This window comes from Pezoporus wallicus, unplaced genomic scaffold (assembly GCF_028554395.1).
Source record: "Pezoporus wallicus isolate ANWC-B61680 ecotype Strahan unplaced genomic scaffold, APGP_CSIRO_Pwel_v1 contig_1181, whole genome shotgun sequence".
In the NCBI taxonomy this organism is placed as follows: Eukaryota; Metazoa; Chordata; class Aves; order Psittaciformes; family Psittacidae; genus Pezoporus; species Pezoporus wallicus.
In genome coordinates, this window is record NW_026641428.1 from 2,742,972 (window position 1) to 2,962,532 (window position 219,561).

The 219,561-nt window shown below is 37.6% G+C and overlaps 3 protein-coding genes across 16 annotated transcripts; 2 read left to right on the forward strand and 1 right to left on the reverse strand.

Annotated features, from left to right (window-relative positions):
* The first annotated feature begins 7,771 nt into the window (after positions 1-7,771).
* Positions 7,772-87,018, forward strand: LOC130606978 (sodium channel protein type 2 subunit alpha). 6 transcript variants are annotated; one of them, XM_057423644.1, is made up of 27 exons: positions 7,772-8,029; positions 29,030-29,348; positions 32,320-32,437; positions 34,933-35,023; positions 36,741-36,869; positions 37,357-37,448; positions 38,611-38,883; positions 42,391-42,454; positions 43,024-43,165; positions 43,950-44,156; positions 45,562-45,852; positions 49,030-49,410; positions 50,271-50,403; positions 52,034-52,272; positions 53,189-53,362; positions 55,045-55,401; positions 57,332-57,811; positions 68,554-68,674; positions 68,941-69,095; positions 70,022-70,195; positions 72,535-72,657; positions 77,367-77,648; positions 78,105-78,158; positions 79,206-79,343; positions 80,995-81,099; positions 82,127-82,397; positions 83,699-87,018. In XM_057423644.1, the coding sequence occupies exons 2-27, from the start codon at positions 29,082-29,084 to the stop codon at positions 84,892-84,894; spliced, it is 6,057 nt and encodes a 2,018-aa protein (XP_057279627.1). In that variant the 5' UTR covers positions 7,772-8,029; positions 29,030-29,081; the 3' UTR covers positions 84,895-87,018. The 6 variants fall into 6 exon arrangements, with proteins under 6 accessions (XP_057279627.1, XP_057279631.1, XP_057279626.1 ...); XM_057423648.1 differs by having other exon boundaries at positions 49,030-49,377; XM_057423643.1 differs by lacking the exon at positions 37,357-37,448 and adding an exon at positions 37,545-37,636.
* Positions 87,019-89,536: 2,518 nt separating this feature from the next.
* CSRNP3 (cysteine and serine rich nuclear protein 3) lies at positions 89,537-190,255 on the forward strand. 7 transcript variants are annotated; one of them, XM_057423751.1, is made up of 6 exons: positions 89,537-89,612; positions 120,946-121,116; positions 163,192-163,362; positions 180,213-180,472; positions 185,907-186,203; positions 188,110-190,255. In XM_057423751.1, the coding sequence occupies exons 2-6, from the start codon at positions 120,969-120,971 to the stop codon at positions 189,151-189,153; spliced, it is 1,920 nt and encodes a 639-aa protein (XP_057279734.1). In that variant the 5' UTR covers positions 89,537-89,612; positions 120,946-120,968; the 3' UTR covers positions 189,154-190,255. The 7 variants fall into 7 exon arrangements, with proteins under 7 accessions (XP_057279734.1, XP_057279739.1, XP_057279733.1 ...); XM_057423750.1 differs by lacking the exon at positions 89,537-89,612 and adding an exon at positions 108,486-108,575; XM_057423753.1 differs by lacking the exon at positions 89,537-89,612 and adding an exon at positions 123,256-123,289 and having other exon boundaries at positions 120,989-121,116.
* A 15,267-nt stretch (positions 190,256-205,522) lies between these two features.
* GALNT3 (polypeptide N-acetylgalactosaminyltransferase 3) lies at positions 205,523-216,325 on the reverse strand. 3 transcript variants are annotated; one of them, XM_057423765.1, is made up of 10 exons: positions 215,642-216,320; positions 214,185-214,357; positions 212,801-212,950; positions 212,310-212,544; positions 211,816-211,933; positions 211,231-211,431; positions 210,063-210,194; positions 209,031-209,132; positions 206,878-207,030; positions 205,523-206,403 (listed from the first exon to the last, which is right to left on the reverse strand). In XM_057423765.1, exons 1-10 carry the CDS (start codon positions 216,151-216,153, stop codon positions 206,281-206,283), a joined length of 1,899 nt encoding a protein of 632 aa, XP_057279748.1. In that variant the 5' UTR covers positions 216,154-216,320; the 3' UTR covers positions 205,523-206,280. The 3 variants fall into 3 exon arrangements, 2 of the variants coding, with proteins under 2 accessions (XP_057279748.1, XP_057279749.1); XM_057423766.1 differs by lacking the exons at positions 205,523-206,403; positions 206,878-207,030 and adding an exon at positions 207,713-208,664 and having other exon boundaries at positions 215,642-216,325; XR_008974136.1 differs by lacking the exons at positions 205,523-206,403; positions 206,878-207,030 and having other exon boundaries at positions 209,034-209,132; positions 209,728-210,194; positions 215,642-216,319.
* Between the last annotated feature and the right edge of the window lie 3,236 nt (positions 216,326-219,561).

Consider the following 219,561-nt stretch of genomic DNA (forward strand, 5'->3'; position numbering starts at 1 on the left):
GCACAGTTTTTTAAGGGAAAAAAAGAAAGATTTGTTCTCTCTTTTATTTTAATATTTACATTTTCAAACTTGCGGAAGTTAAGAAGGAATTTATTTTTAATAAAAAAATGTGCATTGTCTCTAGAGCATTGGGTTTGCTTTCATAGGATTATGTTAATTTAGCTAACCCAAGAATAAACAGAGGCTGGTGCCTTGATTTTAAACTGCTTAGGAACATTGTTTTGCAACTGAATTGTGTTTTGAAAATCAAATCACGTCCTTGGATAGGACTTTCACTTGCTTATATGCTACATTTATTTTTATTACTATTATTTTAATCTTAAAAATTTTTCTTAGTGGTCTTTGGAAGTTTTCTTCAGGAGGTCTTTATGTCATAGTCCAAATGTAAGCATCATCTCATAACACTGTAGCTAAGGATGGGTTATACATGTTGAATCTGTTTCTTCTGGAAATGTAAGAAAGATATATGCGGTACATACCATGTATATCAAATGTGTACATGCTCATGTGTACAAAATCCCTCTCCCTCCTTTCCTCTGCCTCACTAGATCCCACTGAACAGTCAACTACCAGATATGAAAATCAGAAGAGGTCATTCAAAAGACAACTACAAATAGACTGCTTTGACAAAAGTAATTTATAACAACGCCAGCCTGGCACTTGTTTCGATCCAAATTATTAGTATAACTTTTACTGAATCATCACTGAAAGTTCATTTCTGAAATTGCATTTAAAAATATAACTTGAAAAGCCTTGACATTTTTAAATAATCCGTTTGTCTGGGAATCCTGCCCCAGGTGCAGTTATGCTCTCAGTAATGAGTGAATAAATGCAAAGCTATTCAGTCACTTTTAACTAAACAGCTGAAACAGAAATGTTGAAGAAAGAGAAAAATGATTTTGAAGTGTTAAACATGAATGAATGCAGGCCTTGTATGAGGACTCGTAATATAAAGGCAAGTCCTGTACATAGCTCACATGTAACTTTTCAGCAATGCTTGTTTCAGCATCAAGTATTTTGTTTGGTTAATACCATTTTTTTTGGACAATAATTCTCTTTAGTAATTCTCAGGCACTTTTGTGAACATTAACATGTATTTAAAGGCAGCAAAATACAAGACACTCTGTCATATCTATTCCTTCAACTGCTTATCTGTATTAGCCTATGAAAGTGACCTAACGCAGTATTTAGCTAAGTCTGATGGATCTGACTTTAATTCAAGTTCAAGACTGGCTGATATAAGAGTATAAACCTTTGGTTTCTTTCTTTTTTCCTCCCTTTTGTCTCTAGAGTGAGGAATGAAAAAATTGCTTGTAATAAATTTTATACCAGTGTTACTAATGCGTATTTACAAGCCATGGACCTGACATAGTGGCTTTTCAGCTTAAAAACTGTACTTTTACTTGAGAATCTATTTTTATTTGACTGCCTCATAGGGTGATAAGCAAAATTTAGGGAAGGCAGTACACTCAATTGCAATAGAAGAATCTGGTCTAACATTTAAGGAAGATCAGTGGCAGACTTGCAAAAGAGTTTCTACAGTTTCTTTTTATTCAAAAACTTGTGGGTTACACATGTAGAATTTCAAATCTGCGAAAGGAAATGCAAATGTGGTAAGCAGTCAAATGATACAGAACTGCAGAACTTCTTGGGGTAAAGAAGGGCCTGAGGGTATGTGTAAAGTCCATGTCTTCCCTGTATCATCAGTAATATCACAAAATTCTCTCTGTAGAGGATCGCAGAAAAGTATAAGGACTTCATAATAACTGAAGCCTTTGATGGTTAGATATTTTAACAGGCCACGGAGCATACTATCTGAAAAATTATCTGCTATAAGATACACATAATAATGTCACAAAAAAGATACGTGATCAGCAATCTGTATGTTAATGGTTGTAGCTTTCAGTTATAGCAAAATTGTTTTAACATTAATGTTATTATATAATAGTTTAGACCCCTCCTACTCGTCGAAAACAATACGAAGGCCATACACAAATGGCTTTTGTCCCAGTAATTCCAAATGTTTAGTAAAAATGAATTAAAATACATCTCAAAGGATAAACCACCCCAACCACCTTCCATATGTGTCCAAATATTGACCTCTAGATGCAACTTTCCTGTCATTCACATGACTACAATCACAATTATAAATTATGAGCTGAGCAAAATGTACACAACAATCTCACCTTAGAGATGTCATAAAATACTCACATGATATATAAACTATATATATGTTATACTTTGTGTATATATATATATATATACATATATATATATGTAGAAAGAGTAAGGATCTTGTGTACCTATGTTTTGAATAAATCAGATCATCATGTGAGACTCATATGTGTTTAGTCAGTGGTCTAACAGTTCCCAGTGTCACAGGTTTCTAAGTTTAAGATCATTAGCAGCAGATGATGATAAAATAAATGGTGAAAAAAAAACATTTTTTTTTCTAATGACAGTGATGCTGGAGCAAGAGGTGGGCCTAGTTGGTTGCAGGAGCCCCACAACAACTTCACCGGGCATTGTTAACTACTTAGCAAGAGAGCTGGTGAAAAGATTCATAGGTTATTAGGAAAGATGTAGCTTTCCCCCCATATATGTGCTAGATGTTTCTATTCTCTAGAATGTAGTAGGCACAGCATCTGCTGCCGCCACCTCAGAAGTTTAGGAATTTCTGAGTGCTAGAAGCAGCGTTCCTCCTAATCTTGTTAATCTTGCTTCAATGTCTATTTTGGCACAACACAGGAGAGTCATAGAAAGCGACTAATGCATAAGGAAATACTTTTTTGCATGACATATAATATACCTTAAGAACTTAGAGATAGACAAGCCAATAGCTTAGGAGGATCCTGAAAAACACTAGATATTTATGTGAGTAATAAGAGCTAGAGCAGGGAGCAGGTGCTAACTCAGATAATAAGAATTCAGTACCTAAGGCTTGCAAGCTTCTTGTGTAACTTCGTGAACACAACATACGTTTGTATCTCAGTTCCTCACTTATGAAATTAAGATAATAATTCCTGACTTCAGAAAGGGGTATATAATAAACTAATTTTCTTAGCCAGACATGCTGTAAAGAACAAGGCTAAAGAAGTATTTTAATTTTCCTTGTAATGTCCAAAGAAGCCATCCAGGACTAGGAAGCTATTATTTTAGGCACTATATATTCACAGGACACAGACTATGTTCAAAAGAAGCTACTATATGTATATGACCAGACCAATAAACAAAGAGGAAATGCAAGCAAGCAATTTCAGAGTGAATAAATACAACTTCAGATAGACAGATTTTAAGAGGTGGACAAATGAATTAAATGATACCTCAGCAACAAGTGCAGTAGTGCTCTCAGAGCTAGTAACAAAATCTAATAATGTTCTCCCAGGACACCTATAAACAGAGAGATTGCATTCATATGTTTTCATTCCATTTATTGCTACTGAGTCATGTGGTTTAATTGGTCAGATGAAAGGTAATCATCACTTGGAGAGAGGGGAGGTTTTGTTAAGCAAACCTCAAGTTATGATTTATTTATTTGGTAGTCTTTAAAAGCTGGAATGCCTAGAAGAATTGCTCTGTTTAACAATATATGCTTGCCAAGTTGAGTTTGCATTAGAAAATTTCTCTGCATCTCACAGTATGCCTAGCAGTTATCTGCACTAAAAATAGTACCTTTATAATCAAACCGTGAAAATATACTACACTGAGAGAGATGATACAAAATTTCAAACAATAGACTCTAATATGTTAAGGAAAAATAACTTTACCTTGATCTGCTTCCAGCAAATACAGATACAGAACATTTCAACTGTTTGGTGCACTGAATCGTGAAGTAAGCACTAGTTAATGACTTAATGGTTCTGACTATAGGCATACTAATGTCTCAGAGAGCAAAAATGGAAGGGATAGATCCTTCCAAAAACTTTTGTACGCATTCCTTTTCAAATCTGTCTTCCCCATTGGTCATTAAAAGTGACTTCAGGGTTAGCCCCCGGCAGCCAAGAAATGACTGGCTTTACATTTTGAAGATATTTTGAACATGATTTAAAATATTCTCTTCTTCTAAAGTAATTATCAAGACCAAATAGTTTTCATTACTTAGAAATATGTTCAGAAATCTTTTAAGTTCCAAAGCTGTCTTCCTTCTAAGGTGGAGGTAAAAAACTGGTGGGCTGATGCCAACCTCATGAAGTTTAACCATGCCAAGTGCAAGGTCCTACACCTGGGTCGGAGCAATCCCAGGCACAGCTACAGGTTGGGCAGAGAAGAGATACAGAGCAGCCCTGCGAAGAAGGGCTTAGGGGTGTTGGTCGATGAGAAAATGAACATGAGCCGGCAGTGTGCACTTGCAGCCCAGAAAGCCAACCGTATCCTGGGCTGCATCAAAAGGACCGTGACCAGCAGGTCGAAGGAGGTGATCCTGCCCTCTACTCTGCTCTTGTGAGACCTCACCTGGAGCATTGCCAGTACAGCCCCAACTTTCTCAGCCTGTCTTCATATGGGAGGTGCTCCGGCCCCCAGGTGGAAGGGATAGATTTATGGACAAACAAGACAAAAAAAGGAAAAGTAAGGGTTCTAAATATGTGAAATAGCTATGTCTTTGAGGCATGTAAAGGACAGGCGTCGATAAGTGTCGGTTGGCCAGAATAGCTACTGGCATTGCTCCTTAGGCTTAACATCCCATGTGCTGTGGAAACTGGAGTTTGACCTTTTACTCCATCTCTTCTGGGCAAATGTTTTTGCATGATTTAATAGAATGGGTATTTTTTATGCAGATGTCTGTTAGCCATGCTCTGAGAGGCAAAGAGAAATTTCTGGTAGAAATGAGCTCTATCAGCATGGTTGAATAAGCAGAAAGAGTCTTCCAGCTATCTCAGCTTTAAGACACTTGAAAAAGATCAGAAAACTAGATTTGTTCAATGGATATTTATTTTCATTCCTATGTAGTTACTACTAATATGGATTTATAAAACCAAGAATAAACCATGTTTGTAGCTGTTGCTGGAGAGCTTTAATAGATTTAGAATCAGTTTTGAGAGTTTTACTGGAATTTGTGATTCTCACAGTGCTTTTCTGAATTTTTCCTAGAAAAAAAAATTATTTTCTCACAAATGTGTAACTGGGAGAGTTTGTACAACTGACAAATCCAGGTTTTATAAGAAAATAGAAAATTCCTGTGAATTTCAATGGTTAATTTTTTATTGTCTTTGAGTTCTTGTGGCATTTTATTATGGTGTATGTGAGATACTACCATCATCTTTCATTATCATTGTACTCTTCACAGGGGATATAGAAAAGCAAAGCTATCTTTGCCAACAAGTTTTGCCATTATTATGTAATTATCACAAATTAAAAAAAAAAAGTGAGAAAGTAATAGACTGTGGAAGGATTAAGATTACAGAATATATTAAAAAATAAAAGTTTCTCAGAGTTCGGGAGAGAGAAAATAGTATTTATAATGAAGCTGAAATCCATGTTTCTTCCCAGTATTCCTTTAATTAGATGGTTATTCTACAGCTAAGAATTTTATATTAGTGTTGTTAAAAGTAATAGTCATACAATCTCCAAATCTCTTGAAACACTTCTATCTCATTTTTAACTCTTCAGATTTTATTAATTCAAATGATCTTTGGGGTGTGGGTTTTGTTTTTTTTTTTTCTGGTTGGATTTTTTTTTTTTTTAGAAAGCTTAGAAATTCTTGTTTGCTTTCTGAAGTAGGTTAAATTAATATTCAAAACTTTAATGTTAGGTATTCTGGTGAAATGATCGTTTTGTGAAAAGTAAATTCAGTGAAAGCTTTAGTGGAAGTAGGCTTTAGAATATCAGCTTCACCAGTTTATGCTGATAGTAGGCCTGTATCCATCCATGGTGCATTTCCATATGTATACAAATTTGTTAAAGTATATTCAACAGTATTTCAAGTTACACCCACGTTGCACTCCGGGCATTTTGAAGTGCCAAGTCTCCGTGGGACGCCGCTATGCGCTTCAGCACCATGGACAGAGCCCACCGCCCTCGGTAGTGTGAAAACTGGCTGTAGAATCATAGAATCACAAAACGTTTTGGGTTGCAAGGGACCTTAAAGATCATCCCGTTCCAAACCCCTGCCATAGGCAGGGACACCTTCCAGTAGACTAGGTTGCTCAACACTGCACCTAACCTGCCCTCCGGGAGTGGGGCAACCATTTCTCTGGGCAACCTGTGCCAGTGTCTCATCAACCTCATAGTAAAGAATTTTGTACTAATGTCTGATCTAAATCTACCCTCTTTCAGTTTAAAGCCATCCCCCTTGTCATATCACTAGACTTTTATATTACTATACCTTCCAATGAAGTCCTCTTTCCAGGTATGAATATCATTTTTTTAAATATAAAAGAGTATTTTACAGCAAAAATATCATTAAATCGAGTTCAAATTAGAGTATATTTTTTGTGACAATAATATTTCTAAAACACTCAGCCCATGCTCACACAATAGGTATGTTGATCTATTATTATCTTTACTTGAACTACTTTAGTACTTCAGAGTTCCTTCATCGTCCAGAATCCCATTGTAGGGATTGAACAAGCATGGAAATTGATCTTTTTCCTGAAGAACAAACCCTCCAAGGGTTTGTGATAACTGTAATGAATGGTTTAAATTGACACAAATATGAGTTGCTACTGAAAGGGATAGTCTCTCCAGCAACTTCCTTGTGTTGATGTTACTGTTTTTTGTGATGCATTAGATCATGGATCCTAATTAAAAATTCCATGGCTTTCATCTAGATCCATTCCTAGGTAACTCTTGCACATTTTCCTCCCCAAACCCTATGGTTTAGTGTGATGAAATTTTCCTCCACAGCAGATAATTTTTGAGCCAGTCCTGCATGCAGGTGGCTGGTAGCTGTTTGATGTGACAGAGCAGGTATAAGTGACAGAAAACTGTCAAGGAAATAGATAAAAGTAGGCACACTCAGCTATTAAGTATAAGGGATGCTTCAGTAAATCAAGCATTGTTATCATGGGGATCATGGCTGGAGACACCTTGGGTGAGGCACTCAGATTGCATATTTGTCTTTCATAAGTAATAGTACCCAAAGTACAAAAGGCAGTTTCAAGATGATATAAAATACAGAAGAGAGTCTTGGATGGAAATAAGTAAAACAGATCACCATAAAAGCTCTTTATTGAGCAATAACGTAACAGTCCTGGCTAAACTCAAGCATTCATTCTTTTTTTCTTACGTAACTTCCCCCCCCCCTCCCCCCCCCCCGAGGCTTTCAATGAAGTTACAAATGCAATTTATATCTTGCAGAATCAATAATCAAAGAGGAAAAAAGCAGGCACACTTATTTTCTCTGTCTTCATAGTGACGGGTTCTGAATACAGAATTACCTCTTTATTATTAAGCATACTGCACTGTTACATAGTAAAATATGTTATCTGGCAGAACCTCGAGCTTTCTGTGATTATTTGTATACGGATGGATCCAAGTGCTTCATTATTAAAACAATCAATACAGAAAAAAAGTTGTGCAGATTAAATCTCAAGCCAATTTTTAAAAACATTTAAACATTTATCAGTCCTAACCTACTTACTTCGTTTTGAAGCTGTATAATCAAGGGCTAATACTCAATTAAAAACTATATTACAATTGTTTTGGAGGGTAAGAATCCAGCCGAGCCCATTTCCTTGCCAGTAGGTGGAGCCAGCACGTAATATGCTGCCTCCTTGTTTCCTCCCCCTCATTTTTCCACCTCCCTCCCCCCCCCCCCCCCCCCCCCCCCCCCCAATTTTCTGATCGATGCTGGGATTCAAAGAGTGAATCTCAGAACAGGAAGCAAGAGAAGAGCCTACAGAATACTGCAGAGGTTCCTTTGTTGCTTTGATGGGGAGGTTCTTTCTTTATTTCCTTTTTCATTTCAGTGAAATTAAGAGTTTACAAGCTTCTTTGCCCAGGACAGTGAACCTGCAGTAAGAAGGAGACTCATCACCTATAAGTGTCTGGATATTTCTTATGCCATGATTTGTAATTCTCTTTTAATCAGGTAAGACAACATGATATTTAATAAAAATGCTTAGGCGACAAATTCCTGTTGTTTTGTATGAAGAATCCTCTCCTGTGGTGCCACACCTAGTTTTCAATTAATATTAATAGAGCAAGAGGAGAGGAAATAATAGCCATCTTTACCACTGCATGGATTTTTCATAGTATTTAATTGGATATCAGCACAATAACAAAAATGTTGTTGCTCTTTGGAGTTCTCTCCTCCTGTGTTTCTTTAAGATTGTATGTTTATCATTAGAATTACTTTGGGGCTTGTATTTTTCATCCTAATTGTGGTAATTTGTGCCTGTTGTTTTGAGGTGGCCATCCACAAGTGTTTTCTTTTTCTACTGGAGGTTATATTGGTGCTGTATCCAGAATACAGATTGGAATGTATTTTAAAGCATAGAGATACATCCCTGGGATTGCCCAGTTTTAATGCAGAAATGTGCTGTTGCTTCTTTATGCCATCTTCAGTCAGAAGCTTTCTTTACTTCCTTAATTCATTGTTTTGTTTCTGTGAGGTACAGGAGATTTACAGGATTCTCCCCTCTCTCATTTCCCAAAACAGCCTCTCCCTGTTCTGGAAGACAGAATGGAGGACTTGTCTGTGACTAAACATGGTTTTGCACTGCTGCAAATATCATAGGAAACACATGTGCTTTGTGAACCATTTTATATATGGAAGAATGATTTTATTTTTTTTTCTTACTGCAAAAAAAAAAATCATTCCATGTTGCATGAGAATGGAAAAAAATTTTCCTCCTTTTTTTTTTTTTTTTTTGGATACATGATACACACTGGGGAGACAGCAGAATGACTCAGGAGGTGGGAAGCTCATGCAGCAGCCCCTGACTCTTCTTTCAGACCTTCTCATTTGGTTTTTATTTTGGGCTCTGTTTTGCTTGGGGTTTTTTTTTAACCTTACTTACAGCAATAATTTATTTAGTTGGGAAAAACAACATAGAAATGCATTGACTTACACAGCCACAGATTAAAGGTCTCAGTAGCCAGTACTTGAGGAAAAAAGAATGTGTGATTAGTTTAAATGCGTTTTGCTTTCTATTATAAGGTGGTGAGTAGGAAAGCACTTAATCAAAAATTTCACACCTGCATGAAGGTAAACTTTATTCTTAGTGTGATTAGAGAAAGGACAGAAAATCGCCTGTTGAGATTTGAATGCTAGATGCTGTCTTTAACATGACTCATTAGATACATGTGAAATGTTAAGGCTCACATGCATCCTTGCCATCTATGCATATTGCCTGCTTAGTTGTATATTTCTGATCAATGTTTACACTGTGTAAATGGGTCTGGCTCAAGCATTACAGCATCTGAGGATCTCTTCACTAGATGGTAAAGGGTCATCCATTCTTGAAAAGATCTGGAGAAAAGATGAATACTCGAGTCCAAATGATCTGCAGTTTCCTCCAGAGACAAATGCATTAAATAAATGATGCTCTCATGTCTATAGGCCCCAACTCAACAACAGGCATGTCAATGGAATGACTCACATTCTTAATATCAGACAAGTGGACAAGCATCTGGCTACGTTCTCTTGATTTTTAAACTGCACCAATGTTCTGGGAGAGAGTAACTTTTTCTCAATCGCAGCAATTTTGCAGTGTTCATAAAATGCAGTTAGTAGGCATATAGCTTCGAAGACAAGCTACAGGTTTAGTTTTACATTTAAAAAAATGGAAAGAAAAACCATTAAGTTGCTACAAGCCTTAAAAGAAAATCTGAAGTTGAATTCTTACAGATTGTGAACATTAGTCTTGGTAAAATACAAGCATGTAAATGGCCATACCATATCAAAGCATGATCCAGTTACGTTTCAGTAGCAATGAAGTCGATGTTTCTAGAGAAGTTCAAGTGAAAGTTGACCCTAAGAAAGCTGGCCATCCCTACCTTCTGTGAAACTTAATTTTAAGGGATATGTAAGCCTTCAAATTTTTGTTCATCTGAATTATTCTATTTGAAGTGTACCCTGTGCACATCTCAGCATCAGATCTCTGCAGCAGAGACCAGCAGACCCAATCTGCAGCAACAGCAAGAACCCAGCAGCCGTCATGCTGCCAGCACTGCTTGTTCAGTTTATTGATCACAGGCCTTGATGAATGGATTTGCTGGGTCACTACCTGTATTCCCACTCTACCCCTGAGTAGCCTCTAACTGTCCTGCCAAGGGGGTAGAGAGGACACTGAAATCTAATATACCCTACCTGCTTGAATCATACTAGGCATGAACAAATGCAAACGTAATTCCTTCGTATGCATGCAGCTCTCAGCTGCACAAGAATCACAAAGAAGCTTTTTACTGTGTTGCCCCCATTTTTTTAAGGTCACGCACACTTATGCTGACTCCTCCAAAGGACAGTGTGTATCAGCAGCAGGCCCTCATTCTGTACTCTCTCAGAGTGGGAACAGACTCTCCTCCACCAAAACCCCTTGTTCCTCTTTCTTTGCCCTCAGCCCCAGCTTGCTGAGCAGGCAACAGGGATCCCAGAGGCCTCCTTTCTAGAGGCTTCCTGAAGCCACTTGAAAGAATCCATTTCTTGTGCCTCCTCTCCTCTCACTGACATATACCAGTCTCAGAAATGCTGAGTTAAAAGACATTTCTGACAATGGTGGCTGAATCTCTTCTGTTACTGTCTTTGAAAGACAAGTAATGTACCTGATTTCAAAGATGTGTTAATAAGGGGAGGCAAATGGTGTTGTGAACGACTAAATACCATAAGACTCATAAATAAAGCTAAGGAGGAAATTAGTAATTCTGTACTCACTGCATGCATGGGAAGATAGGTAGTAAAGACTGCTTGGGACCAAACTGTTGAAAAAGGACCATTTATAGAAACACTGAACAACTATATTCGTGTTATTGAGTTCAAATTCCTATTGTTTCCAAGCCTGCAACTTAAGCTGTCTTATTTCTGAACCTACTATTATTCCTATTTCTATCCTTATATTCAATTTAAATTAGGTTGCTTCCTATTCCTGCTTCTAACTGGTTTGGGAGCAGCAGGAGGGATTTTCCTCTTCCTGGTCTCAGTATCTGATGCCTCAGCAGCTTTTGCTATCAACAGCAATGAAGGGGCTGTTAACTAACGCTAGGCAGCAACACAGTCAACATGTGGCAGCTTTGTAGGTATTTAGTGCAAGCCACTAAGAAGCTTTTTCTGAGCATATTTAGAAATTATTTTAGAGAAGTGTTGAATGGCCAGATTTCAATAAATTTAAACAGGAGCAACAAAATGCAAACTCTTATATTGCCTGAGCAGCCTACTTGACAAAATTCAGAGTAAAGAGATGGTATCAAAAGTTCTCAAAAAATGGCTGGAAATATATTTTAATGCTGCAGTATTACCAGTATACTCATTAAGTAATTGCAAAAATAGTTTTTAACGTTCCTATTAAAAAAAAAAAGAAATAACATAGATTAATTGTTCTTGTCTTTTGTTTTTTTAAACTTGTAGGTTACTGAAACAATACTTTCAAACTTTTCCCAATAAGCAGATTAAAAATGTACTTTTTCTATGAAATGGTGAAGCTTTTTCTGTTATAAGCATTCAAGCTGAAAGAAGCAGCACCATGAGAACACATGGATCTTGCATTGTCAAGTTAAGTTTTTCTTTCTAACTTCATTGAAAGAAGTATCTCGCCATTTATAGTGTCATTAATGAAAGGAATCAGGACGAGGCCAACAGCATAAATAAATTCAGTCTCAACAATTAATATTTGGCAAAGCTGAAGGCATAAGGAAGAGATTCTCATGACGGACACTCTTAAGGAATCAAAACTGTCAGCTCTGTTCATACTGTACAGAAAAAAGTTCAAAAACGATTTTAAAGTCAGCAATAACTTATTTTTTTACATCTCTAAGTTCAATGATTGTTTCTGTGTGAAGTTTTCTTAGGTTTTATGTAACTGTGATCGCAGTTGCTTCTTGATTTTTAGCTCAGCTTCCCTTAAATGTGGGCAGAATGTGATTTTGGCCAGGTGAATTGTTCTTGAACTGCTATGCTAGTCAGTTCTCACTCATCTTTCTGGAAATCCTCACAGGTACTTCCTATTATGCAGTGAAAATGAAGGCCTCTCCCATCAAGAAAGATGGCCATGTTCAGTAAGATAACGATTGCTCTATGCAGTATATAGTTACCTTACTTGCACAAACTGATAACATATAACATTAGCACACACGCATTTAAGATGATGGATATCCAGGCTTTGAACGTACAGCAAGGGATCTTCTCGTGGTCTAACATGGAACTTGGCATATGACAGGAGAACCCTGGGTTTTATGCCATATGGCGCTGCTTGTCTGGTCTTAAATGGAGTTGTAAGGTACAGCTTTTGTGTACAGCTAGAAGATGTCAAATGAGCTATTCTACCAAAAACAATTGGGTACCATTCAACCCTGCAGTAAAAAGCATGACTGCAGTAGGTTTAGCCAGCTCTCATCTTAGTACTTTGGTTTCAAAGGCAGTGTATGTGCTTTAAACAAACCCACCTGATTATTACGGCTACTCATCTGGCCTGCTAACCTGTCACTCCATAGCTTTCTGGTCACTGATACCGAGCTAACTAAATTAAGACTACAATATTTCTGCATCTACCACTGTCATTGCTCTGATAGATGTGCAAATTTTCCTTTAGTTACATTATTACCAGCAGGCTTTTAGAGTGGGGCAGAAACAGTCTTCCTGTTTGAACGGGTGTCATTTATACATTTTCTTTTCTGTACCATCCTCATCATATCTCACCATCCTCAGTGTAACTGCAAAATTCTCACCAGACTTTGACCCCAATGTAGTTTCGTTTGATGATGAATGTAAATGACTCACTCTGAAATTAGGAATCTGACTCAAGTTCTTCAAAGCCATAGACTGTGTTCTAGACTCACCCATTTGTCTCGGTAGAATCACAGATATATTGAGTCAGATTCCACATATGTATACAAAATGGAGTCAGATGCATGCAGAAAAATCTGTCAGTCTGTGAGTTCGAGAATAAAAATGGCCAGGGTTTAATGCACTGTAAACTGCATACAGATAGAGCACGGTCAGAAGGAACTTTCCTTTCCCTAGACATAGCAGTCTGAATTTGCTGTTTAAAAATGAGTTCCATAAACAAGTTAACAACAAAAAGAAGTTTGAAGTAGCACTCAGGTATCTAAACAGACCATGTGCTTATAAGGAAGTGTATGGCAAATGTCTATACAACCACAACTCTTATGAAACTAGTACTCTCTGAGTACACTTACTGTATTTTGCTTATTATTAAATATTTGTACCGAATCCAAAACAGTGGAAAATCCTACCTCTTGGGCTGCAAGACAACCTTTGTTAGATCAGTTTTCTCCACTGGAAATCTCTAGTGTGGTTATTGTAACTGGGACTGCGGTATGCAAGGTCGGATCGCAATGTATAACAGGTGTACTTGTAGAGCATGTGAGCTCCATGTGTTTTCTCTTTACTGAGAGTCAATAATGAAACCATGGAAACTAAAAGATAAGTACTGATACCAGGCAGAATGAAAAAAAATCTTCCATCTGTAGTGGTGCTAACCTGAAAACAGACACAGGGTAAACACCGCAAGATTGTTTTCAGATTGAGACGTCAGTGACAGCTGCACAAGCATCATGATGGCAAATGCATTCACGCAGGTTAGATTTTGCAGTGCAGGGGCAGGTTTCCATTTTGTAGAATGGGAAGTACCACAAAAGTGCTGATAGCAGACAGCCTCCTAGGTACCACGGTACTACTACTGTAAAATTCCCCTAGCAAAGCAATGAGGCTGTACTTTGAAAATACTAGGGTGCAGGATGAGCTAACTTTTTTTAATTTGGCTTCTGGAAAATACTAATAGACAAAATGAAAATCACCCGATTTTACTGTCAGTAGCAATGGTAGAGTGCACATCTTTAAAGTTATTAAGGAAATCAATTTGATTAGGAAGCAGGAGACTGTTACTGTGCCACGTTTATGAGAGTCACTTTTCAATAGAGTAACATTTCACATCTTGCGAACAGTTTGCTTTTGTAGTTTTGTTGGCTAAACACATGCAACAGTCAGAACATTTTTTAAGAGTTATTGTTTCAATTTTTTTTTTTTACAATATTTTCAGTTAGAGTTAACATTTAAAGCACTCCACAGCCTTTACAACATTTGTGACTGTAAAAAGACATTTGTGCTTTTGCCAGCTGTAGTTTTTATGAATTACATGATCTTTGATCTCAAGCAAAGCTTCAGCCCTCAAAGACAAGCTGAAGGCAAGCTAGTCTTTGCACAGAGAGAAATCTGTTACTCTCCTCCACCAGCATCCTTCGGGGGAGGGGGGGGGGGAGGAGGGGGAATTGTTAAATTTGAATGTAAGCCTCAGGGTATGAAAATGGTGACCTTTAATATTATATAGGACACTTGGGTGCTGTTACTTAGGCTGATATCTTGCACTGTGGAGTTGCAGAGGCTGGGAACACAGAAGCATTCTCCATTGCTGGGAAAGGGATTATACAGCTTTTCTCAGTATTGACCTCACTTCCAAATTAGTTTAAGGATTCACACATTCTCAAAATAATCTGTCCTTAGTGAGAAAGATGATGGATATGATGTAGAAATTGAATGAGCTGGTACAAATATTGTGAAGATGGGGAAACAGATCTGAAACTGTGCTAAGGAAAGGAAATATCCCCTGAGAATCTGGAGAACAGCGATTGATTGGGGGGGGAATAATCAAAGGGGGAGGGGGAGGAAGAGAAATTTTAGGAGAGTACACAAATTCAATTCATACAGTTCATACAAAAAGTTCAAGACTCCATTGTAAAGCAAATATTGAAATATGTATCCATGTTCTGGTATGGAGGTGAGCAGCATGGTGTGCATGGCTACAGTGGAAACATCTCTTTACAGTGGTACAGCACCAGGTCGCAGGTGATGCTGTGAGCAAGGAAGGCTTGTAAGAACTCTTTGGGGAGCTCCTGTATTCCCTCTAATCAGAACCCATTTTGCTGGCTCAAACACAGTGGGAAAGGAAAAACTCTCCTGAAGAGGTTTTCAACATCTGCTCCCTTGATTTATTCACATGTACCAACAAATGCAAATGGAATATACTCAAAGAAAATTTACACTTAGGAAATTATTTCGATCTGGAGTAGATTGTCAAACGCCACTGAACAAATCTCAGTTCTGAGCCACCCAACTATAACGGGCTGCAGTTGTATTTTAGCCCGGGCTTTTGTAGATTATCCTGAGCGATCCTTCTTTTCCCCATAGTTATGAAACTGCCATGAACAAGCCTCCCCTCCTTTTTTTAAAAAAAAAGTTACCTTGAAACTGAATCTGCTTTTTTAAAGACAGTGGCTGAACCTCACAGCTGTTGGTTATCTGTAGTTTCTTTCATTATGTATTTCCCCTCTTATGAATAAAATGAGAAGCTAAAATAGATTAGTTTGGGGCAGTTATATGGTGTAACTGTTTAGCTTTTCATTTCTGGGACATTCCTATACTTAAAAGGAGAAGTGGCACAGAAGTTTTCTTAACTTCAGTAGCCAGGAAAGTAATGTCTAAGTATAAAAGAAGGCACCTATTTTATTGCAATAATAATATTCCAGTAAGCAACTTACTATTTGATTCTCATGAATTTGGTGTGTCCCAGTTGATGCTCATATTAACTCAGGGGACTGTTATGAGCCATACTGTGCAGAATGTCAGAATAAACACTCGTAAAAATCTCCTCTGATCCTAAATTTATGAATATGCATTGCTCCCTTAGGCCTTTCAACTTTCTTGATGGAATAGTGATATCACCTTTCTGCTCTTACTTAACTGCACATCTGCCATATGCACTCTGTCCCTCAGGATAACTTGATCCATAAATATTTTTTACAGTGTTCAGAAGATTCTCAATTAATGTCTTGATATGACAGTCAGGTTATCAGGACACTATAAAAGGCAAACAGAAACCAGGCCTGGCAAGCTGTTTCAGGGGCAGGGGGTTTAATGGCATTTCTATTTAATTTTGGGCCAATTAACTTCTTTATTTTCTTTCAGATAAAAAAATAATCTTCTGAATTTAATAGAGAGTTGTTTAATGCTTCCTAATGTCATATATCTGACTGAGCTTTTCATTACCCAGAGAAACAAACATGCTGGTCATGTCACCAGGGAGTAGCGGTGATCTTGCTGTCTTCCTCTGCATGGGAGGCTGGGGGGTTGAAGCTGTAGCACTTGTTTTCTGGTGTTTCCTGTATAATGGTCTGAGAAATGCTATATAACCACTCAGCTGTGTTCTGCAAGTCACCAACCGTATCACTCATCATAGAATTTAATTTTATGCTGTTTGGTTTAATATTTCCTTTTTGGTTGCCAAACTTTGAATATACAACCACCCTTATCAGCCTCACACTGTGACATCTTCATTTAAAAGACATACTTACGCAGTTACAGAGATACCTGTAGTGTGAAGTTCTGGACAGTTGGCAAAACTCCAGACAAAACTATTAAAAGTACAGTAACTAATATATATGCTAAGTACTACAACAAGAATATTAATTTCTCACCCTGCCTCTGTTAATGTGTATCAGTACGCAAACTACATGTATTTTACTATGTTATTCTGTTTTCAAAAGTACACATGGTTCTGTTTTTCAAAATGTAGAATTAGAATAATGTTAATAGGTGCAGAAGAAGTGCCTGATATTTAATAAAGAGACTTGGAAGTACAGGGTTCCACTAAATAGTTTACATTTAAAAAACTGCATTAAAAATGTTAGTCAGTGGCAGAGCTGAGCAGTCAGTTGTGGGACACTGAATTAAGACTGTCTTTACATTCTAGAAATCAGACATACGATTCGTAGCCACCTACAAATTTGAGTGAATTGTGCAACTGAATTGAGTGAATTGCCTGCCATCATATTGGAGTACTGAGTAGGAGTCATCTCATCTCTCTCCCTTTATTGTCAGTGGAGAGAAACAGGCACTTCAAGGGCACAACTTGCCTCATCTTAAGCTAGGTACCTAAAATAGGTCAGAAGAATTGACTTTTAATGGACCCATTTTTCTCCAGTGAGTATGAAAGGAGTTCACACTAGCTTAGATGTGGATGCCTACAGATACAGACATCTGATGCCAGGGAAGGTGAATCCTGCTCATGATACAGGCAGAGGTGACATCCAGTTCTCCAAAATAGAATTCTGGCCTTACACATAGGACAGTATGTTTTGCCCATGTAGTTATTTTCCTTTTTCCTCTTCCCACTAGTCATTTCTCCCAGTCCATGTGCAGCACCAGTGAAAAGGACGTCTCCTCCAAGACAAATCTCACTGCTTTTAAGAGCTCACTCATATTGTGTACTATAGAAGGCAGTAAATGCTGGATTATAGTTATCTACTGACAAATGGACCAAAAGGCAGGCAGATCTCAATTTAACATATGCTGTCATTCGAGTCCCCTTTCCCGCGGCAATAAATTGTTTTTATTGGAGTATTTGTACACGATTTTAGGGTGACCATACTGCTACTCACAGGAATAATCAGGAGCTGTTGAAGGTGTGTTTACATATACGTTAGACCTTGAACTTGTCATCTTTAAACTCATTTTCAGATTTTATTGTCCATCCTTCCAACTAATTCCAGTCCAGTTATCTCAGCTTTTTATTCCTCTCTTGCCCACTAAGTCCAAGCTTTACTGTTTTGTCCTGTTTCAGCATCTGCCATTATACTGGCTCCCTCCTACCTCTCTTCCCTTTTCCTTCACTTTTTCCCAGCCCAGTCTCCTATGAGGTCAAATTGATCAACCTGGGTGATTTTCTTGGCCATAAAAATCTACAAGTCTTTCTTTGATCTTTTAGTGTCTCCCCAAACAGCCTCCAGCACTACTACAGCTAACTTTGAGTCATTCTCTTTATCCAAGCAGACAGTTCTCTCACATATAGTTTCCCTGGAGGTTTTTTTCTTCAGTCCCAGATATGTCTCCCTTTCTCCCTACCTTCCCTCTTTTCCTTCTGTATTTCCCTCTGTAGGTTTTGGTTTTTTTTTTTAAACCAATGTATAGGATCATAACACAAAGACGAAATCATTCCCACTCTTAGGTCAGCAGTCCACAAAAACACACACTTCAGCTGCAGGTAAATGCCATCAGCTGGACACTGAAACATTAACAGGAAAAGCATTATTTCTGGAATTCACACCTTTAAACCTCTGGGGTGTTCTTCTGAATATGTGAAAACTGACCGTTCACAATTTTCCAACTCTAGGCAAGAATCATAGACACCACTCCAACAGAAAAGTCCAAAATTCAGAATGCTGCTCTGCAAAAAAAGTTCTGCAAGACTTCATGCTTGGAAAAATAGCAGCTATAAAATTCTAAAGACAAATACATATACATCATTTTTTTCTTGGAAATGGTTGCATCATTTGAGCTGAAGCTTCCCTGCAAAAATCAGCCTGAGGCAAAAATGGAAAATTTTAGCCCTGGCACTTCAAGTTTGGCATAATCAAGCAAGGAAAGGGAAGGAGGCAGGGGTAGAAATAAAAGGAAAAGAGGACAGGTCAGGCATCTCAGTAATAAACAGTACTGCCTGCCCCATCTGTAATTATCACAAAACATGACAACCTGTAACTAGTAGCTGGCTTGGACACATCTGCATTCTATCCCTAAGGATATACTAACAATTGCTAACACATAAACCATCATAAGACTAAAGCATACCTTAAAAGCAGATACAGCACCTCATCCATGACTTAATTTCCAGAATCACTGAAATCACTTTGCTTTTTGCTTGACTGCAGTGGCAATTTCCTGAAAAAATGCCAACTCTTCCATTCCAGTGGCAAAGGGAATCTGGTGGAGGCCATGTGTGGGGAAGGGAGTTGTGCTTTTTAATTGCCTGTTTGCTATTTCTATCTGTTTTGGAGACCTTGATATGTTTCCAGATGCAGCCACATAGTAGGATAGTCAGGTAGGAGCATGAGTTGGGCTGATAAGGAAACAGAGTCTGTGGCATCCTGCCCTTGGAGGCTGATGGGTATCCAGGGAGTTACTGCTTCTTTCAAGCTGCATTAACTCCTGCAGGATCCCCTCAGCAGCTGGTGCTGGGCAGCTGCAAAGGAGCCTGTCAGCAACAGAGCAGTTACCAGATGGAAAATTCTTGTATGGTATCCACAGAGATGTTCGTTGCCCCATGTCGGGTGGTCCTCACGCTTCCTGTGTCTATTGGTTTTGGTTTTAGAAATAAGTTTGTCACTAATAAACTCTCTTTTCAATTGCAGGCCTATTTAGAGAATACTCCATTTAGATTCAGATTCTCTTTATTTTGCAGAGTGACAAATTACATACATACCTCTTAATGCTCTTTCACATATACTAAACCTTGGTTTATTTGGTATGTGGTGGAGGAGGCTATTTCCTCTTAAAAATATACCTACAAAATGGAATAAGGGCTGCATCTTTTAATAGTGGAGATGATGTAAAAACTGCTCCATCACCCCATTCCCCATGTGTCTTTCTACGGTTTTACAGTCACCATTTTCCTATTAAACCCCCCAACAAACCAACAATAAAAAACCCCAAAACAGGACTCCCTTCCCCCCCCCCCCCCCCCCCCCCCCGAAGAAGGGGAATTGGCTGCCTGTACCCAGTAAGCAGCATGACTATCTGCATCCCATACAGACAGTAAACAAATGCAACAGAAAGGAAGAATGACAATCCCCGGTTGCTTCCAGCCTTGGTGTAAAGCTTGGATGCGGCACTATCCCCGCTCAGCTCCAGGGGCAGGGGGGCCTCACGTGGGGCTGGCGCAGGGCCTCAGCTGTTCCTCGCTGGTGACTGAAAGGCGGATCCATCTTATCCCCGCAGACTGAAGCCCCTTCCCACAGCACGCCCCTCTCCCAATGCCGCCTGTCTGTAACCCCGCTGCTATCTACCCTACGCTAGATGCCTGCTCTTTCCCGTCACTCCCGCTGCTCCCGTTTGGCCAGGTCTTGCTGAAGCAGACAGGGGAAGCTTTATTCCTTCTGGAAAAAGCGATCTGCAAGAGGCAGGTTTTCGCGGGGAGTCTCCGGCGCTCCCCTGCGCCGCGCTGTCTGCCAGGCCGCAGCGCGGGTGCCGCAGCCGCCGGGCCGGTTGCTAGGCAACCTCCCACCACCACCACCCCCGCTCCTCTCGGCGCTGCTCCGTGCCGGCCGACTGCGCCGCCATTGCGGAGCTGCGTCGCTTCACAAGGCAGCAGCTCCCCGTCCGTCTCCCCCTCCGGCTTTTCGCTCGGTGTTGTCGCTTCGAGCGACATCGGACTGCCCGTCTCCCCTTGCTGCACCGGTGCGGCAAGGGGAGGTGCCGAGGCCCTGGGCGGTAGTCCCCTGCCGCACCTGAGTGAGCGGGGGAGGTGGCGCCTCAGGTGGGCTCGGCTCGGCACCGCGGCCGGCTCATCGCCTTGCCTTCCCCCTCGGCTTTCCGCAGCCCCCATGCTGGGTGCTTGTTGGCTCTGAGAGGTTAAAAGGAGCCCGTGGAACTGGTTTGGGGTTGGAGGGGTCCTTGACCATTTGTCCTTGACTTGAGGGGAGTTCGGGCTCTCCTTGGCTGTCAGAGCCCGACCTGGTCTTACATAAGCGATAAGTGAAAAAAAAAGTACTTTTGTTCATAGGTTGTGTTTGCAGTAGAGGACAGTAAGAGCCTATAAATGTGGAAGTGCACAGTGTTTTCCACAATCACTTGTCAGTAGGGTCAGAATCGTGATTTATGTTCTTCATCTGAAATTGCTAGGCAGTTGTTAGGGGGACATTAACATCTCTATACCTGGTGTCTTTAATCGAAAAATATATAAATTATATATGATTGAATTTGCTGTAGCTGTGCTGTGATTAAGATTAATGGAGATTTCATTCTAAGGATCCTTATATAATGCCCATACTGGGAATGTTAAACTCAGGGTTCTGGTTTGTCAGGAAAGAAATCACAGCATGTTTTATTAACAGCATAAGTAGTCAGCACATTCTCCTATTCAGGCATCTGGAAATATCTAGCTCATCCCATACATATGGCACTTCTGTTATCATTGCATCTTTGAATTGTATAGTCACTCTCCCCACACAAACACACTAAAAATGGGTACATCTGAGCCTGACACTCACTTACACAGGAATGTACTTGTGGGGATACATTTCTTACAATGGATATTAGGGCAAAGATTGATTTGATGAAAAGCCCACCTCGGCTAGATGGCTGAAAGGCCTTAATCACTTAACCAACTTCATTAGGGATTTACTGAATGCTCTTCTCATATTACTTTGTCTCTCACATTGCTGTTTGCTTTGGAGACAGTATATTTCTCATTTTGGAAAGGGAAACTTGAACTGTTGTTTTAAATTTTGCTCAGGTGTGAATTGCCCTTTGTTTTTCCCTCTGGTCATGGAGAACAGGAGGAGCTCATCAGTCTGGCAGAAAGCTTATTTCACTGTATACAAAAAAAGTCAAGAATGGTACTATCCTAAGGTGAGAAAAAACAAACTGTCTCCTGCTAGAAAGAAGAATTTAAGGGCCTCTCATTGGAAAAAACAGCATTTTTGTCCACTCGCTGGCATTTGATTGAAAATCAGCAATTGTTCAAACACCATTTCTGATGAAAGAGGAAAACAGAGAATGCAACTATAACCAAATGCAAGTCATTCCCAGTTACTGGATAATGATAAGTAAATATAATGATCAACTGATTTTTACCAATGTATTTTTCATACTTCCTTGGAGTACATCTTACCATAGCTGTGTGGGCAGTACCCTGAAATAAGTTCTAAAGAGAGTGATAAAATTTATCTGAGGGAACCCCCAAACTTCCCCAGCAGACGTCTTTGTATGTCTGTTTTCATGTTCAGTGATCCTTGCCACACATTTTGCATAAAATGCTGTCATGATGTTGATGTTGAAAGGCAGAGTGTGATCCTGGTCACCTCCTGATCTTGGAAGAACAGTCCTGAGGCTGCTGAAACTGAATGCTAGCTCAGTTTGATCTCCAGATTTGCTAGTGTTTGGGCATTTTAATAAACATTTTTGCTTTGTCATCCTACCTGTACTGAGTTCTACACCAGGTACTGGACGTGGACTACACAGTTGTTAGAGCCTCGTTCAGCCCAGCATTCCAGCCACCAAAGATCTGTTTAGTCATACTCTGGTGCTTTAAGCCTTATTGAGCTTTGCACTTAGGAGAAGCACTAAAATTTGGAAGACACTGCAAGTAGTCAGCTAATCCTTTGCTCTCTAAAAGTAAGGGACATATTAAGCCTCTTAATTTCTGTAGTGTGATGAATCAGCTCTTTCATCTACCGAAAATCCAGCCACTTGAACTTTTCAGGCAGACCAGTGAGCTGTTGCAGAAGTGCTCAAGCCAGCATAGTGGGAAATGACCAAGATAAGAGTGGTGGAGAATGGGGCTGTCCCTTCTGACAGCACCATCACATATTGGCTTAAGATTTTCAGAAACTGCATTTTCAGGGGTGACTTGCTAGTTATACATCCATTTAAAATGTTAGAAAATGTGTAGGAAGCTGCATTTTTATAGAGCTCTTCTAAGAGCCCTTTGGAAAAAACTTGTATAGAAAACACCTACTGCTCAAATCTTTCAGCACATAGATACTGTATGAAGAGCCCTCTGTCAGAGCTGACTACTGAATATACAATCCAGAGTAGTATGAAACACACAGACCTCAAGCATGAGAAAACTGTGGTTTATGTGCTGTCTACTAATTTCAGCAGTGGAGCAGTGAGACCATAAATACTACACCGACTGTAAACCTTCTACCTTCAGACAGGGCAGTCGCATGTTACACAATCTTTCATGCAGTACCATGAAGTGCCAACACATCCAGGAGGGCTATTGCTGTTTCACACAAACAGGGCTTTTTCCACATGTATTTTACCTGTGTGTAGGACTAGCAGTGATGCGAGTTGTAAGAGAATGGGCTATGAAATAGCTTTTCTAAACTTGGTCATTTTAATTTCTTTTTGTCAGGATAGGGGAAAAGGAAAGTACTGTGAGGAGAGAGATGAGTAAAGAGAAACTGGGGGCAGATCTGTCCTGTTCCACTTCCACTGTTCCTCTTCCTTAGGCACTCTTGTCCCTGGGGACTTTTCTGCATATGATGTCACATTTTTCTGTCCTGCACCCCAGTGAGTCTTCAAGAACTTTCTCAGCCAACAGTGACTGAAATCCAACCCCCTTTGTTTTATGATTCTCTGGTATATAAACAATAAGCTCTTGCTCCGTAGAGGCCTGGGGAGAAACATAACAGATGGAGCAGAACAAAACAATGAGAAACTTAGACTTGTTAAGTCTAACCCTAAAACAGTGAGGGTCTGTTACAAGTTTCTTGATTCTCATCCTGATTAGTTTTGCTACAAATCTCACACTCATCACTGATCTTTCTTTTTACAAAGCCCAGCCTTTCTTATAGCCCTTGAATGATTGCAGTGTAATTATTCTGTTCATTCTCTGTTTTTACTGGTAAGAGGTTTTCCTAAAAATCCCTCTTGCTGCAGTTTAACCCACAACCTGTTTGCGTAAATGCCGAATAAACAAAAACCAATTCCTCCTCTTCCTTGGAGGAGCTTTCTAAACATGTCTTCCATCAGTCATTTCAGTGTAAAGACAGAAAGCACTCAAATCCCACAATTCCATGGATGTTTTCTCCCAAGTTATGTTTATATTGCCATAGTCTGAATTCTTTCAGGTGGCCCCCATATTTTTTGAAATGTAGTACTCAAGTTCGATGCACTGCTTCAGCTAGAGGAGTGGAAGATCATTCCACAAGTGTATAAATCCAAATACTTTTTGGCTTTTTGCAAAACTGACAGTTTTAATTCACTTGATTTGTGATGTGGCACGTGCTATAGATCTTTTCCTACAGAGCTATTAGTGGGGTTTTTTGCCTTGTCCTGTAATTTTTCAGTTAGCTATTTTTGCCTCTATATAAAATGTAGGGCTGTAGGATTTGTGTTTCTTGGATTGCATTATTTTTTGAGACCATTTGTCAGGACATTTTAAATTCTAATACTGCCCTCCTGTTTACCTGTAGCCCGCCCCGTTTCATGTCATCTGCAAAGATAGCAAACATGTTTTTCAGTCATCTGAATGACCATGAATAATTTAGTAGTACAGTAAGTGTTTTAAGTGGCATGGGGAGAAGGGGCGATACGTATTTCTTTGGATTCAGTATATTTGATTGAATCTATGCTATTTTAAACATCAGATGTATAATATTTAGGAGAAGAAAAAGCTCCTTTTTCTCTCTTCTACCCTTTTTGCTCTTTAAATTAAAAAAATACTAATTAATTTTAGAGCATAAACCAGAATTTTTCAAGATTAAAGTTTTTGGAGTAGTATTAATGTATTTTTCAAGCTACAGCAAATACCACAGTAACTTACACTTGGGTCCAAGTTGCCCATCGTAATTATAATTTTGGGACGGATCTCATTTAAAATGTAATTAATTGTTTCAGCAAAGAAAAGGAGAGATATGCCAATGTAATTTGCTCCTATCAGAAAGTTGGGAGGCATTGTCAAAGAACAAGCAAGCTATTATAGAGAAAGAACTAGATGAGCTTGATGACTGGTGTTACTGGAACGAGATGAAATTCAGAGCCATAAATGAAAAGTCATGCACTTAGGGACAATTTAATACAGTACAGGCACACACAGCTGGAGAGTGAAAGGATCACAGAACCACAGAATGACGGCAAGTTGCCACTTGTGCGTTTTAGTGCTCTCCTTTAACATTGAACAAAGACAGTTAATTCTTACAGATTTCTGAGGAGAAGCTGGTAATCTGTTTTCCTTCTGATTTTATTAATCAGGAGCGCCTGTAGATGAAGGGCTCGTAGACAGCCAGGAAAAGACTCACAAGTTTTTCTCAGCTCTGTCCTGTCAAAAATCATTCACCCTCATGCAATTTCTTTACATATGACACTGCACACTTCAACTGTACCCTTTATATGGGCCATGAGTGTTTTGCCAAATAATTAAAAGACAAAGTCCACTTCAAGCTTTCATATGTGCCATAATAGTGGGAAGGTGGATACCACTGATGATACATAAAATGTATTCATGGGTATAGGTGAGAAGCTAGACAACAGTCAGAAGTTACCTGCTACCAGAATTCTTAAAAATTCTTATTATTGTGAAAACTTTCCATATTTAGGTAAATTGTGACCATGTTTGATCAGTAGTTTTTAATAGGTTATGTTGGATTGGTTTCTGATTGCAATTTACTATTTGATTTGATCTCCTGTCTCTTCTGATTTTATCTGCTACATTTACTATAGCTATGTATCATCTATTTATTTTAAGAATTATTACTAGCTTCTCTAGGTGTACTATAGTGATCTCCTCTTTAGAAGTATATATATTTCTCTTTTTAGACTGCAAAGATCATATTGAATTTCCTGTCTATGCTGTCTTTCTAGAATACGTGTTCTTTTCAACTTACAGCCTTGTAAGACTGTAGACCCAAGCATCTAAGGCAATGGGACACAATGTTCCACTGGCTGTTTCCTTTTCGTCTCTACTTTGCACTGTCCTTCCTAACACTATGAATGTGAATTATAAAGCACTGTTGGAAATCAGTTTGGGATCTCAGATCATTTTAGACCTATGCAATAAGAAACAGATAATCAGACATTTTAACTTAATATACTATTAACAGCAGCATCAGGCTCCTTTTCCATATCGTGTGAATTAGCCCAGTTTTTCAGGTACTTGCTTTACTGTAACTTTAATAAGCAGCTGCATAAACACATATATATGTATTCACATGTATAAATAATATACTATTAACAGCAGCATCAGGCTCCTTTTCCATATCGTGTGAATTAGCCCAGTTTTTCAGGTACTTGTTTTACTGTAACTTTAATAAGCAGCTGCATAAACACATATATATGTATTCACATGTATAAATAATCAAAATACTTTTGTAGTTAGAAGCTCCTGTAAATCTGTCCTGTCTCATCATTTTCTTACTTTGAGACTGCAGAGCAGCTCCAAGTAAACCACAGTCCTAATTAGGCCCAGTCAGAAGTTTTCATCCAGAGCTATCTTACACCAACAAAAAAATATGTTACACAGAATTGTTTGCAAGATTTCTATTGATCTCATTGAATCATTTGTGAAATTAGAAAAACCTAGCAACTTTTCTAGGAAGACTTTTCTAGAAAGGCTTTTAAAATTATTTAAAAATACTGTGTAATGTTTAAATGGTTAAAACCCAAATCAGTGCTTTTAATGGTTAAATTTCTCATTCAACACATTTTTTCTTAGTTGTTGAAAATTTCAAAACCACTGTTTTGATGCAGACTGTTCATTCTCTCACCACTATTACCAAAGAAACAATTTATCAGTATTTGTCCCTCTCTTCCTTGTCTTTTTTTCAAAGCCACAGTGGCATTTCTTCAGCTACTGTGTTCTTTCCTTCTCCAACCTTTTTCACTTTGGAATGACCCTTTGCTTTTTATTACTCTCCACAGCTTCTTTAGTACCCTTCACAGCTGAAAGAAGGGAGATGGCAGAGGGACTGCTTGAACAGCTGAATCTATAGATTGGAATGTGTTGCTTGAAAAGTTTGAAAGCGATTGGGTATATGTGAGAGAAGGAGAGAAGAGCAGAATGCCAATGGTGGGGAAGGAGGCTGAAAAGCTTCATTAGTGCAGCAGGAGAAAAAGCCTGAAAATCAATAAGCATAGAAAATACGGAGAAAGCAGGAGAGTGGAAGGAAGTAGGATGGCATTTCAGTGCAGTGATCCCCAAAGGTTATGTCTTATTGATTCACCACAAAGGAGGGGCTTACAGCACTCGTGATCATCTAGTCTTGCTCCCTGCTACTGTGGGTGACTTCTGTACAGGAATTCACCACTGCAGTGAACACTCCAGACCACCATCCTTCCCGCTCATTGCTAGCTTTCCCAAATTTGGGAAGAATACACATCAAGTATATTGTATAAATTTATTATAGAAAACTGATACAAAATTTGATTTTAAATAACCCAGACTGTTGATAAACCAGTCTCAGCAACTGTTCTGGTGTACACTGCCTGTGCAACCTCCATTTTTCTACTTCTCTTACTTTGCTATCCCTCCTACTTTATTTCTGTGTGACCTTTGCAGTTTTAACAGCTATGGTCTCATCAGCAGTAGTTGCTATATATTCAAAACAATCTTTGAGAATCCTGAGACCTGGCTGGTTATATAAAATCGTGTATTTTAGTCCCAGAGTCTCAGTTTAAGTAAGTGTTTCAGCATGCAAAAATTCTTTACCGGCAAGAATTTATGGATTAGTACCATCTAGTGTCAGTAAGAGTTACAGCACTTAGTAGATTCTCACAGGAAATGCCAGTTTTGACTTCAATAACCAGGATCCTTCAGCAGGAAGTTAGGTGTGGTCTGTAGAAGAGAATTTAGGAAAAAAAAAAAAAAAAAAAAAAAGGAAAAGACATGATGGAATTTTAGCTGCAGCCTTCCTTGGTGCCATTCCAAACCCACATAAGTGCAAGATTCTTCACTGGTAATGAATTTTTAATTGTTTCCTGCAATATTAAAACAGGATTATGCCTTTTTTTCTCCCCCTCCTCTAGTTAACAATAAAATGTAACAAGATTCTACTGCAGGACCACTTTCAGGTTGCTAATTAACCCTTTGCTGCTCCTAGTCAGTGCAGCTTCCAGCAGCAGTTTGTTACAGACCGTCCATGGCGGAATGCACCAGGTGCATTTGCCTGCAATGGAAGAGCGTGTTCATAGGGAGACCTGCAGGAGTTGGGATGCATGTGGGTGTCTGTGTAGGTATAAATGACTATGTGCATAGGGTGGGAAAGGAGGAGAAAGCATTGTGTTGCTGTTTATTTAGCATGCCTCAGAAATATGCATTTGTTGCAGCTGTGCTGGAGTATGTGTATTTAGCAGACAGTAAAACAGGATCATGCCGATTATATTTAACTATTGTATCATTTTAATTTGATAATTGTTTCTGGGCATATTTTCTTACTCGGAAGTTGTTACTTTTTTATTGCATTTGTTGAATTTTTAATGTGCTTACTTGAGAAGAAAATTCTTGGGCTATGTCTGAGATCCCATTTATTATTTCAGATCAAAGTATTTATATCAGGAATATTTTCCACCTTTTTTTTTTTTTTTTTAACTGGACACATTTAGAAGAGATCTTTCTGTTCTTGTTTGTTGAAATTGTGAAGAACATATATATATATATAACTGTATATAGATTCAGATGTAAAAGACCTAAGTGCAGTATGTAACGATTTAAAGAGCATTTTTGTTTAATTCAGCAATTCTTCCAGTGCACAATGTGTTGCCAGGCAGGAGATCTGAATGCAGGTGCTTATACCTGAATCTTGTTTCCTGAGCTGGCAGCTCTGCAAAGGCTGCATATTTGTACCTGAAGAGAAGGAGCATCTCACATTGCTTTCAACTGATCTGTCTGGCCTTACATGGCAGTAGTGGGTTCTAGGAGTCATTTCTGGCCCTGTAGCTAGAGGGAGGATTAATCCAAGGTGCAGCTTTCAGGGCTATAAGGAGGTGAATTGTCTGGAGTCTCACGTCTCAACACCAAACTAGAAACATTTCAGAACTGTTGATTCCTCACACTGAATGTGGTGGAAAAGATCTCCTACTTTATTCCCTGGAACAGATACATTATCATTGATAAAGGCAAGATGTTACTGTACTGTACGCGACTTTTTTTTAATACAGTCTGTACAGTTGTCGATCTATCATCACAAGCACTAAGTAAATTTTAAACTAAATGTTTTAAGAATTGGTACCTTCAAGACAACTCTGAGACCATTTTCAAAGGAAAATGGTTTGTCTTGAATAAAACAAAAAAAAAATCCTTTTCATTGCAGCCTCCTCTTGGATAATAATTACTGAATAACAAGATGTCCTACAGAAAATTCTGTGAAGGTGTATTGTAGCTATTTGTGTTGCTCTGATTTCTTTCTTTGTTTTTTATATTTTTAGCACTTTTTTATGAGAGAGGCTAAACAGTAATTAAGAGGTGCAGGATGAAAAGATGGCACAATCAGTGCTGGTACCACCAGGACCTGACAGCTTCCGCTATTTCACAAGAGAATCACTTGCAGCTATTGAGCAGCGTGTCAATGAAGAAAAAGCTAAGAAATCTAAACAAGAACGCAAAGATGATGATGATGAAGATGGCCCAAAGCCAAATAGCGACTTGGAGGCAGGAAAGACACTGCCATTTATCTATGGCGACATACCTCCAGGAATGGTGTCTGAGCCCTTGGAAGACCTGGACCCATATTATATCAATAAAAAAGTGAGTGTGTTGTATATTTCTACCAGACTTTAAAAATACTAAAATACAAGGAACCCTCTCACAGATATAGTATTTCCAGTATTTTGGACCCATTTTTTACATATAATACATTCCCCCAGCAGCTGCTTTCATTGGCAGAAATCTCCATTGTAAGAACAGAAGTTAGTAATTAAAGTTACTAACTGATCTGTGGGTAGACATGCATTTAGGTTTATTTTATTATACTTGGCATTTTATTAAAGCTTTTAACTTTCAGTATTTTACACGCAAGAGAACTGAAGAAGTAGCAGAGGGGTTATCTTTAGAATTATTATTTTATTAACTGCCATACTACAGACTTGAAAGGAACAGATCTTCGCTATGAAGCCCATCTCAGAGGTCGCTAGACACCTCCCTAGCTTTCTCCACTGTTACATGGAAAGCCTAGGTTGCTTTCTCTTGTTGCTGGGAATAATAGGGAAGTAGATAAAGGCATTTCTCAGGATATGCTGAAGATCATTCTCTTCCATTTTATACTCTGCAGAGGTATGATATATATCTGACTTAGTCTGGGTGAAAAATTTTTCATATCCAGTTTAATATTATTCTATGACTGTTATAAAAGAGGAGGTGTTTAAAAGTTGGACATAAATAGGGAGGAGGTAGGAATTCCTCTTGGAGTGTTGTCAGAATGTTATGTAATTTTGAAATTATTTTATACAGTTTAAAAAAACCAAACCAACCACTTATTTTATTTTTGTTTAAAGTAACAGCAAAAATTGTTGTGACCAAGAATAAAAGTGCTGAACTTAAGACTTTTGACCAGATGGCCTTGGCTTTCCTCCAGAATTCCAGTCCCTCAGGTTTTGGCATCATATGTATCGCACCCTCACTATTCTGCCAAGTAAAGAAGAAATTACTGATATTTTATTTATTTATCTGTCTTCATAAATTTTTTCTTGTGCTTTCTTTTCTTTCCTGAGCAAATTAAATGGCAAATTAAAAAACCAAAACAAAACCCAACAAACCAAACCAAAAAACCCAAAAGAGCATGAAAGCAAAAAAATACTTTAAAGGAAAAGGATGAAAACCCCCAAGAATTGCTAGGAGTCAAACCTGAACTAAGTAATAATACAAATATTTGTGTACATATCCTGCAGGAATTAGGGCTATGCCTCATCACTATTATATTGAAACAATAACAATACAGGCATCCCATGATAAATGGGCAGCTTTAAAAAAATCAGTTATACCTTAAACGTCCATTGCAGAATTTCTGACACTCAATTCATGACATGGAGAATCATGAGTTAAATTTGAAAACAAGGTTTCCAATTACATACTGTGTTCTCTTCCCTTTTACTCAAGTGATTTACCCAGTTGAAGTCTGGATGTAAGGCAAATGGAATGTGGGTCAAAGTACTGATCCCTTTCCATCTTTCTTTCCGAGTTCTGTACAAATCCAAATTCAGTAGTAAAAATCTAAATTCAGTGCTGGGAATTCTAAAGTTAGCACATGTATTATCATGCTTTGAAAAATGGAAAGCAATTCTGAAATTGACTGTGGACATGAAGTAAAATCCTGCTGAATTGCATGTTCCTGACTGAGAAATGCTCAGCTGTTGTCTTGATCTTTTCCAAAAGCATAGTGGTTTCTAGTAGGAGATACAAGACTATATCCAAATAGCCAAACTATATATGCATTGCAGTCATAATATTTATTTTTCTTGGTGTTTGAATATCTTTGAACATCCTTGTTTAGGTCAGCTCCATTTTAATTTTTTTATATGTCTTGATGAGTCAGCATTGCACAAGTGATGCTTCATCAGATGTTTTGTCAGATTAAAAGGAACAGAAAACATATGGAAAACTCTGATTTGAGGGCATATTTACTTGAACTCCTGGAAGAATAGTAACAGAGTTGAAAAGCAATGGTAGCAAAGCGTACCTTACAGACCAATCCTTTCTCCTCTACAATAAAGGACATGGCATACAATAAAGTATGGCTTGAGAATCAACGAGTATCTTGCAAAGCAAATATATTTGTTTTTGAAGTGCTGAAATTTATTATTTCAGTCAGGGGGAGGCATTGTGTTTTCAGGATTTCAGCTGCTGTGTTTAGCATACCTGCTCAGAATGTAGAACGTATCTTTACAAATGCTGCCCTCTGGTTCCAGCTGAGGCAAATCATGGCTACTGGCTGTGCTCCAGGTTTGCATGGCTTATGTTCCCTTGGGCTTTTTAGGGCTGCCACAGTGCTAGCTAGATCCACTTACGTTCAGCGAGCATGAACTTTCACCCATGTGTAGAAAACAGAGATGACAGAAATAGATAGGAATTTCCACAAATGCATGGAAATCTAATTTTAAAACTTACTCATTGATAAATTTTTCTGATTTCCCAGCTCTAAAGAAAAATATTAAATCCAGTAATGCTATTTTAAACATTGGTAGTACTCACAACTTATTGCTGAAACTGAGGACGCTGAAAATATATGAACTGTTGAATTCTGTATTAGGTAAAAGTAAAGCATGGTATAAGAAAAATAGAATTGCAGGTATGAAATTCACAAGAAATAGCTGAAAAGAGAAGCAGTGTGTTAGAGTACAGCAGAAACTCAGTGCATTAGTGTTATTTTGAAAAACTGGTTATTGAACACTCAATTTGTTTATTTTCATGAGACCACTCTTGAAATTTAGATCACTGTAGTACTATTGTCTTAGTACTTTGATGTGATAATTAATGCTGGTTATTTGATTTGGGGAATGTTGAAGCTTTAATGGCTCTCATTGCAATTATAGTGATTTGGCTGGACTCTACAATGTGTGAACTGGACAAGGGGATTGTGATCCTGGGGGTGGTGCAAATGGAAGAAGAGTTTGACCAAATATGATTAATGATGAAATTAAAATGATTCTGGGTTTGAACTTGTAACTTGTTTGTAACTTGATTATCTTTTAAATACTATTTTTCATTCTGTTTCTTTTTCCAGACCTTTATAGTATTGAATAAAGGGAAGGCAATATTCCGATTCAGTGCCACCTCTGCCCTGTACATGTTAACTCCTTTCAACCCTCTTAGAAAAATAGCTATTAAGATTTTGGTACATTCATATCCTTTTCAAGTGGTTAGTCTAAAACTTTAGTAAATGAGATGTTACTTAGTATTTAAATGATTCTCTGGCATGTGTCCCAGGATTAATATGATCTATAACGCTCTGTCCCTCTTCTCTCTATTATTTCTGTCTTCTGTTCTTTTTCTGATTCACTTTTTACATTTATTTTCATTGCTGGATCTTAATATAGTAATATCAGAAACCAGACAACCAGTCATGGTCCTATACATTTTTTTCTTGTGTCTTTTTTTCTTCCACCACCTGCTTTAGATTTTTTTTTCCCTCCTATTTTTCCTGTAATCATCACATCTTTTTTCATTTTCCCCATCCCCCATGTTTTTCATAAACTGCAGATACAGTGCTCAAAATATTTCCAGTTCTTAACTGACACTGTGTTAAAAATCAAATCTTTGATCCCAGGTTTCTGCTTGCACGAATATTTAGTGAAAATATGGTTTCATTATTCTTTTTCATTTTCTGATTCAGATCACAGCTGCAGAAGGATAGGTTGATAAAAGAGCTTAGGTTTCTTGTTTTATTATTATACATTCTCCATGCTATATGTATCTTATCTATTTTCTTCCTGGATCATTATTGCATTATGCACTTGTAATCCTGTAGATGTTTTAATTTCAGTCTTCAAGTAGGTCATGAGATTTCCATATTGCAGGTAGGTATTTGCAAAGCTAAATGATCATGATGACTTATCTATTATTTTGGGTTTTTTCAGTGTTTTGATAGCTGACTGTAGTAGGCATCCCACTGCTCTGATCCCAGATGCTGTTATGAGCAATCAGGGCATTGACTTCAGCAAGTCTACTTACTTGAGGAACAAATGCAGATGTTTGCACAATTAGATTTTAGAAGTCTTAACATAAGCACACTGAAAGTAGTTTTGTGTGTAGCATTGCATATAGTGATCCTAAGATAATGTAGAATGAATAATGAAAGGATTTTTTTTCATTCTTGGTATGATGGAAGTCTGGTAATTGCAATGGTTGTGTTGAATGTTGTTATCTATGGCTAGCTTGAAAATAACTTCAGAATCAATCATGACACTACATAACCTATTTTGTATCTTGCTACAGGTGCTACTACATGCGATTATTTGTCAGTTATATGACACTCGTGAGCATGTTATAGAACATTATTACATGGAATAATGGAAAATCATGGGACTGAGATGGTGATGAAGAGCTAGATTGATTGAAGTCAGGATGTTAGAAAACATTTAAAATTGTGGGAAAATATATTCAAGTTATTTCTCCACTGATGAAAGAATAGTGAGGATTTGCAACTCTGACAGGACGTTAAATCAAGAGGATTTTGAAAGCCTATGAAAAGCCCAGGATTGTGAAACACTCTCATAAGATGTTACCTATTACGTTTTTAGAAATACCTTTCATTCTCTTCTGCTCTATTCATGTATGAATTACATAGTGAGAAGCTAGATTATGAGTAATGGATGTGAAATATATTTATTGAGCAGAAAACCTGAAGAATTGATGAACGTGAAGCCACGATTGTTTGACAGTTCAAAAGGCAGAGGTAGTTACTGTCTCTTGAAGTTTTTTCAGTTGATGTAGACATGCAAAGAGGGAAACCCCACAGTACTTCCCACCCCATTATACTCGGATTTCTATTTAGGAGCACCATGTGAACCTAGTTACAGAAGCTAAAGCTCTTCTCAAAATCGAGTATTGTCCTCTTTCTAGTTTTAGGTGATGGTGCCATCATGTGGTCATTTGGGGCATCATCCCTGTGGTTTTCATTTGGTGTTCGTTGCCATTTTCTACAAAGAACGTCATCAGTCCTGAGAGTGAAAGGTTTTAGATCCAGAACAGTTCTGTTAAAATCAATGAAATATTTATGGCTTGTACCTGTTTCGGAATGGTTGGCTTTTTTTGACTATGCCTTCCCCTCCAGTAACATTCATATTACAAAACCTATATAAAACAATATTTTTCTCCCAAAAATTTCCCTATGCTCTCTCCTACTATGTGATAACTAGCTTTCAAAATATGTACTATAGTAAGCAAAAATGTTGATACATGCCAAATTCTATGGTGAAACATAAAATTAGAAAGGTGAAGAAAATTTATTTTTCACTAGTTTGTATGCATGCAATAGATCAGATTTGTCTAGATCATCCAAAACAAATTCTTTCTGTGTTATTCCTCTAAACTGGAAGCTGCTGCTTCAAGCTTTCATGTTTTTATTCAGAATAAAAAAAAAACATCTAAGGTCTTAAGATTAAGGGCTGGGGGTTTTATATGTATTTCAGGTTTTTTTTTTTTAATTATGTGATTGTTCTCTTTTAGCTATAAAGCAGTGACTGTGAAATCTTTAACATATTTACAGCTTTTTTTTGAGTGTTACCAGAGCAGTGGAGGGATAAATAGCTCCTGATCCTGGAAATCTGCCAAAGCAGTGTTATTTGATACTCTTTTAATGAGATTTTCTGGCTTACATTCCTTAACTCTTTACCTACATTATTCAGCATGCTTATCATGTGCACTATTTTGACCAACTGTGTATTTATGACCATGAGTAACCCTCCAGACTGGACAAAGAATGTAGAGTAAGTTAAATGGATTTTCTTTGAATAATATTCAGTACTCTGAAATAAACTGCTGTAAATGATTTTGTATTAGGATGGCATCCACTGGCAGCAGCTACTTTGTTGGGATATCCTTTCAACAGCTATTCTGATGCTACTTTCTAATTTGTAGTATTAAATACATATATTTTACACCACTTGCCTCATTACAAGTTGTTCAGTGTCTATCCTCTGTTTGCAGTACTAGATGGGGAATGTAAGACGAGAAGCTAGTCTTCTGACCAAGCAAAAAATAGATTATAAATATTTTCCAAGGCATTTGATGTTATATCCATGCAAAAATGTGGAGAAATACACTCTTCCATCTCTCCTGGAATAACCATTGCAGATAAAAGGATTGTCTAATGGATGCCTGTGTTCACCATAGTGCAGCCTTCCTTCACCAAAGACAATCTAACAACGGAAAGCTTGTATGAAAAATAAGCTGTTAGAAAAGTGTTTAGGTGGTTGGCTGATCTTGCTATAGGAAGAGAAAAGGTCAAATATGCCAACAACTTGATGCTGATACACATTTGGTGCATGTTTTGTGATAGTTCCAAGGCTGTAGTCCACAGTGTGAAACAGTTCTTCATGGTGCTTCATTTTTTGAAATAGCATATTATGCTTCTGCTTCTTCTTCATTCCTAACTGCTTTGGATGATATGTAACTGTTCAGTCTTTAGTGATCAAAAGTGAAATCACAGGAGGTTGGAGTCAGTGGAGGCATTCTCATTTTGAGTTCAGTATGAACGTGTATGTATTCAGGATGTCTAGCATATAGTAAATATTCATGAGTAAAGATAGCTAGCCTGAATATTTCTTCATATCATCATATTGTGCCATTTAGATATGCAACAGAAGTCCCCTGTTGAGCTAAGTTGTGCAGGAAAGAAAATTTTCAGAAATTTATCTGAAAAAAATTTGGAAAACTGGTTTCAGGTTGACTCAAATCTGAAAACCAGTTCAAGCAATTTTACCTGGATTCTTTGCTATTAAAAATATAAATTAAACACAATTTCAAGATGACCTAATTTAGAGATAGAAAATTGAAATTATTCAGAATGCCAGAATTAAGTAATTTTACATTTCAACTAGAGTTTTTTGTCAAAGTGAGTAGCTGAATTTTATTGGCAGTTGTAAATATTTCTGGTTGTTCTGCACAGGATTTTGCATTTGAAAACACTTGTTTAATTCCAGTACCATACCTGTCTTGCTGAAGGTGAAGTACTTGGTACACCTACTCTGTAACCAAGTCAGTGAGGACTGATGACGGTGTATTCCCAGCTCATGGTACTAAGCAGTACTTCAGCATAAAAATAACATTGAAGAAATACCTTTGTAGTCTGGAAGCAACTTCTGAAATCCTAATTTCTGTAACCTATCTGTATATTTTAACATGGATTCAGACTGGACATACACATGGGGAACAATAAACAATTGGGAATTTTGCAGCTGTTTTTTTTGGTGTAGATTATAGAATGTGAACTTAAGCTATGGGTTGTCATTTAGTCTTTCAATAATCAATTCATTCCTCCTTCCTTATGGTACAAATTCTGCAGATGATTAAATTTGCTTGTAACTTCCATTAAATTCTTATGTCACTTAAAGAGAAGAAAATGAGAATAAAGCAACTTGAGAGCAAAATATGTAAAGTTAATGCCTGTGTTTCTATAAACTCTGTCTTGCATATTTTCCTCAGATACACTTTCACTGGAATTTATACCTTTGAATCACTTATTAAAATTCTTGCAAGGGGCTTCTGTCTAGAAGATTTTACATTTCTTCGAGACCCATGGAACTGGCTAGATTTCACTGTCATTACATTTGCGTAAGTCTTCTACCTTTTTTTTTTTGTAGAAAAAAATGTTCCTGCTAGCATGAAATTAGTGACTAAAAATTGCCTCATATTTTGTCAGCCAGAACATTTGGAGCCTGGACTTCCTGCGGTTTCAATATGTTTCTTCTACCTCTTTTACACATTTTAGTATTTCTAACTAACCATGTGCTGCAGAGGCCAGCATAGTGTGCCAGCCCATTAGGATTGTGAATGCCATCAGCCTGAACTGTTCATATCCTGTCTCCTTTCTGCATACCAGAATAAAAGGAATCCTTTTGACTTCCTGCTATAAGATGATGAAATTTCAAACATCAAGTCAATTTGGCTAATTTTTATTAAATTAATTTAAATTTGTGGTCAGAAGCATATTTATAACACAGGCAAAATACAGTGAACGGTGAAGAGGTCTTTATCAAAGACCCAAGCAATTAGGATAAAATCTGCCTCAATTCTGAGTAACTGTGATTTAATCCTACAGGTATGTAACAGAATTTGTAAACCTAGGCAATGTTTCAGCTCTTCGAACTTTCAGAGTATTGAGAGCTTTGAAAACTATTTCTGTAATTCCAGGTAAGAAGTAGTTGGTGTAAGGTGTTAGGCCCCTCATATCTCCAACTGTTATTTGTGTGCTGTCATTGTGTTTGTGTGTGAACTCCCCTATTACAGATATGTGACAGAGTTTGTGGACCTGGGCAATGTCTCAGCGTTGAGAACATTCAGAGTTCTCCGAGCTTTGAAAACAATATCAGTCATTCCAGGTGAGAGCTAGGTTAAACACTGAGGCTGACTTTTGTTCTACAAAGGCTATACTCATGTTTTTAAAGCATAAGCCTTGTTTGCTACACATTTTTAACAAAATAAAAATGCAGGAATCAAGACATGTAATTTTACTTAAACTGATTCTTGCTTGTATTAGTGGTATTTTTCTATCTCTCAAAAAAAAAATCAGCCTTTGAGTTTAACAAATTTTTGCATGAGATATTTGCAGTAAACAGCCTATGTGATTTGCATCTGATGACATCAAGCTTTCCTGTACATGTTTTAAATGTCAATTTTAAGCTTTCATATTGATGCAAATTTTATCATTTATTGCAGGCACTTGATATAGCAACTTAATTCAGTTTTAAGTCATGTATGAAAAATTAAAGGATAGCATGGGCCATGCATGGGGTATTGTTTTAAAGATGTCTTTCTTCTCCAAACCATCACCCCTCTTATATTGTAAGATTATTGTTATATCATTCAAATATGCACTTACAATGTCTTTATAATGGGTTTACTAACGCAGAATATTTAAAAGGTTCATTTAAGAAAGGTTTGGGCAAGAAGCATCAGCAAAAGCAAATGATGCTTTTCTACATAGGGTTGAGATATAGCATGAATAAGAAAATCACTTATTTTGGCATAAACAATGTGTTTGGTATTATCTACTTTTTATTTCTGTACACTGTAAAATAAGCATAAACTTACAGCTTTTCATTCATCTTCACAAGTAGTAAGGCTTTTCATGAAAGTTATTGTATCACAAAATATTCAACTCAGTTGTCATTTTGCATGAAATCTTTATCTTGTCAGGAAATACCACATTATATACATTTTTTTTGGGGGGGGGGGGTTGGTGTGGTGTGGGTTTTTTTTGTTGTTTTTTGGTTGGTTGGTTGGTTTTTGTTTTGTTTTGTTTTGGTGTTTTGTATCTGTTTAATGCCATAATAAAATTCTTTTCTCTTTGCAGGCTTGAAGACAATCGTGGGCGCCCTAATTCAGTCTGTGAAGAAGCTCTCAGATGTTATGATCCTGACTGTATTTTGTCTGAGTGTATTTGCACTAATAGGTCTGCAGCTGTTCATGGGCAACTTGAGGAATAAATGCCTGCAGTGGCCTCCAGACAATTCTACTTTTGAAACAACTGTTATTTCCTACTTTAATAGTTCTATAGGTGAAAATGGCACGTTTATTAATATGACAATGACAACATTTAACTGGGATGAGTACATCGAAGACAAAAGTAAGAGTTAATTATATCACCTACTGCATTGATTTTCTGTAATTTTTTTTTAACAAACAAAAGCATCAATATCTTTTCATTGCATTTTAAATGGTGTAATCTGTCCAAAAGACATAAAAGTGCTTATTTTGTATAGCAAAGAAAAGAACAGTCATAACATAGTTTAACATACTTACAGTATTGTACTGGGTACCAAAATATCTTTTTACCTTTTACTGAATATGACTTTCAGAGTAAAAACACATTGCAGCACAAAGCAGAAATTTCTGTGCTAGCTTCGAGCCTCCTGATATAGTGTGACTGTCCTGATGTGGGATCTGAAATCATATAGCTACACTTGTGCAAGATAATATCCAATATCATAAATCCCCATTTGAACATCAGTTAGCTCATGAATCCTGCTATAGCATGTAAATGCAGCTGCATTGCTTCTTCTGGAACTTGGTCTTCACACCACAGTCCCATGCACAGCACAGACATGCCTTTATGAGAATACTAGTGATTTATCCCATGCTTCTTACTCTAGTAAAATAAGAACTATATTCCATATTATGTATCTTTTACATTGTTTCTTATCTGTGGAAAATCAAGAAATAATCATTTCCGTCTCCTATGTTACCTCATAATACAGTATTTTCACCATTTTAGGTAGTTCACGTCATTAATGTTTTAAAAGAAATTATTTTAAAATATAGATACTGAAAGTATCTATAGTAGATTGCTATTCTGTCATTCATAATGGTACATTGCTTCAGAATCTCCTATTTATTCAGTACTTCCTATTTATTTTACTGTAATTAGGGTTTTAACTTCATAATTAGGCATGATCTTAGTTTTTTTCTAAAGGCTGCATAAGTCTTGTAACTAACATCTGTACCACTGAAAGTTAGGGAACCTCAGTGTGACAGCTAAATGCTTTTGGATCCAAGTCTCATTGCCTTACAATCTTTTAATATACTTAGCATCTCAGCATACTTCTAGTATCATAGAAATGTCATCTTGGAAATTTTGGATGATAACATATTCTTAAAAATATCTGAAAACAGATTCCACTCCCTTTTAGCTGCTTCTGGTACTACAGCATACAAATAGAAAGAATTTTCTAAATATCTGACCTAAATTTTCCTGATTTCAGATTGAATATATTACTGCTTCTCCTGTGGATTTAGAAATAAGATAATCATAGACTGTATTAGTCTTTATAATACTTTAAAACCATTATCTTCTTTATTTCTGGTCTTTTCTAAATCAGGCAATCCTATTTTGTTTTGCATTTTCTCTACATCTTTTCGCCTTTTTTTTTTCCTCTTCTGGAATCTTTCCAATTTGTCTGGGATTTTGGGTAGTTTTTGTTATTGTCCATGTTTGTTTGGGTTTTTTAATTAGATTCTCAAATTGTACTTTACTCCTCTAGCAAAGGTACAAATTAGAAGTAATTACCTTATGTGCCATATATGAAACATTTCTATTAAAACATCTCAAAATTGCATAATTTTTGTATCAGCGCTGTATTGTTGATTCACAGCCAATTTGTGGTTTGTGACAGTCACTGCATCTTTTTGCACAGTAGTGGCTGTGGCCAGATCCTGTCTATTTTGCATTTACGTATTTTATTTTGCCTTGTCAGTTGTTGCATTTTCTTCTTGTCTCTGTTGAAATAAATCCAATTGCTTTTGGACCAGCCTGTCAGTTTGTAAAGGTCATTCTGAAATTCAGTCATCTTCTCTCCTAGCTTGATGTCTTCAGAATACTTGATGCATTTTTTTCTATTATTTCATGTCTTGAGTTGGTAGTGAAACTTGTTATGGAAACCGTGTATAGCACAGAGCCCTGGAGGACCTTCAGAAAGATGCCCTTATGAACTGACATTGAGCCACTGGCAACTGCCCTCCAAGAATCTTTTTTCAAGTATTTTGTGATGATTCCAGCCAGAACATATGTCCTTCATTTGCTTATGAAAGTGTACGACTTGTACGTGTGACTGTTGTCCTGTTATTAATTTGGCAGGAGACAGGAATAATTTTAATATATGGCATATTTTCTACAAACACATATTAGCTATTTTTATTACTTAATCATTATCATCTTTCTATTGAAAAATTCATTATTTAAATGTTTTCTAAAATAGTGGGCTAAGGGCTGAGTTGACTGGATGGTTTAGCTGGATCCTCTGCTTACCAGAGCAGGAACTGTGTCACATAAAAATATGAATTAGGCCTACAGACAATTTTTAAAATCCAGCTTGTAGCCTATCTGCATCTTTATGCTTTTTAAGTAGGGCTTAGATCTCTCACAGAGTTTGACTATATGAGTTCCAGAATGTCTGAGAATCCACTGTTTTCTTATCTGATACCCAAGAATGTATTGCAGATGCCTAAATTATGCACATAATATCTCTCTCTCTTTAAAATAAGCAGATTTTATGCTGTCTCTATGGTATACCGGTGGTGACAGAGTAGAAGCAGTCAATAGGAACTGGTTGCAATTCCCTGCTTGTCTCTTTAGCATTAGCCCTCAGTTAGTTCATGCCAGCTAAGCTAGTCTGTGCCAGCTGGCAGTGAATCTCAAGGAACCATCTGCTTCCTGGGAACAGCCAGAACATACCTAATTCTGGCAACGTTAGCTTAATATGCCACCTGACCCAAAAATCTCCACTAGAGATTCCCATTTTACCCCAAGAATCCCAAACTGGGAATTGGTGGCAAATTGGTTTTCCCTTTCTGCCTCAAAGCAGAACAAAGAAAAGAATATGCCAGAGGCTTTTAAGACTTCCATCTCTTTAAATCATATTTTACCTCATTTTAATAGTTAACCTATTAACAAAATATATGTAGGCACTTCAAGTACATTCCTCTGCTACAGAATTTTGTTTAGTAATTTTTTGTAATGTACAATAAAAGCTTGGTTTCTTCCTCAGCTGCTCAAATCAAGATTCAGGTAGCAATTTCTTGTGCATGTTGCATTATCTTTCCATGCTGAAAAAGTGTCAGTACTTTTTGAAGTAATATTTTGATATAATAGCAAGTAATTAATAGTTATAAATGAATAAAACTAAATGACATATATCAAAATGCATGAACAAAGGCAGGGTATCAACCTCATCTTTTGTCTTGTTTTCCTGATATTTGTTCACTCATTTGCTGACACACATAATTTGGTATTCTACCCATTGTATTTTAGTCATTTGGGTAAGTTACTGAGAATTAGCTGTACAACTACCTTGCTATTTTCTAAAGAAAGGCCAACTTCAAGATGCCGTAGGAAGTCATTTTCCTATCAAAACAGTATTTTCCATACTTTTTTCTTTCCTAATCATTATATATTGAGGTTAAACTGTTTTTTAGCTATGCTTAGTTCTTTATAGTGTTAAAGGTGTTAAAGTCTATATCACTGCTCAATTTTCATTATGTATAAATGATGTCTTTCTCATCACCTTTTTTTTTTTTTTTTGGTTTTGGTTTGGTTTGGTTTTTTTTGTTTTTTTTTTTTTTTTCTTTTTAAAAACAGGTCATTTCTACTTCTTGGAAGGCCAAAATGATGCTTTGCTGTGTGGCAATAGCTCAGATGCAGGGTAAGAAAACCATCATCATTTTTCGTTATGCATCAAGAAAAAACAGCTACTTAGAATAGCTCAGGTGGTCAACTCTAGTATCAGCTGTACCAGAGAGTTGCTAATTACTGACATTTTGCAGTTGAAGCTAGACTGAGATACAGCTATCAACTATGTGGTTTGAGTTTACACTTTTGAAGCACTTTTGTCAGCATCTGCGGCTAATTTTGTAAAGGTAACCACATGAATGCTACGTGCATGAATGTTGCTGCCAGCTTGCTGGTATCTGTTTATCATGAGCCATGCTAGTTAACATTCTTTTATCCTAGTGGAGATGTGTTGATATGACAAATTGTGGGGAAGGGTAGACAACTATTAGTTATTTATTAAAGCATTGAAATGTCATTAGGAAATTGAATTAAAAATTGAAAAGCAATAAGATATGTAGTTTTCTTTTAGATATTTAGAATAAAATTTTACTTGTTCATAATTTCATTACCAAATGGTACTCCTGAACAATTTTGTGATTTACTATAGCATATCGTAATTTAGAGTAGTTGTTAAAAATAGCATTTCCTCTTCTTTTGTAGTCAATGTCCAGAAGGATATATATGTGTGAAAGCTGGTAGAAACCCCAACTATGGCTACACAAGTTTTGATACATTCAGTTGGGCATTCTTGTCACTGTTTCGATTGATGACTCAGGACTTTTGGGAGAATCTTTACCAGCTGGTGAGGACTTATTAAAATAAACAGCACCATCACCAATACCATTACTACATAGTACTTGTATAGTTATTTTCATTCACATGTCCCTAAGGCATTTAGGACAGAAATCATCTTTTATTTCATATATGTAAGCGGTCTAAAACAAAAGGGCTCTTGTTAATGATTTAGGTTCCCAAGAAATAGCAGCTATTTTGTTAAGGTGGTTAAGCATTATGTTTTCTTTTCGCAAATGAGTAAATGAACTTAAGTTGTTAAAGTTTATTAGCCGAACATGCTCTAAATAGATGCTAGCTAAATTGGTCTGCAGTCTAGTACAAGTATGTTGTTATTGAAAAGGTTAAATCTTGTCCCTGAACTACACATATCCTTAACCCGAAGGACAGTGATGGTGTACAGCATGACATTTTGTATACTGCACTGTCTCTGTGGCATTGTAGTTTGGGACTGATGAAACAAGAAGGTAAGATGTTGGTTAGTGGCCCCACTACTGTTAGATTTAAAGCTATAATATAAAGATGTAAAGTGGGGACAGCAACTAATACAGATTCTCACTGGTAGATGTTCTGAGGTATCCAAGCTACAGAATGTTATTTACCTTGGCCATACCAGACACAAAACTTGAATTTTTGCACTTGTAGCCAGGATATAGTACTATTTATATATGGAAAAAATAACTAATAACCTTGTTATAACATAAAGCAATCTTATAATGTATTTCTAGACCATAAGACAGATGCAACAGTATTTAAAAGTTTGCTAAAAATGTGCATTGTCTCTTTTCCTCCAGACACTGCGCGCTGCTGGGAAAACATACATGATATTTTTTGTTTTGGTCATTTTCCTGGGTTCTTTCTACCTGATTAACTTGATCTTGGCTGTGGTTGCCATGGCCTATGAAGAACAGAATCAAGCAACCATGGAGGAAGCAGAACAGAAAGAAGCAGAATTTCAGCAAATGCTGGAACAACTGAAAAAGCAACAGGAAGAAGCTCAGGTATCCCTGTAAAGTAGAATTCCTTCTTCCATTTGTAATTGTGATCAAATGTGTTATGTCCACATATAAGAATACTTATTCCCCTACTCCTAGCAATTTATTACCTTCAGTCTTACAAATTCCTTCACTTTGCAAGCAATCTTTAGAGTTTTCCATTGCTCCGTTTCTGCTGGCTTGAGTGAACCTGTTAATTTATGGCAAAAATTACAACCACTAAGCTAAAATACTGGATTATTAAATTGGAGATGGAAATTAACATTTTACTGAGCCCTTGAACAAGTTGCTCAGAGTGCTTGTGGGACCACCACCCTTGGAGATAATAAAAAAACATTGGAACATGGTCCTGGGAAACCTGCTTTAAGTGACCCTGTCTGTGCTGGGGAGTTGGACATGATGACCTCCAGAGGTTCCTTTCCAAAATCAGCCATTCTGTGATTCTGTGAAATGGAGATGGAGATGTGGGGAAAAAAGCCCCAGGAATTCTGCTTATTTAAATAACAGAAGCAAATCTATTACAGGGAGAAATATTTTGCTTCAGCAACATTTGGCTTTTTCTGCTCCTTCCCCAGCTCTCACAGCAAAAAGCCACAGTGTTCCAATTTTAAAGAAAACTAGAAAAAATGGAGAAACTGGAGAAAACGCTTCTGTGGTACAGGCATCGTGATTGCATACTGCTTTGAAATTCCTTTTCATTTTTTGAAGACTCTGAAATCTATAATAGGATAATTGATAATGTCTGCTTGGCATGTGGCCACATAGAGCAGAAGCTGAACTATGTCTTCCATGTAAGCACATGACTAGTCAGCAATAGGAGTTTCTTGTTTGGTTAGTTAGTTGGTATCTGGGAATTTTTTACCAAAACTTGTAAATAAATGTTAATCAAGTGCTCCACAAATGTCTGAAACTTCAAAAAGCAACAGGTCTCTAATGGCCTGCAGTTTAACTCAAATCGCTGATTGTGATTTGCAAAACTGAGATTAAGAATGTTACACCAGGCCTTTAATAGACTAGACAGTATTCAAAATCCACTAAAATGGTGTAAGCAAGTGTAGCTTCCTGTAATTGGGATTTTTTTCTGTTCAAGCCTTGATTCCTTACTTTTACATAGTAATTCAGGTGAAAAACCCATTACAACATATTGCTCCAATGTAAAACAGATGTTTGTTAACTTGATTCTTTGACAGCAGTTTTCCCTTGGGTTGCTCTAACTCATGGCTTATGGAGCAGTGGCAAATTATGGGTCCTGTGGTATTTCACAAATTCTATTTATGGTATGCTGGGTTTAATAAAGTGGGATTATTGCTTTTATTTCAAAATCATTATTTTTTTTTAAGAATGGCAATAAATTTAAAATAGTGTATGTTTGTATAAATATTGTAAATTGCATATGTGCTTGTACGTATAGGCAGCAGCAGCAGCTGCAGCAGCTGACTCAAGAGATTATAGTGGAGTAGGTGGAATAGGTGGATTCTCCGAAAGTTCTTCAGAGGCATCAAAACTGAGCTCAAAAAGTGCTAAAGAGAGAAGGAATAGAAGAAAGAAAAAAAAGCAGAAAGAACAATCTGAAGGCGAGGAGAAGGACGGGGAAGAATTTCACAAATCTGAATCAGAGGACAGCATCAAAAGGAAAGGTTTCCGATTTTCCATTGAGGGGAATAGACTGACATACGAAAAGAGATTCTCTTCCCCACACCAGGTACCATAGTATTATTACCTCTTAAACACCTTTGTTTTCTACTCATCATATAAACAAAACCTTGTAAAGTAGTTTGGTCAATTCTTGCAAGAGATTTCACAGGTTCTTTAATGTCTTAAGTCAAGTATGACCCAGTTAATACTTACAAAGATGAAACTGTAAGGATTTGAGAGATTTTGGTTTTATTCTGAGTTTATGTGTAAAAAAAAATCAAAACAACATATATTAATTAAAACCAATTTCTCAATGAAAACGGACCTATCTCCCCATCAAGATCAGTGTATTCAGTATGATCAGTGGCTTCAAAATTTGGTGCAACCATACAATGAAATTTCATAGTTTACATGAGAAAAGTATTAAAATTTGAGATATAAAAACTGCAGTAGTAATTGCATAAATGTTCATGTGAAATTTGACAAATTGATGTGAGACCATTAATCATGTTATCTTAAAGGTGGAACTATGTGTGGCAATGTGTCCTTGCATGTGTTCTCCTACATTGAAACACCAGTGACTCAGAGTGCCATCTGCATCTCCCATTCAGACATTCATTTAATTTGATAGTTTCATGTCATCCCTTCTACAATTTTCAGAGCTCCTCTTCATTTGCCCACCTCCAACTCTCCCCTCAGCACTTCACGTGCAGATCTCACATCCATCCTGTTTTTCTGCCCCTTTGTGTGCCTCAATATGCTTCTTCCTTTTATCATCACCTCCTTGATTCTCCCTCATCTTTGACTTCCTTTCACCCTCTTTTTAGTCACTATTGCTAAACTCATTCATTCCTTTTTAATCCTTTTCTATTAGAGTGTCTAGAAAGCCTGTTTTGTCCCTAAATCGATCATGAACGCTCATATTCTCTTCATGTATCACTTTCTCCAACTCCCATTCTCAAAGAAGCTCAGATCTCTTCTGAGGTCTTAATTTATTTTTTTTAAATATTTTTTTTCCTAAGAACTGTCCTCCTTAGATCAGACTATGGTGGGAATAAAATTTTTCTAGCTTCCTATTTCTGCCAAGTTAACTCCTCCTTCTACTTACTTCTTAACATACTTCCTTTTTTTACTAGTACTGCATCCTTCCCTCCTCCACCACCCCCCACCCTTGGTCTGCCATCTTTTTACATTGCTGTCTAACCTCTGTAATATTTCATTGCTGAATTTATTTAGTTCATGGTTCATTCTGCTCCATATACAGATTTTCACACCTATATCCATTGGCTTTGTTGAAGACCCATGTGATCCTTTAGGTGCATATCCTTGCTTGTGTTGTCATTCAAACTGTAGCCTTATTCAGCTGCAGCTCAATACATCTATCTTGTAAGAAATGAAGCATTCCTCATACAACTTGCTTCTCTTTTACCTTTTCATCTCCAAGTTTATTTGCAGCTGTTTACTATGGCAGTCTAGCAATCACTTCCCCTCTGTTTTCCCAACTCTAGTGCTTTTCACAACTCTCAACTTTTCACTCTAGATTCTAGCTGCTAATCAAAAATACCACTCACCAGTTCTTAATAACCTTTTCCTAGACAAAACTCAGGTTTATATCTCATCTTTGACTTTTTCCTTGACATTTCATTTGCCTTCAGTGTCCTTGAACTGTTATGTTCTCTTGAAAACTTACTCTTCCTAACATTCATAGTTTCATTTCCTATCAATTCTCCTGATTTAGTTGTGCTTTAGAAGATTCTTTTTTCCCTTTGGCAGTTTTCTAAGGGATTTCCACAAGGCCTTTTGCTCATTCCCTTCTCTCCCCCTATTTTTTTTTTTTTTTTATTTTTTTACTCTACTCTGGACCCACAACTGTGAATCATTTTTTTAACCTGGACCTCTTTCCATGTCACAGTTACTGCTGTATTCATCAAGAATGTGGTTGCAAGGCGCACTAACCTATCTCATTGCTTTACCTAATCTGCTAGTAAACATATCTACCTAAAGATATTTTTTAATACCATAAAACATACGGTGCCTAAAATTCCTCCTAACTCATCTTGTCTACTTAGAGTAAACAAGTCCCAGCTTTGACTGACCCATCCATAACCTCCTGTTAAATTTTCAAGCTAGTTTCTTTGAGCTCTTTCTGTTATGCTGCCCCTCATGCTTGGAAGAAGCTCCCATGAGTTTCCACAGAACACTTCATTGCTTTCCTCAAATCCCTCTTTAAAACTCTCTTTTACCATGCTGCCTACAGAAAGCTTGACAGGGAAGTGACTTCAGGTGAGCTAAGACCACTGTTTATCATATCCATCAATTTTGCCTCCTTGTATTCCCTCTCTTTTTGTATCCATCTGTTGTGTTACACTTAGATGATAAATTCTTTGCAGTGCCTTTTTGTTCTCCATTTTGCAGTACCTAGAACAATGGGGTTCAGGTCCATAAAGATAAGTTGCAGAAGAGAAACAAAGACACTGCTTTGTTATGTATCATCTCTGCTGTTCATAGAGGTCTTGGTTGAAATCAGGTGATAATCAAATCAAGAGGATCACTTGAATTAAAGTTAAGAACAGCTATAATTATATGCAATTTTAGAGCATTATTTTGACTCTTATCCTGAAAAGATCCTTTCATAACAGAACATTTACTTATGTGAGTAAACTGATGATTAGTGAGACTGCATAAAAAATTATAAAATTACAAGCGTAACTTTTCATATTCAGAATAGCTGAAACTTTAAAAATGAAATAAAACCTTATTGTGGCCTACTTGACTAGTATCTGAAAAAATATGGTTTTTAAAATTAGGCACTATTTGGGAGCTACCACTGTGTGCAGACTGAGTCATGGGAACTTTGCCTAAAATTTTATTTACTCAGCCTGACAGACTAATGCTAACCTGAGGTAAACAGTGTCTAGATTTGCTTCCTCAGTTTATGAACAGTTGGTAATAAACAAGCAGAATGGCAGAGGAAACAATTCTGTCAAGCAGTTTCTTTTACTCTAATTAAACCAATTGATTTCATATATCCAAAGTAGTAAAATAACTAGTCTTTGTCTGTCACTTATGTGCTCTTTGTTTACTACCCAAAAGGGAGTGTATTTGGGGGGGATGTGCCAGTTCATTTCTTTGTAGATAACCTTATCCTTTAAGACATATTAACACTGTGTTTTTTTCCTCTGTATGAAAACATTATATTTGAAAGGATTTTCATTGGATAATCATTGTTTTTATTTGCCTGCAGTCTTTGCTGAGCATTCGAGGCTCCCTCTTTTCTCCAAGGCGCAACAGCAGAACAAGTCTTTTCAGCTTCAGAGGTCGAGCGAAGGATGTAGGATCAGAAAATGACTTTGCAGATGATGAGCACAGCACTTTCGAAGACAATGAGAGCAGAAGAGATTCTCTCTTTGTTCCTCATAAACATGGTGAACGACGCAACAGTAACATTAGTCAGGCCAGCAGGTCATCCAGGACAGTAGCTCCACTTCCAGCAAATGGGAAGATGCACAGCACTGTGGATTGCAATGGAGTAGTTTCTTTAGTCGGTGGGCCACCAGCTTTGACGTCACCTACTGGACAGCTTCTGCCAGAGGTGATGATTGATAAAGCAGCCACTGCTAGCAATGTAAGGAAGTCTGCAATAGTTTAGGCATGATGTCTTCTCCCTGTATTATCAGCCACTGTTTTAAAAAAAATGTAGTTACTTGGAAATGATTCCCATTCTGGCCAAGCTGTGAATGATCCTTTCATATATTCCAGTTATAAGCTAAAGTAAAAACTGAAGTTGCCTAGCTCTCATTACCTAAGTATGTGAAAATATATGCTAATTTACTGGGAATTAACAGAATAGCATAGTAAACCGTTGCATAAATTTTACATTACACCCATTGATTCATTATGCTAACTGAAGACTTAACTGGAAGGTTCTGTATTTGTATATCAGGATATCAAAATGAAAAAAATATAAAAAATAATTCTGTATACTTAATGGAATATATTAAATGAGCATTCAACTTCACACTGACCACATTATTAAATATTTTCTTTCTTTTGTTTGAAAGCATGTGCTAGGAAATTGATAAGTTACTCTAAATTAAGAGTTACCTTAAGAAAATACTCTGTGCTTTTACTGCTAGCTGTGTGGGCTGTACTTTTCTGTGTTTAGAAAAAGACTGCCTAATTAGAAGGATATTTATGGCAGACCTCATTGACAAGCATTGTGGAACTTTTTATAATCTAAAATCTTTTTTAATGTCTCAGCCCAGTTTCAGCAAAATACTTGAAAACATGTTCTTTAAGCACAAAAGCAGTACGTCCGATGTGTCGACCATTTGCTATATATAAAATTAGGCATACATTAGGTTACTGCAAAACTGTGACATAAATGGAGCATGGTGCAGAAAAGCAGTGTTTTAAAATATTGTAATTCTATAATAATTTACAGCATTATTTTATCAGGCTATTTTATCAGTGTTTTATTTTCAGGGCACTACTACAGAAACTGATTTAAGAAAGAGACGGTCTAGTTCTTATCATGTTCCTATGGACTACTTAACAGATCCTAGTGCAAGGCAAAGAGCCATGAGTATAGCCAGCATGCTTACAAACACAATGGAAGGTACGTAGCACAGAATTTTTGTATGACAATACCATGAAATGCTATAAAATATCTGATACATTAAGTAGCTGTGGCATTTTATGACAGCTGTTTAAGCCTAAAAGGTACAGGCAAATGAGATTTGTACACAGGGATTTGTACACTAGTTTTTTTTTTTTTTTCAAAGGCTGACCTGTCTGTTTGGAGAAGCAGACAAGCTTTCAAAGTACTAACAGGTTTGAGGAGGAAACAGCAGTCATTCCACACAGTTTCTCTAGATAAGTTATGTTTTGATGAAAAACCTCCTTTTAGATTACTGAAATGGCTGTGCTTCTTGCAGTGGAACAATCCCCTTCTGCCAGTTGAACAGACATGTTGTTTCACAAAGGAAGGATCACATTGTTCTTTCTGTAAGGGTAAATACAATGAATTTGAATTATGGAATTAAGCAACTAGTTGTAAGAAACGGCAAACGTTACTTTGAGGCTTAAATGACTATGCCAAAAATAACAAATAGGAAGGTAATAATCAGAAGTTTTGCACATGTGGACCATAATGCTGTTTAAATAGTTGTCTGAGTTCAGGTTTGTTCTGACTGTTTATCTTTAAGGAGGAAACTTTTAAATATTCATTCTAGGTATAAAATCATACAAAGTTTTCGGTTGGAATGGACCAACTAGATCATTTAGCTCCAACCCCCCTTCCACAGCCAGGAACACTTTCCACTAGCTCAGGTTGCCCCAGGCCACATACAGCCTGGCCTTGACCACTGCCAGGGTTGGGGCATCTACAACTTCTCTGAGCAACCGTTTCCAGTGTCTCACCAACCTCAGCATAAAGAATTTCTTCCTTATATCTAATCCAAATCTACCTTCTTTCAGTTTAAAATTGTTACCTCTCATACTATCCCTGTAATACCTAATAAAAAGTTCCTCGCTATCTTCCCTACAGTCCCCCTTTAAGTACTGGAAGGCAGCTCCAAGGTCTCCCCAGAGCTTTCTCTTCTCCAGGCTGAACATGCCCAACTCTCTCAGCGTGTCTTCATAATAGAGGTGCTCTGGCCCTCTGATCATGGCCCTCGTCTGGACCTGCTCTAACAAGTCTTTCCTATGGAGGGGACCCAAAAGCTGAATGCAGTATTCCAGGTGGGGTCTCACCAGAGCAGAGAGAAAGGCTTACCTCCCTCAACCTGCTAGCTTCTTTTGATGCAGCCCAGAATGAGATTGACTTTCAGGGCTGCAAGTGCACACTGCCAGATCATATTCAGTTTTTTGTCCATCAATACTCCCAGGTCTTTCTCCACAGGGCTGCTCTCAGTCCACTCAGTGCCCAGCCTGTATGCCAGATTTTTAAGACAAATTTCTATTTTGCATCCTGTGTAGCATTTTCTTGTGAATAGCTATTTTATTTATGTATGAATATTTAGTATTCTTTTTACATAGAATTTAAATCATAGTGGGGCAGATTGCTTTTAATTGTAATTTATTTTGACAGTAGCTTTTGTTTCAAAAGATCTATAATATCAACATGGTTTATCAATAATACCTTGGAAAACAGCATTTAGACCTCAAAGAAAAATCCCAGGTTATACTGGAATAGAGAAATATGTTTAAAATCTTATTTTCTTTTCTTATTTTTATTTTCTCTCTAGAATTGGAAGAATCCAGACAGAAATGCCCACCGTGCTGGTATAAATTTGCTAACACTTGCTTGATTTGGGACTGCTGTACTCCCTGGCTGAAAGTCAAACATATTGTAAATTTGATTGTGATGGACCCATTTGTTGATCTGGCTATTACTATCTGCATTGTCCTAAACACCCTGTTCATGGCAATGGAGCACTATCCAATGACAGAACAATTTAGTGGTGTGCTTTCAGTAGGAAACCTTGTAAGTCTTTTATGGTGTGACATGTATGTAAAATGCATTTTTCTTAAATAATTCTTCTCTGACTTATGTACCTATATTTAAAGAAAATGTTGAGTAGATCTTTAAAGGCTTGGGGTCGTTGAATTTATATTTAAGCTGTAATGAATCCCACTTTGTTGACATTTGTGGGTTTTGCCACTCTTGCTTTATAGAGCAAAAGGTAGAAAGATTTATTAAGTCAACATACATTTTGATTTTTAAAACCTTCAGCTTCTGTCATTGAAGCACTTTAAAGGAATTTATCTTTTGTGTTTTGTTTTTTTTTCTTGGATGGATACTTTCAAATCATAAGAACTTTCAGTTCCATTCTCACATCTGTTCTGCTCCTCACTAGCACCTCATAAGGTTCTGGGCGTTCAGGCAATTGCAGAGGGGAAAGACCTTGTAAGCATGGCAGCTCCACAGGAAATGGTGAAATGGCATGACAGTGCAGGTCATCCTGAAGAAAAACAGTTCTGCTCAACTTTCAGTAAAATATTTTTTCTTAATAAAATAATTGTCCCTCTCATAAACATATCTTTGTTCCTAGAAGCAAAAAGATGTCCCAAGGGCAAAGATGAGATCTAAGGAGGAAAAACTAAGCATTAAAATTAGAAGAGATTCAGTATTAATACATGCATATTAGCAGGCTAGATAAAAACTGTATTTTCCCAGTTACCTCTTTTCCTTTGGAAACCAAAAACTGTGATGCATATGTAAGCTTCAAATCTGAATTTAATTTTTAACCGCAATGTATGTCAACATAAAGAAGCTATTAAGATTTACCATAGATTGCTTGCTGGAGATATAACTTACCAGAAAGTTGATATTATTAATCTGGGGGAGGGGGTAATATTTTCTTATTAAACTGGAGTAAGAAACTGTATTTTGCTTGCAGGTGTTTACTGGAATTTTCACAGCAGAAATGTTTCTCAAGATAATTGCCATGGATCCTTATTATTATTTCCAAGAGGGCTGGAATATTTTTGATGGTTTTATTGTGAGTCTTAGTTTAATGGAGCTTGGCCTTGCAAATGTAGAAGGATTATCTGTCCTTCGATCATTCAGATTGGTAAATATACTAACCTATGTTGATCTGTTGTGTTTTTGTATTTCTGCATGTATGTTGTGCATTTTTAGTTTGTACATTATATATTTGCTTAAGACAGAAGATTATTTCAGAAGAACTTACAAAACTTCATACTCGCTAAATGGCATGTATCTATTAATATTGTTTTACACATTATCTTAGTAACATCTGTTGCTTCTTCAAGACATTGTCAGCATCAGTTCTGTTCTTACAGTGAGTGTGCTTTAAGGATTATCTTTTTTTAATAGTAGTATCTCAGAGTCTTTTTCTCATTAGATGAGGGAATGAAAAATGCAAGAGCCATGGGCCCCCACTAACTGTGACTGAAAATTTTTAAATTGCTTAGTAAATAACGGATTAGCTAATAAAAGTTTATTGACAGTTTTATCTGATAGACTTCCATTACCAGTTGGCTTACATGGTTAGTTTTAGAAGAGAGTAGTGTTAAGATTTTTCTTTGGATAAAGATTTTTCATCACTCTCAGCCTTCTCCTTATCATCCTCTGCAAGGCACCATCTGTCTAACAGTTTTTCTGTTCAGAAGTCACTGTGTTATCTCTGTCTGTATGAAATATCTCTGTCATGAATAGGAACTTGAAAAACTTTGGTCTTGCTGAAGACTAGGCTAGCATTCAAGTTGATGTTCACGTTCTCTTCTGAGAAGACCTACAGAGTAAGAGACAAGAAGTTAGAGTTCCTATTCATCAAGCTCAACTTTTGCCTAAATAAAGCAGAACACATTTGACTTTCATTTAAAGTTACATAAGCCCCCTTTAAAAAAAGAGGACATTTAAATTCACCCATTTGCTGGTTCTCTACATATCATTATATTGTATTTTGCCTGAAGTCTAATATCTGTCTGGATTGAATTCTCCCTCAGTAATTGAATTTTCTTTTTAACTTTGCCCATATACATTTTATTTACATGTCATCCCATGAAATAATATTTAAATTTAGATTCCTTTTATATTCTCCTCTTTCAGTTGTCTGAACACTTACTGTATCTTTCCAAACAATTTCATTTTTGTCAGTTTTGACTTGTTTAATATAATGCTTTCCTTTGGTTTTCTCAGCGGTGTATGACAAACTTTTTTCAGACACTTTTGTTTGCTTATATTAAATGACAGAAAATACATTAGATACTTGTAAGTAACTTCTGTGCCTGTCATTAACAACTCTAGCTTGTGTCTCTTCCTAGGAAAACTATTTCTTCTATCTCTCTGCCGCTGAAGACGAAAGAGATCTGAAAGTGTCTATACACTTACAATCCTGTTAAACTGACCACATTTCATGTGTGCTGGTTTATTTTTAGTTACATTCTTTTAGAGTTAACTAAAGGAGAAAGACTGTTTTGTCCAACTTGTCCAACAAGTACAACTTGTTTATAGATATCTACAGTCACCAAAAGAGGCAAAGTCTGAATAACAGACTTTGTGATAATTGCAATATAATTGAAATGAGCATACAGATGATATTTTTGATTTCTTAAGACTGCTGCTGTGTAGTATTATACAAAAAACCTAGAAGCAAATTTTGTAACTGAAGTTTCTAAAGATACATGAGACATGATTTATACACAGGATAACTGAAATATGAAATTTATGGCAATGATTTCATTACAGTTAGTAACATGATTAACTGTATACTTTTCTTCTGTTTTTCAGTTGCGAGTTTTCAAATTGGCAAAATCTTGGCCAACTCTAAATATGCTGATTAAGATTATTGGCAACTCAGTGGGGGCTCTGGGGAACCTGACCCTGGTGCTGGCCATTATTGTGTTCATTTTTGCTGTGGTTGGGATGCAGCTGTTTGGGAAAAGCTACAAGGAATGTGTCTGCAAGATCTCCAGTGACTGTGAACTTCCACGCTGGCACATGCATGACTTTTTCCACTCTTTCTTGATTGTATTCCGAGTGCTGTGTGGAGAATGGATAGAAACAATGTGGGACTGCATGGAGGTTGCAGGCCAAACTATGTGCCTTACTGTCTTCATGATGGTCATGGTGATTGGAAACCTTGTGGTATGTAATCAGTGGATTTTTTTTTAGAAGTATTAGAACTTATTTCCTGTTTTTCATTATTTAGAAATCAGAGATGAAGACTGGAAAAGGACTTCAGGAAATCATGTAACTCATTTGCCCTTTCGCTAAACCAGGTTCAAATCTTAGAATCATAGAATGATTTGGGTTGGAAGGGTCCATAAAGATCATATAGTTCCAACCCCCCCGCAACAGGCAAGGAGACCTTCCACTAGACCAGGTTGCTCAAAGCCCCATCCAACCTGGTTTTCAACACTGCCAGGGAAGGAGTAGCCACAACTTCTCGGGGCAACCTGCTCCAGTCTTGCCATGCTCACAGTGAAGAATTTCTGCCTTATATCTAATCTAAATCTATCTTTTATCAGTTTAAAACCATTACCCCTTATCCTATTCCTACACACCCCTGTAAAAAGTCCCTGTCCAGCTTTCTTCTAGGCTCCCTTTAGGTATTGGAAGGCTGATATCAGGTCTCTCCAAAGTCTTCTCCAGGATGAACCCAAACAGCCTTGATCATTTATGAAAAATGTTTGTCTACCTTTTCTTTTAATTCTTCAGTAAGTTTATGACTTCTTTAAGATCAGCACTGAATTATGCTTACAGTTAAAAATGCCTTTCAAAAAACCAACTTCAATCACCTGTTACAGCCAATTAAACTGGTCTCAATAGGGATGAAAACCAGTTGGTCTTCATGACAATATTTATAACTCTTAAAGTCTGAAAGTTTCCACTGTCAGTCTTTCCTTTTTGAAACAAAGTAAGTCCAGCTGTTAAATTTTTTTCCATAGATTTCTAAACTACTTACCATTTTTGCTGCTGGCCTCTGAATTCCTCTCAAGCAGCATATTAGATAGAGATACAAGTATCGGATAATGTGGAATAATTATACTTTCAAGTCTTACACCCAACATTCCTCATGGTACATCCCCAAATGACACATGACATTTCTCTACCAGCAGCCTATATGCCCTTTTCTTCAGTGCTTCCACCTTGCCAGTTATCACACCTTCTCTATACATAGTTTTCATTTTTTATAGCCAACATTTCCACTCCAGTACTTCAGAATTAAATGCCATATTAATTTTGAATCATTTAATCTATTTACATGCTTATGCTTAATTACAGTTTTTTCTTGTTGAGTGCTAGCACCCCTTCTCTTTTTAGTATCACCCACAAATTTTGTAAATATGCTTATTCAGACGTACATACAAAGTTTAACTGGACTGATGTGACACTCCTGTGGCAATTTTGAACAGGAAGAATTGAGAAGTATAATTTAAATATTATGATTATTCAGTTTTGCATATAGTCTGTCATAATTACATGCAGTCCAAATTTCTCTTGTATGTTTGCAAAATGTCATGCAAGAAAGTCTGAAATAGTTTCCTAAAATTGAGGTGTATCACATCTGTGGACTCTTTATCTCTTCCCTAGTTCACTTGCCCAAAACAAAAATAGACTAATATATTTTTGGCAAATACAGAAGTTTATTATATTCTGAATTAGAGACACTGAAACTACGGACTCTTGAACTGGAGTCTGCCTGTATTCCCCTCACCTGTGAACACTACTGCAGATGTAGCTTCCATAAATTACTACATAGTGTTTTATCCTGCTTCCTTAACGTCATTCTCCATTTTGAGGGGCAGACCTGCACTACTTGCAGTGTGGTGGAGAAAGTCAAGGAACAGCTCAGATTTTCACATATATTAGTCAAGCTAAAAAATTTTTTGGCAACTTACAATGAAATACGGGGAACAGGGATTACAGACTGGAAACTGTAGCAGAAAGATGGGTTGAAATAAAGTGCTAGCTGTAAAATAAAAAACATGTCCTATTAAACAATCCATAGTGGAATTACTTTTGTGACCTAAGAATAAGAGATCCATTATGTTTTCTCCCTTCTGTTTTGTAGGTACTCAACCTCTTTTTGGCCTTGCTGCTGAGCTCATTTAGTTCAGACAACCTTGCTGCTACAGATGATGATAATGAAATGAACAATCTACAGATTGCTGTGGCAAGGATACAGAAAGGCATAGATTATGTGAAGAGAAAAGTGCGTGAATTCATCCAAAAAGCCTTTGTTAGAAAGCAGAAAGTTTTAGATGAAATCAAGCCTCTTGAAGACCTAAACAACAAGAAAGACAGCTGTATTTCCAACCACACAATAGTAGAAATAGGTAAAAACCTTGCCTATCTTAAAGAAGGGAATGGAACTACCAGTGGCATAGGCAGCAGCGTGGAAAAATATGTTGTTGATGAAAGTGATTACATGTCATTCATAAACAACCCAAGTCTCACTGTGACAGTGCCCATTGCTGTCGGGGAATCAGATTTTGAAAATTTAAATACAGAGGAGTTCAGCAGCGAGTCAGACCTGGAAGAAAGCAAAGAGGTAAGACTATTTCTGTATCTAAAATATGCTGATGCTTTTCTTTATTTCCTAAGCTTAGTATTGTTGAATTCAAATCTCTATTGAATTCCTGTATAACAACGTATACAAGCTTGTAATGATATTTAGGGTAAATCGATGTAAGATTGTGAGAACTGAATGAGATGGTAGTACAGTAATGCATTTACTGTGATAATGAAGATGCATGAGATAATTTTTTAGAAAATCCATACTTTTTTTCCCTATTTTATTTGGTTAAATCATTAAGAAGAAAAGGAACCAATTTAATAGCCCTGGATACCAGAAGTCTTACAAAATGTGTGTGGGTTGTGCAAGTTTCTGCATGCTTACTTCATCAGTGCAGTTTATTTACTCTTTTGTCTGCTTTCTGGACTGCCTTCTGTCAAATTAATAGTTCATTCTGATGATTTTAACCTTTTTGATCTAGTCAAAATGCATCTAGATACATCATAAATACTGGACCAGCATCACTAAATGATTTCGTATAAATCACTAATAATCCATTTGATAGTAGCAGAACCACTGAAGAAGTGAAGTAATGGCTTTATGGTAAAAAAGTTATGAAGCTTTATTTCTCAGTGTTAGATCCTTTCATATGGTGATCCATTGTAATTTTCAAAGCTTTAAGATACTTGAATCTGCTACCTATTGTGACAGTAACAGAATGTACCTCTTTCTGGCACAATGTGGTGCCAAATGGGCAAATCCAAGCTAGCACTCAGTGAGTTACAGTGGATGGATGCTGAAGCCGTTATTATCATCTTAACCCAATGCTCTGTCCTGCACAATTGTACATGGTGGAGGCATATCCCCTCAAGTGCAGTAAATCTATGGTCTGCTTAGTACCAATGTGAGTTCGTTCAGCAATAGGATGGGCATTTTTAAGCACTATTACATGCTCCAGTGTAGACATAAACTAACATAAAGGCTTTTGTAAGTGATTTCCTCATGCTTGAGGTATAAGTATGGATAAGATTCTAGCAATTCTCACCTTGAAATCCTTTTTTTTGTACAGACTGCAATACTCAGTCATATTTTCTTGTTCCTTTAATGTCTTTAATAAATGTCTTTATTATTCTTTTAAAAATATTTATTTTTGAGAATGTTTGTGTTAGTATTTATCTTACTCTTCAAAACCATGATTTGAGTGTAAACCAAAGCAGAAGTTACTGTAGTTTAACTTTTAATTGTTGTATGTAATGAAGAAGGTGAGTATATGAAAGTTTATTGGTCTGAATGTAGCATTTTTGTTGATTCTATTCTATTTTTGTACACAAGATAAGAAAAGAATCTTCTTCAGGCAATTTTATACCACATAGGGCTACTGCACTGTCCTGTCTTTCCATTGATCTGCTGTTGTTCTATTGTCCCACTGTTCAGTTTCAGAACTTACTGCTGCCAAAGGAGCAGCAAATTCTACTGCTAATCTCAGCAAATTCCACCTATCAATGCGATCATCCATAATGGTTGCATGTGGCAGGAATGGCACAGGTTATTTTTCTTTGTGTAGATCACGTAGTTTCTTGGTATGAGTATGGTCCTTCTGGGTTTCTTCTTTTTTTCCTGCAAACCATGTTCAAATCCATCATTTTCAGCCTTCCCCCTATTTAGCAACTACTGATAGCCAGAGGATGTACTGAAAGTTGGGCAATGAGGTATCTTAAATTGGAGAATAAAGTATCTCAAGCTGGAGAAAAAGGTGTCTTTACTTAAAGTTCAGTACTAGGAAACAGAATACTTCATATTCCTTCATCACAAAATATTTATTGCTATCTTGCTGGAGTAATACCTATCTGTCATTCCATATTTGCCTCTAAATTTAGTATAGTACTTTCTGTTTGAAGGGTGCTGTAAACCTAAACCTATAATTTTTCATAAAACATTCCAAATGGCTCAATTGGAAAGTGTGAAGAAAATACTGTTAGTTTATTCTGCAGATATTGTAACTGGTAATGATGCTTCAGATTATACTACTATATGAATGTCACTAAAAGAAGATCTTCTAATGCAGATACAATCTGGGATGTTGGACGTGAAGTCCTAGTATGATGAGAAGGATGCACTCAGGAAAACTCTGTTCACTTCTTCTTTGGTGCTTCCACCTATATCAGATTAATTTTGATAATTACTGGTTCTGATACCACCACTGCTCATGGTAGCAGTAAACCATGTTTTAAATGGTCCTGTATACTTTTCCTGTAGTTGTTCTTTTTCAAAAGTTATGAAGTTATGTACATATTAACTGAAGTTATATCAAAATAAATGATAGTTCTGATAATTTTTAATTGGCAACTTCTCTGCAAAAAGTAATTTGGAAGTGTAATTGGATCTACTCATTTAAATACTATATGTCTAACATTGCTTAGAAAGAAGTAATTAAAAATTTTCATTAGTGATTATTAGATTATATAGCTGCTGAAGTCTGTTTTTATGTGTAATCACAAGACCTATGTACTAGTGCAGGATTCTCCATTTCTTGTGCTGAAGCTACAATTGTGCAGAAAATAATTTGTGATTCACTGAACAGTGGTAGCAAGAAAGAACATGACTTTTGGTAGTGCCTAATGACTTAGGCATCTGTTTTGAGAATGAAATGTTTCCCTGCTACAAAATCCGTTTATAATTTTTAATACAATTTTTTAATATTTTTATTTTATTTATTGTATTATATATTTATTGTATTATTGTTTTAATATAATTAGTCAATAGTCAGTGGCTAAAATGCAGAAATTGCCTTGAAATAGGGCACATGAACCTGAATTCGCATGTGAATTCCCCGATAGCCAGCATTCTTACTTTTTTGCTTCTTTTTATAGCCTGCACAATCTTTAACTATTTACTACACAAGAGCATTATGTCAGTAGAAGAGATGGAGGATGCACTTTACTCAAACCTATAGGCTGATGGTGAGCAGGACTGAGTATGATCACAGTGACAATGGTGCATCTATTCCTATATCGTATAACAGGATGGTATAACTTCTGACTATCTTTATTAGCCAAATATTTCTTTTTACCATTGGAAAGGTCCCAATTATGTTATTCTACAAGGTGAAAAAAAAACCTGAATTCCTATAGGGAAAACTCTTAAGTGGATTATACCACGTTTGAGGCATAAGCTCCAATCGTTAAGCTTCCACCATAAAAGAAAGGCTTCCTCCTCCAGATACAGTTATTTAAAAGAAAACAGTGTCCTTATTGCATTTTTGGAGGCACTTAATCTCGTAAATGTGTGTATTAATCATAGTTCAGTAACTGCAAACTGATCAGGTGATAAAACAAAGAAATTGCGTTGTCAGGAATGAGCTAGTGCCAAGCAGTTTTGACTGGTCAAGCCTGAAACTATTCTTAAGCATATTCAGGACCAAAATTTCTTACTCTTGCAGAATTTGAAGGTGAAAACTTGAAGGGAAATGTGTACAAATTTCAGGCACCCTCAAGAGAGGGTTAAGCAAAGACACTGCAAGCATATTTCTTATTTAAGTGCCTAAATTTCAAATAGATTTTAATCACAAAAGTGCATATCTTAATCCTAGTTCCTACTCTTCACTTGACTGATGTTATCCTCTGTGGTTTTTATATAGAGAAGACTGATGACTTATTATTCATAAGACCAACAGTCTTGTCATGAAAATGATCCAAAGCAAAAGAAAGAACTTTTTAAATTAAAAAAAAATTACTGCAAATGGCTTTTTTGTTCAAGGCCTCCTCTTATTTGTCATGCCATAAAGTGCCTTGCATTTCTGCCCTCTCATGTTTTCTCATTTATATGATTCTGCTGCTACTGAGTGTTGATCTGCCAGTTACTTCATAGCTTATACTACAAATTGAAAGAACTGAAGTCAGAAACTACCACCAAACCATGTTCAATTAGCAGTATTCCAAATGAAAGGCAGCTTAGGCATCCATGTACTGTGAGAACATTCTGCACAAGATAGCCAGATGCTAATGTGTGTGTCTGTGTGCTTTTGCTTTTCTCTTTGTATATGCATGCATACACCTATTCACTGTGGTATAGGGCAATAAGCTGAATTTCTACAAAGTAATTATAACTTATTAGCAAGTTTTAATTAAGTTATTAATATTTAGTGGATAACATACATCTTTTCCTTTATTTTGATAGAAATGTTATCTAGATTATGCCTTTCTAGAAACAATATATAATGGTACATGCTAGTAAGTGTGAATTTATAAGGAATTTCCTAGGAAATTGACCAAAACCTAAAATAGTGTTAATTAGGAAAATATTGCGTCCATAAGAATGGTAGTGGGGAAAAACAACGTAATGAGGGAATTAGAGAATAAATCCTAAATAAAATTTTATCATGGAAGTAAGGCCACTAATATCTTGGGCCACTGTGCTGAGTCTGTTGTCCTGTATGTAAAGGTCTGTGGACCTGAGCTGCATTAGTGCTATCCAATATAGAAACTATAAAAATAATTTTTCCTTTTTAGGTCCTTAAGTACTGCAGGGATGGTTTATATAGAAAATTTTGTAGTGCATGTGTAGCTGTGTAATAATCAGTTACAATAATAATAATAGATGTGTAATAACTAATTTATGCTAAGTGTAACTTCTAGGCTAGTAATTACACACAGATATATCAAGTTAGAAGACATTTTTAAATGCCTTGAAACATATGGGATCTCCTAATGCTGTTGCAGACACCTGAATAATGTGTATTTTACTTTAATCAGTATTCAGTGCAAAAAAAAACAGAGGTGCTGTGTCGTGAACTTCATTTCCTGCCATTCTTACTTCTCACAGGAGTAGAACCAAGCTGGATCAGTCAAGCGGGCAGCTCTGGTGCCTTTTAGCGAGGCAGAGCATCGTGTCACCAGTTTTACCCAGGTTACCTAAACAAGTTATACATCTATGCGTATATACTATATAATCACTTTTTTAATGGATATTGACTGGCCTGCATGCTCTTCAGCTATGATCTTGTCCCATTCATTGCAATAAAGTACAAACATGCACAGCTGCTCTCTGCTGAGTCACGAGACTCCCATCACAGCATGGTCAGGCGAGATCGGCAGCCCCAGTATTTCTGTGGTTCAGATGCTATACTTTCCATGATATTTTAATAATTTTTTTGCAGTGCATGCTATGTACCTTTCCCAGTCTTTATGGTAAAGTTTCAGGATTCTCTTTTTGAAGTGTTTTCCTTCATTTTGAAGGAAGACAGAATATGTAACACATAAACTGTATTTCTCATCAGAAGCTTATGTAAGTCCATCTGTAAATTGTGCTGATAATGAAAAGCTGCTAGCTGTTTTGGAATACGTTCCTACTATTGTATTTTAGCTTACAATGGCGGTAACTTGCAAACTCATGATAGTCACTTCTTTATTTTTCATATTTCTTTTTAGAAGTGCTTTTCTTCAGTACCTATATAAGCATTTAGTTATTTTGGAGATTAATATGCAGAACATGAAGCACCATTAAGCATGAAATTCATTTAATTTCCAATCTAAGCATGTGACCATCATTTAGTTAAAAAAGTTCATACAAAATTGGTATTTGGCTGGTTGAACATTTGGAGATCAGTTCTGCTCTTACTTACACCCACACTTAACAAGCGTAGAGGTGCAAAGAGAAAACTGATAGCAAGATCTGGCCCAATTCAGTCTTACCATAGCTTTTCAACTTATGCTTAAAAATTGTCTTACCTCTCCAAACATCTAAAATTGTCTGCCCTGACAAATTTATTCTCATCTTATCAGTAATAAATAAAGTTCCACAATCAAGTGAGTAAGTTACTGATGTTGGTCCAAAAGGTTCTGAGCTTTATTAATTACATCTCACCTATTAAACATTATCATAATATTTGCAACACCATAGTTCTGCAATGCTGCTTCCAGTTTGGTAAATCAGTGGAATTAAAATATTATTATTGCATAGCTTTTTGTCTTGCATTTTATAAGGAATTATTTGTCTTCTAAGTCATATTTTTATTTTAAAATACTAATTTTTCAGAATCCTTTGATACTCTGAAGAATTTAGGTTTGGAATTGTTTGTGAATTGGTCACATTGTATTGGCATATTGTGATTCACAGTGGATGATATTGTTAATGTTAGACTTAATTGGAGTCAGCTTAATTGATCCTTACAAAAAGCAGTCCCTTGCTCTGTCAGAAATATCCTTTCACTATTGTTTGTATGAATCAAAGGGCCTTTTTAAGTAGCTTCCAGTGGGAGTGCTTTTGCAAATATTTCCACTGCTATTTACGACACTTTTGCTATCATCCAACATTCTTGCAAATATTTTTATTTATGAAATGCTCATAACTAAGTAGATCAAAGGAATTATAAATAGCAACAAAGTACAGAATGTACTATAATTTAGTGAACCTGTTTTTCTGCAGTATTTGCAAACAATAATCATCACAGAATTGTTTTGCTTTGATTTTAAATATTCTGGTTTTTTGAACTGATAGTTATTATGCCTGACTTTATAAACACTAGAAAGAGTGTTATCCAGATTCCATTAATTATACCAGTGGAACTATGATGATATTTACCACTTGGTCAATTTTATAGGTAATATAGTTGTACTGAAAAAAGACTGGATAAGCTTGTCTATAGTATTGCCATTTATATTATGGAACATCTCATTTTCATACTGACATACACACAGCGCTGAGAAAATAAAACCAATACCATTTCCATTATTTAACATTTTCACAGGCATTTGGGAGGAAAGCAAAACCAAAATGGTGGTTTCTGTTGGCATCATCTTCCTGCTTATGTCTGTTCTGTTCTTTGCTCCTTCAGTCCTTAAATTACGATTTCAACAGCTATTAGTGGCATCCTGGGCAATCATGAAATTTCAGGCTTTGTCAAAAATCTTAACCTAAGAGCTGTTCAGCTACTCTCAGATAATCATCTAAGAAAGAAAGAAAGAAATGTTAGAAGCTCCAAGTGTCCTGCCTGTAAGTGAAGCAGAATTGTATGAATCTATGAGATGTTGCCGTGGTTCAGAAAGTAATTACGTCAAGAACTTCCTGACCTAATCTTGGCTGCTGCTTTTGCAATGCTGCTCTGATAGGCAAGCTGCTTTCCACTTTCAGTTTCTATCTTGAACCTAAACCAAAATATGTATCTCATACTATACTGGATTGCTGACAAGCATGACTGGCAAGGCTGTTGGTAGATGTGACAGAATAGGTATCTCTCTACGTTAATCAGTATACTGCTGCTTTAGAACCATGTAAGTACCTTTGTCCCCTTACTGTTTTCTGTGAAAAGGAGATGGAGTATGTACAGTCTGAGGTTTTGCAAAGTAGATTTCTCTGAAAATAATTTCCTTAGCATACTTTTCAGAAGGAATCTATCATCCTAACTTTCAGAGTGTCTAACACTTGGCCCTCTAAGTATCTTTTAATCTGGGTCACTCAATATTTTTGAAACCTAAAACTATGGTATAAAAAAGTCTTTAAAAGGACTTACTACTATATCAAAGAGAATTTTTTGGCCTGATGATTCTCTTGTTTCTGCAGGCTTATTTTTTAAAAGGCTATATACATGTTAAGCAATGTATACATGCATACATGTATAGAAATGCCTAAATCAAGTTTTTGTAATGTTGGTGAGCAGAGAAGAATTTATCAAGTACAAAAGTAACTTTGAGATATGCTAAGGTAAAGAACTGCAACATACACTATATACCTAACATATCAGAGTCTGCAATTAAGGGTAGTCTAGCCATCCAGCTGTATTCTATATGTACAAACACTGGAAAGATGTATTAAGTGGTAGAAAAAGTTTTCCTATATATTAATGCATATGAAAAAAACATAGCAATAACATGGTCCATTCCCATGTGATGTTGTGTTGAATACTTAGAAATCAGTACAACTTCCCTGTGTCTGCTGCTTTATACCAGAGCAGAAGTTTGATGTGGAAATAGTGACTGTTAGTGAAAAGTTTTACTAGCATACTGAACTTAACTGATTTTCTAAAATCTTAAGGTTTTGTATCATAAAACCTTCCTGTTTCTAATGCATACAAAATTTTATAAATATTGTATAGAATGCCATACATTAAATTCAATGTTAAAAATAACAAACAAAAAATAGTAACTATTTATGTTGAAATTCTTAATTTTTCTTCCACAAATGATACTGAATTATTACAGATTGAGTTTATTGGATAATTTTTATAAAATGCATCTTCATGTACTGATCAGGTTGGGCCTAAATTCATGTATAGCAGAAGAGTGTGCTAAGGAAATACTCTGTCATGTCAACAGAAGAGTAACTGAATTCTCAGTGGGCTAAGTTATTTAATTGTTGTGTTTCAAGTATCAGTTGCTGTTGATTCGTTTTAGGATTTGTCTGTTTAGCTTAACTCCTGTGATTACTATTACAGCTGTTTAAAAGAAGTATACCAGATTTTCAGTGAGAAGAGAATTGTAAGCTACAACTCACCATACATACTGCCCCTCATAAATAAAGATGGCTTTCTGATGTTCCTATAATTGACAGTTCTACTGATAATTTTCTACTTTTTCTACCTGATCTTATTGATCTCTTCTTATAGTGGGTGTCTCTAATCTTCCATCTTGAGCTGTTAGTCTTATGCCATTGCAATAATAGGAATTCACTACCCTTTCTTAACTTTTGCCGTTTAAACTAACTGAGCAATATCTGAGCTACTGAAATCTTCATGTTCCTATAAAATAATGGGCAGTATAGGTCGTTCAAAATTGTGGTTTAACCAGTTTATAATTTTTGTTTGCTCTGCTACTATACAGCATTCTGCTAAAAATGCTGTCCAGATTGGAATGATGCAAGCGACATTTTAGGAAATCTCCACATAATGCAAACAGATAATCACTTCTCAGTTTAAAAAATATTTACTGTATTGTATTGGTCAACGCTGATTTTTAACACCATATATAAATTTCTTTGGAATGTACCTTGTGTTTATGGTATTTCTGGCCTCTTCTCAAACTGATGATTGACTTCCACTGATGTTTACATTCTCTGGTACTTAAGAACTACAGTATTTATTCTATTCCAGTTTCTCTATTTTAGAGGCAGTATTCCACAATCACCAAACTGCCATGCATTATCCATAATTTGGATATGTTATAGTGGGGTATTTGTAATAATAATCTGCAGAAAAGTATGCATCCATGTTTTTGTACACTGGAGCTGACCTCATAGATGCTAAAGCTTATGCACAAACATAAGACATGAATATGTAAAATGGGATTTTCAAAGAAACGAAGTGAGTGTGTAGTTATCACTGAAATTGCGTGCATAATACACTATACAATAAATGTTTCAATTTGTTTGTTCTTCCTCTAAAATGTGGGCTGTAGTGTACCATAATACACAAAAATAAAAGTTAAGCCAATGTCAAAATGACAACAAAGTATATTATCAGTGTGATTCAATAAAATCAGAGTTGGGAAGAAAGGAATTAATCTTTTTTGTTTGAAGAACATACTTAATATTGTCTGAAATGTAAAATTCCATTAAATCTTATGGTATTTTCTGTTTTCACATACTGATATTGTTTACATTTCCTTTACAAACAAACAAACAAAAATGTATTCAATTTGGAGCTTCTCAAACATGTTTTAAAAGAATAATGCCTCTAACTGAAGTTTTAAGTGTCAGCAAAGATATATCTTTAATTTTATCATTGACTCTCTCTCTGTGTAATATTACTTCCTTACAGACTATATTCTAAATCTGCTTACATCATTCCCTTTATAAAACTAGCTACTTATCAATGCAACCATTTTACTGATGTTATACTCCACATAGTGATAACATTAGAAGAGTCATAAAATGCTGTGATTAAACTACTTTTACTTATTATAGTACTCATACTTGTCTGTTGCCAATAATGTTACAGTATGAAATAATTATTTTGAAGATTTGATTATTGACATGATTCATAGGTGTAGTATTGTTTTATGACAGTACTGTTTTAAAAGCACTGTTTTTTTAATTTAGTCTTCAAAAATAATTTTTTCTTAAAAAAAAAAGGGCTTTTATAGGGATTGGACATGTATGTTTACTGTACCAAAGTAATAAGTAGTTTCAAAATGCACAATAAATTCAGAAAATGCATTGGCAAGTGAGAATGCAAAATATCGGCTACTGCTCTTAAAGCTGCTCTTTTGGAAATAAATAGAATTAAACTATCCTATGCAAATCATAATATGTGTTTTCATGTCAATGATAATGAAAAGCTTATATTTGAATTTTTTAGATTTTACAGACTTGCTAGCATAACATTTACTTGAGACATGAAAATACATCTGTGCAGCTTGCTGTTGGTTTGGTCATGACGTTGGAAAATTATTTGTATTAACACATGCTATCTGAAGTGTAATCTAAAATGCAGCCACATGATTGGAATAATTAAACAGTACCAACTGTGGGAGGCACCCATTCCTAAGTTCTGAAATTTCATTTCAGAATTCATATGTGTGGCTCAAAATAGTAGTCTAATGTCAGCAATTCCTTGTATGAAAATATCAACATATTTTCAATAGGGAAAATGCACATTATGTAGTTTCTAATCTTGTGACCTCACCTGTAGTAGAGCAATTTGGCATTATGGAATATAGATCAGAAATTATTTTAATGTCAAAGTGTGGAATAAATGCAAAATATATTGGTATGCATTTCAAATATGAACTTCTATTCAAAATAGATAAAATTGAAAAAGAAAAAAAAATATGGGGTTTCATTCACAGAAATTAAATGCATCCAGTTCATCAGAAGGCAGCACAGTTGATATTGGACTACCTCCAGAAGGGGAACAGCCAGAAGCAGAACCTGAAGAAGTTCTGGAGCCAGAGGCTTGTTTTACAGAAGGTAGGCAAAGCAAAATGTATGCAAGGTGATTACTCTTAACTGTTGTTTTGGTCTGGATTCCATTTTTGTTAAAAATCAAGGAGAAGCTTTATTTTGGAAGGTATTATAAGAGTTATAAAACTTTAAATATTGAAACAAAAATCCTCAAATAGGAGATACTTATTTACAAGCATCTATTGCAGTAGCACTGAAATAAAACAAATTAATTTGGTTCATTGTGATTCCTAATAAATACCTTATCTGACAAAATGTATTGTTGCACTTAGGCTGTGTGCGGAGATTCAAATGCTGTCAAGTCAGTGTAGAAGATGGGAAAGGGAAAATCTGGTGGAATCTTAGGAAAACCTGCTATAAGATTGTTGAACACAACTGGTTTGAGACCTTCATTGTCTTCATGATTCTTCTCAGCAGCGGTGCTCTGGTAAATTCTGTGTAGAACTGTTGTGTCAATTTTAAGCAGCAAGCATTTAGAATTCCAGATAATTATGCAACTGCATGTAATATATCAGAATTTAATATCCAGTTCATAAATGTCCTGATATCAACATTTATCAACAAGTGTTTGGCATGTTTTGTACGATACTCAGGAGTTTGCTCACAGGCTAAGAAAATTTTTTTTGCAAGTCAGTGTTAATGGAAATAAGACATCAGTTATATCAGACTGATATTCACATGTATTCATATTGATTTTTTTTTTTTTTTGTCTTATACACTTTTAAAGTAAAGCATAGCTGAGCTAGGAACTTATCAACAGTAACATAAATTATCAAACTGAGATGTAAGGTGCCAATGGGATACTATCAGGCATTTACCAGTTCCTCATAGCAGCAGCAAAATATAGTTTACTTGCTACACTTGGGATAACGCATGGTGATTTACTGACAGTGTAGACAGTTGTGGGTTTTTTTAAAGAGAATTATTAATCTCTGTTCAGGATTGCTTTATGGGTTAGTGTGTACAGTTTGGTTTCAATTATTAGTTCCTCAAAAAATTTTGTATCACAGAGTAATTTTTAAATCCCTTATGTATTTTTGATATAAAGTTGTAGCTATCACAAATAAATCCATATGTGAATAAGACATTGCTATCCATTAAACTGAGATTTGGAGGTATTACAGAAGTTTTTTGGATCACTGTTCAGCTACACTGAAAGCTGGATACTGTGTTTGGACCCAGCTTCATGAAAAGACTACAGTAAGGAGTGAAGGCAAAAACTGTGCTTAAGGGAAGGATGTATGTCTTATCATCCCATATATCTTTCCAATTAATTCTTTTTCTTGGCTACTATATGCCACATTGCAAATTGTGAAGACATTTAATTATATCTTCAAAAATCTTTTTTCACAGGCATTTGAAGATATATACATAGAGCAACGTAAAACTATCAAGACCATGCTGGAATATGCTGACAAAGTTTTTACTTATATCTTCATTCTGGAAATGCTTTTAAAATGGGTGGCTTATGGCTTTCAAACCTATTTCACTAATGCATGGTGCTGGCTGGACTTCCTGATTGTTGATGTATGTATTCTTTTTCATGTTCTCTAAGGTGCTAAAAATCAGAATATTAGGGTTTCACGATAAGCCTTCTGTTCTATTCAGTGGAAACTATTTTAAAACTTGCTGTGGTATGGTTTATAACACTGTTCAGAAAAGTAAAACTATTTAGAAGTGCATATTACTCTAGAGAGGTTGTTTTAATATTCTCTAGTTTTATGAAGTGGTAATGCTTATTGAAATAATTTATTGAAATAATGCTTTTTTTTTTCACGGTATAGAAAGGATGCTGTTTATCCTCTTCATTTTTTGCTGTATAGGGAATTTACATATTTCAAAGTAATTTCTTTAGAGCTTTCTAACGTTCTAATGAATTACTGTAAGTGATACTCTGTAATATCAAAGGAAAACACTGCTAGGAACTCTCACATCCAGTATACTATTCAGTACTATTAAAACTTTTCACTGCGTCACATGGGTGACCTTAAAGAGGCATTTGGAGAACTGTGGATGAGCTCCCTTAGAATGGGCTTTCAGATGATTTTCAAAAGGCTGCACCACCAATGGGCAAGTGCATATTGTCTATAGCAGATCTAGTGCAGAGTGTCCTGTAATTTCAGGTCTACATGCTGACCAATACATGCACAGTACTGGATAGCATAAATGAAGTCTACAGATCTTTAACAATACAGCAGACATTCATTTCCCTTCCATCCCCAATAGCCTGACTACATTTGTCTGTGCTAATAGGGCACCTCTCAGTTCCACATATGTAATTCCCATAGAATGCAAGGTAAGAATATGTCTTGAATCACTTGTCATCTCATTCCAAAAGCAGCAGAAGTCTATAGAAACCTCTGTGTGTCTCCCTAAAACCACAATGATATGATAGGCCATGAAGTCTTTACTATACAGAGGTTGGAAAACATTATAACTTTTTAATCCATACCAACATTGCAGATCCTATGATAAAACATGACTATATGCACACATAGTATTCTGTGGTTGAGTCTGTACCCTTGTAAAAGATTTAATTTTCAGGCTCAATCATCCCATGTTTAAATTACCACGACCAGCAGAACATAAGAGACACTCTGGACAATAGATAACACTGTCATTATTTTATCTACCTGTTTATTTTATCTATCAAAAAATATTTAATTCTTATTCGGTAATCTGTGGTTTAGTTACTTCTGTGAACTTTATAAATAACTTTATTAGATTTTCATAGCACCCTCACCCTGGTGCAATTTTTTTCATGGAAAAAATTTTATCTTTGAAGCATTTTGAATTTCTGGATTTTGAATGCCCCATCCCTGGCAGCATTCAAGTCCTGGCTGAGTGGGACTTTGAGCAACCTGGTCTAGTGGAAGGTGTCCCTGCCCATGGCAGGGGGGTGGAACTGGATGATCTTTACGGTCCCTTCCAACCCAAACCAATCTATGATTTTTGATTTTTTATTTTTTTATCTTTAGCCAGAGGATTGAGGTAACGAAGTGCAAAGTTTAATATGGAAATGAGAGAATTAAGAGGAAGGATGGAAGGGAAGGGCATTAAGCAGAGGGAAATAGACAATGGCTTGGTTTGGCTTTGATTTTGTTGTGTGTTTTTTTCTAGGGTGACTCCTTCCCAATGGTTTATTATAAATACATTTCTAAGAATTATTGATGAAAGATAATTGTATTATTTATTTTACAGCTATTCTAGTTTACTTATTCATCTGCCTGCAGACCAGACCAGCGTTATGCAAGCCAGGATTAATGAAGTGGTTAAAGGAGTCACAGGGAATTTAATGAAATGTGGATATGCCTAACAATGAAGCCTCTACCGTTGTCTAACAAACAGTTGATTATCAGTGTTGCTTATCCGGTCAAATATAAACAGATCTGGTAGCTATGGCTGTTGAATAAGATTTTCTGGACACCAGAAAGTTACATTTGACCAAAGGCCAGGTCTGGATATGGTTTTTGAGAGCTTTTACAGGCTCGTCAAGTTCCGAAGATACTATGGGAAATTCTGAACTAAATTGACCATTCTAACTCACCCAGCTTTTGGGAGTTTTCTTTTTTGCATGGGACTTCATTTTTCTTTAAATACCATCAAGTGTTGACTGGTTTATATGAATTTAGAAGGCCTATTTTTATACCATTCTACCAACATGATTTCATCAACAGGTACTTAGAATATACTTTTATTCTACTTTGTCTGACTTGAAAGTCCTTTCTGCATTATAGAGGGATTCCTGGAGAAAGAGGTCCAGCCTTGAATCTTCTTGAGAAGTTCAGGGCACACATCATTCCCGCCATATGTTTGAAAGGATATATAAGCTAAATGAGCAATATTGCCTTTCTGTTTTTGTGTAGGTCTCTTTGGTTAGCTTAACAGCTAATGCCTTGGGCTACTCAGAACTTGGTGCGATTAAATCCCTTAGGACACTAAGAGCTTTGAGACCTCTAAGAGCCTTGTCACGATTTGAAGGGATGAGGGTAAGACAAAATGAAAGAATCTGAAACTATGCATGCATAGAAAGAATGCATGCATGCAGAATGATCAATGACAAATCCATGCAGAAATGCTACGCTATCATTGTATGTATTTTGCATTTATCACTAACATATAAGCAAAAGGCTTCATCTGCTTATATGAATTCATATGTTATTGCACACATTGTTACACTTATCGAGGCTCCTTGGCCTTTCACCCTATTTCATATTTTCCTGGAGAGCCTGAGGATCAACTGCATGGATCTATGCAATGTTACTACAAAACTGAATTTATTCCATACAAATAAATCCTGCTATAGCCAGAACAGTTTAAAAAAATCAATACTTCCTCATAAAAGTGTGTGTACATATACACACATACATATGCACATATGCACATGTGTACTCCATACCAGTATAGAATATCATGAGTAGTCTACCAAATACCTTTTAACCCACTATACTGTAAATATTAACTGGGAATTTTTGTTACAATTTAAAAGTTTTGTAACAATTTCCGATGTTACTATGTAAATTGGCAGTGTTAAAATACCCCTCTTTGAGAATAAAGCTATTGCATTCTATTTAAAATTCTTCTAGTATATCAAAGATGGAACTGACTTTATGATTTCTGGCATAAATTGGTGGGTTACTGCTTTCCCTGATTATACTCTATAGACTACTAATCAGCCTGAAAACATATCTGAAGACTTTTTCTGACAGTTATAGAATAGAATCGTAGAATAGTTAGGATTGGAAAGGACCTTAAGATCATCTAGTTCCAATCCTCCTGCCATGGCCAGTTGGGTACACTGGAGAAGTTACTGTCTCCAGCTGTTTGTTATATCAGTTATAACACCCGAGACTCTCTGCTGCCCAGCTAGGCTTTCTCAATCTATTCCAGTGCAAAGTCAAATTGATTAGTTTAGATGCATTCCTTAGTGCACTGAATTGGCAAAGACCTTATGTGCTCTGCTATGACATGAAAACTCAAAAATGTTTCTCTTAAGGGCAGTAGTCAACAACTGGAGATGGTATATAACTCTAGCTCCAGACAAAAGAAGTTGTCTGGCTTATACCTTCAGGGTCCATCTGCCTGCCTTGGACATAGGTCTAATAGGCAGATGCACCTGAGCTGAAACCCTATGGCTGTAATTAAAAGGGATCCTTGTGTGAGCTCCCTACTGCAATCACTGATCTTTGGGCACCCCAGGTTATAAACTGATAAGCAAATTTGTAAGTCAACTACAAATTGGTGAGCTTCTGAAGAAAATGTGGTGCTTTATGCGTGTGTGGAAAGATTTCAACAGGCTTTGATTGAAGGTTATAAATTCAAATAGAAAATAGCACTTCCTTGCTCCAACAAATGTCTGGAACTTTGCTAAAGCAAATTTGAAAATTTGAGATGCTTGTATCAGACATAAGGGCTATATAAAACATCAGTAGTCTCTTGCTAAAGAACACATTAGCTGTTGGAGTTTTTTTAAGCAAATGATTAGCAAAGAAAAAAATCCTAAATACAAAATATTACAAATTTTATGTGCACAGTAAATTGCTTAAGTGGCAATCTAATGTGGCAAGCTAAAATCAATCACGTTGTCATGAGGGCTTATGGGTAATTGTCAATCCCATAACTTTAATGTTGGTGTAAACTTTACCTACAGATTTGACATTATCTGCTGTGTTTCTTTGTAAAATACCCAGATAAGGAGATGTATACCTTCAGCAAAATATATAATAATAAGGAGTGGGTGAAGTTAGATAACTTTTATTAACCAGGTAATTGACCATTGAATTTGAAATTTTCCTATAGATATAATGTGTTTGCTTTATTTAAAGTAATTAAATTCAGGCTTATTGTCTTTAAAGATACAGTAGGTCAAGCTGGTGAAGAAATTAGTGTGAGACAATTTTAAGGTCTGATACATGCAAATTCAAGATGTCTGTTCCCAGCATAGTAATTTAATTGGTGTTTAACATCTGTGAACTGAAAATATGACAATATAGTATGGTGCACATTTTTGCACAGACGCTTAAAATTACTTCCAGAGTGAGCATTATACTTCCTATATAAAAGGAAGAAATTCCATTCCACACATCTAAAATTTTTAATCCACTATACTATTTTCTAGGTTCAGGACTTGTGTCTGCCTGGACTAATACTGAATATAAAACATTGCCCCTGTGGAAGATATGTTTCCCCTGCGGCTTCCCATCACTACTATTGCTAGGGGAATACACTTTACACTTGGGACTTCATGAAAGTAGCCTGAGGGAGCATAATTAATCTGTCTGTGCTCTGTATCAAGCAGTATTACTGCTGTATGGTGCTAGGCACATACTACCCCTTTTTTTTTTTTTTTTTAACCAGTAAACAATGTTTTCAATATCTTTCTAATGCTTTCCCTACTTTCACTTGCTGTCAGACCTTACCATCTTTTCTCACACCCCTGCTACCAATGGATCAGTGTTTTCAGTGATGCTCAGCAGTCTTGTTTTGAGTGTCTTCAAATGACCCATATTAAATACTAGTCCTGCTATAGCTTTAGGACTCAGACTAAATACGGAGAAAGTAGGTCAGCTGTAGAAATCCAGCAATTAAAGAAAGAGGAACATGACTGGACCTGTAGCTGTAGCAGAAGGAGGAACAAAATTCTCGGGTGTAATGAGACTGAGAGCTTGAGGACAAATATTTTCACTTCATTAACTATCCCTTTATCTCTCAATAATTATTCCTGATGGATTATATTATTAAATTAAAAAAAAACCTCTACTTATATTTTAAGTAGAAGAACTGAGACACCTTTAAATAAAAATAATGTGAAAATAATAACTAATATGTATTTGGAAAATATTCCCAAACTTGGAAAAAAAATTATGTTGTCATTAATTATTCCAGTCAAACTTCCCACTGAAACCAGTGAGTTCATGGAATTCCAATTTCAACTAATTCAGCATTATTATGAAACTATTCATTTATTCAGGTCAAACTACTCCTCATGGCCTTCCACAGTCATGTCATTGACAAAGCTGATAGTAACAGCACTGTTGAAATAATCAGAATAGATGTATCCATTAGTCAGGAAATCCTCTCTGCCTGGCTGACGAGTGAAAAAATGCTAGATTATTTTTGCTTATTGATTTATAATAGGTATTGATAAGGAGATTATTAGTATAAAAAACAATGTATATATATTTTTTACCTTCTGCATTATAAATAAACACTTATTGCAACATTTGATTTAAAATATGTGGCAAAGCATGGAAGTTTTGGACTTCATCCACCATTCTGTGCTTTTTATTGAGTCAGAGAGTAATTTACACTGAAAGAGACCTCATTTGATCCAGTTCCTAAATTTAACAATTTTGTTGAGGTCCTATTATCCAAAGTATGTATCACCCCAAAGAGGCATTGTTTTGGCAGGAATGGTGCTTTGAAAGTAAAACAAGTATTTCTCCTTTCCTTCAGCCCAATCTACTATATGGTATATGGTGGTGGTTCATCACCTACTCTTAACATTCAAAGGTTTTATTTTCTATTCTGAAAAATGGCAAGGAATGACTACTTTTTTACAAGTAATTGAATCTATCAAACCTGTTAACTGTAGATACAAATGTAATGCCAAAATATTTTAGAGGCTAAGCTACATATCTGTATTTCAAATAGAAGTAAATACCATAGTGTGCTAAGGGATCTGCTGTAGTACCTACATCATATAAACTAAATGAATTATAAACAATTACATCTACATAACACTTAATGTCCTGCATTTTTAAAACAAAGTCTTCATTAGGTTCTAAGGATCTGATTCAGTTGTTTTGGCAAAATTGATAACGGTGCTCCATAGTTACTAAATTCTATTTTGTTAGACTTAAAATCAGATTTAAAATGGGAGTTAACTAATCTAGAAATTCATCAATTCCATCATTAATTAAATCATTCTCATTCAGAATGGACCTACTTTCTCCCTAATTTTATTTTCTTTACTATTTTATTTTTATTCTGGCATGCTTTTTATCATTGTTTATCATCATACATGAACTCATTTTCCTGTTTTTCTTTCCTGATTTTCCCAAAAATTCATTTGGGAATTACATCTAGTCTCTTCCTTCTTCAAGTCTTATCTGCCACTTGCCTGAACACTACCAGCAATTCTGTGTTCAGATGAACGTATCTGCTTTTCTGATTTTATACATAACCATTCAAATGAACATGCATATATCCCTCAGGTTTTTTTTAAAGGAAATCTTAAAATGACTTTTGAATAAAAACTTGCTCAGTAGTAATAATGATTTTGACTTTTATCCAGTAAACATGTAATGGAAAAAAATTCATTGTTTTTGTTGCAGTCATTAGAAATATTATGGGTATGGTTTTGCAGACATACATGAAGTAGATATTTTATGAAAAAGAACAGTATATGATGATTTTGTTTGTGAGGTGTTTTGTTTTTTTTTTTTAGTTAATTCTTCCTGTTTGTTCTTTTTCCCATTCTTTAAAGTCACCACTTGCTAATGTTTGTATGGCTGTCCTAATTACATTGACATTTTGTCTTTCCTCTATACTGCTTTTTGTACTTGATACTCTCAACAATTAAAAAAGTGTAATGCAGCTTTTAGAGTTAAAATAGAGTGTTACATTTAAGTAGGTCTGATGAGGCATTTGTAAGACTGGTGCCAGGGTTCTTACGCTGTCTCTCCTTGTACTGTAGGTGGTTGTGAATGCCCTGTTAGGAGCGATTCCATCCATTATGAATGTGCTTCTTGTTTGCCTTATATTCTGGCTGATCTTCAGTATCATGGGAGTAAATCTGTTTGCTGGAAAATTTTACTACTGTGTTAACACTACAACTGATGAGAGGTTTGATATCAGCCAAATCAACAACTATAGTCAATGTGAGGAGCTCATAAAAAACAATGAAACTGCCCGATGGAAGAATGTGAAGGTTAACTTTGATAATGTAGGCCTTGGTTATCTTTCTCTGCTTCAAGTGGTAAGTCACCACTCTTTAATTTTTATTTCTCCTTCTATATCACTTTTGTTTACTTGTAGCAGTAAAAATTAATTTTCTGTTGTTTCTTGCATTTGGAAATCTTGTCTCTCACTTCTTGGTTTATAATTATATAGTGTGGGATAAATCCATGACTCTACAGAAATAATACAAAGCATAGAGGCTATGCTGACTATGAGAAAAAATACGCAATTCAAAACTTAATTTGCCTGCACTGAATCTATATCAAGTGCATCTACTTTCCTCATACACAGAAAAATAACTTTTCTATCAAATATTATTCATAATTGATAAAAGCTCTTAATAAATGCTGTGTTGTCTATAGTCAGAATGCTTCCAATTCTTGTATATGAGTAAAACATACAATGGAAGGGAAAAGTTTTTGACAAGCCATTTTCCAGGAAAAGCATGAGGTAAACACCAGTGTTCTGTTTATAGGCTACATTTAAAGGATGGATGGATATCATGTACGCAGCTGTGGATTCTCGTAATGTAAGTATAGTCCCTTGAGTCCATTTGTTTTGACTGTGCAAGCTCCAAGATTTAAGAATATAATTATAACATCTTTCAGAAATAACAGTGAAGATGAGAAAACAAGGAGTTATTATAGTTTTGTAGTTAAAGAAAATGGAAACCACAGGAAAAATACAGGAGACAAAGAAAGCAGAGGAGCATTCCTAAAGGATTCCATGTTCTCTATTGTGCTGTTGGACCAAATTCCTCATTTCCACAGCAGACTTATCTATTGCCGTGAAATGTCTTTTCCTCCTTTCATTATGTGCATTGAGGCATTATTTACATTTGGAAACAGGCACTGATACCCAGCTTAGAGATGATTTTTTATAAAGTTGATCTTTTTATAAAGTTGAGACTTTCAGTGTGCTCAGCAAGCTCCAACTCCTTTCTTCAGGGCACAGTTCCTGTTCTTAACTAGGCCTGCCTGTGCACTTTCTTACCCTTTTGCCTTCTTCTTGCTCTCTTGGTGCAAGCTGTCATCTAATTCTGAGTGAACAACTGAATAAATTATACTGGCAAAGCCCCAGGTTTTCTCATAAGCTACACTCACAGTGGGAGGCCTGTTGTGGTAATAGCAAATATGTATAGCTGTACCAAGAAAATATACGTACTCTAAACATGGCTTGGATGCCTCTCTTCCATAATCCAGGACAGTTTCCTGATTACCTGTACTAGTGAAAGTTCCACAAGCTCACATCTGCGGCCTTCCATGAGATACATAGAAATTTTACAGCTTTATAGGCTGGTGTTTTGTGTTGCCTGTAGACTTAGACTAATTTAAGCCTTCGGTGTTTATTCTATGCTCATATCAGCCAGTTACATTTTTTTAAATGAATTATCAAGTTTGATAGCCAAGTTCTTTGTCAAGAACGTAACATCATAGATTGAAGATCAGTGGGATAGATACGTGGGAACTTGACCATAAGAGGCAAAGATCAGAGTGGCAAAGCCCTGAATTCTATCCAGATATTGATTCTGTGCTCACAGTTAAACTAATGCTTAGTTTTTGTGCCTTTTTTGCAGGTTTTGGATCAGCCTAAGTATGAAGATAACCTGTACATGTATCTTTACTTTGTCATCTTTATCATATTTGGATCATTCTTTACCTTGAACCTTTTCATTGGTGTCATCATAGACAATTTCAACCAGCAGAAAAAGAAGATAAGTACTTCCCTGTTATTTTGAAAAGAAAGATAAAAAATTGCTTATTTTTAGACCACACACAATAATTTCATTCATTTTTAAAAAATTTATGATAAATTAATATGCGCTATGCATATTGAATATGTTAAATTATTAAAGCTTATGATTTGGCTTGATGTGGATTTAATGGACAAGTGACAACATATGTCTGTCCATGGTTAGTGAAAAACTCAATGTCATTTTTGTAAAGGTGTGGATTTCGGGCTGGAGTCATAAAAAGACTAACCACTTGTCATGGTTTAAGCCCAGCCGGTAACTCAGAACCACACAGCCACTCACTCATTCCTCCCCTTCTTCCCTCTCTGTTCCCAGAGGGATGGGGAGGAGAATCGAAAGAATGTAAATCCCACGGGCTGAGATAAGAACAGTCCAGTAACTAAGGTATAACACAAAACCACTACTGCTACCACCAATAATAATAATGATAAGGGAAGTAAGGGAAGAGAATACAACCACCCACCACCCGCCGACTGATACCCAGCCCAACTTGAGCAACAATCTTGGGCCTTCCAGGTAACTCCCCCCAGTTTATACACTGGGCATGACATGCTGTGGCATGGAATACCTCTTTGGCTAGTTTGGGTCAGGTGTCCGTCCCTGCTTCCTCACGGCTTCGTTTGCCCTCCTCACTAGCAGAGCATAAGACTGAAAAAGTCCTTGATCGAAGTACATTACCTAGCAACAACTAAAAACATCAGTGCGTTAGCAGCACTGTTCTCAGACTAAAGTCGAAACCATAGCACTGCACCAGCTACTAAGAGGAGAAAAATGACTGCTACAGCTGAACCCAGGGCACCATTGAAATAGCTAAATGTAGCTATAAAGACTCTTAGTTATACTACCCTCATGTGTCAGAGCTCAGCAGTGTAGATTTTTGAACACTAGCAATAAACTTTTTATTACCTTTATTTGTACTAGTCTTTGTATTTTGTCAACACTGCCTCAGAATGTATCAGTGTTTCAGCTGCAGAATTTAGCTAAAGTACCTGGCTACACAAAGTCATACTGGAATGGTGGAAATGTTGTTGGATCCATGTGCTGAAATTGGTTGAGATGGAGAGAAATTATTCTTTTTCTACTTGTTCCACATATTAGTTCCAGGATCTCCTTCTTCAAGTCCTGTCTCAGCAGACGGAGAAGAGGTTGTAAAATATAACTGTCTAGATACTTTGTAATTCTCCTTTGCTATCATAGATGTCAGTTCTGAAATTTTGCCAAAATTTACTCTAGAGGAAAAACAAGAGAAGGGGATTACAATATCTTATTAGTTTGTGCCTCTGTAATAACTGATGAAGCTTAGTAGAACAGAAAAAGCATACTCTCCTTCCTCTGTACCTCCCTGTCCCCAAAGGAAAGCAAAGGTTTGCCACAAACAATGCAACTTCAAAAGCCTCCCAGAAAAATACCGCAAACATTAAAAGTGGAATATGTAAAGCAATTCTTCTGTTGTGAAAGTATTAATAATCATAATAACAGGGGATTTTTATGTCTGTCCAAGCTTTTTCCACAGATGAAAACGTGAACAAGAGTGATTATTACTATTCAGTATCGTTTATAAGTAATCAATAGAAATACGTGATTGTAACCAGGTTTTGTCTCTTTGGTTTACTTTGGAGGTCAAGACATTTTTATGACAGAAGAACAGAAGAAATACTACAATGCAATGAAAAAACTGGGTTCAAAGAAACCCCAAAAGCCAATACCTCGACCAGCAGTAAGGATAAAAATAATTTCTGATATTTTTACATTTATTTAAAATTGGGATAGTTTCAGTTATGCCTTAGGCTGAATTGAGTAAACTAAAAAGTCATATAAGAAAATCCTTATTCATATGAAATCAGATTTTTTTTTCTCTCTTTGTCTGAATATGGTGGACTCTTCCCTTTTCTCCCTTATTCTTTCTCTGCTGATGGCAATGGCATTTTATGTGGCATTTTTTCAAAACCCTGATTTGATTAGAACAATTAAATGTGGCAGTGTACTTATGAAAATATGTGAAAACCTTAGGGTACAGGCTTTTTCAATCATCAAGGAAGACTCTGAAACTGCTCTATGGGGGCAGGTTATTTTATTGTTGCCTCAAAAATAAACCCTTTTGCCCTTCACACTCCTGTTGCACAATCCATATAATGGTTTGCTCTCCTCAGCAGGCCTAACCTAGCACTACAGAGCAGGTTTTGGCTGGAGCAGAGTGTTTGCAGCTCTTCAGTTCTACTTTGGATTGTGGAACCTGCCCAGTGGCCAGTCCATCCATCAGTAAATTCCCTATAGCTGAAACATGGAAGATAATTGTTTTGAAGGTCATTTTGGTGGCATGAAGAGTGCTGAATTCAGGGCTTGAAAACTTTGTGAGTTTTCTGGCAAATGAAGTGTTAGTAACTCTCAGCCTGCTTACACTCACCCACCTTAGGTTTTTTTGGCCAAGCTAAGCATTCAGTTAACAGTCTGTGTCACAAAATGGTACAGTGCACTGGTTCTGGGTGGCAAAGTCTCCCTTGCAGCTTCAAAAAAATGCACCATGCATGTTTTGAAATCATCCCTTTAATACTTATAAACACAGTACTTGTATTTCTGTTTAATTGTGTTTACATGTACGAGCTAGAAAATTCATACAAATGGAGGACTTCATGGGAGACAGGCAATCCCCTTCATACTAGATTTGGATAATTTGTAGCAATTCCAAAGAAAAGAAATTTTACCCAATGTGTATTGTAATGAATCTTATTTTTTTCCCTCCCCAGAACAAATTCCAAGGCATGGTCTTTGATTTTGTGACGAAACAAGCATTTGATATCAGTATCATGATACTTATCTGCCTTAACATGGTTACAATGATGGTAGAAACAGATGATCAGAGTGAAGACATGGAAAACATTTTATATTGGATTAACCTGGTGTTTATTGTACTTTTCACTGGAGAATTTGTCCTGAAATTGATTTCACTTCGCCATTATTACTTTACTGTAGGCTGGAATATTTTTGATTTTGTGGTTGTCATTCTCTCCATAGTAGGTAAGAATAATTCATTTTTATGAAATGGCTAATTCTACAGAAACTGGCACTTTTTGGCATGTAAAGTCTATTTATATTTTGGTTCAATATTGTCACTAGAAAGTCTGACCACAATTTTTGTTTCTTCTGATTTCGTATTACCCATTAGATAACTGAACAACATGGTAAGACATTTTTTAGCAATAGGTTTCATAACTCTCATTTTTCCATTAGTTGAAATCTGATACTTACTCTGAATGCAGCAGAAATTCCTCAGCATACAAACAAACCCATACATGAAAGGCAATTTTGATATAAACTAACAGTGGCAGTTGCAGGAAGAGTCCAACAATCAGAAATCCAGGAGAAGAATCCGTGTGGGACTGTTGCTAGGCTAGCATGCAAGCAGCCTGGACAGCAGGGTAAAACCCTCAGCTTGCTTCAGAGTTTTGTTTGATCCTGGGAGGTTTTACGCCTGAGCTAGAGTGAGCGACCAGAGAAATAGAGCTGAAGCCGATGTAGTAATAAATCTATGGCTCTGCTAATCTTTGCTTTATCTAAAGGAGAAAACATGAAAGAACTTGAGTAAAAATTCTGTCCTTTTAACTTCTCAGAACTTTTTAATATGCAAATAGGTTTGCCATTTTTGTATGGAAACAAATTATTTTTTGTAATTTTTTGTAATAAAAGGATGTAATTATTTTTTCGGCTTTGAGGTACATAATACAACGCTCAATTCTTCTATTCTTCAATGAGTTCTAAGAAGCCTTTTTATCATAGGTTTGGAATTGCTGTGTCATTTAATACTAGACTTGTGGTCACACCATTTCATGTGTGATTAAGTTGTTATCTTCAAACATACATATTTTCTTTGAATACCATCACTTGATTATGTGGCACTTTAATATTATTATAGGTATGCTCTTTCTTCAGATTAACTGAGATTATTTTTTGTTACAGTTCAACAGAAAGCTGCCTGGTCCTAGCATTTGCTCGTCCAAATACATAAGTTATAAGTTCTTCCTAAAAAAGATTGATTTTGTGTATTTGTGCATTTTTTTGCATACTCAGTCCTACAATTAATGCTTAAAAATATAATTGATGCGGTTTTTTGTTATCCTGCAAATTACTTCAGAATTTCTCTTGGGATTTATGGGTTTCTAAAGGTTTTACAGGGGTTTTGTAAAAACAGCTGAATGGCTAATTTCTAAAATCTCTTCAAATATCCTAAATTTATACAGTGTTTGTAGGATAAGTTTTTAAAAGTCTTTTTTAAATGTAATAATAATATTCTTTACTAATTTAACTTGTTTTTTCAACAGGGATGTTCTTAGCTGAGATGATTGAGAAATATTTTGTGTCCCCAACGCTATTCAGAGTCATCCGACTTGCCAGAATTGGCCGAATCCTGCGTCTCATTAAAGGCGCTAAGGGAATCCGCACGCTGCTGTTTGCTTTGATGATGTCTCTTCCTGCTTTGTTCAACATTGGTCTGCTGCTGTTCCTGGTCATGTTTATCTATGCTATATTTGGCATGTCCAACTTTGCCTACGTTAAGAGGGAGGTTGGGATTGATGACATGTTCAACTTTGAAACGTTTGGCAACAGCATGATCTGCCTGTTTCAAATTACCACATCTGCAGGCTGGGATGGTTTGCTAGCCCCAATTCTTAACAGTGGGGAGCCAGACTGTGATCCCTATAAAGACCATCCAGGGAGCTCCGTTAAAGGTGACTGCGGCAACCCTTCTGTTGGGATTTTCTTCTTTGTCAGCTACATTATCATATCATTTCTGGTAGTGGTGAACATGTACATTGCTGTGATTTTGGAGAACTTCAGTGTTGCTACTGAAGAAAGCGCTGAACCCTTGAGCGAGGATGACTTTGAGATGTTCTATGAAGTCTGGGAGAAGTTTGATCCCGATGCAACACAATTCATAGAGTTCAGTAAGCTGTCAGATTTTGCAGCTTCATTAGATCCTCCTCTTCTTATCGCGAAACCAAACAAAGTCCAGCTTATTGCAATGGATCTGCCCATGGTAAGCGGTGACAGAATTCATTGCCTTGACATCTTGTTTGCTTTCACAAAGCGTGTTTTGGGGGAAAGTGGGGAGATGGATGCCCTCAGAATACAGATGGAAGATCGGTTTATGGCAGCCAATCCTTCTAAAGTCTCCTATGAACCAATTACAACCACATTAAAGAGAAAACAGGAGGAGGTATCTGCTGTCATTATTCAGCGTGCTTACAGACGTCATCTTTTAAGGCAAAAAGTCAAAAAAGTTTCATGTATATTTAATCAGGATAAAGGTAAGGATGAGGACAATCTGCCCATGAAAGGAGATATGATTATGGATAAACTAAATGAGAACTCTACTCCAGAAAAAACAGATATGACCCCATCCACAACCTCCCCACCATCCTATGATAGTGTAACAAAGCCAGACAAGGATAAATATGAAAAAGACAAATCAGAAAAAGAAGATAAAGGTAAAGACAGCAGGGAAAGTAAAAAGTAACACAGAATTCTGTTTGTGATAAACTGTTTACAGCCTGAGAAAGTATGTATTTGTGTCAACAGGACTCCTGTAGGAGGTACATGCCAAACTGACAGTTTTTACATATATAAATATATATATAATTATATATATATATAAAAGGTCAGTGCCTATAACAAGACAGTGACCCCTCGTCATCAAACTGCAACTCTGTAAAACAGGGTAACATCTTGACAGGAGGTTGTTGTTTTTATTACCAGCTGACACTGCTGAAGAGAAGATAAAATGGCCAATCAGACTGTAGGGACCAGTTAAAAAAACAAAGGTGCGAACCTATGAATCTCTGTGTTTAACATGAAACACACAGTACAGAAATTGTATCCACTGTTTGCATTTCAACAGCCACATTTGCCATATTTTTACAAAAATCAGTGTTGGTGAACTTATCATTTTTTAATTCACAGGTTGTTTACTATTATATGTGACTATTTTTGTAAATGGGTTTTATGTTGGGGAAAGGGGTATGAGAACCAGGTGTTCTACTCTCGGATTCTCTCTAATGTACAGACAGAAGTGATTTGCATGAAGGCATGCTGCACTTGTAGTTCATGCATGGGAAAACATGACGTCGCACAAAGCAGCAGAGTCTGACTACTTCCATGTTTCAGGGTGGCTCTATATTTTGAGGTGCTTAATAACAGTATCCATCTAGTATCTCATCCAGACAAATTTTAATGTGCCTGTAAAGTCCCATAGAGTCTACAATAATAGAACAGATATTTTATTTTTTCATAAGTCATTTAACAGTAGTTGAACAAATTCTGCATAGATAATTTACCGAGGGACATAGCGTCCATTTTTCTTCTGTAGAAAACGGCTTACCTGAACTTGGGGAATTGAATTTACCAAAAACCTGCAAACCTTAACGATTATGAAGTTGTTCTGCTTCACCCTGCAGTATCGTTTAGCCATCTTCTGCTCTCAGCAAGGTTGACATTGTATGTGTTGATTAAAAAAGTACCGTCTATGTAAATAGTTTTTTTATCCCGTGGTGCATGTTTGAGCAAACAAATAATGACCTGTGCACAATATTTATTGCATCAAATATGTACCACAGTAAGTGTAGTTTGCAAGCTTTCAACAGCTGATATGAAGTATTCCGTACCATTATAGATAGTTTGGAAGCTATCACTGATGCATGTTTATCTTGCCTTTGCTGCTGTAATTTTACTCCTTCCACTGTTGAAAGTCTAATATGGGAAGCCATATCTCAGTGGTTAAGTGAAACAAATTGTTCAGTTGGTCGTCATTCTTTCATGACATCAAGCAATAGTTTGCAGCTATTTAAAAGCTCCTTGCTTTGCATTCTAAAATTTTAAGTGACTACTGTACGGTGTATAGTCAGGCTGTACAGGATATGTTGCAAACTGCTTAATCTGTTGAAACACACATGGGTAGAATTTTCTAAGAAAATATAAATATTGTAAAAAATACCATTTTATTTTATTTTTCAGCGTTTTGTACATAAAATAAGAATTGAGAATTATCTTCAGGTTGATGTCACTGTCACTTTTGTTACTTTCTATCCATAGCACTTTTTAATTCCAGAACTTCACAAAGTAAGAAATGAAAGAATGGGGTAGCTTTAGGTTTCTGCTTTTTTATTAGTACTGTATTTTTGCACACATTTTAATGTGAAATAAGTTTCAAACTGAGTCCAAAATGCACTTGCTTCCAAATAGATATAACTTGTAATTGAAATGTGTTGGGGAAGACTTGTTTAAAATTCTAGCACTGCCTGCATCAGAAGTTTCAAGGTAGTCTTTTTATTCATGAAAACTTTACTGGTGTTTGTTTACATAGACTATTCTTCTTGTTGATTCATGCTGCACTAGAACTGTTCAAAATATAATATGGGATCCACAATGCTTTTTTTCCACAGGAATTAAATAGCAAACTTGTATAATTGATCACATGAGGACATTTTGTGTTTCTTACACAAGCAAAAATTCGATGTTGACTCCTCCTTTTACAAAAATATTGACTTGTGTGTCGGTGAACTGCATGCAGGAAAATGCTATTACCATACAGAACAGTAAATCACATTACAGTTGAGCCAAAAGAATAAAGACTTCATTTTTTATTGTATTTAATTGTTCTGTCTTTGTTTTCATCACTAAAAACTGTTGGCTATCAAGAGGTGTTATGAAAATAAAATGGGAACATATAAAGTGTAAGAAATAAGGAGTAGCGATTAAAAAATATACTACTAGATTTGCAAAAGTAATAAATTGAAGCCATATGCTTTTACAAAGATCTTCAATATGAATTGGACTTAACACTCTTCGGCTTATTAAGCCTGCTTAAAAGTATTCTTTAGTAGGATAATGTTTATGTGTACATGATGATTAAACCCCATTTTCATGTCAGGCATTCTCAGACAACTAGAAAAAAAGGTTGTTAAAGAAACTACCTAGCTATCAAGGCTGAAAACCAGTATGTATAATTTCAATGACATTTTACATTTGAAGTGAAAAGTTTTTTTTGTGTGATAACAAAAATTTTGTTTACTGTATGATTTGTAAAATACTTATCTGTTATTTTGCTTTAAGACATGAGGGGTAGAAGTCAGCAGAAACTTTGCAGGAAGTTTTGGTAAAGCATCAAATTTCTTTGTGTTTTTTTGTTTGTTCTTTTTTTTTTAATGTTAAGGTGCTGAATGCAATTACAATGTGAAAAATACTATGATTTTAAACTTGTATGGTGAATTTACAGAGTACTCTTCACTGTCAGGGAGCTGCCATACATAGAACAGTGCATACATATGAATGGAAGGGCTGATACCAGAATCCAGGAGGTAGATGCAGGACACGCATTACAAAAGTGTTGGCAGTGGAACTGAGAATTTTGAGGGAATTACTATAAATAAGTATTTATTGTGTCAGTCATGTCATGTGAATCACTTGCTCTGTCTCCACTTTACAGAATTCCTCACGAGATGCTTAGAAGTATGCTGGAAAAATACCTGGTATCAAAGTATTTCTTTTTCCCCTAACACTGCTTCCTATGAGACACAAATCAGTTTCCTGACAAACTGAGGGACAAGAAATTGTCTTTAACTATGTCACGAGTGTCTTCTCAATGCATTAAAGTTACATTTCATTTACATTGTTTCAAAGTCATCTCTGATCCTGTAAAACGTGCTAAAATTGGTTCTCAATAAAATAGCATTTGCCACACTGAAAGCAGGGAAGATGATTTTTTAGGTAGCAATCATATGTGAGTGCTATTTCTAACAAGGATTTTTCTCTGTTGTAAGTGTAAAGTAATGCCCTGAGGGTAGGATACCCTGAACAAGTTAAAAGCTAAGGAAAACACGCACTCATCACAGGTGTGCAGACATGTATCTCTGTGGAGTATCAGGAAAACCAGATATAGCCAAAGCTTTACGTGATGTGCAAGTCTTGGCTTTGAGACAAACACTTCCCAACGGAGCAGCTGGATGATGCCCATCATCTCCCCACATTTTTCAGCCACTAATGGTCCGTCAAGATTGCTTACACCAAAAATGACTATTACTATACTAATGTAGCAAGTTCTCAGGCTGCAGTGTTGCAATTTGATTTTTTACCTCTGCCTATGAAAAAAACAGTTGTCAGGGTAAGGTCTAGGATAAGAAAAGATGAGAGAATCTGAATTTCTGTAATTTAAGGACCAAAGCTATGGCTGTTTGGTTGGTGTTTTGGAGGGAAAGGTATTGAAAAAAATGACATACAGTTGTATGAATTAGACCATTCAGCAAATAATCATTATTCTTCTTGCAGGGATTCATACCTAACAGACAGCTAGTAGAAATGAGAAACATAATTAAATACCTCAAAACCGATAAGCAGGTATGGTTTTGCTTGGGCCCCTCTTCCCCCTTCTTTTTTTACATATCTGTAGATTTACTGAGAACACCCGCTAATAGGCTGCAAACCAACTAATGCGCAGGTTCATCCACCGCAGCCATCTCCTGTATTTCACCCGTTCTGTTACAGAGGGATCCCGCTCTCTACAGCCGTGGTCCGAGATACGCAGGGTCTGAGCGCTCGAGTAGCACCATGAGCCCGTCCCTTCACGCGCCCTACAAAGCCGCGTGGGTCTCCCTGTATCTTCCCCCCGCCCCAGGAGGCGGCCGCTGAGCTCCCCACGCCGCCTGTCGCCACGCAGCTCCCGGGGCCCCCAGTTCTCTCCGCCCGGCGGGCCAGCGCCGCCTCCCGGCCGCTCCGCGCGGTGCGCCTCGGTCAGCACCGCCCCTCCTCCGCCAGGACCGCAGGCGCGGCGGATGGGGGCCGCCTCCCGGGCTGGTGGGTGGGTGACGATCGCCCTCTCCGAGCCCGGCGGCCGTCGGGTGGTTCGGGACCTGCTCGCGTTTGCAGGCGCAGGAGGCAGGTACGGGGAGCGTGGGGAGGGCAGTGAGGCGTGTGGCCAGGGGCTGCTGCTGCTGCTGCCGCCGCTGCCGGGGGGAGCGCGAGCCCCGGGCGGCACCTCTGCGCACGCCCCGGGGGGGCGAGCGGCGGCCCCGGCCCAGCGCGTGCTGAGGCGGCCAGAGGGAGGTGGTCGGTGCTGCGCAGCCCGCGGCTCGCCGCCGGTGACGGAGCGAGGCCAGGGGCCAGGCTTGCCCGTTACCTGCCGTTGCTGGCTGAGCAGCCCAGGCGGCGGCAGCAGCAGCATTAGCTGGAGCACCGGTTGTTCAGGTGAGGACCCGTAAGCGCGCTGAGTGTTCCTGACCGCAGGGGAGGCTGTGGAGCAAGGGTGCACCCGTGGTTAGCCCAGGAGCTGGGGGGGGGGGGGACGACGACGATTTCGTGAGGAAGGAAACGAGTGTGCGGTTGTTGTTGCGCTGAGAGAGCAGCTGAATGCAGTGGATCCTCGCCGGTGAAACCATTTGCCGTTCCTGGCGTTCCTGACACCGGGCACTCCCAGGGCTGAGGCGAGGTGGCCTGACTCACCCCTCAGGGCTCGGGGTTTCCGCTGTCCTCAGGCGCTGCAGATGCCCCAGCCCCTTCGCTCCCAGCTGCGCCGGGTGGCTCGTGCCGTGCCAGGCTGGGTAACGGTAGCGCTGGCTTGCCGCTGGCATCCGGGCAGGCCGGCCTGCCTGCCTGCCTCCCTGCACGGGTGGCGGCGGAGCGCTGCGAGGGCAGCCGGCAGTAGCCCGTGTAGCCAGAGCTGTCCACTAGAATAAATGTGAGCCATTTCACAAGGTTGCTGTGGTTCTGGATAAATCCTGTGCTGCTGCAAGACTGTGGTAGTCCTGCGTGAGAAACTGTTCGGAATCTGCTCAGCACAGCAAACTCCAGAGCAACAACAGATACCACCCGTTCTTTCGTTGCCTGAGTAGGTAAGAAAGGCAAACTGTTGGGCAGTGGCTGATACAAACTATTAGAGATACGGAATAAACAGGCTGCTTCAGGAAGGAAGGCATGCTCCGTTTCCCGATTCTTTCACTCGTATTAGTGAATTGTACTCATCTGATTTTGCAGTGCTTTGAATGAGGGTGTGTTTTACTGGGGGAAGGTTTGTTACCTGAAGTCCGGCGCAAATGATTGCACATCCACAGTTGTTGCCTTTGTTTCACCAGTGTGCGAGTTGGAGAATGAAGCATTTATGCAGTATGTGGGGGGACATAAAGCTCTAAGAATTTCGTAAATTTGAATATATTTGGGAGGTGGTAAAGTAAATAAAGATACAAGAGCAAAGGTGCCAGAGTGGCATAGCCTAGGGTGGCTCCAGGACAACTGTGCTTTTCAGTCTTGTCACAGGGAAGCAAGCTAAGTAATCTCTTAAATAGCTCTTTTAATAATGGACTGTGAGGAAAGGTCTGCCCTTTCTGTATGCCTGTTCTTTTCTGTGGGATTCTTTTTTGTTTGTTTTTTTTTGTTCTAGTATGTTATTTTTGTGCTTATTACATGAAGCATAATTCAGGTTAGCCTCGCTGGTTGAGGGTGACTCACTGAAAATCTCATCTATCATTTCTTTTAGAGAATGCAGTAAAGAGAAGGGAAATCAGGGAACTCAGAGAGAATGTTTCTATTTATCTTTGCAACTAAGCTTCCTTTATTTTAAAGTGTTCTTATATATCTTTGATGGAGCTCTTTAGATCTGACCAGCTTTTATCATGAGATAAACACAACTTTCTGCAGTTGTGTAGGTTTGGTCGAACCTAGAGAAATCTATTTGTAATTTGAGTTAGGTAGTCTCAGATTTCTAGGTTATGAAGCATTTCATTGTGGGCTGGCTTCTTCACTTGATGGGGACCCTTACTTGTGCTTGCAGCATGCAGTGTTGCCTTACTGTGAATTTATCGTTTTTATAGGTCTTGTGCTTTACTGCTTAGACTTTGGATTCTGTCAGGTCATTCTAATGACAATTTAATATCAGTTTCTGCCTTCGTGATTGCGTAGCAACAACAGCTTGGAAAAAATAAGCAATAAGCTACTGTAGGAGGTTGTAATTGTGTTGTTACAACACATATCTGCTATTGTAAATTGTTGTACTTTGGAAACAAATAGCCTTGTAGAGAGACTGCAGATCGGAATACAGCCCGGTTTGGTGTTTGTCACACTGATAGTACAGCAGTAGCAGCTTGCTTTAACCACAGACAGATGTTACAACACTGATGTAATACATTCACTTGCTCAAAGAGGAGAGGGGGTGAATGGGGTTGAACTGGGGTTTGTTTCCTTTTCTAAATAGCCAAGTATAAATAGGGCAATCTTCTACAGGTGGCTGATGGTGACTAATTTAGAGAAACAGTGAGCCAGAGGACAAAGGGAGTTGGATGTCCCTGGCAGCGAAGACATCTGCCTAACATTTGTATGAATTGAGAAATGCAGAGCATCCATATTACTGAAATAATGTTTTGGCAAATAGATGCAGTGTTAAGTGAAAGACTGATATATGCAGTAAAATGAACTAGAAGATTAAGTATTTTCCTGTGGTTTTTACTATTTGTAGTATACTTTATTGTACAAGTTACTTTCTTACTGCACAGCCCTTTTTCCTCACCAGTCACCACTCAGGAAAAGATACTGGTATTTTTGCAAATTCTAAAAATTTGTCAAATTAATAAAGTCACCCCATTCTCAGTATAAAATTTTACCATTAGAAGCTTTGCATACTTGATTGTTTCACTTTGTTGTAAACTGCTTGGCTTCTTAAGCCCAATTTAAATACTTTTACAAGCCATAATAAAGATGCAGGTGTCACCTCCCTCCCCCTGTCCATCATCCTGTTTGCCTATGACTTTGTCAGGCAAAAATGAAAAAGCCTGTTGCATTTCCCAGGTGTGAATACGCTCCATTGGAAGTGCCTTCCATTACTATGAATGTCCTCAGTTATTTGATGATCTGTCCAAGCATTTCACCAGATCTGTGCAGTTCTGTGCCAGGGCATGCAGGCTAGGTCAAAAAGGAGAATGGGCATGGCTAAATTGTGGGCAGCTGCTCTAATCTGTGCCCTGGGGCAGGGGATGAAATGAAGAGTTAATCAAAACTAATTGGTTTCAGTGGTGCTACATTCTGTGTATTGTGCTGTCTGATAAGCGTTAGAACAGATAAAAAAGTATGTTTTAAAGAACAGATAAAAAAGAACTTATTTCCTAATTAACGGTTCTGCAGAACCATCTGGAACTGTGAACTGCAGATAGGACTTGTACTTAGTTTCCAAGGTTTCTTTTTAAAGTAATTTTTCATAATCTGATACTTAAGCAGTTATACTGTTAAAATAAAAATGTATTTCGAGTATATATTGAGACTGCTTGGATGTGCAAAGGCAGTTTTTGCAAATACTGTTCTGCAAAACTTTTCTCCAGGGATCTTCCCAGCTTTGTGGTTGTGTTACAAATCAGCACATGGCCTACAGGTCACTCCATTTCAATGTAGTACTTCTCATCTTGTGTTCTCGAGACATTTTATATCATACACATTTGACAGGAAAATAAATCTAGCACCTCTGTAAGATTTATAATGGGGTGCTGAAAAGGGTATGTTTGTAATATGAATTCCATGTTATTACACAGATCCTTTGATCAGTTTGTTGGTTTTTTTACTCACACTTCTGGGAACTGTTTGTGTTCAAGTGGGAATTGCATGACTCTAGGTTTGACACTGATTTTTCACTTGGCTTTGAAGTGCCAGCAGCCTTCTCAAAAGGCTTGATATTCTATTTTAGTAATCAAACGTTAATTTTTGTTACCTGGTGAGAACACAGATGCAAAGGGCAAACTGCATGCTAACTAACCTTGAAATATTGTGTTAAACAATTGCATTATTGTAGATCTTGCTTTATACAGCCAGTCTTATGCAATATTCTTCTTTTGTGTGCCTATCAGCAAGTGCTTTAGGATTATTTTTGTTGGTTTTTTTTTTGTTGTTGTTTTTAAGGATCTGTTTATTGTCTTGTGAGTAGATGAACTAAGCAATATAAATCATGAGTGTACACTTTATACCAAGTATATCTGGAGAAGGCATACATACAAGTTGGTATTCTTGAATTGTATGTAGCAAGTCTTAACCACTAATTTGCTTACCTTCCTTTGTATAAACAAAATATATATGTGCAGCTTTTAGTGAAAATTTGCAAAATGCTTGTGGAGGGAGAGTTTGGAAGTAAGATTTGAGGAAGCATTTTGTTTTCAGGTTGCAAATACCCAAGCATTTTTGATACAAGAACCTGGACTACTGGTAATTTCCCAGCAGACATGTTTCTGTTGTAGCCTTGCTATGTCATGACTGGCTTTTTTTGCAGTTCCCATGGTAACGAGGATTTTTGATCTGCAAAGCAGAATAATGTGTATGGTTTGAGGAGGTGTGTATATATATATATATATATAATTTTTTTTATCACAGAGGAAATCTTGATCCATGAAAACTGATCAGGCACTCTGCTGTCCCCCCCACACCCCCATCTCACTCCTTAATAATCTGTTTTGCTGATAAGATTACATTTAAATGTGAAATCCTGACAAGAATGCAGTTATTTTTTCTATTTTTTGACATAGCATAAGAGATGGTGGAAAATCTGTAAAGGCTTACTATAGTGATACCATAGAAAATGTGTCATCTTCCAGGTGGAGTCTTGACAAACAGAAGGCCATTGTACATGTATATAAATTTTAATGCATATGTATTTGTGAGCATTGTGTATGCATATAAGGAGGAATGAGAGTTCAAGTTGCTCAGGATTTGCATTGGCTTCTGCTAATATTTTCTTTGGCTTCGACTCATTTCCAGGATGTATTCATAAAATACTTTTCAGATGGACTTATGCATTTTAACTAAAGGATATCAAAATACTGTACTTGATTCACAAACAAAAAATGGTTAACAGTGGTAATAATTTTGTGTGTGCGCCCTGTATCCCTCACATTCTCAAATGAACACATGGGTAGCATGGGAACTAAGTAATTAACAGGGGAACCCGCCATAGAGTAACTATGCTTAAGGCATGGGTTGCTTTTTTTAGAGTTTTCTTTGTTACATTTCTTTTTGAGCTCTTGCTCCAAAGAGAAGCCGTTTGAGATTTGTCAAGTTCCCTCCACACCCACTTTGGTTTTATTTGTTTGGGGTTTTGTGCAACTGGTAAAAAAGAAAATGGGAACAATACAGTTATTGAAACAAACAGCATAGGCAAAGGAGGTAATTACCATTTATGTTGTAAAAGCCCTCTCAATAGTGCATGTAAGAAAGATATGTTTGTAACACCTGAAAGGCAATTTAGAGATGTATTAAAAAACAATTTGGAAAGTCAAGTCTACTGCCACTGCCCTGTTGGTCTTCATGGTGTTTGGTCTGAGACCTCTCTCCCACAGCCACCATCACCATACACACAGGTAGGATAATTCTGAAATCATGAAAAGGAAAAAAAAACAGTGCACTGATCTCTGCAAGTGAAGCTACTCGTCCAAAGACATGCAGTTATGCTGGAGAAATACTGTGCAGATGTAGGGCAACCTAGTATTTAGGTAATAACTTCATCCAGACACCTGCTTGTGAAAGATTTTTTTTTTTCACTAGTGCTATTACCTGTGTATGTCATAGCTGTGACAAAGTAACTTTCATACAAAAGAGACAGAAATTGAGCTTAACACCCATACCCAGACATGAATACCTTGGGTGAATATCAGGGTTTTTTCAAGTGAAGCTACAAGTTCTGAAATTACTATATTTTTTTTCTCCCCACTCCCCCAGAGATGTATTGAATAGGGGAGGTACATGTAACTTAGACCTCCATCACTCTTCTCAGGAACAACTTTCAAGTCAGTTCAGTGCTTATGTTGGAAAAACAGCTTGGAGCCTGCAGTAGCGTATCATCCATAATGCTGCGTGTGATCCCGGATTATCCTTATGTTTGGGAATTCAAGAAAATCGAGATATGAAAACTGGAATTTTGAACACAGGTTTGCAAAGATTTATGGCAACTGATAGCATCTGGCAGTGTATTGTGTAACACCCCCTCCCACAACCTCAGCCTATTTGTAAGAGTTGAAGGTTTATTTTGATATTTGCTTTTTCTGGCTTTGCTTGTAACCCTAGGCAGTGCAGTGTTTCACTGAATAATTTCGCAGAATCATAGAATATCAGGTTAGAAGGGCCCTCAAGGATCATGCGGTTCAACCTTTCTTGGGTAGGCATAACCTAGACCAGATGACCCAGCACCTTGTCCAGCTGGATCTTAAAAGTATGCAATGTTGGGGAATTCACCACTTCCCTGAGGAGATTATTCCTGTTGCTGATTGCTCTCATTATGAAAAATTTTCCTCTTATGTCCAGTCAGAATCTCCCCAGGATTAACTTGTGCCAGTTATCTGACATCTTTTCAGTGTGCCTCCTTGTATAAAGGGAGTATCTGTCTTCTTTGTAGTCACCATTTAAATATTTTGTCCAGTGCTCCCTGAGAATTCAAGAGAAGCGATGGTTTCTAGCTTGGGCTTGGTTTGAAAAACTTGTAAAGTTTAGGAGAAGGGATCCCTTAAATGCAGTAAAAGAATAAGAAGAGTTGTGAATTGCAGTATCAGATCTATTATTTATGGAGAGGATGTGGTGCTGGTGATCCTATGTGAAGCTGGCTGAATAGGTCAAACAGCCAGCTTCTGCATCTCTGTTGAGACACATTAGGAGGAGTGACAATGCAATGACATAATCACTGACCCCAGATTGTTCTCAGCTATAAATCCTCTGGTTGCAGTCTCCACTATTCCTCAGCATGTGCCGTTCACGTTTAAGGGCTTTTGAGATCATCTCTACCACCATCTGCTACATAATGGAAACAAAACAATTGTGCTGTGTGTGGAGCCAGCTGACTCCTGAGCAGAGATGGAGGTTTGCAAAATACATCTTGGCTCTGAGAACTTGTTTGTCTGGTTGGTCTCATTGACATACTGTGCACTAGCCACTAGGCTGTTGTGATGGATGAAAAACAAACCAATGTAACGACTCACAGGGACATACATGTTTTTCAAGCAGGTCAGATACTGCATAAAATAGTGTGTTCTCATGCTTGTGTGCAAGAAATACGGCATATCCTAATGTCTCCCTAATTAGAAGAAGGGAAAGCCAATCTGTATGTGAAGTATCTTATCAGCATGAATATATTTGTAACAGTTGTCCTGCATAGGCAGAAAAGATAAGCAACAGGATTTCTTAACTGCAAGTATTCACTAGGTGTCAGTGCATGATCACACTGAACTGATCCTGTCAATGAGTTCTTTCAGGATTGTGGTACCTCCCTAATGAAAAGGGATTTTAAAGAAAGTAACTGCTTTTGTCTACAGAATGCAGTGTGGTTTAAATTTAAGAGCAACTAATGATTAATTCAGTCTTATTTTATAGGAGCAGTCTGACAAAAATGCTGATTTAGAAACAAACCCCATCATGTTTTGTGCTTAATAAACGTCATTTAAAGACTTCAAATAGCCCATGTTGATCTTTATCTAGCTTTCTTGTCAATATCAGGTGTATTACTGATCAAACATTTTATGTGATAATGATGCTGCTCCCAGGTGTGACTAAAATTCCTATTAAGATGAGGAAAAATTACAGTTTTCATAGTGATATGTTATCTGTATCACAAACACATTCACATAATTACTTGCAAAACTGTTGTTTTCCTTAAGGGATGTAAAAGATCGAGTCTGTGAGTATCAGTTGAAACTGAGGAAAACCCAGTGAATACAGCTGAAAATTCCTGGATTTCTGTAACAAACTGTTGTTCTCTTGCCATGTCATGTCACTGGAATGGAATATCATGTTTATTAGAATATCTTGTATTACCTGCATCACAGCATTACATTTTAAAAAATTATTTTTAGGCTTATTTGAATTAATAATACTTAGTCTAGTGTTAGTGATAGATGACTAGGGAACGTATCTTTTCAATAGAGTGAACAGCATTAATCTAGAAGTTTAAATTGTTACAAAATGGGTATTTTCTGTCTTGTATGTGAAAGTGTTCAGTGAAAACTATGTATTAGTAGGTCAAAATAGCAAAGATAGTAATTCACTTGATAAATGTAAATATTTGAAATGGCTTTTGTGTACCTTCCAGTAAGTACTGAACTTTCTCTATTGTATTGTAAACCATAGCGCATGGTGAATGGTAAAAATATTTACATGTTACTCTTTTCTATCTGATCTATTTACAAGTGAGGCCTTTTGTAGCACTATTCCCTGGTACCCTAAAGAAAGTGTTAATACTTGTGCTAATAGCTTGATGACAAATACACGTTTTTTGATTTATGATGAACGCTATATTGGTAAATATTCAGTATGCAGCAGAAATACTCATGTGGTTGTTTGATGGCCAACCTTCAGTATTTTCTGCATTGTTACAGCTGTACAAGAGGGCCATCTTTGGTGCCATCTTTGTTTATTCGTACCACTTAACTGTCAGATAGAAACTATCTGATTGTCAGACAAAGGCATATTTCTTCCGCCCTGGTGTCCCTACAGTTACATCATGCAGTGACATTTAAGCACTGCATCTTTCATCCTGGGACCTGCCTGGCCAGATTTTAAGGCAGATTATGATCGAGCTTGTCTGAGAAGGTCCATAAGATGTATGGTAGGAAGATTGTAGAGATTAAAATAGACCATTGTTCAACATGCACTTTTCCCTTATGCAGACATACTGAATCTAAACACATATAACAACTTCTAAATAAAGGAGAGCTTGAGTGGCTTCTTGTTACATATGGCTCTCTGTGTCTTTGAATGCTGAATGAAAGCACATTGTCCATCTTTAGTTGCTTGTTAACTTCACTAGAATTGTTGCATACTCACAGTGATGCAAAATCAAACAGATTCTGTCACTGTCTTAAAAAATTTTCCTAACTAAGGTATAACGATTTATACGAAATGCTGATTTTTCCTTTCAGTGACAACTTTGGGATTCTTCCAGGACCTCTTATCAGAAGCTGATCTATCTGAAAAGAGATCTCCGCCCAGTGACAAAATCTTTATCTTCCCTTGTTTGACATGTCTCGAGAAATTTGTTTAAAAGAATTTGAGATGCTTGCTTTCTACTGTACTGCTTTCTATTGCTAACTGTGCCATTCTGTTGGTATGGTTCCTTTGAAGTTTATGATTCTATAAAGCATTTTCTTGCAGACCTTCTGCTGCACTGAAGGTGATTAAGAAGGCATTTGCAACTCAGAATATCATTTTGATGGTTGTCTGCAGCTGTAACTTTTAAAGTAATGCGTACTGTGTTTTTAGCATAGAAAATAGAGCTTATGTCTCTGCAAAATACAGAAAGAGAAATTTGGTCATCCTGCACTTCACTGGGGTTTCCACTTTGCTAAATGGACATACTAGCACAGTAGGATGTCTGAATTTCTGAGCTGCTTTAGCATACAGGCAGCTGTGTGCATGAAGCACTGAACCCTCTTCTGTGGACTGTTGAACGTAATAGATTTTCTCTTCACCAGTGATAGACAGGCGCTTATTTAAAATGGTTGAGAGCATTTCCTAGCAAAGTGAGAGACTTGGTTACTGTTCTTTCCTCTGCCTGAAGGTGTTCAAATCCACCCCTGCATCTTACAGAAATGTACCATAATTGGCAAGCTATAAAATAATTTGGGGAAGATAGTGCTAAACAGGGGTCTTTCTTTTATTTTGGGTGATATTGGGTGAAAAGGGGAATAACACTCTAACTTGATATTAGGCTGTTCATTTGTGTGGAAGGATAGCATCAGCAGCACTATGGAAGAAGCATGAGTACTACCAATAGCAACAGTGATGCATGGTGTAAAGGAGGAGCTCCTTCAGTGACTTCTGCAATTAAATTTTACAGAAGTGTATTTTAAAATTTAGTACTTGTATTGGTGGAAATGTAAAACAGTGTTGTTTTGGGGGGTTTGGGTGTTTTTTTTTTTTAACCAGAAAATAGGTTATGAAAAAAATACATGCTTTATGCTTGTATAATGTACTTGAAGACCACATTCACCATTTGCTCCTTTCTCTTTAATCACTGGTTGGTAATGGATGTGCAGAAAATCGAAAATCTGAAACAGAAGAAGGGTGACTTTCAAATGGGTAAAAAGTTGTGGGGAGAAACACATTAAGGGGGCTAGATGTGCATGTGGTAGGAATTGGGATAGTAGGACACAGAGACTGATTGATCCAATATAAATTTAGTTGATTTTTAATTTTATTCTTTGAAAGTTGAGAGATGCCCACAGTGCTAACTTGGGATCAGCATCCAATATTCAGAGGAAATGTATTTTGATATTATCCCTGTTCTTCATGTTTTTCCACTTTTCCTATCTGAATTAGATGTTTGCAACTAACTGCAGTGTAGCTGCTTAGGCTCAGAATATTTGGCTTCATCCATTTATGTTTCTGGACTCTTCTTGCTATACATATATCTCAAAGAACTACTGAACACTGTCAAAAAAAGAAAAAATATTTATGGTATCTGTTATTTAACAAACTTGCAAGAATATTTCAATACACGCACATGCACATACGATTTCTTCAGTCAAGGGTCAGGCATTTCCTCTAAATGTAAGTTTGGTAACAACATCTGTGGGAATCAATTACTGTGAGCATTCCATGTAAACCATGCTTGCATTTGAATAGGAACTTTGATCCTATAGTGGAAATACAGGTCTTAAAGACTGATTTTGTAGTTTCTTCATCAATAAAATCCCTTATTAATGGTCCTAATGGGGAGGAGAGAGGGTTTATACCTTGCGTGTATGGTCTTCGGTATTTTTAAATTATTAATTAAAAAAAAAAGTTTCCAGGCAACTTGAGACGCATGACAGCATATTTTTTTAGGCATCGTTATGCATAATTGCCAGCTACGTCAGAACTGGACCGACTTAAAATCAGCTTAAAGTTTTCATTAAGTCGGCGCATTAGTAGAGGAGAAAGGAATATAAATGAAAGAAGAAACTAGCCTAACCTGCAAAATAAGCAGAAAGAAAAAGAATCCTTATTAACCTTTCAGGTGTTGAGCTGTGGTGACTAAGTAAAAATCTCATAAGGTGCCTGTCATAGCAGTGAAAAGTGTTATTCCTCCCTGATCTAGCTGTCAGTCTGCGTCTGTGTTCCTTCCAAAAGGAGTAGTACCTCATCTTTTTTCTTACTGTGCTGTGTCAGCACTATGCTCCTCACTGGAGCAGATATGGCTGAACACCAATTTTTTTTTTTTTTTTTTTACAACTAATAAAAATTGGGATAGTAAACTTATTCAGGTTTGCTTAATATTTCCTTTCAGTTGTGAAGTCTAGATTATGGTTCAAAAGAAACTTGTTTTTAACGTCTGATGTTTTAGGCTTGTGTACTGTTACTTAGTTGTGAGAAGTCAATTGCTGATTTTTGGGAAGAACTTACATGACTTAGTTACTGGTGTGTAAATAAGGAAAATTGGAAATACTTTCCATGCTAGAAAGTACTTTATAAGATAGTCATAGATGAGTTAATGGAATTCCACATGTACTTTTGTGCTTTGCTTAGCTTTTTCTGTCATTTATTATACTACTTGTGATTTCACTGAAGGCAGATGACTATACTCTTGAGCTGATTGAAGAAATATAAATTGAGCTTGGAAAGTGAGTGGGAGTCTGAGGAAGTTGAAATTTATGTAACTTACATTTCAGAGAGATGAAAATTAGTCTGGCTTGAATATGTTATTAAATTTTGCCCTGAGATTTGTCCCCACCTGGCCCTGTTTTCATAGAGGTTTCTGGTTTTGTTGTGGTAGGGTGTGTTTTTTGTTGTGGTGGTGATTTTTTTTTTTTTTCTGGTTTTGTTTCTTGTTTTCCACAAATATTTTATTTATTTTTTTATTTTTAAGGGGAAAGGAGAATTTGTTTCAGTTTTCTTTGGGTTTATTTATCAAAGAGTAAAGAAAAACTCACCTGTTGTAACAGACGTACTACAGTACTGTTTCCCTTTTAGGAAGGAGCTAACTGCTTTTGGCCTGCGCAGGAAGTGTAGTTTCCCCCCCCCCCCCCACACACACCCCTTCACCCTCCCTTTCTTCCAACAGTTTTTACAGCTTCTTGATAGATAATTCCTACTAAACTAAGGTGTATTCAAGTGTCAGATCCACTGACCAGCATAGACACTTTCTAGCATCCTTGTGTGCCATATAAAAAGGGCTCTGTTTGTTACTGTTCTGAACTGGCACAGCTGCTTCAGAGATGGCACAACATTCAAGGTTCTATTGAAGAGTAAAAACATATGAATGCTGGGGTAAAGTATTCCTATTCTTCATTCCTGAAGCAGTTTCAATTTTCAAACTAAAGGGTGATGTGTTTTCACTGTGTATCGCCCATAATTATCCAGCTGCTTCTCCAACCTAACAGTCGTCCCTTTAGGCTTCATTAAATGCAGTCAGTAGGGCATTGAAGCCAATGTAGCTTGCTGTTTGGCTTCTGCATTTTAATATGTTGCTATTTCGTACTGTGGAGTCCTGTTTTTCTAAGACTCATGGAAGTTGTATCACACACATCCTATCCAATAGCTTCTCATTAATTAAACCTCAGACTACTGGAATCCTACATGCCTTGAGATTTCTAAGGCCAGTAGGTGATGGCATCTGTCCACAGTTTGTGAGAAAGGAACATCAGTTCTCCATTTGTTTGCAGTCATAAATCGTAACTAATTTCCTTGCAATGGCAGCAGCTTCAGGTTAAGGAAGTCTTGGCTTGGATTTCATAGTTGAGCGTCAGTGGGTTCCAGTTCTTTTGGCCACACAGGAATTTTCCAGTCAGCCACCCTGAGTGCACATAGTCATACATAGTTAATTTGTCACTTTCTTATTTTTTCTCTGTCAGTGTTTATTGTGCTTCGGGACCATACTTACACATGTCTTAATGACACTGGATCCTGAGTTGCCACATGAAATTGGAAGTGGCAGTCAAATGCACATAGTCTTTTGATGCCTTACAAGCTTGGTCACTCCTTCAAGGATCTTTCCACAGACATGTAGGATGCTGAGAAACAAGGTGTTACAGTGTCTCTTTCCATTCAGGAAATCTAGTAGATCTAACCTGTAGACTGTGATATACCTTCCCGGCACCTTGCTAGTAGAACAGTAAATAACACCCTTATTTCTAGACCATGCATGAAAAAATCGTTCCGATGTCCTAGTTACAGTCTTTCAGGAAAGTGATTATTCTGTAAGAAGTCTGAGCTCCTCTGGCATTAATCGTCGACGTGATAACTCTTTTGCTCCTGAGCTGAGCAGTAGCCACCATTTTTCTTTTTAGGCAAACGCCTGATCCTGCAGTAAGTTGCTTGGTGCAGATAGGTCACAAATGGATAACAGTCTCAAATGCCTGCCTTTAGCTTTCACTAAATATCAAGCTCCACCTGTGTCTTCATTAAGCAGAATATTAGAGCCATCTTGCATTTGACAGAAGAGATCTGCCATAACTGGCTTCTAATGAAGGACTCTGTGATCAACTATCGTAGTTACATAACGTGAGGATACCTGCTGGGAACCATCCACTGTATGAATGCCTGCATGGGATAGGGAGTGGAAATCAAGAGAGGTGTTATTACCAGTAATCTGAGTTCTTTGAGATATGTAAATTTACAAGGACCCTTTGCCCTGGCCATTGTTTACCTTTCCTTCTCTCCTACCTGTAAAGATTTGTGTTTCAGAAGAAAATAAAATGGTGCAGAAGGTGCTACATGGTATCCTAAACGTGACAGCAGGCAGAAATCAGCATATCATATACTCAGTGGCAGAAGGAAAAGCTGGTCTAGTCTTGAAGTGGATATACCTGTGAACAATAGGAAACCACAGTTACTGATAAGCTCTCATCCCTATCTCTGTATGTACCTAGTTTTTGAATTGAAATTTGAAATAAAGGCCATTAGTGAAAAACTGGATGCAGAATTTAATAAATTAAGGATTCGCTTTAATATTGAATGTTAACAATGTCGCAAGCAGGTTTTAGTATTAATTTAGCTTTAAAGAATTTTAACTCCTCTGAACTCCTCTGTCTTTCACAGAACCATAGAATCGTTACGGTTGGAAAGGACCTCAAGATCCTCCAGTTCCAATCCCCCTGCCACGGGCAGGGACACCTCACACTAAACCATGTCACCCAAGGCTCTCTCCAGCCTGGCCTTGAACACTGCCAGGGATGGAGCATTCACAGCCTCCCTGGGCAACCCATTCAGTGCCTCGCCACCCTTACAGTAAAGAACTTCTTCCTTATATCCAATCTAAACTTCCCCTGTTTAAGTTTGAACCCGTTACCCCTTGGCCTATCACTATAGTCCCTAATGAAGAGTCCCTCCCCAGCATCCCTATAGGCTCCCTTCAGATACTGAAGGCTGCTATGAGGTCTCCACGCAGCCTTCTCTTCTCCAGGCTGAACAGCCCCAACTTTCTCAGCCTGTCTTCATACAGGAGGTGCTCCAGTCCCCTGATCATCCTCGTGGCCCTTCCCTGGACTTGCTCCAACAGTTCCATGTCCTTTTTATGTTGAGGACACCAGAACTGCACGCAATACTCCAAGTGAGGTCTCACAAGAGCAGAGCAGAGGGGCAGGATCGCCTCCTTTGACCTGCTGGTCACGGTCCATGGGATGCAGCCCAGGATATGGGTGGCTTTCTGGGCTGCGAGCACACACTGAAGCCAGCTCATGTTCATTTTCTCATTGACCAACACCCCCAAGTCCTTCTCTGCAGGGCTGCTCTGAATCTCTTCTCTGCCCAACCTGTAGCTGTGCCTGGGATTGCTCCGACCCAGGTGTAGGACCTTGCACTTGGTTGGCACCAGCCCACCTCACAAGTGTGTCAGGGTCCCTCTGGATGGCATTCCTTCCCTCCAGGGTATCAACCGAACCACACAGCTTGGTGTCATCAGCAAAATTGCTGGGGGCGCACTCAATCCCACTGTCCATGTCACCGACAAAGATGTTGAACAGGACTGGTCCCAGCACAGATCCCTGAGGGACACCGCTCGTTACTGGTCTCCAGCTGGACATTGAGCCATTGACCACAACTCTTTGTATGTGGCCATCCAGCCAGTTCTTTATCCACCAAGTGGTTCATCTATCAGATTGATATCTCTCTCAGTTTAGAGAGAAGGATGTCGTGTGGGGCAGCGCTGAATGCTTTCCACAAGTCCAGGTAGATGACGTCAACTGCTCTACCCCTTTAAGTCTTTAAATAAATACTTCATGGTTCTAGAAAGGAAACTGGTTTGTGCACTTAAGAAGCAAGCATGGGCCAGATGTGGGATACAATAAAAGAGAGAAAAGTAATCTGATAAACCAGAACAGCTGCAAATATTTTTGATTTTTTTTTTTTTTTAAAGGTAAAAAAAACATAAGGCCTAAAGAGAAAGATAACTGGACTACTAAGAGAGCCTACCAAGGGAGGGGAGTGGATCCAATTAGCTCTTCTAAAGGAAGTGGATGAAAGCAGATACCATGTCTAGTTTTAGCAGTGTATGTTACGAAAGACAAGAGATTTTTTTTGAGGTTCTTGTTACTTACTGAGCTGTGTCAGTTCATCTTTACAATAAGGGTTGTCTAAAGCCTTAAGATAAACACAGGTTCTCTTTGTTTTTTCCAGTATCCCTGAGTGTGGAAGTGAGCATGATTTAATCATCATCATAAATAATTTATACTCTATATATTTGTGTGATATATGTGATACACACTACATTGCTATATATGTCATACACACTTAAGTGTTATTTTACTTGACTCCCATGGGCCTGTGCAGCACCTCTCAACTTTTTGTCCACCTTAGCTTATCAGCAGCTCTGGAGTGGGAAGTAAAATCTTGACTTGTAACCCTGGATGTCACAAAGAACTCTGAGTTGCAAGTGAAACCTGAACTGGGATCCACAAATGGTTTGCAGTGAACTAAACCAAGTCAGGAACTGCCTTCAGCCCTGATGGCATAGCTGTAGAGATTTAGTCAAAGGACCCTGGCAGCCTTGCGGTTTCTTATTTCAACTCACTTATATTCTTTTAATTTTCTCGGTCAGTACCATTACCAGGTATGGCAGAGTGGATTACTGAGGTATGTAATTTGTATATACCTTCTAAATTTTTTCCTCTGAAGCTTTTGTCAAGAAGGAGGTGGGTGATCCTGTAGCATACTATCCTCCCATGAAGGGATTGCCAAAAGAAGCTTAATTCTTTGATTGAAAGAAATACTTCAGTAGCAATAGACATACTCCAGGAAAGGGGCAGTGAAGAATCATCAGGAACCTGCTTCCTGATAAAGTCTTCCTTTTGTGCAGTATAATAGCTCTGGAGAAAGAAAAAACCAAAACCAAAGCCAACCAACCAAACAAAATCCCTGTATATTGTAAAGGAGCATTAAGTATAGAGAAGTTAACGCTGAAACAGCCAAACAGACACAAGCACACCGACTCATCTCTTGAGTCACATCAGGGACTAAGTAAAAATGTGGATTCAAAAAGGATCCACTTTCCCTTTCTCTGTCTCTTTGTATATGTGATTAATTAGTCCAATAATGCCACTAGGAGCCGGAAAGCGCTGTTAAGACTTTGCAAGTGGTGTCTCTGGAAAGCGACATTTGGGTTCAGGTGCTGTACTGGGGAGCAGCCAAGGCAGCTTGGAAAGGGCAGGAGAGCCAGAAGCTGAGGGCAGCCCAACGGTACTGACAGGGCAGTACAACAGTCAGGTGGAGGGGTGGCCGCCAGGCTGAGACAGGAGGCAGGTCTATGGTCAGTCTCCTGGGGTTTGTATCAAGCAGATGCCTGGCCAGATCCAGGAACGGCTGCAGCCAAGTGCTAGCATTGCTTGGGCAGGGCCAAGGGCAAGAGGCTGAATTTTAGCGCAGCATCCTAGCAAAGGGTGGGCAAGCTCACAGTGGGGCTGCTTGCTCCCTTGCTCTTCCAAGGCCACCAGCTGCGCTCTCTGTAAACTGGCCTTGTGCCCAGGCAGCCAAACCTCACCCTGCACAGGGGAATGTCCTCAACGCCCTGATCTGTTAGCAGAAATGAATTTCATATATTTAAAATTCATTTATCAAGCAAATGCCTTAATTTTTGGTGTGCAAATTGGGGCAGATTTCACAAGGACTGATGTTATGTAAAATTCTGAAGAAACTGGCGAGTGTAGGTTACAGATTGGACAGACACTGCTCTGCTGGGGAGAGCACAGCACTTGCGAGGGGGAAACATCAGCCTATTTAATGGTGGTAATTTTTTATAGCAAGGCTATTTGTGTTTTATTTAGAAACACTGACTGTATTAGAGTTGCTTCATTCTAAGCCTATTTTAGGGGTGTTGGGTTTTTTGTTGTTAATAACCTCCTTTTTTTTCATAGTAGATTTTGCAGGGCATTCTGATTTACTTGTTTGTACTGCCCATTTCTCTGTGATTGCTTATTCTGATAGTGCTTCAGGGCTGGAACAATGTTGCACCTTCCATCTGTACTGAAAAGATTTCTATTTGATCCCGTTTTGACACTACAGTTCTGTATGCCTGTGCGTTTCTCTCAGCAGTCAGGCTGCTTGAGAGGTGGAGCCTTAGTGCTCAACTCCCACATTTCTTTCTACAGATTAAAAAAAAAGAAAATAAAGTTGAAGATGTCTTCCAGCCAATTGCTTACCAGGGCAAAATGTCTGGTTAAGTTTTCCTTGGTCTTCCCCACAGTTCCTTTCCACTGAACAAAATGGTATTATCACAGAATCATAGATAGTTAGGGTTGGAAAGGACCTCAATCTGAAACCTAATAGTTATTTTAGATTTTAATGCTTCCAGGAATGGATTTATTTTTTTCCAGGCATCTAGGAAGAGGTTTTATGTTAAACTGGTATAATTTGATTAAAAAGACACCTAATTTACTTGTTAAGGCAGAATCTGCATTTTATACACAGGATCCACTGGCAGTTTGTGATAAGACTAATGGCTAATTTTTTTCAGACGCTAAACCAGCTATTACTTTATAGTGAAAGTATGCTAACAGCTATAATCTTGCTGTGGCTAAAGATTGATAGTCCAGTGAAGAGGACAGATCCTCTTATTTAGAGGAATTCACAGTTAATTTTATTGGAAAGCCATAGCTGAAGACTGAAATTTGTAAACACAAAGGTATTTGTCAGCATCTCGCTGCTTAACATTCTCCGTTCAAGGGGAAATCCTGGACTACAAATGCTTTGATGTGGCAGTAAACATTACCTTAGCTAAGACTGAAGATTCATTACTGATTTTAGTTTTAATTAAACTGTCGTAAAGTAAACCTGATGCCGTTGTTTTCAACTGAGCAGAAACCTGATTTATGTGGATATAGACAAAATAAAAGTTCCCTAATCTTGGAAAGCAATTTTTGACTAAAGAGGCTACAGATAATAGCCTGTTTGAAGTGCAAAAATTGAAAATGGTTCACCCAGTAATTTTTTGCATTTGAATTTTTTATTTAGGTAGAAAGTTTTGTATGGATGAAGTTCATGCGGTACATTGGATTTTGGCTACTGTATTATAAATTCAGTAAAATAAATGCATGCACATCAATTATACAGGTAGAGCTTTGTATATAAAACTTCAAGAAAAAGTATCTAGGAATTATTCTCTTTCAGGTATTTTATAAATAATGACTCAAACAGAAAATTTATATAGTAGGAAATTATTGGCATTTATCTCTGATTTACTCTTATTTGCATTGATATTTCAGAGTCTTGCATTCTATAAAAGCACCACTGTTATTTTGGTAAACACAAAATTTCCTAAAGACACAGCAGCACTCTTCATTAAGATCTGGATGGCTAAGTCAGGCTCAAAGAATGTATACAGGCAGTAACTGTGTTCCTACAGCTGTTTGCCTTTTTTCCTTACAACGAGGAGCTGAAAGGGAGAATTGCTGTTCACTAGTGGAGCTGAAGGTTATTAATAGAGAGACTTGTTTTTCTTCTTGTCTTTAAATTTTGTCATTACCTTCCAGTACAGAGCATCCTTACTGATTACTAAGTAGCTCATTAAAGCTGTTTTTCAGATGTGCTTTTTTGTTCTGTTTTCTTCTTGCTGTTTTCCCATTTTGCTAGCATGCAGATGGGGGTGGGGAGTGGGAAATAAGGGAGAGAGCATGTTCCAGAGGATGCCAGGATGACTTCAGTTATTGGATGACTGCTGTCTGATGGATAGAAAAAGGAGGAGTAAGCCTTTCAGTCTGCACTGACGGAGCTGAAAGACAGAAATCCGATTTACAGGTAAGTGTGAAAAAAATTCCTGATCTGAAGAGCTATTCTTGATCCTTGCCACAACATTTTTGGTATAAAAAATGTGCAGGCATCTTCTCTGCTCCTCATTAATGACTTTGAAGCAGCTTTTTAGGTTATTGTTTCTCCTGCCTAAGAGGCTTCAGCCGCTGTGAGATCCATAGACAGTGAAATCATAGGCATGCCTGATGCTGACAACTTTCTCATGTGAGGGTATAGGCACTGCATCTCATTGATGCTGAAGTTGTGCAGTAAGCTGTAGGCCTTTTGTGTGATGGAAATACTCGCTGTTGAAAATAATGTATGCTACCAGCAGGAAAATAGTACTGGAAGATCTAAAAATGTTTTCTTTGAGTTTGGATAGGAAAAGGTCACACAAATGAACTGCTTCTTCAACTGGATGTGTCTTATTTAGTGTTGATCATATAGTAAGAATGGCTTATCAGAGCAACTCTTAAAATGTTTTTGTGGATTTTTGCATTATTTTTAGGTTTGGAATTAATCTGGTTTATAATTCACTCATAAAATTATCTTTGTTGTAAAGAAAAACCATGATGCTTATAATTGTGTGTGTAATACAGATAAACCTTGTAGTACCTACAGCAGTTATATACCAGTTCTAATAAGCTATTGAAACAGCTTGTATGAAACATGTTCTGCTGAGTTTGTGTTATTAGCAGCTATTAGGTCACAGGCCACGGAGATGCCAAGTAGAGAAATACAGAAAATAGACTTGTTTATATCCTTAAATAATGTGACTTGATAGGGCTACAGGCAGAAATCCTGGCACCACTGAAAGAACTGGAGATTTTGATGTTGGCCTCACTGGGGCAAGGATTTCAACATGTCAGCGTCAGCTCTCTATTGACTTATTTATGCATTTTATCATGTAGCAAATAATTGTACTGTGTACAGGGTTGTTTTGCTGGTTTGAAGCAGAAATCTTCATTGAAATAAGTAAATTGTGATTACTGTTGGTGTGAGAGTACATAGTCATAAAATATATTTATAATTCTAAACTGTGGGGGTTTAGTTTTAATGAAGTTCAGAGATAAAATCAGTAAATGCTTATATCCATTTTTGTTGTATTCATTGAGCGAATTTGCTTAAAGATGACCAAAAATTATTAAAAGGTGGTGTTATTAAAGAAAACCTGGACAAAGTCAACAGAACTCTTACTGAGTATTAGGACTGGAAGAAGCTTTGCCCTCTGTCCACTTATTTACACATCTTACCAGCTTCAGGTGTCTGGTGTGATGTCCTTTTTTCCTGGCTGTTTTTTTCCAATGGAGCCCGGTATGTTTGCTAAACAGACAATTAAGAAAAAAAAAAGGTACAGCAATTGTCAGTTATTCTCAAAATATTCTGTAAGACTGATGATCTGTATCTCTTTTTAATACTGGAATGTGAACACTGGTAAATAATACTGACTGAAAAATAGATGAGTTACATCCTACGTTTGTTATTTGTATGGAATGGATATGTATCTGAAAGCATAAGCACAACTGTTAAATTACAATCTCGGATCCATGTATTCCAATCACTTTTCTTTTTCTCCCCACAAATGAGAAATCCAGCTTAAATCAGCTCCACTAACAGAGAGGAGTTGATGAAAACAGAGATGTAGTTCCACATGTATTTAAATTATTCTGTCTCCTTGGAAACGCTGCTGCTGCAGATGGATTTGGCTTTTGGTGGCTAAAAATATCTACTGCTTTAATAATGACAGCATGAAAGATACTGGATAAAACTACAGTGTTGTCACTAGTTTTCAAGTTCCCTAATGATTCAGATATTCCACATGAACTACAGTTTTGCATCTTCTGTTCTGTATTGTCTGTCAGCTGCTGCCAACACTCACCAGCGTGGTGGAAATGAGATAAGGTCATTAGCCTTGGTTGGAGACCCTACTGAGAAAGGAGCATGTGTGTGGCAGGTAGGCTAGCCAGACAGTTTGAAAGCAGGTAGAAAGCTTGAGGCAGGGGGATAGGTGGAGTTACGGTGCTAGTTTGGGTATGTGTTGTGTAGTATTTCAGGCTTATTCCCAGGGAAGGCTATGACAGGAAGAGTATGCTTAAGCCCTGCCTTTGTAAATTAACAATTTGTAAATAAAAGAATGTCTCATTTATTGCAGGGTCATTAGTGATAATTTCATTATCAGTTGTATGTGTAGGTGATTGAAATATCATACAAACCACTTAAAAGTCAAATATTATCTTAAAACGCCAAAATTTAACTTACTAAAGAACTTGTAAGAAATAGAATTACATGAAGAAATTTCATCCTTTAAAGAATTCTTTTCAGTTATGAAAATGTAGCCACTCCTTTTTTTTATCCAGTTCTTTATCATTCCTTACATATATCACAACTACTTTTGGTGTTAGCTGGTTTTCAGTACAGATGAAAAATACTGTTTTTGATCTCTTCTTCATTTCCATTGGATGGCTTCTTGCTTGTGCCCAGAAAAGGGAACAAATGACAAATATTTCCTCAGTGCTGCATGGTGAGCTACATATTCCTCTCTTATTCTTTTGTTTTGTTTAGCATAGATCAAAATTCCTAGTTAATTTTCAATTATTGAATGAGGTTTTTTTTTCCTGTTCTGCAGTGTCTTAGAGACAACACTAAAGTATTATGACGCATCGTTACAGATGAATAAGTAGTCCTCCGCAAATGAATACCAAACCCCATTTTTAAGCTGATAACAGAAGTACCAAAGGTCATTTAAAGTTGAATACTTGGCTTTGATTAATTGAAATAAGTAGTAGGAAAGAATCTGGATTCTCTCATTCTGTAAGAGACTACTGACATATTAATAAGGCAGATTATTAAATGGAGTATGGAAACTTTTCTATGAGGACAATAAAATGTAATCATGGCCTTCTTGTTGAGAATAATTTGTTTTGTATTAAGATGAGCAAGCTCTAGTTAATTTTAAACCCCCTTTCTTATAGTATGTCATTTAAGATTTTGCAGAAATAATAAGTAAATCTGAACATTGTTTGAGAAAGTAAAGGTGTGATGATAAGGTACTGGAAGTAGCATCTGTGTGTTTTACAACAGTAGTCAAGTTGAGCTAATTTGATATAAATCCGTTTATTTCTGGATATAGAAGCAGAAGTTCTCATCCGTTGAAAATAATAATGCGGTTTGTTTATCTGTCATTATGTCTAGGTTGTGCAAGATACTGATGATAGCACAGAAAGTACTGCTTTTTTTACAAAACCCTGAACTATCCATTAGTCTTGTTTCTAAACGTTAATCCCCTAAAGTTAGGTATTTTGACCTTGTTACTCATAATTATTGCCATTAATGTCAATGATTATGGCAAGAACGAGGTATGAAGTATTTTGTCCACTGTTATCTAAAATTTGCACCCAGACTTTGTGCTTTCCCTGAGATACAGTCACACACCCCTCCATACATAAACCATTAAGCTGGAAGAGTTTTCTCCTGTCCTTTGAGATAAAAGAGGTAAACTTAGTTCAGAGTTAGTGTTGCAAGTATGTTCCAGTACATTTTTGTGTCACAAGTTTGTACTGTACTTTTCAGAGCTCAAATGTTCTGATTTTGGGGGTGTTCAGGGGTTTTGTGCATATGTTTTTTTTGTTTGTGATTTTTTTTTTCTTTTGTTGTTGTTCTTGTTTTGAAACTCAACACTACAGATTTCAGAGGAAAGAATGGCTAATCATATGTCAAGATGCAGAGCTCATGGGGCAGAAGGGGAGAGCTGTTGAATTTATGTGCTCTCTGCTGGCTTTGGCAAGGGTGAATGAACAGCCAGGCTGTGTGTTAAATAGCATGCGACAGGGAGCTAAGTATCATGCATCAGGGCTGTAGATGTGCGAAAGCCCCTTTGGCCTGTACCAGTCTTGACCATGCTGTGCTTTGGCAGGAGCATACGAACATATACAAGAGAGCCTACCTACCATGTTGTGTAGTTCCTCTGTAGGCAGTGCACAAGACTGATGATCATGAAAGAACAACGTGGAAGATCAGTGCTAAAATAGTACACAGACATTTTACAGTGCCAATCAGAATTGCTATCTGGGCTAATCTGGGCAAAATTTATATTACATACCACTTATTTCCAGCACTCTGTAAATTGATGTCATTTCCAGTCTCCACTACAGAGCTGAATGCTACTGCTATTCTTGTAGCTGGGAGCAGAATAATGCAAAGCCGCTGTACCAGAAATATGTGGAAAACACTATTGCAAGTCTCAGAACCTCACTCCAGTTGTTGAGCAGGGGCAAAGCAAGCCAAATGTTGTCTGTCCTTTTGCAAAGAGGTGTAGTAAAGATGTGTTGTTAGTATGCCATCTCCCTTATAGCAGATGGAAAGGTTCTCCCTATCACCTGCATGCTCACTCTTCTCTAAAAGGCTGTGTATCTATAGAAGTCACTAGGACTGGTGGCACTTTTTCTGTTTTTACGTTTCAATTTCTATGAAGAACTGTGACTTCTGGCCAGAGCTGTACTGCAAGCAGTCCTGCAAGACAGTCTAAGAACTCCTTTCTGGGTGCCCACATACAAACTTAAAAATTTCTTCTGGGATACAGATACTTCTGTTGTGGATGTCAAATACATTTAACTGTCTGTATTTTTTTTTGTTTTTGTTCTTCAAAAGAAGCAAGGGCAAATCTTCCACAGATATTTTGGATTAAGACATTTTAATTAATGAAATTTCATCATCAAAGCTTAAAATCTAGAAGTGGCCAATACCAGGTCTTCAGCAGTGTTACCCAAAGACTTTGGTAAAGACTTCATGACGGGCCCTGCTAAAAGCGTCCTAGATAACTTAGAGGTTAGGCATTATGAACCTGAGTTTGTGACTCAGCTTCAGCATGGCTTTTCTCCAGAATCGCCTGTTTGCCTCCAAGACTCAGTGTCATTTATGCATCTTCCACTCTTGTAGAAGCATTTCTTGCTGCAGCAAGCTTACAAAATTGTTATAAATGAAACATAAGCTCAAACTAAACAGCTTTTGTGGGCAAATCCTGTCTTGACAGGAAAGCTCTCTTGCTGAATGCCTCTGATTTCCACTCTGTCAGGTTGTGCCTTTGTCATTGGAGACCTAAATTCTAAGCTCCTGGATGCCTAGTTGAATTATTTCTGCTGCTTACTTGTCTCATTTTGCTCTGTGGGGAGCATGCTGAGAGAAGACTTAGGAGAACTAGGCAAGAATTTTCTTCTGTTGGCTGAATTATACAAGCATTTCGTTTAACAGTTGGTACCACTTGATGTAGCTAAGAATTGAACTTGGGCATCAGAAGGACGTTTCACTGCCACTGATATGTGGGAGTCTTGTATTTGGATGATGGAGAAGGGGATATTTACAGGCTTGGTGCCTGTAGGATCTTATGAGATACTTCTGGGAAGACTAACGGAGCTAGATCTACCACTATTGCATCTGTACTGTATGTAGGGACAGGAGGTGAGTATATGCCAACATCCTTTTTGCATTCAAAATTCATTGCCAGTGGAGCTAGTTGGCATATGTTAGAGCATAGAACAATGTGTAGGCAGTCTAGAAGATTAGTGGATTAGTAGTCAAGTGTGAAATCAGGAGTTCTGTAAAGTAATGGTATAGAAACCCTGCAAGGAGCAGATGTGCCAGAATTTGGCTTGCAAAGCCAGAACAGATTCCCAAGTTGAACTGTGCAGCCTTATCCTGCAGGATTTACTTAGAGCTATGGATTTAGCTAGACTGAAGCAGGCAAGCAGAGCAAGACTTTTCCTAGTTTATGTCTGTGTAACTTGACCACTGCTGTAGGCACAAATTTATGAGTAAGATTATACTACTGCTGTTCCCTGTGCCTGTGCAGACCAGTCTCTTAAGTGGAATTAGCTTGCTATATGCTTTTAATTTTTACAGACTGTAGTAGTGAAACTATCACGAGCCTACCTCTGGCAACTGGTGCTTGTGATTAGAGCTGCCAAATACAGCAAAACATGTATTGCAAACATTAATTTGAATTCTGAACAGCTGTTTGATTCATGTTCATGTACCTCTGTTGTTCACTGTTTGCAAGCATTCATGCAAATGGCTTTTTGTCTGCATTAATGCAGTCCTTTACATGAATAGTCATTTTCACAAGCAAATAATATTCTTTGTGTGAGTGATGTTGTCACTGTAGGTGCTTTTGGTTTTGACTCTTGCTACCCTCCCCCCCATTTCAAACTGTCTGTAACACAAAGAGCAAAATAATTAAGTGCAATATGTGGAACTAAGCAAACACCTTGATTAATTCACAGCCATCTCTGCTGCTGTCGTTTATTCAGCAGGTAAGAAAAATGTCTTTTGAAAAAATCAGGCTTTGTTTGCAAGCTAAGAAAAAACCTAAATTCAAAAAGAATATTAATCACAACAAATAACCCAAACATCTCTGCTTGTGAGCATCAATATTCATGATTTCACTGGGAAATTATTTGCCAAATCTCCCTAGCATATTATAGTACATGCTGACTGGCCAGTGGGTGGGAGTTGTTTGTGATGAGTACTTTGCAGTAATGTTTTATGTGTAACATCTGTTTTCTGCATCCTCCTGTTCAGTTTGCACTCATTTGCATAGAAGTGCTTTTTGTTTGGAAGCAAATCTGTATTGCTACTACACACTTTGTCAGAATTTTTCCGTACTTTCAATTGATACATTTGAGACAAGGCAGAATGCAGTGTGACTCATAGGTCAAGTCTTGGTTTGATGCCTGCCTTTTTATTTTCGTTTTTATTTTCAGATCAGAATTTTTATGCAGATATATTTTATCATGGTATGTGATCAGCTCTCAAGAAGGAATTAGTGCAAAATAAGGTTTCATATATGGTTGAAAGAAGCATGGTCTGTCCCATGTTGCTTCCTCCCTACCCCAATGCTGGTGTGTTCTTGGACCTTTTCTCTTGTTTTTCCTGAGCTTTGGTCAGTAACTGATTCCTATAGTGAGACTTTTCTCTAAGTCATGAGGATATATAATCTGAGGCCGGGTCCTATTTTATTTTTTTTGTATCTGTTTTGCTATGCTTACTGCATATAGTACACCCTTGATGTTTATGCCTTCACAGGTATGTTCCATGCTTGTTCAATTTCCCATATGATTTGTATGAGCTGTATACTCTAGTGCTGAATTTAACAAAACAGTAACTTATTTTAAGATTCTGACTAGGATAAAAATCTCTTTGGAGCTTTCTTTGTTGCCGTCTGTGTTATTAGTATCTCTTTTCACATTTCAAAGCAATGGCTGAAGTGCAAGTTGGGAGAAATGGTTTTTACCTCTTCCTGTAGTGCCTGTCTGCTGTGGTCCTGGTGCTTTTTTTCTGTGGACTATTTTTCTGTTTTACTGTTTTCTGTCCATGGATGCCAGTGATACATTGAGGATATGGCAACTTAAAGTTAGGTTTTGTAGAGCAAGTTTGGCAGTGTACGTTATGGGGATAACATCATAAGAAGCAGCTTCTCCTGGAAGCACAGTCATCCCTCCCCTCCACTCAGTAACTCTTTTTGGGCTTTTCACTGGGGTTTGGAAATACCCACTTGCTGCAATGAGACTGTTACCATGGTTTTCTGAGATTTCCAGTCTTTTCAGGTGCAAGAGAAAAATCAATCCAGCTAGGCTTTTATATTATTTTACTTTGTAGGTTCCAGGTAGTATTGTGACTGTGTTAAATATATCCCCCACGTTTACATGGGATTTTTGTCTTCTGGTAATAACATGTTGCTACTGAACCCTTTAAATGGATGGTGCCTGCCAATTGTTTGGCATTGTAGCAAGGCAAAGCCTGTTGCCATGGAGCTTTGAGGACTTGCTTCGCCAGTCAGCATACCTGCAGCTAGAGAGCTGGTTAAATGATCTCTTTGTAGGAGTAGTTTCTTCAGGGTAGAGAAAAATTAGGAAAGAAGGGAGGAAAAAATGGATGTGGGGGGTGTTTAAGAAAGATACATCCTTCTCACAGCCCATATCCATCATATGTTTCTACTGTGTCAAGTTGCCATCTCCTTGAAGAATCCTTAATTGTCAGGCAATTGGTGTCTGACTTAAAGCTCACAACAGTGCATGTAGCTGATTTTCCTTGCTTTAATTCTGCTCCCCCTGTTTCAAATTTCCTTTGCTTTGCTGTGGATTAATGCCATGTTAGCACGGTGAGGAGCATGGCAGAGGATGATGTATCTCATCTCTGTGCAAGGATTTTTTTTTGTGCAGGATATATCATCAAACAGGAAAGCTTTCAGTGCTTGCTTGTTACTCAGTTGTGAGAATCAGCAGGATGCTGCTCCAAATCAGTCTCAGCTACTAGGCAGCTATTTAATAATTATCCAGAAAGGTCTGTTTCTCATTGAACTTTTCAAGCCAACTTTCTCCCTTTTTCACCTAGACTGACAAGTCTGATGTAGTAGATATCTAGCTGTAGCTGGTGGCTGATTTTTCTGGAGGCTGGGCCTCACTGGTGTCTTACTGGAAGTCCAAAAATACTGACACCTGTGTTTGTTTTTCTTAGTCATGTGGTGTAGTTTGGTTCCTACAGTCAGTTGTGAACTTTTGTGTACTGTGTACTGGATTTTATGCAGAAATACATACGTTTTCTCATTTTTCCTCAGAATATACGTGTTGCTGTAGTACTTCTGTGTTTGAAATTATTGCCAACCTATACAATGTATTGTCTTGCATGCAGTGACTTTTGTGTTAGCAAAATTGTACCACTGTGTAGTTATATTACCCTTTATGATTCCTGTTACCAAATATGTGGTGTATTTGTAAGTATTACTTTCCATTCATATATTGAAAATTTGACTTGTCTAAGTCTTCAATGTGGTGTTCCCTAAACTTGGAGAGTCTTCAGTTCAAATGAGGTTGGGTTCAAATTTCTGTGTGACTGCAGTTACTTCTATTTGATTCCCCCAAATCTGAAATTACTGATGCAGTTGTAGCTCAGGTGCAGGAAGAACAACAATTCAGTATGAATTCCCTGTCCTGGTTCCTTCATTAGGGACTTAGGGAACCTGTTGAGATATTTTGAGATATATTTCTGAGATAGTTGAGATATATTGAGATATATGAGATATATATTTGAGATATATTGAGATAACTTTGTGACCTCACTGCTGTTGTAAGTTTGACTTTTGCTTATTCCTATTGTTTTCTCTTCCACTGGAATGTATCATATGTGTCACTGTGCTTCTTTTGTCCTAGTTCCTAGAGATGTGGCTCTTGCTCAGGTACTACACGATGCCCATGTAAATGAGGTGTGGGTTAAATGTATCAGCCTTAGGCGCTGCTCTGCAGATGTGCCTCCTTCTGAAGACTACTGGCTTATGGTGTGGCAGCTGTTTATACAGATGTTATTCTGAAGGGATCTCCTGCTGGCACATAATGTGTATAAACAGTTTTAGATACTTTTTAATCTATCTCTCGGATAGCCAAGCTCTTGAGTAATGGAAGTCTCTCTTTTCCCAAGTGTAGCATTTTCCTGGGGAGACCTGATAGCACAGAGACTGGAATTAACAGATCTCAGGCAAGTGGCAATACCTAAAGTTTATCACAACGACTACTTTGTCAAACAATCTTCTTGATAATCTTCCTGGAAGAAATTCATGACAAAAACTGGGCAACAGGTATATATGCCTTCTTTATGTGTTGTGGTAATATTCAGGTTCTGCAGTATTCCTGTACCTCCTGGCTTACCTTGATCAGCTAGCTGGGCATAGAGCTAACCTGTATGTCACTTTCAAGGATCCTGGGAATCATTTCTTATAGTTAATTTCATATATCTTCATGATAAAATGGATTTTCTTCTACCAGGGCATGACACTTGGCACAAACAGGCAATGCCAAATGCAAGCAAGTTTAAAACCCTTTGGTGTGAAAAATACTTGTTTCTGCTACTAACTGTGAACTTCTCTGGCTATTGAGACTGTCACTGTATGCAACAACTTTACTAATGTGCAAGATGCATGTTAGTCATCCAGTTGCTGGTATACTTGCAGAAGACAATGTCTGACAAAAGGGCTGTTGTCTGGACATCATCTCAAGCTATGAGACTTGTTGCTTTCTGACAGTCTGCGCACTAGTGATGATAGCAGTTACTAGGTTTGCCTTGCAGTGCAATTATGACTCAGGTTCTTTGAACACGGAATTTCACGATTCCTGTAGCCACAGTTTAAATGGGCTTGGGCATGGGTTTGACCCAGGTCTCACTTGTACAACAAACTCTTTGTCAGCTCATTTCTTTCTTTCTTTACTGAGATGTTTGAGTGTAAGCATTTTCTTTCTCACACTCCAGCTGCTTCTTCACCCTCTTCTGCAGTCAAGCTATAATCCTGTGGATTTGATATTGCAGGCTGTTGCCATGGAAATAATGGTGATTTCACTACTTCAGTGCTACAAGCACTGCGGGAGGCAATAGAAACGGTGGTTAGCAACAGATACAGTGAGGATGTGGGGGACAGTTCAGGGGAGTTCTTTATGATCTTTTTTTTTGGGGGGGGGTCTTCTCCCTCTCTATTATTGTTTTTTCAGTATTTGTTATTCTCTTTTTTTTTTTTAATGGGATTTTATTAAAGGCTGATGGGTAACAATTTCATGTATTCTTACTTCTTTTTTTTTCTCTTTTTTTTTTTCTGCCCAGGTTGTAGCTAAGTGCTGCTTTCCTTTTTGTCAGAATAAACCACAATGCTTTCTTTGCAGCTGGTAATAATTCATTTCTGGACAAAGGGCAAAGGTTGAGATGTAAGCACATTCTGTTTAAGTCATGTCTTTAGCCTGCAGAAATCCCTTTCAGGAAAACTTGTGGTGGTGGTGATTTTTTTTTTTTGGTTTGGTTTTGGTGGTTTTTGTTTGTTTGTTTGCTTATTTGTTTTCATTTTTGGGATGTTGGTTTTTTGGTTTGGGGTTTTGTTTTCTTCCATAAATAGTAAATGAAGCTGGGAACATCATGTCTGACACATGCATTTAAAGCTGTCTGTGTGATTGACAGGATTCAAACCTAATACATTCATTATTTAATTTGTAGTGTGCTCTGCATGCAAAAAAGATCGGTGCTGGAGATCATCTTATGCAGCATCTGTTCTTAGCATTATGTTGTGATTCCACATGTATACTGAAATCTTTTCTCTAAATTAGTCACATCCATAAAGGTAGAATGAAACCTACTGCAGAAATCAACTTGGTTATAAAATGAATTGGCAGCTTAAGCTGAAGGCAAACGGCATTGAGAAGAATGAGAAGTTTTGAAACTATATGCTTGAAAGCATCAAACAGCAGTCTTTTTTTCCCCAAATACTTACAACAGTGTTCCACTGATTAGCATAGTCAGAGAGCAGATATTATCTGTAACTTTTAAATTAAGATCTTAGAACTAATTTTCAGTCTTCAATAGGATGTCATCAGTAACGATGGTGACAGTAAACTTTTAAGATCATTTTTAATTAAATCAAGAAAAAGTGTTTCAGCCTATCAGATGCTTTAAAATGATCTAGGAATTGCTTTAAAAATATTTTGATCTTTTTCTGCTTGATGGTCCATAAATGGAGATAAGAAGACAAGCTGTTACATACGAAAGGGAAACAATAAGGAATGTCCAACGTGCCTCTGGCTTTGTTGGGCAGTGTTATTAGGAAGACCATAGGAAGTTCATAAGGATAGATTAGGAAGACCATTAGGAAGTTCATAAGGATAGATTCAGTCCCTTGATACCTTGTGTGAATGGAAATAGAATATGTGTGTGCCAGTACTCATATCTGAATTTCACGAAAGCCTTGCAAAAAACTTATGCATAAATTAAAATGACAAAATGAGCCAGAAATATGTTTGCAGGGCCTGGCCTGAAAAGATGCTAAGTATTTTATGGTCTTAAATCTAACTGAGAATATGAGCATTTGATAGTACTGAGTATTACATATACCAGGCTTTTAAAATAAATCGAGAAAATGTTTCCTCTGTGAACTATATTTATTAGTGAACACTGATTTGTCATGTAATGTCTCCTCATGGCAACTAAGTTTTTAAGCTTTGTATAAAGGCACATGTCTGCTGAATTGTACTGGGTTATATATACTTTATGCTTGGCCCAAATTTGCTGTGTAACTGAAAAATTTGCATTTTTTCATGCATGATATTGGTTATAAAATTTTGTCTGTGTCGCTATAATACAAGTAGCATTTACCATCTGCATGTAAGAAGGTCAGTGAGGTGATGAATATACTATTTTTTTACTCCTTCCTGGAAAAGTTATTTAAAACTCTTGGTAAGGCACCATTTACTACAGGTAGTAGTATCTGATTGATACATGAACTTCTCCATGATAAAGGAATTTGAAGGCCTGGACAACAGGCAGGTATTTCGGTGCCTCATTGCCTCTGTTCCTGTTACAGGTGCATGTGACAGCATCGCAGCAATGAGTGGAATTTTAAAGAGGAAGTTTGAAGAAGTTGATGGCACTTCACCTTGTTCCTGTGTGTGGGAATCAGATGATGACATTTCTAGCAGTGAAAGTGCTGACAGTGGAAGTAATGTCCATCCATCCACTTCTAATCATTTTACTCGTAAGTACTAAAGTGATGTGTAGGGCATGATATGCCTTTTCATACCAGCTAAGGAAGGTTCATTTTATGTGGCAGAAATACAGTAGTCTATCTGATTGTATTTTGAAGCATTTTTCTGTTTTATTACATTTAAATGTTGACACTGTAAGGAAGTACTTCTTTTTGAAAAATAACTATTTCCTAGTTGTTGTTTATGTAAAAAAAATTGTACATCAGTGAGTTTCTGAGAAAACTCTGCTTGTATATTGTCATTTACATCTAGATAGTGTGAAATATTTTCAATATAGAGAACATCTTCCATTTTGGGTGATGATTTGGGTGGGGAAAAAGGGAAAATCAGCAGTCACAAAGTTTGAACACCAGTGTTTCTGCATAACACTATCTGTTCAGAGTTGAGTAATGTGTGCCATCTGTGACAGAATAGCTGATTCCTCAGATCATTCGTCTGCTTAAGCCAATGCAACCACACAGCCCTCAGTCCTTCCACGCATTACAGGAGTAAACAGAGGAAATGTGTAATTCTCCCTGAAAAAATGTTAGATTCATATTTGATGTCTGCAGGATACACTTGAACAGAAATCTTGTTCCCACTCAACCAACTGAATATGAATAGTTAATTTGCAGAATATTTTGCTTTTGACTTCTCAGGTTGAGGTTACCAGTTAGTAAGCTTGTATAATTTGTGGAATCTACATAAAGCCTCGTATCTGCAGTAAACCATGTGTGTAAATGACTAGCAGTAAGTGATCCAGACTTTATTTTGCAATTTGTATGTAGCAGCTAGAAGGCTTTCTTAATTTGTTCTTTTTTTGTTTTCTTTTCGGGGGGGTTCTTTTTTTATTTTTTTATTTTTAACTCCCTATCTAATAATGCTGGGCTAGAGCTGTTTACGAATTACAGCTGGCAACAGGGTTAGTGTAGTTCTTTATCTAAAAAACAATAAGGAAGAGCCTAAAACTCCCCCACCAGCCCACACAGAAGGGAGGAGGACCAGTAATGCAGAAGAATGGAAGCTTGCAATGGAAAGGACCAGCAGAAGGAAGAGACTTTCCTCAAACCCTGAGGTGCCCTTGCAAAACCGCTTTACCAGTCTGCATACTGAAGACGAAAGATCCATCATATCAGAAGACATGCTGGAGCTGAGTCTGATCTGCTTCTGTATAGAATCATAGAATGGTTTGGATTGGAAAAGACCTTAAGATCATGTAGTTCCAATCCCCTGCCATGGGCAGAGACACCTCCACCCTAGACCATGTCACCCAAGGCCTTGTCCAGCCTGGCCTTGAACACTGCCAGGGACCATTGCAACTAAAAAAAGGCGACAGATGTTAGTAGTAGGCAACTCTTTTCTGGGGGGGCACAGAGGCACCCATTTTCTAGCCTGATGCGCTCTCTTGAGAAGTGTGCTGCTTATAGGGTGCTTGTATCAGGGATGTTATTCAGAGACTACCAAGCCTCATTAAATCAACTTACTGTTATCTGCATCTGTTGTTTCATATGGGCACCAGTGATACAGCCAGGAGAAGTCTCAGGAGTATCAAGTCTCAGGAGTATCAAGGAGTACAGACCTCTGGGATCTATTTGCCACTTCGTACTACCAAATCTGTGTGTACATCCGGTCTTCTGATTTGGTACTTTGAGTACTGCTGCCTTACCTCTGTGAGTGCAGATGGCAGCCCAGTACTGAGTGGTTTGCAAACCCCAGGTTTTCTGTAGGCTTCTTTCTGAATTTAGAGTATTAGTGGAAAGAAGAGAGACTGGGGTTATTTGAGACACAAGTAGTTGAGAGATGTCCCGCTCCTTCCCCCTCCCCAACTCATTACCCTGCTTTGATTGTGTTTGAGGCTCTTGCTGTTGGAACTTGAACTCTCCAATTTAGCGGTGGAATTTTCAGCCTGGAATTTCTTCCACTTGGAAGTCTGCCAGTGCTTTTGTCTACTGAATAGGCTTCAGGGCATGACGCATATACATTTATTTTGCTTAGCTATCATTTGTTTTCCATTTGAATTTGTTTTTTGGTTTTGGTTTGGTGGTTTTTTTTTGTGTGAGTGTGTGTGTGTTTTTGGTTCTTTTTTCCCTTTTCATTTTCATTATTTCATTCTTGACAAAGCCACAATCCATTTGCTCATGTTTCTGTAGGCAACAGCAGTACTTTTCTAATGCAGCTGTCTCGGTAAGTATTTTGTGTGATACTTTTTTCTGTGGGAGTGAAAAACCCAAAACATCCTGGCTTCTGTGACAGCAGACTTTATAAATCACAAAGTAACTAAACCAGTTCAAGTGCTTTTGTAAAGCAGAAATAAACAATAAAGATTGAATTTAAAGAGCTTGGCTCTCCATAGCTGAATCTTGTACAATTTAGCTGCATCAAAATAGAAGCTGCCACATCAACTTCTTTTTACAGTGGTGTTTCTGTAGCGTGGTGAAAAATCAGACCTGTAGCCTAAGAAAACATAGTATTTCATGTAAATTAGCTGAGAAACTTCTGGTTATTTTCCTGTTTGTTACCTCAAAGAAAATTTGGCAATTCCTATATAACAGTTTTATTTTCCCAATTTTGCTAGCATCTATTGGTTTTGGAATATACTTTTATATTTTTCTGGGGAGAATGGGTTTATTGGAGTGATTGCTGCAGCAGATGGCTGTTTACTAAAGGTTTTTCAAAGGATCGGGAGTTGCATATATTGTATCAGAACTTAGTTTTTCAATTAGATTCTGGTAATACTGGTTTTCAGATTCCTCCATTGATGTTGTTTTCTATTAGTTATCAGCTTCTGCAAAACCCAAATGGCAAGTTTATTAAAAAATCAAAAATATCTATAACTGTAAAATGGAAACCAGTATTTGCAAAGAAAGATTATTGGTGTGAGAAAGTTGCAGGATTGGGTTGCATAGTGTTTGAATACAGGGCAGAACAAGCAAATACACCTTACTGTTGCAGACAACTCTATCCTTACAAGCATATGTTACACACATAACAGCAGGCTTTTAGAATATGTAAGATGTTTGCTCTAGCCTCATCTGAGATCAGTGTAAATTCCCCCCCCCCCCCCCCCCCCCCCCATACCACTTTATGCAGTAATGCATTTATTCTATACATGTTTCATGAAATCTGGGCTCCTACTGTGTGCCCAAACCTATTCTGCTGTTCAGAAAAATCTAAATATACTCATAAATTTTCACTCTTCTTTATCAGCACATGTGCAGATTCATTGCTTCTCCAAAGGACTGCTGAGACCCACAACAGAAATCTAAAAAATCCTCTTCTATGCCATGAGCTCCAGTAATCTCTGTCAGCACACAGTAATTCTTTGTGATGGTAGAATGTATCATTATAACAATATTTTATAAACTGCATACAGATTAAAGCTGTTAATAATTAATAGTCAACACTTTATATTAATCTCTATATTTCTTTTCCTGTGGCACCATGTTTTATTCAAAAATAAATGTTGGGTGTATCCAAATCAGGTAAATGATTAGAGTAGCATTATATTGCTTTTCATTTCCTTAGTGACATCCATGGAAATGAATGTGACTTTTTCAATAAATATGTATGTCTGTGTGTTTGTGTACATGTGTGTATATAGGTATAGCTTGAAAAAAACATAACTATGTATGTGTGTAACTATAATTTGTGTGTAAATGTAATCTGAGAAAGCATATGCACTTGTGTACATATATATGTACAAGTGCAGTAAATGTGGTAATGGCATATGGAAATACTGAGTGGTATTTTAAATTTGTGAATTTGTGCTGGCCCAAACTTTCTCAGGTGCAACTGGAAAGTTTCTCTAATTTATTTCAGTTGACTTTCTGTGGATGCATGTTACAGACCAGCTATGCTCACCATTCTTTCCAGACTGGGCAAACTATTGAAAACTATAATCATGCCTATTGCTATAAGATCCTTGTTAGATGTGGGGAACTGCTTGAAGGATTTCCAGCATGAAAACCTGAGCCAGCAGACGTTTTCCATTTTGCTTGTTGTTATGTCATGACTGACATCAGTTTTTACTGTTTCTATGACAACCATATTTTTTGATTGGTAAAGAATAAAGTGCTAAAAGATAATTTTTTTTTTTGACTGTACGGTATTTTTTCATCAAAGGAGTGAAGACATTGCAATGCTTTTCGCTAATCAGTGTTATAATTGAATTGCTGCCTAAATGCGCATACCTGTTTGTGGCAGATTCCGCGTATAATAATTTTTCAGATAGAACAGATAAGAAAATATCCCTATTACAGTTGCCAAATAACCTTCTGAAAAATTAATGATAATTTGTACTTCCAATTTAGGACATCCTTATTTGTCAAATCATGTCGATATTTAAATTCCAATGTTAACCTGTAAAGAAATGTACTTATCAGGACATGGCTCAAAGCAACATACTGGGTTGTTCTCTGAGATTCTTTAGCGATTTTTGCAAGTCAGCAGCAAAGTGGTACTTGGGAACTGATGATGGAATTTCATCAGGTGGAAGTCAAAAAGAAGCAGGTAAGAATAACAAGAACATGGCTTGCTGGGTTATAAGAGAACAGAGAGAGGGGTCAGAATGCACAGGTGAACAATTAGTGGTTACTTGGGAAACAGAGCAAGGAGCTAATACAGGGCTGGTCAGGGTGAGAGGCTTATTGACTGTGTCTTTATGAAGGAAAAGAGAGGATGAGGTTTCCTGAGACAAGAGGGGCTTGATAAGCAACAGGGTGTTTTTCAGTAAGAACAAGAAAGCAGTGGTAACAGATTTTACTTGGTAAATATGTCAGTTTGCAGAAAGGGCTACAGATTGGCTGGCTCATAACTGGGAAAAAAGGGAGGGCTAATGAACAGCATGAGAATGAGACATCTTATCAAGATCAAAGGAATTTAATGCTCCAGCAGTTTGCATATTCTTAGTCAGTGAAAGTGACTCATACTCTCACTACATTGATGTGTATGGAACATATTTCAAAAGCACATTTAGAAAATCACTGGGAAGTGTTGATTGGGATTCTGTAGTGCTTCTGGATCTGTTCTGCTTATATTAGAAAAAAGCACCTTGCACTAAGAATGTATGTATAAATCCTGGTCCATATTCAGGAGTATGTACCATCAGCAGGTCTGGAACCATCTTTTGCAGGCAAAATCTAGTTCAGAATGATGCTAGTGTGATGTGTGAAATTGTATTTGCTGACTGGCTCTTGTCTATGAGATTAGCTAAAAATTAAAAATAATGGTTGGATTTTTGTCCTTGATTTGTGATGCAGAATAAAAATTAGATTCACAATTGGAGTAGTGTAGCACATCAAGTCTTAGTCACTAGTTTTATACTTTTTATAGCAGTTGATGTCTCTAGATGCTATTACAATACGAAAAATAAATTTAAGAACTTTACAATCTAATTTATAGACACTATATATGAAGTTTGTTTTTTTTTTTTCACCTGTGACATGCATGAAGTTTTAGTAATACAAAATCATGATAACAGTTGCATTCTTGACAAAGAGTAATGTGCTTGCGCTCAAAGTCTTTAAAATTCTCTCAGAAGATCTTTTCAACTAACTTCTAGCTTGGATTTGTAGGTCTTACCAAACATCTTTTTCTGGAGAATCCATGAAGCTGGGATACAGATTTTAGTGAAGATTTGCTTCATGGTCTTTACAAATAGTACCAGTATTTTCAAATGTGTTTCTAAGGGTAAAAACCTTAAGATGTCTTGGATGCTAAAAGTAGCTGTCCTGCTCCGCAGACATGAAGCAGAATTATGACAACATTTGGATACTAGTGAAAGCTGTGGGTGGCCTTATACCATTACATTAGCTTTTGCAGGGAGATCATTAATGAATCAAATCTTATTCCTAGTGAGTCCCAGTGGCCTCTTAGCAGCTTTCTCTGAATTTGCAAATTAAGCTTCAGGAAGACTATTACAATATCTTCTCATCTAGTGCAATATCTTGTTTCGTATATTTGGTACACATTCTGTGTTTTATACTGGTTTGCAGCTTTTACTACCAGTCTTTAAAGATGGCTTTAAAGATGTTTTGAAATTTAAAAGCAAGTTAGAGCTTTTGATAAATTATATTGTCTTATTCTCCATTACTGTAAACGTTATAACTAATGTCAGTATATACCACCCCTCAATACATGAGCCATTGGGTAGTGTTTTCTCCTTCTCTCTTTGCCCACACTAGCAACTGATTCAGCAAAACGCCTGACTGAGGGGAGTTAACACCAGAAGGACAGCGGCATAAAAACCCAGTTTCTATTGGTGGTGGATCTTCTTCTAGAGGTTCATTCCATTCTGTGGTTTGCTCCTGCTCAAAGGTTTTTTTTTTTCCCTGTCAGTTAATGCAGCTTCCAAATATGTTGTTTGTGTGACCATGCTGTAAGAGGTCTTAGGTCTCTAACAGTGAGTTGAGAATAGCCTCCTGTGCTGTTTTTGTTTGTTTTCATTTTGTTTGTGTGGGCTTTTTGGATGCTTGTGGGTTTTCTTGTTTGCTTGGGTTTTTTTTTAATAGACTAGCAGTTGTTCTTGTAAAGCAGAATTAACAAGCAGATGAATTTAGGAGGTTTATCTTTTCTTGGTGCTTCATGATGCAACTGTTCTGATGGTTACAAGAACGATGCCACTGTATCTTGTCTCTGTTTCAGTATTATCAGCCTTCAGTGATCAAGTGTTTTCTATTCTGTTTTTTTGTCATCTGTATTGTGCTTGGGCTTCTTGGTCCTATTGGGCCTAGACTGGACTGGCTTAAGATGAAGGCCTGTGTCTGGATACAAAAAATACAGACTTCCTTCCTCCCTCAGATAATTTAGCCTTGTAAGACATCAAGCATATGGGAATTACTGACCTATGAGCAAACTATTAAAGAACTTTGAAACATTGGGAAAAAGGAGAGTATTCTGTCTGTCGGAAGCTGTATTGTCCTCATGCTTTGTTTTTCTGCTGTAGACCAGCCTCATCTCCCACATGTCCTGCTGTTTGCTGAGCTGTCCTGGTGCCCATGGCAATTCACTGGTGTGCACTAAACACAAAATGTATTTAAAGAAACTGAATATCAACTCCCTGCCTCCAAAATACAATGGTGACATTTTGAGCAGCCTCAGTTAGAAGAAATATGTGCAAACTATTGTTTCTTTGGAATTTGCCAATTCAATGAAGTAAAAACAGTTACATGGAGCATGGAGTTTGTTTGGTTTGGGTTTGTGTTTATTTTGTTTTGTTTGTTTTTTTCTTAAAGCTGTAATGGAAACCAGATGGCTTTCTCAAGCTTTTTTTGTTCCATGACAGTTTGTCTGCTTGGCCTCCCAGCAATAATGCTGTGGTGTCTTGTGTTCATCTACCAGTGGTTTTGAGCTTGCAAGAGTTTAGAGCAAGTGAGAGGATATGATTCTTCATTGGTGCTGATCAACACCATTGGTTATTATTCTCCTGCTCAATAAATATGAGGCATTTTTTTGCTTTGGTTGTGTACGTGAATACTGATATTGCCCTACTGCTATGTGTTTGTAGCACTGATATCATTAAGGCATGTGGATAGCTCCAGGTAAGGACTGGTTTAGTCTGAACTCACATAACAGTGAAATAACTCTATTCTAAAGGAGAAAAACAGTTAGCAGTTGTTGAGGATATTGACTTATCCTGTTTCTTCCCAGTTCACTATCAAAGTCAATTAGAGTCTTTTTGTTACATGGAGTCTTTTGTATACAATCACTGAATAATTAGGGTTGGAAAGGACCTTAAGATCATCCTATTCCAATCCTCCTGCCATGGGCAGGGACACCTCACACTAAACCATGTCACGCAAGGCCCTGTCCAACCTGGCCTTGAACACTGCCAGGGATGGAGCATTCACAGCTTCCCTGGGCAACCCACTCCAGTGGCTCACCACCCTTACAGTAAGGAATTTCTTCCTTATATCCAATCTAAACTTCCCCTGTTTAAGTTTGAACCTGTTATCCCTTGGCCTATCACTACAGTCTCTAATGAAGAGTCCCTCCCCAGCATCCCTATAGGCCCCCTTCAGATCGTGGAAAGCTGCTGTGAGGTCTCCACGCAGCCTTCTCCTCTCCAGGCTCAACAGCCCCAACTTTCTCAGCCTGTCTTCATACGGGAGGTGCTCCAGTCCCCTGATCATCCTCGTGGCCCTCCTCTGGACTTGTTCCAACAGTTCCATGTCCTTTTTATGTTGAGGACACCAGAACTGCACACAATACTCCAAGTGAGGTCTCACAAGAGCAGAGCAGAGGGGCAGGATCACCTCCTTCGACCTGCTGGTCACGCTCCATTTGATGCAGCCCAGGATACAGTTGGTTTTCTGGGCTGTGAGCGCACACTGAAGCCAGCTCACGTTCATTTTCTCATCATCCAACACCCCCAAGTCCTTCTCCGCAGGAGGTTCTGCTCAACCTGTAGCTGTGCCTGGGATTGCTCCGACCCAGGTGTAGGACCTTGCACTTGGCATGGTTAAACTTCATGAGGTTGGCATCAGCCCACCTCACAAGCGTGTCGAGGTCCCTCTGGATGGCATTCCTTCCCTCCAGCGTATCAACCGAACCACACAGCTTTGTGTCGTCGGCAAACTTGCTGAGGGTGCACTCAATTTATTTTAATGAATTCATCATCTACTATGTATTCCCCAGGCTAACAGTGGTGAGAAAGTGATTTTCACCATCAGATTGGCTGAAGACTAACTATACCACTTCCTCCCAAATGAGGCTTTAACTGTTAGTATCTGTGGCTTCAGCCTTGTTACATGACTGGGTTTCACTTTGCACTTGTGTGCAAAGTAATAATATGTGAAACCATTATCTCCAATTTGCAACAAATACACTGCACACAGCATCACAGAACTCACTGTGTGCTTATCAAAGGTAGCTTAACCTGAGTGCTTTCCGAACTGTATTACTAATGTTTAGCGGGTTGCTCTATATAAATGTTTTTCCTGTTTGCAACTTCTTGTAAAGTTGGTTGTCTCCATCTTGGAGACTTGAGGCTTGAGGTGCAAAGAGTAAATTTTTAGGTGCTGAAAATCAGGTTTTGGTGTTTCCAACTGGCTAGTCAGTTAGTTCATCTACACAAGTATATTAGGGGATGCTTTTGAAAATGTTGAAGGAGGAATTATGTTTGGAAGTAAACTAATGGCAATTCCAAGCACTTCTTTAGCTCTTTCTTACATTAACTGAGACATGTCAGTATTTGCACATCACCTCCTAGCAACGAAAGCAGCTATAGGCAGTGGTCATCCTTAGAGCTATAGTTCAGCATTGGTTACTATGGAAACCATAGGTGACCTACATTTTACTAAAAAGTGATAAAGTTTCTGTGATTTTTTTTTTTAATTTTTATTTTTCCTTTAATGAGGGACACCTTTTGCTTCTTAGGTTTTAGTGATTAGTCTGGAATGGACACAAACATCTGGAGCAGAGATGCCATTTCGTTGTTAAACCACTGTTTACAATTAGTAGAAAGTATTACCTTTGCTGTCTTGTCAAATTGTGGGTTCTTAGGAAGAAGGTAACACGATTTCATTAATTGCAATGTGCTTTATAATAAAATATAGCTATAAGTCTATGGTTTATAATGGCTTGCAGTGGAAAGACTTATGAATGTATCTATTTGACTAATATTACAAGTCAGTTGGTTCCTGTATGAAGAAAGTTACTCAAACTATTGGACTTTGAGTAAGCTTCAAAAATGCTTTTGGGTTTAGTAAATTCAGCTTGTGTTGCCTTTAAAGGAGTGAGAATTTTTTCCAAAAATGAGAATATACTGCAGACACTGTTAAAGAGCATCCAGAAGAGAGGACAATGTGTGACATTTGAAATAAAGCTTGGGTTGGCATTTTGAATATACATTTCTCACAATGAGATTAATACAGGAGGGTAAACGTTGGCTTAAGAGCATGTGTCTAATTGAAGTCATTAAATGTTGTGTTTGTCTAGAACTTTGGCTTGTGGATGAGCCAGGCCTGTTCTACTCCGCATTGTTTATTGTACTTTGTAGTGCGAAGGAGTCTTTAGTTTCACAGATATTAAGGACAGAGAAAAGCTAAAGTTTGACTTATTTGGGACCAAACATATTTTCTGTGATTACTTTGTGAACCACCCGCAAATTACTGAAATCCTTTCTCATAGCCATCGGTCTTCTTACGACATTAGGTGGGACTACTAGAGGCTGAGATGGGATTATATAGATCCATAACTACCCATATGTCATGGTTTAAGCCCAGCCAGTAACTCACCATATTTTGCAGTCTTTCCTCACTGTTCACATGTACAAGATCATAGGCGTCCTGCTGCAGCTGATAATGGAACCACCTCCTGATTTCTCCTGTATTTCCCACTTCTCTGCCCACGCTTCTTTTGTAACCCTCTTTATTGCACTGAAATTTATACAGCCTGCTCAGTTTGCCATCCATGCTGCATGGCACACTGCTTCATCGCATCAGTTGTGTTATTAGGTTAGCAACCAGCTCATTTGTTTCCATACCTCAAACTAGAAGACATTTGGTTATTACCTTCTTTCTTGCTCTAGAAAGTTCAAGTTGGTTGCATTGTATCCATCTGCCTACATTGTGATACTTGCAAACCGCTGCAGTATTTTTGGCAAGAAATATTACTTGCATAAAACAGCCAGTACTAAATGTTTTGGCGAGTTGATCTAGTTTGCCTTTATGATGCAGTTTTTAATTATCACCTAAACTTCCTGTAACATGATCAAAACCTTTGTATTCTCCAGATTATTTTGATCCTAAGAAAATCTTAAGCATGCCTTAAATAGGTAACGGCTGGATAGAAAGCACTGTACCACTGATGCTCAAGATGATAGCAAAGACAGTGTGTAGGAGTTGTATGCCCAGAGAGCCGTGATCTGTGCTGAAGGAGGGTATGAAAGTCACTAGAGGTCTAACTGGAATGTGTACCAAAGTTTTTTCATAATCATGTCATTCTGAACTAGCGGCAAGGACAAAGTACCTTCCAGGCATATCTGAAGTGTGTCTCTACTACTTCTGGCCGAAAGCCTCTCTCCAGGTGTGCTCAGTTTTCAGTGCCATAGAAGGTGAAAAATGATCAAACTGCAGAAACCAGACTCCACATTCAGAAATGTTGAAATTAATATGCTTTTCTGATCCTCTGCAAGTTAAGCAGAAATACTGAACCAAGATAAGAGTCTGACTTTATGTTAAAGCAGGATCACAAGTGTTAGGGGCCAGAATGGAAAGTGACCCAAACAGGCATCTGTAACAGCAAAGACAGAACTGCTGCTGGTTTGTGCTACCGGTTGCTTTCCCCTTTACCACAGCCATGTCCACAAGTGTGTAATGTGGATCAAATGGTTTTTTTCTTTGGTTTGGTTTTGTTGTTGTTTTTTTGTTGTTGTTGTTGTTTATTTTTGTGGGTTTTTTTTTTCTTTGGTTGGTTGGTTTTGTTGTGTTTGGGTTTTTTTTTGTTTGTTTGTTTGTTTTTGGTTTTTTGTTTTTAAAAACTATATCCAAAAATCTTTTTTAGAAAGATATCAAACCTTGCTTTAAGGACTTCAACAGATGGCAAGTCTGTCACCTCTTGGTAAGCAGGATTAATGTTTAATTATCCTTGAAGTTACTGAATTTTGTTCTGTTCACTGAAATACAGGAAGGTTTTCAGAATCCCTGTAGTGCCAGAGCTGAAGTAGCTTGTGTGTAGCAGAAACCAAATGTGCATACTGGCTATGTGCTTAAAGGTTGTATGATCATTTGGACTAAAGCATCAGGTCTGCTCTTCTCAAATATAAAATATTTCACAAGTTAGTCAATAATTGTTTGAAATAATTAAATATTTTGGTAAAATAACTTCTGTGGCTTACTCACATGCTGTTATGACTCTTTTTTTTTTTTTTTTCCCTCAACGTGGTCATTGGTTTAATGTCAAACAAACAATTTCTCTGTTTATTCTGTGAGTGTGCATAAGGCATCTCTAATACCTTGATAGAAATTCTAAGTTTATTGGTATCATTTTAATGGTAATGAGACATGAATTTCATTTTTTTAAGGACAGATTAAGGAAATGTCTACAGACTGAAAACATGATTTCAGAGGTCTAAAAATCTCCTGAGAGAAACTGGCGTTCACAAGGTCAGTAGTACAGTAGCAGTTACTCATGTGCATATATCTATAAAATTATACAGGTCCAGTTTCAGTTTTGTGCCATTTGATGGTACAAAACAAGGCGTTATGTTTTACATCTCAGCAGATTTTATTAGCAATTTTAGTACATTAGTAAAAAAAAAAAATCCAGCTTCCAGCTGCAACTTTGTTTAAAAATGCTTAAAATTCATGCTAAAAGCTATTGGATTAGTATACATCAGCAGCTTCCAATGTGACTAGAATTAGACAGGAAAAATGTTCCTAACTTGTTGCTTGTGTTTGTAAATGCATTAATTATTCCATATTTGCATCTTCCTTCACTTGCTTGCAGAAGTATAAGCTGTTTAATATTTTGGAAAAGGAAACACAAAGTTATCTGAAGAGGTACTTTCAAAGATTCTATTTTAATTTGTCACATTATGATGTGATTTATTTTTTCCAAAGACTGGAAGTAATGGATATGATTTATTCAGCCACAAAGAGCTAGCCAACACATCTCAAATAGTAAATGTGTTCAGAGAACTGTGTAATCAGTATAATATTTTAATAACATCACAGAGTAATTTAAAATGCTTGATAAATGGCAAGAAATGATAGAATCTTCTCTTGGATAATGTGTTCATAATTTGTGGCAAGCTTTACTCAGATACTGGAAAACGTGTCTAATTGCTATCTTTAGGTGTTTGTTATTAGAATCTTATTTTTAAATGCTACATATACTGATGAAGGAAAAATGAGTAAGCATGAGTGTACTTAACCCTTATGCTGAAGGGTCTGTTTGGATTATAGATTAACTGTGATATGAGTGCAGACATTAAACTGGCTTTTAATGAATGACCATGGATCTAAATGTATTAGGATGCTGCTTATGTACAGCATCATGTGGACATGCACATCTAGGGCAATAGTTCATGACCAAGGAATTACTGATCTCCTTTTTCTGTTTACCTTGTTGAATGTTTGAACTTATATTACTTCTTTTATCCTTATCACGTGTTACTGAAGGCAGTTGGCAGTTGATTCTATTTCTGTAGCTTATGCCATATGAGTATTTGATGACCCTCTACAGTAGAGAGGAGGATGCATGCTGCTTAACGAAGGCTCACTTGGCCCAATTTTCCTTAACTGCATAAGGGAAAAGGAATTCATTAGAATTTTCACATAATATTTATTCAAGAAAGAAGTTACTGAAATATTTTTCTTTTGCTATACTCAAGTTTTGTGAAGTGTGTTTCGCAGTAAGGTAGAAACATAACGGAAAAAAAACCCTGCAGAAAATAGTACTGCTGACTTAAGAGGTGCTCCATTAAGTTAGATTGGTAAATACTGCAGGAAAACTTCCCAAAGGGTCCTTGGTGTTACTGTTGTTCCACTGCTGGGTGCAGTTAAAAATGTGGTTTAGAAAGGTAATAGACCAATATTCCTTTGGTGGCTGCATCCGAGAAGGGGGGCTGTGGGGAATTTTCAAGTAGCAAGTAATTTACATTAAGGCAAGCCAGACAGTTTACTGTTATTTTCTGCCATTCTCTAGACAGGCTGAATGTATATGGAAAGTTCTGGGTAAATCTTCAGAAGTGTGTTGTGTTTGTGTTGTAGTATAACAACAACTTCAACTTGTTTTGAATTATGGTATGTAAATAATTCTTGCAATGTAAGGCTTAATCATACAGTCATTACTGAAATAAATTTTTTTAAAATAAGGCTTAGTATCTACATGATTTTTAATTTTTTTTTTTTTTTTTTAACCCCTCCTTGTCTTCATAAATTCTTACTGGGTTTTAGAGACCAGAGGAGGCTTGGTGAGGACTCACTGCATCAGCCATTCAGAGCATAATGCTCTGAGGTGATCCCCAAAAACAGTGCATTAAGTTCTATTCTGTCTACAAACTGTAACATTTTATATTAAAAATAATTTTAATTCAAATTTAATATTTACATGAAAAGGAGAACATATTAGGATTTCTTAAAAGTACACCATTTAGGAATCTGAGCCCAGTTTTTCATAGCGTGAATGTCTGTCATTTAGTTGTATACTTCTATCAAATTTCTGTAAAATAGTGTTGTATCACATTGTTCAATCTTTTCTTGGTAAGAGTAATATTTTAGAGCTCAAAGGTACTGTAGTGTCTAACATAACCTGTTTACTAAGTAATACTTGCCCATCGTATTTTAGCATTTATTGTTCTGTTGAAAATGGAAATAAGAATCCTGAAAAGCAGCCTAAATCAAATTCAAGCAATGCAATTGTTTGTGAAATACAATTGCACAGGACAGGTTGGCCCCAATTTACACAGAAAATCTGTGTTGCCGTCTCAGAGAGTAACTTCTGGAGTCACTTACAAAACATTCACAAATAAGAAAGACTGTTGCCTGCTTTTGTACAGGTAATATCCAGGAGAGCTCTTCACTCATTGCCAAATTAATGGATAAAGGAAAGGACCTTAGTCAGCCCTCATAGAGAAGTCCCTGATTCCTGTAGGAGTCTGGACTCCTAGTCCTCGTACCTGCTAGTAACACATAGCCCTTGGGTATAGCAGTTTGTGTGCTCATTCATTTCCATGAATAAACATTTAGATAAGAAGATCATAGAATAGTTAGGGTTGGAAAGGACCTTAAGATCATCCAGTTCCAGCCACCCTGCCATAGGCAGGGACACCTCACACTAAACCATGCCACCCAAGGCTCTGTCCAACCTGGCCTCGAAGAAAGATGTCTTTCTCCCTCCTGATTTTCTCATTCACAATAATGCGTAGCAGGGAAGAGCATGTGATTCATGACTGACCATGTGATTTGATAAGAATATTAGGCTTGTTTAAAAATTGCCTTTTTAATAAACAAAATGCTTCCTTTATTTTGGTAAGCATGAAAACATGTCAGATTTCTGGACTGAGTTTCTTAGATTCATAATGTTACTGAACTTGCAAAACTTGATATAATTGCACCTGAATTTCTGAGTCACCATTAGACACTAGGAGACACTTACTGCCTACTGCTAATTCCTGGCTATATCTGCTATCGTAAGCCTGCAATGTGAAGCCAAGCTTTTGTCATATTGTTCTGATTTGAGAGATGGAGAAAAGATAAGAGTTACCACCCCCTCCCCGCTTCTCCATCTGGTACTTGGAATTAAGTTTCTGGACTATGTAAGAAAGCAGTTAAAAGGGGGTTCTTTTTTAGGCTTCATTTAGTAAATAGCATAAGTAACCTATCTAATACCTGAGATAATAACAGAAGTAACAGAACAGTTAGTTATTTTTCTGGATGTTTTTCTCCTTGCCCATCCTTTTGTGAAGGAGAATTTCATCCTATGTGCTTTTTAAACAGCACGTTAGCTGCTGTAGCAAATTCACAGGAATAAACAAACTCCAAAACAATGGCAAGCTGGGAAAATTAATAATTTAACTTCAGATAGGTGGGACCTGCACAGAATTACGACTGAAATTTTTTGCTAAGGCTTTTGTGTTAACCCCTGGTTAAGTGTTAAAGGAGCTTTAGAAATGCTTATTCTGTAGCTGTTTTGTGAAAATGTTAGTCTTCCAGTTCAAGCGTCTTGTCACCTCAGTGACAAGTAACTTCCTCAGGCACTAACCTATCTTTCCACGCTTTGTGGACTCTTATTCTACACTTCCCTTCCCATGCAGTGTCACAACAGTGCCCACTTAATTTCTCCCTGTGGATCAACCTTCCTCAGACTTGTCAGCTGTCATCACAGCCTCGAAAGTGCAAGTGTGCTAAGGTGTATGCTTTGATGTGTCAAGCAGAACCATTTTTCCATTTCTGAAGTGGTTTCTTCTATCTGTATCTTACTGGATTTGAATTTCTCTTTCAGTTGCAGGACGGACAAATGACAGAAATTTCTTCATACCTGTAAGATGACAAATACAATTTTGATGGAACAGTTTTTTTCTCTACCGTACATAACAGGGAGGAATTGCTAGCTGATAACCATTCAGCTTTTATTTTTTTAATTCATGTCCATACATAAAATTGCTGTCCACATGCCAATCTCTGGCTAACAACAAAGGGACACTCCCCCCTCCCCAACCCCAAAAGAAAACCAGCCAAACAAAAACCCATCCAAACCAACCAGCAAAAAACTCCACAACAAAACAAACCCCAAAACAAAAGCCAAAGTAAAAACCAACTACTGCTCTTGAAATGGCTGCATTCACAAGGTTTGATGGTAGTGAGGATGGGGATGAAAAATGTACACATTCAAATCTCCATCCACTGTCTGAAATGGGGGGAGCAGAGAGATCACACAAATCACTAACCTAATTGTGCTAGAACAGCTGCCCAGATATCACAACTGTGAAATCTGTAGTAGAAATCTGATAAAGTTGTTTTTTAACCACCGTACCATCTAACTTAGCTCTATGTGCTATACTGCAGTATCTAGATCCACTGGCTGATTTAAGATGTTTAGCTGGTGGGGACAAATCCTGTGAGAGTTACTGCACAAATGCTGTATATAAATCCTCTTCAATGATGCTGGCATGGTGCTAGCATGTGGACTTGCTTAGCGCAGGAGAGGTGTGAGACATGCAGAGATTTACCAAAGGCTATACATTTCTGAAGGGCATGTTTCTCGCTATCACAAATGCAACAGTTTTCTCATGCCAGGATCTGTAAAACTGCAGAACAACTGAACAGAGGATATTTCAGGAACAAATGGCACAGTCTTATTTTTGAAAGGAACACAATTTAATTTTATGTGACAATGCCTGCCTTTTAATGCATAGCATAATAAAGCCTGAACCCTTTGGCTGAGGTCAGCCTATCTACCAATGTCTTCTTTAGTCATAGAAAGAAAAATTCCTCTTTTCCCGTGAACATTTTCCAGTGTTTCAGTACAAGAGTTTTTAATCAGAAATCACAATATGGGAACTTAGAAGGTTTATGTGACTATAAATTCCCTCATAGCACTTTTCTCCCTAGAAGTTAGAAATACAGAATAAAAAGATAAAAGGCATGTGTCCCGCGTTATAATTTGGAGAACAACTGCTGCAGAATTTCTCTCATAGTACTAGGACTTGTATTTTAGGTTGTGTGGCTGTGGTTTCATTTTTGAGAGTTTTGCTCAGATACCATTACTGGGTATGGCAAAACCCAGTATTTAGACAGCAAAATAAGTTTCTACATTTTGTACCTCTTATTATGTAAAATGCATAAGTTGTCCATTTCAGGGCTGGCAGCCAGTTTAAAAATCCTAAGTAATTCCACTGGAGAAGATGTGTGGTATGTAAAGAGTAAGCACCTTCATAGGATCTCTACCCTTTTGTCTGTGAAGATACATATTTTGTTGATAATATGATGAAGTGTTTGAAATGTGAACCAGGGACTTCAGAGACTAGTATTCTAGGCTGTAGAGTTTCCTTCCTCTGGGAATTTGAAGAATTCATTAAAAAAATCTGGCCAGCAAGGTGCTTAAGTTATATTCATGCTTAATGAGAAGTATTCTGGGAACACTGTATTTTTAATATCTGTTCTTACTCAAATGGGGCCTTAAAAACCCAACCATCTAAAATTAAAGCAGAATAAATAGTTAAGGATGCTGAAGAGCAACTTAAACCCCATATTATTCACTTAACTATTTTAACAGTCTGTTTCTTCATCATCCCTGTTATCATTTTGATTGTTTGAAAAGCATTATAATTCAGTGGTCCAGGTTAGTACTAAAGTCCTAGACACATTGCTGTTATTTCTGATCCATCAAGACTACAGCTCCTTTATTTTCTTTATAGCAGTCTAATGAGGTCAGAAAGGTCAGAAAAAACTAGCAAGAAAGGTCAGATTGGCTTATGTACGGGTCCTTTTCTATAGGCTGATACTCAGCATGCTAGGAATGGGTTGGGTTATACTCTTTGGATTGTGCAGTGAAATAATGACATGACCAATTTGACAAGTAGTCTTCATTATCCTTTCCCACAAATGTATTTCCACAACTAGAGCAATTAGTAGGGATTATCTTTGAGAAGATAAATTCATGGCTTTTAACTGCTTTGTGTGCTCTAAAATAATGCCAGACGGTTAACATTTTTCCTATCTGAAGAGTATTTCTTTTGTGAATTCAGGTGACAGGATATCACCCTGTATCAGAAGAAACAGATTTCCCCATCCACTTACTGCTGGCTTAAATTTTCAAACTTGCCACTGTAATTCCACCCCCACCTCCCCTTTTGTTTTTCTTTTATACTTTGTTGTTGACAGAAGTGCAAAATAACTCCTGATTGATTTTTCTTCCTGTAATTATTTTACAATGAGACAGACTCTCTCTAGCTGGTGATAATGAATCAAAGTTTTTATTTTTCATCACTAAAAGTTTAATTGTGGGATAAGTAACAATAAGATGTTTTTCTTTTTTTGTTTTTTCCATATGGGGAAGCTAGGCACGGAATAGTAAAACTGCTCAAAGTCTCCCAAAATTGTCCATTAAAAATGGCTTTCAGGGTTTAACTGTTCATGCAAAATTACTTCAGGTCTCTGCTGCCAGTCTGATCTTAGCAGTTAGGCTCTCCGTTTCACAGTGCAGAGAAAAGTTCTGAAATATTGCTATTAGTTCAAGTATTAATAACACCTCTATAGCAAAAGTAACAGTTGTGTAGCAATTAAGTGCCTGGCAGTTTCCTTGTAATATTTCTCTAATAAGAATGCTTGCTATTTGTTGCTAGCTTTTATTCCTACTGTTGAATTGCACACGATCAAGCTGTAGCTTGAGAGACCTCATTGCTTATTACTCAGTGTCTAGTAAAAATTCCCCCACATTGTATTTGATGTTTAATGTGTATGTGGGCCTCTGAATTTTTGGCTTTGGCTGATGCCTTGGTTTGGGGTAGAGGGCTCCAGTGCGCCTATGACTAACAGAGTCACCTTGTTTATATGCTTAGATTGAATAAAACAATGGATGTGTGGACAGGCAGGAGTTCTCACTTCAGTTCCAGTTCGGGCTAGATTTCACTCGGCTGTCAACCTGTTTGGCTTTCCCACCCCCACACATGCTAGTCTGAGGTTATTGATGTATTTTCACCAAATTCTCAGATTTTGTGTAGCAAAGTGATACCTTTCATATCTTCCCTTTCTTTTTTTTTTTCTTTGCACACATTACAGTCTGTGAATATTGCCTCCTGAGTTTGCTGGAGGCTTTAGATGCAAGCAGATTGTTTTTTATGACTTTTTTTAATGGGTAGACTTATGTTCCTAGCATAAGTTGTGTGTTACAGTACGATATTTCTGCTGTTCTCATTCATTTACTTTACTCTCTCATTCAGTTACTTTAGGACCCATGTGCCTTGGTTTCTGCATATATACATTAGATACAAATGTTATTTCCTAGATCTCAAACATTTCAGCCTTATCTTCCAGAACCCATCTTCAAGAGTGTACCGTATTTCAGCTCTTCTGAAATGTTGGCTTGCCTGTGCTTATTTCCAGTCCTGGTTCTTCTCTGCTCCTAAACTGCCACTCAGTGTATTTTTGAAAAGGCACTTTGTTTTTTCCTTCCCTACCCTACAACTTTCTATTCAGTTACATTTTCAGTTGCCTTTTCATTTCCATTTGTGCTTTTTCTGGCTTATCTAAAAAAAAAAAGTTACTCTATGATGCCTATGCTAACAATAGATGTATCCCTCTCAGACCTTTACTGTAAGGTCATTTTCCAGTAAGCAGTTTGTCTCTCCTCTAATATAGCTAACTGAACTCATCTGTGAAGCAAAAAATCTTATGCAGACTTTTTAGCATCTTCCATCTCAAGTATCACAAAACCCTCGCCTCAAAAAATATTTTCTTTCTTTGTTCTCATGCATATCTAATACTGCTTCAAAAGGGATGTTACTGCATCTCTTCATATCTCCTTTAGCATCACACTTTTTTTTTACTGTCATAAATGTATATTCCTTGCCTCTGCCTCTTGAAATAGAGGCAAGTTCTTCCTGATCTTTCCCTTTCCACTTACCTGTGGGTTCATAAATATTGGTAACTATTAAAATTTTCACCTCCCATGCTGTTTCTAATGTTTTGGAGCAGTTCCTGAAAATGTATTTAAGTGCTTTTAAAATTCTTTTGTAAAACTCACCTTTGTCATTGCATATATAAAATTTCCAGTTGGCTTGTAAACGTAACTGTTAGGGCATGACAAGTGATCTCTGATTTCTCTGCAATCCTGGGGCTTTGAATTCACCTTTGTATTCTGCTTGACGTTTTAAGATATTTGGCTTCTGAAGCTATACATTAGAGAGCCTTTTGAGGCTGTATATGAGGTTGTATGTAGCTTTTAAGGCTGTTAATGCTGTTCCTCTGGTATGAAAATCTAAGGATCACCATCAGACAAGATTTGTGGGGGAATCAGTATTTTTTTAAATTAGATTAACTTCTACAGTTAAAAAAATAGGTAGGTGTTTATGTGTATGATCCCTTTCTGATGTCCTCAAATGGTTCAGTTTACCTCGTCATCCCAGCTTGTCTACTTAGGTACTGCTTTTCTCTGCAAACTGCCTGTGTCATGGCTTGACACACTGAATGTCATGACAAAGCCAGCAATTGTTAACCTGGGGTCTGTTCCAGTATGATTATGAATGTAATTTTTTAAACAGTTGTTTGTTCAGTATTCAGTACTGTGAACAAAAAAATCTAACCAGAACATTAAGTCCTGCAGCTGGTAGGTATCAAGCAGTTTTATGAAAAAAACAAAACACATTCATGAATCTTTCTGAAATGATGCAATCTTGAAAGACATTTGGGCTATAAAAATGCTTTAATAAAAGCCTTTAGTCCTGATGCATTTTAGGAAGATCTCTTACTTAAACAGTCACTTCATAATCTCTTCTACAAACAAACTTCAACATGTTGCAGAAATGGTGATTCTCACACAGTTTCAGTGCATGAGACCACCACAGTTATCCTGTGTATTTAAATCAAACCCATGGTATGCCTTTGAACACCATTTGAAAGCTGTCATCAGATTGTACATCAGCAGTCCATTTTTATCATTGAAGTCAGATTTACACCAGTGTATCCTAGAACTGTCCACTGATTTGCTAATAGGAATGTGGTTATTTAAGTATTGCTAATTGATCTTCTACCTATATGAAAGACATGGCAGTCAGTGTTCCTTGGAAAGTATATTTCTGGATTGGAGAGGCTTGCTTTCTGAAGCTTCAGAATATTAGAATGACACGGTAGAGAGTTGGCTGTAAGAGTATAGTGGTTCAGGTTTTAACTTTATATGAAGTTAAATATCTTGTATTTATACGATGAAGTTTATTTGGGATGCTAAAACTATATGATAGGGTCTTTAATTCCTTTAATACTGATTTCAGGGGAAGTGAAATCATTACACTGTTTTTAGGGTGCAAAATACTTTTACTTTATGTAGTCTGCTGTCATGGAACATACAAGGGAAAAATGTGCTGTGCTCTGCTGGTAGAGAATACTCAACATAGGCAGTAAAACTCTCAGTGCCATGCTGATATTACCAGTAATGCTGGTACATGAAGAAAGAAGTAAATAATCATTATTTTCAAGCTCTGCTGGATAACACGTAAGGAGAAGAAATCAGTGCTGGCCAAGTGGAAATGGACAGAATTATTAAAAGAGAATAATTTTCTATGCTTTAAAGGTTATTTGAAACAGTAAAAAGTTACCATGCAACCTAGAATTCAGTGTCCTTTTAAGCTTTAAATGACAGATCTAAGGTAGGATGTACAAAGGTGCAAAGAAGTGTTGCAGCAGATTTGCTTCCTGTGGAATGAAACCCCTGACTGATATTTAGCACTTCAAGGCAGAAACCTTATTTTAGATTTTAGGTATCTTCTTGTCTGTCAGATTAAAAGTCCGCTATGTATTTTAGCTGTGCAATGAAAATGTTGCTTTGCTGGATGTGTTGCTTCATAAGCTAACTAACTGCTCTAAAATGTAAAAAAAATTGTGTACGTTGCTCTCCAGATCTGTGTCTATTATATTTGTATTTCTGTCTGCTCAAATTAAAATACCTGTGTTTACAGTAGACATGAATAAATTCAGAGGTTGTAACAATGAAAGAATTATCTTCCACTATGGAAACTGTTAAAGTGTTGCTAGTTTAGCCAACAGTGGTACTTTAGAAAAGTTCTGCTGATGACAAGTCCAGTAAGGAAAGAAGGTCTGCTTCCTCCTGACTGGATTTTATTCCTGCTATAACTGTGGTGACTCAGTAGCCTTTTTGGTTTACTGTGGTGTAAGGGGGATTAAAAGAACCAAATAGTTGGAGAAGAAGAAAAAGAGAAAATACTAGCTATCCTGCTTGCTCCAAATAGCTGTTACTTAAACTTTTTACTGGTGAACAGCTAAGTGAAATTTGCAAGCTGAGAAAGGGTGTTATGAGGAAGGTGTGCTTAGTAACCAAGCAAGAGAAATGAGATGAAGTAAGGAGTATTATGGTAATTAAAAATGAAACCGGACCTCAGTTTCTTCTGTTTATGTCTTGCAATTTCTAATTATACCAAGCACAGCTCTGTGCAGATCTGAATTGCTCCCCGGCATGGATCATGTTGCTGTGTCTGAGCTGTCATGGATACTGGCTGGAGCAAACCTGGTTTAGGAAGCACATACAAGGCAGCACAGGCAATCTCTCAAAGTGTCTCCTGCCTTCTAAGTTTGTGGAGGTTTCGGTGTGGGGTTTTTTTTTTGTTGTGTTTTTTTTTGGGGGAGGGGGTGTTTTTGTTTGTTTGGGTGGTTTTTTTTTTTTTTGTTTTTGTTTAAGATAGGATTCTTTAAAATAGAACTTGCTTTGTTTTATTTTTGAACCTCCATGCTCTGCTGGCGTTTTGGCCGATGGCTGTATAAAGCATTACAGCAACACCAAATTAATTGCTTTGATTCACATCATCTAATACAACAGTAGTGAAGAGATTCTTTTGCCACTTGTGTACACACCTTTCAGTACACCTCTTTTAATTTGCCTGCCAAAGTCAGTGCGTTCTTTGATTTTGGTAGTAGTTAACCAACAGTTTTGAGAAAGGTTGTGAAAGGAGAAAGAAACCCTGTATGTTTACTACAGAGGAGTATTTTTGTTTGCATACAGTAGTTCCTTCTAATGCATAGTACCATTCAGTGGTCATTTCCGAAAGGAAGCACATTTTCCTCTGAAATATCACCCTGGTGAGAGGGTTTGTTTTCTCTTAGAAAAATGCAAGTATTGTAGGATGACAAGATGTATCATTAAACACAAAGTTGTTTTCAAGAGCTGTTGTGTTAAAAATCACAAGGGGTATGCTACTGTATAGCTCCCAGCGTATGTACCGCAAATTCACTTTGGTCTGTGCCTGCTTTGCACCACATGATGTAGGAAGTTGCTCTGGGTCAAGGAGGTAATTTTTAAGAGTCAGGAAGAAACTGTACGTGGTGTTCTTCCAGTTGATGGGGTTAAGATAAAGGTGCCAGAGGTAGTAGTGAAAGGTGGCAGTGTCAGACTTATATTGACATGCTAGCAGTCACCGTGTAAAGTTTGGAGATGAGATTGCTAAGGGGCCGGAAATCAGAACAGCTTCTCACAAGGCTGTCCTTCAGTTATAAGCTGTTTTCTTCATCCATCTGTTGAGCTGAGGCTGTCTTGTTACCTTTCAGATAGATTTTGCCTGTTTTCCTTCATTTTACTGACTAGACTCTTATTTCAAAATATGGTTGTACTTCTTTGTTGAAAATGTCATTTAGGAATGACTAAGTTTTTCATATTTGTGTAATTCAGGAACCCACGGTATGTTGTTCTTTCTGGCAGGCTACTGAAACCCATCAACCCCCAATATTTGGAACAGAGTAGTTAATGTGGCAGTACTTGAAGATAGTTTAGCTATGACTGTGATGCATCCAGAAAAAGCAAGACATTTGGGGCCAGGGTGAGGGACTTTGATGAAATTTTATCTGGTGTAGAAAGAAATATGTAGAATTTAGACTTTAAATTATCCTACCCCAGTGAAACTGACAGTAATTTCAGATGGAGAACTTTAATTAATATTACAGCATTTTCTCTCATTTCTGTGCATTTTGTAATTCTGTAGAACTTCTGTTATGGCAGAGTTCCATGGGAAGTTTGCAGCCATTCCTCATCCCGAGCTCAAATGAGAGGAGTTTGCGTAGGCAAGGTTTATAGATCTTACCAGAGGAGCGATCACAAATTATCTACTTCCAAACCTGAAAGCCAGTGCTGAGGCATTTGGGATTGCTGCTGCAGCAGCTCATAAAATGCAAACCATGGTATGTGAACCATGCTGTTTGCAAGGGCTGGAGTTGAGCATGTATGTTCCACTGGACGCACTTCATAAATCCTTGACTTCAGATTTTTTTTTTTTTTTTTTGGTACTAGACTGCAAAAGAGACTTTTGGTAAGCCCCTGTTTTTCTCAGCTGGTGTGGAAGTTGTTGTGTTTCTGGTGTTTTTCTAAAGAAACAGGAGCTCTTGCATTTAATGATAAGGTACAGGATTCAGCCCTTTAGAATAACAACGCATTGAGTGCAAGTTGCCCCTTTTTGTTTCATGAAATTGAAACAATTATTGTACAAATAACTGTTTAAATTCATATATGATTCATCCAACTGTGATACAGGATACTGAACTGCAGCTTAAGCTCAATACCTGGCAAATAGTTTAGTTGTATAAGGTGGGAATGATTTGAAGTTCAGTCATGGGTGTTAGCCTGTTCTGTGGTATATGGCTGATTTGGGGTGGCGGTTGTGGTTTGGATGAGGGTGGGGTGGGGGCTGGTGTTTGGTTTGGAGAGTTTTGTTGGTTGTTTTTTAAATCTGTGCAAATCTGTATTTCAGTGAATATAACCTGTGTAAAAGTACTTAAGTTTAAATGCATGTAAGGTACAATAAACCAGGCTTTATGTAATTATTCCTTACTAATGATAGAGATGATTCAGAATCAGAATTTCCTTAGCAGTTCCCTTTAGCTATAGCTTCTCTGGAATGGGAAAACATAATAATGTTCCTGTGAACTGCTTTTCCTGCTAAGCAGATGTGGGATCTGACAGTTTGCCCTTATTTACAGTTTTTCAGCAAGTCCTTTATTCTGTTTTCATTTGGATTTGCAAGGAACCTTTTATTTGACGAAAGCCTTTGCTTACCTCAACTCCAGTGGAAACCTTGGGTGGATGCAACTGCTAAGCATTTGCATATCCTTCTCCCACTGTTGTTTTACAGACGTGAATTTGGATTCTCATGAAGAAGTTGTCTGTTACAGGAGAGGTACCAGAAAATAGTGTCTCATTTGGAGTTCTTTCTACTATGGAGCCACAAGAGAGGCCTGGGTTCCGGCCACTGTGGAACTCTTACATGATTTTTAACTTCTTTCATGGTAGCAGAAACACACTTCCTCAATAGTATGTTTGGGCAGAAAGTCAACAATATGCCTCTGACAAAGACTTCTTTCTATTTAGTAAACCTGTAAGAACAGAGTATGGCATGGAATATGATTAGCTACCAAAAAATGTCAAGTTAGGAAATCCCTAATTCCACTATGGAAGGATGAAAATTCCCTCCTGCCCCCTTGATCCCCCCCCACAGCCCTGAAGAACTGATTAACTGAGGCTGCCTTTCGTACACCATTAAGACTTGCTTGCTGCTATTGTCTCCTGCAGAAACAGCACTTTCCTGCTAACTGGTTAACTGTATCATGTCCTTGAATGCATTTTCTTCTAACGTCCTTTCAGGATTTTAGAAGTGCTCCATAGTATGTACAACCCTTCCACCCCCCAAAAAATGTGACAATAGTATTCTTTCCCTGATCAGGTTTTGTTCTTTCCATTTGTCAAATGTTTGGGTTTCCCCCCCCCCCCCCAGTGCTACTGCAGCAAAAATGCCTGCCTTTTGTTTATGTCTTCGTACACTGGCATCATGACATCATCAGTGATATCGCCGGGGAAAAAATATGCATAGCTGTAGCTAAACCAGCTGTTTGTTAGCAACCCAGCTAGTCTGCTTTCGTTTCTTCTCATTAGTGTATACGCAGCAGTGTTTCCTGCTTAAGAGATGTAGAAGGTTCTCAGCCACAAACCATCTGCTCGGTCTGTGTCTTTGGGTAGATAAAAATGGTGGCACTTTAAAATATACTCATTCTTGATAATGGAATTTTTTATTAAACACAATGAATGTGAAAGCCTGTAAGATATTCATTGCGGGATTTAGTTCTGGGTAATTCTGAATCCTTTACTACCCATCATTTATAATTCGGTGTAATCATAGAGACTGCATATCAACTGTTAGAAAACCTTAATAATACACAATGAGCAAGATGCACAGAACAATAGAGAAACAGGGAATTTTGTCACTGATTTGCATGATGACGCAGTAAAGCCTATGAATCTGTGTTTGTCACGCTTGTCCCTTCTTCCATGCAAATCGGCAGCAAAACTTCCACTGACTTTCATAGGACTAGAATAATGCCAACAATGAGCAACAAGCTGTCATTTATTCTTAGGAGGGAGATCACAGATAGAGTAAGTAGGTATTTCACTTGCGGAATGTTAATGAGAGCACAGTTTCTCTTTGCCATCTTATATTTTCAAAATGCTTATGAATTATTCCAGAGATAATTGACTATTTCATAGAATAGCTGCATCTTTGCAATGTTAATATTATGGTTAATTATTTGTTCAGTACCAGTTTTCAGCATGGAGAAGAGCTGTTCATTTCTCATCACTAGCAGTATATTAAAGAGTTTTAAATTAGGATATTCTGGGAATTCACTCTGTAATAGGTGTTAAGCTGTCTCCAAATGTTCCAAAAACCAATATATCAGTAAAAAAAACCCACCATTAAATATTTAACTTTTTATGCAAGTGCTTTTGTAATTTTGAATACAGGTATTCACTTGTTCCAGTGTAAAATGCTTAGGTAAATATTATTAAACAATATAAAATGTTATTTAAATGTATAATTTTGTGTTAAAAAAAAATCCCCCAAAACCAAACGTCCTCTCCCCCCCACCCCGACCCAACTGAGTATCACCAATTATTATCAAGAAGACTTTAGATTCCATTGTACTGAATAATTTGTCATTTGGATTTGAGACTAATCCTTGATCAAATGGCCAATTCTTATTCACCTGAGTAGTCTCCCTGAAACCAGCAAAACTAATTTTATGACCAAAAATTACCGGATAATGCCCTTGACTGATAAGAGAAATTTAAATCAAGGGGCTTCTTTTTAGGAACAGTTTTTCGTTCAGAAGCTCGTCCTCTATGTAAAGGATAAACACTGGCAGATGAAGTGTTGGAAAAATATTACCTCTTCAGAATATTAATTTCAGTGTGCGCTATGTATGGAGTGATGCAGACAATGTAAGGGTTTTGCCACTCCCCACAGGAAAAATTACTTTTAGCAACTCTTAATTTCTACTTGAACCCGTGTTACGATAGGAGTAATAATAAAAGTTGAGAGGATTTCCACAATGACTGTTGTCTTAATGAGGTAAAGAAGCCTTAGAATTTGTTGTTCTTTCCCGATAGTAGACCTCAGCTGATAAAAATATTCCCAGCCGGTGAAATCAGAGGCATGCCTGGCTTTCTCAGACAAAACTCCCATGTGATCATGCAGGCAGCCTCAGTGAGCCTGAAGCTGCTCAGCAAGCAGTAGGTAATGAGTCTTTGTGCAGAGCGAAGCTCTTGTGGCTGAACAATAAAGCATATGGTACCAGCAATAAAACACGGGGCTGGGAAATTTAAGAAGATTCTGCTGGAACTAGGAAGACAGTGAATATGTCAAACGTTATAAAATGATGATCAATCTGGTTTGGTTCCTATTTAATAAAAACAGTGCATGGATTGGAAAAACAGCAGTTTGAACAGGTCAGTTGTTTTACAGATTCTTCGCACACTTCAGTATTTTAAATATAAGTGGGGGTTTTGCTATTTCCTTATTACTACTAAATCCAGGGGTGGTTTTTCATTTTATAAGGTGGTATCGGAAGGGTGCACATCAGTGTGATACCAAGCTAAATAAATTGTGTAAGTTCTGGGATCAGATTCATTGTAAAAATATTTTTACCATTGTTCTTATGCAATTCAAACTTCAGTTGTGCATGAAAAAAAGGATAGTAATATTAAATTTATGCTAGATGGATCATTTACCAATATCATAAAATATTTAGTAACAACAATCTATTATTCTGTTATGTATTTGAAGCTATTTTTTTTCTCAGTAGGAAATCTGTACTCTGGTTAAAAATAATGTAACACTGGAGCATATCTAACTGAGTGCTTACATTTGTTTCTTTGCTCCACGTTTTTCTTGGATAATTTTGAAAGTGGTGTTTTGTGTTGTTTGTAATGCCTTTGTATCCACACAGGAATGACACGTTATAACCCTTTGCATTTATTTTGCTCTAATATTGATGCAAGAGATGTTATTTTTCAAGCAGGTATTTATGTCTATTTATGTCTCATGGTAGTTCCTAGTTAATTATACATGATATTTCATTTTTGAAAACTGCCCCCCTGAGATTTTAGTGGCCTGTGTTTGTCTTCCAGAGGGAAGACATGTCATTTCTCCGTTACATCACAATGCATAGGAATTAACTGTGTAAAAGTTTTTATCCCCAAACCTCTGTAGTAGTGTTTGTCTGTTTTCACCAGCACTCAGAAATCATAAACTTGATATGCTGGCACTGTCTTAAAGAAATAGATCTGTTGATTTGAGGGTAATATTTCGGCAGGAAGAAGACCGAGCCTTTGAAATGGGATTGGGAAAATAAAGAAGAAAAAAAAAAACAAATATAGAGAGCAGGATGTGATTTTCATGTGAGAGTGTGATTTGAGGCAAGAAGTGTTCTTAATGAACACCCCTCTGCCTAGCTCAGAGGAGCGTTGTGTAAATACCCGGGGCCGGGGCTCGGAATGCTGCTGCGCGGGCACCCCGCGCCGGCTGCGCAGCCTCGCTCGCCTTGCGTCCGCGCCGGGGTTACTATTGTGTCTGTGCGTGATGCTAATTCACGTGGGTGCCTTGAAACGAGCCGTGCGCGCAGCGGGTCCGTCGCTGACCCGCGGTCCCTTCCTGCTCCCATTGGAAAAGGGGGAAAGGGAAAAGAAGCCGCGCTCCGGCTGTGGAGCGGGGCTCCGCGCAAACCAACGGGCGTGCGGACGGGCTGCTGCCGGTCGGGAGCACCGTACTGGCGGACGCGGCCGGTGGGGGCCAGCAGCTCCGGCCGCTGTGCGCGGTTTCTGTGTGTGTGCCCGGCGTGCCCTGCGGCGGGGAGGGGCCATGCAAATGATGGGGCGGGCGAATTGTTCGGTGGCGAGGGGCCCGCAGTGTGTGCGGTGCCCCGCGGCGGTGGCGGGATGCAGTGGCTCGGAGGTCGCTTGTTCCCCTCTTGCTCCTAGCAGGTCGGCACCACAGTGTCCTGTGCGAATACCTGCCTATGACCACGGCTTGGGAGGGGGCCCTGCAGCCCACGGCCTCGTAGGTCATAGAGATTCGGGGTGTCTTTAAGTGCAGAATTTTCCAGCTATAAATATTACTACAGCGTCAGTGAAGGTGCTTTGCAATCTTTGTATTAAAACATCCTATAAAATATAATTCTATATAAAAAAGGCAACATCTCTGAAAACAGGCACGTTCAGGCTAGATCTGAAGGGCTGTGATAAAGTATTTGTTTCATTGTATGCAGCTGGCAACGGAGAACACGGTAACGACTGTAGTAACACCTGCACTATTTACCGTCGGATTGGGTGAAATACACTGAACTTCTCACTCCTTACTGATTTAGATGGAGAAAACAAAGCAGCACATAGTCATGCGGTTTGTATAATTGCCGTATTTGTCTGAAATGAGTACAGCCGGTTTTACATTTAAGAGGCATTTAGGTACTTACAGTAAATACATATGTAGGTAAGATAAACAGTGAGTTCTAAAATAACAATAGGAACTTCCCTGTGGAACTGCATTCCCACTGTTATAATGGAATCACACTTTGAAATGCACCTGCCTTTTCCATACATGCATGCAGGAAACAAAAAAGCCAAAGGTTTTCCCTGTGAATCGGGCACTTTATGTTCTAAAGTGCTCCCAGTATTAAGTTATTTAAAGAACTTTAAATAAAAAGATTCAGAGGATTCCTGAGCAAGCAGGTGTTCTGTGTTGCTGCCAAATTATGGTAATTCTGAAATAAACTTATTGCTCCTATCTAAACTCTATTGAAGCAGTGGTTTATATAAACAATTCATGCTGCAATTTGATTCTGGATGCTGAGCTTCTAGAAGCATCATAAATAGAACCAAATCTTTCTGCATGCATCAGATGGTTTGGAGATAGAGACACAATTCTTTTCTGTATTACAGAAATTCAGCGTTAATTCTACTGATCTTAAATTACTTTACATCTGAGAAGCCAGAGTCTGGCGCATAATGTTTTGATTAGAGCATGCACAATGCTTACTGTGCATTTTTTGAATTTGGGTCTCGTTTGTTTATTGGAAAAAGGAATTTGTTTTTGTTGTAAAACACACTGGTTTGGATTGATGCAATAGTTGAATATATTATAAAGTTGAAGTTTAATATTAATTGAAGACGCAATAGTCATCATTTAGGGTACATAACAGCAAATATTTAGAAATTAATTCCAAAGCTTAAGTATTTTCCCTGAAATAGGAAGAGATGATTCTGCCATCTAAAACTCTTACTTGCTCTTAAAATGTACTCCTAGTAACTGCGCCTTGAAGTTTAGGGTTTTTTTCCCCCTGAACAACCAGATGGAAGGTCAGGCTGTAGAAGGGCAGGTATAATCTATTGCAAGATTTAAAAGCTGTCTGAAAGATAAATTTACATGTAGCCTGTCAGTGTCTGTCTTTGCCCTTGATCTGAACCAGTTATGATGCTGAGGAAAAACTGGATTATAAATGTGTCATTCCCTTAGCAAAACATCAACAGACACCCTCATATCTTTAAAATGTTGATGCCATTTGAAGTTCTATCAGTGAGTTTTGATCACTTCTGCTTTGTTGCACTTTTGTAGGGCTTTTTGACCCTGAAGAAGGAATTGAATGTAGATAAAAGATATGACTCGTTTACAAATACACACAAGCCGCAAATATTTACTAGGTTAAAACAACTCTAGGATAAATAGCATGGCTTTTATTTCCCCATCTCTAGAAATACGGATACAGTATTTAGTGTAACGTGTGATAAATGGGAGTTACGAATAATTGCTAACATAAAATCTGAAAAATTGTAGGCTTTTTCCTCTTTCCAGTTTATGCATATGTCTTGCCAACAGCTCCAGTTCCTCTAGTCTTGTCCCCCACCCTCTAAAAAAGTTTGCGTTTCTAGGACCTCTGCTTCAGTTCTCTGTCAATTTCTGTCTTGTTTTTACCACATGAAATAGAGAACATGGGAAAAGGAGCGTAAATGTGTATCACAATAAATATTTGATGGAAAATCCAATTAATATGTAAGTTGTCTAAAAGTGAAATAAGGGATAAAAGAAAGAGGAGAGGAGCTGATGAATTTTTTTTTTTTTTTTTTTGTTTTCTGGGTGTTTTTTTTTGTCTGTTTTGGTTTTTTTTTGTGGTTTTTTTTTGTGTGTATGTTTAAATGCAAGAATTTAAGCAAGGATATTTCTTAAAACTTAACATCAGAATGCATTGGACCACTTGTAGTTAGGCTTTCTGATGAAAAGATAGATGGCTTTTTGTTACTACTTCATGAGTCATTTCATGAAATATTTAACTTGATGTCCTGATTCAGTTTGGAGCTGGTTAGCATCCTGCTCTTTCATAAGCAATAGGGATTTGCATATTTATTGTCTAGTGTGAAATAGGAAATATGGGATGCATGGTATGGAGCTTGACCCTCATCAGTCTTTATGAAGGATGCGGGCAGGAACTAGAACATCATTTACCGACTGTAGCTTCACCATCCCATGTAGTCCTTGGATTTTGATGAGGAAATGCAATCAAGTGGTACTGTTATGTAGTGGAAGGCTACAGAGTAAATAAGCCTCCGCAGTAATTGTAGCTTTCATTAGCATGCTGCCCTTTTGAGGGTAGTGAGAGGAATTTGGGGTCATGTTACATTTATTTATTTCATAGTGGTAAATCATTTCTGTGCTTGGCTATAATCATGTTTTTCATCTGCTGCAAATCAGGACAAATTGGTCAGTGTTGAGCTCTGTGCTGCTGCTGCTATTCTGGTGCAAGTACCTCATCTAGCTGGTCCAAAGCTGGCCTGGGGATCTGTAGCCCCTGCAGTAAAAGCGCTGTCTGCATAAAGCAGCAGGAACTGCTGTTGGACGACCATGAGAGCTGTGGGAGGAAAGGCAGGTAGACCAGAACCAGGACTTGCATTTCCCTGCAGGGGGTCTCGGCTGGTGGAAGAGGGCTGCTTTTCAAACCCATCTCCATGGGCTGCCTGTGAGAGGGCTCCTCCGGTGCCTGTTTGCATCTCCCACCTGAGGATCAGCTGGCTGGCATATCGGGGAGGATGACGTAGGCTGACGTTGTGGTGGCTTCAGGAGGAGGTTGGGTTTTTTGAATAAGGTTCTGAATTTATTATTATTGAGCAAAGTCTCCTTTTAATGTAGTATGAATATGTTAGAAAAAGTGAGCTGGATTGCTGTTGTTTTCAGTTATACTTCCTAGGTGACAGCAGTCTCTAGTAAATGCTGTTTGTCTGGGGGTGAAAGGGTAAACAAAACAATGTTGAAAGCCACAAAATATATTTATTCATTATTTTTAGTGTGCACAACATGAACTGTGGCGGCTGAGCAGGCTATTCTCAAGCAAACATTTTTGCCTGCAAGTACTTTATTATGGGGGTGGAGGGAAACCCCCTGACTGGGGGGAGTCGGAGTGCTTGCAGAGCTGCCATTGTTTTGCTCTGTTGTAGTACCAGAGTCTTTATTGAACCATTAACTTTCAGAGTAGCTCAAGGTTTAACTTGGTAGCTTTCAGTTAAGTCACTCTGTTGTTTACCATTATGCCCTCCTCGCTCACTCTTATTTCTAAACAAACATCTTTTTAACAGTAAAATGGAAAAGTGATAATTGCAAGAAATTAACCTTCTCATCTCAGCTCCCCTGGAAAAGACAGAATAATCAGGGATTTGATAAAGAAAAATATCAAAAAATATCTCAGAATATAAAACCCCTCCACTCTCAGGTTGAAAGTGTAAGCCACATACCTTCATAGCAGTGCTTTTCAGGAGAGCCTAAGGCAGGTAATTAATTTTGTCCCAGCAGAGTCCTCTGGCTGAGGTGTCTTTGAATGGCCACAAGGTGCTTACAAGTCAGGCAGTGCTATGGGAATGGGCTAGCTGCTTAGTTCCTATTCATCAGTGTCTCAGTGACAAGAGTGCCTTGGGAATTGTATGGGTACATACTTCTTATCAGACCTGCAGCTCTTCTGTCAGCCTTCTGGAAGAGTTTTCGGCTTTGAATTATAAAGTGAACTGAAAGGGATTTTTAGGCATGTTTATTATGATGTCAAGTTGCTACAGCCATGACTTCCAGTTTTTCTGTAGTACTACAAAAAAGCGAAGAGAGTCAGTGTTCAATTCTAACACAATCGGGATCTAATTTTAGGTCAGCCTTAATGTGGCCTGTGGCTTTGCACATTCTTATTGTGATAACATCATATACCCTTTCTTCATGTGCCTTTATGTTGAGGATATAAAGGCACACACACAGAGGTGTGTAAGGACCCTTGTGTAATGGAAAGAATAGCTGTGATTGAATGAATATGCATTTTAGAAATCCGACCCTGAGGTGGTCAGTGAAATTACTGGGAAGACTACTGGCTTACAGAGAAACGTTTTTGTTTGTTGATTGTGTTTGTTTTGCCTCTCTTCACAAAAGTCAACCATCTCATTCTGTGATGCTCTGGTCATTAAATTTGCGAATCTAAAATCTTAGTGTAGCTGATCTTTTTGACTGATTTCTTAAGGACATTAGACTTACACAGTTATGCTTTCTCTATCCCTATCATATTGTTTGATGTGTCTGTCATGTTTTCCTTACAAGCTTCTTTTTTTTTAACCTATTACCTCATTTTAGCTGAGTTTGAAAGGGAAGTAGTAGATCTCAAAGTATTGTGCAGACAGGTGGTGAGATGGATAAGGGAGAGAGACTGTTAGTTCACATCAGTGAAAAAGTATTTGCACTATGACTAAATCCCTGAGTATCAAAGTAACCACACAGAGCAATACTTAAACACCATGACCCTGGGGAAGAGCATCAGTGAACCAACACCCCTACTGTGCCTCAGGCAGCAAATCCATAAAGGATCAAGTTCCACTGGTTTCTCAGAATATATATATTTTTTTTTTTCCTCATAAACTTGAAATTAAATTTTGCTTGTGTGTTCTGGCTGATAGCTGAGTAGCTTATTTTTATCTTGTGCTGTGAATTATCAACACTTTATATATGTGTCAGTGGCAGGAGGAAGCTTAGCAGTTGCATGAATTCCCTATTTGTTGTGCATGTTATTTTGGGGTGAATTTCCCCAACAATAAACATTTTAACAATAAACAATGTCTATTGTTGAAATAATATCATTGCTAAAAACATACTAGTTTTCCTGGCTGAATAGATACACCATATGTGGTGAAAAGTCAAAAAGCAAATAATAGAAACAAACCTTAATTTTTACATCTTATTTTTAAGTGTCGTATTTTGTGGGCCTGAATGCCTGCTTTGGAATGTCTTGGGTGTGTGTTAAACCTCCAGATTGTAACAGTAAATGTTGGTTGTGTGTTGTCCTTGATTTAGATAGAGAGCTTGAATTATTATAGCCATAAAGCTATTTTTGAAGATAGTAGATTCAAAGCATCACAGCCTTCCAGTAGATATTAATAATTTATATTTTCCAGTACACATAGTTTTATTGACTCCATTCTCCAGGGAGAAACATGCCCTTAAACATCTTTTTACTAATTTTGGCTGCACTTGAGGCCAAGCCTGGAATGAAGTCATGATTTTACTTTCATGCCATGGAGCTATATCCATTTCATGGGTGGCAATTGAATGTTAGCTCCTGCTGACCAAAATTGTTTGTGTTTATAGGGGCCTGTTTCATACACTCTTCCTTAAGTATTTCTGCTAAAGAAAGCAATAGGTTGTATGGTATTTTTGAGCTGCTCGTTTTACCATTTTATTTCAGCTTCTCATTAGAAAAAAGATACAGAGTAACCTCTTTCAAGAAGTGTTTTGTGCTATCAGAGATGCCAGTCTTGTCACTTAAGTTGCTGCTAATAGCTGTGCCAAATATTTATTTGGTGTCTTAAAAATGCACACAGCCCTGTGAGGGTAGTAGAGAATTGTGTTTATGATGTTCTTCCTAATTTTAACATTTATTGTAAAAATAAAGTAAGATGCTATGGGAACTTTTTATGGTTTTGTCTTAAAAAAAAAAAAATCAAAAGGAAAAAATAGAAAGCACACAAAACCCAAACCTTTTGATTTGTTGTTCATAAGTTGTCAGATGCAAAGAACAAACCTCATACCATAAGTTTTATATTACTTGTTATTGAAGTTGGAAGACCATGATCTGACTATTGTAATATCAGTGGCTCCACACCAGCTTCCGTGCTCTCTCTCACTGAAAACGTGGAGGCTCCTGGAGCTCCCATATCTGTGTCAGTGCTTGCATAAGCATAAGAGAAAGTATTCCTGCAGCTGTGCCTTTTCTTGGGTGGATGTGACAAGACAAAGGCATTGGGTTGGACAAAATAATCTGCCAAGCTGGAATTTGAACGCTGAATTAAGGAGAGGGAAGTTGAAACAGTCTCCATTAGGGAACGTGCTGAGCATGCCTATTGTACAACGCTGCAGCAATACTAGACTGCAAATGGCTGCTGGCTGTGCACAGGCAGTTCTTTAATATCTCAGGATTTGGTGCATAATAGGCTAAGACCATTTTTCATGCTACCTATACAATGAATTCTTGTTAACAATATTTGTTAAGGCATATTAAACATCCACATTAAACCTGTATACATAATTAAATTCTGCCAGTATATGACAGAAGAAAACCTGTGTTAGAAGAGCAGCAAAATTTGCAGAGCTAAGAAATGAATAGCAAATTGGCAAATAGCATAATTTTTGCCATCATATGACCCTACAGTGCATTTATGTTTATATCCAAAGCGATGTATGTTTACACTTCAGAGATGCCTGTTGAAGCTAAGAATATATTGCACAAGGGTACTGTAAATGGTCTAGCTGCATTAGGGCAACATTCTGTTTCACATGGTATTTCTGCCGAGAAGCTGTGTGTATCAGTACAACTGATCTGCCTCTGCTGATCGTGCTGTCTTGTTCAAAGTAGCTGAGCTAATAATGCAAGTCCTTAGCTATATGTTCATATACATTGTATAGATGAATACCTGCTGCTCAGCTTCGAGGGCACCCTTTTTTGTATCTGCTTTGTTTACATTCTTTACAACTGGCCTCCAGTGATCATGACAGCACATGGTTTCCCTATTTAATGTATATTTCTATGAAACAGTGAATGAAACTTGAAACTTTTGGCTCAGAGGCCATCTTCTGTAGGCAAAGGTTTTTTTTTAATAACCTTTTACATCAGTTCCTTCTCATCTCTTTCTCTCCCTCCAGTTTTACCTCTTCCATTGTGCTCCTATTCAGTCTGTATTGTCAGTCTCAAAAATCGACTCATTTAGGCGAATTTTTATATGTTTAGGCACATCTTTGACACTGAGAGATGTCCACACTAAAAATTTCAAGTGTTTTCCTTAAAGGTCCTGTGAGTGAGGGCTCTTTTCAACTGCTGTAGTTACAGGGTTTTTTTTTTATTACTATTTTTTAACACAGGTAAAACAGTTTATCACTTTTCACTTTGTAAGTACTTTTGACAAGTTCAGCTGGCAAAGAAGATGAGAAGAAATGGGCAAAAAGCGAGAGGATAAGAGCAAGCTCTTCATGTTCCCCTTTCCAGAAGAATGTATTTAGAGAGGAATAGGCAACATAATTGATTCCTGCCAGAGGCAGTATGAATTTGTATCTTTACCCTTGACTTGACTTTTAGCCTATATTTATTTAGCCATGTAAATTGTTGTAGCCATTTCTTTTGACCATCCCCTTGGCAGTCTCGTTGTTGACGCTTTCACTTCATTTCCCCCGCATTTAAGTCATAATGGCAGGAAGTATTTTTGAAAGAAGGTGTATAGGCTAAAACTAAACACTGTGCCACTCTTAACTCCAAGTGCTGATGCTTTCTCAATTAAAGCAAACATTGAGTAGTAGAAAGTCTATTTCTTCATCGAAAAGTTTGGACTAAATATTTAAATTGTAATCTTGAGGTTACATCAGCTGTGATATACAAACTTAATGTTTTACAGATGTAGTTAAGGGTGTTAGAAGAGTTGATTTTAAGGTGGCTGTAAGATAAAAGAATCCAATGGCCTTTTATTGAACGGGAGAGGGATTAATGTTCAGAAAAAGAGTTTGGAAAATGAACAGGCCAAACTATCACTCCCCTGGAGATGCTATTATTTAATACATCTGCTTTGTTTTTCAAACATTTCCTTCTAGTGGCTTAGAATTGATCAGAATCCCATTGTGTTTGAAGGCAAAGCAAAATTACAGAGCTTATTTACTGATGCAGACGTCCAGTAGTGTACTGTAGGGAGGAGGGATCCTTCCTAGGAGAGTTGAGGTGGCTGAAAAATACACTGTCCTTCCAAGGACTGATTTGCTTTGAGGAGAAATACATTGTTTCTTGTGGTAAGTATAGGCTGTGGTCATTAAGGACCACAGATCTTTTGCTCCTGAGTAAAGTTTCAGGATTAGTCCCAAACTTATGTTCTCTTAGTGAAATACGAAGCAAAGCAATTAGAGGTTAGATGTGTGAGAGTTAAATATTGTAATTATCGATGTCTGGGTGGTTACCCTTCAGCATGGAACCACAGCTCAGCTGTTGGCTACTGAAGCTCCCTATTTCCAGGGTCACAGTCCAGTACCTGCTGCTGAAAGCAGGCTCATAAATTTTCCCCTTCAAGAACAGAGCATAGGTCACTCTTCTTCTTAAAGCACATTTCTTGTCAAGATCTGCTGCTGAATGGGTTTCATATTAATTTACACAGTAGCTCAACAGCTGAAAGATTCACCATGATGCTGGAGAGCTACATCTGTTGTTCAGTAATTGCTGTCTCTTAAGTTGCAGCTTAGCAGAGAGCATTCTAATTCCTTTACTTAGGTGGACACCATTTCACTGTATAGAAAATAATGCCAAAGAGAATGTGCACAGGTAGTTTTCAAATTCCTGTACTGTATTTATCAGCCTTCCAGGTACATAAATTATCACTCGTGGGTTTGGGCCTGGCCCAACCTTTCCACCCCTTCTTCTCAACATGCTCTGCACTTGTACTATGGTTCTGTTTTGTTCTTAGACACCTTGCTTGGAAGAACACCAAGGTTCTGTTTCCTGGGGAAGTCTGGACATGAAGTTATGCAGGCATCTCAAATCCCTGTAACTTCTGAGTATGTGCAGAAGCAGCATTTATGCTAGGGGAACTTGAAAGTGAGATCCTGTGCTGTTAAAGAAGGCAGTTTGGGCAGAGCCTTCTGGGAAAAGGAGGTTTGGTCTGAGGACTGGTCAAAGACAAGGACACTGGCATCATGTAAAAATTCTTGGTTTCTCAACTGAAAGCAGCTATTTCTCAGTCAACAGGCAGTAAGCAACCATTTGTATGTCCCTGTGCACTTGCAGGGGGTAGACTGAGCAGGTGTAATTTCAGTGTGCAATTTGTACCTGTTGGGATTGCACATCACTCCCCCTGCTTTTGTTTTTTGGCCATAGGAAATGTGGCACCAGTTCACAGACTCAAGACAGCTGCATCAGGGACCAGTGCTCCCTGTATGTTTTTCTCAAGAGTTGGAGTCTTTCTGATGGGAATCCATGTACTGTTCTGAGAATCATTAACTCGGAATTGGGAAGAATCTGTTTAATCAGTAACTGGGTACTACACAAGTGTTTTCAGACCTGCACAGGTTTTTGCTCACTTTTTCCTACTTATTTTGGCTGATGAGCGCCTTAGTTACTACATTTGAAGTCAGTAGCAGTGTCAGCAAGAGGCTGTGTTGCTTTGGGAGTTCCCCAGAAGCAGGCTGGTACGGGTTGCCCAGCTGTGAGGTTGAGAGCGTAGGCAGTAGCGTGCTGGGTGCTTTGTGACAACTGAGCAGTCAGACAGACTCTTCAGCTTTAGGATGAGTAACTTGATGCTGCAATCCCATTTGTAGCTCCATTGCCATTCCGTCCGTGCACACCCCTCCAAGTATAAAAGGATTTGCTAATTCCTCACAGGATCAGCAGATGCACTGCACCTCCCTCGTAATGTAATCGCTGTTGGTGATAGAAATGAAAATACCGCTATAAAACAGCAAGAAGACCTCAGTAACTTCTCTTCAGCTATTTCCACTTTATGGGGAGTACCCGTAAGAATGGAGTTCTGTCTAGTACAGCATGCTGCTAGACACTTGGCACGGTTTTGCTCCTGTTTATTGTCCAGAATATCATAAAGACTGAAACGGCTGTGATTTTGAAGGGTCTGTGGCTATAGTTTTGGGAAATGTGGTTTTTTTGTGGATTTCTTCCCCAGTAAACTGATATGAAACTTGTTGTCTCAGGAGAGCAAGTCACATGAATTTATAAGAGGCTGTGCACTGTTGTATAGCAACATTTCAGCCTTATGCTTAAGGGAAATTGACTGCAAGGATGGGGAAGCAGATCCATGTATCTGCAGTGGTTGTGGCTGGATTTCTCATCCCGTTGCGTTCCACTGACACATTAAATAGTGACTGTTGCTGGAGGCAGGATATTAAACTTGGTCCAGTCGTGTATGTGCTTCTCAGAGCTTTTGCTTCCTAAGAGGTGAATGAGCTCCCTTATTATAAAACTTCTAGTACTTGTAATTAAATAATATAAAAATGTTGTAGAATGTATCCATAATTTCTAGTGTTGACCTCCAAAGGCAAGTTTAAACCTGCTTATAACTCCCTGCTGCTGTGGTTAGGTGCTGGCAGACAATGTAAAATGCTTTGTCAGCAAAGCAAAAGAAGTAATTGGAACTAAGTTTTGTTGCTCTGGGGTGAAACTGATATTCTTGCCACCTCAGTCCCAGGATTTCCTACAGACTGCAGTGTTGGCTGAATTACGATTTTCAATTATGATTCTGTAATATGGTAACCCATTGATTTTTAATTTCTTTTTTCTTTTTTAACTCTCAGCTTCATATACTGACCCTTACCCTGTTTGAGCTTCATATCAGGCCAAAAGCTGGTTGCAAACCTCTTCACGCTGTTGCTTTTTTTTCTTTTTCCAAGAAGGAAACAGGTGTTGGGGCTTGAAGGGAGCTGCAGGTTGCATAGGAGACATTGAAACTACTCGGTACCAAAGATACCAGAGGATCTGCTGAAATGCTGTGGTCACAGGGTCAGAATATGGCACCTACATCACTGGGACTACCTCTGTATTAATTAAAAAGATAAAAAAGATCCAGGCTAAGGACAGTGTTCTCTAGCTTCTGCTGCCAGGTGGCAGGGTACAGTTCTTGTCCACCATGGCTAAGCTGTCAACCCTCTGCCAAGAGCTGGGTGTCCTCATCCAGCCTGCCTGCTGGGAACAGTTCTGGCACCTGCTTCATCCTACGTTATCCAGCAGAGTGCAAGGTGGCCTGAGCCAAAACTCTGAAATGTGTTAATTGTTAAACAGTATGGGCAGTACTGGAGTCTCTGTCTTAACCTTGTCTTCTTTACTCATAGTCATTTAGCCAGCATGTGTTTGCTTCCTGACAGCTTTACTGATTTTTTTAAATGTATAACCAGGGAAATGTTTGTTGGAAAGGGGCTTTGGAAGTTATCTAGTCCAGCTTCCTGGATGGAGCAGAATGCACCTGGCTTGGAGTTAATGAGTCCTAAAAATGGCTGCAAGGATTAAAGAAGTTCTGTTTCAGTGAGGAATGCAAATTTCTTTATTCTTTTTTTTCCATTGCTTTCAGTGGGATTTGGCAGACCACTGTGGTAAGTCCATAGCACGAGGCTGTGTGTCCTCCTCAGCAAGTATAGCGCGTCCTCAATCCTAGACAGACTTTTTGCCTGGGTAAAGGTCAGCACTGGTTGCCTCTGCAGTGTTGTGGATGCTGTGGTGGCAACTGCATGTTCTCAGAGCAGGCTCCAGCTGTTCTTGATCTCTCCTGGTAGTTAAGGGTACACTTTCTCCTTAGTTACATGCAGTCCATGTTTTATTTCTAACTCTGCTGCTAAATTTCTGCTTGAATGCTTTATACTCTTCTGCACAGCCTCAGGAATATATTAGGCATCTCATTTCTTGAAGTGGGAAGGAGAGAATTTGGGAGGCAATTGGTATGTCTAACTGGAGTGGGGAATTTCTGAATTACGGGCATTTATTGAGGACTACATTGGTATATGGTCACTGTGATTTCAGTGTCTTTTATCTGTCTGCAAATTCGAATTATCAAATTGATTTCTTATAGGGGTGATACGAACACTGATTGGATGAAATATATTGGAATAGCAACTGTAGTGTACAGGATAATTTCTTCTTATTTAATTTCATCCCTGTTTTTGAACATTCCTTCCTCCTCTGGCATCGAAGACAGGGACCAAGTGAGGATATTTGAAGAGAAGCTTCCATTTTTATCTTGTTTGAAATTTTGCAACATAACCTAGAAATCAGGCGTACTGTTGACATCAAAATGGGGAAAAGACTCCCTGAAAGCAATCTGTTACACATTATTCTAGCAAAAAACAACATTTCCACACGTCAGGTTAGAGTATGACTCATGATGGCTGTTTTATTATTTCCTATGGCTTCACTGTCTCCTAATAAATTATATCTAATTTCATACTAAATGGTTATTCAAGACTACAAGTGGCAACTTACTGATACTTTTAAGTAAAAATGACTTTGGAGGTTATGACTGCATGTTCCGCAGTTGGAAATTTCGGTGCCTCATTGCCTCTGTTCCTGTTACAGGTGCATGTGACAGCATTGCAGCAATGAGTGGAATTTTAAAGAGGAAGTTTGAAGAAGTTGATGGCTCCTCACCCTGTTCCTCTGTGCGGGAATCAGATGATGACATTTCTAGCAGTGAAAGCGCTGACAGTGGTGATAGCGTCAATCCATCCACTTCTAGTCATTTTACCCGTAAGTACTAACATTGTGTATCTAAAGAATTCTCCCAGTTCCTCAAAATACAATCAATTTTATTGTTAGATAAACATGATGATTTTAAATCGAACAGGTGATAAAATGGTCTCTCTGTTCAGTTTGTGACTTGCTCAGAATGTCTTAGCAAACTTCACCCATTTGCCTGCTTGTTCACTATATAAAACTGTATGTCATTGTAAAATTTTGAAGTCACTTGGAAGCCCCTACCTATTTGTTATTTCATTTATGTAGCTGTTTGTAGTTAACACTGGGAGTTGGGGTTAAGGTACTTCAAATGTGTACTGTAGGGAAGGTGTTTTAGGTAAGTTTGTTTATTTTGCTTATATAAGTATACTGCAGCCATCAGCTATCTGCAGGATTGTATTGGTGAGAGTTCTTCTCCAAAGAAAACAATAAGCTTTGTTTCATTTGGAATTGAGGAATATTGTGTATGGAAAGCATTATTGTGATAGTTTATATTCTTCATGCAGGAGAGGGTATCTCTGTACTAGGCAACGGTATTGTCTACAGATCAGAATTTGGTTTTAAGCTGGCAAAGCTACGTGAGCAGCATACTTATCTAGAAAGAATGAATTTACAGTTTATATTTGTAGTTTGCAGCCTTTTTTTAGGTGTTTATACTGTTTTAATAGTGAACTGCATGATTTAAAAAACAGGGGTTTACCTTTTTCAACTCTGTTGCATATAGAACTCCCTGCTGAAGCCAGTGGTTATAAAGCTGTTTTCTTAAGACTATGGGCCAGGGAATAGGTGAAGTTCCTCATCAATGCCCGTATATAGTGTGATTCTTCTAACTATGTGTTAGATATCATGTCTGTAGCATATGTTATGAATATTCTTTTAACTGATTTGTCTACTGATTGCTGCTGTGCCGTTTGAGATAGGCTCTGGATGTGAGGGTCTGAATCCTCTTTGCTCTAGTATGGAACACTCCTGTGCAAAGTGTTGCACAGGCACAACTTTTCAGACGTAACGGTCTTGATGTGGTGTATTATATTTAAGACACAGTGCTAGTAGAGGACCTATTTTATTGAAGTGCTGCAAAGGGGTGAGTGACCCAGAAAATCTCATTGATAGTATTAGGAAATAGCTTGGTAAGAATATTATCTGCATGCTAATATTTTAACTTTTACATCTGTTTAAGGACTTAGATGATTATTCATCATAGGGTGAAAGCAGTCCTTTTACATCAGTCATTGCCACCCACATAGAAGACAGCAGTTTTGTTGTGAATACACAGATATCAAAAAGAAGGCTTGCAGTTCAGGGGAGAAACTTGGAAGTTGTAATACATCTGTGTAACAATAAGCTTTAGTTGTAGCTGACACAATAAATAACTTAGTTTCTGAATAAAATCTGTAATGGAAACTACAGCATTTCAGTGTTACAATTAATGATCTATAAACTGAGGTAGTTGTGGGCAGAGTAATAAACATCTGTGCAGACACGCATAGAAATTGTACATATTAACTTTTTTAAGATACATATATATCAGTTGGTGATACAGAAATAGAGTAAATTGTTTGTATGTGCATTGATGCTACTTTATAAGAAGTATTGTTTAATATAGATGCAGCGCACTGAATTCCAAGGAGTCAATACAGAATAATCCCAGTATTATATAAGGCTGGTTTGGCAAGAAAAGAATTGAAGGGCTGGCATCAGTCCTATATTTGAATACGCAAATCTCAAGGTCCTCAAGGAAAAGGAGACTAATTTTGGTACCACTGTATGTGGCATCTTTCAGTGTCTTAACATTCTGTTTTGCTCTTCCTGTAATGCAGCATGCTTGCAGGAGCTTGACTGTAGTGACAGGACAGAAGGTAATGGGTTCAAACTTAAACAGACGAAGTTCAGGTTAGATGTAAGGAGGAAAGAAGTTCTTTACTGTGAGGGTGGTGAGGCACTGGAACAGGCTCCCAAAGAAGTGGTAAATGCTCCATCCCTGGCAGTGTCCAAGGCCAGGCTGGACAGAGCCTTGGGACACATGGTCTAGCGTGGAGGTGTCCCTGCCCATGGCAGGGGGGTTGGAACTGGATGATCTTAAGGTCCTTTCCAACCCAAACCATTCTATAATTCTATGATGAAGGTGATAGATTTTCATTTTATAGAGGATGTTGATGCTCAGATGAAGTATAGGATAGAAAAGTTGTTTTATCCCATTCTAATTACTTGCATCTTGCATCCAGACTCTTTCTGTATGCATCAGTATTTTGTAACTTTACCAAGGACATTCCATGTTGCATCTGATGGGGAAGTCAGGCTTTGTTAATTTACTGCTGAAATGCTGCAAGTAAGATTTTGCATCTTCTTCTTTAATACTAAACCATATCAGTTACTTATATGTTTACACAATTAACATCTACCAGCTGAGCAGTCTTAGAAAAATCCCTTAGCTAACCTTAGGCACGTCTGCTGTGTATAAGAGCTGCACTAAAACAATGAATCCTAGTGATGATATATGATATATGGTAATTAAAGTTAATATATGTTTGCTATAAAAATTAATCATGTTTATATTTAAAGTAAAAGCAGTAAAGACACTTGGGAATGCTGAAAGATATTTTTCACTTGATAACTGACTACCTCTAGAAAAAACAGGTTTCTGTTGAGGTTGGATATTATTTTTATTCTCAGATTTTCTTGAGTTTTCATGTGCTGTGCTTTGATTTGGGAAAGAATGTTGTAATTGGACAATCGGTGACATTTTTATAGGCACAGGATTTGTTTTCATTTTGGTTTGTGTCAGTTGACATCAGTTGTGTGTGCGATGTTGGATGCTCCTCAGGGAGCTTTTCTTTGTGTACAGTTAGATTTTTTTCTTTTTGAATTCTAGATTTTAATACAAGTATTATTTGAAAAAAGCATATTTTGAGTTCTGGGAAGTGCTATAAAACGAATTGATCCTGCTGAAGTACTTGGCTCTGTCTTGTCAAAGCACAATATGTGGAAATTTTAGGAGAGGATCTGGTTTGAGACCATCCTAAGAAGCTGAACGTGTCCAAGTCCATGGGACCTGATGAAATCCATCCACGGGTCCTGAAACAGCTGGTGAATGAAGTTGCTAAGCCACTCTCCATCATATTTGAAAGATCATGGCAGTCAGGTGAAGTTCCCAACAACTGGAAAAGGGGAAATGTAACCCCCATTTTCAGGAACAGGAAAATGGATGACCCGGGGAATTAGAGACCAGTCAGTCTCACCTCTGTGCCTGGCAAAATCTTGGAGCAGATTCTCCTGGAAGGCACGCTAAGGCACATGAAAAACAACAAGGTGCTTGGTGACAGCCACCATGGCTTCACTAAGGGGAAATCCTGCCTGACCAATTTGGTGGCCTTCTATGATGGGGCTACAGAACTGATGGACAGGGGTAGAGCAGTTGATGTCATCTACCTGGACTTGTGCAAAGTGTTCGACACTGTCCCACACCACATCCTTGTCTCTAAATTGGAGAGACATCAATTTGATGGGTGGACCACTCGGTGGATAAAGAACTGGCTGGATGGCCGCACACAAAGAGTTGTGGTCAATGGCTCAATGTCCAGCTGGAGACCAGTAACGAGTGGTGTCCCTCAGGGATCGGTGTTGGGACCGGTCTTGTTCAACATCTTTGTCGCTGACATGGACAGTGGGATTGAGTGCGCCCTCAGCAAGTTTGCCGATGACACCAAGCTGTGTGGTTCGGTTGATATGCTGGAGGGAAGGAATGCCATCCAGAGGGACCTTGACACACTTGTGAGGTGGGCTGATGCCAACCTTATGAAGTTTAACCATGCCAAGTGCAAGGTCCTACACCTGGGTTGGAGCAATCCCAGGCACAGCTACGGGCTGGGCAGAGAAGAGATTCAGAGCAGCCCTGAAGAGAAGGACTTGGGGGTGTTGGTCGATGAGAAAATGAACATGAGCCAGCTTCAGTGTGCGCTCGCAGCCCAGAAAGCCAACCGTATCCTGGGCTGCATGAAAAGGAGCGTGACCAGCAGGTCAAAGGAGGTGATCCTGCCCCTCTACTCTGCTCTTGTGAGACCGCACCTGGAGTATTGTGTGCAGTTCTGGCATCCTCAACATAAAAAGGACATGGAACTGTTGGAACAAGTCCAGAGGAGGGCCACAAGGATGATGAGGGGACTGGAGCCCCTCCCCTGTGAAGACAGGCTGAGGAAGTTGGGGCTGTTGAGCCTGGAGAAGAGAAGGCTGCGTGGAGACCTCAGAGCAGCCTTCCAGTATCTGAAGGGGGCTGCAGGGATGGTGGGGAGGGCCTCTCCATTAGGGACTGTAGTGACAGGACAAGGGGTAATGGGTTCAAACTTAAAGAGAGGAAGTTTAGATTGGATATTAGGAGGAAGTACTTTATGGTTGGTGAGGCACTGGAATGGGTTGCCTAAGGAAGCTGTGAATGCTCCATCCCTGGAGGTGTTCAAGGCCAGGTTGGACAGAGCCTTGGGTGACATGGTTTAGTGTGAGGTGTCCCTGCCCATGGCAGGGGGGTTGGAACTAGATGATCTTAAGGTCCTTTCCAGCCTTAACTGTTCTATGAGTCTATGAAATTTTCAGTGTTCATATCTCATGAATGCAGGTGTCTTACACAGCTACTGAGTGACATTCACTTGAAAACCACATGCAGATGTGTTGTACAGTAATGAAACTGTTAACAGTGTGCATTGAAAGCTGTTTTGTTTGTTCTTTAAACACATTCATGTCCCCAGATAAGAGTGCTTTCCTAGGTGCAATATTTGAACCTGTACTTTTAAGGGCATATGGAAACAAAAGAGTTCTGTGAGACTTTTTCAGTAAACACGCCAGAAAAAAAGCCTGTGCGGAAGAAAGGCTGGCCCGATTCCTTACCTCTGTAACATGCCACAGTACCTCTTTGATAGAAGTTATCTTTCTAAGCCATTTGCTGACACTTTTTCCATTCACTTTTCTCTTTCGTGAGATGCTGTCAGATCCTGCATTTTGTCTGCCTTCCAGTCTGTTTTCATATAAGTAAACCTGAAGTTCAGTGTAAACTCTTCTACTGACTGGAAGTGTGGTGGTTGTATGTGACCTGTAGTCAGCAGATAGATCTGTATGTAAATTCTTTAACTTAGCTTTCTTAAAAATGGACCTAACATGGCCCTCTGAGCCTTGCTTTTCCTCTCCAATTCACCTGACAGATAACTTTTTAATCACTTGCAGCTATATACCTTTCAGTGCTTCAGCAAACAGGCAGTTTGTGTATAAATCTATGTAGAGTAGCTGATACATCTTCAGTATTTACATAACCCCTGAAACAGTATGTACTGGGTCAGATAAACAAGAACCTTTCAGCTATCCTGCTCCATTAGCCTTAAGTTTAACCTGTCGGCTAAATGAGGCATGCAGATGCTATGGGTCACTCAGGTGGAGCAGAACCACCAGAAGATAGCTTTGATCTCGGTAATTAACCCTGTAGTGTGATGACAGAAAATACATGACTGATGTTGTCTGAGTGCTGTCTGTTGTGACTACTACACAGGGATGAGTACAGTTTCTTTAACAATATATACATTTAAACAAATCAAGACAGCGACAAAACTATATATATCTAGCCTAGGTTACAGGTGTCTTTTTCTGAGTCACGAAATGAAATGACAGTCCGTAAAGCATAGACAACTATTACCAGGTTCATAACCAACAAGCGAATAAATTTAGTATTTTCCTGGTCACATATGTGTGTATATTATATACATCTGCATATTTTTCATTCTCTTACCCCAAATGGTGATAAGAGTGCCGTCATTACCACTGTCAGATATAGTCCCTGCTATCTTTATTATTTACTTTTCTCAGTCTATTGAGGTCATTTGAGTTTGATTCAGAAGGCCATTAGTCACATGGCTGATTTACCTTAATGGATGCCAAAGTATATTACTAATCAGTCCGTGTACCTGTCCCGTTTCACAGCTTCTCCGTATCAGAAAAAGGGTGTTCCTCAAGTAGCAGTCCAAGAATGCACATATAGTATTAGTCAAGACTAAGGGTATTTGTTCCTTTTTTTTCTTACAGGTACATGTAATACAGGGTGTGAGCACACTCAATGCCATTTCAGTTCCTTTAAATTGCCATGATGAGCTAGGGCATCTCACCACTGTGTTTCATCAGCTCCACAGCAAGTTGTCTTTGAATACTAAATGCTTGATCTACTTTTCTGATAACCAAATTTAAGTTGCAGAATTTCAGGCAATTGGATGACCTGGGAAGACCTTAAGTCCTTTTTTTAAGCCCTTTTTGCTGGTAAAAATTCCCCATACAAGATTAATCACAGATGCGTCTCTTGAGAAACATACGTTGAGGAGCTGCTGCTTTCCTCTGGCATTTCAGCTGGGCATTTCTGGCCCGGCTGAAACTGTCAGAGTAATGCCTTTGTTGCAGAGGCTTCTCCACCTGCAGAGGCAGGTGAAATCTCCAGTGCCAGCTCATCCCATAACATGATCTTCACCAACAGGAGGTAAAACCATTGCACAGTTTAGTTCCTATCCTCCATCAGTTTTCTGTATCTTGCCATTACCACCGTCATTAGGAAGGTTATCCTGCAGCCAGCCATAATCATAGGTCCTGTCATTCTGCTAATTAGGGTACTGTATTTTAAGAGTGTTGGATGTCTGAGGTTCATTATAGAATCACAAAATGGTTTGAGTTGGAAGGGGACCTTAAAGATCATCTAGTTCCAACCCTCTGCCGTGGGCATGGACACCTTCCACTAGACCAGAGTGCTCAAAGCACCATCCAACGTGGCCTCGAACTCTGCCGCGCATCCACAGTTTCTCCACCCTCACAGTAAAGACTTTCTTCCTTATATCTAATCTGTATCTACCCGCTTTCAGGTTAATGTCATTACCCCTTGTCCTATCCCTAGATGCTACAGTAGCTAATATACTGAGACTGCCTCATCTATGTGGCTGTGCAGAACTTGTATCCAATCTTTTGAAATCTTTAGGAAAGTCTAGATTCTCTTAATTTTTCTCTATGTAAAGGGTAAAGTTTTATTTGCTGTGAGATGAATAGCACAAAGTATTACTTGAGCCTTGAGCTTCAGGTGTGTGAATAATTGCTGGTTAATGATAGAAATCTAAATGTGTTAGAAGTAGTGATGCTGACATTATGGAAAAGCACTTAGAAGGTGTAGCTAAATGCAGGGATTCTTTTTTTCATGTCATCTTGCAACTATTTATATTGCTTGTAGCCAGGCTTGGAATTTCCTTGTTAATGAGAAATATGTTCTTACTGTTGTTTGTTGACTCATGTTATGAAATCCAGACAGCTTGAGAGATTCTTGGGTTTGATTTTAAAGTAAGTCAGCCGGGCAGTAAAAAACAGGAAATGCAAAGAAATACAGTGAAATGTAGTGCAATGTCTTTGCTCAAATACTCATACAGCATGACAGGGCAGGGCATGCCATGACAGGATCTTTCCTGTTACCTGGAATAACAGTTACTGTAGAAGGAGTGTTCTAAAAAAAACAAGGAGGGGCTGGGAGGCAGGCTCCCGTGGCTTTTACAAGGACTTGTGCAACTGTTTCTATTTCTACAGTTTTGAAAAGGTCTTTCCTATAAATGAGTGCATTTCATATGCTGGACAAACAGGGATGGTTTTTTTGCCTTATATATGGTGTATTTGTTGGCTTAGATAACATAAAGTCCTTTTTTTTTTTTTTTTTTTTTTTTTTTGTTGAAGATGTTCATGGCAGATATGCCAAATATGTTTGCAAATGCAAAGTCACAAGTAGCTGATGGGCACTTGTGAACAGTCATTTGATAGAAATACAAAAGTCACCCATAAGGTGGGACAAAGGATTGCCTGTAGTGTCTTAGGAGAGTTCAGCAAATACAGTTGCTATGCATGGGTGGTCCTGCAAGGATCCTTGGTAGCAGTTTTCCTCTTCACACTGTTTGGAGCTGGGGCCAACTAAGGTCAGCAATAATCATCTGCGGAACAGCAGCTGACATTTAGAGTAAATGGTGAAGCTGAGCACATTTAACTGTCTCTGATTCTCCCCACAGGCTGATTATGTTTGCAAAATGGAGAAACTGGACCAGTATGATTAATGTCACAGAAAAGCATTCTAGAGATAGAGGATGTTGAGGAAATAAAGCAGTAAAATTCCAGCTCTTAGCATGCATTCTGAGAGTTTTAACGTTTCTGTGAGATTTTAGACAAAACTCTGACATTGAGTTAAAATGTTCAACTGAATTACAAATTAAAATCTCTCCTATTCATGTCAGACTTGTCTGTGAGCTGGTGTTTTTCAAAATCCTTTTCAAATGTCACATAAATAAGTCTAGCATTTGGGAAAAAGTCCCATCAAGTCCCTCCTGTGAGGTAAACTTAGCTTTAGCTTTAGCTTTACCTGAGAGGAAGGTACTGGAAGGATGGAGCAGTGAAATGCTACTAGGGTAGGTCACGCACACACCTCAAGCTCAGAACTCAAGTAATGCTTTGTGCTATTGACCTCACACTAAAGGTCAAAACTTTACCCTTGACATAAAGAAAATTTAAGGGAAGCTTAGACCTTCCGAAGAATTTCAAAGGATTTGATACCTTCCAAATTCTGCACTCCAAAAATAAAACTTTGTCCCTGTCCAATTTTCATGCTCAGTTCCTGCCTTCTTGAGCATGAATTTCCTTTCAAGACTGCCAGATTCAAATTTATGTTAGAAAATACCTCCCTGCCCCCAAGCCCACATTTCTTTTGGAGCATATATTGTGTGTCACAGCATTCCCTTCTAATGTGGATTTCCAGCATGCAGGGAAAGCGTTTCATCATTAAGCATTTAAAATTTGTTAATTTAGTGTATGGAAAATCTTAGAAAGATGTCTTTTGGGAGGCAGTTGGGTAGAAGGAGAGGTAGGAGATAGACATAGAAGCAATTTCTGGAATATGACCCTTTTCCCTGTTTTTATTTTCTGTGAAACTTGCAGAGCAAGATGGCTTTTTTAATTGATGTTCTGACCTGGATTACCATGATGGGTTAGGCTTTGCAGTTCTGTGGATTTAAGACTTGATGAAACATGGCATGGGAAAGTCAATGGAGCGGGTGGAGGATAGTGTTAATCCTTCTTGCCATAGCGGTTTATATGGCACTAAGAGTGTTTAAAAAGCAGACAAAAAGAAAAGCAGCATTTCCTCTGGTCTAAGATAGGGCTTTAATCCAAAAGGCTGCTTCATACATGGGTTTTCCAGCCTTTTGAAATGTTCATGTGCGTAGGATATTTTTGCGCTGGTGACAATGAATTGCTTTGCCCTCATTGATGCAAGAGTGCTAGTAATCTGCCAGCTAGCCATATGGTTCACATTTATTTTAATGTGCCTTTGACATCAGGAGAATAGCTGAGACAGCAGAAGAAAGTGCTTATGTCTCGGAGTTCAGCCAGAACTGAAATCATTTATGTTTCATAATCAAAGAACTACCAGTTTTCTCAATGAAAAATGTTTGAAAAACACTATGGGCTTAAAATGTCATTCCTGTCAGGATTTTGTCAAATTAGGAAGCAGGCTTTCATGGACAAATACAGCTGCAGTGGGATCTCTTCTGGAGTGGGAGATTTTGGGTTCTGTTTTGGCTTCCAAACACACAGAAGAGACCACTGTGTCTTTCACAGGTATGCCAGTGCTGTACCTCCACTGCCCAGAGAGGAAAATGAGGATGTTCAAAGGCAAAAGAAAAGTGGGGCTGTGTAGTGCAATTCAGGAAAACTTTGTTTCAGTCTACCAGTGCATTATTACTGTTGCTTACCTATTTCGTTGGTTATAATTTATTCATATACAAATGAGACTTGGATGATTCTCATAAAGATACCCTGGACTGCTAGTGTAAATATTGATCTTCCCCTCTGTAAAAGTACTTTTATTGGGAGCTGGGAGTTGGATGGGCCTGTGATGTCATCTCTTACCAAAACACAAGAAATATATTACAGACACAGCTCACCCCTACGTGCAGAGATCAGTAGTAATCTCCTCTGCTTCTAGCATCCCACTCCGTGCTTTGAAAATACCTTGGTGGGTAGTAGGGCGAAGAAAGAAAGGCGCAGTTTCAGAAGTTAGAGAGCTGCTTTGAATAAGCTGTAGAAAATGAGCTGCAAATGAAATTCTTCAGTCTCCCAATAATACAGAAAAAAAATTGTTTGTAATACGAAAGTAAGTGCAAAAAATCTTATAAGTGTGAACGTGTTGGTAGAAATAACTTGATGGCAACTATTGTTTGAAACTAACTCAGCAGCAGGACTTGGTGATTTCTTCCATATACCTACAACACCGAGGAGGCAGTCTCTAACCACAGTGTTCTAGTCACATTTAAATATATTACAAAAATATTGACAGTGATTTGTTACGAATCTGTGCCTTGCTGCATCCTTCTTCACTCTTGTCTATTCACACATTCTTCTGGATGTATGTTTACACTTTTTTGCCATATGTATTACTTTATTCTCTTATTAGTTGTTGGTGGACATTCTCTAACCTCATGTGACTTGAATGGCTCTCATTTTTCTTGCCATCTTTGCTGCGGAGTGTCGTGGTTTAAACCCAGTCAGGTAACTCGTTCACTCACACACCCCCCCCCCCCCCCCCCCCCCTTCATTCCCTCCCCCTACTCCCGGAGGGATGGAGAGGAGAATCGAAAAGAATGCAACTCCCACGGGTTGAGATAAGAACAGTTTAGTAACTAAGGTATAACACAATCACTGCTGCTACCACCAATGATAATAATGATAAAGGAAATAACAAGGGAAGAGAATACAACACCTCAGCACCAGCTGACCGATAACTCACCCCCCAAGCCCGACCAAGCTCCGACCGATACCTCCTCCAGCCCTGCAGTCTCCCAGCCCTTCCGGCTAACTCCCAGTTACATCCTGGGCATGACGTGCTGTGGTATGGAATAGCTCTTTGGTCAGTTTGGGTCAGGTGTCCTGTCTCTGCTTCCTCCTGGCTTCCCCTCCTCCCTGGCAGAGCATGAGGCTCACAAAGTCCTTGGCCAAACCAAAACATCGCTATCAGCTCTGTTCCCAGGCTGAAAGTCAAAACACTGCACTGCACCAGCTACCAAGAAGGGGAAAAATGACTGCTACTGCTGAACCCAGGACAGGAGTCTTTTCCCAACCCCAGGAAGTATTTCCTCACTTGCTATGTTTGTTTGGTGACAGAATTCCAGCCCGGATCAGTGCTTTGTACAACATACTTTAACCAGGATCAATCTGACAGGGAAGTTCTGTTGTCAAACAGCTATGTGTAGTATTTGCCTTTCTCCCATTGATCGTCATTGTGACAGAGATGTATGAGAGACAGCAACCTAAGCGAGAAAGAACAGCAGCCATGGAAACTATTTTACAGGAAAGTTTTATTGTTTAAGGCTATTGTTATTTTCATGATAGCTGTATATATATATGTATTTTACATTGATACTTTCTTCAGTTTTGAATTTTAAGTTTTATTTTTAGAGTATCTCTGAAAAATGGGTTAGTGTGGCCACACACACACAGTGTGTATGTGTTTCATGCTCAATATGGGCCACACTGTCTAGAAAAATGCATTTAATGCACTTGATCAAGTACGTTTAATCTTAGAAAAAAATTAATCTGAGGGACACTGTCTTTCTGGTAAACTATCTTGTATGCCACTGGGTGATAGAAATTGTACTTTTCAATAGGTAAAATGCTACCATTTTAAATTGCAACCATTTAAATAAGAATGTTGGTAATAACAATTATGACTTAGTGTCCCAGTGTAGGAGGCGGTGCATAATTTATCACCTGTGGGAACAACCATAATGATGTTTGTGTGTTTATTCTGGTTTTAATCTTTTGATAGTTGGCGTTCTGTGTCTAATAAACCACAGGTTGGGTAAGACAGCCTTAGAGTCAAGCCTTAGTCTACGCAATCTGGATGAGTGGTGGTGTGGGAGAGTGGTAACGTGTGGGAAAAGGTTGTCTTGAATTAGACAAAGCTTATTCCATGGCGGTGTGCAGCCTTATGAATAAATCACCGAAATGACTGCTGAACAGTTATCTCTATTGTGTACTACAGTCACTGACCAAAAAAGGACCTTACTGAAATACTGAAAACTGAAGGGCTATAATAAAAAACATTGGTATGTAGTGCTTAGGCATTCTGCAGGTCTTTTAAATTCTGGAAACCTTAGAGATTCCCTGTATGTTCAGTATCCAAAAAAGTACATATGCCAGGAATTTTACATAAGGAGAAATGGCAGAAATATTGTATGTAGTCATGAAATAAATTATAAATGCTGTGCATAAAGAAAATTGTTATGAGGGAGAGAGATTAATAACTGAGGAAGGGATGAACAAATGCATTCTGCTGTAGTATAGAAATCTGTTAAAGATCATGTGTGATCCATAGGACAGTTTTTGGTGATGATGAATATTACTGTTCCCTCTGGCATCCTCACTTGCCTTGAACTGCTAGAAAGAGATGGTGGCATCTAGCTCTTGTTGACAGCATGTGTCCAGCAGCTGCTAAAAAGTCTCATCGTTGCAGTCCTAGCACACTCTGCCTGTCACCCTTTTTGTGCGGAACAGCTGATAGTGGCATCCCCTGATACCACTTGTTACACAGGCAGACAGCATGTAAATACTTTCTTGAGACTGGCCAAGCAGGGAAGCTGTTACTAAATCTCTTCTAGAAAAGTGTGGTGTTTACATTCTCTCTGGATAAATTTTTAGGTTTAGGGCTTTTGCTTCCCTGCAAAAACCTTTGCAACTGACTCCCAAGAGGCATGCAAGCTTGCACGGTCTGCATCCCTCATTTTAAAGGGAGCTTAGTAACTGATTAACGTCAGTAAACTTTGTCTGGGCATATGTTCATGCTTTCCAGTATATCAGAAAATATGTATTTTGTATATCCTTCTGCTCTGTCTTGAGCTAAGCAATGTCCTTAGCAGTAATTAAAACAGACTTGAATGTAGTATGTAAGGTACAGTGCACGCAAAATAGCATATGCCCCAACTCTTGATAAGATGAGCTGAGAATCTCAGTTCTGGTTGGCTTGAAGCAATAGGAATGAATAAGTTACAGCTTTGTCCCTGATATTGGAAAATTGTTCGATAGTTGCATTCAATATCTAATAATAATTTTTTTGAGGTCATTTTAAGGCATCTCCTCAGAGACTTTAGGACTAGAGTAGTAGAGCAAGGATATAGCACCTCTGTGGTGCTTCCTTTTGTGTCCTTGGTTACTGAGGTAGTCAAAAGTGTCCAGTCCTCTCGCTGACATCTCTAACCTATGCTTTTGCATAATCAAATAAAATCCTGTGATCTCTTGCAGTTCCTGCCTGATCTGTTCTTGTAAACAACATTCTCATAAATATGAATATATTCTGACTACTTCCTAGCAGTAACACAGAAGAGATGACTCTAGCCTTAGCTCTTCCCTTTAATGAGCTCTTGGGTGAGACAGAAGCAAACCCAAAAGATAGGATGTGTTTCAGAAAAAAATAATCATGTGCAGTCTGAGAGCTCTGAATGTTTACATGCTTGTTCACTTACACAGATTATCATAGAATTTGTCTGACTCAGAACTATCATATTAATAAATAAAGCCATGAACTTTGATGTAATTTATAACAAATACATGTCAGCTCTTATGCTGTCTTCATTACAGTTGTATAGTGCTGGGTTTATAGCACTGGCGGTGTTGCAGTTACAGTACGACAGCATTTTCTTCAAGTTCAGCTTAATTCTATCTTAACATTTTTGTCAGTGATCTATTAAAAAAAAAACCAAACAAGCAACTGTGATGGCGTGGCGCTGATATTATAATTACTAAAAGTGATAAGAACTATAAAAAAGGTTGGAGAAATGTGCTAATGGGTTTTTGAAAGACAGCTTGTGACAGTCCTACTGAGAAACTGCTGACCAAACTTTTGGGCATAAATGTACAGTGATGTCTGAAATTCACATTCTAAATTTTGACAGCATGCACATGGGCACCACCACCCAGTCAAAAATCCATGGAGTGGAAAAGCTCATTGATGTAATCCAGTTTTTATCATAGATGATGTTCTGATTTTTCTTTTTCAGCTGGAAGTAATTAGATCACAGTCTTCTGCCTAGCTTCAGTTAACTATTAATATTAGCGTGTAGCCTGTGAATAAAACTGAAGGTTGATTTCCTTGTGTATAGAAAGCAGTATGAAAGTAGTATCTCTTCCATAAAGAGATTGGCAGATTTAAATGGAAGTACTTTTATTGCAGCGTTTGGTATTCCTGCCAGTAAGCAGCCATGTCAGGAGTTCCATAGCTAAGGTCTAAAAACAAATTACTATAAATGTAGACCTTATGTGGTAGATACTGAAGTTTACAGATGAGGATTCAAGGGCATTCACAACTTGTGCAGTTTTATAGGCACAATTGCCTTCTATTTCCTCATGAAGCATACATATATATATATATTTAAGATTAACCTTCTATCTTTCCTTTACAATTTTAGTGTATTTTTAACTCTCATTCCATTTGTAGCTGGTTCTTTTTTCTTAGTCAGCTGCTTGCCCTGCAGTAGCTGTCAATATGTCTTCTGAAATAAGAGCAAGATCCAGTTGAGAGCCAAATAACATCAATACTGTTGTATCAGAAATTGGATACCTCCCAGCAGATGTATCTGCTTCTTCAGCAGAAGCAGCATTTTTTAATATGCACTTTCCTGTGCGTAAGAGCATATAGGCAGTGAAGGTTCTGACTCAGAGTATTTGCTTTTATGCTAACTTGAAAGAGAATGACACAATATCAAAATTACCCTGTCCTCTAAACTCTAAAAAAATTGGCTTTATTAAGGTAGATTTGTTTTGAAACTCTGGCGTATATGAAAAAGATCAGTAGGTTAAAACAATATCTAACTTAGGACAAAACTGACACACACCTATGAACTAGACCGCTGTGAACTAGTCTCTTCTAACAAAATAAACCTTTTCCCCCACTCAAAGCTTCCTGTAAATATTTTTGTCAGGCTCTGTTGATACGAGATTTACTAAAACTTGGATATAAATTTTAACATGCCTGATGTGACAGAGTTTATCTTTTGATTCCTCTCTGTACATCCTGTGCCTTTTTTGGAACACCCTTCACTGAGAGCATGTAAGTGGATATAGGACCTGAGCTTATTTATGTGCTTCATATTTTTCATCTAACATACCTGCAGCATATCTGAAGTGCATGTTATTTATACAATAAGCCATACTTTCAGTTGTTTTTCAGTATTTAGGAAAAATAACACTATTTTAGTGTTTTTCTGAGCCCCAAATAGTTTTATGATTATGTCATCAGGGTATACTGTCTAAAATTTAGTTTTAGGACTGTATTTTCTAATATACTATTATTATATACTGAAATTTGGTTTTCATATAGGTAGGTTATGCTGTTTGTTAGACTGAATTAATTCATGTAGAAGTTTGGAGTTTTCACATTCATGGTGATTAACATTTCACTATATAATAATATTGGAGAATTAAGTCTGTTTGTGACAATAAACCAGACCTGTTATGAAGCCAAGGCTGAAGGCCAGGTGTTCTCAATCTCTAGATTGGAAGCTTTAGATTTGGAGTGTACATCTTGTTGCTTTTACTGCTCCTACAGAATAGTTCCAAGTCTTTCTAGAGTGGTCGGGCACCTTTTAAATCATCTTACTGCCTGAATCCTGACAGGTAGCTCACATCTGCTAAAGGCGTAAGAGGATAATTCAGACCTCCTCAATTGTTGCTTGTAAACTGCAAAGCAATGACTTACCTATCTGCATTCTCAACATCCTGTTGCTATTTTGCAATAAATCAAATAGATCAGGTTGGTCATCTAAAAAATCAGGTGGTGTCTCTTACCTAACATTTGTGTCTCTTTCTTTTTCCTTCTCTAAAGGCTCACCACTGTTACTAGTGAGAAACAATAGATCATCATCGGTGGAAGGAGTTACTAAATGTCTGTAGAAAAAAGACAATATTTAACAGTTAAAATTTGGCATTTCTTTGTAAAGAAATCTATTTTCTATGATACTGCATATGTGCATGCGAAACTGCGCATGAGCGTGAGGGGAATCAGAAAAGAATTAGATTTAATTATTTGTCAAAATTCTACACGTAAAATATATACACACACATGTATTCAGTGGATGGCAGCAGAAAGAGGATGAAAGTAAAGAAAAAGTGGATCTTATTGTTAATCACTATTATTCCTGTATTATTCTCTGGTGATGATGGTACTAATTTCTCAGTCGGAAGCACTCAACATACCACCTTGATAGTTTTTCTAACACTAATTTCTAACATTTTGGATTGTAAGAGGTAGAAATCTTTTCTGCCAATGTGATCCAATGCTTTAAAGATGTAGTTGCAGATCTCTACAGCTAATCTTTGCTGACAGAATAGTAACGGTGTATGTAGACCTGTGAGAGATTGGGTCTGTTGTTCTCCTCACTGCTGTCATATACATACGGCTTGTTTGCAGGGGTTTGAAAAGCAGCAAGTCACTGGATCTTTGAGGCGACCCTGTGAAAGAAGTTAATTTTCCTGGGACTTGTTTTCTTCTTTGGTAAAAGGAAAAAACATGTTCATAATGCTATGGAACAACAGTTCTGGCCAAGGATTTCTGATCTAAAGTAGATAATGGTGTTTATGATTGTAGCAGTTTGGAAGGACTTCTAGGTTTGTAGATATACTAAGTATTTCTAATGTTATCTCCTCATTTCAACTGCATGTGTCAGAACCTCGTTGTGTACAGTCAGGTATTGCTAAGGTAGGTGGAACTACACAAGTGATGAATTTGCTATATGAGTGCAAGTTATCACTCATACTGTGATCTCCATCTGTTCTAGCGTCTTCAATCCTGAAGAGAGAGAAGCGGAAGAGAGCAAAAAATGTCCATTTTAACTGTGTTACTGTGTATTACTTCACGAGAAGGCAAGGATTCACCAGTGTTCCCAGCCAAGGGGGAAGCACACTGGGAATGTCTACTCGCCACAACAGTGTGCGCCAGTACACGCTTGGAGAGTTTGCAATGGAACAGGAGAGGCTTCACCGAGAGATGTTAAGAGAGCATCTACGGGAGGAAAAACTCAATTCTCTAAAATTAAAGGTAAGAATTGTTCAAGACTTTGATCCCTGCCTTATTTGTTTAAATGAACAGTGACAGAGCTATATGGCCCCAGTACATGTGTGTTAAACAAAACCATTTCCTTTCCGTCACCTCCATTTTCAATCAAAACAATGGCATTTTTCTAAGTTTTATTTTATTTTATTTTTACTGAACACATTATTTTTGTTCAGTATTACCAAGTGCTGTTATAGCTCTTATTGATGTGTGTCTCAGAGTTCTTTACAGCGAGATTGTTATTTACTTCCTGTTTCCTACAGAGAGGAAAACTGAGGCAGAGAGTGGTGGAAGTTAGCCTTGAATAGGGTGTCCAGCAGAAGTCTGGAAGTGGCAGGGAGAGGCAGTCTTCTGAGCCCTTGTACAGTGCCCTGTTAGACAGGGGAATGGTAACATTCTACGTATAGAAAGTGAAAGAGCTTATTTTCTTGGCCAACTTGAGTGAATTTGGCTAACAGTAACAAACTAATACTAAAAATGCTTATTTTTTCCGTGTACCAATTTATATGGTCATATTTGTAATGCTTCACCAGAGGATGTCTGTGTTGAAGAAGGAACATGTCAGAAAAATTAACTGGCTCTATCAGTTTAGCCAGAACAAATCTTGGCTACAGTTCTGAAGTTCTTTATTTAAATGTAGCATAGGAGGGGGAAGAGTCTGTATTTCAGTAGAGGAGACTAGAAAAGAGGATTGTGTTCTTGGAAGTGTCCCTTATGGGTCTTTAAAACTGGTAGCAGAACTTCTGGGTTTGCTATGTTTTTGGAGTGGATGAAAGACTTCCCGTGTAATGACTGGTGTTATATGTATTTCAGGCTCTTCTTCAGATGAATCTTGTAATTAACTGAACAATATTTAGAGTTGTAGCCAAACTGCTGTGCTCCATAGCCCCTTTTGTGATACTGAATCTGTTTCAGATACTACTGCAGTTGCCCGGGTACCCTCCAAGTTTAAGAAATGCCTTTCAGTATTTTTCCCATAGAAGGAACCATGTTCATGAGTTCTGTGTCTGAACTCCTGAAGAAGTGTGTATGACCCTTACTATTGTAATGACTTTCTTTTCTCAGTTTCCTAATTGGTGTGGGGTTTTGTGGGTTTTTTTGTTTGTTTGGTTGGTTTTTTGGTTTTGTTTGTTGTTTGTTTTTTTTCTATTATTTGAATAGCTAAATAGATTCTTGAATAGTTCATAAAATGTGAATTGTCATAATGAAAACAAACAAACATAAAACCACTCAGGGTAAAGGTAAATTAAAGGTGGATATTTGGACAGGTTGGACACCAAAGGCTGGAGTATGATTTATCACTAGTAGAGATTATGCCTCTAAACATCTCATATCACAGCATCTTCAGAGCACCAAGTGTAAATTGAGCTCTGTCAGTGTAACCAGTGACTCTGTGTAGTTCCCTTGGATGGCTTCCAGGAATCTCAGTGGAGTGGATAAAGAATAGTAAGGCATGCAAATCTTTAGCTTTTCCTTTTTATAGCTAGAAAGTAAATTAAGAATAATCACAGGTCCTATTTACTTTTAAAGATTGGATGAAGCCTTTTAGCTTTCATCTGTATGGAGCAGTGCTCGGCTCTGTGTGCTTTCCTAAGTCTCCCCTTAGGTGGGACAAATCTCTATTCTTCATTAACTTCACACCAGCCCACTCCCTTTTCTGGGACATGGACTCTACTTCCTGCTCCTCTTCCAAATACAGTATGTTCTTCCATCCCCCCAGTCACTTGTTTAAGTGGATGATAATCTTTATTGTGACTGTTAAGTTCATGCTAAATTTCTTCGTAAGTATTCAGTAAGTAAGGAAAGCCTGATTGGCTTTCCTCTCTCTGTCCTAATTTTAATTGCTTCCTTTTACCAAATAGTCCTTTTCTGTACACTTAATTCAGGAGTGGTGGGGTTCTTTCTTCATTGATACTCAGCAGTTGATGTGACAATACTAGCACATACTGAGACTGGTACACTGACTTCAAAGTTTTAATTGAAATACTAAGAAACTGTGTTTAGGTCTTCAGAATCCTGAGACTGGCTTAAAACTGTTAACATCTTACTAGTGTTAAATCTTTTACTAGTGTAAAATATTTCTCATCACTCTCCAGCATGTATGAAAAAATAGGGAACAGAAAACTTCCTTTCTGAAGTAGTCCATTAAACTCAGCTCAGTTACATCTGTAGCTATACACTTGGGGTAAAAAAATCAAATAAAAACTACTTTCCCTCCCCAGACTAAATCCAGGACTCACTGAACTAGTGAAGAGTCGCTGTAAAGCACTCAGTGTGTTTTATTTGCTTAAGACAACTTGGTCTTGCTGATTTCCCATTGTAGAGATGGAAGAGCCACATGGCCATTCAAATGGTTTCTGGATTAACAGGAAAACATTTAAAATTTGTCAAGAAAAAATAGAAATACAGGAATATATTGAAATTGTGCCTTTATAATATTAGGTGCAGTTTATTCTTTTACATGCTAAAGGTGAAGAGAGAAATAAGAAGCTTCTCTTAATTAAAAGCAGATAAAGACTTTAAAATCGTTATCAAGTCACTTTAGCCATTTAGCACCAGCACTTTGGTGTAAACGTTGCTGACAGTGGCATAAACAAACACTTGTCAGCAGCAGAGTGTGAAGAATCTAACGAAAAAGCCATCTTGTCAAGATGAAAGGTACAAGGTAGGCTTTGCTTTAATACATTGTCATTTGAGAAAACATTATGAGTAAGCACAATAAATTAGGTGAAATAGTCCTTATTGCTTACTCATAATGTCTCCTCAAATTAAGATCTGTTAAAATTATTAGCGTGATGCTAGTGATGTTAAGGCTTCTGGGTCTATGGACAGAGTTGGTTTCCTTTGTGGGAAGTTGTAAGGAATAATTTCCAGCTACAGGAGGCAAAGGTGCTAACCTGAATTTTTCACATTTTACAGTTGAAGTGAATTTCACCCAAAGGCTTCACATATTCATTGGCCCTTGCCCTGTTCTGTTGTTATGACATTACCTTTGAGCTTTATGAGAGAAATTTAACCCCTCTGCATATCAAGTTTAATTCAGATGAGCAATATTATGACAATCAAGAGAACTTAATGTTACCCTAAAGTTCTGCATTGGAAAATGTATTTGATGGGTCTCGGTAATCTTCCTCCCTCTGTAGTTACACAATAACTTGTTCAAGAATTCTTCAGATCTTCCATTTCATTAATTCGTTTGCTCTGTGTGTGACAAAGCAGTTAAGATTTGCAGGAGAAGGAGGAGAAATGCATGACGGGTTTGGTATGGTTCTGTAGGTGCCCGTGTAAGCTGAGCAGTTAGAGCATTCACCTCATGGGTAAGAGCCCTGAAATTGAATTTTTATTAAATACTAATTGAATAAATGACTAAAATAATTACAGAAGCAGGGATTAGAATTCTTCCCCGGTTTCCAGCTTAAATTCTGATAGGCATTTAAACAACAGTGATCTGCTTAAAGAGTGGTATGAGCCTTGTGTATTTAAAACTAGAGAATTCAGAATTCTTAGGTGGGTCATTCTCCTATTTCATATTACCTAGCTAACAAAAAAATGAAAAACATAAAAAATCGAGGATAATGCCATTCTGGATTTGAACATTCAGGCTGAGTTGCATGTACAGCGGAATATTCCCTCCCACTGGCTAAAGGCAGCTAATTCAAGGTGCATTTAATCACTCTGTGGATTTACCTGTCTCTCACAGTAGATTATACAGAAAAAAGGATGACTTCTGACATTGTCTTTCCTACCTTACTGAACTAATAACATTGAAATACCTGCTGTAACTAATCTCTCCATTGTGCCAGGGCCAGGCAGGCCAATTAGGTAACATCTTCAGTGAAGGAGCTCTTGCCCCTTCCTTTCCAGCCACTGTAAAGGGAAATGAATAATAGAAAATAGAGAAAAAAAACTATCTGAGGCAAGTTTGAGAGGACATTTTGCAAATGGCTGCATTGGAGATGAAGAAGGAGGCAGAAGTGTACATACATAAAGAGATTTGAATGTCATAGGGGTAACAGACATGGTAAACAAACTGAAACATGAAATAAAATGACAGCAGCTCTTAGAGGCAGCAGTCATGGAGAAAGATTGAGAATACATTGAAAAGCAAAGGAAACAGTAATGCCTATAAAGCAGGGTTGTGGAAGTGGCAGAATACGTCTGTGTGAACTAAATATGGTGCTGAATTCCTAAGAAGGAATCTCTCTCAGGAGCATTTTTCTTTGTGCAGCGTGATGCATACATGTAGACCATATATAAGGACTACCAGTTGTGACACTGATGCTCTTCTCCTCCAGAGGGAATAGTACTGCTTTTAACCTGACTTTACAAGTCAGGAATAATTGGTTGGGAGTTTTTTCTGTGGCTGGCTTACACAGTTGTCATAAACATAAAACTGCAATTACTAAGAGTAAGCAGTCGGTAGGAGTTCACTGTCAAGTAACTCAGTAATGCCATAAATGACAGTTACAATCCAAAAGATTGTGGAAAGGACAAACTGTTAATGGGAAAATCAAACAGCTGGGAATATAATAAAAGTAGAAATACTGAAATGGGTAAGATTCAGGACTGCTTTCTTACACACAAAAGCATAGCTAGATGGAGATGACAGGATTTAGGAGGAGGAAAAAGTGGGAGGTACATTTAGAGTGACAATTGTTAAATGTCTAAGCATTGAAATACACAAGAAACAGGCAATGTTAGATATGACTTCCTTATTTAATCTGTATCTGGTGCCTAAAAAATTATTTGGGATAACATGGCAAGCTGAAACTTTCTGCAAGTAAATAAGGCAAATCAGAGAAAGAGTTAGAAGGCTATTTTTTCTATAGGTAAGAAACATTCAAATTACATTCACTGGGACTATTTTTCTGAGGTGCCCCTGATGAAACTTTTAAGGCAGATGAGACTTGAGACTTCATCAGTATATAATTATCACACAGGTGCACCATGTTTTCTCCACAAAAGTAGGAAACCAGGTGCTTGGCTGGTGTAAATCAGCAGCCTCATCAACATAGAGGAAGGCGAACATTTGGAATCTGGGGGGGGGTTTGTTTGTTTTTCCATTTTAAGGAAAATTATTTCATAGAACAATTAATAAAAGGGATTGATTATATGACAGAATAAGTAATATGTCTGCACTTGTTTCACATTTGCTGTGTAGTACCATGCTTAATCTGAATAGCCTGAGACTGAGAAAATATATTTTTTGTAGTGAATGTCATCTCTCTGCCCTTTAACATTTGATATTCTCTTGATTCTCAAGCAATTTTCTCTGTAGAAGAGCTTTTATGAACCCTGTAGTTGTGTTACATACAGTTGTGCACATTCATAATGCATTACATGTATTTGCATCTGTTTGCATATATGGCACGTGTGACAGTATAGTTAAAGGACTTTGTTAAATTGTTCTATGCAACAGATGACAAAGAATGGTACAGTGGAATCTGAGGAAGCTAATACGCTGACGCTGGATGACATTTCTGATGATGATATTGATTTAGACAACACTGAAGTAGATGAGTACTTCTTTCTACAACCTCTGCCAACAAAAAAGCGAAGGGCATTGCTGAGAGCTTCTGGAGTGAAGAAGATTGATGTAGAAGAAAAACACGAGCTGCGGGCCATCCGACTGTCCAGAGAGGATTGTGGCTGTGACTGCCGTGTGTTCTGTGATCCAGAAACTTGCACTTGCAGTCTTGCAGGCATAAAATGTCAGGTAAATGTCTCTATCTTATTTAACTAACAAGGGGCTGGGTAGTTGTGCATGTTAAGTATTAGCCAATAACACTTGTGGATGTTAAACCAGTTATTTTAGACCTACCTTTATAAGTATATAATGTGCAATATCAACAATCTCCTTAAACTCCTTTATTTTATGATTGATTTAGGCACATACGTTGCTCGGGGTTTGGGGTCTTTTTTGTTCTTATACAAATATCCTGCTCCTCATATTCCTCTTTGGCCTTTATCTGAATAGGCAGCTGCAGACAGCAAAAGAATCGGTAGCCTGCAGACTTAAAAAGGGATATTACTTTTCATTTTAGAGACAATTCACATACTTCCCAAATGTGAATTATAGTCCAAACTCAATGAGAAACAATAAATGACACTTTATTTAACATGCATGATGCTTAAAATGGCTGCATGAGAAATTTGCATGTAAGCAATGAAAAATACATCTGCTAATATAGCAGGTAGTTTTTTTCCTCTGCAGACTGAAAAGACATTTTGAATTGTACATAGTGTCCTATGTACAGCTGTAAATGTCCTTAAAGGAATGTCCCTGAATGCATTTTTCATCTTCTCTTAAATCCATGCTAAACTTTCTCTGCCATTTTAAATAATACGTTCTGTTTGCTGTTCCTGTTTTCATCTGCACATGTGAGGAAGATGTACTAGATTGTGTTATATGGTTTTCCTCTGCATTCATATTTGATGTTTGGGTATTGCAGTGTAGATGAAAATCATAGACCTCAAACTATGTAACCAAACTATCCAGAATGTGGATTTGGACACATCTTTAGGAATTTAAGGTAGATATTATGAGATATGTAAGTTCTGCCCACAGTCTGCTGAACTTGCAATATTGCATCTGCTGTTGACTGGAATATCTTGTAAAATGTACTTCAGCTTTTATTCCTACTTTTTGTGGTCAGGTGTCCCTGTTGCCAACTTCATAAAGTTTTTTATATATAATTCATTTTCTTTTAATAGGTTTTTATTTTCCATGATTTTTACCAAATTTTAAGATGCTTTTCTGGTAATGCTTTTGCCAGGATTTGAGCACAACATGAAGTAAAGGGGTAGCATATCCATAAATAGAAAAACTACATATTTTTTTGGTTCCAATGTATAATGCTTTCACCTATGGAGCAGAAACATATTTTTCTTATTTTGTAACATTGCTGCATGTATGTGTCCCTTGCTGTTCCTATGAGTACTGCTGAATTCCAGGGCTAACTCCTCTGAATTATTGTTAGCTTTGACTGTGCTTACAAGCATTTCTTGAGGTGAATCCCACTTCACTGCTGTAGAATCACAGAATAGTTAGGGTTGGAAAGGACCTTAAGATCACCTAGTTCCAACCCCGCCTGCCATGGGCAGGGACACCTCACACTAAACCATCTCACCCAAGGCTCTGTCCACCCTGGCCTTGAACACTGCCAGGGATGGAGCATTCAAAACTTCCTTGGGCAGCCCATTCCAGTGCCTCACCACCCTTACAGGAAAGAATTTCCTCCTTACATCCAATCTAAACTTCCCCTGTTTAAGTTTTAACCCGTTACCCCTTGTCCTATCACTACAGTCCCTAATGAAGAGTCCCTCCCCACCATCCTTATAGCCCCCTTCAGATACTGGAAGGCTGCTATGAGGTCTCCACACAGCCTTCTCTTCTCCAGGCTGAACAGCCCCAACTTCCTCAGCCTGTCTTCATACGGGAGGTGCTCCAGTCCCCTGGTCATCCTCATGGCCCTCCTCTGGCCTTGTTCCAACAGTTCCATGGCCTTTTTATGTTGAGGACACTATTTTGTACCATATTGTACTTCTGTAGGCTGTCTAGGTTCTGTCGTATCACCAGGCTTATGCTGCATATTGTTAATGTGTATTCTTTTTTTCACAAGGTGGATCGTATGTCTTTTCCATGCGGTTGCACTAAAGAAGGCTGTAGCAATACAGCAGGTAGAATTGAATTTAACCCTATCCGTGTACGGACTCACTTTTTGCACACGATAATGAAACTTGAATTGGAGAAAAATAGAGAGCAGCAAGTTCCGACACTAAATGGCTGCCACAGTGAGATAAGCGCACACACTAGTTCTATGAGTCCAGGACCTCATCCGGTTGAATATTCAATTGCAGAAAATTTTGAGATTGAAACTGAACCTCTGGCTGCGGTTATGCATTCTCAGTCAGCCGAGGACTTGGACTGCCCAGGGGAAGAGGAGGAAGAGGAAGATGGGAGTAGCTTTTGTAGTGGCGTTACAGATTCTAGCACACAGAGTTTAGCCCCTAGTGAATCAGATGATGATGAAGAGGAAGAGGAAGATGAGGAGGATGATGAGGAGGAAGAAAAAGCAGATGATTTTGTAGAAAGCATGGGCTCCCACGCTGATATGGTGCCTCTTCCTTCTGTCCTTTGCTACTCTGATGGAACTGCTGTGCATGAAAACCACTCTAAAAATGCCTCATACTATACTAACTCTTCAAATCTGTATTACCAAATAGAGAACCACATTGCTGGCACTGCTAACCAGATCAGTGAGACTTACTCAGAAAGGGATGCTGTCAAGAATGGTAGTCTTTCTCTGGTGCCTTACAACATGACTTCAGAACAGTTTGTTGACTACACACGGCAATCAGAGGAAACTTTTAGCAGCCCTCACTACCCTTCTGCAAACCCCTCGGTGATTGTTTGCTGCTCATCTTCTGAAGGTGATAGCAGTGCTCCCTGTAACAGTTTATACACTGAGCATAGGCCAAGTCACCCTCAAGTGGAATTTCATTCATACTTGAAAGGTCCTTCTCAAGATGGGTTTGTTTCAGCTTTGAATGGCGACAGTCACGTACAGGAGCACCCTGCTGAGAATTCATTAAATCTCCCAGAAAAGAGCAGACTGCACGAAGAGTGCATCAAATCACCAGTGGTAGAAACAGTACCTGTTTAATATTAAATTTATTCTAGGACTGACTTCCTGCATCAAAGTGCACTCACACTGGATTTCCTGGAAACTTACTTTTTTAAGTGGTAGACAACACTTGGACTACAGTCAATGTTCCAGACACATTTTGTTTTCTCAAGCTACACTGGCAGTGATATTGCACAAAACCAGTTCATGTAAAGATTTAAATAAGAATAATCAAACTGTCTTTTGATAAAAATTAAACACCTAAGTAAAACCACACCCAACATATCTCAAAGTAGCCTACCTATTAAAGTATGTGAAACCTGCCAAGCTATCTGAATCAAAGCTTCGTGTTTTTGATTGTCGGGCCTGTGCAAGATTGTTAAAAATGATAGTTTGAAAAAATCATGTTTAGAGTCCTAATTTTCAACACATCTGAAAAGATGGTAAGTTTAATGTAAAAGTAACTGCTGTACAAAAAAGTTTTAATTGTTCTGTACTGTATGTATTTTATTTATGGTAGTTTAGTACTCATGTTTTGAGAAAAATGAACAGCATGTTCATTTGAGCAGAAGATCCGTAGCTAGTTACAAAGAGCATGTCCACTCTTCATCTGGAGTACCTTGTATTCTTCCATTTTGTTTTTTTAATTTTTTCAAATACCATTTCTGGAAAATTATTTTGAAGCGCATTTTTAGAGTGTACTATTTTCTCATTTGCTATATTTGAAAAACAGAAGAGTCAGAAAGGGGGCGTTTTACATCTTCTAGAAAGGTGAAAGGTAGACAATCCTCCATTTAAATTAAAATCAGTGGCATTCCAGAAGTAGGACCCCCACCCCAAAGAAAAATGATCTTTTATATAAAGGCAAAGCAGTAGCTTCAGCTTGCACAGCACCTTTTAGCTCAACAAACATTCAGCTATTTATGCACTTTAGTGCCATTTTGCAGTACTGTATTAACTGCGGGAACTGTGAACTATTCTGGAGAAATGCCATAGCTCCAGACTCTGAGGTGTATATAAGATCTTAAAATTCATTGTGACAAAATCTATACGTTTTTTCCCAAGCCAGTTTATGAATGTGTCAGTAGGCAATTTGTAAAAGCAGGTTCTTGCTGGTCAGAATTTAAACGAAGCATGGGAAAAAAAAAAAAAGTTAAAGTGTGAAGTGTCTAGATTTCATAAATATTTAGCAGTTTTTATGAAACGAGACTGGCTTTTGTGGACTTCTAATTGTATCTCAAATTTACAGAATCATTTGGTCTAAATAAGAACCTGTAGATTCAGTGAAGAAAAATAGCTTCAAAAATTTTATATTTGCTAAAGTTTGCAAGCAGAATAGCATGTGCATCGTGGGGGGATATCCCTTACCCTGTACTCCATTTGTTTTTAAATTAAATGAGAATTAAAATACCTACTGTATCTCAACCTTTAATCTATTAACCAACCTTCTTTGGTTGGCATAGAAACATACTTTTCTCTACACGATAATTCTGCACTGCCTTATTTTGGTTTCAAAATCTATTTATTTAAAAATTTTTCTTCTAATACTGAAAATTTATTTATTACACATCAAGTGGGTTGCAATGTAGACCTGTCTTGTTTGTCAAAATAAGGATCAGCGTCTTAGTTTTTATCTGTGTCAGATCTATATGGTTAACAGTATGCATGTAAACACAGTGTAAAGTTTAGCTCTGTAACAGTGACTCTTCTGGTTAAAAGCTCTTTAAAACACCATGTACAGTACTCCAGTAGAAAACTGCCAGACTTAAAATATGCTTTTTTAAAAAATAAGCTGACTTAATTGTTTTTATATGAAATCTGGGCAAAATAATTTCTCATTTTTATGCTAAATTAGCAAAATATTTTTACTCCATGTAGTAGCTGGAACAGTTTCTTTATTTACTTGTTTCCACAAGAAGTCCTACATGTTTTATATGAACTGCATTGAAGAGTCCTAGTTCTCTAGGGATTGGATTTCACACTTGCAATGTATTCCATCTCCTGAGAAAGTGCAGGCGTGTTGGTCATCTGGCTCAGCAATTCCTTAGCCTCAGTTCCCTTTTAAGGAAACTGTGGTCTCTTTCTGTAACAGTTGAGTAGCCAGGTTAAGCACGTGTATTCCCCAGTTCCACACAGCAAATACCCATCTTTATTTTTAAAGAAAAGCTTGTTAGTTTTACATCTAGTAACAATATTATTCTGCTCAAGACAGTCTATGGGCAAATGCAGCAAGTCTCTGTGTATCTAGGCATCTTGCATTAATAGGAGACTTAAATCTGGCACTGTCACTCAACACCAGCACCAAAAGCACAAATCCCTTTTTTCTTGAGCTGGGACAGTAGCTGTGAATAAGTAGCAGCTTTTTAACTCAGAGTGTGTTGGAGGATCATGCACACTTTTACCAGGGTATTTCTCTCAGGGGAAAGTTAAATATTTTGTTTTGTTATTCACCCCCTTATTGAGCAATAAGAAATTATTTTCTTTCCCCTGCTCTTTCACATGAAAAATATCTTTAATAATATTAGCAAGCACAGTAAGTGATTAACTTAATAAAATACATCTCAGCAAGCTTTAAAATACTGAGACGATAGTTATTTAATATTTCCATTGGCACCTGCTTCAGAGCCCAGGCCTCCTTAAATTTGCATCTGTATACACTTCAAAGTACTCAGAAGTTTGTTCTGTGCCATCCAGGCATCAGGGGTGACTACAGCTAAATTCCCTAAAGCTTGTCCAATTGGATAACAAGCAGTAGCTTGTAATAGATAGGGTGGAAAAGGCAGTGACTATGTAAAGAACTTGTGCTACACTATTTTCCCTCGTTTAAAGTAGCTCATTCCTGGGACTCACGAAGTAAAATGTGCAGAATAAAGATTTATGTTGAAAAAAGAGTCTCAACTACCTGGTGATAATGTAGCTAGTAATACCTTTCATTTGATCTGACCTGATGTTTTTTGATCAAGATTTGATCTCGGGATACAAAGCAACCAAACTTTGTTTAGTTCTTGCAACAAGTCACAAGGTCAAATCTGTTTATAATCATGGAGATTTTGTGGTAGCGATGCTAATAATATCAAAAAGCCTTGTAACGGAGTAAACTCATGCTGAGGTGAAAAGAAAACAAATCCAGAACAAAACAAAAACAACCAAATCCAAAACCAGTAGAAACCTCTTGTTTTGATACAGGCATAACCTGTTCCCCAGCCAATTCTGTATCAGCAGATAACAAAGCTGCGGCCTTTTCTAGCATGTATTATTTGACTAGAGTGAAAAAACAAGAGTCACAGCCTTGACCAAAACAGGCTAATTTGTGAAATCTAGAGTAGGCTGTAGAATAAGTGAGAGTGGAATCAGCCCTTGATTAGGCTTTGATGTTTTATTTAGAAGAAGATAAGGATAAATAAGGATAAGGAAAAATAAACTTAAATCATGGGATGGGAAATGTTGTAATGTTATTTTCTGGGCTAGCGTATAGTAATACATGATGTGTTCCATTTCCCAGTTGGTTAATATTCATGTTGATGAATCCTTTCATTTTGGGTAAGCTTAGTTCTGTGTGATATTGTTAGAAATGACAAACAGCAGTATTTGCTTCTGTATTCACACAGTATATAATTTGTGGAAATGTTTACTGGTAGTTGCATCAGCTTTATTTCCAACACATCTGGCTACTGCTAATCACTCCTGAGAAGCCCAGCAGTAAATCGGTAGATAGTTTATGATTACACTACCTATGTCAGGAAAAATGAGCCCTATAAAAGCACTTTCCTCTGTTAAATTACAACAGAATTTTCACACAGGATATCTCTGAACAGCACCTAAAACTGGATGATTTTTTTGCATGTAATGTGAAATTTACCTCTCTTGGAAAAAAATGCATTGCTAAAATTTATACATGAAACTTTAACTGAGGTTAGATATGAAATTAGAACTTCTCTGACAAAATTGCAACAATTGCAATTGTTTCCTAAGAGTTGTAACTCATGCCCTGGAACATCCTTTAATAAATTAAAAGCTGGTCAGTAGACATTTCTAATATTTCTTCACCACCCCTTTAAAAAAAATATAAAATTCTACTAATCCTTTGATGAGCTGTATGCCATTTGGATCAGAAGGTTCCAGATTTGTAAAGTTATACTGTTGTTCATTTACGTAAGTTCCTGCTAGTGAAACATAATTTCAGTTGACATTTATTTAAGACCATTGACTACGCTATGATAACCACCACCACTTGCTATAGATAGAATTCAGCCTCCTCGCTGATGATAGTTAACTGAGTCAGTCAACAATGCAATCCTGCCTTTTGTGTAAGCTCTGCAGAAATGGATGCAGTATTCACAGTAGTGTTACTCACTAGATGATTGCTAGCTGATCCAGATCCAGTTTCTAATCTTATCTGGGTGCTGCATTTCAGTAAACATGCTATCAAACTGATCATGTAGCGTTCCCTGCCACACCATCAGGAAGATATCTTCACAAAACAGCTGGTTTGTTACAGACTATACATACATTTGTATGCAAAATAGGATGTGATGTTTTTTCTTATTTCAGATGTTCCTAACTCTTTGATCGAAATGTGATATACTGGATAGAGAGCGTTAGGCTCAGAGAGATGAGACCTGGGTTCTGCTGGTTTTGCCTTTGTCCTGCTGTGTCACTTCCATTCCCTGTGTTCTGGTTTATAAAGTACTTGGAGATACTGTGATAAAATATTAATTCTACACCACTGGCAAAATACATTTTTCCTCCTTTTTTGTCATAACTAAAATTTTGTACTGCAGACTGAGTCACTTTCCCAATAAAGCCCAACCCAGCTCGGAAGTGACTAGAAATTTTATCGCTAATGTGAAGCAGCAAAAGCAAGCTCCCTTTTCCATGGACAGGGTTAATGAGCAAAAATATAATGATAAATTTCATAGTGAGCAGAAGCTGTATTGAATATACATTTACCTGTTGAGTGCTTAACATCTGAGCAACAAGATTGTAGTTTACCTGCAACATCACAGCTTGCAGCAACAGGCAGTCTTATTGCCCTGTGTGGTGGTGGTTTTTGCCAGCTGACCTCCCTCAGTGAAAATCCTCATGCAGGCTGCTGGTTCTGTAGCAAAGCAGGTGCCCTTATTCAGAGCGAAAGCAAGAGTAGACCCAAGTTATTGTTTTAAAAGGCATTTGATAAATAAGCAGCTCCCATGAGTTGTATAAGCTCACATTCATTGTGCCAGTTGTTGAATTTTCTGAAGCAGTCAGGAACAGGGACAAGAGAGGACGATATGGTAAGTCCTTAAGTGTTTTGGGGTGTTGCGCCTTCCCACTGAAGCTAAAGAGTAGTTCTGTCATCTACTTTTATTATGGTTGCAGAACATTTGTAAAATACTTCAGAAAACTAGAATTAACTCAGAGAATATATTCTATAGAATTTATTTCTAAAGTAAAAAATCTGATTATTTTTTTAAAATGGTAGAAAGCTACTGTTATTTTCAAAACAGAGTCTAGTTCATTAACATGTTCTTTGGTATAAAAAAAAAAATTCTCAGTATTTGCCTTTTCAATGTTCCCATTTTTTAATCCTTAATTTTGCTGTTCTCTGTGATTACTGTCCATGTGCAAATTATGAATTGTCATTTTCTCCAGAAGTGTGAAATCCAAACACAAGCATTGAAGTGATGAACAAGTGCAATTTAGTTGTAAAGAGATCTGAGTGAGCACAGGCTCAAGTTCTTTGTAAGTGCTTCTTGTTCACCATCTCTGTTCACTCATCAAAGGCAGCTTTTAATTTTGTTGCTAATAAACATGCCAGTGTATTGTTTTCATATAAGGAGGAAAGCTATCCTTGAGAACTTTCTGCTACCCCTAATAGCTGATACCAAGAATTTTATAAGAACATCCAGTTCATGAAATATCTGTTTTGCAGCTTTAGTCTTTTCTTTTGAATTCCTTCCTCCCTTAATCTTAAGTGTTTGGCAAAAGTCTGTTGAACAGTAAGGCTTTTTATTAAAATGGATCATTAAGCAGCTCTCATGTCCTCTGTGCTATATATCATTTATGTTACATTAGTATGTAGATAGATTGAAACTGTGGTGAAAAATAGTCCCCCATTGGCTGAATATGAGAGGCATGATGGAGCAATTTCACTGGGGGGTCAGTAGACTCTCCCTTTCCCTATACACAAACAGGAAGGAAACCCACCCCACTGGCTGCAGACATTTAGTAGGAGATCCTTGTTGGGTCCTGGGGCCTGTAGATCTAGGGGAAGAATGTCATTCATGATACAGCACAACCCAGTACAGGATGAAAATCCAAGATTATTAAAAGCAAAAAAATGTCATTTAGGAGAACAAAAAGTTTCTTCAAACTACTGTTACAATTTTTTTTTTTCCAATTTAAGAAATAATAAATTAAACCCACCCTTTTATAAAACAGAAGTGAGTTAAATCTTAAAAAGTAAAAGTTAAATGTGTATTGTTTCTACTGCTGTATAGTCCTTAAAAGTTAGGATGATACCTGCTACACAGAAGGTCCCATCTGACTGGAGAGCCGTATTCATGATGCTCTGTACTTCTGCTTCTTAGTTGAGATGATAGTCCTTCATCCAAAGCTGGGGCAAGGGGATTAAAAAAGAGTCAGAAGGCAAACTTCATGTATTTACTCAATTATCTTAATTTGAATCTTAGCAATGACACTTTACTGAGGTATTTTATGAATTAATGTCAAATAGAACCAAGTCAAAAGAAGTTGGCCTCATGTATGTTTGCCTGCAAATGTGCACTTTTCTAACAAGCTATGAAGACTGGATTAGCTTTTCTCGAAGGACAGGAAAAATGATGGAAGATAAAGGAACACCACTGTTCTAAGACAAGGATCAAGATAATCCTTTGTTTTGAGGCATGGGTGGATACACCCTGGAGTGAGGTTAAGGGAAGGATGAGAAAGGGCAATTTAGAGGAAAAGAAGGCTGAAAGCAAGAGGTAGATTGATGAGGACAATTTTATTCTTCTAGAGGACAAAAGAAAACATTATATATGGGGGAAAAAGGAAAAAAAGAAAATATCTGCAGGGCAAGGATGGAAAAGTATATGCATGTTCACTACAAGCTTGGCCATATTAGACCATAATAGTAATTTTGTTATTTAATATGTTTTAAAACAATAACGAACTCAGTGCAAACACAAAGTGTCATTTTTCCATACCAGCTTTATACAGGCAAAATTAAATACTTTGTTATCCAAAAGCATGGGGTAAAAACCATGAAGCAAAGCAACACCCTAGAAGCACTGCTACCATGTCTTTTCTTTGCCTGTGTCAACTGAGAAGTCACATTCAATATCGTTTTGTTTTATATATATCTACTCCCAGGCACATACTTCTAATATAACCCCTTTCTCAGATAAAAAGAGACACTAAAAAGTGAAAAAGAAATCGATGTTCTTCTTAGAGTTTTAGCTTGGGATTTTCAAATGAGACTTAGTACATTATAGCACCTAATACCTTGCTGGGGTACTGGGAGATCACCGTAAAGAACCAGCCATTCATTTGTGAGTCTCTGGTACACAGATTGAGCAGGAGTTTTCAGCTTATTGAAAAGATTGCATCATTGTGTGCACTGGCAGCTGGTTCTCTTAAACATAAACCAGAAGCAAGCATGCTGTTTTTTTCAAACCATTTCACACAAATACCGCCACTTCGGTTCTCACATAATAACACCCATGTAAACAATGCTTAGCAACTGGGCCCTTCTTTTAATTGACTGACTGTAGGCACTTCTATGGAAATGCGTCTGAAGTGTAGTTTGTGAAACATGTTAAAAAAGTGTTTGATGTAAAATAAACGCTAGACATTTAACAGTGCAAAAATAGTTAAAATCTGTAGATTTCAAATCTGTTCCTAAGAGCCTCAGCCTGTAATATTGTCTTAGTAAAGTTGATCTTTTAAGTTAAATTGCGTTCTGGTGTAATAACCTTTTACAAATAAAATTATTAATACAAATGTACTGATTAATACCTGTTAACATAAGACATGGCAATTGGTTATTTTGAGTTGTTCCCATCTACTGTTAATACATACAGCAATTGTGGTAAAAACACAAACAAAACCAACATTTCTTCCATTTTTTTTTTTTTTAATGTTTAAAGTATTCTCATTGTTTTAACAAAGTACATAACATTTGCACTGTCTAGTCCAGCCCTGTCTTTTGGGAAGTTCATTGCTCTCTGTATATATATATTTTCCCATAAGAATATAAAATTGCTTTTGAAATTTTTGTTGACAAGTGGTAAATAGTACACCACATGTTGGATTCAGAAGCATGTTGGATTCAAAAGTTGATGGTCTTTCAGACATGCAATCCATTCAGATGAGACCCGTAAAACTGTGGTGTAATTGCAGCGATTTGTTTGAAATTTGTATGTTACTTCTAACTTCACTAATTTTTTAAGGAAAGTAATTATGTTGAAAGTACTTAACATTTGCCATTGCAGATGATCTTGCATACTAAAATTACGGAGATCTCAACAGTAAAGCAACATATTTAATTGGACTGCTGCTTATAAACCATTAAGAAGCAAAGGGAAAGAAAGTTAATCTTAAAATGTACATGGAAATAATTTTAAACTTCATGAACTACACATTTCCTTAATTTCCTTTTTATTTTTTATTTTTTAACAAGTTGTAACATCAAAGATGCCAAAGGGTAATATAAGCTACAATAATATTAAACAGAACTTAACCTAGACCTTATGTTGTAATAATTTATTCAAATTAACTGTATTACTATTCTGTATTTATATTTTCAGTATTTATTATGAATGATATGGAATTTGATGTATTTATTGTGGCTTATTACTGCAGTGTATATATTACAAAAATGAGCATTTTTAAGTCTTAACCTTAGTTTCTTTGTTAATTAGTGGCACTTGTATCGGCTGTATTTTTATTATATATTGTACAATATATATTGTCCATTTGTTTGCAATGAAGTAAAACAGGTTTCTACGTTACATCGTGGCTGCCAGTGCATTGTGCATCTTATTTCAACTATACAGTCATGAGACATTCCTCTCATCTAACAGAGCCGGAATCAATACTGCGCCTCCTCCCCCAGGCCTGCGTAGCCTCTGAAGACACTCTGAAAGCGCAAGCATTTCTCCCATTCCTCATAGTGTGACAGCATGAGGAGAAACAGTTTTGGTTTGGTTTTGGTTTGTTTTCTATTTTTTATTATTTAATCAGCATATACATATTTAAGAAATCAACAGAAATGCTTTTTTAGGTGTATCTGTCGCACTTTAGTGCCTACACTTTTCTTTGGCCAATGGAATAAACTACATGATTCAGCTGCACCTATCACAGTGAATTTAATAATTTTGGTTATAAGTTGATGACAGAATCATTTTCAACAGCTGTTGGAATAAATTTTGCAACAGCTCTCTCTGGTGGACAATTTGCAGTAATTTTATACAACAAATCATTTCAGCGGCTGTAATGGTATATACAGAATTACTGGTACATTTCAGGACAACTGCGTAATTATTTTGAAAACTGCTGATCAACATTGCTTTGTTATGAAAATACTTAACCATCACAGGTCTCTAATCTTTTTATTCTGATATTTAGTAAAGGTAAGCTGTACATTTGTAAAAGATAAGTTGTCCCTAATTATGCATTACTGAGAAATTACATATGGCTAAAATATATGTATTTACAAAGCCTGATAAAGATCAGACCTTGTTCTCTAGAGTATAAAAGAAGTGGTCACAGGACTCAAGGTAGCATTTGTTTTTAATTTGTTAGGAGTTATAAAGAACGGAATAGGTTAACAGCTGCTATCAGACTGCTTTTTGCATTGCTGTGAGCTATGGTTAGCAGCGCTGCTCCAGGGCTTGCTAAGCCATGCTGAAGGCAAAAACTTTGTGCAGCAACTTTCAACATCAGTGTTCTATAATTCAAGACAACAGGATGTCAATGCAGATGTAAGAAGACTTAATACTAAGGTTCAGTTCTAAGTTGATCTGTTAATAGTACTCATGTAATCCTATACTCACACTATTGTAAATCAGCAATTTCTTCCAAGGTACCAAACCAAAATCCTCAGGTATGGCGAGCTGGTGAAGTCCCACTGCAGTTAACGGAGTCATAACCAGGTAGAGCCACAAACAACCAGCAGGGCCTCTTGTTCATGGGCGGGAGCTGCCCCAGAGGCCCTGAAGTCCCAGAACATTTAGGACCTGCTTTGTCCTGTTGGGAGTAAGGCTGAGCTGTCCTTGCCTGAAAGCAAGCCTTCTTCAGCACTTGTCTTTACTCCTGGGATATATAAGAGAGCATGATGAGATGAAGGTTAACACTTAATGCTGGCTCTACTGGTAACCTGCAGTAGTTTACGTAGCTGATTGATGTACAGTTCTTTACATATGTAGTAGTACTTCTTTTTTCCCCTCCATAGGGAAAGAGCATAATAACATTGCTGAAAGTGCATCAAATTAAAAAGGGCAGTAAAAAAAAGCAGCTTAAAAAGAGAGCCAGAGAACCTCCTGCAACAAACTGATTTCAGCATACTACTGCATGACGTTAACATTCACCCAAGAAGAGCTCTAGATAATGTGATGTACTTGAAGAGATTTTAGTTGATTTTTAGATATGTAATCCAGCATTTAAAAAAAAACACAAAAAAAAACACAAAAAAAATCACAAACACACCCCCCCCCCCAAACCACACACACAAACCCCAAAACAAAAACCACCACCACCAAAAAATCAACCAAACCAAACAGAACCAAAAAATCCAACCTCTTAAATTTGATTTGTTAGCTTAGAGCAGAGCTTATGATTTACATGTTTCAATGTGTATTATGACCATTATGTCTGGAGGACAAATGAAGATATTTGCTGAAGAAACAAAGTTAATATTTTTAATAGCCATTTCAACAGAAATTCCCTACTAACAAGACAGAAAGGAGTCTTAGAAGGAGGGTGACATGCTACAAGGTGGAATCTAGCCCAAGGGAAAATTCAGCTGCTTTTTAAGCTGGCTGAGGTATGGTGATCTACCACCCTGGACTTCAACAATAAATGAATTTTTCTCTATTACATAATTACTAAAGTGTGTTTTGGATTATGCCAACAAATATCTATTGGTTTCTGATACTAAAATGAGATTTAGCTTGCATGAGCTTTTGTTTATATGGTTTAGTTTTATATGCACATGCGCATTCAAAATGCAGCTATGTTGACAGAGTGCAGAAACCATTTTGGTTTCCACCAGCCTTTGCAAAAGAGATCTTCCACTTATACAGGAAATGACCATGCAAAAAGCATTTTTTGTTCTATTTTTTTCTAGCATTTCCTTTGGGCCTTTGACTCTGGTCCCAAGCAAGTATTTGGAATGTACACTGGAACTGCTACGCATTACTTTTCTGGCTACACCTCTGCCTTTTCCTTCCCTTTCACATCAAAGGCACAGGCTGCCCTTCATCTCTCTTGGCCGTTGCATGGCTCCGTTTTTCCCCAAACCCCATCTTCCTTGCTCCTAGTTGCTGCCAGCAATTAGGCTTTGCTCCTGGCAGAGCTAAAGCAGAAGTCCAGCTTTTAGGCAGGCCAAGCCAACCCACAGAAACCAGTTTTTGTCCCACAGCCAGCAAAAACACTACAAATCTGCACTTTAACCACGGGCCTCGAGTAAGTCAATAGGTGGCCTTCAGCTCTTAATTTTCAGTTACCTAGACAGGGAAGTAGCAGCCTTGATTTGCCCTGAGCTTGCTAGCTTGCTTTCCCTTATTCCTTTTTCCTCCCTCATCACACATTCCAGTCCCTTTTGAAAATATACACAGGAGCTCTAGGATTAACAGTCAGGCTTTCCTGGCCCTAGAGTAGTAGCTCAGTTCAACGTTTTAGGTAAGTATGCTGTGCCATTATGAACTGCTGTCCCCTGATAAATTACAAATCTTACTATCTCATAGAAATTATGTAAGATCAAAGTAAGGGTTAATACTAAAGCAAAGATTTTTTATTTAGATGGAAGGTAATATATGTGGATAAATGTTATTTTACTGGGCAGCTTTCAGATGCAATTATACCAAAAGTGACCAAAAAAGTATAAAATTGTCTTCCCTGTCAACAGACACAGTAGCTAGCAGCTTGTCAATTGAGGAGTTATCAGCCACAAGGCATGATGATTTCTCTGTTTGTATGCCCATTGTCAACCAGTCATCTTTTTTCTGACAGCAGTGCATGTCTGAAGTACGGAAGGTTTAGCCAAATGGAAAAGAAAGCAAATACACTTTCCACACCTATATCATCTAGGCAGCACTGAGGCACTCGAATCACTTAATTCAGTGAACTTTGGTGAAAATCATCAAGAAACATAAGCAACACTAGGATTCTAACACTGGAACTCTTTTAAGTGTCTGCATACATTTCCTGTGTAGATGCCATTCCTGACAATGTTCTTCCCACCACACTTAAGTAACATAAACATTATTAATTAAACAATTCTTATTCCTTCCCCACAAGCTTTTTTTATTCCTGACACTGCTGTATCCTATGTAACAGATGTGGTTCTTGTCAGAAAATATGTCATTTCTATTTTTTATTTTGCACTAAGAGATGAATTCTCACTTTCTAGCTTTTCAGTGTGAATATAAATGTTGATCTGATTCTAAACCACTTCTAAATGCAATTTCCCCACACAAAAGAGATCAATGAGAATCTCCATCATGTAAAACTATTTCATGGGAAAGAGGGCTGGGCAGAAGTATGACGTTTGCTTTTTAAGGGATTTTCTTTTTTGTTTGCTGAACCCAGGAACACAAGCATGTAATTGTAGTCACTGTATAGAATGCTGAAAAGTTTTAAATCATCGTCCTCATTCCCCCCAGAAAAACGAAGGGGCAGTCTAGACAGAACACAGTCTAGTCAGTGGTATTTGCAATACAACTCTTTCCCTATCCACCTACCTCCTTCCTATTCTGTTCTTCTTTTTGTCTTCTTGTTTCCAGCCCTACTTTTGAAAGGTTTTTTGTTCCTCTAAAAAATAGTAAACTTGTATTAATGTCTCCCTCAGACTGGGAGAAACTAAGCAAAACATGCTAAAGTTGTTACTTATGAAGTCAAGCTAACATTTACATTATAAAAGACAGATACTGTAGATTTACCTTTATAAATATAATTTTTCCAAAACTTTTAAAGAGGGCAACCTAAAGTGAAGGCTTAATGTTTATAATGCAGAAAAGCTTTCAAATAAAAATCCTGTTTTGTTAACATCATAATATTAAACTACTACTTGGAATATTATTGTCCTGTTGACACAAGTGCAGTTTTGGAGAGAATGTGTTAGCAATTAAATCCCTACTTGAAAAATTAAGGAGATACATTAAGACACAAAAAAAAATACTATATGTCCCTTCCTTGAAACATCTGGTAGAAAGTACAGTCTCAAAGGAGATCCATGCACAAGAAGTTCAAAGGACTGGCTATACTTCTGACAACTCAGCCACTGAAATCAAGCCCCCAACATCTCAATCTGATATTACAATCTTGATCAGATACATAATATTAAAAAAGATTATTGCTCTTCTAAAATTGTACTATACCCATCTATACACACACATATATATGTATATGCGCATATTTGGAATCGCAGTCCTTAATGCAGACACAGAAGTTTCAGGTCTCCAAACAGAACAGAACAAAACAAAAAAAGTAAATACTTTCCTCTGCTTACCTCTTTTCGGGTGGGTAGAAGGGAGTCCAGGTAAGACTGAGTTGCTGTTGTACCAAGTACTGTAAAAATACAGACTAAAATGTCACTCATACTTTAAAAAACAGATAGGGAACATATGTATCAAAAAAGTGCTTGCAAAAATAGCAAAACTCTAGTAAAACTAGTAAAAAACCCACCATGTTAGTGTATTATAAATTTTGGACTATTGACCTATGTTAGGCCAGAAAAGTCAAGAAATGAAAGTCCTAAAGACAATTTTAAATCACAGAATATTTTTTTCCTTTCCACAGCTAGAACTGACCACAAAATACAACAACTAGGTGACTAGTTATTCTGTGTATATATATGTATATATGCACTGCTATATCTAATTTTTGCAGAAAACAGAAGTACATATACTGCTCCCTCCTATAATGCAGTCTTAAATTACCAAATAGAAAAAAAAAAAAAAACAACAATGAAAAAGGTGAAGTGGAGCTCCTGTAGTGCTGCTCATAAAAAAATTCCTACTGCCACGTGCAATTTAAATTCTATCCTGGTTTGGAATGGTACCTCTGAAAAAAAAAAAGAAAAAAACAAAAAAACAAACAAAAAACCCCAAAAAACCCCAAACCAAAAAAACCCAGACAACCTGGTAATGAGCAGATGAATGATATTTCACGTATGCAGATTCCAACCTGACAAGTTTTTAAGAAAAACCTGACAAGTTTGTCAGAAGAAGTTTTACTTACAAATGACAGAATACATTTGTATATAAAACTAGGAACTGAAGAACTCAAGTATTCTAAACAGTTGTGCTAAATACCTTGTTTTCTAGAACAGTCCCTTAAATTCTGTTTCCATTTCATACCTGGGTGTCAACACAACACAGCTGCTATCTCTGTAATCTCCCATTCTCTTTCCATATTTGAACAATTTTTTCATTGACCTGCATCCTATTTTTCCTCAACTCCTCCAGTTTGTCAAGAGCATTTGTTGCCTTTTCCATATTGGTTCAATCTGCAAAAGTAGCAAGAATACTTTGTACTCCATTACTGAATTATGTAAATAGTTATCAGCAGACACAGGCAGATCTTGGTGCAAGGCCATTTGATACAGTCTTCCAGTTTCACAGTGGCATGAATAACCTTTCCCAGTACAGCTTTTTCAGCAACTTATGTTCACAACATAGCAAGTTATTTTAAGTCGTGTATCCTCACAGGATATTCTCACAGGTGTCACCAAGAGCCTTTCAGAAGCCAAGATGTGACTCAAAGGCATGATTATAAGCCAAGAAAAGAGAAACCTTAAGTTAATACTTCAGACAAATTCTTGCTGGTTCTTGTTTATTCACTTGTGTTTCAGATGACTTGAAACTACTGAAAGGATTTCTTCTTCTTGCTTTTCTTCAGAAACTCAATCAGATGATGCTAAATTGATCAAAGACAGTCTCCCTCCCCTCATTAGAAATAAAAAACCCAAAACAGTATCTGTCCATTCACTTACCCAACTCTACAGATATATTAGTTTTTATATGTATTGATATTATTTATTTACCAGAACAAAAGGACAAGTTAAAAAAAAAATAAAAAATAGGATTTTCTTTCTTTTTGGCAGCCATGGCATCTTCCTTAATCTTCCTCCTCTTACAAGTATAGCACTTAAAGAAAATACTAAGCATCTCCTTAAATACTGTTAATAGCTGCATCTAACTAGGCTTGATCTTATTGCTCAACTTTCCACTGTTATGTGCACTCTTCTCAAGACTGAGATTATCAAAGAGTTCATTATTAAGCTGGTTGCTATTACGCAACTTCTATTTCATTCTGTTTGAAGATTCTACAGATGATCAACACAATTCATTCAACAAGCTGCAAAGATTTAATACCTTCCTACCATTGATGTTTCCCATCCCTACTTAACATTGGCACTCCTAGACAACAGTAAGTCTTTTCCTTGTCTTTATTCTGCTGCTTTCTTCCCTTCATAGAAGTTCATTATATTTATGTCATACCCACTTTCCTCCCATATCACAATACATGCAACTTTAAAGTTATTTTTAAACCTCCACAATCTGCAAAAACCAATTAGATCCTTTCCAAAGCAGAATATAAAATTTTATTCTGAAATAGATCTTACCATACTAAAGTGTAATCTTTTGTGACCTTAGATGCTTTAAGGGTGGGATGCTCAATAATCTCACCTTCCTACCCTGGAGTAGAAATTTTATAAAGTGTACATCTCTGTTCCTAAAAAGCACATGTCTTGTGCAGAAAAGTTGCCTCTTTCTGGCCTCAGATAACCACAGTCAGAAAATAGGCATGATTGGCGATTGCAATGGAAGACTAACTGGAGGGTGTTTAACACTTATGCATCCAGTAGGACAAACAAATATAAATAAAATACTTAATCAAAGGAAGGCTATTTATGAAGTCATAGCTCTACATGACCTAGGGAAGTCTGGTTGTGGATGTTTACAAGAATACAGTATTTCATATAAAAGGCCAAGGTCTCACTTGGACTGATAAAATCAGTCTGGACTGATCAATCCTTTGTAAAAGAGGAAACAGCAACAAGGAAAAAAAAAAAAAATCAACATGCAAGTTTTTACACAAGAAATTATATACAGATAATATTAGAAACTTCTTAGGTAAACGTATAAATGAAAAAAATGGGGTTACTAGATAACATGCGATTTAAAATCAATAATAAACAAAATGCTGAGAAAATGTGTTTATGTTAAGCAGCTCACAAATCTATTACAAAATAATTTCATCATAAATTTTAAAGTTTATGAAATACAAAATGATCTATATGAAACATTTTGGCTAAACAAAAGGAGATTAATATCAGAATACGCAAATTCTCCATGAAGAAAATCATACATATTTCATTGAGAATTATTATTATCTTCTACAGATGAAGAACTGACTTGCTAGAAGCTGAGCACAGTGTGGTAGCCTATTTGGCTTTAACCTGAAGGTGAAATATTTAATTTTCAAGTGACAGAACATAAAAAACACTGAGAAAGGTTCACTGAGTAGATGATTAAAAAATAAATGAAGTTAATCGAGCATGAAAATATACATAAAGTGTCTTGTTTTTAAGCAGTATTCCATTTCTCATAACTCTACAGAGAAAACTAGTCTTCCTCAGAAGTAGTCACAATATGTGGAAAACCGATATCCTTATGGTCCCAAGGGTGAAAAAGGACTAATAGAATCCATAAATCAGTGGTCAATATATAAAGTCTTATCCTAGAAATATTGTAAACATTTTTCTTAATTGGGATCTCATCATCTTTGGTATAACAGACTCCTAGGGAATCTGTGATGACACATTTTTTAACCAACTTATATGAGAGGAAAAAGAAACTGTTTAAACATTTTGCATCACTTAAAAATGCAGTATACGTATATGAATCACAGTTTAGAATCGATTTTTAAATAAATCTTCCTGCCTATAAATGTCAAGTCTTAATTGTTCTGGCCAAAGATCCACTTCTGGAAGGGGTCTGATGGATTACAGGATGCCAAACTTGGATGCTCTCCATTCCCTGTAAGGCACATATGTAGCGCTGCATTGAACAGAGTTTGATCCTAAAGTGAGTAAAAGAGGAAGAAAGAAAATAAATAAAGTGAACAAACATCAAGCATGCTATTTTACACACACACTTCATTTTTTCCCCCTAAGTTCATTGTTAAAGAGTAAGACATACAGATGGGGGATATTCATCTCTGCAGACATACAGAGAGGGGCTAGCAAGCAAATATGAGTAATGTGCAAGTGACAGGTTCTTTTGTTAGGAATATTTTAAAAAATTATTCTAAAAGACACTATAGGATATCAACCAGTTTTCTAAGTGACATTTCTACTTTACATTTAAAATAGCGATATCATCAAGTTTTGATCTGGTTAACTGAAAGGCTGGAATTACCTACGATTTCCTCCCAGAAATAATTTTTTTCCTTTTCATCTTCAGAGTTTTGTATTGTTGGGATTCTCTTTTTTATTGGAAATCAAAAATTAACTTATATAAAAAGATCACTGATAAAAATGGAGAGTCTAAATACCTTTTGATGCAGCCATTGCTCTTCTCCAACAGCAAAGGTTTTCTGGCCTTTGTAGTTACATTCACGAAGCTGCACAGGTCCTTTAGAAGCATACAGGCAAAGCTCCTTCTGAATGTTATGTCGAATTTCATGGTGTGCAGAATATTCAAAGTACTATATAAATAATAAAAAAAAGTAAATAAACACTAACAATATTAAACTAAATTAATCCTTTGAATTGAAATGCACAAAATAATGCATTTTTTTGTTAATCAACAACTTGAGACTACAGAATACTTGCTCTTATTTCTAGCATATAAACTTTAAAAGTGTTTACAAAAGTACTAATGCAGTAGAAAATATTTAGAAGTACTTAAATGTATAAATTGCAAATAAGCATTATGATGCAAGATCTCGTTTGCTCTCCCAGGAATCATATATAATTCAAGGAGATAAACTGAAGAGTAGAGATAGTTGCATGGATAACTTAAATATTGGCATTTCTTAACTTTAAAAAACTTTATTCTATTTTTGTTGCTGAATTTTGTTTTTTCTTAGAGCAAACAAAAAAGAAAATTGTCACATAGAACAACACTGATTCCTGCACATCAAATTTTGCGGCTTGATCTAAACCATAAATGCTAATAATAGGATGCTATTCTGTTCTCTTGTGAGCTAGCCATTAGAAAAGCACAGAAAGTAAGGTTTAAAACCTCATTAATTTTTGATATAGAGATGAACATGTTCCCAACCCCAGAATACTCCTACAAGGAAGAATGATAAACAATTCATGTACAACTCTCAAAACGAGGTTCTCTAGGTTCTAATCGATTCTCCTGGAAGGGAAATTTTCAGCCTACACTGCTGAAATCTGGTAAAGCACGTAAACCAACTAGAAACAGAGTACTGTGATGAGAAAGGTTAAGTAAGCAAATACGCACATCTCTTGAACACTGTCAGCAAAACCTACATTAAAATGCTCTGAAGGTTGGCATTTAAAGGGATTTAGACTCATTTTATGGCAGAAGGAAAAACAAACATAATTTTAGTACATTCCCAAGATAACTTAGGGAGAGCTGACAATAGAGGCGTATGGTAGACCTCTTAATATAATGTCTTTGCTCCTGCATTAATGACTGTGACAATGTGAAAAGGCTAATATTGTACTAATTCACATCAGAATGAAGGGAAAAAGAAAAAGTTCAGTATTGTAAGAAGCTAACATAACAAGTTATGTTGGAATTCTGTCTAGTTAACCTAAACAGTATTCCATCTCCCACAAAATCTGTGTAAGAAAGTATCAACCAGGTGTCTGAGTTTTCACAGTGCCATCAATGGAGGGCATTAAAATTGAAGATTTTACTAAGAAAAAAAAATACAACTATGTTCTAATAAAACTTTTTATATATTTTTGACCTTTAGTTATTAAGAATTTACAGTTAATAAATTTTATTCACCAAATAACTCCTTAAGGCAACACAGAAGCGTTCATTTCTGGGCAGTAAGGAAGATGAGGTGTTACTTTTACTACTATTACAGTAGTGACTGAAAGATTCAGTATCTGACGTCTATTGCAAGCCATACTGTAGGAGAAACAGAGCACCATTGCTGCCTCCAAGAGCTATGCATCAAGGAGAGCTCTTCTTGGAGATATTCAATATTATGCACTTGCACTAGCCAGTACAGGACAGGCCACTTTGACCTCCGACTATGAGGCTGCAAGCGTGACAGGGAAGATGGCTCAGGCCTGGCCACTTGATCTCCCATTGGCCGGATTCCCATCAACATCTTCCTTGACAGCGTGAGTCCTGGTAGCAGAGAAAGAAGCAATAGGAGGAAGCATAAGGAGAGGAAGAATTAAGGAGACAACACAAAGTAGTAAGGGTAGGAGGAAAGGTTTTGCACTGAAAGGAGATAGCAAGTGAAGCAGTGCAATTGTGTTAAAAACCGGAATTGATATGATGAACATAGAAGACTAGAAGCAGGACACAACATGAAGAGCATAATGAAAGTTTTCTTAAACAATAGGAATTAACTCAAAAAAAAAAGAAAAGAAAAAAGAGGGAGAAATTGCATATTAAAAATTAGTCCATTGCTCTAAAATAAATTAAAAGCTTTAATATGGGAAAGTTACAGCTAAACAGATCATAAAAATCAGGTATCAAATATTTTACCTGATTTCCTCCAAGTCCATGACAAGAATACATAATCAATGGTTTGCCACCATGGTTGTTTTCACCAACATCCAGACACATGCGGTTACCTAGGTTTTTTAGCTAAAGAAAGGGTGTAATCAGAAAAATAAAAAGAAAGAAGTTCGCTCAGGGGGGATGACAAAAAATTAAACTGTCTCATGGATACAAAATTAACCTTTGGGTTAACAACAGTTACAGCTGTTCATTTTTACTTTCTGCTGTGCTGAAGTCTAAAAATCCTGGTCTCTTCATTAATCTTTTCTAACTAAAACCCTGATAACTCCATTATGGTTGTCCACAGCCACACATGGGGAATTACTGGGCTACTGGTGTACAAGTTTATTGTTACTCAAATCACAATTTGAACAGATATACAGAAAATATTCAAAATTGGAGGAAGGGGAAGTTTTATTTGTAAATGTATGCTAAACATTTGAATTCACCTCAAACTAAGAATTATTAGTTGTTTAACAATTTTTGGTTTTAGGAATGCAATATCTAAAGTTATTTGGAGAGGAAACGCAATGGACTTAAAAAACCCCCATACATATAATGTATAAACATACATTTTCCTCAGCATAAGCTTAACTCTGACAAGCAAACAGCTGTCCAATTTTCCTTATTAACATGAAGTAAAAATTCTCTCAGACTTTCTACTATATAAAGCTAAATTTACCTTGATAACTCAGGAAATCTCTCATCACTGGCTTACTACTTTTGTGTCATTTTAACTGTTAGTGATAAGCAGAATGTTGTTTATCTTAGCAGGCTGTAAGACACTGTTAAAAAAGGCTACTGCTAGCTATTAAGAAGCTTCGCTTACATTAACAAAGCTATAAAATATACAAATAGCAAGGTATGGAGGAGAGATTCTTGTCCAGAGTAGTGACAGAAAACTCTAGAGCAACTAATGACAGATAAAATGCAAGTGCTATGGCTAAGGTAACACAAAAGATTAGCAAACTTCCTGAATTATAGACGACTATAGAAAATAATTAATATTCAACTTACATATCCAGAAAATAAAGGGTTCAGGTCTGGCACATATGCTTCTGGATAAATATTACTGAGATACCAGGTAAAATTTTTACACTGCAGACGTTGCCTTAACTCGAGTCTTTTTGAGATGTCTCCAAATGTTTTCTGTTAGAGGAAGGGAAGTAAGGATGGAAGGAAGAGAAACATACCAATGTTACTAATACCAGGTTTCTACATATGAATCTATGATAGTCTGTATTGTAACATTAAACTAGCTTTAAGCTCCATTTGCTGATTTTTAATTTTTCTTTAATACTGTACTACTACAGTTACTGCCGTTTATTTTTCAGTGTCATAACATCACCGACATCCTGCCTGCAGCATTTCAAAGCATGTGCAAGAAAAGTACATTGCAACATGGAAACTACAGACGTATCCTTAGTCCCAAGAGAGTTTTAACACAGTGCCATGAAATGGAAAAGTACAGACAAGACCATACTGATGACAGTTTTAAAGCTATCTGATCTCACCAAAAAGAGTGATCTGAAATAATGAATTGGAATAACTAAATAATTAGCATAATACTGCATGCAAAATTTCCCAGACAGAACTCAGTTGTCTAGCTGTTAACATGCTCAGGAAATCTAATTCTATTAGTGATACAATAGTCACAAAATTTATCATACAAAGGGAGGACAAATATCTCCTTGAAGAAAACTCTAAAATCCAGCAGTGAAAGACCAAAGTTTCAGAAAACTTACAAAAATAAATCAACACCCAAATCCCCCGAATTGAATATTTTTTAAGCAGATAGCAAAAGGGTGGATAGCTATCACTGAATAATCTTTATTCTGCATCTAAAGAGCAACACAACTCAAAAAACAAAAAAAGAGTTTGGACTTTGTATGCTCAGTAGCTTTTCTCATGCTCATTCCAGTAATGCTCAGTGCAAACAGCCCAGGATTTTAGAGCATGTATGAGAAAAACCCTACCAATCAAAAACCCCACCATGCAAAACAAAACTATTACCACCCAAACAGTGAAGACATTTGATATTTGTTGGGACTACACATTAAGCAAACTGAACTGTCTTTTCATTAAAATTTCTAGAATCCTTACATACTTTGTCAATAAATAACTTTTGCTCACCAAAACTTTCAACGCAGCAAGTGTGATTTCTAATACCACCACCACCACCTACTTGTTTCACAATTTTTGCTGCCTCTGTGTTTCTTCGATAAAATATTTCTTTATATTCATCCATCCACACTTCTGCAAGGCGGACTTGATTACGTGTGATCACTTGGGTACCTTTTGGGAAAGTATGGGGACTCTTGCTGCGAAAGACATGGCCAACAACAGAGCAAGGCATGATCTCCAACTGTCCACCACATTGCCATACCTAATAATAACATTTTTTGTGTAAGTGCACTGCAATTAGAGTTAAGGGAGTGGAAAAAAAGATAAATCAGCAATGTTACCATTTGCCAGAAAAAAATCCCAGACCACTAGCAAAAGTGCATATATCAGGCATACCATAAGCAATTTTTCTAATCAGGTAAACCCTGGAAATATACATTTCCGTTATTAACCCTAAAAACATTAAAAAAAAAACAAAAACAAAAACAGTCCAGTGATCATGTTTGTATTTTATATCAGGTCATTAGTAATTCATTTCCCTTGTCCTAGTTGGCCAATTCATCAGACAAGTCAAAATCTAAGAATAATTTGTCCTCAAAAATTCTGTCAGTGTAGAGGTCACTGCTAATTAAGTAGCTAAACTTACTCTGAAAGACATTTCTATATTTTCACCTCCCCATATTTCCATTTCTTCATCATAGCTTCCAATGTGCTTGAAGTAGGCTTTTGATATTGAAAAGAGACCTCCAGCAAAAGTAGGTGTTCTGCAAAAAACAGAAATTTACTGAGGAAGACAGGATTCAAATAGATAGCCCACATTAGGTCTCATTTGACAGTTTTATTGTCATTTATTAACAGCTGATTTAGAGTAACTTCTGCTATAAAAGACAGCATCAGGAAAAACATATTTTCCCTGTACGGACAATATCAAGCAAAGTTATTACTCCTCCAGACCAGTAATCTGTCTGTAGCCAAAGCACATACAATTATCATCAAACACACTGCTGTAAAAGTCTAGTATTTTGATGTTCTGAACCTCTGTTGTCATCCTTTCAAATATGATGAATGAGAAGCCAGAATCTGTGGTATAAACAACCATGAAAATTGAAGTATTTAAAATATTATTCAAATTATGTTTACCTAATTGGATAGGTTTCATCTTTTCTTCTTTTATTTTCATGTTTAGGAAGAGATTCCCATCCAAATGACAAACTCCAATCAAAATTTCCTCTGTTGTGGCTATGCCCATAAGGAGATGGTTTACTGAATTCAAAAGTGTTGAGATCTATAGAAGCAATATCAGGGCTTACAACAGCTACCGGGTTCTCAGCTATTCTTGCCAGTAATGGCTCCAACCAACCATAAAAGCATTCACCTATGGAGAAAATGGTGACAAGCACTGAATTTTTACTTTACTATAAAGTAGCACACAGAGAATATTTTAACATGCCCACAGCAAGCCAATATGCACTGCTTTTAAATAGCATTATTAAGTATACTTTCAATAATGCAAGATAGCAATAGTAAAGATGATGCTTTGTTAATGTTAATAATTTATAAAAAATCTGTAACGTTAAATCAAAGACAATAGCATTATAAACCAGACCTGGCATAGTTACAGATCTACTCACAGTGAGCATCCAGAAAGGTAAGGGTCTCTCCTGTTGCTACTGAAGCTCCCAACAACCGTGCAGTGATAAGACCTTTTCTTTCCTTCTGACGGACTACTTTAACTATTTGAAATTGTTTCACATATTCATCTAGCTTATCATGCAAGTACTCTAGAAAGAGAAATTGGTTTAAGGATATTCAGTGTATATACATGACACTGCCTAAAATTTTACATTACTAAACTATCAGGATAAACAATTCACACTAATCCTGGGAGTGACCTCACATTAGAGCACTAAAAAATACAAAAAAAATAAAAATAAATCCTGACTGTTGAATGCTATTTTTAGGGACTGAGTTTTGCTGGGGGTGAATGCATGGGAAGACGACTGGCCAAGAGCAGAACATGGAACACTAAAAACATTCTAAATGAGAAAGGACATGTGCTAGTACATCTCTTCTGTAGTATTAACAGTTTGAACATCGATTTCCATTTTCAGAGGAAATGGATCGCATACTCAGTTACTCACGTTATCTCCAGAGCATACAATTTTTTTTCCTGAATGACAGCATACGTTAGACAGAGTTTTCAAAGGCTGCAATATTTACATCAGCAACAAAATATACAAAACACTCTTTGGACATGCTAAATTTGAGAAACAACCCCACATCCCTCATTACACATCCCACATCATCTTAATTCTTCTGCCCATCCTTGGTATTAAACTGTATTACTGAACATATTTCACATCTAAGTGTGTCAGTATACTAAATACAGACTTGTAAATGTAAATGCATTAATACAGCCATGCGTGTATAGACATGTGCATCTAAGGCTGAGCATATGCAGTTTTTTTAAGTTGTATTTGTGACCATAGTCAGCATACATTCAAATTTTTTTGGCAGCCAGCATAAGTATCAAAGATTAATTTTAATAATTTTAAAATTTGTTTAATTTTAGTTTTTACATAAGACACTGCCTTTCATACTAATAAGATTAATTTGCATAAAAAGAATCGCTATGATAAAATGCAAATTGCTACAAGCATTGGCCAATTTATCCTTGGGTACTTTATTCTATGAACTGTAATTGGTCTGAAGCACAGATTACAGAGCTACTTGTCATGCAACCAGTTATGCAGTTTAAGAAGCACGAGAATTGGAATAATCAGGAATGAGGTTTTAAAACCCTTAGAGGACAAGAATTTTGTATTTAGTTACCTTAATGAAAAAAGATGGGAAGAACTGTTTTGTATTTTATAGAAAAAGAAAGCAATACAACCACTTAAAATACTATTATACATGTCAATGGTGGTAGAGAGATAAACTCTTTCAACCCATCTGCAATCCTAACGTGTCTTAAATTAAAAAAAAAAAAAGTAGAAAATAGAAATTACTTCTTACCATCTACACTGGCATCATCCACCAAAATAATCTCCTTTAGCAGTACTGCAGGAGACGTATACATCACACTGTGAACAGTTCTGAGCAGAGTGGACCATGCTTCATTATGAAAAACTATTATAATACTTGTGGTTGGCAACGGCGGGCAACGCTTAAACTTTTGTTCAATACATCTACAGATCAGAGAGCATCAAATGTTACAAAATGGACAAAAAGTTTGGAGTCAAACTCTGAGTTTTGGAGCACAGAAGCAGGTGCTCCAAATGGAGAAGCTGTACAAATATTTTTCAAAAACGTGATAAATAAGAATGCCACTTAACAACTGACTCACAACAACTGACTCGGTTCTGCTTCTGTTTTAAAAACGTTTGAGAACTTTTCATATAGCACCCAGACCTTCTTCAGAAAATAATACTATTTTATTGAGACCAGGAGGTACTGAACTGCAAAAATCAGACTTTAAGTCACATTTACCTTTGAAAACCTAAAGTACAAAGATTACTATTTGCTAGGAGAATGCAGAGCTTGCAAGAAAAAAATAGATCTAATTCAGAACTTCAAAATTTTGTAGAAATACCAAAAAATCCTTAGGGCAGCATATCCCATTCAAGAAAAGCAATTTTAAATGCACAGTTTTTCCCATGACTGACATATTCTGAACCTACTTAAATCCAGTTGCAAGTCAAGATGACAATACTTCTGTATTCATAAGCTGTACACTTACTGTTTATTGCCTGTCAGCTTTAGAGACTGCATGACTCCCCAAGGTAAGTATCACAGCCATTGTCTCAGAAAATACACAGGCAGAAACTCGCCAGTTAGGCTCTAGCAAAGGTTCTTGTGAGCTGCATCACATGTAACGATATTCATACTGCCAGAAGCATCGTTGTAAGATTAGTCACTTCTGACACAGATGAGAACATATATAATCTGACACTGACATAGGCACCTCATAACCAAATCCCACTCTACCAAGTCCTAGAGACTTCATTAATACAAGATGGCTCAAATGTTTCATAGTCTTGTTCAACAACTTACATTTCCTAATTTGTTAAATTATGCTGGTGGTTTTACTAAAACACTGAATGCTTAAAAAAGTAGGGCAGGAAATAGCATTTAACTTGGAAAAAAAAAGCTTAAAATACATTTTTAGTTTTCTTCTAAGTAAAATCAATCTGGCTTCCAGAAAGTCACTAAGAAATTGTAGCTTAAAGGGAAAAAGTCTGAAAACTTCATTTAAATATGCTTAATTGGAATTCAAAACCATGAGAGAAGTGAGCCTTTCTAAACATTCTTGGCTTTGGCACTGTGGATCATTATGTACAGCCAATCATTATGCATAGCTAGGAAACTTTCCTAAACTATCACCTAATGCTGAACTCAAATCACTTTGCAATTTGCAATCTGTATTTCTGAGAAGTTTTTTCAACTAACAGAACATACGCATTTCAACATACTCAGGAGGTCGAGTGTCTGGTCCAAGATCTCGGTGTAAAGAAATCCTATCACTTGCAAATGCATTAAAACAGTGTTTTTCTTCTCCACGCTGTTTTTCTTTCTGTTCTTCTGAATTTAAGTTGATGGTTTTAAATGCTTTACCAGAAGCTCCAGGTGCATTAGGATCTTGAAGGGGTCGATCTAGAAAGGGTTTTAGTTCCACTGCAGTATAGTATCCTGGCAAACAGTGTCTCTCTCCAGGAATCTTAGTTTGCCTAACAGGTGCTTTTATTTGCATTTTTGGCTTTGCACCTTTGATATTGTTCATAGCATTTAACACAAGACCTAACACATGACTTTTCTTTCCAACAACTGGCTCAATCCCTGCTTCATCTTTAAAATCTTCAACACCCACTTCTTTTTGTAATAAAAATAAAAATACCAGAAAGACAAACACAATGATGCTAAACTTCCAAAGTTTCCAGTGAAGAAAAAATTTCTTGAATAGTTTAGGTGTTTTTTTCAAAGCCATTCTAGTTTTAAAAAATTATCACAAGAAAAAAGTTCCTGTGAATGATGTTCTTCAAGCAAGTCACAGCATTTCTTGAAATAACACCTGTAAATTAAAACAAACATAGCAATTTAGACATCTAGTGTATTCAACAGTGTAAAAAACCAAGAAATTAATGGGTAGGAACTAACTCACTATTCCCAACTGTCAATCATTATGTGTCCATCACTTAAAGATACTTCAAACCTATCTCTAAGATAACCCAAATGCACTTTCCATGGTTTTTATTCTGTTTTGGTTTTCTAAATAGAAGAACTAGAAAGCAGGAATACCACTGAGAATGAACCACTATTTCTACACAATGCCATTACATGTTCATTTTCTGCCAAATCTTGAAAATTTAGTTGCTTAAAATTTGAGAAAAGTGTTTAAGTCTCCTAAAAGCAGGGAAATTTAGTTCCATGTTAGTATAGATGGAAAACAAATGGAATCAATAAAATAAGTTAAAGTTGCATGTGAGAAAGAGCCACATAAAAAGTGAAGTATAAAGACAGGAAGGACTTCTCAATCAACTTACTTCAACATTAGGAAATTTCCAATATTAAAAAAAAACCCAACATTTTAATATCAGACTTAAGTAACTGGACTTCAAGTGGTAAATGTTTAGATTAATTTACTTATCTAGTATACATACTCAATGCAGACTTCATACATGTAATTTGGAGTACATTTATCTAGTCTGAGGATCCACTAATCATTCTGTACTTTTTTTTTCATTCACTTATACCACGTTTTCTGGCATGTGCTGCTGCAACTCATCAAGAGAACATGTCAAAGAGCTCCTCTCTCAGGAGCTCTGCCACTATTTTTTTTCACAGACGAGCAATTATTCCGCAGCTTTCAAAGATGGGGAAGTATGGAAAACATTTGTAGACTACCAGAATCTATGTGATTTTAATTAATTTCTCACTGCAAAACTGGCAGTTTACAAGGAGAAAAACAGCAAGCAGCCTTAATTCAAAGCACAGCTTTATTTTTCTGTAAGTTCCATATATGTGAACTAAGAAATAAGCAGCATCTAGATAAAAGCCACAGTTGGTTCCCACTCGCTTACTACTGACCACAGAATTGCAAAAACCGCTTTTCTATTTCAACCTTTGAAATACAAATAGGTTCTGCACTTCTTCATTGGAATAACATATACTCAGGAAGAGATAAAACTTATAGAAAATAAAAAAAGCTCACCCGTTTTCCTTCAAGAATTTCCAGGATAAGTTAAGCATCCAGACTTGAGCACATTACAGATTATATCAAAGCTTATGTCAGTTTTTTTTAATGAACCCATACATTCAAACCACAGTGGATTTATCATAGAGCTATTATTATAAAAATGCAGACAGGAAGGTCATTATATCACTACCATATAGATTCTAAAATGTACAAAAAAATGCTTCACGAAGTTTCCAAGAAAACACATTACAAGGCCCGCTTCTGTCTCACACCTTATTTTCCCATTTTTCTTCAGTGCTGAAAATCTGTACTACGGTTCTGAAACCTATACACTGCAAGACTAAGAATAAAATCTTTCCTTCCTGGTGAAAGGACTGTGATCCATTTACCAAACCGACAGGTTAAAAAATGCCTTGTTTTCTCACAGTGTGTGGGGAGTTGGTCTTGGCTGGCTGCCAGACACTCACCCAGCCATTCTCTCATTCCACCTCCTCAACAGGACAGTGGGGAGAAAATAAGATGGAAAAGCACACTGGTTGAGGTCAGGACAGTGTGATCACTTACCAATTACTGTCATGGGGAAAACAGACCCAAGGATGACAAATTTAATTTATTGCCAATTTAAAATAGAGTATTATGGTGAAAAACAAAGACAAAAATAACATCATCTGCCCAAGCACAACTTCATTACTTCATTCCCAACTGTCTCCTTTTTCTCAAATGTTGTACACAGTATGGAAAATGAGGCCTGTGGTCAGCTCATAACACTTCATCTCTACCACTCCTTCCTCTTCACACTTTTTCCCTGCTCCAACACAGGTCCTCTTCATGAAGTGCAGTACTTCAGCAAAAACTGCTCCAATATGGGACATCCACAGGTTTCTGCCAGGATCTTGCTCCTGCATGGGCTCTCCATGGACTGCAGATTCCTTCAGGGCATATCTACCTGCTCCAGCATGGGGCCCTGCATAGGCTGCGGAGAAATACCTTCTACACTGTGGTCTTCTCTATAGGCTGCAGAAGGACAACCTGCCTCAGCATAGTCTTCTCCATGGGCTACAGGGGAGTATCTGCCCCAGTGCCTGGAATATCTCCTCCCCTCCTTCACTGACGCTAGTGTCTCTGCAGGTTTCTTCCTCTCACATTTTTCTCCTTCCTCTCCCACAGCTGCTGTGCAGCATTTTTTACGCTTTCTTAAATACCTTATCACAAAGGCATCACTTGCCACACTGGGTGGCTCAGCTTTGGCCAGCAGTGGGTCCATTTTAGAGCCGACTGGAACCAGCTGCGTCCAGCACAATGGCAGCCCCTGGTCTTTTCCTCAGAGAGGCCACCCCTGCAGTCACCCCATACCTCCCAACCTTGCGACATAAATGCAATACACAGTGTAAAACACTGAGCATATATACAGATCAACACACAACAAGAATACTGTAACTTGTAAAACTACATTGCTAACTGCAAGGGCGCTGCCTGAGCCTACAACCTCTGCAACCAGTGTTAACTATGAATGTTTTCGTAACATCTGAGAAAAATAAAATCATATTACCATTTCTCAGAGCACCACATATGATGCAGTGCTTGTGAATCTAAAAGCTTAGATTATGAATATAAGCTTATATAATGAATATAACATCATCAAATTGGGAAAAAAGAAAAAAGAGAAAAAAAACCCATGTTTTTTATATTTTAAGTACTTAATGTTACAAGAGAAGTCTGACAACTTTTTCTCACAAGTAGTCATTTGGCATAGTCAACCAAGCTAACACCTGTGGGGGCAGGGTGGGGTGTGTGTGCACTAGCATTGGCTGGCTGGTTGGTTTGTTTCCAAACGTTGTTGCCCTCAAATTTCTTTTGTATCACTAAACATGCAACAATGTTCTCCAACTTCCTCTAGGCCTCCTCGCCTCCTCCTCTGGCGAGAGATTTAGGTTCGGTACCAACAGAAATGTCAGTCTTAAATGAACATACTGCTTTAAGATACGTCAAGAGAAGAGAGGTTAATTCTATGTAGCAACAGGGATTGTTTTACACTGAAGTTATACTTAAATCAGTATTTGAGTTAAATACTTATGACCGTCTCCTTTTGTTTTAATGAGACTAATCAAAAGGTAGAAAAATTAAATTGTATGGCTAACATATCTGTTATCTGCCTTAGTACCAGAGAAATCCTCTAAGTAATTAAACAATTACTTTGTA

What these genes read in the sequence shown, in the direction of transcription:
- GALNT3 (XM_057423765.1), bottom strand. Translation starts at nt 216,153, where the DNA reads ATGGCTTTGAAAAAAACACCTAAACTATTCAAGAAATTTTTTCTTCAC. An exon ending in CCAGACACTCGACCTCCTGA is followed by an intron (nt 214,358 to 215,641) that starts GTATGTTGAAAT and finishes TCTGATCTGTAG; the next exon opens with ATGTATTGAACAAAAGTTTA. An exon ending in GATGAAACCTATCCAATTAG is followed by an intron (nt 211,934 to 212,309) that starts GTAAACATAATT and finishes TGTTTTTTGCAG; the next exon opens with AACACCTACTTTTGCTGGAG.
- LOC130606978 (XM_057423644.1), top strand. Translation starts at nt 29,082, where the DNA reads ATGGCACAATCAGTGCTGGTACCACCAGGACCTGACAGCTTCCGCTAT. An exon ending in TGAGTACATCGAAGACAAAA is followed by an intron (nt 38,884 to 42,390) that starts GTAAGAGTTAAT and finishes TTTTAAAAACAG; the next exon opens with GTCATTTCTACTTCTTGGAA. An exon ending in GGCAATAGCTCAGATGCAGG is followed by an intron (nt 42,455 to 43,023) that starts GTAAGAAAACCA and finishes CTTCTTTTGTAG; the next exon opens with TCAATGTCCAGAAGGATATA.
- CSRNP3 (XM_057423751.1), top strand. Translation starts at nt 120,969, where the DNA reads ATGAGTGGAATTTTAAAGAGGAAGTTTGAAGAAGTTGATGGCACTTCA. An exon ending in TCAATTCTCTAAAATTAAAG is followed by an intron (nt 180,473 to 185,906) that starts GTAAGAATTGTT and finishes TCTATGCAACAG; the next exon opens with ATGACAAAGAATGGTACAGT. An exon ending in TTGCAGGCATAAAATGTCAG is followed by an intron (nt 186,204 to 188,109) that starts GTAAATGTCTCT and finishes TTTTTTCACAAG; the next exon opens with GTGGATCGTATGTCTTTTCC.